Genomic DNA, 288,358 nt, shown 5'->3' on the forward strand with positions numbered 1-288,358 from the left:
GCTCGTTTTACTGACTTCAGACCAAGTGCGGGCGAAAGCGCAATGCACGAAAATATGAGCACTGGTTTAACTGCTGAACCTGGTTAGAGAGCGAAAGCTGTGTTGTATCGGGCAACTATACGCAGCTTGGCATCTGTAACGTTGAGCGCATTCTGGACTACTTTGCTACTCACTTAATTGGAACACCTGTAATTTACACGCCCATTTACATTCATGAACGCCTCAATACATAACTCAAGATACGTTTCTGAGACATCTGTGGATTCTAGGGTGCCTCGATGTCGGCGCGTCTCCGCTTTCAGGTTGGGGACACCCTTTGTACCACCCCACGCCACCGTTTCACCCTCGAGGCGGCATGTTGGGTCCCATGTGCTTGTCGCGTACAGTGCGCTATGTCTGTGGTGTGGTTTGTATGTGGTTGCGTGGCAACTAGAATAATTTTCTCAGGTATGCCAGCAGCGCAGAGGATGACCTGCAAAATATAACTATTTTTTCATAGTTAATGCCTGCCTTTTCAACAATCTCTGGGATCCCTTCGTCTTATTAAGGCGAAAGCTTTCAATGGCTCATACTGTCATGACGAAGACCTGTTAGCAAATTTGTCCGCGTTTCAGATTGGTGGAAATGGTCAGTCCTGACCTCACTGCCATGAATTTTGATGGGTGTCCACCGAAATATGTGAGACAGTTACTGCACAATTTCCTTTCCTCTGTGAGACAGTTACTGCGTAATTTCCTTTCCTCAAATACAATTTTCTTTTTTTTCATTAGGGCCCCTCTTTCTCTTTCTTCTTTCACTCCACTTCCTCCCTTCCTGTATGGTGCAGTTCAGGGGTCCTCGGAGATGACAGAGAATTACAGCGCCATTTTCTTTCCTCAAAAAGCGTTGCCTTCAAAGGGAAACGCATTGCACTTGGACTCCCTGGCAGCGTTACAAAATGCTGTCGCGTTCCACTCCTAAAGGCAAAGATTACGCGTCATTAATCGGCAGTTAATTAATGCACCAACAGAATGTGAAGTGAACAATTGCGTAGCAGAATGCAGCACTCAGGCTTTCACCTTTCACCACTTTAGCCACTAAAGTTCCTCATAATTTTTACTGCACCATATGTGGAGAATTGCAAACAGTAATGAAAAATTTCTCTTCCAAACGGTCAGTCGCCACACTGCTCTGATGGGTACAGCTGTGACATGTCTGAAACCTATTGGTCATACTTTCTCAACTGCTTGTTCCGCAAAAGTATCACGTAGACAGTTGAGTTTCAATCTGAGCGGTGTTGACCATGTAGATTGATGATACGATGAGGCTACGTTTTGCTGATTTGTAGTTGCTAAGTGCCCTTATTCGAGGACAAATTTAACCGACACATTTATTTTTTGTTTTCAAAACAAGAACAAAATCACCAAAAGTGAGTGATTCACAAAGTAACCTCACGAAATCTGCCTCTGATAACCACTTTGTATGAATCCCATTATCCCTGCCAAGCTAAACTAAGAAACGGGGGGTGGGAGGAACATAGGCCGCCTTCGTCACTTCCGCGGAATCATAGGCTCCAGTTCCAAAACACGCTGGCTTCTCGCCTCACTCAAAAGTAGTCGGGCAAGACAATAGACCTCTCATTAACGTATGGGTCTGGGCTAGTTGGAAAACCGCGTTTGATGTAAAGAGCACAGAAAGACACAGACGAGTCAACAGGTCAGACTGTGTCATCCCCACAGCTGTCAACAAGAGAGGCAAAAAAAAAATGTAAACTACAGGAAATGCGTGCCCAGAAACGCATTTAGCGAGGTAGCTGCGTGATGCCAAAGAAAGGAGCCTTTTTGTAGCGCCGAAAAAAAAAAGGCTCCTTTCGTCGGCATCACGCAGTTGCAACCTCTATACTTACCGACGCACAGAATGTCGGTACGCCGCCGGGTATTCGTAGTGAGCTTGCGCAAAGAAGTAGAGGCGGGGGTTTGGGGGGTTAGAATGCCTTCGTGACATAAAGATAAATAAACTGAACAAAATACTCGACGAGAGAGCTCACATACTCACTTAACAGCAAAAGTACGCCTAAATAACATGGGTGCCTTAATTACTGGGAATTGTCTTTGTAGTCACAGACATGCTGCTAGAGAACTGCGCTGACTGCAGTGCTCAATGACTCGGTGATGAAACGAAGTGGGCCATCAGGAATAGAATGTATGAGCACAGTGGCATCGGCAAGTGCCTTCTTGGCAGCAGCGAATGCAGAAGCAGTGTTGTCAGTCCAATCAAGTGGCGCAACTGTCACTCTTTGGTAGCCAAATGGTCGGTCAGGGGCTGCAGGAAATCGGCACACTTTGGAAGAAAGCTCAGATGAAAGTTCAGAAGGCCCGAAAATTCTTTGAGCTTTTCGAGTGCAGGCAGGGGGGAGGGGGGGGGGTAAAAAATCTTGAATTGCCTTGACTTTGCTGTCAAGAGGCCAATCCCGCAGAATGCATGCAAAGTGGGGAGTCCCTCTCTATGAGGTTCTATTATCAGTCGAGAGGCCAAATATCTTGAGAAGTAACAAGGTGACCTAGCAACTTGATTGTAGTGACGCTGAAGAGGCACTTGTTTGGGTCAATGACAAGGCTGTAATCATCAAGGCAGTGGAAGAGGGCATTCAGCTGAGCTTCATGCTCAGGATCAGAGGAGTCTGACTGTCTTCGGAATGTCAGCGGGCTCCACAGGAACTTGATGGTAAGCTTTCACTAGGCCTATCTCGGAGTAGATCGTGCTCCCAGCCAGATTTGATGTGAAGTCCTGTATGTGAGGAAGTGGATAGCGCTCTGCTAAGGTGAAGGCACTGAGCCTGTGGTTACCTCCACATGGTCTTCAGTCACCAGAACCTTTATTTGGCACCATGTCGAGTGGCAATGCCCAGTTGCTTGAGGAAGGGCGCAAGATGCTGAGTTCAAGCATGTGCTCAAACTCGCAGAAAGTGACAGCAAGGCATTCACCACCAGATAGCCAGCGGGGGTGAGCGAAGACTGGAGGTCAAGAGATAATGATAGGGCGGATGATCGAGTGCTTCACAGGTAATTCTTTGGTGTGCGGCTGCGTAACGTGGGGAAACTCAGCTAGGATTTTCGTATACAGTAAAGCAGGGGCGAGAGATCAAAGCCCAGTTGCCGAGGCAGAGGAGAGTACGCCTTTGATGGAGAGGTGTATGCTGAGATCTATGAGGCGATGAGCATGCATGTCAACAGCAAGGTTGAAGAAACTGAGAAAGTCAGCGCCCAGAACAGCTTGCAAGATATTAGCAATGACGAAAACCCACTGAAGCATGTGGCGCAATCCAAAGTTAAGCATAAGAGACAGTGGACCGCACATGAAAACAGTGGAGCTGTAATTGCCTGGAATGGGGAGGGCTGTTCGTTGCAACAGCGATCTGTACAAGAAGCCGGTATGACACTGACCTGTGCTCCCATGTCGCCAAGGAAACGAGTTCCAATGATTTTGTTAGAAATGCAGAACAGGCGGCATGTCCATCCACCAGTACCATTTGCCGCCGTCAGTAACAGGTGGCAGCATTTCCCAACCAGGAGCACGGGCGGGTGCACTTGCAGGCAGAGCTGCCGAAGGTACGGTGGTACCAGCACACAGCCGAGGGCAAGGTGTACCGCCCCGCGTTGGATAGCGTTGGATAGAAAAATATTCATTTCGGAGCACCTTTGTATCAGAACAACAATTCTGGAGCAATCCCGGAGCAGTACAAACGGAATAAAGGAGACACCCAGAAGCGGTTGTTACTAGAGAGACAAGGTTCAGCTATGAAAAAAAAAAACAGAATAAAGGTGTATACTAAAAAAGACGACGACAAAAACATTTTATTATTGCTGGCAGTTTCTTGCATGCATTTCGGTCACGTGTACCTGATCAAGTCCAAAGAACACGTTTTCTAGAAGCAGATTTTATGTTGGCATGATCTTAACGCTTCTTGGAACTTTTCCCAACCTCTTCAAGCTCACGAAGTGAATCGGCAAGGCTGGAATTCCCTTGTTCTAACAAAGCTTGGCTTTTCATGTTGGCATGACCTTAACGCTTCTTGGAACTTTTCGCAACCTCTTCAAGTTCGCGAAGTGAATCGGCCAAGGCTGGAATTCCCTTGTTCTAACAAAGCTTGGCCTCATTGTACCTGCTCTAAGTCTTTGTCTTTCAACCCAGTAGAAATGACTTCCTCAGCCCTCTTCAGGGTTGATCGACATGATGCAACCTTTTCTTCGAGTTGCTTCCGTGACCGTTTTCCAACAGAGTCACCTCCGTCATCCGCTGAATTCTTTCTTTTCAGGTTCGCTTCTCGGCTTTGAATTCTTTCTGTGTACCTAGCTCGTGCTCTTTTTACGCTTTGAAGAAGCTGCGGTGACAAAGGCACCTTTGTGGCATCGCTGCCATATCTTCTCAAATACGTCTTCACATGTCGTAACCCATTGAGCTCTCAATGCACAGCGATGCCCGACTTTCAAGCATTCGTTTGTTTTGGCTGAACCCACGCTCACAGTGAGCATTGCCATGGGGTAGCGATAATAACGCTTTTACCAGTTTTGAAAGCAACGGGTATTTAGTTTCACCAGCTGCACTCTTTAGTTGGAACAGCTGTGCCCAGCGAACATCTATACGAGCTTCTGCAAGATGAATGTTGTTAGCCAAGTCACATTTGAGCATATGCCACTCATCTACTAATGCAGACACTTGCTCATTTTGGATGACCTGTGGAAGTTGCGAGGCAAGCACCCTTAAAGATCGCACTTCGGCATCTACACAGCCAGGCTCAAGTCCAAGAATGCTCGCACTTTGAAGAACTTTGTTGTTCAGAGGCAATTTGTGCAGTAGGTCCTTCGCGCAAGCCATGTAGAACGCGCGTGCACCAAGACGCAATCGCTTTCTTTGACAAGCGTCCCACACCACCATAGCTTGCTCGGTGTCTGTACCCACTTCGGGTTTCATTCTCCAGACTGCCGGGTCCTCCACATTGACAGTCTTCAAGTCTTCTGCACTTCTGTTGACGTACGCTTCACTTCGCAAAAAGCGAGACTGAGGATTCGCTTCACTAGGGATATCATCTCCATGTGAAGCACATGCAGCAGTGGTTCTTCTTTTTGAAATAATTTCTGGAAGCCCGAGAAAAGGTCAGCACAATTTCTTAAAAACAGCACCTTTGCATACAGCGATTTGTCTGAAAACGCCGAAGAAAGCTTGTTGTGCAGGTTTTGAGCATCCAAGCGCCTTCCCCGTAAATCATCCTTGTGGAAGAATGTCTGGAGGGCTTCAAACTGCTCCTGTATGCGACAAAGGGAATCTTGAAGTGTCAACCAGCGATTTGAGACGTGCCTCAGAAACACAAGACAAAATGCCCAGCACATCTTGGCATTCTTTAATACCTTCGCTGCGGACCGCGCCCTTGAAATATAGTAGTAGATGCTTCTCACAAGCTCCTCTACGTCCGCACCAAATGCCTACAGACCCTTTGCAAAAGCATTATGCACTTTGTGCAAATTACAGTGGCCAACATCCACTAGGCCTGACGTCGTGTACTTGTCAAGTTTGTTTCTAACACTTTTCATGACATTAGGGCCATCGCTAAAGAAGCAAATAAGCCCTTGCTTCGGAAGCTCTGTCAAAGCATCTTCAATGCACTCAACAATTTTTTCTGCAGTCCCACGTCCAAGATGAAATGATTGGAGATGGTCAACAACCACTTGTTGCTGCTTATTGCAAAAGTACCTTACAAGTACATCCAGCTGCTGCACCCTTTGCTCGGGTTTCGGGGTTTCATCAACCATTATTGAGAAGTAAACATTTGGGTGGCACAGTTCACTTATCACTTGAGATTTGAAGTAAGGGCCAAGCCCATCAGAAACAATACGTGACAACTTGGTCCTGCCACAACTGAACCCCTTTGCAACTTGACTATCTGGAAACATGGACTGGTACATTTCTGTTGCTGTGTCTCCCCAGGAAAAAGGCACAGACTTGCAGACGACAGACATAGCAAAAATGGCTTCTGCTTTTGTAACTTGATCTTGGAGAGATATTCCAGCTGTCCCACGAGAGAAGTCCAATGTGGTTTGCACTAGCTTCAGTGGCTGCAGGTTCCCATCTTTGTCCCTGTGCTTTGCAGCAAGTTCAATGTGTTTCTTCATCGTTGCATGGCGTTTGACGGCCGCAACTCCATGCATAGCACAAGAAATGACTGTATTGCAAAGTACACAAATGGCATCAGTTTCTTTAGTTCCCTTTTTGCACCACACATTAATGACATCGTTGTTGGAGTCCACTTCATTGAAGATGGATTCATTAAATTTTGTGCTTCGCCCTAGAAAGAAAAAATATAAACTTTGCTTTACAAACAACAGATGACACGTTTCGATGAAGAAAATAGCTAATTCCCGACTGTGCATATGTTCCCATCAAGAACGTTAGCTCGAAATAAATCCCCTGAAAAAAAAAAAAAAAAAATCGAAGCATCTGCGTGGCGCCTTGCTAACGGACACATTAACGCTCCTGTTTCGATAGCCACGAAAGTGCAAACTTCGAAAACGGGAATGGTTAACCCATGAACTGCGTGAGTGCGCAAATTCACTTGGTGATTCAATTGGTCGTTAAACTAGGTTCCTATTATGTTGTACAAAGAAAGATACTAGGTGCTGTCAAAATGCGTATTCCGAAAGCTCAATACGCTCGCGTAAAACCTGTTTCACATGCAAGCATTTGAGCAAACCCGCAAGCATGCTGCGTGACGCGCCGCAGAATTTCCTACCTGTTGAAACCACTCCGCACTACCACTCAGAAAAACGTTATTGCGCCGCGGCAACAACAATTGCAAGCGTTTTAGCTTGCAAGTGAAACAGGCATATATGCACTTCGGAACGATCACTCAGAGATAAAATGCTACCAACAAAAAACAAGATTAATATGTTTTACAGTTTTACCTAACAGGAAGCCTAAATTAGAATTTGATTCTCACGCCGCAAATTCGTACTGTATGACTGCACAACAACTCTCACCTGAATAGCTTTAGCGGTATAAATGTAGTGAACTACCGACAGCCCTAACTGAATTTATATGACATATCCAATCTGCGGTGCAACTACGATAGTAACTTAGCTGCGTAGCACAAAAAACACGAAGGACGAAGAACAGGCAATACTCATCATAAGCTTTGCTCTTCGTAATTTGCGTTTCTCGTGCTAAGCTTTTAAGTCATGATATACCACTTGCCCAAGCAGCCACCCTCGTCAATTAAGATAATATTTATTAGCATAACAACAATTCTGACTTCACACTATGCAAAGCACACAGGTCCAATCATAGGCAATGCATTATGTTAATGAAAATTATGTTAATGAAACTCCAAACAGAGCGCTAACAAACTGCCCAAACAAAAAAATGGTAACAAACTTCAACCACGTCTGCGCACACACACTGCTTTGACCCTACAAGCGCAAAAAATTACTTACGTTTGTTCATCATCGGTGCTCCCACGAAGAACTGATACACAAACGGTGTCACATATACCACAACCGCGGTCACAGCATCACGAAGCGTAGAATTCCGATGCTGAAGGTATCACTTGCACCGCCGCCTGGCTCCACGTGCTCTTACCGTGAACGAACTCCAAACAACACAGTACACCACAGCCAAATTGGCTGCTAAATTCTAACACTAAAGTATAACACGGACCACCGGCGCCATCTGTTCCCAACTGCGAAAACGTTTTAGTAGGTTGCCAACTGAAAAACTGAATGGTACCAAAAATAGTTGCTTTCGTGTGACCGTGTCTTCTTTTTGGCGCAGCTAAGGTGCAATATTGATCAATTTGCCACTTTTGGAGCAAACTGGCGCAGTAAAATGGAAATGTATCAGAATGGCGCAAATGGCGCAGCCCGAGCACCACTGCTGGAGCTCCAGGGAGCATGAAGATGTCAGAAAGCGACGGCAGACCGGATCCTCGATGGAGGACAGGGTGACAGGGGCGCGAGAACACAGCGCCATCTGCTAAGAACATCCAGACGGCCCTCGATGCTTGCAAGATGGGAGACTGTGGTAGTAGCTTAACGCAGAGTGGTAACGGCGCTGAGGCTGGGGCCTGTAACTAGTACGCAACTCGGCCCGCGAGTTCGGCGAGCTTGTCCAGTAGCACATCACCTGCGGCAGTGAGGACGAGGACCATGTTCTGTGGGAGGTGCTGGAGAAACAATTCGTGCAGTAGCTGGTCCTATTGGGCTGCGAGGGGCTCCCAACAGCTAGTGCATGTGGCGGAGGAGATGCGAAGGACAGTTGTCAGCGGACCCTGTAGCGATGAGGAGCTGATGAAGTCTGCTGCGCTCAGACTTTGACCTGCAGGCAACAATAGCGACCCTCAACATGTCAGAGGGTGGGCCGGATCCGGTAAAGTGACGATATCAGCTAATTGCTTGCTGACATCAGGAGGCAGGGAGGACACAAGATGGAGGAACTTGGCCTCCTGGCTGGTGATTGTTTGTTTGCGTTCGAAATTTTGTGTCTGTATCCTTTTAAAGAGTGAAAAAAAAAATGCTGATGCTGACACCTGAGAACGAGGCTCGCGTATTGGATGTCACACTGTCATACACATGACAGAGAAACCAGGGTGGCCACCTTTAGCTTGCTGCCTCACCTCAGCAAAGCATCATGGCTGAGGGCATCAAGTGCATTGGTCCTGCACCATCAAAGAATCAAGACCTCTACTCAAGCAACAGTAACATGCCATCAAGCATAACCCAAAGCATGACACCAGAAAATTTAGCACTTGCCTTCACCACTGCCATTTATTCTTTTTGTTAAATTTTCCCTCATCTTTAGCGCCCCCTCCCCTAACAACTATTGGCAGAGTAAACAAAACATGACTTGACTGTTCGGGCACTGCTGCCATGACACCACAAAATTTGGCTCAGAAAACAACACACTTGCTTGCAGACACACAGAAACGTGACGAAAAACACAAAAGACTGCAGAGAGGAGTAGCAGCATCTGTCCATTGCACACACACACACACACACACACACGAGTGAGGTTTGGCCTCTGTGCAGCAGCAGCAGCAGCGGCCTTCAATGAGTATAGCCACCAGCATCCTTTTCACTGTGAAGCTGCAGCTGAAGGAGTAGCAGCAGTCATGAGGGGCAGCAGCCAGGCATGGGAAGGGGCAGGCCTCTTGTTGAGGTGGTGGGGCGTTCAGACTTGGGACCAGACAGAGACCCGCTTGTCTCGGTCCGAGCTGGCAATGTAGTCTCCACTGGCACTCCACGAGCATGCAATGATGGGTGAGCTGAAAGGAAACAACAGTGCAAGCTCTCCAGCAGCCACGGGGATCATGGCTAGCGCTGCATTTGCAGCAACCTGCAACTCTTTTACTTTCAGTCCTAGAGCAGGGGTTCTCAATCTTTTCAGCCTCAGAGAACACCAACAGCCTTCAAACCGTGCTCGGGAGCCCTGCATGTCCTGGTTTTTGTCTCTCCCTACCTCATTTTAAATAAAAGTTTTCTCTCTCTCTCTCTCTCTCCCTACCTCACATGGATGCAAAAAAAGCCTGTTGATGCATAGCCCAACAAAAAGTGCCTAAAATGACAGGCTGCCTGCCAGTGTGGTCTGTGTCCAAGTAAAGTGAGTAAGAGGAAAAGTAAGGGTTACAGGTAATAATGATGACAACTCCGTCCAATTATCATTCTATCAAAAACTGAGTCTCCAGCTTTTTCTCTGGGTATGTTCATGTATGTATGGCAGCAAGAAGCCAACTTATGGCTGAGAAAATTCAATTTAAAATTTTTCCCCGTCACGAGGTTTCCACCAAGAAGGACTAATTGCTGCTGTTTTGAAGTGACTGGCAGAGTAGCATAGCCTTGGGGTCTGCAGGGGAAATTCGGTGTTGAAGCATGCAGTTTACAGGAAAAATCGGCTAGTGATGGTGACCCCTGTAATTTGTTTTTGGTCTTTTCCAGCTTACCAAACCTGTGTTTTCGGTGATAGTGGTCTATTTCTGTTTAGAATGCAGTACTCTATCAGGCAAACTTCAATTTGTGTTCGGTGTTCCTTTAACGTATGCATGGATTTAGGTGCCTGGGGAACCAAGAATGCACTGCAAGGAGCCCAAAGGTTCCCTGGAACCAGCTTGAGAACGCCTGTTCCAAGAAATTTGGCTCATGCCAAAAAATGCTTCGTTGTGACATGATAGCTTTTCACGGCGTAATACTTTTTAGAGCAACACATAAAGGGGACGCTACTGGAGTAATTGGTGAATGGTTTATCCTCCTGAGACCCGTGTATGGCAATTTGTCCAATATATTGGACATTAGCTTTTAAGCCAGTACTCCCGCGCCGAAAGATTCATCTTCATAAAACCCACTTGTCCAATACATTGGACAACTGGTAGCGCCATCTGTGCACCTTTTTCGAAATTAAACTGCTCACTTTCCCGCCAAAACACTTTGAAAACGGCGGCGTTCAGCGGCGCGGCGTTCTATGGCACCTGCCGGAGAAGTAAGTGTTGTTTCTGCGATTTTACCTACTTTGAACGAGTAAATTTTGTTGGATATCAAAAAAAATAGAACAGAAAACATGTAGATATCATAATTGTAACTCTACATGATCTAACTTTTCTGTGCTTTCAATCTGATTTCACGTGTCCAATACGTTGGACGCTGGGACTCAGCCCGGTTATTTTGACCGCGCTTTTGAGATGGCTTTCGCAATAACTGTAAACGAATACTGCTGGTATTTAACGGCTGGGGACGAAATAACGTCTTTTTTTTGTTGTAGGATACATGCCTCGCGTTCCTGATGAGACGGCCGAAGCAGTTTTACAAAAAATTGCACAAGCCAACACATCAGTTCGTTGGTTTAGTTGGTTTATGGAGTTTAACGTCCCAAAGCAACTAAGGCTATGAGAGACGCCGTAGTGAAGGGCTCCGGAAATGTCGACCACCTGGGGTTCTTTAACGTGTACTGACATCGCACAGTACACGGGCCTCTAGAATTTATCCTCCAAAGAAATTCCAGCCGCCGCGGCCGGGATCGAACCCGCGTCTTTTGGGTCAGCAGCCGAGCACCTTAACCACTGAGCCACCGCGGCGGCCTCCAACACATCAGACATTGACCTATCGGACAGCGACGACACTATTGTCGATCCAAAAACAGCAAGAAACCCAAGAAACGTCAAGAAGCAAGAAACGTCAAGGAAAAAAAAAACAAGAAACAGAGAGTGACAGTGAAGTTGAGTGGAGCCCACCATCAAAGCAAGCTCGACGAGGAGAGACCAACAAAAGTGCCTACCACTTCCCATGGCTGTCTGACGCAGCTAACGCTGTGCTCTGCCGGTTTGAGGGGTGCACCAAGAAAACAAAGTTTTTTTGCACAAAATGTCGGCAGTTCTGCATAACAAAAGACAGAAGATGCTTCGAAAAGGCACACAGCAAGTGAGCACAGCGAAACTTTTTTATTCAGTTGACGTATATTTCTCTACTTTGACTTTTGTCATAATAAAGTATTTTTTTCGCACAACTTTCACAGCTTTATCTGAAGTATTTTGTGGCACGCCCACTGGGTGGGAAAATACGGCTAGAGTCCTAGTGTCCAATATATTGGACATCGTGCTGAGCTGAAACTATTAGTTCTGTTGAGAAAATATCTCTCACTTTTCACCTTTGTACTCCTACCAGCTTATTTTGAAACCCTAGAAAGTTTTTGTGCACTCAAATTCACTTCGGGTCTCAGGAGGTTATATGGAAGTTTCTTACCCCTGGCAACAACGCAAAACAATAAACTCATCATTTTACTTGTATTCCTTTTCCTGAATGTGTTGCACTAAAAAGTATTTCACCTTGAAAACATGAACCTACTAGCCCACAAACAACTGCTGCTGACATAATACCTATGTTAATACCATCGAGTGACATAAGCACCAAGGAGCAATGCTGCATTCCTTGACCGTTACATGTGGTATTGTCAGGTGACGTTACAAAAGCCAATCATCTGAACATAGCTTTGACCTCATCGGTATAGAGGAGTAACAGGCCTCACACAAGGCCAACTGAATGCGCAGACTATTTATGAGCACCCAGCAGTGCTCAGGATTCCCTTTGTCAGCAAGCCGCAGTTCAATACACCAGGCCCTCGTTAAAATGGGGCTCAGTAACCAATGAAACATTGATCCGGTCACACTGAATGGACCAGTGCAATGACAGGCTTGCCTGAGACAGTCCCCAGCAGAAAAGCCTTCCACCAGCCGGCACTCACCTCATCTCCTTAAGCTTCTTCTCCAGCTTGGCCGTCTGTGTGTTCCAGATGAAAAGCGTGCCGTCATGGGAGCCCACCGCCACGTAGCTGGAGTCTGGGCTGAACTTGGCCCTGGTCCAGTCACATGCCACCTTGAAGTTGTCATCCCTGCAATGCGTCACCATCGGCAGTGCTGGAAGTCCATGCCAGCTTCTTTTTCTAACTACAGCTATCTCAAGAGGCATACGCTAAACAAGCGCACGACTCACATGGACTGAACCCTCATCAACTTCAAGCCATAAAACTGGAGAAAAATTTCAAGATATATGAAGTTTTGAGAAAACTGAAGTACAGCCAAACTCATTTTATCTTGCAAAATTTTTAGCGCGAAAAACATTTTATAATGATCATGAACATCACATGCCATTTGTTTGTTACAGCTCATTAATCGACCCCCTTTAATTCGGATATCGAGATAATCCAAACTGACGGCACCGGCCATCACCCATGCAAGTCTATGGCGTTGGAAGCGCACTAAATTAAACGCTACCGGTTCCGCACCAGTTAATTCGAACAGGTTCCCGAAGGGAGGTTGCGTCCAGGTATGACCGGCATGGCAAGAGATCGTCGAAATAGCCCCATTCAAAACCTGCATTCCGTGCAGCATATTCACTTGTGTGCCTCTGACGTGAGGGCAACCACAGGCATGACGACGAACGGACGGCCCAATACCCGAAAAACCTCTAACCACTTAGTTTCAGTCTTGCTTTTCAAAGCCCGCAGCTCAACCAACCAGCATCAGCCAGCCAAACCAACCCAGCTAAGTGGCATTTCGGATGCCAACTGGCACATCGCTGGTGTTTTCTGCTCCCATCCCACCACCCCCCTTCCTATTTCTAGTCGCTTCGGCGCCCTTCCCTTGGCTTGCATCCATTGTGGTTTCGTTTTTCCAGGGCGGTGAAGGCACCACAGGACCGTGGAACAAAGACGGAGATAGCACGCCCTGGCAAGCGCTGCCCTAAAATATTTGCATGCAGCAACTTTTACGCACTGCATTCCCTTTTGTCATCATTCTGCCAGCCATTTATTACCATTATGCGTACACTGATGCTGCATGCAGATGAGACAAAGGCAGTGTGTCCGTGCACAGAAAACATTTGATGCCCTCAATGTTTACTCTTAGCGAGAGCCACTTTGTTGCTCAAATAAAAGGCAGGGATAATCGGTGTGTTTATCACAAACACAGTGCAAAAGAAAGTGCCTTTGAAGCACTTTGTAGCTATGTAGCTATCGCCACTGCAAATCATAAAATCAAGCTGTGCTGCGCGGTGCAACTACCCATCTTGAGAATGCAGTAATTTTGTGAGACAGGCAAACATGCTATTTTGATTTGTTATGTGATCTGGCTTTAAAGGAATCGGTGATCCGTGCATACGGTGCAGGCGACAACTGAAGAAGTTGTTTCAGGGTTGGATCAGATTGTGTCGGTTCCTGGCTGTGGTTCAGTCCAGACACGATAAGGTCTATTTTATGGCCCACCGATCATAAAAATGTTTTTGGGCTCTCTGAGGGGGAAAACAGGTAGCGCTGACAACCCATGAATGTGCTGTTCCTCATCACAGCCTCAAAGGCTTTCCCTAAGTGAGGAAGTTTCACAGCGTACTCAGCATATACAAAAGCTGTGATGTTGCGCTTGTGCGGCAGACTTCCTCTTTTCATTTTTTCTTCACGTTCAATTAACCCACGCCCTTTTTGACAGTTTTCCCGAGAAAAGCGAAAGCCATCAGGGTTTTGGGTGCTCATGTATGTCTCCAGTGAAGACTGTGGCCAAGCACAAATTTGTTGCTCCTGAGTGTTCGCTGTAGCCAGGCCCGATGTCTGCAGACATTAGCTATCTGAAGATCGGTGCTATAGCCCCATAATATGTGTTGTAAACATCACGTCATCTTCATTAGCGCTAAGCAAGCGTTCACTGTAAGTGGGTTCGACTGTATCAGAATTCCAGTGCACTAATTATGTCATATGAAGTGCAAGCCCTCTATCCGCTATGCAATAGAATGGAAAATCAAGAAAGTTGGTTCTGCTCTATTTTAGCAGCATCAGCCAATAATCAGCAAGGAGAAGGAAGAGACGGGACAGGCACTGACTCACAAATAAGCTGCACCAGAAGGAGCAACATACATACTGTATTTACTCGAAAGTAACGGAGCTTTCTCACCAAAAATTGAAGTGAAAACTCACCCCTCACATATGATCTGAATAACATGCTTAGAAAGAGGCAGATTGTACCGCATTTACTTGTATATTGGCTGATGCATTGTACCGGCCAACCCCTATCTTTAAGAAAGAGAGAGAGAGAAAAAAAGAAAACTGATTTGGAAAGCCGTTTAGATTGATCAATGGAAGCTCCAAGCTGCAAGCATTCACCTAAGGTGACTGGCATGGCGCATCACGTCGGCGCAACGGCAGTGCAGTGAGGAACTCCTCATCAAAGATAGCATGCTTGCCAAATGCAAATTTGTCCCCTCGTCTCGAACACACGAGAGATGAGAAGGCCTTTATTTTGCTCTACTCTGGGACAACAGCACGCAAACGCTCCGCTTTGTTCTCCATACTACAGGTCTCATAGGAGGCACTGGGATTCAGAACTGCCATTTATGCTGTGCTGCCATCTATCTTAAGGTTTCAGTATTTCGTTTTGCTTAAAGATGCTTCCAGCCGCGTCCACTGGATGAGGAGTCGACACCTTGAAACTTCATTCTTTTTCAATGCGAAAACATTACGTGTCTCATTAGTACGAAAGCCGGCCTCCACCGTCTATGGCATGAAATTTGGTTTGTTTATTGGGGTTTAACGTCCAAAAGCAACTCAGGCTATGGGAGACACCATAGTGAAGGGCTCCTAAAGTTGCAGGATGTCGGAACACCAGTGTACGATGTCGCAACACATGTGAACAGACATGAATACTCATGAATGATGAAACACGATACAATATGACCTACGAAAGTCATGACTCATAGTTAAAATATCGTAATGTAAGCCATACAGAGTTTGTACAAACTATACTTAGTCATGCCTTGAAATCATAGTCATGACTCATAGCCATTCTGAAACATTGTTAACATTCTGCAACAACTTTAATGCTTTTGCATTCTCACAAGTAAGCAGCCTAAAGTGCCTCTGTCAATTCTTTTTTTTTTTTCCGTACGCGTCGCAAGTTTTTGACTTACTGACACCCTCGACGTCTGCAGAGTCACCAGTGTTGCATGCTAAGGGTAGTGATCCACTTCAAGCGCACAGAAAGTTTAGCGTTGCAATCACATGCGCAACTGTCCTGCTGCTCCTCTTGGTGTTATTATCTTACGCACTTTTAGCCACCACTGAACTCGCACGCTGCTGCACTATTTTTTTTTTACCACAGCACACATAAGGCTCACGGGGGTCTTGACGAAAATTTTTATTAATGAAGTGACAATTATAAAATCTTTAGAGAACACGTATCAATGTGTGCATATTCTAAATTATTTAGTTTCTTGTCAAACAAGTCTATGTGCACTAATGTGATACCCTATGCAAGTTTTTTTTGCTGACAGCTTTTAATTGTGCTGCAGAAAACTTGCTGAAATTTACATCATTGTCACAGATATTTTTTACTAATAAAGAGGAAAAATGCACAGTCAGCTATGGAAGGTAAAATGAGACCAAAGTTTCACTTTACAAGACCTTATGCAGACCTTATGCAAGTATGCAGACCTTTAGTCACCCACACACGTATTTTATTCCGCCATAGAGATAAGACGACAAGGGATATCATATTCGGAAAAGACGGGATGAATGCGTCAGTCAGCCTTCCTTATTGATGGCCGATAAAGAGGTCGCATTTCTTGACAACCCGTGATTTGTGTTTCGTTTTTTAGTGCCTTTGTTGTTTTTTTGTTTCTGGCTGTCTCGTGTTTTTTCGGTTAATCACAGTGTTCTGAAATCGCGTTGTAAGGTTTTAATCTTGACTCATGATATAGTTCTTAGACTGTTGTATTCTGGGCATGTACGCGAGTGACGTCAGGTCATGTGATTTTTTAACTATAAATGTCTGTTTTTTCTGAATAAAAAATAGTTGTGAGTCAGCGCTCGTCCGTGTGGTTTCCTTCATCTTTGTCTTCCGTCACTTTCGCGCTGTTTTTTCTACCCAAAATGAACTTTACAAGACCTATGCATTTACTATATGCAAGTTTACTATAGCGGGATTCTAGTGTACTGTTAATGGTACGGATACCTTCTTATGCTGGTCATTCCAACATGCCTAAGTAGATAATTGGTCTGATACTGGCGAAACTTATGACTTGTTAATGACAATCCGAAAATGCCCCATTTTTCCCAACGTCTGCATTTGCTAAACAGAACTCACCTTTTCCTCACTAAACAGCACTTGAATAATGGCCCCATAAGATCCAACAAATGGTCCCTGTTCCTTTAGAACTGACTGCCTCTTTCTGCTTTGAAGTGGGTACCACAGGCAAATTCAGGCTAATGCTTGCAGTAGTACTATGAGGGACAGAAATGCCCAGGAGGTGCCAGCGCTGGCTCAAATGCACCACTGCGTCACCAGAATCACCTAGTGGTCCGAGAAAGGCGCGCCCATTTCATGTGCCAACGGGTGCTCGTCTGGAAGCTTCTGCTCTTGGGCTTGGTTGCGAGAACCAGCCCACACGATGAGTCGACAAGCTAGCACGCTTCCCGGCGTATGGCTCCACTCTTTAGGGCGTTGACAAGCTGCACTTCCTTTTTACTGGCAGCTTGTTGCTGTGGGCTGCTGGAGCATTGCTTCACGTACCAAGCTAAAGGATTGAAACACCAGGGACATTCTCGGACAACTGCTCCTTCTGGCAGGAATGGATGCCGCAATGAAGGAATATACCACTGCCTGCAATACATTTTTTCCAAGTGTGCGCGCATCCTGGGCACTTGTATCCCTGACAGTGCATGCATAGCGCTGAAGCATTACGACACGAAACTCCCCACACCCAGACGTGCAGTGGGAACCAAGGCACAGCGAGTACGCACTGGAAGCCGACGAGGACCTGGTTCATGCGCACGTCGAGGAGCTTGACGCTGTCGTCACGCACACAGCACAGCAGCTGGCAGCGGTCAGCTGACAGGTCCAGCGAGCTAATCAGGCCACCTAGCACGATCTCGTTTGCGCTGCTTTCACAGCGGGAGTCCCAGAAACGGATGCGCTTGTCAAAGTGGCCGCTGATGATTGTCGTGCCCGCACCGTCACTCGCCACCAGGTCGTTGCAGGACGAGCCGGCAAAGATTGTCCGGATGCCTGCACCCCAGACACCCCCCAACGGTCAAACGTAGGGACAGTTGACACTCCTGTGTGATGAAACAAACAACTCACGACTCACAGGTTATGAGAGAAAAAACGCAGTCTTCCCATAAAGACAGAATGAGGGACATGCCCACTCACAGCTGTCTTGCTTGACAGACAATTCATGCACGGCGGTAGAGGGTCACACTGACCTGTAACTATAACTCTTTTCTAATGCTTTATTGCCATCCTCATGCCCACCTATACAGTCGATTCCAGATATATCGAACTTGACGGGGACTGTGAAATAGTATATATGGATAATTTGATACACAGACGTACCCACCTATATCTCTATATCGAACTAATAAAAAAAAACCTGCGAGTGTGACATAAATAAACTTGGATGTAACAAACCTCCACATAGCAAATTCCTCAACATTATGAAGTTCTTAATTCCTCAATGTTGCCCCACTGAAGTGTCTACATACTGTGAACTCCATGTAAAAAAGATGCTGCAGTGGTTGACCTTGGTATAACAAACTTGCCGAGCAATTATCTAGTACTGCATTAATTGTAATTTGGACGAATCACGTGAAAACTTTATGATGACAAAGCATGAATTGCCATGAGAAGAATGTCTACAATCACAGCGAGCGAACGCAGTTGACATAACGTGGTGAGCTCCATCGAATTGGCGCCTCTCTGCGCAAAGCTCAACGATTTCCGCAGCTTTCGCTTTTACAGCATTGCACCAAGCAGCCCTACAACACATCATGTCCAAAAGCAGCACAAAACAATAGGACGTAGCAAAGAAGGTAGATGAGCAGTGCACGCCCATCACCACCACTCGGCTGCAAGCACGGCAGAGAGCGCCAGTAATGCAAGGTGAATTTTTGTTTTTGAAGGGAAAAGCTTCACTACGAGGGTTGGAGCCGAGCTTCGCGTGAGCCGGTGCACATATTTGCCAGTTCTATGCATGCGCGAAACCGAGTGACGTCACATGAGGTGCAGGTGGCCATGGCCGTCGCCGCCGACTCTGTCACCTGACCTTTTGCCGCAGCCGCGCGCTACTGCATATGTGCACCGCCACTACCGCTGCGCGCGCTACTCCTCCTTGCCACCGTTTGACCTTTCGATGCAGCCGCGTGATACTGGGCTATAAATGCGCTTGTCAGAGAATAGGCGCTCGCACTCGCCATGGAAGGAGAAGCACCCAGACGTGGCTGTAGAAAACCTACCGATCCAGAAGTGCTAGCTTGGGAGTTGGCTGAAAAACGCAAAGCTAAACGTATGGCCGAAACGCCAGAAAACTGGGTGGAACGCCCCTCAAACCATGCGTAACTGCAGCTTTTCGCTTGTATATCCAGGCTTAATCAGAGCTGAGCCACTGTCAAATTTTTTCATGGGATATGAGCATGCGGCAAGAGGCAGAGGCTTCAGACGCCTCTGCCTCCCCCACTCAGCAAGGAGCCACATTCGTGTCACCAATGTGATTGCGATATGTCGCTCCGTGTTTATACTTCGAGTAACCCAGGTTCACTGTGAACATTTGTCAGGCCATTTTATTTGAGCTTCCCTTCTGCACAGTCTTTGGAATTTTCACTCAAAAACTGGATGTAACGAAAAATTGCGGACTTTCCTCGATTTCACTATATCCAGGTTTAACTTAACTAGTACTTAAATATAATAGTATAGCGACCCGCATGGCCAGCAGTGGCGAAATGCCAAGAGAACAAAGTGCCGCTAGCTCGCGCTGAAGAACGCTCGGGACCTGGCACTCGGACGGACGCTGCCGCCACCGCTCCGCCGCTATCTCTTCTCCAGCAGCCCTCTAATAAATGTGGCCGCAGGTTGCTACAATAGCGACAATAAATTTAACAACATGCAAACGCATTAAGATGGAAAAAATTAATATGGCTACGATACCCACTTACTGCGTGCAGATTACTGAGCGAAAGAGTCATGATTTTTTTTTTCTTTATCTTCATTTCTTCGGAGAGCATACATTTTTCACTGTTATCGATGGGCTCTGAAAAGATGAGACCACAGCTGTAAGACCGCTCCCTGTTTACGGCCTCGTTAGCTTTATCTAAATTGCATTCACTTGAAGTCTCTGCACTGCTCCGGACTTTGCAGAACTTTCTCGAAGCTCCCTGCCTGTACGGCCCGCGCAAGCATACTCAAAAGACCAGCACATACCAGAGTCATTATTGGCTTAGCAGCGCCACTATGACGGGGGAGTCCTAGCACAATGAAAGCAGGGGTGTCACTAGCCTCAAGGAAGCGCGCACAACGTGTAACGAAAGGTAGCCGTTGACAACTGCCAGTGTCCGAGCGGGCCAGCTGCCACCTTCCAAACCACTTGTCGGTCTTTTCGGTTATAACCAGAAATTATATGGCCTAGTCTTAGTGATCAGTGATTGCCGGAGCGCCATTAGAGGAAGGGCTACTTGCAGGGATGTGGTGGGCTGTTTAATTTGTCCAATGTTCCAATGAACGGGAGTTCAATAAGCGAGAACAGTAGCACAATACTTTTGCGTGTGATTTTCATGGGATGTTTTTGCTGTTCGATAAATCCGGGTTTGATACATCCGGTCCACCCAGATGAGGTGGTCCTTTCAGATTAGAACTTGGCTGTAAGTTCAGTTCTGCCCTGCTGCTGCTCTTCCATAATGTATAATGTACAGGTGCCGTCAAAAGTAAATGGAAGGCAATATTGACGAAAAAATTTAATCACTGGCCCCTCAATTCATGCATCCTTGAATACATATGTGCAGCCTAATTGTGATTTTGCAAATTGCACCAACAAACATGGACCATTATGCTTTAGATTTAAAGAAATTAAATTTTTTTGACAAAGTCGCCTTCCATTTACTTTTGACGGCGACTGTACATTCGTTTAAGGACTGTCCTCGTGGAAGGGCTGCTCCCCCAACCCAGTAATCAATGATTTGAAAAAAGGTGGCAAACAGCATTTGTGTCTCACGTGTGTATAATTTTTTTGCAAAGCACATTCTGTGATGATAATCTATCAGACAGCGACAGCCACCTGAGATGCGTGTTTTGTTCATGCTCGGCCTAGAAGTTGCCATTACGCAGCACTGCCTCAGCACTGCTGAACTTGCCTCATGTAATAAGGGAGTAATTACTCACTGGCATCCACCAAAGTGCACCCTTACAGCTACAAAGGACTATACAGCTTTCCTACACAGCTGCACAGCTATTGGCTGCGCTTGGGTGGATGCCAATGGGTAACTACTCCCTTATTACAAATCTACTCCACCTTGGGGGTGTCCCCTAAATATCTGACCAACTTGCCTTATGTGCTAGGACTTCACACCAGAAGGAAAAAAAAAACTTGAGAGGACACTTAAGCTCCTTCTTAAAGGGACACTGAGGAGAAATTGAAGTTGGCTTGTATCGACAGAATACCAGCTCCCGATTACAAAAACGCCACTCATACTGACAACAAAGCTCTTGTAACGTAGAAAAGAGCAAGAACCAAAATACAGGTATCGCCGCCACAGGCCAAACTCGCAAGTACAAGCTTCATGACGTCATAGGACAAAACAGTGTTGCTAGAACCAATGGTTCTAGCAACGCTAGGACACGAGAAGCACAAATCACTGAGGCGCAGCCAATGCATGCGCAAATCTCCTTGACGTCGCCAGATGGCGCCACGTGCCGGGCAGCTACGCGCTCGCCTGAAGCATCGGGGCCAATCAGCGCCTGCTCGCCGGCGTTAGGCGGGCTCCCGGTATTCTGCTAGCGGTATCAAGGTACACGGTATGCTAAAGGTGTCTATTTGCGAGAACTTCGTTGACGACTTCGAGAACGAGATCCATCGTAACGCTCGCAAAACGCCGGTGCAAACGTAAGCGAAGCGACTGTAGCGACGGCCGCAATAGCCGATAGATGCCTTCAACGTGCGGCCGGCGGTAGCTTTCTTTTCGGCTGCTGCTAGGCCGCACTGCTGGCCGCCAGAAATCACGGAGTCTGCGTCACGTCATGTCACGTCATGTTTCACGTCACTTAGTCCTCTGTCGTCATAGCCGAATCCCAAGTTTGAATCACAGCGGCGGGAAAAACCTTTTCAACTTCGAATCCAAATTTCTTAGAAATAAATGCATTTTTCGCTGCCGGCCAAGTGGCAACAAAGCCATGACATGCCGAACTATCGTATTTTGCTATAAAAAATATATTAATAGTGCTCTCCTCAGTGTCCCTTTAAGGGTGTGGCGCAACAGCATTAATGGCTCCCTTCAGTGGTATGGTGTCCTCTTTTCGTATCATTTTGCAGACACGGACGCTGCTCTTTCTCTCACCATCGCATAACACTTAACCAGCCCCTAAGAATACAATGCAAAAGCATCAGAGATCCCTCCCACGCAAGAGCTCCTCCAATGCCACCCAGGTTCTGCCTGCATGTCCATATATGCGTAACTGGCCATACTCTACTTTAAATTCACAGATCCCTGGGAGTCCTCGTACCACTCCTGCCGGAGAGGTTAAGCAATGCGCCACTGCCCCGGCAGGTGGCTGTTTCAAACACAGCCACCGGTGGGGTTTGCGAGACCAAGGATGCTCATCTCGAGCAACCTCTCACAGCCAATCATCAATTCAACTGCCACCAGCCATGGTCGGCAGTTTGCTCACAATCCGGTGGGCAGGTTGTCATGTTCGGAAGGAGGCACAATCGAGATTTTCTGCTCACAAAGCCAACAACAACATCGACGGTGCCGGATTTTCGGCATAATAGGAGTCTTCATAACGGGAGTCCTAACACTACCGCAATAGTAACGTTACCACAGCATTCGCCTGCAGCACAAAAGCTGGCAAAAGGTGCACCCATGCCAGATGCATACTGTCCTGCAGCCATGCACGGCCTGCTCAGCGTCCCCAGACATAGCCTGTTTCTTGTCAAAGCTGCAGGGGGAAGGTGCTTGAAGCCCATAAACAATTAACATGAATGAACTATTCCTGTAACCAGCAACAAAATAACCGGACTGGAAAGACGTTCCACTGGGCTAGTTGGTAAAGATTCATGGTGACACACAGCGCAAAAGACGGGGAAATAAAGCAAATAAAGCCTTTAGTTGCGAGTCAGCGCTTGTCCTGTGTCTTTCTTACTCTGGTTCCTCGTCTTTTGCGCTGTGTGTCACCATAAAATAACCGGACATTAAACTAAGGTATGCTCGATTTCTGCAATGCCTTCAACAGCACAGTGAGTGAGCAGAAAAGCAAGCCACGCAAGAACCGCCTTGTACCAATGACTACGAGTGAAGTGCCGTTCTGAACCTTTGAAAAAATGACCAGCAGAGTAAGGTAAGCATCAGGCTACTCTACTTCAATTCTGATCTGGAACAAGTTGGGGCGACGTGACAGCAGCCAATAAAGAGCTCTACCAAACACTTTTGTTCAGACGGTTCCCATCTATTGTATCATCAAAATTTAAATGTTTTTTCTCAGTAATATGTTTGGCGGGCACCTGCTAATTTGTCTTAAAGGAACAGTGAGGACCACTTTATCCAACTACTGTTAACGTTAAGAGATCAGAAGCGGGCGGAGTGGGTGAGGAAACAAACGCGGGTGTACGACATCCTAGCTGAAATGGGCTTCAACAGAGCATGTAATGCGAAGGCAATGCACTGATGGCCATCGTGAGCCGCCATTGTGCACTTGTGGGCTGGAAAATGAAGTTCAGCACCAAGTGGCCCATCAGTGCTTCTAGCCATGACCTGACTGGCAGCAATCCCCTCATATCAGACCACTACCATCAGAGATGTGTGTATGCATGGAAGCAGCCCCGCCTGTGAAGGAAGGGGTGAAGTTGAGGCCCACATGCACCGCTGCGGTTGTTTAGCGGTAATTGCTCTGATTGGTCTCAATTTTCGTTAGAACCCAGAAACTGCCACAGAAGACAAGAAAAAAATTGGCTGTGGCTTAGCTAAGGTTAAGCCCGGATATCTCAAAGCGAAAAGCTCTCGCTGCTTTTCAGCCAACTCCCAAGCTACCACTTCTGGATCGATGTTTCGGCGCCGTCCGGCTGTTGCTTCTTCTTCTCCTTCCATGCGAGTGTCTGCGCCTGTTCTATGGGCAAGCGCGCCTTATACACCCCTCCTTCCGAATGCGCACTGAGCACGGCTGCGGCGAAAGGTCAAACGGTGGCGAGGATGGGCGCCACCGCCGCTCACGCATTCTCGCAACGCCTAGCGAAAAAACCTTCTCCTCTTGGGACGGCAGCGGCGACCGCTTGACAGCGGCGAAGGGTAAACGGTGGCGAGGAGGAGAAGCGGCGACGCTCAGACGACGGAGTCAGCGCGCAGAGGCGACAACGGCTGCGGCAGCAGCAGCCACCTGCCCTCCGCGTGACGTCGCTCGGTTTTGAGCATGCGCAAGCTGTGGCAAAGTGTGGCTCACGCGAAGTGCGGTGTTGACGAGCCTAGTGAAGCTTTTCGCTTCAAAATGTCTGACAGAAACGTCCGGCTTGAAGCCAGCTTATGCAAACGCACCGCGTACAATGCAGCACGTGTCCTGGGGCACCTAATGGCGCGGTTTCATTTCCACACCTTTGCAGTTCGCAACGGTGTTTGGTGGTTGAGGCCCACCACAAGGCCAACAGTCTGGTGAAACCGATATGCAGGAACTAAGCGGGCTACGTGTATTTGTGAACACTGCATTTTTGGCAGCTTTCCATAACCGGCGCTTTGCCTTAGGTGTAGTGAGAAAGCGTGGAACGGTCTGCCCTGACTGCGTTTCAGCTCAGTTTGCTGCTCTGCTGTGCATTTCACGAGCTGTCTTTGGGCATTTTGCCAGCAATGCTTTGCCTCACCATGAACTGACTGCTGACGTCACTACCCTGTAAAAAGGTATCTGGCCAACTTACAATGCTCTGTGACAGCATTCAATAAACTCCTCTCTCATGTGAGCATTACAACAACCAGTGATATTAGAACCTTTTCTCTCAAAGCAACTGTTATTCAAGGAATTTTAAACAAAGTACAGTCAAAACTCGATTTAACGAAGGTATCCTAATTCCCCCTCAGACGCCCATAGGGTTCAGTGCTTTGACTAACCCGAAATAACGAAACCGATTCCGTGATCTGTCCCGATTTAACGAACCTTTTTTCGAGAAATAGAGGTGAAAAAGTGTTAATTTTTGGTCTATTTTGTAGACAGCACCCCAAAATTTATTGATTGCGAGTCAGCGGTAACAGCGCGAAGCATCTTCGGCCCGCCGCTTTTTTCAAACTGCGCGGCGCAAAACGAGTTTTAATTTTGAGTCGAGCTCACAAGATGGCGCCAGCAGTGCCACATTTCATAGATGGCGCTGTTGCAGTTTGCGTGTTTTTTTTGTGTGTGTGTTTGTGTGTTGTGCTCTGTGTTCGCTCTTGTGCGGATATTTCCCCGTGCCTTTGAACGCACGTCTTTGTCAAGCTCAGCTTGTTAGGCCTCCATCAGTCTAGCCTTGCTATCGTGAACGCGGACATGGTGTGTGCGAGCAAGCACGCCGCTAACCCTCCTGATTAGCAGATGGAGCCCTGCAAGAAACGAAAAAGGCTTACCCTGGACGAGAAAGCGGACATAATTCGTGCTGTGACAAGTGGACAGAAGAAATGTGAAGTGGCTGCAGCACATGGCATTCCAGTGAGTACTCTCTCCACAATACTGAAAGGGAAAGATGACATCCTCCGCCCCACTTCGTCGAGGAATCTCTCGTGCAAAAAAACGCTGAAGACTACTCCTCAAAGCAAAATGGAAGAGGCCCTCTTCGCCTGGTTTATGAATTTGCGGGCGAAGAATATTCCCTTGAGTGGAGACCTGCTCCAACAAAAAGCTCGCTCTTTCGCGTGCTTGCTGGGCGACAACGAGTTCAAGGCAAGTCCCGGCTGGCTGTCGCGCTTCAAAGAACGACACGGCATCGTCGGGAAAGTGCTCAGCGGTGAAGCGAGCAGCGTAAGCATGGCTGTAGTCGGCAACTGGCAGTCTGAAAACGTGCCCGACATTCTGGGAAAATATGCCCCCAGAGACGTCTACAACGCCGACGAGAGCGGTCTATTCTACCAAATGCTGCCTAAAAAAACACTCGCCCTGAAGGGGTAGGCGTGCCACGGCGGCAAACACAGCAAACAAAGGCTGACTCTCTTGCTGTGCGTCAACATGGACGGCACCGACAAACGAGACCCGCTTGTCATCGGAAAGAGTGCGAGGCCGCGCTGTTTTAAAGGCACCAAAAAGCTTCCTGTGAAGTACGTTGCCAATTCAAAGGCTTGGATGTCGCGTGCCATTTTCGCTACATGGCTGAAGGAATTTGACAGACACATGTGTTGCCAGAAAAGGAAAGTGTGCCTGTTGCTGGATAACTGCACGGCCCACTACGTTGCAGAGGTCGAGCTGACCAGCGTGGAGGTCCGCTACTTCCCCACAAACGCAACGTCCGTGGTTCAGCCCTTGGATCAAGGGATAATTAATAGCGTGAAGTGCGCATACAAGCGTCAAGTCGTCGACAGAGTTCTCCTCAACCTGGAGCTGAAGCGCGAGACGAAAATAGATATTTTTATGGCGGTTGAGATGGTGGCGGCGGCTTGGAGAGCATTGAGGCCATCGATAATTGTCAACTGCTTCAGGACTGCTGGTTTCGGTACACTATGCCCTGAAACTGCTGAAGCTGGTCTGGACTGCGCGAGCGCCGTGCACGAGGATGAAGATGCCTGGGAACACCTTCGCTCAGTGGATGAGGTGCCCACAGGCATAAGTTTCTCAGACTACGTGAACGCCGACGCAAACGCAGTCACAACGGAAGTTTTGACTGGTGCCGATATGTTGCGGCTTGTAGGAAGTGTGGAGGGAGTGAAGGCTGAAGACGCTGCCGACGACCCTGCAGGTGCCGAAGCTCTCGTGCCGACACCAGGTCAGGTGATGGATGCTCTCGATCTGCTGCGACATTTTGCCGGCGCACACGAGGGGACGGAAGACGCTACGAGAAATCGGTGCGGCCGTTGCTCACAAAGCGCACGCAGGCAAATATCACCGACTTCTTTGGCGGAAAATAAATTTGTAGTCCCCTCGGGCCTTTCTTGTTGAGTAAGAATTTTTATTGTTTCTTTTCATATGCGCTAGCGGCGCCGGTCGTTTCCGCGGTCCGCAGCTTCATTTTGGGAGCATTTACGTTTCACAAATATGATGCTGCGGTAGCTTTCTGGATGCCGCCATACTATATAATCGAATGTACCGAATTATGTGCCCAAGAAATGCCTCATTCAATTTAACGAAGTTCTCGATTTAACAAAATAATTCACGGCTCCCCTCAACTTCGTTAAATCGAGTTTTAACTGTAGTATTTACTACTGCATGATTCCAGCTTCCTTACTTAATGCCTGGTAGGCCTTAGAGCTATAACGAATTACTGTGCTGATGATGGGTGAATGCAAAATTTATTGGCAACATCTGTTTCTTTTCATAGCTGTGTTTTGTGGAAACCTGCTTCTTTTTATTTCAAACTACCTGCATTGTACTGATGACTGAAATTAGTCTATTCAATTTGCAGCCAATTTATTATTCCTGTTTGCTCCGCCCCCAAAAGTTTGCTATTCCCACATGTCCAATAAATTTGTTTTTTTTTTCTGGCCATATTTCGCAGAAAATTTCATCTGTAACTTAACTTAGAAGTATTAGAAAAATATATGAAAAATAATCAATTTGATTCACATTCAATTTTCAATATTTGAATTCGCTTCTCACCTAAAATTTTTCTATGTGTGCAGCCCTAGTTTTGCGCTTTTCCTGTTTTGAAATTGACAAAAGCTCCATTTTTGGTGAGAGCAGATTTTTTTTTTTTATTAGAATGTGGTACCCTATTGATACAGGCCCACTTCTATTCATTCTCAGTGTCCTTTTAAAACAAGGGCCGCTGCAAAACTTGGTATGCATGGTACCTGTGTTTCCATGTACACAGAGAAACTGAGCAGGAAAATGCCACTTTCGTGTAAGGTTTGACCTATGTCAAAATCTTAAAAAAAGAAGTGTAGCCCTTACACGAGCATCAGTAAGTGTGTCTTGTTTTGTTTGCGTTGGGATCTTCATCATGGTGTCTCTACTATGAACTCTCCATCCATGTCTGGTACATGACAGTTTAGGAAAAAGCAATGAAACACTAACTCAGGACACTCCATGCCCCGTGGCCAGAATATGCACACTGCGAAGGTGGGATGGCGTCCTGAACGGACCTTCTTCAAAACTGACGCACTACAGACACATCATCATCATCATCATCAGCCTGACTACGCCCACTGCAGGGCAAAGGCCTCTCCCATGTCCCTCCAGTTAACCCTGTCCTTCGTCAGTTGCGGCCACCGTATTCCCCCAAATTTCTTAATCTCATCCACCCACCTAACTCTCTGCCGCCCCCTGCTACGCTTGCCTTCTCTTGGAATCCACTCCGTTCGTTACCCTTAGGGACTAGCGGTTATCTTGCCTTCGCATTACATGCCCTGCCAAAACCCACTTCTTCCCCATGATTTCAACTAGGATGTCATTAACCCGCGTTTGTTCCCCCACCCGCTCCGCCCGCTTCCAATCTCTTAAAGTTACACCTGTCATTTTTCTTTCCACAGACACAAGAGAGAGATTAAAAGTGCTCACGGAGAGCATTCTACACGCACGCAGCATGGTTAGCTCTTTCTTCGGGGTGCTTTCCAGTCACAGACACATACCAAACATACCGCTGTGAGAAACACTGGGCTCATGAGGAGCCCACCCACTCCACCAAAGGCAGGCTCTGCACCCTGCCACGCATGTTCGAAGAGGACACACACAATAGGGAAGGGGATGCTCACAGGCCCGGCTGCGGAGGTCCCAGATCTTGAGTGTCCGGTCGTGGCTGCCTGATGCCACCCGGCCTGTGTCGCCCAGGAACTTGGCCGCCAGGACCTTGCGGCTGTGGCCCGTCAGTGTGTGCTGCACAGTGCAAGTGGGGCCCCAATGCACTCCACAGGAGCAGAACAGCCAAAGCTGGTTGGTAGGTGCTCATCCCCCCCCCCCCAACACTCATCACCATGTCCTTGATTTATAGTCAGCCAATGGTCACACTGACAGCGATAAAAACAAGCGAGGGACTCCTTGCTTTTCAGGTGAGCAGCCAACTTAACTGCCTTCAATGGCAACCAGTCGAAGAATTCTGATGCACCACCCTTGCAATACTCCTACTTGGTGAGGTAGAAGGCCATGTACTTCAGCTGCTTTGTCATAGTCAGAGCAGTGTGCGAGGAGCTTGCAACATGGCAGCAACAGGTAGTGACAATGACAAGCACCACCAGTGTTGGCAGAGCACAATGACAGCCACACTAAACACCTAAATGCCTCCTCTGCTAGCACCAACAGGAAAACGTGGTGAATGAAAGAGAGTGGCACTGCTACTGCCCGACAGTCGACAATCATGGTGATCCTTGCTCCCCTTTCTGGTGCCACATTAACTGCGTGTGCCCAGCTGCCTCTGCATAATCGAGTGTTGGCAGCCATTCAAGAGTACACCTGTAAGCTAGAATTGTGCAGGCAGTCTAACTAACCCAAATTAAGCAGGCTCCAATCATTACCCTTTGATTGCACTGCCTGTGCATCAACACAGCTTCAGCCTTTACTTTTCAAGACCATGTCACCAATCACCTTCAGTGCTAAATAATATTCGCTGTTTTGTTTGCTCATTTCATTAAAATCTCACCCCTTATGTAATACCCCCGACACAAGGGGGCCTTTAAGAAAAATAAACTGAACTGAACTGAACTGTGCATGGCTTCGACTTTGTTTTACCCTCACGAAAGTAAATTAGCATGGTTTAAAACTGGAGTCTGTGGTTAAAGAGCTAAACAGCAGGGAAATGGCTGCAAGGGTAAAGCTGTCATCAGCGCGCATGTGTGCTTCTAGTGAAGACAGAGAGCTGGCCCCTGGAGTCGGAAGCCATGCCACAGTGTGTTTGTGCAGCAGCTGATGGTAGCGGGTGCCCCGGAGCCACCCCTGCATGGTCCCAGACCCAGTGGCACTTCCAATCCACGTAGCTCATGGGATTCACAGGAGCACATCCAATGCAGGAGGTGTCTTTTCCAGCTGCCCCATACCAAGTGCCCAGATTCATTCTGGCTCATCTCTTGCTTTGTAGCCGCACTTTCTGGACTGCCACGAACTTGCCAGTTTATTCACCGTGGCTGCAGAAACCACCGTACTGTGCCCAGTGGTGCAGTAAGAAGCCCCAGCAGGGACGGCAGCTGCTGCAGTCAGCATCAAGGAGTGGCGGGGAGAGAGAGAGAGCCCTGCCACACTCCCGCACTGGTCAACCCCCACCTGCTGCTTGCACTGACCCTTGCCCACTCAGTTTTGCCAACCATACAACTTGCCACGGAGACAGTCTCCTGCACATACTTGGTATAGCTTTTGAGGAAGCAGAAAAGGCTGCAAAACGAGGAGAAAATGGTGTAGAGAGCCATACAAGAGATGTGCAGGTAAGACCAACAACTCGAAGATGAGCATGCCGCTCCGCCACGCAGTCACTGCATCAGCCCTGCACTTTTAGCTTTCAGAGACCTCACAGTAAAAATGAAACTTCTTCCTGTCACCCAACAATGCAGCCAGTCGTGCTTCCCGAACATGGATGGTCGTTCTCAGCAGCATTTAAATGAGCCAACACCTGACGCACAGGGCCATCGAAAAACTGTTTGTTTATTTTAAACTCAGTTTTCTCAAAACAAGATTTTCTGTTACGTAGGTACCATTATTTTCGAAATGACAATAGATATCAAGCTGATTTTTTCTGTGCATACTGTACATATATGTGGCAATTTACTGTACCAAAATTATCAGCATGCAAATAACAATGTTTATTTTAAAATAAAAATATGTACAAAATTTGGTCAAAATTAGTGGGTAGAAAGTAATAAAATCACTAATAATTTCGTTTATTGTGTACTAAAATAATTTTGGTACAGCGGCTAGAAGATGAAATTCTGAACAAAATGAAGTAAATATCTTGCCACTTCCTTTATTAGTTGCTGAGAAAAGTGCACCACAATATGTCCCTAAATACATGGGAAAGATGGGGCTTACCCTGTCCCGTTAAGGGTATGACGCATAGCTAATGGGTCAATGTCCATATATGCAGAATTTGTCTTTCTCCACTTAACGTTCACAGATCCCTGGGAGTGCTCATACCACTCCTGGCGAAGTGGTGCACCACTGCCCTGGGACGGCAAGTGCTGCCACCTGCAGGACCTTTGCGATGCAGTTGTCCCGAGCAAACTCACGTGGCCAATCATTAATTCAACAGTCACTTGACAGGTTGCACGAGGATGCCATCTTTTATGGGTACCATCAAATGCTATTGCAAGCATGCAGAGAGAGAGAGAGAGAAAGAGACGGGTTTTTCGCTCAATGGGGCAAGTAAGGCTTAAAAAAAAAAGAATGTGTTCATTACAATAACCTGCATAACAAAGTGTATCAATGGGACATATTTCAAGCTGTGTTGCCATTAGTAATTAGGGCCTTAACCAACATATGTTAAAAAAAAACAACTGCAAAGCGCACAGAGCAATACCTTCAACAACACACATCAAAGACATACGCTTGAAGTTTAAAGTTCTTTATAACAATGGCTGTTTACATTGGTACGTAGAACCGTTTACCATAAAAAAAGAGCCCAATTCTCAAAGACGCACACAATCTCGGGCTTGTGTTTGTATGGTGAACAAGTGCAGACAGATGTTTCTTATGTGTAGAGATCGCGCTGTGCATGAAGGTGGCAGAGAGTCACAGAGATGAGATGCAAGACCAAGTGGGAAAGGGTGTGGCCGCTCACCCTCAGCCTCTGGTCACTGAGCGTCCACACCCGGCTGGAGAAGTCATTAGAAGCAGCCAGGACCAGGTTCTCCTGCGAGCCATTGGGCGGCAGAAAGGGGCAGCACAGCCGTCACGCATTGCACACAACGGCAAGGTGAGACTCACAGCTAACGAAGCCAATCACTTGACAGTCGCTTTGAGACAATCGCTCCATATGCACTCCCGATGAGAGTATGTTCTAGCACAGTACAAACCTCCAAGCTTGCACAAGACACACTTTCAACAATTTGGGAGGCTAACGAGAGTCTTGCAACAAATAGTGCAATGCAAGATTGCGGAGACCAAATGTTTTAGGGAAATCCCCCAAGGTGGAGTAGATTTGTAATAAGGGAGTAATTACTCATTGACGTCCACCCGAGCGCAGCCATACAATAACTCAAAGTGGGAACAGTGTTGACCAAATGTTTTAGGGGAATCCCCCAAGGTGGAGTAGATTTGTAAAAATCTACTCCACCTTGGGGGATTCCCCTAAAACATTTGGTCAACACTGTCCCCACTTCGAGTTATTGATCAATTCGCTCTCGCCCTACCATAAGCTTGCCGTCCTGATTAGCTCAATTGGTAGAGCGACTACTCCGGTGAAGCGGTGGCCCCGGTTTCGAACCCCGGACCAGGACAAATTTTTCTTTAACTGCGAAGTTTCTGAGAAAGCTGTATAGCTTTCCTTTGTAGCCGTATGGCTGCACTTGGGTGGACGTCAACAAGTAATTACTCCCTTTTTACAAGATTGCGGAGCACGACAACTGGCAGCTATGAGAGGTAGCCATAGGTGAGTGAAACAGAACAAACCTCGAAAATTCTGGCACAATGATGATAATGCTTTGAAATTCCCAACGGTGGGCATGCAAATGAAGGGATTGCAAAAAGCCGTCATTTCCACACAGTTTTTCGCTTGTACGCAGACGAAAACTGCCTATTTTTTCATCAATTAAATTTGCTGTGGGGCGAAACAGTTTCAGGAAGTTTTTCTGTAGCCATCTGACTTTGATCTTCAGATGATTCAGACCTTTTTTCCGCCCCTTGAGATTTTTACACTACTGTGAAACCAGCGCATTGATAGCTTTTTTTTTACCATACTTGCGTAAACAAACTTATCACCGTCTTTCACCATATATCTTTTTTTGCGTGTGCTAAAGCATTTATATACCTATATTTGCACTGAAAAATTGATCCAAAATATTATTTGGATGCATAGATACCAATATAGCAAATTGAATTTAGTTCTTGTTTAAAGTATTAAGGTGCACTTCTGGTAATTCAAACTTACCGATAACTCAAACAAAAATCTCTTCTCGCTTGAAGTTTGATTTAACGAGAGTCTACTGTATTTCCTGAATTATGGTGACACCAAGATTAGTATGAATTTTGCTTCTCAACGTATGTGCATGAGCCTCACAGCTATTTTTCTTACTCAGCCACTCTTAATTTGAGAGCTAGCCTAATCAGCTGCAAGGAATTAACCCGACACAACTTTATATGCTTAAAAGACAGCCACAAAATCAAGCCCTGAGGAATGAAGACATTTGCAATCTGGTGTACACTACTGAACACTGCTGCACTGTCCACGAGTAGACGCTGTCACACACTGCAAACCAGAGCACCCCAGTGCTTCCTGTGGTTTTATAGTAAACTGCAAGATATTTGCAACCTACTCCAAAACATCAGAATTTTTAGGAAAAAAGTTTTGGTTTGAGCTATCTTGTAGTTTACTAACGATTATCAAACCCAACTAGACAGGCAATTCTGTTGAAACATTTAGTTTCCAGCAGTTTTTTTAAACAATAGATGCAATATAAGCCATCCATTGCCAATTCGCCACTTTAATGAATTTCCAAATTTAAAAGCTGTCATGTGTCTTCAGTGATGAAAAGCAATATGAATGGTAAACTTGACAAACAATACACTACCCTTCTACCAGGGTGCGACAGCTACCAACAACACTGTATCATTACAATGTCCACACAAGTGTCGACAGTTTACTTTTCTTTTGAACATTGGTCTTATGGTTCAAAGGACCATTACGAAATCGGGGAGCTCTGTTACGGCAACATGAAGGCAATGAATGCTGAGCACTGAGACCCGAAGAAGTGTCCATCCAGCATGCCATCCACAGAAGAAGAGATTGGCTCACCTCAGTGTCCATGTCGAGGGACATGATGGTGGCATTGCTCCCACCCAGGGTGCCCCTCAGCAGAGCCTGGTCTGCACAAGAGACAAGAACAGGGGAGAGGTGAACACCGCCTCTGGTACGGCCTGTGCGGCATTTGTGCGCTGCATGTGATTTCAACTCAAAAATAAAAGTCCAATTCATTACTTTCACAACACTAAACACCAATGGCTAGTTTGTACAAAGTGTCACAATCATTGGAAATTGCGACATCCAAATACAGTGAAAGCTCGTTAATTCGACCCCCGTTAATTCGGCAAATCGGATAATTCGACGCGCGCGCGAGGTCCCTACAATTATACATAGGAGTCTATGGGGCGAAACTCTCGTTAATTCGAACAAATTCTGCCGTGCGTCGGTTAATTCGACTTCACTCCGCAGCCCGCCAAGCCGGTGTGCCGAGAGCAAAAAGAAAAAAAACACTGCCATGAGCGGCGCTACTGTACGGCTGATAGGCCATCCCTATGGTCATATCATCCATCCATCGGTCCATCCATCCGAGGAAGCGAGTTAGCGGCGGCCGAAGCGGCTGGCGTCTTTTTTTTTTTTTTGTGCTTTGTTTTGTCGCAGCAGTCGCTATCGCGGTTATTTACGGCGCCTTTTTTGGTAAATGCGCGCTTTGTCAGCGTGTTTACTGCGCTACTTGTTGTTGCTGTTTTGTTGCGACTGAGAGAAGGGTGAAAGGAAATCGCAAGGGATTGCCTACTGGCTCAGCCACCACCGCTGCCATGTGCAGATAGAGGAGAGTTAAAAGATCAGAGAAAAAGATAAGACACCCGTCCACAGTCCCCGTGCAGATAAGAGGAGAGTTAAAAGATCAGAGGAAAGATAAGACGGGCGTCCCACTGGGCGTTTACATGAGCCCGACAAAAGTCGGGTTAAGCAGGCTGTCGGGCCGAGAACCGGTTGTCGGGCTCATGTATACGCTAGGGGGTCGAGCAAAGGGACCGTCGAGTCGAGCTGGGCCAGCCCGACTGCAGGGGGTGGGTTGGCTCTGCCCGACCCGGCTGGAAGGAGCATGTATACGCTGCCGCATCGGCTTAGCGCCTCCTCTCCTGCCTCCTCTCCGGTCTGGCTGGCGCTGTGCAGGAACTCGGAGCACTCGGCGCGCGCGCTCTTTCTTAACGGCCTGTGCATGAGGGGCAGTTGCTATCTACCGCCGCAACTCTCCGGGGGCTGGTTCGGTTACTTTGCACATATTGCTGAACGGCTGCTCCGAGTACTGAAGAAGAACTTGACGACCATATCTTATGCAGCCACTGCTATCGGCACGCAAAGCAGGGAACTAGTAGATGGATCTCAAAACATTGAAGTCGGCATGCAATGATGGCGCATAGTATTAGCGAATAGGGCTGTATCATTTGCGTCTAGCAGGAATAAAAGTGAGGCAAGATATTACAGGGCGAAGCCACGGTTAGGAAAACATTTATTTTCATCTTCAGGGCTGGCACAATCTCTGTTCATACTTGGAAATGTATGAATAAAATAATAGCACTTGCCGTTTGAAAACATTCGAAGTATCTGTGCCATCTGTTCTCACTGCGTGAAACACACCAGATCAGAAAGATCCTTTGCTCTTTGGAACTCCGATATCGTTTCACATACTTAGAAGGACTGAAAACAATAACAGGCGCTGCTTGTAATGACCTATACAACATTGTTGTGCGGCTCGCAGTTCAAGGGATGTCAGTTACAGCCTTAAATGCTTTCGCGTTGGCTTGTGGATGAAACCAGATGGCTTGTCATCTTGGTTTGTCAATTTCTTTGTGTAGTTGACGAGAAAAATTCGGAGAAACTTCTCAGAAATGAGGTGTGTTAAGCATTTGGTGTGGCTTCTGTCAACCCATTCCGGGCAGCATAGGACGGGTGAATCTTCTAGATGTGGTTCAATGATTAGTTACAAGACTTTGAGAATTTCCATCGTGGGAGATACTTGACCGCCTTTTCAAAAAAAAAAAAAAAAACGCCTGAATCACTAGAAACCCCGGCTTTGGATAGTGGTTTTCACCATGATTTGTTTTCTCGGCACCTGCTCAGGCCGTAAGAAGAGAGCGAGAAAGCGCGCGCGTCGAGACCGGCCGTGCTGGGAGATATTTTTTTCCGGCAGCGGAGACACCCATTAGAAATCAAAGCGAGCCGCTGCCGGCCTCGAAGACAGCGCGCACGTGAACGGACGAACCAACCGGCCGGAAAGAGCAGCAGCGGGAAAGGGAACTTTTCGTCTGGGCATCTTTCCTCCTCTAGCATGCGTGTAGTTTGCGTGCTCGACGCTAGGGGTAGCGACGGTCTCTGCCCGACAGAAAACCGGTTCATGTATACGCGGTAGGGTCGGTCTGGTCAGCCCGACATCTGGCGCACCCCGACCCGACCCGCAATGTCGGGCTCCATGTATACGAGGCTCCAGTCCCAGCAACAACTCCGTCCCCGCGGACGCTGGTTGAAAAAACAGATAAGCGGGGAGCGGCGCTCCCTTCACCTCCTCCCCGCGCTGCTTTCCGGTGGGTAGCGCGCAGGGCCTGCGCGCCTCGCCTTCGTGTCCTGTCAGCTGACCGAGGATGAAATAATTGAAGTGACAGGCGCTGACAACGACGACGATTTACGATTGTGAGCAGTTGCCCCAAATGCCGAAGTGCACGGTGAAAGAAGCCGCAGAAGCCTTGTCCGTGCGGGAGGACTTCTGTGAACAAATCCCTGACGGCGCGGCGCGTGTGCCGCGGAGCACCTGGCAGCTGTTAGAGCTATCGTAGTCGCTCAAATTCGCTCGAAAAAGCGGACGGTGATTACAGATTTCCTTGCCAAATAAAGGTATACGTCCTGTTGCGGCAAACATTGTTTTTTGTTGTTCATTCGATAATTCGACATTCGGATAATTCGACAATTTTTCGTGGTCCCGTCAGTGTCGAATTAACGAGCTTTTACTGTAGTGTCAGGACTTGCAAAATCAACACCTGAGAGATTATGGAATCATCTCCAGTGCTGAAGATGCACATTAGAAAAAAACATCCGCATTATTAACTGGTGGTGAACTCTGCATGCCTGAAAATAGTGAGAGACGCGCTACTAAGATCAATGTTTTAAGCCATATTATTACCGGCATTCACTAGTTGGCATGCAAAAGCATCCTATCTGCGATATGAAGGACGCTAAATTTGCCTTAAACAAAGACAGCATTGCTTGGTGCAGCACATTCTCAGAAAAACACTAAAGTTGCTATGTATATAACTGTGCACATAATGCCTTGAAGGGTTAAAAAAAAAAGTAGGCAGCAAAGTGATTGCATTCTTCCGTAAACTTCATAACAACAAGGCTTGAGTGTTCCAGAATCTTTTTTTCCTAGTTTTGGGAGAAAACAGTGAGAATGCAGCATCAGGAATGTTTCCGAGATTAAAATCATATTTTGTTTTTTCTAAAAGACGAACTGGTGATCGGCAAAGCAGTGGCACAGCCTCCTCACCCCTGGTGAACTCCCAGATCTTCACCTTGCGGTCACCGCCACCAGTGCAGAGGATGCGGCCGGACGGAGAGAACTGCACCGCATTCACCTCCCCATCGTGCGCCTCCTGCACACAGCCACACACCTGCCTTCGAGAGCTGTGCCACAGAGTAGGCATACTCGCAAAGCGTATTTTCACCAAACTCTACTCGGAAAAACACCACCACCACCATCATCATCATCAGCCTGACTACGCCCACTGCAGGGCAAAGGCCTCGCCCATGTCTCTCCAATTAACAATGTCCTTCGCCAGCTGCAACCCCCGTATCCCTGCAAACTTCTTAACCTCATCGGCCTACCTAACTTTCTGCCGCCCCCTGCTACGCTTGCCTTCCCTTGGAATCCACTCCGTTACACTTAAGGACCACCGGTTATATTGCCTTCGCATTGCATGCCCTGCTCAAGCCCACTTCTTCCTCTTGATTTCAACTAGGATGTCATTAATGCGCGTTTGTTCCCTCACCCACTCCGGCCGCTTCCGATCTCTTAACGTTACACCTATCATTTTTCTTTCCATAGCTCGCTGCGTTGTCCTTTACTTAAGCTGAACCCTTTTCGTTAGCCTCCAGGTTTCTGAACCCGTAGGTGAGTACCGGTGAGATACAGCTGTTGTATACTTTTCTCCTGAGGGATATTGGCAAACTGCCATTCATGATCTAAGAGAGCCTGCCACATACGCTCCACCCCATTCTTATTCTTCTAGTTATTTCCCTCTCATGATCCTGAGACTCATGATCCATGCTAAAAGCTAAACATTTGGAACATAGGATATAAAACATCAAAATATTCATAAGCAAGAACTATGCCAAATGGGGCCAGATCTTGCGTAATACTATTTCTGACAACTGAAAAGAGCTTGAAACAGCATGAGGCAGCAAACCTAAAACAGTCAGCCTGAGAAAGACTGAGTCAGGCGGGGCTCTCCCCACACCATGCACAACGGAGATACCATGCACACACGTTCTAAGAATGGCTACCCAACCACCTGGACTACAATGAAGCATGCTTGTTTCTGGCTGCTCAGGCACAGATTTGACCCCCTCCCACCCCACCCTAGGTTGCTTGTGGAATTTCATCCCGCAACTACTGCTCTTAAAGATAAAGGGGGGAAGCGCCCTGCAACGTACGTATTTGAGCAGGAGCCGGTTGGGTATGAATGACTGGAGGCTCAGCGGTGGCACTGACCGGGTGCTGGAAAGGAAGAAGAAGAACAGACACCATGCAGAGTTGGGACCCACCTCTCATTTGGTTTGAAACAAAGAGCACCAATATGACTGGGCCAAGACTGCCCTCAAGATGCAGCCAGTTTAGAACTGGACCAAATGAGCACTGTTGCATTCAAACTTCCACTTCACACTTATCACCACTCCCCAGCGTGAGGAGGGCCTTAGGCACTGCAGGCTGAACTCAACAAGAACAACACATCAGTGCTGAAGACACATACCAGCAAGCCTATAGTTTAGTTAAGCTCTCTTCAATCATGATGCCACTGCGAGGATCGTACTAGAAGCAATGGCAAATGAATTTTTCTTCGCCAACTTGGGAACAACCAAGACTTCTTTGAAAACAGCCACGAAAGCACACCACTGGACAGAGCCCCTGTCCAGATTCAAAACATTGACCAAACTGTACACTTGCGAATAACATCCAGCCGGGGCATGCAACAGAAGGGCACTCGCCACAGGAGAAATGGAGAAGCACTCCACAACCAGCACATAAGAAAGGTGTTTGCTTGGAATACTAGGCAAAATTCCTGGCGGCCATTTTCACAGCTGGCAAAGATTCGTTGGAAGTTGATTTCTCATGGGTGTAAAAAAGCTTCACCATAATGTTTACACAAGACTGCCCCTCTTTGATTCTTCACTGTGATTGGCACATGCACTGGCGTAGCAAGGGAAGCTCCGCACATAAACCAGGCAGAGCGACACCTCTGACCTGTGTCTTATGCACCAGATCAAACTTCACATCCTCCACATCATGCATGGGGACATTTGTGCAACACTGCCCCTTTGCCCACAGCAAACTCCACTGTTAACTAGTGTTATGACCTTACTGGGCACTGTGAGGCCCGGGCATGAGAAGAGCACAGTGTGAAACAGCAAAAGAGAACAAAACACAGCACAAAAAAAAAAGAAAAGTAAAGGAAAACGCAAATAATGAACGAGCACAGACAATGAAACAATGCAAAATGGTACGGCCAAACATGGCGACTTGCAAAGTCAATGGACTGTGCACAATAAAAAAATTAACCATTCACATTATTTCTAAAAAAAGACTAAAGAGTACAAAAACACATTACTCCTAGCAAAGTATGGGGTAAGAAAGAGTGAGAGATGTGTCGGGTTCTTGATGACAAGTACAGTGCAGGGTTTCAAGGGACAAACTGAAGTTAGGCTGCATCAACAGGTTACTGCACTGTCACAACAAAAATGTTACTTCAAGTAGAAAAGGTCACAATCGCCAACAGCCTTTGCAAGCAAACTGCGGTGCATCAAGGCAGGTTTTGCACAAAGAAGATAAGCTGCACTGCCATTCACTTCAAAATGTTGCCCACAGGCTAACCAAAAATTTGGTTTGGTTTATTGGGGTTTATCGTCCAAAAGTGACTCAGGCTATGAGGGACGCCGTAGTGAAGGGCTCCGGAAATTTCGACCACGTGGGGTCCTTTAACATGCACTGACATCGCACAGCACACGGGTCTCTATAATTTCGCCTTCATCGAAATTCAGCTGCCGCGGCCGGGATCGAACCCGCGTCTTTTGGGCCAGCAGCCGAGCGCCGTAACCACTGAGCCACCGCGGCGGGGCCGCTAACCAAAAATTGAAAAATCACAAATTGTAAAGGGACACTGTGGACAACTCCATTCAATTATTGTTCCAAGTAAAAATTTTATTCCCTGCCTCTTTCCAGCTATGCTAACGTTTGTCTGGCAGCAAAATATGCATTTATAGGCGATAAAATTGGATTTAAGAATCTTCCCATCAGTCGATTCAAACTCATGATGTCCTCAAGCGAAAACGACGACTTGCCGCCATTTTGAAGCAAATAGCAGTGGAGCGTAGCTTCTGGGATCTGAGGGAAAAAAAAAATAAAGACGAATGCCAGCACTGCGTGGCCATTGTTTTGCACGATATTGGTATATGACTAAAGTGCTATATCAGGTGTATTCTGTGCATTGTGCATGTCTACAAGGCATGAATGAAGCACAGTAGATAAATGACACAGTTTACTACAGCCATTCTATGCATGCATATCAGTCCAGGTTCCACTTAAAGATTACAAGGCCTGTCTTGGGATCAGTAAAGTAGTTAGACACGCATGAAACATTGCAATTCACAGATTCTCTGGCTTCCTGCTATTTCCACAGATTCTGTGGACACTTGGGCAGACTGCCCCCAACCTGGTCGGCAGCAGATTGCCGCCTGCCAGAGGGACCAACGGCTTTATTCGTGAATGTGGGCTTCAGTGCTAGCACAGTAAAGTCTGTGCGGATGCATGTATTTGACTTGCGAAATCGGCTAGCGGTGGTGAACCCTGTGCTTCATTTCTTGGTCTTTTCTAAGGCCTAAAGAAAGCTCCGTTTCCAGTAGTACAAGTGGTTTCTTTAGGATTTGAACGTGGCACCTTAAACTCCTATTTGCCCTCAGTGTCCCTTTAGTATCCCATTTCATGGTGATCGCACACTAATCACAAATTTTAAAGTCTCGAATTCATGAAGATCGCAACTTTTAAAATTAAATTTTCTTAACATCAAATGATTCTTTTGCTGCCAGAAAAACATCAACAGTCATACAATAGAGAGGCATGCAATAGACCAATTTCGCAAAGCCTACTGCTACGTCCGAGTCATGCTATGTCCCAGAATTATTGATTCATGACTATGACTACGCATACTTTGTATAAACTCTATACACCTTCATTACGTTTTGCAAAGTTCTGAGTCATGATACCTTGCAGAATGACTACAAGACATGCCTTTCATAGGTCATAGCACATTACATTCGTTTCATCATTCATGACCATACATGTCATGTGTAGTGAGATCGTACATCGATGAAATGCATCATCCAATTTTTGTGGCATAGATGGCAGAGGACGGCTGTTGTGCTCATGGAATAAGGCACAAACTCCACTAGGCTGCACTGCTCCCTTGGCTGAAATGATTCCCCTGTATTTTAAAAAAAAAAAAGACGCACAGCTTTCTTTTAGGCTTTTTGAAGTTCATTTATGTTAGTGTTCGTATGCAGATGCCAGATTAATACTACAAGCATATTCTAACCTAAGCCTTACTAAAGTTCCAGTATAAACTTTTCGCCAGGTGGCATACCTTTGAGTTCACAGACACTAAGTGAAGCTTTCACAGGGTAGAAGATCAAGTGTTGAAAACGTGTGCATTGCGGCCTAAGTTTTGAATTACCATTAAACCCACATACAGTGTAATCTTGCTAATTTGAACTGACACTTTGTTACCATCAACATGAACATGAGGCGTATTATTGTGGTGTAAGGGGCCATATTTAACCCACTTTTTTGGTTTTCCTTTAAGTGCCTAGAAACAAGCACAGGGCACACTTCATCCCAATGTGTAAGGTCGTCACAGCTCAAGAATGAAAAGAATATCTTTTTATACAGTTTGTAGTATTGTCACTTGATGAGAGCGGGACCAAGAGCAGTTTGAGTTAGCACTACTCGAAGTTTGGCACGTGTGTGCTTTTGCCTGGACACAGTCAGCTCTCCTTCTCAGACACGCCTTGCAACATCCTCTTTTACCCGTTTTTGACATCCATACCTCTATATTCAAAAGAAAAATTAGTACTATATGTTCGCCAGTACTTACAGCCAGCAGACAACCCACATGTGGCTTCAACTGCTACTGAGCTGCCAGCTAATCAATGGGTACACATTCAGGCAGCGAAGATATGTTGGAGCACTGGGGAACAAAAACGTTGCACTGCCTAGGCACTAACAACCACCTCCTGCACAGTTAGTCAAGAAAAGGTTTAGGTTTTACAGGTTTAACGTCCCAAAGCGACCCAGGCTATGAGAGACGCCGTAGTGAAGGGCTCCGGATAATTTCGACCACCTGGGGTTCTTTAACATGCACCGACATCGCACAGTACACGGGCTGCTAGAATTTTGCCTCCATCGAATTTCGGCCACAGCAGCCCGTCTTTAGGGCCAGCAGCCAAGCACCATAACCACTGAGCCAACGCAGCAGACAACTGCTGGCGCTTCACAAGCACACGTCAACTACAAGGGTGAAACATGCCACATCCTGCGCTGCATCCAGTGCTTTGCACCTTGTCACAAATAAAACTAATGGTTTCAATGCGCAGAGACACAGGTTCAAGGAGAACCTAGATGGCACTCACATTTAGAATAAATATTTTATCACATTGCCCTAAAAAAATATTGATGACAATGGTAGTTCATATATCTTTATACGATTTTTTTGTTTCCAAACTGAGCAAATATTCAATATTGGAAAGTATTTTTTTCTTCATACTAGTGTTCAAAATTTTCGCTAATATATTTTTGCTTCACAGTTAACAATGCAAAGGTATAACAAATCAAAGGTAAACAATGTTACGCAATAGAAATGGCATGACAAAAAGGGAGAGACTGAAAGCAAATACTTGCACTGTTTCCACACTCTGTGCTTTACTTTTTTGCACTGCACTCTGTTTACCTGAAAAGCCAGTAAATAAACAACGCTTTGATCAGCACAGCCAGTGTGCACCGACTCTAATGACGTGGCCTACATCACCAGTTTACATCAATGCTCAACACTTTGCTTACAGAACGCCAACATCAAAGATATTCAACCTCTCCCAAATACTGCTTGTCTTAGGTAGAATTCTGTTACTGGGGTGGTGCTAAGTGAAATTTCATCATCAATTTCATGCTGAAACTCACACCTGCAAAAAATTATTTTAATTTGCCATATGCCCCCTTTTGATAACGAAGGCAAAGCCTGAGATAGGACACCATACAGGGCAGAGCAATATGAAGCAATAAGGGAGACAAGAGAAAGAAGCTGGAGCATGCACAAGATTGTGTGCCGACCCCATGCAGCACAGATTTTCCGAGCCACAGCAGCCCAACACAAGACATCCAGTGCTGCCACTAAATTGAACACATCATACACATTTTGCACCCTAATGTGGCTAACCACATGAAATACCAAACACAGATGCAAAATTTATGGAAGTATAAAATGCATGGAAGTGTGTCCGTGGCACACTGACACAGTAAAAAACACCACCTGAAGATGAGCAAAGCAAGAAAAACTTCCAACAGAGAGGCAATCAAAGCTCCAAGAAAAGATGTAAATAGCAAAGCACTCACAAGTAGGTGGGATATATTCAAGAAAACTTTGTGCAGAATAACACAAGACGGAGGGAGAAACACGTACACACACACGAGCGCAAACTTGCAACTGTATTCTCGGAAACGATACATCGCCTCAAGAAGCAGGAAGGGCGCAAGCATACAATAATCAGTACAACACGTGTGGTAGCACATTGGTACAGCAAATACAGCATCAGTGATAGGCACAAGACAATTCATACCCAGCGGAAATTCCCAGAAAGCAGGAACTAGAAACTTGATTTTCTTCGCGACCGGTAACCTGCTTTCTTGTTCCTGCTTTCTGGGCATTTCCGCTGGGTATGAATTGTCTTGTGCCTATCACTGATGCTGTATTTGCTGTACCAATGTGCTACCACACGTGTTGTACTGAGTATTGTATGCTTGCGCCCTTCCTGCTTCTTGAGGCGATGTATCGTTTCTGAGAATACAGTTGCAAGTTTGCGCTCGAGTGTGTGTACGTGTTTCTCCCTCCGCATTGTGTCATTCTGCGCAAAGTTTTCCTGAATATGTCACTACGCCAACTGGCCCAACGTTCTGCTCTACTAGGTGGGATAGAATGTCAATTTTTAGGCAGCAAAATTTATGGCACAAACATGTTTCCTGATTTTGCACACATTTCCTTCCTTCACCTCTAAACTCAGAACAAGTGTCCCTGGGCTACTGCTCTGTTTCCCTTTCTTTTGGTCAACCAGAGCTCTTTTGTCTCGTGAAACTTCCAGTAGGGTCCATGTATTAAACAACAGTGGTCTGATTAAGCCAAAATTCCAGGGTTAACTGACTGTCACAATGCTTGCAGTCAGTAACAGAAACTCGAAGATAGACATTTCATCAGAACTGCCTGTCTGGTTGTTGTTGATAACTTATAGTGAACTCCAACCAAAACTTTTTTTTGGTTGCAGATGTGTCACAGTTTACTGAACCTAATGCAAACTGTGTCCAAGTTACAAACTCTGAGATTCTTAATAAACACACAGCAGCCTGGCAACAGAATCGCTGAAACAGATACAGTAACAAAAATTCATAAAAATAACAGTCCGAGAGATAAATTAAGAGAGAAAATAAAGAGAAGAAAGAAACGCTCTACACAAGATAATGGCGACAGCTTTTATTGACTATTTCCAGATGGCACCGCCACCTGTAAGTCCCCACAAAGTGTACTCTGGGACTGGTTACTTTTTGAAATACAGTTTCTACCACTGGTATGATCCAAGAGGTTTTTTCGTCACCAGGAAGTTGCGACCAATGCCAGAGGAGTACAAGGATCAAAAATGAAAAATTAGTAAATAGAGACCCTGGTCCAAAGATGCCATTCTCATTTAATGAAGCTTGATCCATTCTTAGTATCTAAACTTCACTTACTAAGAATCAACGGTTCACGCAGCCTAATTGGGAATTATGTCCCTGCATTTGTTTTATGCATGACAAGCATCCAATACGAATTCCCTATCCAGCTCCTGTTTGGATTTGTAATACTGCTATAAATGCACTCCAGTTCACTAATGCTATGCAGCCATTTTTATTTCATTCCAAAAAAGTTATGCACCACCTAGCTCATGTACAAGTTTTGCTAAACTATCCTAGAATAGCAAAGAACAAAAAATAAAAGTTCACAAAAGTAAGAATGAACAAAAGCCACTCAGGGAAGTAGATAAACAAAGATTCCTGACGCAGGAGAACCAGTTGTGCACGGCTAACTTTTAGGAGCATGGTCTCCACTTTGCGTCACTCTTGTGTGACAATAAAAAGTGACATTAGATGGCAGCCCATGGCCAAGGTGCAGCAGGACTATGGGGCTCTACTTCAGCGCAAGCATCGGCTGAAGCAGATGCGCACTGCTGTGTTTCAAGGGCCGTGCACCATTTGAGCACCACACACAAGAGCGCAAACTGGGCTCAACTAACAAACAAACATCACAAAGTACAGGGCAACAACATGAGAGCGACATCTGTTAGAGGAGTATGAGGGTTAGCCACAGCATGATTTCACCCAAGTGGGTCTGTTAGCGCTACCAGCCGAGCCCTGCAGCATACTGAAGAGCATGTTATCAGAAAGTGCACATGAAGTAAACTAGTATACAATCCCTTGAGAGACTCAAAGCACATATCAATCAGCTGTAGCAACGCCAGCGGCTGTGGCTCTCAGCTGCAACGAAATGTGCGCCGACAGTAAATAAATGCCTGAATGTCCGCACAAACCCATGATCGGCTTTTCTGAATTTAAAACAGAACACACTCAAGAACAGAACTATGTACAGACAGAAGCAACATGAAAGGGAACATGCAAGCCCAAGGCAATGCGGGCTGATCGTGCATGCATGTGGCCTTACAACAAATTGGAGGCTCACCCCTCTGCAAAGCACGACGAAGGGCGCCTCCAATTTTTCGGAACAGTACCTTTACTTCTGAAAGCGGGAAGTGCACCAAACGAGCATTTTAGCGTGCATAGCTTCCGCACAGTTTTCAAAAGCAGCTGGGATGAAAGCACGACAGGGTGCACCTCCGAGGTTTAGAACCGCCAGTCGTGCGATCAGCCTGCATTGCCACAGGCTTGCACGTTCCCTTTCCCACTGCTCCTACTTATACTAACGAAATTACTGTCATCCTATGTGTGAAAAAAGAACTGTGCTAATTTATTAGCAAGAAAGAACCAAATTTTTGGATGCCGCTTTTGAGTGTAGCTACTATGCAACCGCAGCCACAACTCGGCTGCTTTAATGCTTCGAGTGAACTGACGTGCCTCCCAGACTGACAGTGCCCCAGCCCTGTCCGCAGTGCTCAAGGCTGCACAGCGAAAAATGAAGCCACTGAACTGAACGTGTTTCAACAGCAATGCCCGCCCCACTATCTCTGTGGCTGGTGCATCGATGCTACGCATTGCAGCTGAGTGTCACATCCATGGGCCCAGCTATGTGGCAGGTTTACAGGAAACAAGTGTGCCATGTTTGTTGCCCCCCTGTAGAGCATGGCACCACTCTCCACAAAATCCCTGCCTCAAGCCCTCCAGCACCATAACTGGGGGCCTTTTTAGCCACACTCTTAAAGAAGAAAATGAGATGGCATTTAGTTTGCCCGCTATGGTGTAAACAATGAATGTCTAATGCTCTTCTTGAGATTTTCCTGCCAAACCTCCAGTTGGAACCGGTTCCATTGGCCTTATATAGTATGCATGAGTCATCACCTCCTAGAGTGTTCAAGTACCTTCCATCAGATTATCCTAAGGAATTATCCTAATCCCACACACTAATCCACGTTAATCCACCCACCAATCCCCAATTGTCAGCCTTAATCCATTTTAGGGAGTGGGCCGACCTCCAAAACTCTTGGGGTCCCTTGGAATTTTTTCAGGTGCACCAACATCCAAATTTTGGAGGTCCTCAGATTTTCAAATTAGGTGGTGCCCTATGATTGGTCACGTGGTTGTGATGTCACGACCTTCTTGACCAATCAGGGAATTTTGTGAGAGAGAAGCCGGAAATTTTTTGCGAGACGGCAAACTAAATGCTATCGCATTAAAATGAAAACAGGAACCACAGTACAACCACAGCACTTGCAGCACAAGAGAACAGACGGCTGCTGCTAACAGGTTTCCTGGATGTTTAAGTGCGGGTGCAACCGACTGTTGTTAGGACACTTGTCACGGGACTGTCACAGACACACACCAGGAGCTGCAGCAGCATCCCCCGGTGGAGACGATACAGAGTGGCCGCTCGAGACTGCCCACAACTCACCGGTTGGACTTTCGGACTTGTTTTGTCTCGGGCCGATCACCGTCTGTGCCCCTGATGGGCAAGTGTGGTGCGGGGGGCAGCATCCGTGCAGGGTCACGCCTTGACCTTCGGCGTGAGCCCGCTGGGGGAGGGAGCCACAAGGAGGAGGAGGAGGGGGCGCCGCACAGGGGCGACCAGCGGCACGTTGCTCGGCCACCCAAGGCGCTGTGCTGACCGGGAGGGGGACACGTTTGACTGCAACTGCTGCCCAAGGGGCTGCCACCACCCTTTCACATAAGCTACAGTGAGGAAACTGACTGGGAAGGTGGAAACTCATCACCATCAGCAGCAGTACCGGCAGCAGACTTACTATGCATGTCCACTGCACATGAAGGGCCTCCCCCATGCCTCCCCAACAAACCCTGTCCTGTTGTGCCAGCTGCGGCCACCTTATCCCCACAAACTCCACAATCTCATCTGCCCACCTAAATTTCTGCTGCCTCCTGCTACGCTTGCCTTCTCTTGCAATCTATTCCGTCACCCCAAGGGACCATCCATCATCTTCTCTTTGCATTACATGCCCTGACCATGCCCACTTCTTCTAGGGGTGTGCCAAACAAACAAACCACCTCCTGATATGCTTGCCTTCTCTTGCAATCTATTCTGCCACCCAAACAGACAATCCATCATCTTCCCTTTGCATTACATGCCCTGACCATGCCCACTTCTTCTTCTAGGGGTGTGCCAAACAAACAAACCACCTCCTGCTATGCTTGCCTTCTCTTGCAATCTATTCTGCCACCCCAAGGGACCATCCGTCATCTTCCCTTTACATTACATGCCCTGACCATGCCCACTTCTTCTTCTAGGGGTGTGCCAAACAAACAAACCACCTCCTGCTATGCTTGCCTTCTCTTGCAATCTATTCTGCCACCCAAACAGACAATCCATCATCTTCCCTTTGCATTACATGCCCTGACCACGCCCACTTCTTCTAGGGGTGTGCCAAACAAACAAACCACCTCCTGCTATGCTTGCCTTCTCTTGCAATCTATTCTGCCACCCAAACAGACAATCCATCATCTTCCCTTTGCATTACATGCCCTGACCATGCCCACTTCTTCTAGGGGTGTGCCAAACAAACAAACCACTTCCTGCTATGCTTGCCTTCTCTTGCAATCTATTCTGCCACCCAAACAGACAATCCATCATCTTCCCTTTGCATTACATGCCCTGACCATGCCCACTTCTTCTTCTAGGGGTGTGCCAAACAAACAAACCACCTCCTGCTATGCTTGCCTTCTCTTGCAATCTATTCTGCCACCCATACAGACAATCCATCATCTTCCCTTTACATTACATGCCCTGACCATGCCCACTTCTTCTTCTAGGGGTGTGCCAAACAAACAAACCACTTCCTGCTATGCTTGCCTTCTCTTGCAATCTATTCTGCCACCCAAACAGACAATCCATCATCTTCCCTTTGCATTACATGCCCTGACCATGCCCACTTCTTCTTCTAGGGGTGTGCCAAACAAACAAACCACCTCCTGCTATGCTTGCCTTCTCTTGCAATCTATTCTGCCACCCAAACAGACAATCCATCATCTTCCCTTTGCATTACATGCCCTGACCATGCCCACTTCTTCTTCTAGGGGTGTGCCAAACAAACAAACCACCTCCTGCTATGCTTGCCTTCTCTTGCAATCTATTCTGCCACCCAAACAGACAATCCATCATCTTCCCTTTGCATTACATGCCCTGACCATGCCCACTTCTTCTTCTAGGGGTGTGCCAAACAAACAAACCACTTCCTGCTATGCTTGCCTTCTCTTGCAATCTATTCTGCCACCCCAAGGGACCATCCGTCATCTTCCCTTTACATTACATGCCATGACCATGCCCACTTCTTCTTCTAGGGGTGTGTCAAACAAACAAACAAACCACCTCCTGCTATGCTTGCCTTCTCTTGCAATCTATTCTGCCACCCAAACAGACAATCCATCATCTTCCCTTTGCATTACATGCCCTGACCATGCCCACTTCTTCTTCTAGGGGTGCGCCAAACAAACAAACCACTTCCTGCTATGCTTGCCTTCTCTTGCAATCAATTCTACCACCCAAATAGACAATCCATCATCTTCCCTTTGCATTACATGCCCTGACCATGCCCACTTCTTCTTCTAGGGGTGTGCCAAACAAACAAACCACTTCCTGCTATGCTTGCCTTCTCTTGCAATCTATTCTGCCACCCAAACAGACAATCCATCATCTTCCCTTTGCATTGCATGCCCTGACCATGCCCACTTCTTCTAGGGGTGTGCCAAACAAACAAACCACTTCCTGCTATGCTTGCCTTCTCTTGCAATCTATTCTGTCACCCAAACAGACAATCCATCATCTTCCCTTTGCATTACATGCCCTGACCATGCCCACTTCTTCTAGGGGTGTGCCAAACAAACAAACCACTTCCTGCTATGCTTGCCTTCTCTTGCAATTTATTCTGCCACCCAAACAGACAATCCATCATCTTCCCTTTGCATTACATGCCCTGACCATGCCCACTTCTTCTTCTAGGGGTGTGCCAAACAAACAAACCACTTCCTGCTATGCTTGCCTTCTCTTGCAATCTATTCTGCCACCCAAACAGACAATCCATCATCTTCCCTTTGCATTACATGCCCTGACCATGCCCACTTCTTCTAGGGGTGTGCCAAACAAACAAACCACTTCCTGCTATGCTTGCCTTCTCTTGCAATCTATTCTGCCACCCAAACAGACAATCCATCATCTTCCCTTTGCATTACATGCCCTGACCATGCCCACTTCTTCTTCTAGGGGTGTGCCAAACAAACAAACCACCTCCTGATATGCTTGCCTTCTCTTGCAATCTATTCTGCTACCCAAACAGACAATCCATCATCTTCTCTTTGCATTACATGCCCTGACCATGCCCACTTCTTCTTCTAGGGGTGTGCCAAACAAACAAAACACCTCCTGCTATGCTTGCCTTCTCTTGCAATCTATTCTGCCACCCCAAGGGACCATCCGTCATCTTCCCTTTACATTACATGCCCTGATCATGCCCACTTCTTCTTCTAGGGGTGTGTCAAACAAACAAACCACTTCCTGCTATGCTTGCCTTCTCTTGCAATCTATTCTGCCACCCAAACAGACAATCCATCATCTTCCCTTTGCATTACATGCCCTGACCATGCCCACTTCTTCTTCTAGGGGTGTGCCAAACAAACAAACCACCTCCTGCTATGCTTGCCTTCTCTTGCAATCTATTCTGCCACCCAAACAGACAATCCATCATCTTCCCTTTGCATTACATGCCCTGACCATGCCCACTTCTTCTTCTAGGGGTGTGCCAAACAAACAAACCACCTCCTGCTATGCTTGCCTTCTCTTGCAATCTATTCTGCCACCCAAACAGACAATCCATCATCTTCCCTTTGCATTACATGCCCTGACCATGCCCACTTCTTCTTCTAGGGGTGTGCCAAACAAACAAACCACCTCCTGCTATGCTTGCCTTCTCTTGCAATCTATTCTGCCACCCAAACAGACAATCCATCATCTTCCCTTTGCATTACATGCCCTGACCATGCCCACTTCTTCTTCTAGGGGTGTGCCAAACAAACAAACCACTTCCTGCTATGCTTGCCTTCTCTTGCAATCTATTCTGCCACCCAAACAGACAATCCATCATCTTCCCTTTGCATTACATGCCCTGACCATGCCCACTTCTTCTTCTAGGGGTGTGCCAAACAAACAAACCACCTCCTGCTATGCTTGCCTTCTCTTGCAATCTATTCTGCCACCCCAAGGGACCATCCGTCATCTTCCATTTACATTACATGCTCTGACCATGCCCACTTCTTCTTCTAGGGGTGTGCCAAACAAACAAACCACCTCCTGCTATGCTTGCCTTCTCTTGCAATCTATTCTGCCACCCAAACAGACAATCCATCATCTTCCCTTTGCATTACATGCCCTGACCATGCCCACTTCTTCTTCTAGGGGTGTGCCAAACAAACAAACCACCTCCTGCTATGCTTGCCTTCTCTTGCAATCTATTCTGCCACCCAAACAGACAATCCATCATCTTCCTTTTGCATTACATGCCCTGACCATGCCCACTTCTTCCTCTAGGGGTGTGCCAAACAAACAAACCACCTCCTGCTATGCTTGCCTTCTCTTGCAATCTATTCTGCCACCCAAACAGACAATCCATCATCTTCCCTTTGCATTACATGCCCTGACCATGCCCACTTCTTCTTCTAGGGGTGTGCCAAACAAACAAACCACTTCCTGCTATGCTTGCCTTCTCTTGCAATCTATTCTGCCACCCAAACAGACAATCCATCATCTTCCCTTTACATTACAAGCCCTGACCATGCCCACTTCTTCTTCTAGGGGTGTGCCAAACAAACAAACCACTTCCTGCTATGCTTGCCTTCTCTTGCAATCTATTCTGCCACCCAAACAGACAATCCATCATCTTCCCTTTGCATTACATGCCCTGACCATGCCCACTTCTCCTTCTAGGGGTGTGCCAAACAAACAAACCACCTCCTGCTATGCTTGCCTTCTCTTGCAATCTATTCTGCCACCCAAACAGACAATCCATCATCTTCCCTTTGCATTACATGCCCTGACCATGCCCACTTCTTCTTCTAGGGGTGTGCCAAACAAACAAACCACCTCCTGCTATGCTTGCCTTCTCTTGCAATCTATTCTGCCACCCAAACAGACAATCCATCATCTTCCCTTTGCATTACATGCCCTGACCATGCCCACTTCTTCTTCTAGGGGTGTGCCAAACAAACAAACCACCTCCTGCTATGCTTGCCTTCTCTTGCAATCTATTCTGCCACCCAAACAGACAATCCATCATCTTCCCTTTGCATTACATGCCCTGACCATGCCCACTTCTTCTTCTAGGGGTGTGCCAAACAAACAAACCACTTCCTGCTATGCTTGCCTTCTCTTGCAATCTATTCTGCCACCCAAACAGACAATCCATCATCTTCCCTTTACATTACAAGCCCTGACCATGCCCACTTCTTCTTCTAGGGGTGTGCCAAACAAACAAACCACTTCCTGCTATGCTTGCCTTCTCTTGCAATCTATTCTGCCACCCAAACAGACAATCCATCATCTTCCCTTTGCATTACATGCCCTGACCATGCCCACTTCTCCTTCTAGGGGTGTGCCAAACAAACAAACCACCTCCTGCTATGCTTGCCTTCTCTTGCAATCTACTCTGCCACCCAAACAGACAATCCATCATCTTCCCTTTGCATTACATGCCCTGACCATGCCCACTTCTTCTTCTAGGGGTGTGCCAAACAAACAAACCACCTCCTGCTATGCTTGCCTTCTCTTGCAATCTATTCTGCCACCCAAACAGACAATCCATCATCTTCCCTTTGCATTACATGCCCTGACCATGCCCACTTCTTCTTCTAGGGGTGTGCCAAACAAACAAACCACTTCCTGCTATGCTTGCCTTCTCTTGCAATCTATTCTGCCACCCAAACAGACAATCCATCATCTTCCCTTTGCATTACATGCCCTGACCATGCCGACTTCTTCTTCTAGGGGTGTGCCAAACAAACAAACCACCTCCTGCTATGCTTGCCTTCTCTTGCAATCTATTCAGTCGCCCCAAGGGACCATCCGTCATCTTCCCTTTGCATTACATGCCCTGAACATGCCCACTTCTTCTTCTAGGGGTGTGCAAACAAACAAACAAACAAACCAAAACTGAGCCACAGCCAGTTGAGTGAGTCAATCAATTTTTGAAAGGCCTAATAATTCAGATAAATCATTTACACCATGAACACAAGCATGCCAAAATGATTCACACTTGCTACATCACAAGTCTTACCCTGTAAATCTCCATAAATGCTACCCTGCACTGACTACAGCTCCACTATTCAAAATGTTGCAAAACCAGGCAAGTTGGCACAGAACAAAAGAGAAAAGAAAAGCACATGTGTTGTCTACTTCTTCTGTACACTCGAATGATGGGCAGAGAGTACACTAAAGGTTTTTTTTTCTTTGCCTGTGAAAGCCTGCCACATGCAACCACTATCGCCAACATGGCAACAGAAAACTGAATTTGTGCACAATGCTATCATTGGACTCTGCGCTGGCATATCCAAAACACACTTGCTGCTGCTGGTTACTGCTCAACAGGGAAGATGCCAGATTTCCACCTCACTGATCACTGTCATTTTTACGACTGTTCTCCTGATACCTCTTGTTTTGCACATTTTGATTACCGTTTTTCAGGAATAAAGAATGACGAGTGTGTGACACAGTCGAAGCCTATCCTACCATAAAAGCAAGTGGCAGACACATGAGTTGGCCTTCCACTCCAATGACTGAACACCTCTTACATTAGGTAAGAAAAAAAAGAAAATCTATCCGTCATGCACTTCTCCACTATTGCAGCAGCGTGGTTCAGATTTCAACGGTTCTTTTTTGAATAATGGAATTGAGTGGGCGAGTTGGTTTTCCATCTTGACAGTGAAAGTGCTCAAAAGGACAAGGACGACAGAAAAGGAAAGACATACAAAGCGCTTACTTTCAACTGATTTTATTTCATGCGAAAAACAACTTTATACTCATAGTAATCACTTGCGCATGCTTACAAGAACATTACCAACGAGTGATAGCTGGCACGTTCTTTCAGATAACCGGCATGCCCGATGTAAGATAGGACATCTCTTTATCCGACAACAAAATTGATGGAGCACTTACGCAATCATCACCAGTTGAAAGTAAGCGCTTTGTATGTCTTTCCTTTTCTGCCGTCCTTGTCCTTTTGAGCGCTTTCATGTCAAGGTTCTTTTTTGTTAGCCTTTTTTGTGGCAACACAGTTGTGCGTGCGTTTTGTCCGATGTATTTGTGCTTCCTTCCTCTCCATGTTCCTTTTTTTTTTTCTTTTTGCACATCTAAAGGTCTCTTCGATTTGGCTGCACTGCCTGCACTAGTTGCGTCAGGTTTCGCGGCGGTGCCATGAGCGTGCAGCATCAGTGCAGCTTGGCACTGGCTGCTTCCAAAACAAACAGTCAAGTGCAGGCCTGGTTGATGCAAGGCTAGCCCTGGCATCACCACCAAATAACAGCCAGCTGCGTGCTGCCGACATCAATAGCCGCCAAAATCTCGAACCACGGGAAGAATTTTCAAGCAGCAAAGCACAAAAAGTGTTGCCATGAACCAGCCCTATAAACTCATCGTTTTACTAAAAAAAAGTCGCATGTAATACGCATAGCTGATTTATGAATATGCGCTGAAATATGCTGCTCATGAGACTTCACTTCCCTGCTAGGGTTTGCAATTCTGACACCATGAAGTTACCCACCTCATGATTTCATTTAAACTACAGTCAAATCTCTGACCTACACATGGAGGCCGCCATATTGGTGCACTACAGCTGCACTTCCAATTCCGAGTGCAAGCCAGCCAGGAACGAGTACTGCACTAGGCTGGCACTCCTGCAGAACGAAGACGGAAGTGCTGCCCTCCTCGAACTGGTGCAGAAAGTGCAGCCATGTTGAGTATATTTCAAAGCTGTTCACACGATTGCTGATGAACTGAGTGCACAGAACAGCTTCATAATCACAAAGAGTTGCAATAGATGGCAGCACAGGTTCTGGCAAGTGCTAGTACGTTTCAGACTTGGGACAGCCTGCAGAGGTAGCAATGACACTTCTTAAAGCCGCAAGGATAAATTTTACATCGTTTTAGGCACAAATTTGTGGCCATTAAGGGGATAAGTGATGCCCGCATGCTGTACGAGTTCACTAAACAGACAGTGACTTTCACCCATCTGAAATCAAGCAGGGCATCACCACTCCGCTTATTAGCTGCAAATGCTGCCATGGTCACCAAGACAAGACCAAGGTCCTACTGCTCTTAGCTTGACTGCACACACTCGCGGTCGGGCAGCTATCAATCATACCCGCAAGAGCTGCTGGACAGGATCAGATGGGCGGGCTTCACAAGAGAGAAGCCACAAAGCCTCCGGCAACAGGGAGTGTTACAGTTTCAAGGAATAACCAAGGAAAATAGCCATATCACAATCATACCCAAATGTCTGCTAGCCCCAGTGGCAACATGGGCACCAAGACCACACTTCCACATTTCAATGCCAGCAGGTTATTCGTGAAATGGTGTGTAATTCTGGGCAAGAACCAGGCACAGCATGAAGGAAGACCATAGAGACACGAGTAAGCAAAACAAAAAAAAAAGCAAAGGCAAATACCGCACTTTCCTTCAGGCCTCACCAAAGGGTGGATGGGCCAAAGATGTCAAATAGCTAAACACCTCGGATGCAACATGCCCGTCATATTCCTCCTGACAACAGAACACCTCCTTGGATGGGGGCTGTTAAGGAATAGAAACTGAACTGAACTGATTTTCTGTCAGCAATTTAGCAGTATTCTATATACTGCCTCAAGGGTCCCAGACAGGAACCATCAAAACCAAAGCACGCAATACTGTTGCATGCACACAACAACAACAACCCTCTGTGGATAGCACTGGTGTGCTCACATCGTTGCTCCTACTACAGTAAAGTCCGGTTATGACGAACAGCACAATTCACCGGAATTTCTTCCATATATGAAGAAGTTCAGTATAGCCAAGCCCGCTTGTAACCAGTTTCATTACAAAGTTCGTTATACACAAGAAACACTGGCTTGCAGACATAACAGCTGTCAGCATTCAGTCGTTCTCGAGCTTTCTTTTTAATGGTCCACTTTTTTTTTTTTAATTGTACTGAGAATGCTCCTTGCAATCTTGAATTGCGTTTTAACATCGAATTTTTTCGTGCCGCGCTCAAGACAACAAATAATTTAACTCTGTAGGAAAGCGGCAGGACTTGGCACTGCTTCGTTGGCTTCTTGACTACACGACACACTCACCAGGTGAGTGTGAAAAGCTCCACGTACGAAATCCGCAGCAACGCATGAATGGCTGGAATCATGGCAGCTGCAGTAAGGCTACGCTGTGGCGTGAGACCAAACAATTTTTCAGTAACACGCTGTGCCATCACTGGTCCCACAGCCTCTTGGTGCGCTGCCAAGTTTGCCGAGCAAGCCATCGCAGCTGGCACGCTTGGCAGAACACAAAACACTCCCTGCTGCTTGCTGCCATAGCAGCAACTTGACTCGCTGCCAAGATTTTCAGTGGAGCTGTGTCTGCCTTGTGGATGCGCACATCTCAGTTTTGAGGAATGAGCCAAGAGTAACGCTCTAAAGCAGGAGCACGTGGTGTTGGGAGTTGGGAAACATCACACAGCTTGGAATTGCACTGCAATCCAAAACTACAGGACCACTGGCAGTTCAGTTCGCCACTTACCAGGGTTGGCCGCATGCACGTGTGCAGATACAGAAGGTGTGCCATTTGACTGCCTTTGCCTCTGACTGATGCCCTAGCAATATCATCATTTATCGCTTTGAGCTATGTGAGTGCTACAATGCTATCCTGCAGGAAGTATATTACTAAAGCACTTTAAAAAAAAGTACGACTTTGTGAGAAGTCACTGAAGGGGAGGTGAGCCAGCATGGAACCACAAAGAACTACATCCCTGCAGCCATTCATCCTTCCTTTCCAACTAGCTGGAACTGCAGGGAAAGAAGTGGGGGCAGTTTACAACAAGCAGTTTCTGCTGGGTCCTCATTTATTCATGTTGTGACTCAAAACTGCTTTCAAGGTCTCAATCAGAATGTTTCAGACTGATTCCTGTTATGTGAAGTCTGTATGCAAACAAATCAGCCTATTACGGCCATTTTAAAGCACTCATGCTTGCAAAACAAGCAATTAAGAACACACAATCACTGGAGCCATATCAGAGTGATCATAAGATAAAATGGTGTGCATTTTAAATATGATGTTCAGCGTTCTTACTGAATCGACCAGCGCGAACGGCAAGGACTAGGAAACTGACAAGACTGCGCTTGTCTTTTCCCACTCTTATACTGCATCTCGCAAGTCTTTTGCAGCATTGTGAAGGCGGCGGCAATCTGAGCCAATCAGAACGGCGTGCGCTGCAAAACATGTTCCTCCGTGCCCCTCATCCAGTGACTGGTGGCTCCATCCCTGGGGTGGAAAGAGCACCAGTGCTGCTGCGTGCAGGACACTCAGCCAACTTAGCAGACGCCATGTTTCCAAATGGCCGCACACTGCACTGCTGCTTGCCTCCGCAGTGCCGTGTTCATGCACGCATTCTCTGCTATTTGAATCAATGAACGAAACACTTGCTATAGTACTTCCAAAACACCATGCTCAGCTACCTTTCCAACTACTGCTCAAATATTTTATGCACTATTTGCTGTTTTGCTGTCTTCCTTGGCCCCGATTGGGTGAGAGAGCTCTAGCTTTCTCAGTGCTGCATACAACTTGTAAAGTGAAGTATAGTCCTTGTCGTTTACAAAGAAAGATTCAGCATGACACGTTACCAACTTGCCCAAATGCCTATTCCTCAGCATTCATTATGCATGCCTGGCTTGATGTGTTTCTGCACACGATTTTTCATGTTTAGGTACACTGGAGCACAATGCACCTTGTACATGAAGAACGATAGTGTTCCAAGTCGTGGATGCAGCGCCTGAAGGGGATATCTGAGCGCTTCTTCACTCAGTTCACCTGAAGGTGCCCAGTCGGCTAAACTGTTCGTGGCTGGGGCTGTTCATCCACAGCATTCCCGAGCACACAGCCCATAAATGTGCAATGCAAACTGCAATACAAGGTCCAAGACGTGCTCTTCCTTTAAAGGGGGACGCGGTGTTCAAATTGCAAAAACCTCGTAAAGAGTCGAATTTTGAAAAACAACAGGTCTGGAATCTACAAGGCCTTTTCAATCACACCCCAAAAAAGGAACAGCCCCAAAGGTGACCCTGAAAAATGTTTTGTGACTGTGGGCAGCAATAAAATTGGCTGAAATCTCTGAAAATGGCCAATTTCCGAGCATGATACTCCACGGTCCGAGCTAACAAGTTCAGATTGCATGCAAGGTTAGGTTACATGCAACATAGGGAGGTCGTTGGTTCAGATCCCACTGGTGGCATGTTCAATTAATCAATTGATCGATCGATTGATTGAACATGCCACCAGTGGGATCTGAACCAACGACCTCCTTATGTTGCATGTAACCTAACCTTGCATGCAATCTGAACTTGTCAGCTCGGACTTCACATTGTTACTCACCTTCTTGTAAGCACTCATTTTCTGCACTTCTCAATGCACAGTCTACAAATGAAGCAGTACCAAACGAGCTACATTCCTCTGTTGTTGATCTCTATCTTGGCATCAATGATGTCCCGCACCCCTACTTATGCACCCCCATTTTGGACAACAAGGGAAAGAACATTCCCAACTGAGATTACCTATTACTCACAGAGTGGTTTTCTTCTCGAGGGACAATGTGAAACATGCTTCCGCTGTCAACATAAACACACACAAAATGGCACCCGTTCACGCCTCCTTCAGGAGATGCACAGCAAAGCAAACGACAGACAGACCAATCACAGAGTCACATATAGGATAAGCAGTGAGACTGCAGCAGAGCGAGGGTATGTAAACTCTGCACACTATGCATCACTGATGCAGAGTGTGCGGAGCCCAATGGCCCTCTGTCATCCTTCTCTTTCTGGTGTTCCGTGTTTCACACACCTGCGCTGAGCAGTCAACGCATTGCGCAAAGCCATCACGCAATCACCACAGGCTCGGCCAATACAATGAACACTGCAGCACAGAAGGGAGACAGGAAGCGATGGCGATTTCATATAATTTCTGTGCTCGGGTGCACTTGTTGCTCACCTGTCATTGGGTGGCACCACGACGGGTTCTCGGGCTGCATCCTCCAAATCGCGCTTTACCTGGGCCTGTTTCAGCCTGCAAAGCAAAAGCCAGACATTTTTTTTCAAACAAGAAAAAGCAGTTATGGCTCTTTGTTTTGCTCTTTGTTTTGGCAACGTTTTGGTCTCCCTTTTGCCGGATAGGGTGCCTCAAAAGCAAGAATGATGCGTGGCAAGCCTGGGCCGGTAAAAGGGACTAGCACGTATAGACAAAACTGAATAGGACAGTGCGTCCGAGACCACCGATGTCCTCTGCTGTCCTATAGGTATATGTGGGGTAGGCAGGAGGGCACACTTTGTGCAACTCGCAAGCGTCTTCCAACCAGCAAGGCTGCACTTGGGCCACCGATGGCGCACCTGAGAGTTCAGGCGAGTCGGCAGAGTTACGTCAGCCAAGGGGACAACAATGCCCAGTCACTCTCGACACCACAGAGGTGGGGGACGGGTGAAAGTGTGCACGGCACAAACATTCCCGAGCAGAAGCAAATGAATTCCGTTTTGAGCACAGTGAAAGGGAAGATGTTTAGCCATGATTCTGTTTTCTTTCTTTTCTTCATATCGTCTTATAATTGTAATGGGCCTTGGTATAAAGAAACAAAGAGTGGGCGGGGGGGTCGGGAATAGCTGATTGGGACGGAGTTCGGCAGGCAGACAAAAGAATGTGCACACGTGTGTTGCGCAAGAATTCAGTGCTTCTTTTACTCTATGCTCTTTGAGAGAGGGCTACCTAAGAGCGTTACACTTCTGTCAGATGGGCACTTTCAAAGGCTACTGAGTCAAAAAACTTCTAGATTTCGAATCTCTATCGAACCACTGCTACATGGCTAGCTCGAATGCCATTCAGAGGTTCCATCATCTCACATCAAGGTGTTGTGGCACCACCGCTGCCAGCAATATTAAATTAATTTCATTGGTTGGACAAGCTTGGTAGCAATCATGCACTTTTGAGCATGCTGGTGTTGGTTGTTTCAGTATCACTGGTAACAATGGTGTTACACTTGCTGCAGTGTTTTGTAGCCCAGCCCGCATTTTTTTTTCTGCGAAATAAGTTGCATATTTTGAACCTCAGAGATGATCCTTACAGGTAACAGACTGGATTCTAAGGGAAGGAGAGCACAGCAGGGGGCAGAAGAAAGTTAGGTGAGCGGATGAGATTAAGAAGTCTGCAGGATTGGATGGCCGCAGATGGCAGAACATAGGGTTAACTGGAGAGGTATGCAAGAGGTTTTTGTCCTGCAATAGGCATAGTCAAGCTGATGATGATGATGATGATGATGGTACCGCTCTGATTTTATTCCCCAGCATGCTGCTGCAAGTGCTCTGCATCTGAGAGTGCACACAGCTGCCGCTCGACCGCCCTTGAGAACTTGATAGAGTTCCGCACTGCTCCGATGACTCAATATACTATTGACTCAACGGCCGTCAGAACCACCCGTGCAACAACACTCAACTGGCTTTTGAAATGACAGTTTCATGGGCCTTTGAAATGATGGGTATTAAAATGGTCTAGTTTTCATGGGGTTTAATATCCCAAAGCGACTGAGGCTATGAGGGATGCTGTAGTGGAAGCTCCGGATAATTTCAACCACCTGGGGTTCTTTAGCGTGCACTGACATCGGCACAACACACAAGACTCTAGTGTTTCGACTCCATCGAAATGCAACCGCTGTGGCTGGGATCGAACCTGTGTCTTTCAGGCCAGCAGCCAAGCACCATAACCACTGTGCCACCGTGGTGGCCCGGGTATTAAACTGTGTTGTCTTATACAGATTACAGAAAAAGCTGTAATTGATTACAGTTACAATTACTTCATCTGAAATGTAGCTATTTCAGCAGTCAATTACAGTCACCAAAAGGTAAGTGAACAACCACAAAAGAGTAATCATTACTATTACACTATTTTCCTTGCCACTTTTTATTGCCATAGAACAAATATACACGGACTAGAAGAGCCACGGCAGCTTACTTGATCTGTTGTCTGTCGTAATTCATATACTTAATTTTCACCAGAAGTTGCTGCTATAAATTTTTGCTGGTATTTTTTCAACGTTTCCTTGCGAAAACAGCGGCAACATTGAAGGCTTTCTCGGTACACAAGCTGGAAGGATGGAAGGCAGCTTTTGATAACCTCTTTGCCATGGCATCTGATGCACAACTAAAAATGTGGTTGAATTTTTCTTTTGTCGCGTCCCGTTCATTGGCAAACATCAATAGTGCTGCCGAGAATCTCGCTGCACAAACTGAAAGGCAGCGCCATTCTGCTGCCTCTCATTTGCTACCGAAATGACACCCGCTTCTGGAGTTTAGACCATTCAGGTATGGTTGAAAACAACGGTTTCAAAAACAACGAAGCTCGGAACACAGGTCCTGAACTACCAATGGTCCTGTACCTTTGAAGTGCGGCGCAACACACACCTTGGAGACTGTTGGAAGTGTGCCCTTACACTGTCTACTGTTCATCTAGAAAAGCGACTCCCAGCGTGAGCAAGGCAGGTAAATGATGCACAATTACAATTCTCTTTAATGCAGCTGATTTGCATATGAATCAACTATTTATTTTACGCATCCTGCAAGAAACGAGCTCTGGCACGGGGCGTGCACTTCCTGCCACTCGTCCACCTTAGACCCCACAATAGGTTGGCATTGCATATAGGTCTAACGCCAATTTCAGATGGTCATTTTTCTAAATAGGGTTGACTTATAAACGGAAATATATGGTAGCTTCACTAGCTCTCGGAGTTGTTCAGTGAAATAAGGCAGGCCTGGGTTCAGTACCACCAGGACGCCACTTTTCAACCAGTGGATAGGCAGATTCCATTTAAGTGCCTCTGGCACACACGGTGGACACTTTATGCAACTTCGTAATTACCATCATCAGTCTATGCCCACTACAGATCAAAGGCCCCTATCGATGACCTCGAAGTGACCCTGTCCTTGCCAGCTGCAGCCAACTTACCCCTGTGAACTTCCGCATCTCGTTCTGAACCCACCTGATCCTCTGCCTCCCCCTGCTATGCTTGGCTTCTCTTGGAATCAATTCAGTTACCCTTAACAATGATCAGTCACCTTGTCTTCACATTACATTCCGTGCCCACTTACATGTGGGTTGACTAGTCACCTCAACTTCAGGAGCCAACTGACGTTGCATCAACATTCACAGTCAACGTCCTTTCAAAAAACACCCCTTAGGGACAGCGGAAAAGAAAAATAAAGCATGGGGGCGGATTGGGAGGCACCACTCACCGCAGCATGCGCTCGTTTTCGGCGTTGAGCTTGTCAGCATCGCGTGACTTGAGGGCCATCCAGCGCTTGATAAGGTCCTGGTGCTCCCGGTCCAGTGCATTGAAGTTGCGCTCCAGGCTGTTGTAGGCCAGCTGTAGGGCCTCGTGCTCATCCCTCAGCAGCTGCGTGGATACCAACCCATGGTGTCACAGCTCTGCACCTCCGTCAGGTGGTGAGCTTTACTCAGCAATGCAGCCACATTCATTCATTTATTTATTTGTATATACAGCAGTCCACTGCATATGGTAAACTGTGAGACATCTCTGACCAAAGCCTTTTTATTTTAAAAATCCCGACAGTTTGCAGCTGGCTCTGCTTCTTCTTCAGGGATGCTTTTGAAATGTCAAGATTGTTGAATAAAAAAGTTTTGGTTGTACATGTCTAGAAGTTTACTACAAGACATCAAACCCAACTACATAGTGAAGCAATTCTGTCGAAATGCTTAGTTTTCAAACGATATCTTCAGCCCAAACAGAAGCGGCTTTGCAACTGAACGCAAGAAACGATTAAAACAAAACATAAAAATGCATCACAGCCATTCTAGTCTGTGATGCATTGCTTCTTCTAGCTCCTTCACAAAATGTTTCGATTTGAATGTGTTGGAAGAAAGAGAGCACCGCTCCGTAACCGCCTTTACGAAAAAACTTCACATGAATCATTTGTGTGTGCAAAAAGTGGTAGGGGTTTAATGTAATTAACCTGAGTAGACGTGTGAAAGCAAGTGTTCATTCTTCAATAGGAGGGGACAGTTAAACTCCGTAGCCGCCACAGTGGATCAGTGGTTGTGGCGCTCAGCTCCTGACCCAAAAGACGCGGGTTCGCAGAATTCTAGAGGCCTGTGTACTGCGCAATGTCTGTGCACGTTAAGGAACCCCAGGTGGTCGAAATTTCCAGAGCCCTTCACTACGGCGTCCCTCATAGCCAGAGTCACTTTGGGACATTAAAACCTCATAGGCCCATACACTTAAGAGTATGACGCGATGGCTTTGGTGAGCTAATGCCCATATACCGTATTTTCCAGTGTATAAGACGCGGCTTTTTTTCAAAAATCTTGTTGATGCGTCCTATACAAGGGTGCGTCTTATACGCTAATTTTTCCTTTTTTTTTTGCGAGTTCAGAAATTACTCAGGCTCTTGTTCAAGTTTTTTTCACCGAAAAAATATCGCTACCAATGACGCGGTTGTAACACGGTTAATACTTCAATTCGTGCGCCGTCATGACCCACTTTTTTTAAGTGAACTTTATCATGAAACGACGGGGATGATGACTTCCTGGATCACAAACACGTACCGTTTCGGAGGCCCCAAGCAAGAGTAATGTGAAATGCCAAAAGATGGCGACAAACATGCTTCTCGCCATTGTCAGGACAAGCCAAGACAAGCCGGCGTTCATATTTAGCCACCCTTTGCAACTTTCTTTGCTCCGTGTATGCAGTGAGAAGAGAATGTGTCAGTTGCGTTGCCTTCAGAAATGGGCGAACTTTTTGATAGCACATTCGAAGACGAAGACTTCGAAGGTTTTAAGTAGAAATAAAATGTTGTTATGGACACATGGGAGAGCTCTTTCGTTCGTTCTTTTTTCTAAAACATGGGCGGTTATGGCGTGAATGTTGCCTTTTTCGATCACTTAGCGTTTGCTTAAGAATTTCTCACTGGTACGGTGAATTTCGTGACGGTCACGCAAGCGTGTTTAATTAAGCCTCACTAGCCTAACTGGCTAAATTGGGGTGCGTCTTATACACCAACTTTTTCAATGACAGCCTGCATATGTGGCATGTGCGTCTTATATAGGGGTGCGTCCTATACACCGGAAAATACGGTATGCAGAATTGGTCATTCTCTACTTGACAATCACAGATTGTGGCAAGTTCTCATACCATGGTTTTTTTTTGTTTTTATGAGGTTTAACGTCCCAAAGCGACTCAGGCTGTGAGGGACGTCGTAGTGGAGGGCTCCAGAAATTTCGACCACCTGGGGTTCTTTAATGTGCACTGACAACGCAAAGTACACGAGCCTCTAGAATTTCGCCTCCATCGAAATTCGACCGCCACGGCCAGGATCGAACCAGCGTCTTTCGAGTCAGCAGCCGAGCACCATAACTACTGAGCCACCGCCGTGGTCATACCATTACCAGCACAGTGGTACAGCGGTTAACTGATGCGCCACAGCACCAGCAGGTGGCTCTTTCTATCACAGCCATCAGTAGGGATTGTGCAACCTGTGTTGCTCTTCCCGAGCAGCCTCTTGCAACCAATCGTCAATTTAACTGCCACCTGCCTCTCACTGGCTATAGATGGCGCAACGCTCCTTCGAACTTAGCCGAGCTTCCTCGCCCTCATTCGGTGCAGCAGGCACGACGTTCCAGCTCCTCACCCTTCCCACTCAGCTAATAAAGTTAATTGTCTGTCTGAACTGATCCTAACTTACAAAGATGACAAGATTCTTGCTCGGGGTTGCTACGTCTGTAGTAGTGCTATAGCACTAAAAATGGGAGCTAACGACGAGTGCTACGCAATTCAGCAGATCTGTTTTAAGGTTCCCAGAAATAATGCAAAAGTGAAGGGAGACAGCCACACGAGCGGCACAAGTAGTATCAGTTGCAGAACATGCCTGCCGTGAATTCGGAGAGCTCAGTCTATTAACAGCAAGGCTTGTGTGACTTGTGTGCTCAGGAACAAATTTAATGTTGCTTGCACTGCGCCACAACTGAGTCATCTGGCCATTTGGTACCAGTAAAAGTGGATTGAGCATACGCATCATGGCCCCGGGCATTTCAGACAACTGGATTGCAAGGCAGCATCAAAAAAAAAAATGTAGCCGGTTTAAGCTATGGCTTGACACGGTTCATTAAGCGACAAGCAGTACAGGCATCCGAGCTTGGTATCTGTTCTGGCTGTTGCTGGGCTTTTGTGTTAGACGAGCAATGTGTATAAAGATAGTAAATGCAAGTGCCCTCCTGCCTTCGTCAAAGGCACCAAAAGGGGCTAACTGGCTTTACATACCGATGGCTTCCACGTGTTACCACCAGAAAGCTACAGAGGTCAAAACAATGAACACACGACAAGCATGCAACTGGTTTGTAAACCAGCTGTCAGTTGTGTGCTCGCCTTGTGGTCACTGTTTTGTTCATTGTAGGCTCCTCCTCGTATCACTCTTTTCTGAGACTTTTATATGCAGCTCTCTGCTCGAATACTAGCTGCATTGCCCACCCCTCCCCAATCTATCACCATCATAATGTAAATCTGCGATAACATCAGTGCCTGAATGACGGTACCTTAAGTGTTTTTTTTTTATGTGCTTGCCTCTTTTTGGTTGTAGTGGTCTTTGCCTACTCTTGTGTACAAACGTGTGTATCGCTGTATGAGAAAATGTATACGGGTCCTTAATCCACTCCTGTAAAAATCCCTAAAAGGATTGACAGTATCTCCAAACAAATAAATAAATAAAATAAGGGCATCCCCTGAAATAAGTGCACTAATGCGTTTTTGCCCATGAACTGAGCTTCCGGGCACCAGCGGATGACCTCCCCAACCCCTACACATGCAACCTCTCAAATACCGTACAACTGTACACCACTACTGCCATTCCTGTGGCACACACCCACCACCACATTCCACGCTCAATCACACCCAAAGCACATACTGGCGACAACTCCAGACAAACTTCTTCCGCTCTCCAAACATTTCACCCTATAGCGTGCCATCAAGGTCCGGCCGCAGAAGATGATGACAGCCCCAGCACGCCTGCCAAGCACGCGCAGACTGGATTTTGTGGCTGCTTAACTGCATGCCGGCGGTACACTGTCCCGCTCCCGCCTGGCTGGGCGCATCCTGCCAAATATATCTGTGGAGACCCGACGACGACTTGTGTCTGCGCTTCGTCTCCACAACCCCACCCTCTTTCGGCCCAGCTGCACCACTCGCAACACCACCTCACCTACTTTATGCCATCACCTTTGGGAATGCAAACATCCTCTCTGCACTTCTCCCATCCACACCCCTCAGAGGGCTCCTGGACTAAGGGGCCCTGCCAGGAGCGTAAGACTATAAAAGTTTTTCCTCCTCTCCTCATGAAAAAGAGGGGTCATGTGAAAGCTTCGTGCAGCAACAATCACAGCAACTGACATACTTTGTCGAGGCACAATGGAGGCTCACCTCCCTGAAAAACAAAGGAAAGCCAATTTTAAGCATGAAATGCTTTTAGCTCCCGTTCGGTAAACTCAGGCAAACATCATCCATGAACCATGGCCAATTGGAGACAGACCATGGTGGCGAAAACTTTATTTGGAAGAGGGGAGTTCAGGACACGCAGGTCCTTGGGCCCCCGCACAGCCCCACTGCACTCAAACGTTCATGTCCCGGAGGCTCATGACGCTGGCAGCCCGGCCTGCAGTGATGGCTTGCTTGGCCGTGTCCTCAAAGCGCCGTAGGGTCTCCCAAGCCTCCCAAGTGGTAAGGTGTTCCAGGCCCCACAGGGAAGGATCCGCCGAGCAGAGGAAGAGGATATGGTCGAGAGTGGCTTTGGGGTGGTGGCAAAGGGTACAAGAGGGGTCTGCGTGGACTTGATGATAGCGCTAGCATATATAAGGGGAGGGTAAAGTGCGTGTTTGGAGCCGCCTCCAAAGTGTCTGATGATAACAGACCTCTCCCTGATGTAAACAGTGTGACGTCAAAAAGGTGTGCCCCAATGGGCAAAATCGTCGACTTTCGGTTCTGAACCAGTTTTTCTGGTGCCAAGCGCTCCCCACCACTTTTGTTCCCCGATTCGAAACGCTTCGCAGCCTTTCTTCTCCTGGTGTGAGCCTTCTCGGTATGGTGCATGTTTCGCCCATCGGACCAGAAACACGTGCACTGATGACGTAGGCCGGGAGAGGTCTATTGTCGAGGGAAGGATGGGGTGGGGGGTAGAGCTGATGCTCGGCTTTGCAGGCCTGTGTCAGTTTACTGAATGAATGCATGCGCTCTCGTGAGAATCCCAGATTGGATGCCACCGGTGCCCGATTGAGAGAAGCTCGGGCTAAAGCGTTGGCGGCCTCGTTTCCGGGATTCCCGGAGTGGGCATGTACCCATATCAGCCCCATGTGACGGGGCGGATGTGCGGTGAGGGAGTTCACGTCCCTGCATTTCGCACACTGAACTCTCCTGAGAACAAAATTTAGTATGGCAGTTTCAGAGTCAGACAGTATATATCGGGCCTCCGTGCATGTGATGGCCAGGGCAATGGCGTCCTCTTTGGCCTCCACCGAAGTGGCAGTGGGGGATATGTGAAGGGTGGCAATCGGTTGAAGGCAGGGGTTCGTGATGACTACAACCGCATCCTCACCTGTGAATGCGGCATGCACCCAAATGGCATACCGTTCCGTGCCATAGTGTTTGTGGAGCATCAGTGCGTAAGCTCTGTGGCGGGGATTGTGGCAGGCGGGTGCATGTTTTTGGGGAGAGGTTTAATAAGTAGTTCGCGGTGAATGTGGCGGAAGACCTGGAGCTGTGTGGGATCTGTGGCTGGTAAGCGGATACCGAGGGTATGTAGGATGTGTCTGCCGGCGGTGGTTCTCGCGAGGTGTAGGTATTGTCTGTAGGCGGGCCTTGATGAACTCCCCTATCGTATTGTGTAGGCCAAGTTGGAGGAGTTTCTTGAGGTATTTAGGGGTAGGTGTAGTGCTGTCTTAAATGCTGTCCAGATCATGGCATCCAGGGTGATTTCCCTGGCCTGGAGTTTCAGGTAGGGGAGCGTGAAGATAAAGCGGCTGAGGACGAAGGCATGAATGAGACGACATAGGTCATGCTCCTTCATGCCGCGGTGGTGTGCAGAAACGTGGCGGATTAGGTGGGATATCGACACCGTCGTCTGCTTGAGTTCCCGTATGGTGAGTGTATTTTTCCCGTTGTTCTGGATGTGGAGGCCCAGTACTCTGAGAGTGTTTACCTCCGGGATGTGCAGATTTTCCAGTGTCACGGTGATGGGGGCTGTGGGGCGGATTATGAGGAGCTGCGACTTCTCCGGAGAGCAGGAGAGTCCAATACCCCGCGCATGTGTTCGGGTGAGGGTAGCTGCCGACTGTAGAGTATTCTCTATGTCTCCATCACTGCCATGGGTCATACATAGCGTGATATCATCGGCATAGAGTGTACACCGAAGGTGAGGGATGGTTTGTAGTTTACAGGCAAGGGGAATGAGAGTGACATTAAGAAGAGAGGACGGATCCCTGGGGGGGGTTTCAACCCCACTAAGGGTGTATGGGGGGGGATATGTGGGGACCGAAGTGAATTTCAGCCGTGTAGTTAGTAAGGAATGCTTGAATATAGGTGTACATACGTTCACCTACGTTCAAGGAGGAGAGGGCTGCCATGATCGCTTGATGGTCCAGGCGATCAAAGGCTTTGGAGAGATCCAAGGCTAGGACGGCTTTAGTGTGACCCGGAATGAGGGGGTCAAAAATGTCCTGTGTGAGTTGGAGCATGGCGTCCTGTGCAGACAGATGGGGACGGAAGCCCGCCATGATGTGCAGGTGGAGGTCTTGCTCCGCCATGTGGTGGGTGAGTCGGGCGAGTGCGACTTGTTCGATAAGCTTGCCTAGGCATGAGGTTAGTGAGACGGGACGGAGATTTGCAAGTGTGAGGGGTCTGTGAGGCTTGGATATGAATAAGATTTTGGCATGACGCCAGGATTGGGGGAGAGTGCCCTCCTGCCAGCATTTGTTGAAGTACCCTGTGAGCTGGGTGATCGATTGATCACCCGAATTGTGGAGCATGCTATTGGAGATACGGTCCACTCCTGGGGCGGAGTTAGAGCAGAGACTCAGGAGGGCCACTCTGACTTCTGCTGCTGTGATCTCCACGTCGAGGTTGGCATTCAGGGTGATTGTATAGGGGGCAGGGGGTTTGAGGTACCGGGAGCTGAATGTGTTTTCTCAAGTATATCGATGAGTGCATCGGCAGAAAGGTCGGTCTTGTGTATAAGGCATGTGATGTGGTGTTGTGTGGCTGCTTCGGATTGCGTGGGGTCAATTAAGTAACGGAGGAGTTGCCAGCTACATTTGGAGGACAGATTGCTAGCCAAGCTATCGCAAATCTGTCCCCAGAGCCGCTTTTTAAGGGTCCGATTGAGCTTTTGCCCTTTCCAGCGCTCTAGGCCAGGGCTCGCGTGTGTGTGGATACATCATTTATAAGCAATGCCACCCACTGGTCGATGTCTAATGGGAGCAGCAGGGAGGGCCGCCCGTGCAGAGCGGACCGCATCCGAGTTTTTGTGTTAGGTGACTGGTCTTTCTTTGTTTGTACGGCACTGCAATGGAGAGGATGCAATGATCACTCCCTAATGTATGCCGTGTTGTGTTCCACATAATAGCAATAAGGTTGTGGCTCAATGTAAAAAATCTGGGCTGGTGTGTGCGCTGACACTATTGCCAATCCTCATGGGGGTGTTGCTGTGTATTGTGAGGCGGCACTCTTGTACAAAGGACCAGAGTCGCCAGTCTTATCCCGCAGTGGTGCAGTAGCCCCAGTCAGTATCCTTGGTACAAGAGCACCGCCTCACAATACACAGCAACACCCCCATGAGGATTGGCAATAGTGTCAGCGCACACACCAGCCCAGATTTTACATTGAGCCACAACCTTATAGGTATTACGTGGAACACAACACGGCATACATTAGGGAGTGATCATTACATCCTCTCCATTGCAGTGCCGTACAAAGAACAACCCGGCACTTACACACAAACTCGGATGCGGTCCGCATTGCTTATGAATGATGTCTCCACACACACGCGAACCCTGGCCACATCAGACACGCCCACCCTCGACACTCGCCTGGCCCACCTGTGGGAGGCTCACCATAGCATCCTAGAACGCTGGAAAGGGCAAAAGCTGAATCGGACCCTTAAAAAGCGGCTGGCTGCACTGCAAACACAAATTACTGAGCACACTGAGGAGCTGTTGAAGTCCCCTCCGATAATCAATGGATGCTTGCCAGGAAGACTATGGAGATCTCGCAGTAGCATTTCCAATGAAGCCATCACGTGAGATGGTGGGTGGTATATATTGGCAATAAAAATGGATGGTATGGAGTGTGTATTTTGCATGATTTGTGTGATCGCGCAGGGTGTCTCAGAGGTGATGTGATGGGTTTGTTGTGCAACGGAGCGAAGTATGAGTGTGGACGCCCCCGGTGTATTCGTTGTGTCCAAGTGAGCAGATGTGTAGCTGGAAAATGTGGTGGGGCTCTGCGTGTCCTGAAGGAGAAGGATGTGGGGCGTGGGAAGTGTGGGAAGGAGGAGTTGGAGAGGTGCGCACTTGCCCAGGAAGCAGCGGCAGTTTCATTGCAGAATTGATAAGGAATTAGGAGGTCGCCCCGCCATGCTAGAGCTTTGGTGGCGTGAGGGTAGGTGGGTTGGATGGAGAGTTCTGTGCGGTTGGTGGGTGGGACTGATGTGGCGGATTTGGGAGGTGTAGCGAGGGAAGGGCCTGCTCTATTGTTTGGAGGCGGGTGTTGTACTATGCAAGGCTCATCTCTAGGGTGTGCACCGTGCACGTAAATGCCGCTTCAATTTGTTGCACGAACCGTTGGGAGAGGTGGTCGATGAGGTGACTGAATTTTATCTTTAGACGCGCATCCATTTCGGCGAGTTTAGCGTCCATGTGGGCCTCTAGGGATTTAAGGTCAGTTTGGGAGACGGGTGGGTGCTCTGTTGTCCGTTTTTTCTTGGGTGGGGGTGAGGTGGGGGTTTGACAGTTGGACTCTTCCATGATTTCAGTGGGTGTTTGAGGTAGTGGAGTGTGTTGGGCGGAAGCGGTCAAGGGATGGAGGTGGGCGTCTTGATAAGAGTGGTAAGACGACTCACTTCCTCTCGCAGGGCCTGGAGCTCCCGGTCACAGGGATCCATCCAACTGTGTTGGGCAGGGGGGTCAGGGGCTTGCTGGTATTGTTGATTCTGCTGCCTGCTACTCTGCCCGCCCAGGAAAGTTGTCGACACTGTTCGTCCTGGCGGCGACAAGATGATGAGCGAGACTTGCCGGAGCAACGAACGCTGGTGCAGTCCATGTCTCGGCACGGTGTGCGGTATGTGTGCTGTTGTGGTGAGGCAGGCGGTGAGCGGCGTCCCCTGCCTTTGCATCCCCTAGTACCCATCATGTGGGCGCCTTCACATAGTATACAAGTTGGGGTGCATGTTGAGGTGTCCTCTCGTGGGTAGGGGACACCACATCTCGGACAGCTGTGCGTGCGCTGAAGGGTACACACATCTGTGCAGTGTCGTGGTTTACGACAGCTTGTGCAAGCATCCAGACGTCCTCTATATGGGGTGCAGCTGTGGAGTCCACCTCCGTAGCAGATGGTTCGGGGCACCGGACCCCCACGGAAGGTGATAAGGATCGAACTGGTCTGTCCCATGCGGCGTGCATCAATGATGGGGGCCCTAGGGATGCCCATGATGAGGTCTTCCAGAACCTGTGCCGGGGTTTCTTCCCAGTAGGCCTTAGAGATGACATTACTCCTCTTACGAGAGGGGGGGATGTAGGCGCTAACGACGTAGGCTTGGGTTCGAATGGGGAGTAGTTTGATGGCGACCAGGTGGAGTCAGTCGGCTTGGTGCGGGGTGCTCATGGTACAGGTATTGTTTAGGAGGTGGATACACAAGTTGGTGGCTTCTGGGGCTTGAAGGCCCTTGGCCGCAGCTATCAGGGCAAGACGAAGCTGGCGTGGTTGAAGGTCAGTTAATGAAAGGCCTCCGTTTGAGCAAAACACAATCTTGTAATCATACGCAGGTAACAGTGGCTGGTGCTGCAACCTTTGCGGCGCATTGAGCAAAACACAATCTTGTAATCATACGCAGGTAACAGTGGCTGGTGCTGCAACCTTTGCGCCACCAGATGCGCCGCTGGGACGCTTGGTGTACGGAATCTGCAGGTCGCGAGCCGGTGCTGGCGTTCACCTGATCCTGGATTTTCAGTGCTTCTTTCTGACGGGCGGGTACGCTCAGGATATGAATCCAATCCCTGGGATCATATTCCTTTGGGTTAATGTTCTCGCCGATCACCTGGACCTCCACGCTCTCGGTGTAGGTGAGGTCAAATGTGGCTGAGGCTTAGCACATGGTGGCGCGTGATTATCAGTGTGCACAGAGCAGAAGCCTCTGCTATGAAGGTGAAGATTGGGTTGCCAGCAGCAGCACTGTAACGCTGTATGTTCTACAGCAATTCCATCTCATCACTGCATCTTTACTTATCACTCAATAGGCAGTTATGAGATGGTCCTGCAATTCTGCTAAGGCACTGCAAAGCCCTTCATGCTTACATCTATGCTTGACGATGAGAGATTGCAATTTTGTGAGAAAGTTTTGGTCATAAGAGCAAAACCGCCCAACTTTCAGTATGCTTTGGCCTCGTTCTTTATGTTATATTCGTGTAATTTCTTTTTCTTCCTATTTGGTGCCCGCAACAGCAATCCTCATGTGACAATTGCAGCTGAGCTACAATCGGGTAAATACAGCATTTTCACAGTCTCGATACTCTAGAAATAGCGAACATATTTCAGTGCTCATGAACCAACTGTCTTGTCTTACGTAGTAAGTTCTAACTCTTTCGCTACCGCGCCATAGGCCATCGTTCGCATATGATCGATTCAAATCGCCCGCTCAAAAAAGCTAATTTTGGAGCGTTGTGGACATTCTACGCCATCTAGTTAGCGAGCTCAACAACTGCTCTTTCGATTGCAGCCTTGCTTTCAGTGTTTTGACATGAGGGGGCACCGTGAAAAATAAAACTTTGAAAGGCCACAGCAGCGTCAGCCGGAGAAAATGGCGTCCGCGTCGCCGCGCGCTCCTCAAAAGCGAAAGCTGACACCGAGCACGTCGGCCGGTTTCGGTTTCGTTTTTTGCGGCAAAAGCAGCGGTTAATAGTCGGGCAACAATGTACAAACGTCGGATTTCGGTTTCGACAGCAAGACTTCGCCTCGGGAGCCTGGAACGTCAGCGCGTACTTGCATGTAAGTTCTGTTTTCATTCGCTGTGTGTTTTCTGCGGTGCATACGGTTTGTAATTGATGACAGTGGTTTATTTTTGTGCTTCAAGGTCTTGGAAACGTATGGCGACGACAGTTTGCCAAATGCTCAAGGTCACGTCGCGTTTTTCAACCAAGACGACAGCTAGGTGTCCATATCGGCACATCGCTGCGGAGCGGCGCTCAGAGATTCGCTCGACTTCTCGACTTTTTTTTTATGCTCTTCACGGCGGAAATGATGAAGACTGTGTGAGGAAACACCAATAAGTATGCGTGGATGAAGAGTTTCAGCAAATTTGGCGTGACGGCTCATGGGAAGACGTGAATCTGTTCGATATTCTGATGTTCATTGGAATCATCATATATACATTGGAATTGTTGACCTGCCACGACTGTATCTCTACTGAAATACCAGAATAATGTATTCTGGCCCTCTGCCATCAAAAATAATTTCTCAAAATTGGTTTTTTTTCGCTTTTTTGTTTGTTTTTTTTTTGCACGTAACGGACCCGGATGATTCAGTGGCGGCAGCTTCTATTGGCAAGACTTGGAAAGTGTCCTGGCTTTTGAACCACATCAATCAAACTTATTTTATCGATCCTGATGTTTTAGAGCTTGCCTAAAATGCCAAATTTTATCAGCTGGCTTTCAGGGAGCAGCTCATTCAAGAAATCTTCGGGTATGATGAGGGAAAAGAAGTCCACGCCCCCAATCCTCCCATAGAATCCATTCAACACCAACCAAAAAGAATGAAAAAAAGAAGAAACTGCAAGCACGGCTATCAGAGAACAAGGAAGGAACAAAGATAAAACCTTATGTGAAGCACTTGTCAGTCTACCTCTGCTTCACATCTTCACCTCTGATTGCTCTTCACAGTGGCACCACAGTCATGACCCCTGACTTGACAAGCCATGGAAAGTGCAGTAAATTTTTCTCATAGCTGAAACTGTGAATAATGACAGCTATAAACATGTGCAACAGTTTGTATATTCCAGTTTTCCTCTAATCAAGTTCGGGCATAGTGCAGCCGGTAATTTTTGTTTTTGCTATATACTTTTTTTGTGTTTTTAGCAAATTTCACAAATAAATGTTCATTTACTTTTGCACACACAACTCTTCTGTTTGTTTTATTCAGAAGTGTAACTAATAAGCTACAATTTCATGCATTGCAATATGTGCTGGGTGTATTAGTTCTTGTGAAAAAAATTTTTCTTTCAGTACACTCCAAATTGTGCATTTTTCCGCGGTAGCGAAAGAGCTAAATGGTACTAGGGTACCTGTTTGGGCAGTGTGAATATCTGTGTAGTTTCTGTGTAGCAAGCATAGTATGCAGCAGTTCAGATGTCACTGCTCTTTTTTTGGAGATACAGCAAACAAACTGGTAATTGTTCTGTGAACCTGCATCCCGTAAGCTTTTGCAACCAACAGCAAATATTTTCAACACATTTGCTTTTATAGTTAAAAAATGGAAGCAAATAAGATTAAGGAGTCGTATGCGTAAAATGTGTAATTACACATGCTTAAAAAGTATTTTTTGACCTCTCCACAAAGGCACACAAACGAAATGATGCCGTTGGGTGCCCCAGGACATACGCTGCACTGTACGCGATGCGATGGTGCGGTTGTGTGGGCTGGCTTCAATCCCAACATTAGTCGTACATTTTTTCTTGAACTCTGTGGCATAAAATACGCAGTTTCTAGATTCAAACGAACAAAAATTGAACCAATCAAAGCGGCCACCACGAAACAACCCCAGCAGCACATGCGGGCCACAACTCTGCCCTTCCGTCATCCTCCACAAGCCGGGCCGCTTCCAGGTGCGCGCATATGGTAATCAAAAACTAGAGTATCATTGCCAGTCAGGTTGACAGCCAGCTGTCGACTGCATCATGGCACGACGCCGTGACGCGCCGCATGGTACTGTACTTAGTCTTCCAACCTGCGGCTGTGCGGTGGCAGCTCTCGATGACCATCAGCACATTAATTTTATGCAATGCACAGCATTACCGCTAGAGCTTTTGCCACGTGCTGACAGTCAATTCCATGAGGAAGGAAGTTAAGGGGGGAAGCTGGTCTTGAAAAAAAATCTTTGTTAATGAAGTCGCAATAATTAAATCTTCTAGAAACATGTATTTTTACGGGTTGATTCTAAACATGTAATTTAATTTTAAGTAAAACAAGTCCTTGTGCACTTATACAATGTGTTATGCAACTTTTTGCCGAGAGCTTTGAATAAATTTTGCTGCAAGAAACTTGCTAGGACACATGCCACTGGCTTGTCTTCACATCAAACTATGCAATAAAGGCAAAATTATTATCTTGCCTATCATAGAAGTTGAGTTACAGGGTCTTGAATTTGACACTTCAAAAACTGGAAGAAACTGATGATTTAAAAATCCTACAACTCACCTTCTATAACAGACAGGTTGATAATTTTACCCTTATTGCATAGCTTGATGTCAAGAGAAACCAATGGCATGCACTCTAACAAGTTCTCTGCAGTATAATTTCTTTCAAATTCTCGGCAAAAGTCACCCAACAGATTGCATAAGTGCACAAGGACTTGTTATACATAAAATTCAATTCCGTATTTGGAATCAGCACGCGAAAGTGCATGTTCCCTGAAGATTTCATAGCTGTGACTTCATTAGTAAACATTTATTTCTAAGACCCTCTTCCCCCTTTAAGTCATGTGACAATTGTGCAAGGCACTCCTATTTGGAAATGTCGCAGTGTTTCACCATGAGTTCAGATGCACAGAAATTCATAATTTCTTAATGTTTAGGAGGTTCGAATAGCTCAAATAGTGAAAAAACAGTGCAAATTAAGTAGTAAATACTAACGGCAAGCAATTCAAAATTTCTAAAATATTCGCACAGCCCTACTAATAATTGTGCCCCATTTCTCAATCCTCTGGACACCTGCTATTTGAAAGTAATATAGCAACATTCAAGCCTGGCATGATCGTACAGCACTAGTTTCAACCTTAGAAGCACGAAGACATGAATGGAAGACAGCGAAAAGCAGAAGAACGTGCTAGATGCAGTGCGTGCATGGCGCAAACACATTTTTGTCTATACGCACCTGGTTGGCGTCCCTCATGTCCTGGAGTTCCTTCATCGTGGTACTAAGGCTCTGCTTCAAGGTTCCCACCTCTGCTTCAAGCTCTAGGATCCTGCAATCCACACAATTGCAATGCACCCACCATGTAAAAGGTGGCAGGAACCCACACCTAAACACACAATGTGGGGGCAAATGACCTCAACAGCAATCCCCACGCTCAACTTTCAATGGTCACACCGGTGATCAATGTGAATGCATACTTTGGTCCAATGCCCACATGGAAGCCGCTCTAAAGCTTCCTGCTCCACTGGCCCATCTTACAGGTACTTCACTTTCCACCCTTTTCCGCCCTCTGCATCTGGGTGATCTCTAAGCCTTTCCTAAAACCACTGCTGTGTCATCATGGGTGACATCCAGAGCCAGTAGTACAGTTCCGGCACATGCTCACATGCATGTTGAATCTCGCCATTCTCTAAAAGATATTTTCAGTTGATGTTTAAAACACCCAGACAGGAGGAATGACCTTTCTGATCAGCTCAAACCATCAAAGCTTAGTTAAGAGGTTGATAACAGGCAAAATAAGCCTGCAACACCAGTGGCAATCTGTTCGCAAATTCTGTTCCCACACCTGCTTGCTTATTCATCACTGTAGCTGGTCCCAATGTTTCACAGATGTCAGCAATTCTATATTTCCCACTTTTAAATGCCTATATAATTTAAACCACATACATTTTTAAAAAAAGAGCAGGCGTTTCAAAACATTTCTGCAAAACTGGCCACTAGTGCTCAGGTGCCAGAATACTATCAGTGAAAATCGCACTTACTTCAAAACAAATATGCAGAGCAGTGTAAAAATAGAGTATCAAAAGAATTTACAACACGCTGCACTGAATTGCGGTTATACACCTACTCAAACACACATGAAAAGAAACACTCAAACAGCCCCCTTTTCGCCCGCCCTGTGCTAAACCTCTGTCATGGACCAACTAGCCTACATCTCCCTATTAACCCAATCGCTACTGCTGTTCCGTCCATGACGGCACAGCACGACCTGGGTTGTTGGAACGAATTGGCAATAACTCGCTCTGAAAACGCCGCATGCGAGAAGCTTTTATTTTATTCAGCTCTTAAGACAATCGGATATCTAGAGCAAATAAAATTTTTGAAGCAGTCAGGCGTGTGAAGTGTGAAGTGGCACTTTTCGCACTCCTGACACCTTGCACTGTTTTTTCCTGGGCTTTGAACACTAAACATTTCCTCAATACTTTCTGCTATGCTGTCATTTGGAGGTATTTGGTGATCAAAATGGCGCCATTGACAAGCCCCTAGATGTATTTGGGATGGCGTAATAGTTCACTTTCAGTTCATTTGTATCGAGGCAATATGGCCAGGTGAACGATCTTTTCAACGAGATAAACTTTAATCTCAGTGTAGCACAATCTTTTTCCGCTGGTTTTTGGTACAGTGTGTGGCTGATGTAAACAGCCAAACGCATCACACTGACGAATATTTCCTTCCTAGCTTTCGGATTTCCAAACCGGAGCTCCAGATGTGTCTGCAGTGCCAACTGCAGAGACTGAGGCCTAATTCTCACTTGCAGTATACCGTTGTACGATGTCACAACACATGTAAGCAAACATGTATAGCCATGAATGATGAAACATAACATACTATGACCTATGAAAGTCGTGACTCATAGTCATGACTCAGTCATTCTGCAATGCATCATGACTCAGCACTTTACAAGTAATGTAACGCAAGGAGTATAGAGTTTGTAGTATAAAGTACGTGTAGTCATGACACATAGTCATGATTCAATCATTCTGCAATGTAGTATGACTCAGCACTTTACAAGTAATGTAATGTAAGATGTATAGGCACCCTACGCCCGCTGGGTCCCTGAGAGCCACCTGTGGCCAGTACTGCAACGTGAAGAGAAAACTAGCCATAGGTAAAAATCAGATGTATGCGTTAAGAGACAAATAAGGCAATGTCATTAGCAATATGAATAAGATAGTTAAAGTAGCCGAAGAGTTCTACACAACTCTACACAGTAGCCAATACAATCAGAACATTAATAAGAGAGGCAGTAATGCACAGCAATGGGACATCCCGCCAGTAATGAAAGAGGAAGTAAAGAAAGCCTTAGGAGCAATAAAATTCCAATAAGGAAAGGTGTCAGGCAGAGAGACACGATCTCGCCAGTGCTATTCACTGCTTGTTTACAGGAGGTATTCCGGGGCCTGAGATGGCAACAGTTGCGGATAAGAGTTAATGAAGAATGCCTAAGTAATTCGCAATTTGCTGATGAAATTGCCTCGCTAAGTCACTCAAGACATGAACTGCAAAACATGATCAAAGAGTTAGAGAGGCATAGCAGAACGGTGGGGCCAAAAATTAACATGCACAAGACCAAAGTAATGTTCAACAGCCTAGCAAACGAACAGCAGTTCGCCATTGGTAGCGAGGTGCTGCAGGTAGTAAGAGAATGAGTCTACTTAGGGCAGGTAGTGACCACTGATCTGGATCATGAGAGGGAAATAACTAGAAGAATAAGAATGGGGTGGAGCGCATATGGCAGGTTCTCTCAGATCATGAATGGCCGTTTGCCAATATCTCTCAAGATAAAAGTATACAACAGCTGTACCCTACCTGTACTCACCTATGGGGCAGAAACGTGGAGGCTAACAGAAAGGGTTCAGCTTAGGTTAAGGACAACGCAGCGAGCTATGGAAAGAGAAATGATAGGTGTAACATTAAGACATCGGAAGAGAGTTGCGTGGGTGAGGGAACAAACGCAGGTTAATGACATCCTAGTCGAAATCAAGAGGAAGAAGTGGGCTTGGGCAGGGCATGTAATGCGAAGGCAACATAACCGCTGGTCCCTAAGGGTAACGGAGTGGATTCCAAGAGAAAACAAGTGCAGCAGGGGGCGGCAGAAAGTTAGGTGGGAGTATGAGATTGAGAAGTCCGCGGGCATATGGTGACCGCAACTGGCAAAGGACAGAGTGAATTGGAGAGACATGGGAGAGGTCTTTACCCTGATGTGGACGTAGTCACACTGATGATGATGATGAGTAATATCAATTGCGTTTTTGAATTTCAAGTGTGAATTGCACCTTCAAAACAGACATTATTTCTACGGTCCTTAGCGTATTTACTTGATAAGAACATGGCACTTGAATATTGATATTTTAATCTGTTATGACACTTGTTACAAATTTTTCACATCCCTACAAAATATCACCTGCTAGTATTTTGCACTGGAAAACTAGCCAATCCTCCTTCTTAAGGCCTGAATGTACTATTTAGGGAGAAAATATTTCACTTCAATGGAAACTAAAAGTGCCGCGCAAATACAGTCAATTTTTGTTCTCAGTAGAAATGAATTCTACGGCTCTTTCTGGGAACGCTGATGTTTTACTAGCAGCAAAATATACGTGTGTTGCCAAAAAATTGGAAATAAAAGTGTTCCTGCTTCCTGCCACTCAATTCAAACTGATACCATCAAGGCCGAAAAGGACTCCATGATTGGAAGTCAATGACACCGTGTCCTAGTCCCAGGGATACCCATGCAGAAAACTGTCCCGATGCATTTGCAGTTTGCTCATGAAAACAGTAGGTGGCAGTGACACCTGTATCTCACTGTATTTTTATTTTACTGTTTCTCACGTAAAAATGCTTCATTTTCAGTAAAATCATCACGGTAACCTATCGACACGTGCCACCTTCGATTCCTCTGTGTCCCTTTAAATGTGCTACAGGCAGAAAACACCACTAAACATATTCAAATCGTAAATTGTGGCGCTTAACATCCCGAAGCATTGAATGGGCTATGAAGGACGCTGTAGTGGAGGGCTCCAGATTATTTTAGACCGCCTGGCGTTTCTTAACGTACATTGACATCGCACAGCAGACGGCCACTTTATGCATTTCACCTCCATCAAAGCGCGGCCACCACAGCTGGGACTGAACCTGCGTCTTCCGGCTCAGTAGCCGTCAAGCCACTACAGGGGGTACCAGAGGCTTTCAGTACTTGAATCAAAGTACAGTAGCCGACCGATATTTCAGACTCCAATAATTCGGACTAGCGCGGTATTTTGGACTTCGCTGAAGAACCGTTGTGCACTTCATAGAAACGTGTACATTTTCACAACCGATATTTTGGACTTTGCGGAGTCTAAAAGTTAATTTTTCGGAATGAAATAGACGCCAACAATATTGCAGTGATAGTTTTTCAACCGAAAGTTTGTTATTTCGGCCTAATACAGACGCGAGCAGGCATCGCTGTCACTACCAACTCATTTGCCGCCACCGTGAAAGGTGCCATCTTGGATTTAAACGGAATCGGCTTGGCGGGCGCAATCGGACTGGCTTGGATAGGCTTGGCTATTCGTTCTCCATCGTTGCCTATCGAGATAATGAGATGCTCTCCATTGCCATCGAGATGGCCTACAAGGGGCGTGCGATCGCATTGAAAACGGTACAGCGGGACAGCTGCAGCATCCGCAGTGGCTTGGACGACGCAACCCATGGTGCCGGGCAGCAAGTGTGGTAGACTGGGGTTAGTGGGGGGGGGGACTACATTCGGAGGCGCTCACTTCCGCTCGCATTTTCCCGTGGGATATCCATGGGTTACCTCTTAGTCTTCGTGAACGTCATTGCCCCATGCAAACTGACTGTTCTTGCTTTGCGCAATGAATGCATTCATTCACGGCATGACCGTGGCCGCGTCGCACTAACCGGTATCATAATGAGATAGGGTGCGGACATGAAGAAAGCACGGCTATGACTCAAATAGTCTAATATTATCGCTAGTAGGCGGAACATGGGGAGCGGTGATTTTCACCATTTTGAAAGCCGGTTTATCGCAGAAAAGTTTGTTTTTAAGTTCTCAGATTTTTCGGACTATTCGATTATTTGGACCATTTTTCGGGTCCTGCCGAGTCTGAAAAATCGGTCAGCAACTGTATACATTCACATCTGGTGACCATTGGTTCACATGACTGCATGCCATCATTTCTCATTTTTCTTGCAGGCAAGAGGACACGAGCACAGCTGGACTGCAAAGCTGGAGCAAGGAGGGTGTGCTTGCCTTGCCTCCTTCTGGTGGAGCTGCCGTTCCTTCTCCTCTAAGCTGTTCTTGACGTCGATCAGCTGCTGCGAGTGCTGCAAGACAAAAAGAGAGCATGTGCCTCCACAACTGATGCGATTCCAAGACCCAGTGACAACATCAAAAGGTTAGCTACTGCTCATTGCCGAGCACTCCATTTGCCTTTATTCTGCATACACCAAACGCTTACTCTTCACATTAACAAATGGGCTCAATACACGCCCAAAGATACTCAGCCAATCCTACTGTGGCTATACCACCAGTATAGCATTCAGATTTTTTTGCGCATGTTACTTTCATCAAATTTTGCTGACAATCTCTTATGCCACAACCAGTGACCTCACCTGCACTTAACATATGTGCCCCAGTACTAACTAGCACACAACTCGAACTGCGGTTCTGAGCCATCCTTTAGCTCCCTCGAAAGCCAAAACCAGGCCAGGCCATTAATTAAAAGAACAATCCATCTCCTTGCAACCTCTTGACATGCACATTCTGAAGCCATGCTATCCATTGAAACACCTTTAAAAGCAAAGCCTACACATAAAAGGGACAGAAAAATTATTTACTGCAGCACTTTCAATAGTTGAAATGAGAAATACCTGGGACAAACCAATGCAAGAAACAATAGCCCTGCTGTTTCAGGACACACAAAAGAGTCGTAGAGCGACAACTTAGTGACAGCAATTTTTCGGTCTGACAGTGACACCAGACGTGACAAAATTTTGTCCGACTACTGACCACGGAACCTAGAGTAACTGCAAAAGTAAAGAAAGAAAACAACTAGTACATCAGAAAAAGATTAAATTTGCTGAGAATAAAAAAAAAATCTGCAGCCAGTCATGGAGCGAGTTTTGAATGGATTTACAAGCGGAAACCACAAAAAAAAAAACAGGCAAGTACAACATAAATAAACATGAGCTTGAAACCGGGCTTGCAAAACCATAGGCAATTAATTTTCAATGTGTGCACACAGACTGTTGCAACAAAAATGAAGAGTCCTCAGCACAATAAATGTTTGAATGTCGTTTAGAAAGCACAAGCTCCACAGAGAAAAAAAAAAGTGAAATGTATAGACCAGGATCCAAAGCCGTTACCAAGTGCGGCCATTTTCTGTAGACTGGCGCGGTGCGGGCATTTCTTTGGGGATGCTACCGCCGCCACGCCTGCCTAGCAGCCACCATTTACTGCCTTTCAGGCGCTGGAAATTGCTAAGCACATCTACATAGCATGGTTACGTTGTAGCAAGTTTCTGAATTATCACAGAGGTAAAATCATTAGAGGGAAAACTTTTTTGTACGGTTGCAAGCATTAGGTGTATAGCTCGCACGCAATTCCAATTCCAGCATGCTCCTGACCATACCTGCCAGCCATAAAGAACCCAAACAAATAGGGCTCTGTTGTAACCTGCGTGGTGGTGCCCCAGTCACATCACGAAATCATCGTTGTCAGCTCAGCTAAGCCGCAGAGCTAACAGAAAACAAGTTTGCACGATGATCCTCCGTGCGCGTGTAGGATGCATGTGGACTGGGGACAGACGGGTGCGCTACGGACTAGCTACAAACGACGTCTGTGGCGATTGTGGTGCAGCTGAAACAATGGAGCACTTGCTCCTCTGCTGCACCGCGTTCACCCAACCGCATCGCGACATGCCTGCGGTCTACAGGGCGCAGGGCAGAGCGCGCCCACAAGCGAACTCTGATGAGATCTGCGTATACTTCAAACAGACAGGCTTCACGTCCCGTCTGTTCCATGCCAGGTGGTCACCCACAGTGACAAAACGTTCTGCGTGTGTTACCTTTGGACGCTTTATAGCTGGCCACACCCACATCAGCTTATTTGAACAGTGAGCTGCGAGGGTGTGTTTTTGTCTTGTTTCTTCTCTCTGGGGACAGGACACGGCACGCGTGCGGCATATAAATATTTACCTTGAGCGGCCGGCGTGCAACAACCAAGTGAGTGTGTGCGAGCGTCGATGCTCCCACACGAACAGCGGCCCCGCGCGATGCTCTGACTGGCACAACAACCCATCTGTGCCGGTGTGAAAGTCATCGCGTGGGCTGCGATCGGCCGCTCCCCCTCCACCACGCAATTTGCATGCCCGCGCACCACGTACTCTTGACAACCTTGCACAGCGTAGCACCCCATATGTATTTCTGTTTCAATATCCTGTAGTTGTACATAGTGTACACTGCTGCCCTACCCCTATCCTTTCTTCTATCGCTCACCCCCTTTCTTTCCCTCTCCCTGTCCTTTTATTCCCGCTAGCCGCAGCTCACGTGCTTCATGTTTCGATGGCAGATGCCATGGCTAGCAACGTCTGTTCCGTCCATTTTTATTTTTATTTTTCTTAGCAATAAATAGCCACCAACAACGACAATGCTTTATTTAAGCACCGCTTCTCTAGGATCTTGTCAGTTTATGCTTAGCTAATCTTGCGCTGCTTCTTAAACTATTGCGCCTGCATGTCACCGGTGGCACGCTGTCTTTAAATACTTAACATATATTATCGCACATGTCAAAGAAAAGTGAAACTAAAGGATGCTATCTGATGGATAAAAACACAGTTTTACTCACTTTATCAAATCTTGAATAAATATTAGCACGAAACTAGCTTACATAACCTATTCAGCCAGATGAGGAGTCTATTTTATTTGCAAGCTCTCGTCACGGGTGACTGTGTCGCATAACTTTTCAGGCACCGTAGACTGTAATGAAGTCAAGCATATGTTGCTGTGACTCGGGCAGATACCAACAGCACAAATATACTATGGTCACCTCTTCAGCAAGTTGACTGCCCTCGGACGTACGGTTTAAATAGCAATTTAAATTGGCTGCAGTCGTGCTTACATACCCATCCACGAAAAGTGCTTAATGCAGCAATAGCAAGCTCAGCATATAGATGTCGAAGACGAACCACTGGTGATCGAAAACACGCTTTTGCCTGAACAACTTTCAGTCCGCAGCTTGCCGATCCGCTTAAGTACATCTTACACATCACGACACCATGTAATCAAGACAATAATTCTGCATTCTGATGCATAAAATCAGCTTCGATACGCCGGTTTCCAGTTCGTAGCCTGCCTGGTCGGCTATCCTCGGATACCACGTCAATGAGTAACAATATGCGTTGTTGTCACTGTTGTTGCAAATGAAGGAAAGATGAAAAGGAAAGTGCAGGGGCCTGCCCACTGACTCAAGCTGAGCCACAGTCGCTGCCACGTGCAGACAGAGGAGAGTTGAAAGAAGTGAGAGGAAAGATTGAAAGAGCAGACGCGCGTTGCAACAACCGTGTAACTGCAGTACTGGTTGGTGCAGGAGAAGTATGACTACTGATGTACAGCGCACAACTGGATATGTTAGATGGTAAAGCCCATCAATGACAGAAACAAAGCATGCACCCACACAAACATGCATTCTACGAGTGTCGTGCACGCGACCCACAGTCAATCGGCCGCACACGCCAACAGATGGCGCCTGGTAGTCAATAGTAGGAGCATGCCGGCAGCCTGCATCCGAGATTAAATGAATATGGCCTACATTATATTGTTATGGGCAAATACTATTTGCATTTATTGACAAGCGGTAGGAGTCTAAATTGAATACTTCCTAGCAGGGAGCAGCAGGAGGCAGCAACGCGAACAGGGAGACCCGTCAACCAACCTCTTCTCTACTTCGTTCGTCCCTTTGACGTGGGAGGCCACTTCGTCTTCCACTTTCACTTGATCGCAACAATATACTTAGAGGCAATTTTTTTTTGCTAGCAAGGAGTGTGAGGTCGACGTATAGGCAGCATTATGACTTTCGTACTTTTTGGGACATGTTCGCAAAATATCCACGCAATTTGCCACCCCCTTTTTGAAGCCTTAAATTCAAGAAAAAAAAGTGCGCAAATTTTGGTGAGTAAATAAGGTAGCTTAGCAAGAAAGCAGTGCTGGGTCTTGGCACAACGGCAATAAACCACACGGCACAGGAAGCCACCGTCACGCACAAGTTTCTCACCTCAGACTTGCGTCGTAGCAGTTCGGTCATCTCCTCTTGTAACTGGTAGATTTTCGTCTCCAAAGCTGCTCGAGGTTTCCCCATGCTGCAAGGAGGAAGAAGTGGCAAGGCACACCGGCTAAGACACACTTGAACACCGGGAAAGTTGGGATGATTTCCTTTGCCTTGCTTACACAGCACTGCAACCCGAATTCATCTCAAAGGCTCTCTTTTTTTTACAGCACTAAATGTGACACACGGCAAAAAAGGTGCTGTCACTAAGTAACGTAATGAAACGCTACAAAAAAGCACGCAGTCTGGTTATGGTTTACCACTGTCGTGGGCAAGTGTATCCGAAATGCTTCAACCCTAAATCTATGAACTTGACAAGTTCACTGCATAGGAGGTCGCCGTGTATTCATGCTGTTGGGCACAAATATTGAGTGGCGCGATGAAGCTGCGGCACAGATCAGGTTTTTCAAAGAGCCTGTGAAGAACACACATGCCATGTTGCTATTGCAATCTATTGTCGCTCCCAATTAAGTTGGCTTTGCTAGGCTCACTGGATGGGTCAAGCCACGCTCGAGAAAATTTGAGGAGGGCCCACCAGTGGGCCACAACGCAGGCATCAGGGCTCCGAAAATCGTTGCTGCCGTGAATGCACTAATAAAGAAATGAGCAACTACATTGCATGTGCCTTTAATACGACCTTGTTTCCTTCTGTGTTCTCTCTTCTTGTGCAGTGCTTCGATCACCTTCATGACCACTACGTGAAAAAAGGAGGACAGTGAAACACGTAGTAGCACAGCAGACGAAACCTCAGTGAAGGTTTGTGCTCCCGATTTCCACTGGGAGGAAAAAAAAATCTGATTACTTAACCTCTTAAAGGTGCAGTGAAGAGGAACCTGAACTCATCTTTTTGCCACGGGAACTCAATCTACACGTTCCGAGCATTCTTAGAAACTTCGACTTATTGCTCCATGTGGCCGATTTCCCTAATTTAAATCAGATCCACGTCCAGCTCCCGCCATTTTTTTTTTAATTCTCCCCGTACCGTGGGCAGAGTCGACCAACGCGTGGAGTGCCTCTCAGTCAGCTCTGTGGAGGCTTTGCTTTCATTTTATTTTGTTTTTAGGTTTCCATGAATAAATAGTTTCATTCGCAGATAATATAGCCGCAAAATAAGCCCGCAGAAATAAAAATACGCGCGCACTATTTGCTACTACGGAATACTACGTATTACTCCGCCAATGGCAGAGTGGCAAGCCTCCACAGAGCTGGCTGAAAGGCACTCCACGCGTTGGTCGAACCGAATGCGGAGACTAAAAAAAAAAAAGGCGGGAGCCGGACATCAATCCGATTTAATTAGGGAAATCGGCCACACAGAGCAACAAATCAAAGTTTCTAAGAATGCTCGGAACGTGTAGATTGAGTTCCCGCGAGTTCAGTTTCCTCTTCACTGCTCCTTTAAAAAGTGCTCGGTCTGCTAGACTCAGGTTACATGACTTACCTGTAAAATTTCCAACTCCTTTAGTTACATAGCGCACACAGATGCCCCCCCCCCCCCCCCCAAGAAAGAGTGCGGTTGGAAAGAATGCACCGGGCACAGAAGAGATCACCGCTTCCTAATACAGTAAGCACATACTGTGACATACTTTAGCTTCGCAGAGTTCCTGGGTGGTTCAAACACTGACACAGAGCCTCAACTAGCTTCTTGAGCGACTGCAATGCCTGCTTTCATTCCGGTGCAAACTCCACTCACACTCTCAGAAACGCACACAAAAAAGAAAGAAAGAAAGTGCGGTACAAAGAAATCAGGCCCCTTGAGGAAAAAAAATAAAGACACAACTCATTGATATGCGCACTCACTATTCCAGCTTAGGGCTGCTTCAACTGAAGCAGTTTGAATGCATGAACAAGCCTTGGACACTGTGTTACCACCCCACCTTTTAATGAACTGTGCCTCTCGCCATACTCCTTCTGCCTGCCAGAAGCAACTTTGCATTCCACTCAACCCTACCAGAACGATCCTGTGCAGCAGATCAAGGCTGAATGAACTGCTTTTTCAAACCAATGCTGCTGCTACTCTCAGCAGCCAGGCACCCACGCCTGCCACACAGTACTGAAGACACCTTCAGGGCAGTGTCATTGTAAAATACCTGAGCAATCATGGAGTGAAACAAAAAAATCGTTTTGGACAGTTGTTTTGTGAACAATTTCTTTGCACGACCCTCGGATCGCACATATTCCCAGCCACCTGGTGGTTCCACGAGAAACAATGCTGCGATATGCAATACATTCGTTTATATTTAATTCTCGTAATGGTGGCTTTCAATGCAGGCAGATTCTCAAAGAGTGCTCTCCAATATCGTTGGCAAGAAAACCATGCATGCTACTTGTTTTTCCAGACCTTACCAATGGGATAAACATCACTGGTGTACCATGTTTGAAGTGTTATATGTGTGGTTTTGGCTATGAGTTGGTGCACGACGATGCAACCCTTGTACAATGCAGACAATTTCTACACCTACTACAATTTCTATGCCTACTATCTCTCAGCGCATGGATGTCGACGCGAGGCTGAGGTATTATGCAAATTTGTATGACTACCGTTTATGCCTGTAAGTGCTTTCCTCAGTGATACCAGCAGAATTACACATTACTACCTGAACCAAGCGTTTCCCTCAGTGACTCTCAAGCACAGTCACAGTCTATTAAAAACACCAGTTGTCATTTGTTGGCAGTAATGGGTGGCTTGAAAGACCACCAAGATCTGCTAGCATAAATATGCCTGTGCCTGGTCCATCCTTTTCCGAACATATGCCGCAGCATGACAGTGCACACAGTGCGCGGCACTGCACAGCAGCAGAGTGAACAGGCCCCACCTGGATTCAGAGTTCATCTGCAGCTGAAGGTTCTCCTGCTGCAGGCGCTCCTTCTGCACCGTCAGCTGCACATTGTCTGCACGCAGGGCGTCCACACGCTCAAACAGCTGCGTGCCTGAAACACATATAAAAGAAGCATCCCCCCACAAAAATTTCAAAATCTGTGTTTAAACTCTTTGAAACACATACTGGCAACCTACTGAAATAAGGCACAATTGCGGCAACAGTTGCACTTTTATTTACCTCCAATTCATTAAAAAAAATACCAATGAGCAACCAATGGCCTTTTCCTCAGCGGCAAGTTTCACAGCTGCCGCCCCAGATCGACGGTGCTACTTTTCCACTCTAGCCATACCCTCCTCCTCCTCCTCCTCCTTCCAGGGTAACTGGGTGGTTCCAGTGGTAGCCACCTTTGACCTGCATCTTACACTCTCGCCAACATTCCTCTTCCCATGGCGACCAACCCCCTCTGGTTACGCTTTCCTGTGCTCTCGCCACACCCTCCTCCTTCCACAGTAACCATCCTCTAGTTGGCGGTTCCATCGCTAATGCCACGTCCTTCTCCTTCCACGGTAACTGCCTTCAGGACAATTCTCAGAAAGCATAACCGGAGGGTGATAACCGTGACAATTGTAACCCACTTGCCAAACCCTTCTTCTTCCAGGGTAACTACCCTCCGGGTCATTCTTGTGGCAACCATTCACCGGTCACACCTTCTCATGCTCTTGCCATACTTTCCTCCTTCCACAGTAGCCACCCTTCGGTTGTATATTCCTCCACTATCAGCACACCCGTTTCCCTCCACAGTAATCACCCTCCGAGTGGTTACCATGGCAACACATCCACCAGTTATGGGGACTACTACTACTACTACTACTACTACTACTACTACTACTACTACTACTACTACTACTACTACTACTGTAAGAGGGGTTGTGGCTCAGCAGAACCTAGGTCACTTTGCAAAGTCCAGCAAAGGTTCAGGCCAAGCATTCAGGCTGCGAGCGAGCTTTCACACCTCCGGATTGTCGTCGTCTTTCACCCACACAGTTCACCACAGTGAGCGAGCATGGCTGCTACACTACAATTACCTCCCGACGAAAAAGGAGGCATCCTGCCGACTTAGGGAGCACGCATGGTAGGCAGATCGTAGTACGGCTTGAGGCAGTCGACGTGCACTGTTTCACGGTCATGAAGGCAAAAGCGGTTCAATAATGTAGTTCACTGGAGAGGTCTGACAGATAACAAAGTACAGGCCGTGGTACTTGGAAATGAGTTTCGTGGAGAGACTGCGACCAGCTGAGATATCCCAAAGACACACGAGCGAGTCTGGGGTATAGGACGGAAGAGGACTGGTAGCATGGAGAACGCAGCATCACAGTCTGGTGTCCAAGACGAAAGGTTGGGGTCCCCGGCAAGTAGGTCCATGAAAGGAGACACGATGGAAATTAAGAGCACAGCCCGATGAAGCTACGCAGCTCTTTCGGAACTCAGCGACTGCGCGCAGTTTTGCAGGAACGGGAAGGATGCCTTCTTTGGAGACAACATGGCCCAAGATGGTAAGCCGCCGGGCAGCATTGCAGGGCACGCACGTGGCAGACCAGGTGAGATGAAAAGTCTCGAGAAAAGGCGATGACATCATCCAGGTAACAGAGACATGTGTGCCACTTGAGTCCGCTGAGAACTGTGTCCCATCATGCGCTCGAATGTGGCTGGCGCATTGCACAAGCCGACCGGCATGACGTTAAATTTGTAGAGGCCATCGGGCGTAACAAAGGCCGTCTTTGGCCGGTCAGCGGCAGGCAAGAGCCCCTTCCAGCAACTGGAGAGCAGGTCCAGCAAGGAAAAGAATCCCACGCCTTGCAGACAGTCGAGGGAATCGTCAATATCGGGAAGTGGACACACATCCTTTCGCTCTGTTTGTTGAGTTTTGTGGCACATAGGCAGTTAAGGCCGCTATGCACCAAGCTCAAGGTAGAAGGAAATTGTCCTGAGCGGAGTTTTACGAGAATATGAAAATCATCGTCGGTGTAGAGAGCCTATGACATTGGTATGCGTTACCTACTAATGTTATAGGGGAAAGAAATTTTATAAATGGCTAATAATAAAAGCTTTAAATAAGGTCAGGTAGCCTCAGCGGCGATCCTTGGCTGGGCAAAGATGCTGAGCCTCCCAACCAACCAAACAAAAACTTAAAGGGACACTGAGGAGAGCTCTATTAATATTTTTTTTATAGCAAAATCCGATAGTTCGGCATTTCATGGCTTTGTTGCCACTTGGCCAGCAGCGAAAGATGCATTTATTTCTAAGAAATTTGGATTCGAAGTTGAAAACGTTTTTCCCGCCGCTCTGATTCAAACTTGGGATTCTCCTATGACGACACAGGACTAAGTGACGTGAAACATGACGGGCGCATGACGTAACGCAGACTCAGTGATTTCTGGCGGCCAGCAGTGCAGCCCAGCAGCAGCCGAAAAGAAAGCTACCGCCGGCCGCACGTTGAAGGCATCTATCGGCTATTGCGGCCATCGCTTCATTTACGTTTGCACCTGCGTTTTGCCAACGTTACAATGGATCCCGTTCTCGAAGTCGTCAACGAAGTTCTCGCAAATAGACACCTTTAGCATACCGTGTACCTTGTTACCGTTAGCGGAATACCGGGAGCCCGCATACCACTGTGAGCAGGCACTGATTGGTCCCGGCGCTGCAGGAGCGCGCGTAGCTGTCGGGTACGTGGCGCCATCTGGCGACGTCAAGAAGATTTGCGCATGCATTTGCCGCGCCTCAGTGATTCGTAGCTTCTCGTGTCCTAGTGTTGCTAGAACTATTGGTTCTAGCAACACTGTTTTGTCCTATGACGTCATGAAGCTTGTACTTGCGAGTTTGGCCTGTGGCGGCGATACCTGTATTTTGGTTCTTGCTCTTTTCTACGTTACAAGAGCTTTGTTGTCAGTATGAATGGCATTTTTGTAATCAGGAGCTGGTATTCTGTCGATGCAAGTCAACTTCAATTTCTCCTCAGTGTCCCTTTAAGTCCTCTTCTCAGGAATGAGAAGGTGGCTGAAGTGCATCTAAAAGTAAAGCGAGGCAGTGGGTAAAAAATTTAGAGTTTGTCAAGCAAACCTGCTTCTCTTAAAAAGCCAAACACCCAAGACACGTCAACAATTGCATCTTTTCCCAACAATAACATTGGGACCGTCATTTGGCATACCTCCATTCAAATCATTCTTATTTCTTATTTTTGTTCTTTACTGCAACTGTCGTGCCATTTTGATGTTTTCTTAGTTATGTTTGCCTGTTATGTTTCCTTTTTTTTTTCTCTCTGATGTGCTTGCCTTAACACGTTATGCTACTCATTGTTACCACGTTCCGCGAGCACATTGTCCTTTATTGATGTGCTTTATTTTGTGTCGTGTATTCTTTTTTTCTTTCTCTTATTTCTGCGTCGTTTCTTCTTCCCTACTAATTTGTTGATTCATTGTTTAACATGATTGTATGTTTCCCTTTTGTTTCCTTTGGTAATTAATGCACTGTATAGTATATTTATGCCCCCCTCACACAATGCCCAATGTGATGGTTAACAATGTGATGGTTCGGGCTAGTGGGTATGCGTTATGTTCCATAGCACAGCAAGAACTCGGGGAACAAACACAAGCGCTAACTTCCACTAACGCTTGATTTGGTGCACACAGAATTTATACATGAAGAAAAATGATACCTGTCAGATTAGACAAAATAAATTGTGAACAACATTAAAAAGCAAATGCAACACGTTTCACCGATTGGCGTACTGCCCTGAGTCTAAAAATGCCATATCTTTCTTTGTCAGCAACAATGACGGACTGTTGACACAGCTTTCAGGTCCAGCTTTTTCGATTGCAACGGCCTCGATAATTTCTCATTAACCTATCCGCATTTCTACCAATCACATTGCATTCTTCAAAACCAGGCTTGCATTTATGAGCACGACAGTGCCGTGCCAAATTGCTGGAACCGCCATCCCTAACTTCGCCATGGCGCTCGCTTAACCGCTCATTAAGGCAATCTATGAGCCTGTAAAGTATTTCAAATAAATAAATAGTGTATGCAATCAAATATTCTCAAACTCCTTTGAGACCAAATGTAAAATAATAAACCTGTGTTGAACAGCTAAAAGATAACAAGAGACTGCCCGGTTAAAGGTCAATTAAAAATTGTTCTTTGCACTTTGCTGTACATATCCAATGGCAATACTAAACTTTCAGAGCAGCTTACCGTGTATGACACACAAAAACAAGAAAACGTTACTTTCAATTATCTTTTAAAACCACTGTGCTACGGTAAAACAAAGTCATGGCACATTCAGTAACTGCAAAAAGCCAAACTGCAGAAATCAGCTTTGTTCCAAGTGACAACTAACAATGCTAATGAATTTGACATTCTCTTAAAAAATTGTGAAGGAATGAATAAAAAAAAGCCTACTGAATCAAGTGCCAATCTTTCAAAAAATGACTGACCTCATATATTTCAACAAGTACACAATTAAAAAAAACGCCCCTTCACAGTTTGGCAACTGCAGTTATCGGTTCCAATATCATCCGTTTAAGCGAGAGAAAACTTGGAACATTCTTTAGCACTAGACAAAAATTCAGTACAAATTCACTTTAGCTGCTTCAGTTTAAGTCAAGTTGTGCAGTTCTTAACTGAACCAGACTGCGCCATCATTCCACGGAAGTCCCAGAAATAAAAATGGCCAAACTTCCCACTCAGTGTTTGAAAAACAAAAAGAGAGCCGAAGAACTGTGACCCTAGGCCGGGCACACAACAGAATGAGTCGCACAGAAGGGGAAGTTCGCCTGCCGTGTGACAGCAGCCAAAAGGCACAGACCAGCTGCGGCGTCACACTGTGCTCGGCCGTAAGCGCCGGCCTGTAGGAACAATGGCAATCAGGGTCTGGGCCCAATGCAACTGTCACCTCCAACGCTTTGGAAAGATGCCCCACCTCGTTTTTCAAAACAGCTCTATGCAACACTATTCTGCTCTGCGAATCTGTTCATTGCACTGAGGATGTACACGGTTGCCGATGCACATTTCATGTTCCATTCTGAACTTCAAGAATGACAGAGCGAGATACCACGTGTGACTGCTACTGCAATAGACTGCATGCCTGCACAGCATGGCGAATCATCACACAGCACAAAGCAAGGATTTACCCCTGTTGTCTTATCTCTCCCCTGCCCTGCTGAGAGAGATTAGCTTCTTTTTTTTCGCTCTTTCCATTGCGACACTACCTGTGTTTCCCGTATGCTTTCAGTGTGCTTTCGTTTGCAGCCCACATTTACGATGTGTGCCGCTTGTGTGCGCAGCTTGAATGCGTAAAAAGAAGAGACTGACAATAAGACTGTCACGTTACGCTGGCAGAAATGTCACATCCGAAGCCCATCTGACATTTCATTCAGGAAGCTCCCTGCCCCTCTGACACGCTACGCACAGAATTGTGCACAAAACAAACTCTAAGCTTTTTCTGAGAGTGGGCTGCACTTAGCAGTGATTTCTTTGTTTGAGGCAAATTTAGCGTCCTTCATGTCGCAACTAAGCTGGTTTCTTAAGCCATATAGCAAACGCAGTAAATAATATTTTGCGAAACAGTGAGCAGGGTAGCATGTAATAACATCCTTTTCTTCTGCAATTTCGAGCGTAATGGCCCCCTTCCAAAGAGAAATTATTTTCATGATCCTTCGGATGTTTACTTGATAAGTCGCCGCATTTCTATGTTGCTATTTTCATCAATTAGGACACTCTATACAAAATTTCACACACCCTTGCAAAAAACAACCACTAGTATCTTGCACTGCAAAACTAACAAACTGTCTTTCCGTCAGAAAAATACTTCATTTCGATGGAAACAAAAAATGGCGTGTCAAAGGGCAAAAACATGTTACAGAGCAGGAAAAAATAAAAAGGAAAGTGCATTACTCTAAAAACTGACAATAATCTTTATTTTCTCTAAACACAAATTCCCCAATTACTATATAAAAGTTGGACAACCTGCCTTTCCTGACATTCCCCCATCAAGCATCAGTGAATAACCACACCTACACAGTGACAGAGATGCGGGAAAGCAGTTGTGCAGCAAGTATACAATGCTATATCCCAGAAACTGTGAAGGAATCGGCTTCCTAGTCAGATTCACTCGCTACCATTGATTCAATTCTTGGAAACTGAGAAAGCAAACAGTGTGCAGATGTTCTGTTCCCTTTTCTGCACACAACAAAACCTCCCTTTGCTGTATTATTTCTTGTACCTCTTCAACCGTGTTTGTATGCTATGTTTCACGAGTCTGCAATTATTCAATGTCTCTTTCATTCCCTGTTGGTTTCCTAGAGCGTCTGGCCAAATGCTTGTATTTCTGATACAAAAAGTTTTCAGTTCTCTCTTCTGGCATTTGCTTGATGTTAGAGTGATCTTTACGTTCTTCACCTTACAAGAAAGAAGATGCACCTCTTGCCATCCGGCCAGTCACCCATGAAAAGCTCTGGACACAATTTTTCAACAGGAGCACTAGAATGCTGGCAGAAAACAGCGCCATAGCTTGCTTATCAGACAAAAAAAAAAAAAAGAGTCCAGCATGTTCTTGACATCTTATAAGAGCGGCTTAAAGGGCAACTGCAGCACTTTTTTGAGAATTTCGCGATATTCAAGGATTCAAATCTATGTAAGCTGTAGGTAAAGCATGCCAAGTGTTTGTGAACTTGCATTTAAATTAGTGACGTAATCGACGATTGAATTTTCCACTTCTTCTCAATGCACCGGAGAAGTGCAAGAAAACTCAACAAGCCGTCACGGAAGGTATGATTTCAAATTACCGCTGTCGTCCGCCACACCCTGTCCTGACGCATTAGACACTGCCAAACAACTCTCGGCAGAGTTCGCCTTCGGTGGCGCTGGTTTTTCTCCTTCAAAGCAGGCGTTTGTGCGTTGAAAATGTACCAATACCTTCGATGACGTCATCATACGCCCCCCACTTGGCATTGTGCGCTGCAAAGAAGCTTGAAGGGTGTCCGGATTTCAATCGGCGATTACTTCACTATTTCAAGTGCTAGCCCAAAAAGACTTTGCATGTTTTACCTGCAAGTTTCACACATTCGACCCTCTTAAGCTCGCTGATATCTAAAACCTATGCAGTTTCCCTTTAAAGGGCCTCAGAAAGGGTCCCTTAATGAAGTTGGTATGGTATGTCTAGGATGTTAAAGTACGCCGCTTCATAAATATCCTCCAGAAATAATTTCTTTATGTGTTTTGTGGAAGCTAAATTATATGCAGACAAAATTTGAACTTTTGCGCATTTGCCTCTCCTGTCGTCAATTTTCACGCACCAAAACAGTGGCCCTCCACTCGGTCCCTCCCTTTCCTACACCGGCTGCCGGCGCGTGCAGAGTGGCCACGGTTAGGGCAGTTGCATGACATCTGAAAGAATTTGCCGCAGCGAACCAATGATAACCCCCAACTGCTCCCATGTATGATTTCCTGTGTATGACACAAACGTCATATGGCACATTTCGCACAAAAGCCCGGCATCGCGCGTCACTGCGAGATGCGAAAGCGGAAATTATTAACAATGTATTGTAAATTTCCAGCTCGCTTTTGCGGTCTCATGTGCAGCTTGAATGCTCAGTGGCATGTACTCTCCATAATGCAAGCATTTTAAAGCCAAGCCCGAATGCCCTTTTCTGTGGCCCTTTAAGCATGAAGCATACTGAGCATCTTTTCAGGAGGACATAGGGGCGCAATAAAAGACACGGACATAGAAGTAGACAGGGACCGTGTCTTTCTATGTCCGTGTCTTTTATTGCGCCCCTGTGTCCTCCTGAAAAGTTATGAACCAACACGCCCAAATACAAGTACTTCTGAATACTGAGCATCTTTGCCTTTCTAGAATGCTGTGGGCTTACAGGAGTCAATTTCTGCCAGATGCAACAGCATACAACTGACAACAAACAGGACAAGGTCAAAAAGCCTGCTCAACTCAACAAAGCAAGTTAAGTCAAGCTTAACCCTTTCAGGCGGCATTTTTTGTTTTGACTGAAGTAAATTATTTTTTTACCTAAGTAGTATATTCAGGCCTCAAGAAAGGGAATTGTTAGTTTTTGAGCGTGAAAGACCAGCAGGTCAGTTCTTGCAACGATGTGGAGAATTCTGTACAAAGTGCCATAAATAGTACCATCGAAATGTTCTTGTGTGTCAGGTAAACACCGTAGGGATCGTGGAATCCCTTTGTGTTTCGAAGATGCACATTATGCTCGAAATTGAGCAAAAATCATCAATGTTTTCACTCCCGGCAAAATCTGTCTGCGTAAGAACGGCGGACAAAGTGCTACCTAGCACACTGTTATGTGAAATATTACTGCGTTCGCTACATGGTACCAAAAAACAACTTATTTGCAACAAGAAGGGTGCTCAATTTGACTGAAATAATGAAATTACTGTTAAGTGCTTCATTTTCTCAGAAAAAGCTGCAAGTTTGCCGCTTACGCAATTGTGTACAAAGCGTCTGAAAGGGTTAAGTCAATAAAGTAGGTTTCGTGGCCACGTATGTACACTCGCCATAAAAAGTAGCATATGAACGAAATATCAGCAAAAAATGCAATTTCACTTCCAGCCTTAAATGCATATATGCAGTCCAATTCTGAGTGTGCAAACTACATGAATCACACTGCATCATTAAATCTCAGGAAATGTGCCTTGGATGAAAGAAAATCAAGATTTGTAGCCAATGCTACGCTCAATTAACTTCTGATGGCAGCTGTACATGCAGCTGTCATGGCCCATGGGTGGAAGCTCTTAAGGGGGCTGCTAAGTCGCACACCACCAAAGGCAAGACTGGTGGAAGGGACAGACCTGCCCTGACACAGCAGCCACATCCGTGCGCTGGACCTCCGCAGAGAACGCGCACAGAACAGGGGCGGGGCCCCCCTCACTAGGAGCAGGGTTCGAAGTTCGAAACTCTAGAAATAGAAGTTGTTGACGACCACAAAATTCTTGGAGTATACTTCTCTTCTAGCTTAGGCTGGGATACTCATATCAATTATCTAAGTAGAAAACTGTCTTCAGTTACAGGAGCTGTAGCACACTGCCGCAGCATACTGCCTTTGAAAGCGAAACTTCAAATATATCAAGCATTATTTAATTCTCATCTAAATTATTGTACTTTAGTATGGGGCACAACAACAAAGAGAAATTTAAACAGGCTTCTAGTAATACAAAAGCGAATAATTCGTCATATTGCGAATATGGAGCCAATGGCCACTACAACGAGTACCTTTAGGACATTTGAAATACTTCGTATTGAGGATATTTATGAATTCCAACTATTGAAAACATTTTACTTTTCCTCCCTTACTACAATAAATCAACTAATGTCATTAGCATCACTGCAGCGCCGCGACGCTAACGTACCCACAAGAAATAAAGATTTGTGGGAAATCCCACGGTTCCGAACCTTTTATAAGTATCAAGCATTATCACACAACCTCCCAATTATACTAAACAAAAATACTCACACTTTAGGCTTGAATAGAAGAGGTTTGAGGTCTCGTTTTTTGTAATTGCTCTCCCCTGGTAATACTTTGTATTGTTATACTGTGTTTTGTTGCACATTATGTTCTTTTTTTCTTTTTTTTTCTTGTTCTGTTCTTGTGCTTTGTTTCATGTAAATCAACTGTACAATATTTCTTGCCACGTTTCTTGAAATGTGTTTTTTGTGTGATGTCTGACTTGTGTTATTTACATGGTATAATTTCAGTGCTCCGAATGTTGTACAAAACTTGAATTTACTGTTGCAAATTAGAGGTAAAATGTCTGTTTTAATTATAATATGTTTTCACTGTAACTGCTATGTAAACGGTCTTCTTGGCCTTAGTCAAGCTGCGTTAGCAGCTTTTAGTCAAGGAGACCCTCCAGGCACTTTCTGGAAAAATAAACATTGAATTGAATTGAATTGAAAGCACCCGAGGGCCATCTCAACCCCCCCCCCCCCCCCCCCCCCCCCCCATGAAAGCCAGCATCACCAGCCAAGATGGTAGCCCCCAAGGATAGTATTTTCACACACCTGAGCCTCCACATGTGCAGAAAGGGAAGGGGGCCCAACGATGCCCACAGAGTGCTCAAACACCTTCCTAGATGAAGAGTGGATTGTTCGTTACCATTCACTTCAAAGGGGTTATCAGATCAACTATCTGTCTTCCGACTCCTGGGCTGGTGCATTTTCGTAAGATATGAGGCTGTGTCTAGGCATAACTGAAATGGCAAGCGATCATCAAAATAGCCCTATTCAAACCTGGACTGCGTGCTACAGAGTTGCCTGTGCAACTCTGACGTACGAGCAATGGAAGGCTTGATGAAAAATGGACGGCCCCCATCTCTGAGATCAGTCTGACTGCCTAGTTTCGATTTCACTTTCCTGGGTTGCATGCCAGCCTACGGCGACTGACTGAATGATGAATTCTTTATTAAAAATGCGACTGGCACGATGACCTCGCTGCTATTGGCCGTGCGTCAGTCAACCAACCAAACACAGCTGCGCACCATTTAGGACGCTGACTGCTACCTCTGCCCGTTTCTCTCACTTCTATGGTTGTTCCAGTATGCTGAAACTGCGCACTCGTCATGTGCCGTTCACTCTGTGCGGACATCTGGTGCATGTTACGATGCAAGACACTGCACTTTTTTTTTCTTTTCTGACCGTGAAAAATGGGTGCACATTAGAATAGAGTAAATACGGTATTTCCATTTCATCAGTGTGCATTGTTAATAGCAATAACTGTTAATAAGAGTGCATGATCAAAAAATATAGTGTATAAAACAATATTTTTGTTCAACTTGTCTCCTTGTGCATGCTGTGTTTTGGAAAAACTACTGCATCAAAAAGATGGCTGCTGCTGCAGCATCTAAACGAAATGTTAATATCGGCACGTGCATAGCGGCTTTTGGCTCCACTAGATAGTCGCTTAGAATTTGCATTCTAAAAACGAAAAAAATTTGAAAAATGAGGCATATTAGAAGCTTAATAGCTTTTGATCTATTAGACAAAATATTTTGCGAATTACGCAAAAATTTCTTTCAGCTGCACCCAGTACTTCTTTAGTTTCCGTTCTTCTAGGTAAGCCGACATCATGAAAATGCGACCCATGGAGGTCTGGAAAAGTGTTCTGGTTAGTCTCAGCACCACACCTTGAGAACAAACAGCGCTTACAGACAAAGGACCAGAACAAGAAGGACACACAACTGCGCAGTTGTGTGTCCTTCTTGTTCTGGTCCTTTGTCTGTAAGCGCTGTTTGTTCTCAAGATGTTCCCCAACCAACTCGCCCAGCAACATACCTTGCTCAGCACCACACACTTGGAGATGCATGACCACTCACACATGTGCACAGGCTTACATTTCCAGGAGTCTTTAGAAAGGATGTGTTCGCCTGGAAATCTTTGGGAAGGAAGCGTTACGATTCACCTCAGCAGTCCTGAATCGGGAACACCCCACTGCGTGGGTTGAACCGAAATCTCGCCCTCCCCCTACCGAACAAAACAGGAGCAGAAACAGAAACCTTCGACAAAAATTGATGCCCTCTCCTCCATAGCAGCTGACATTCCTCTGTTGCCACAGCCTGTTTTGAATCAACGGGTGAACGTAAGACAATACAGATATGACCCCTTTCAAGTGACCAAAATCTAAAACCTGTCTTTGAGAAAATCATGGATAATGCTGCGTGTGTGACCAAAGCAAAGCCCATATTCAAGTAGGCGAACATAGAAAGAGACCTGGCATACATCAATGCAAATTTCTCGACATTTACAGAACGATTACAAAGCTGCAAAAGGCTGGAATATCAACTGATGAATAATTGACAACACTCAAGGACGCACAAGCAGCACTTCGGGGACTGGAAGGCAAATGCACTACTAGTTTTACAAAGATCAAACAAGTGGTAGAAAAAAAAATACGAGGCCTTTAAACAGCTCCCCAAATCAGAGATGTTCTACACAGCCACACCCGCCGCGGTGGCTCAGTGGTAAGGCACTTGTCTACCAAGCCGGAGTACCCGGGTTCGAACCCGACCGTGGCGGCAGTGTTTCGATGCAGGCGAAAGGCAAGAGCCCGTGTGCTGTACGATGGCAGTGCACGTTCAAGATCCCCAGGTGGTCGAAATTATTCCAGAGACCTCCACTACGGCACCTCTTTCTCTCTTTCTTCTTTCTCTCCTAACTTCCTCCCTTCCCTTATAGCCCGGTTCAGGTGTCCGCCGAGATATGTGAGACAGATACTGCGCCATTTCCTTTCCTCAAAATCCAATTTACCAATTAATCTACACAGCCACATCACCCACTGAGCTCTGATGAACTCTCACATTTAAGATTGCACCACTAACGTCATGTCACGAAGAAAGAAGCTTTACGATACATAAAGCTGTTCTTACAGAAAACAGGAACTTCAAGTTTCACAACATGAGAACGTCATTTCTTGTGACATAATTCAAGGACTGCAAATGGTCTGCGCTTGACTAACCGATTGTGCACTGCCATTCTGTACTTGATTTTTTTATGCGCACCACTTCAGTTTGTTGGCAGACAGTAACATGCACATCTTTCAAAGTGCTGCCATCCTGTTTACTAAATCCCATATTTGATGAATTCCATATGCATTGCAATTTCATGGTTACCTAAAACATCCGCAGTTCACGAGCACGTTTATTTTAATTTTCATCCACATTTATCACATTTTCCAAAACAAATTCCTGAAACATCAAAACTTGTGCTACCTCAGAGCAGGTGTTTTCAGAAGGCACACCTTTTTTATTTTAGCTCAGATTATTTAAAAGCTAGAACAATCAAACTTTCATATGCACCATGCAAGAGAGCAAACAATTCTATAGTTTGGAATTCTAAAATTACTTTTTCCTTCATGTTATGAGTATGACGTTATATGCATTTGGTACTATTTTTATTAATTCAGTATTTGGGAAAAAAAGAAAATGGCACATAAAAACTCAAGATTTCTATATGAAATGTGAACTACCAGGAAGTGCATTCATCAGTTTAATTTTTATGTTGCTGTAACTATGGTCATGTTTAAAAAAAATAACAAAAGAAACTATGAAAAATGCTGGTCTTTCCCATGGTAATGCAGAGTTAAAGTATCGAAAATTGCTTCACAGGTTGCCCCACACACAGTACATGAGACCCTTGATAGCAGGGTTCTTACCTCCCAGCAGAGGTAAACAAAAAAGTACCACCAAGAGCACGGAAGAACTACAGAGGTGCTGGTCCACTTGGTGACACATTAGGAAAACAGCACAAGACAAAGAAGGAGAAACAGGCCACAAGCACAGACGACTTATGGCCCCTCTCAAATAATGTCCACTACTGCTGTTGACCACCAACCATCAAAAAATTTTTGATAGCACAAGTGATGCCATGCTGATACACCTGTTTCCTGCACATGCGACTGTCATTGCCTCAGTGCTCTCCCTAACCCACTGACCTTTGTGATGCGCTCGTTCCAGGGCCACTTTGATTTTGCACTGTTTAGTAGTAATGAACAACCAACCCACCCAACAAGCATCAACCCTCTCCAATGTCTGAGCGGCCATTCAACAATTTACAGTGCCCAAACAATAAATAAAGCGACAACGAGTGGCTGTGGATGCAAAAATTGTCCCAGGAGTCGCAAGTATTGCAAAAGACACTAAAAGAGAGGAGGATGAACTCAACTCTTAGCTGTGCACCGTGACGATAGCTTGACTCAACTTCTTCGGGCACGGCAGCACTATCAACAGAGCAACAACTACATCGATGGATATTTTTTTAGAACTGCTAAGGTTTTATATATGCAGCCTCCTTTTCGTCACACCATATCCCTATCAGTCAGTTAGCATAACACACCTGAAGAATTGCAACAACACAGGACGGCAGAAGAAGACACAACAAAACCACACTAGCAACTGAACACCTACTGAACCCCATACAGCTTTCATACATCATGCATGTGCAACCACAAGGTGAGGGTGAAAATGACCGCTTTCATTCACATTGTCAGCATTCCCTTGTGGTGGATGTTCAGTGTGCACGTTAAGCACAACTGCTGTGCTGGTTCCTTAGCAATGCAAGCAGTACGAGTTCTTGAGACACATTAGCACATGCCTGCAGTGCAGCCACCATGGAATGCACAGCTATCTAGGCAGGCCTGCAAGAAGAATGCAGCCTCAACGAAATACATGGGATTCTAAGTGCACTGCAAAGGTGCACACTGGTGGCCTATCCCAGTTTGCCTTGCAGATGCAGTCTCATAAGTGTGACACTTAAAGGGACACCTTTGGGTTATGCGAGTTTTTTTCTTTTGTGTGTGTGTGTGTGTGTGTGTTGATTTTCCGTGTTCTTGTGACTGTCACTTCAAGGGCATCGCAATAAATGAAATAAGATAATATATTCATAAGGTTGCACGGCCTTTAAACCCGTGAAAGCTCACGCAATGGCAATACTGTTCAAATTTTTATCAGGGTAGTCACAAATGTATTAATGAAGATGAAAACAATGCTCAGAAGAAATTAAGCAATTATTGAAGCTTTCACCTATTTTTTTTTTTTTTTACAAAAACGACAACCATGTGCTAGTGCAATGCAGTCGAACTGTTTAGTTCACCACGGTAGCCACCATAACCACGGCTTGGTATGCCGAAAAGAAGAAAAAAATGCGCACGCTTTCAATAACCAGCAGCACCGCCTGAGAGCTCATTCAGATGAGGTAGCCTTCGGCGATTATGACCTGCAGGCAAACCTTGAAAAAAAAAAACTGCAGCGCAAGTGGCAGTTTCTTTTTCCGCCTGCAAAGGTACTGATGACCATCCCTGGATGCCGGCCCGACACATTGCAAGTGCCTCTAATCAGGAATGTAGCGATGCCCACAAAGTGCGAGTAATGTGAAAGCAGTCGTCTCCCTCCCTGCGCACGCGGTAGGGGTTCAAGCGAGAGCCGCGATCCCAGGGCGGGACATTGCGCACGCCGCAAGCAATAGCACACTCACTAAACACGATGATGTCTTCGAATTGCTTGCACTGAGCGCTGTTCCTGTCTTGGAGTGACTTCAGGATTTGGCCCCTCCAGTCCGCGGACGTGCTTCCTTGAGTTGCCATTGCGAGGGGCCTGCCGTGCCAGCGGTCAGCGACGAACCAAAACAACACGAGCAGGACGTTCACATGGCTCGCCAGATACGCCGCTCACAACAGAGGCACGCTTCCCACCGCGGCAAGGTGTTTCACGAGAGCGGCCTTCCAGGGCGTCCCTGATTGAAGGCTGACGCGTTTATTGACAGACAAACGCTTGAACAAAAACGCACTTCCAAATACATATCGCGTAAACGCTGTTAGCGATTAGATTAAGTGGGCGAGACCGTTCGTAATGCGCCCAGTCACGCCATCTTTGCAGTTTAAGCGTTGTCTGTGACAGCGATAGTTTCGTAGTAGTCGTGCTCTAAAGCAAGACTTGCTCTAAGCGTTACGAAACCACATAGTATAAAAAAAAAAAATCAGCAGAATGATAGGCCATGTAAAGTAGTTACGTTGTCTGGAATGTACGACTCAAAAAGAAGTAAAAAAAATTGATAATTAGCCGAAGGGTGTCGGCATCGTCGGTGACGCAGCCATGGTTGCAGCTGATGCAGCCGAATCAGCCGGATCACGGAATCTATGAAAGTTGTCAAAACGCCTCCCGTGGCGCAGCGTGTGTCGTGTGCGTTGTTTATGTTCGTTCGAGCGAGATTTCATCAGTGAAAATTTGGAACAGCGGTGCGGTCGTCTGAGAGCAGCAGAGAGGAGCTCAAAGGTGAGAAAATGCAGGCGCGCACGTGCTGAGCAGTCGCGCGGTTTTGTTGACCGTTGGGTTGCTCCGACACCACCGCGTGCAGGATGCAAGTGCGGACCGCGTTTGCTGCTTTGCGGTCATGAGGAAGTAAAGAAGCTTAAAAAAATGCTAATCAGCTGTTGCCGCATAGGAATATACATTGATGTACTACGTGTGTCGGGCGGCACTAGCACAACTCGGGCTAGTAATTTGGTGACAGCTCTTTGCTCGTTAGCTTCGTGCTCTCTGAACACTTAATAGGATAAGCTAACCTCTGTCAATCATCCTCGGTATCCGTGCGATGCGGCACGGATGTTGCGGATGGGCCGGATCGGTCTTGCGCGAACCGAAACTGCCCTGTTGCGCACAGAGCTGACCTACCGTGACGAAGACCACGTAGTGCTAGTTTTTGTTTACCCTCGAGCTTTAGTGCTGCTTTGTGTTTTAGCTCTGAGAGAGGTGCGCAGCGAGAACGGACTAGCGATAGGCGGCAACTGTACTCAGTCTATGCTTTCGGTGCATGCCGGGACGCGTGTGTTGGCACGTGACTCTCCTGTTTAAAAACAAGATCATCTCGTCAGATACTGCCAGCAGGGTGGATTCCGAGAGGAGGCAGACACGGCCGAGACGACAGCTGTGCGTTTTGTAGATAGGTGTCTTCCCTGCGCAGTGGTGATACAGATGTCCTAGTGTTCGTTTGATAACGCTGTCTGGCAGTGAGATCCTTTCTTTTTTTGCTACGCAACAAGATGAATGATGTGCGTTTCCCTCTTCGGGTGTGCTCTGCTAAATGTCTGCTCGTTTTGAAAGTTTCCTCCTTTCACTGTGGACTGACACTAGCCTGCCCAAGGGGCCATTGCATCATTACACGAATAGTTTGTCTTCAGGAAAGAACTGCTGCAGAACTGTTGTCCTGGTTTTTGCTAGCATATCTTGCATGGTTCTTGCTCTCAGGAGACTGCTTTGGGGCTTTGGTGTGCTCAGACACGATCAGACCTGGGGAAAAATGTTTTCTTGGACAGTGAGGCCATGTCCATCCAATTCTTGTTCTTTCCATGGCGCTTTCTTTGCCCTGCACCCGGAGACTATCTATTGCTGAGGAAATTGCAGTTAAAAATCTCCTGCCATTCAATTCAGACTCGTGACGTCTACACTGTAAAGGACTCTGTGGTCACTCTTTTGGAGTGAATGCAGGTTTGGCCTGGCCGCTGGGGTATGTGCCCAAAAAAACTGTACCGACACACCACAGTTTACTGGCGAAATTGGCTGGCAGTGGCAACACCTGTATTTCACTTTTTGGCCTTTTCGACCTTATAAAAGCCTCATTTTCAGTGAAAGTAGTGTTAAAGGTTAATATGCGGCAATCTAATCTATGTAGGCGAACTTCAGTTTGTCATCGGAATCCCTTAAAGTCTTTCCTTACCACAGCCACTGCAGTGGCTTAGTGGTTGTGGTGCTCAGCTGCCGACCCAAAGACGTGGGTTCGATCCCGGCCACAGCGGCATCATTTCAATGAAGGCGAAATGCTAGTGGTGTGTGTACTGTGCGATATCAGTGGTTAGCCGGTCAAAGTTATTTGAAGCCATCCACTGCAGCATTCGCCATAGACTGAGTCACTTTGGGATGCTAAAGCTCACAAACGAAACCAGTCTTTCCTTACCATGGGAAAACTGGCGATTTCAGGGTGGTTTGCATAAAAATTATTTTTACCTTTCTTTATTGCAGCACATCAGGTTTGGTTTGGTTCGTGGGGTTTAACGTCCCAAAGCGACTCAGGCTATGAGAGATGCCGTAGTGAAGGGCTCCGGAAATTTCGACCACCTGGGGTTCTTTAAAGGGATAGTGAGGAGAACTCTATTAATATATTTTTTAAAGCAAAATCCGCTAGTTCGGCATTTCATGGCTTTGTTGCCACTTGGCCAGCAGCGAAAGATGCATTTATTTCTAAGAAATTTGGATTCGAAGTTGAAAACGTTTTTCCCGCCGCTCTGATTCAAACTTGGGATTCTCTTATGATGACACAGGACTAAGTGACGTGAACATGACGCACACATGACGTAACGCAGACTCCGTGATTTCTGGCGGCCAGCAGTGCGGCAGTGCGGTCGAGCAGCAGCCGAAAAGAAAGCTACCACCGGCCGCACGTTGAAGACATCTATCGGCTATTGCGGCCGTCGCTACCGTCGCTTCGTTTACATTTGCACCGGCGTTTTGCCAGCGTTAGGATGGATCCCACTCTCGAAGTCGTCAACGAAGTTCTCGCAAATATACACCTTTAGCATACCGTGTACCTTGTTACCGTTTGCGGAATACCGGGAGCCCGCCTACCGCCGGTGAGCAGGCGCTGATTAGTCCCAATGCTGCAGGCGCGCGCGTAGCTGCCGGGCACGTGGCGCCATCTGGCGACGTCAAGGAGATTTGCGCATGCATTGGCTGCGCCTCAGTGGTTTGTGATTTCTCTTGTCCTAGTGTTGTTAGAAACATTGGTTCTAGCAACACTGTTTTGTCCTATGACGACATCACGCTTGTACTTGCGAGTTTGGCCTGTGGCGGCGATACCTGTATTTTGATTCTTGCTCTTTTCTACGTTACAAGAGCTTTGTTGTCAGTATGAGTGGCGTTTTTGTAATCGGGAGCTGGTATTCTGTCGATACAAGCCAACTTTAATTTCTCCTCAGTGTCCCTTTAATGTGCACTGACATCGCACAGTACACGGGCCTCCAGAATTTCGCCTCCATAGAAGTTCGACCGCCGCGGCCGGGATTGAACTCACGTCTTATAATGTAGTAATAGAATTCTCTTTTCAATGATAAAAAGAAAAAAAAAATATATGTTGCTTGCGAAAGAGAAAAATAATCTTTGGTTGGAAAAATTTGGTAGATTCGAATAAAACGTCACATAAAAATTAAACATATCTAGTTGGAAAATAGAATAGAAGAATAAAAAACTAGAATATGCATTTTGTGTGTTACTGTACCAGAAATGATACTCAGACTTACAGAACTGTTCATGCTAAAGTTTTCAGTCAACAAAAAAAAAAAAGATCAGTTTGTGTGCAGCGCTTTGCACTCCTCCACAGTGCAGTGCCAAGGTGGAACCTGGGCTGTCTTGCAGATAACTGTGTCCGCTGCACTGCTGGTGGCACGGATGGTACCTTCAAGGAGGCCCTGAAAGTAGTGAATACCCCCTTTAACTGTGGAAACAAAAGTTGCAGGCAGGCACCTGTCAACACAGTCCGGGCAGGGAGGAGCAATGATGTCAGTCCGAACTAAAATAAGACAAATGGACATCATCTTTTCACACGAAGCTGTCGCTTGCACATACAGAGTCAAGTGCCAATATCGAAAAATCATGAGGACACTGTCTCTGCTGAGCGGGGTCAGTCCGACAAGAGAACGCCACCTTGGGCACCATGTTTGCACACTCCCTCCATGTTGACATGTTTCAGTTTAAAAATACTCCCTCTTGTGGCTCACAAAAAAAAACCGGTTCTGAAACTGATGTGCAGTACTTTTGCAACATGCTGGATGGCATTGCTTGTCCGGAAGCTGCCGGGACTGCTCACAATGGGGCAGTTTACGGCATCATTCAAATGGAAAGATTTGTATAGGTGCAGTAAGGAAAGAGTTCAGCTTATGCTCAGTGATGCATATTACGGGAAAGAATTTGTCCATGCAAAGACACTGAGAGTAGCACTTCTGCATATCTTGCAGCTTTTGTGATAACACAACTCTCTATTTTGAGTGGTGCGGATTACTGGGCTAGTGTGTTCATTACTGAATAAATAGAGCATTTGTGTAAACTGAGGGCAAGGATCCAGAGAAGACAGGAGACTCATTAACTTTCAACAATGCTCTGTTTGAAGGGTGGCAAAATATGTAGCGTCTGTGCACATACAACATTTATCATTAAAAACAAAAAGTATATCTTCCTCTAGAAGCAAACATTTTAAGATATATTAGATTTGATTCTATACAAGTTATTGCTTGCACAGTGCATGAAGAAATTAGCTCTACCTTGAAACTCAAATCTCTTCAGGAGATAGTTCTTGCCGGGAGAGTTCGTTCATGGTTTCAAATTCAGTACAAATGGCGGTAACACAAAAGGCACACACAGAGGACAAGGCTTACGGGACTTGTGCAATTTTTTTCTTTTTTAAAGTTGTGATTTCACATCGTGGCAGATGTGATTCAAAGGGCCCACTCATGGTTTCAGAAAACCATACAGAAAGCTGTATGTACAGCAAATATTTTTTTCTGATGTGAAAATGAATAAATTCTGGCACCCTGCATGGTGCTTACCCTCATGGTAACAATTTTACGTCTCTTTCGCATAACAGTTCTTTTCAGAGCTAAAAAGAAATTTGCAATCACCCACTTCTTTATACTTTGTAACTTACCAACTTCAGTTTGAGGACGAGTGTGAACTGAAGTTGAGTTTATTATAGTATTATTATCATATATGTAATAACGTTTATTTATTTATTTATTTACAGATACCTTACAGGCCTCCAGGGAGGCATTGTGAAAGCGGGGAGCAATAAATATATACAACAGTAGCTAGAAAAAACAAAAATGCGTAGAAACAAACACTGTTACGTTCTAAAAGCTGATTACAAATTATCACGACTGTACAAAATACATGCAGAAAAACATTGGATCAAAAAAAATTAGAATGTAATTAAGACATAATAATAACGGGAAAAACAGAACTTGAGCAAATACACAGGAAGGCAAATGGGCTGATAAACAGGGTGTGAAAAAAAAAAAAAAAAAAAAAGGCATGACTCTGGCAAAGAAGAAAACGTGCTAGGTGTTATCAATATAATGTTTGACCAGATGATTATGAAACGTGCCGTGGTTGCGCTGCGATGCGATGCAGTTTGGAAGATCATTCCATAGACATATAGCACGTGGGAGCGGAGAGAAGTTAAAGGCGTGAGTACTGCCATAAATGCGCGTGTAACTGAGGTTATTGTGCGATCTGGTTGATGAATAAGAGGGTTGTTGCAGGTGCGATAAAGGTGACCGAGTGGCATGGATTAATTTGTGAAATAGAGATAAAAGGGCTATGTCTCGACGAGTTCTTAATGGAAGGAGAGAAAGTTCCAGCTTTATTTGGGTAATACTTGATTGAAAACTATAATTTCGTGAAATAAATCGACTAGCCCTATTTTGGATTGCTTCTAGCATGTCAGTTAGGTACTTCTGGTGAGGAGACCAAATGGACGACGCATACTCGAGCTGAGATCTAACAAAAGTTAAATAGGCTTGTTTACGCACATTAGCAGTAGTGCTTTGTAAGTTGCGGCGCAGGAAACCTAATGATCGTGAGGCATTGGCAGCAATGGTGGTTATGTGAGCAGTCCACGAAAGGTTTGGTGAGAAATGAACACCTAAGTATTTGTATTGAGTAGCCCAACCCAATATGTTGTTATTAATGTGGTAAGGGAAGTAAGAGTTTGCTGATTTTCGAGAAAGAGAGATTATTTTACACTTGGAAACATTTAGGGTCATTAGCCATGTTCTACACCAATCATGAATTAAATCCAGGTCACTTTGAAGGGAAATGTGGTCGTCAGTACTCTTTATGGATCGGTATACAATACAATCGTCAGCAATTATGCGTATGCGGGATGAAATGTTGCACGGCAGGTCATTTATGTTAATTAGAAAAGTAAGGGACCAAGGACACTTTCTTGTGGCACACCTGACGTAACATCAGGAAGAGGAGAAAAGTGATTATTAATGACTGTGAACTGTTGTCGATTCGAAAGAAAATTTATTTATTTACAGGTACCTTACAGGCCTCCAGGGAGGCATAGTGAATTAGTTGTTTGATAAAACAACTAATTTTTGTTGAATGCCGGAGCTGGCTATTTACGCTCCAATCCAGAGGGGGGTTCTGACTCCTACTATAATTACTATAGCGTAAACAGTGATGACACGATTGCACAGTGCAAAAGACCAGGATTAAAGGAAGGACACAAGGTAGGTGCCGACTTGAATGAATTAATGAATGAATGTTTATTTTGACAGAAATACTAAGAAAGTCTGTCGAGGAGGCTGACAAAAAGGCAACGAATGCCTGACTAAGTGTCAGTCCCCTTTCTGAATAAGCAAAACACTCAAGCAACACGGGGTAAGCAAACTACATAAAGTATGTACATACACTTAAAATGGAAGGTACATGCAATAAATGACAGCAACAGTGAAGGCATGTTGCACTTTCAGGGTAAACAATCATATCTGAATCTGTAACAAGTACAAGTTCACTTTTTTTTTAAAGTTGCCTAGAAATGACGATTCGTTTACCATAGTGAGTACCATAGTGAACTTCAACTAAAGTTCATTGGCGAAACTGTCGAAAATATAGACATGGGACACGAACAAATAATTTGCATGATATCGCACCTTTCCCTTTTTTTTGGCATCCGCTTCCCCTTTTCGCTTATACTAAATTTGCACAGTCTATGTTTTGGGCTGCTCTCTTGAGGTCTTGAGCAGCCGAACTAAAACCATACTATCCGACATCATCTTAAGGCCCGTTGCTGCTACTAGCATTAAAGAAAATTATCCTGAGGCCCCATGATATCATTGCCACTACTTGCATTAAAGAAAAATTGCGTTGAAACCCCATAATGCCTAATCGAGGTCTTTTGCAAGAGCGTCTAGCCAACATGGACTTTGGCATACTTGCTAAGAACAGTTGTGCACCATGCTCTTCAATCTGCACCAAAATTCAGCACTTCATATCGAAATTGTCTCTTGCATCAAAACTTTAAGTTGACTTCTTGAACAGTATGAATGATTATCTAACAGGTCAGAAAGTATAACAGTAGCTTTGAAATGGTACACAACACCTACAGGTCTCCGGTGACTCATGCTCAATGGGCACAATAAGGAAAGAGTTAACTCACTTCGTGGATCAGCTTTACTGGCCGAATGAGAATTTTATTCGAGCAAAAAATCTTGGCAGCTGACTTAGGGAGTACAGGGCAGCGCTCAAGAGCCATGCTCAAATTTCTCTGATTGTAATACTGGTACTCAAGCAATGTGAAGCACTTATAGAGCTTTTCCAATTGTTATATGGACTGTTCAGTAGGTTGGGAAGTACAGTGCACTTTTAGCTATGGAGGAATGTTGCAGTGTTGCAACTTTATTAATGTGAAAGCATTACTAGGCTATGTCGGTGGCTTTCTGTCATCAAAACCGTATCCGCAGCGATTAGAGGAAACTGTAAAGAGATATCTTCTCAAAAGTAGTTATAGTTGAAGGAGGAGGATGCGAGGATGTGGCGCAAGAATTTTGGTGCTGATCAGATCAGTAGTCAATTAATGAAAAAGTGACCAAAAGGGGGCGTCGTCGGCCTGGAAGTGGCGCGAAATTTGAGTCGCCGGAAGTGCGGTACCACTTGACGTACCACGTGATTGGCCCACGTGACCGGAAAGGTGGGCGGAGCCCACGCGCGGCGCGAAATTTGAACGAAGCACAATGGAATTAGATGAATTGCACAGATTCCCTCAGTCAGATGATTACACAAGCGATGAGAGATCGATACAGTATCGATGAGTGAACGATAAATGATATAACTAAGTGACAATAGGGGATCAGTGTGCAACTGGTGGGGGATCAATGTGCAGCTGGTAGGGGATCGATCTGCAGCTGGTAGGGGATCGATGTGCAGCTGGTAGGGGATCGATGTGCAGCTGGTAGGGGATCGATGTGCAGCTGGTAGGGGATCGATGTGCAGCTGGTAGGGTATCGATGTGCAGCTGGTAGGGGGTCGATCTGCGCTGGTAGGGGATCGATTTGCAGCTGGTAAGGGGTCGATGTGCAGCTGGTAGGGGATCGATCTGTGCTGGTAGGGGATCGATGTGCAGCTGGTAGGGGATCGGTGTGCAGCTGGTAGGTGATCGATCTGCGTTGGTAGGGGGTCGATGTGCAGCTGGTTGGGGATCGATCTGCAGCTGGTAGGGGATCGATCTGCACTGGTAGGGGATCGATCTGCAGCTGGTAGGGGATCGATCTGCAGCTGGTAGGGGATCGATCTGCGCTGGTAGGGGGTCGATGTGCAGCTGGTAGGGGGTCGATGTGCAGCTGGTAGGGGTTCGATGTGCAGCTGGTAGGGGATCGATGTGCAGCTGGTAGGGGATAGATCTGCAGCTGGTAGGGGGTCGATGTGCAGCTGGTAGGGGGTCGATGTGCAGTGGTAGGGGATCGATGTGCCACTGGGGGGGGGAGATCGATACATGATCGATAAGCCAATTATATGGACAGTTGTGCGTGTGATATAAAAAGAGACATTTATTAGCAAGGAGAGGCAATTAAGAGCAAAGAGGCAACGAGTGCCGAAGAGGTGTCAATGCTTTCGCATTACTCCAATGCGATTTCGGCTGTGCCCTCCAATGTTGTTGCCACTTGTAATGTGCTTAACATCAGCGGCCAAACTATTTGGTCGAATGAGACAGTTACAAACACTCTGCCCTTATAGCATTTCCTTCAGTGCCAAGAAGTGATGATGATGGATTTTTATGGTGCAAGGGCATCTTGGTCAATTTATTGAAAGCTCTCGGCAAAAAGTTACATAACATATTATATAACTGCACAAGGACTTGTTTTACATTAAATTAAATTACTTATTTGGAATCAACATGCAAAAATACATACTTCTCCAAGATGCCATTATTGTGACTTCATTAACAAAAATTTTTATCTAAGACCAGCTTCCCCCCCTTAAAAGAAACAAAATTACACGGGCCAGGTTGTGCTCTGTGCATTCTGTGTTCAAAACAGTGAGTTTCTATATCAGTGAGGCTTAGATAGATACATTAAAAAAGGTTTCCTTGTCAGAAATGCCATCGAGTTGTCCTTATCTACAGGAATTTATGGGGGACTGTAACTGCAAATTTGCAAGAACTGATGCACAGGATGTGCTGTATTAGTTTACTCTAGCTATAAATGTTCTCAATGACGTGGTAGTCATTTTACAGGTAATCATGTGTATAGATGTGTTAAAAGCAAGTGTCTTGCTGTAGGATCTTCCACAAATATTTGTGTACAGTGTGTTAACAATATGTGTTTTTCTTTTTGAACTTACTCCATGGGCATTTTTGTACGGTGATGATTGCTACATCTAACTGTATGTGTACTGTCTCCATGTATTTTGTTACCGGAATTGTATTTTGTAAACGCTGCTGTTGCGCCCAGTGGGGCCAGGGCCTCGTCAGGAGACTAATTAACTCCTTTTGTCGTGCCCCACAGGCAGTACCGTGTATTGCCCATCCAATAAATAAATAAAAAAACCTACAGAATGTTCCTGTGGAAGTTTCTTTGGCCTTGACACACACATGGCCACTCTGCGAACTCATCTTGGCTGGCCCCGTGCAGAAAAGGGAGACTTCCCCCCCCCCCCCCCCCCCCCGCAAAATTGATAGCCAGAATTCTTACAAGATGCCGCACAGTCGAGTATTTCCAGCAGAAGGTGTATGGCTGTTTGAATTAGAGCACTTTTCTAACCCCTTGCTGGGATGTGGAAAGCCATCTTCTCCATGGAGTGACAACTGTGAAATAAAATTTGTCAAATGAGGTTGTTAGAGAAGGCGCTAAAATAAACAAAACATTTCGTGCATTCATTCACCTCAAAAAAGAAGATAGTTTTTCTGGCATCCGTGGGAGGAGAACGCAGTGCTACTATAATGCCAGTGATGCCTTGTGCATTGTGGTGTGCACAAAGGTCCAGTGATCTTTTTTTCTCTTTCTTTTTTGCTCTTGATGCCCTTCCTTGGAGCACACTGCAAGCATGTGGCATCAAATTTTACATAGTGTGTTTTTGCTTTGAAGTGTTGCAAAAGCTACTAGTAAATGTGGGTCACCATGTGGAATTGGCCTGCATATGAACTAAGTGGCCAAACAATGGCTGTGATGTGACAGACAGGTACCAGGTCACACGGGGCATACAAATATAGCTTCTGCTTTTTTGTTTTAGTTCTATCCCGATTCGGAAGCTGGAAACTCCAGCGAGTTAGCAAGTCGTAATTAACGCTGCAGTTTTTGGATCCCACTTGGGAATATTTATTTATTCAAATACCTCATGGGCTCCGGCTGGAGTATTATGTGAGGGGGATTACATAACTGGGGTGCGATACAGAAGCAAATAGAAGATGGTTATTTTAACATCGTTATTCGATAGTAAGCAACCAACCAGAAAATAGAACTAAATTGAACAAGGGAAGAAACATCAGTTAACTGCTCGTAACTTTGTCTTTGAAGAAATTGCCACATATATTTGGAGTAAACTTCGGTGTCAGTTGCGGGGGGTCGATGTATATAGGCATCAGTTATAGTGTGGTACATATTGCGCGTTACGACCTTTATAGAGTTCTTTTAGGACGTGTTCACGAAATTTCCATATAATTTGTACACCCCCTTTTTTAAAGCCTAATTTAAAGGAGAAATTGGGGGACACACTCAAGCTCCGGCATAAGGGTATGACGCGATAGCATAATGGGTTTATTTTATATGTGAAGAAGGTCATTTTCTACTTAACGTTTGTGGACCCCCGGGAGTCGTCATACCCTTCCCGGCGCAGTGGTGCAGCAGTTAAAGGGAATTGATTTTAGGTGCATTGAATTTTAGGTGATCTAATGTTCTACTGGAATGAAAGCTGGCGTTCCTGAATCGACTGAAACAGCATCGTTTTTTGCACGAAGCCAGCAGAACACTTTTTCCCCTCGTGGATGGATGGATGGATAGGAGCGCCCCCTTTGAAATGGGGTGGTGGCAATTGCCACCATGCTCAGCTTTTCTTTCTTTATTTTTGTTCAACTGTGTTGTCAATTCTCATTAAGATTCGCCATCTTCTTTACCTACGGTTTTCCTTGAACTGCTCCACCTGTTGGTGGTGCCCCGAACTGCTGCTTCTTGGAAGCTGTGACATCATGCGTCTCCCTGCCTCCGCGCCTGGCTGGCCCGGCCGCTTCGGCAGCACGGTGCCTGCAGCAACTGCGTAAACGCTATGCGTCACATAGGGGACGCGCTGCGAGTGCCGCCACTTGTGTCCGGAGTCCCTTCAGCTCGAATTTGATTCACGCGGCTGCCAGACCTGTGAAGGGTGGGGCTGCCAAAGTATTATTCCGCTAAAGGTTGTGACAGTAGTGTGGTGGGGGAAGAGACGCGTTATGTCATGCCTTCCCAAAAGACTTTAAGCTCTGAAGAATGGATCCATGTGGCATAGCTGGCCTTTGCGACAAACCTTCTAAGTCCGAATTTTTATCACGGCAATTTGACCGACAGCGACTAAGATATAAATCTTCCTCTGTTCAGAATCCTCATCATGACACTGAAACGACAGTGCCTCAAACCTGACGCTTTTCCGTACGTAATGTCACGTATGCTTGTGAAAGAGATGTTCTTGAAGACCTGGAGCCAGGCAGGAGGAAGTGATTGTTGTTGTCCTCGATATACCAGTAATTACGATCAATAAGCTATAGCACAAGCGCTACATCATCGTCTTCCAGATCAGCTGTGCGCCACCTCACAATCCCTAGAAAGTTCAAGACTGAAGGCATAACAGCCACGCTTTAGCGAAAAGGGGACCTAAATTACATGAAAATTACAGGTCACTTATAAAGACCACAGAGTTTACTGCAAAAAAAATGTGCACTCTATGTAGCACATTGTAGTGCACGTAATTACAAAGGATATGAAGGCCAAAGATGCAGCAGCATTTGTTACATGTGTATTTTTCTTGCCAAGTGACATTTTGGAAGTATTTTCACTGGTTCCAGTTTTTTTTCGCTGATTGAAACAACCTCCGACGGAAAATTGTATCGGATGCAACAGGGAACTGAAATACACATTATAAACACACTGGTCCCTTATTCCGAATTTCCAGCCACATTCACCAAACAAACCTCCCACAGGCAATATGTAGGTATGCATGAATGGGTATAAAAATAAACGTATTGTGTAATAGTGTTTTCATGCGAGCATGCGCAAATATGAGAAAAACTGAGCAGAGAACTTCTTCGCTCGTGTCCGAGACCATCAGAAAGTAACAACGCTGACAATTTACTAACAAGGCCATTGCCACGAGAATCGGGCGCCAGATCCCGTTCGTGGGAGTTACGCACGTAAGTCTGGCACCGTAGTAGCAGCTCTTCGATCACAAAAACTGCGTACTGCATGCTTTTTTGCAATGCTGATGCAATTAAGTTGGCTGCTTTTATAAGTCAAACCCTCACTCCGATGTTTGCACTGCTTACAGGAGTACAAGTCCTATTTCAAATCCCCCCCGCCCCATCCCGGCGCCGCGGCTGCTCTTTTTGTGTGGCTGGAGCATTGAATGAAGCTGACACCTGGATTTACCTAGGCAAAGGGTACATTTTAATACCTAACTCAGGAAAACTTGTCTGGGTCTGTCACGAGCGGAAAAGAAAAGAAGGATGAGTCAAACACTGGACCTAAGGAAAGGCACGTTGATTTGCACGTGGCACTTGAGAGAAAGAGAAGAGGGAAGAAAAGAGAGTGCAGTGGTATTTTTGGAAGACATGGAGATGACGACGATGAAACCGAAAACGATGCGGAAGAAGAAAATGAAGTGAACGTATAAAAGGAGGGGTGGCAACATGGACAGGAAGAGGAACGTTCTAGGTGCGGACGTTGGCGCACGGCCATCGGCTGCTGCCAGAGGTGTTCGATTGTGAGACCTACTGACCAGGAGTGGTCCCCACCGGCCGATTATCCGATCTCGTGGATCACGACGCTTGACCGCGTCTTCGGAACGTGAGTCGTGTGTCAACGCCTCTGGAATGTCAATGTCTGGTGTGTCAACGCCTCAGCCAACAGCCAGTGTTACCTTCCAGACCTCGTCTCCGGTACGAGGGCGCTCCAACGCCAACATCCAGCTAAGGCGACTTGGCTGCACCGACTCCCTTCACCTGATCCTCCTCAACACTCTTTTCATAGAACAGTGGCGTCTCTAGGTGCCACCTGGGTTTTTGTCCGTACTCTGCGTCCGAGATAGCGTGCGAACCACCCTCGTTTGGTAGCAAGCCTGTATGAGTCTGACTTGGCGGTTTACGCATGAGGACCTTTAGTGTGGTAGGGCTGCGGCGGTTGTCTGTAGCATTATCTTTGTGTATGCATAGTGTGCTGTTTTGTTTGTTATTCAGTCATGTATAAAGTGTGCTGCCTTGAGTTTCCTCTTCGAAGCCTTTTCTCTGCTTTATAGGTTTGCACGCACACAGAGCACCTACCATTACACTTTTGTGTGGTAGGGTCATATCAGATTGGATTATAATATGCACAGCTACCACTGTGGGGCGCGCACCTGTGCGAAATGTCATCCTCCAGGCTCCTTTTACCCGTCGTCGCTCGATGAGGTGGCAGGGTGATATAGAGAGGTGATATAGAGACTGAAACTTTAGATAATCGCACCTTCTGAATCCCATTTCGGCAGTTGTACAGAAAGTCGCAGTTTAATGCAGCATCCCTTTAAGCGATGCACCACTGCCCTGCAGTGGCAGGAGCTCCCGGGAAGCGACGGGTCTTGTGCGGCCAGGTTGTTCATCCCGAGCGACCAATCATTAATTTAACTGCCACCTGCCGTGGTGGCCAGGTTGCAAAGTCACATGACCTATGTGGCCCACCTGCCTAATAAGGTTGCTCTGTGGGCACCATTCAAGTCATGCTTGTGATTTTTCACCCACAATGCCAATGCCAGATTTTCTGCATAATGAGGCCTTTAACACATTACAAGAGTGGTCAGATTACGTGAGTGAATACATTATGATTCTTCTTGCATGGTTACAAACGTGTGCTTCAGCATAGGATTATAACACTCCTTGATATAGCTAAACTAGGACCTCACAGTGCCTACTCTCTACTTCAACTAAGACTACTCTTTAATTCTGTGGCAGATTAGTTGTTTGTTTTATTTTATTTTATTTGTATTACCTCTAAGGCTCTCACAATGAGAGTATTAAATGGAAGGGCGATGGAAGGGGGGTGGTCATCCACACACCTGCCTAGAGCACTTGAACTGTCCTGTGTTATGTATTTATGACACTCACCACTGCCTGACGGGCCCAGTATAGCTTTTAAAGACATAAGGAGTTAAACACATGGGAATGTGCATGAGGCACGATAAGGTGTTGTTCGGAGCCCTAGGCTACTCGTAAATGCCACCAGTGTACTCCCCCGGTGCACCGTGGGAGCACTCTACACAGGTGCGTGGACAACTGTACATTCTCATTAATAGCATATCAGACACACTGAACATTAATAAATGATATGTATAAACCCCGAGAAGAAAAAACAATTCACAACTAATAAAAAGGAACGGTTTTAAATGCGCATTAAATGACAATCGTGTGTGAGCTGTCACTTCGAATGTCCATTGCAGAGAATGACCTCTTGAAACCTTTAGTTCTGTGGTTGTCTGGCCTCAAACTGTTCTATACAGTAATAGTGCATAAACATTGGCATAAACAGATGAGTTTCAGTTCGCATGTTTAACTTTGAAAGAAAAAAATCTTTTTTTTTTATGAATTAGTATTTTCAAAGCACTGTGTGAAACACAACGAGGAGTGCATTAGAGTCACTGACTTGTGCCCAGCATGGATGTTTGGATGTATGTGTGTGTGTGTGGTGACCAGCACCATGTGACATGTGGCCAAATATGTTGGTGTGCAGACAAGGAGAAAAAGGCAAGGCCCATGAGAAAACTAATTTACAGCGTAATTATCTTGTTCCAGCTGTCATGCTGTGGCTGGATAACTCATAGTTTTGTTGTTTTGCGCATTCTCTCTGCATTGAACAGTTCTCTGGCTTCGTGGCCCAGGTCATGTGCACAGGTCCCAAGTGTCTCTGAGTAGGCCTGCAAAGGGATATTTATACACTGGCATGTTTGGCCCACATACATTGCCCTGCGGAGTGGAGAGATTCCACTCTTGTGGAAAGCATGGAATCAGCTTCTTGTTCTGTCTATTCTGGAGGAGTCTTCATTAGGCCAGCCACATACCAGATGATAAGTGGTGCCCAGCCGCAATGGTGCTGAGACACAGCCAGGGTGGGAAGCTGCTTCTTTGCAGTGTTCATTAGTGCTGCGGTTTAACTGCACACATTTTACACCACATGGAGACAAGAAAGACCAACAACAACTGTTGGTGTGTACTCGCTTTGGGTCTGATGTTCACTTGCCACATAGCACTAAACAGACATGGACACAGGGAGACAAACAGGACGGGGTCTCCCTGTGTCCATATCTGTTTAGCGCTATGTGGCAAATGAACTGTCACCACCTCGCCGAAGCTTCCATTCTGACAATCTGATGTGTTCCTTCGCAGTTTTGGTGCAGGTGAGCAGTGGGATTTGTTTCTTGGTGCAGGTCTGGGGCAGCCCTGTGGCAAAGCAGAACAGCCACAGCATGTTAATGATGTTGTGCATTTCCTACCTTTTCTTTTTCTCAAGGCGCAGTCATGGTGGCGCTTCCCCTTGGTGTGAGGGCCTTCCTTTCTGTGCCGCCAGGCTGCCAGACACGGAGGACATAGTGCGGGTCCTCTGGTGACGTGCAGGTGTCCAGACGGTGTGCCCCTCTGCTAGCAGCCATGGCTGGCTTGCAGGTTGACGTCACCTGGTGCCACCAGTACCCGAACAGGTCAGTGGCAGCCAAGCTCTTGGGCTGGAGGGAACGACTCCGTCCAAGCTTTATTCTTGACAGTCTTTGGTGGTGTGCCAGAGAACAGCACACATCTTTCTTTAGTAGAAATTGCCTGCAGTGGTTGTGTCTCACATGAGAGAAGCACTGCTGCATCAGTATTTTCTAGGTGCAGGTAACGAAAGCAGGCATTCAGAAAGCCTTACAAGGTATGCAGAGGAGGAAAATGGCGGGAGAGAATCAAGTAACTGCAGATCTTCACTGAAGGTAGAGCAGACAGGACGTTAGAAAAACTTGTCGCCCTAAGTGCACAATGCATTGTTATCTCAAGTTGAAAACAAGGAAGAATACAAACATTGTTCTAGTCTATATAATAAAGGGATATAAAAGACCCGAAAAGTTGCTGGCAAAACAGTTTGTTGTCCCTTGCTTACAAGGGGTGTACAAAGGTAATCACTCAAATAAATTGTGAGCAATCTTAGACTTCAGTCGGCAATGGGATCAGGCTGGTTTCTGGACATGGTGCTTGAACAATTGAATGTTATATTAGAAGGCAGAGCCAAGGCAAGCTGCCCGCTAGCTTTGGCCTGAATACATTTTTTTTAGGCTTTCAGTTTTGTCCTGTTTCTCCAGGTCCTGGTACTCCTCTCCTCGCCCTCACACCCTCCTCTCCTTGTTCTCTCTCCCAAATGGGGAGCGGGCAGATGGAAAAGAGGGAAAGGGGAGAAGACACCTGGCGGCATGTGACGCGAGCAGGCGCATGCCTACACAGGTGTTCCCGGGAATTGGCTTGCACTCACCTCGAGTGCCACAATTTAGTTGACCAGCGTCACCAGCAGCGCACACTGTGGGAGGACCAAATGCTTTCGGTGTACTGTGGAAACTGAAATAACCAGGTTCCACTGTATTGTACTTGGCTGTTCATTTCCAACATTCAGTTCTGAGCCTTGAAAACTCCAGCACTCGAGATGGTGCTGTATTCTGTAAACTTCTCACAGTACTGAATTCTTCCTGCAGGTTCCTTCTTGTGGGCACCGACATTCGTCTCATGCAAGTTCAGGACAAGGGTTCAGTGAGCAGGGAAGCCAGTGAGTATGGAGGCTCTCCTCTGCAGTGCTTTTAGCACCGTCTAAAACATTGGCGCCAGCTACTTTCTTAAATCCTTGCTTGTTGGCATACTTTTTCTTTTTACTTTCTTTATTGTTTTCTTAGAGACAGTCTAAGGGAGGGCCGAGCCAAAAGGCGACAGAGTACCTGGCATGGGCCCTGACCCCATTGCACAATATATGTGAAACAAAATAGCATAGCATAAAGTTTGCTCAAGCTCTTGTCCTATAATCAGGCAATCGGAATTAATGCAAAAAAAAAAAAGACTTGTTATTGCCAGAATAACATATCATTACAAATATTTTTACTTTCTGTACAGTAGGATGATTGGTACGAATTAAAACACCATTTCAGTGGTACATCAGGAAAGTAATGTCTACAACAGTAAACTAATACACCACACATCAGTTTTAAGTCAGTAATTTCTGCACCATCCGGCATAACCATGATTTTCATCGCAAAGCCAAGATGCCAGCACGATTTCACAACAGTAGACAACAGTTTGTAGGGAATGACAAGCGTGGTAAGAGAGAACACAGGTCGCACTTTTTCAAATAATTACGGTAATAAAAATTTAATACTGCTATTCGCAGTATTACAGTATTCGCAGTATTACTTCCTACAGATTTTCGCTAAAAATTTTTAGGCCTTTATCAAAGTCTATCTTGATATCTTTTCTGTTCAAAGCATTAGCTATTTGATAAGGTAATGCTTGCCTTCTGTAGTTAGCTGTAACTTGAGGCATTTTTTGTTTTGGGTTTCGCATGTTGTATGAACTTGAACTGTATGTTGTATGAACTTGAACATGGGAGAGGAATGATGGTGGTGTATAGTGGGGAAATACCTAGCCTGTATTTATGGATCTATTGCAAGAATTTGAAGAGGTACCCCTGGTCAGCCTTTAATGTATTATATTTGACGTGTTCGCATACGTTGTAATCTTCCAGTGTGCGTAATATTTACTTTTGTAATACATTAAGTTTGTTGTTATTAGAGCTTGTTGTCATTCCCCAGATCAGGATACCAAAGCTGATTCTGGAGCAAACTAATGAATAGTATAGTGCCTATTTTAAGCATTTGAATGTTAGATGTTGTACTTTATAAATGCAGCCAGTAATGCGAGACAGACTTGACTTAAGTTATCATGTGTGTTCCATAAGGGGTCATGTATGAACCAAACACCCAAAACTGTTTTGTAAGCTGTACCTGTGAGCGTCCTTGAAATCCAATGCCAACTGAGTTGCAGTCATGTTTATTTATTGGCTTGAAAATTGCTTCTTTTTATTTACATATTTTTATGGGACAGCAAGCCGATAAATACAGTATGACATGGCAGATGGTCATGGCATGATTTCATGATGAACGGTCTGGCACGAGCACTTCTGCCCGTGTCACTGCCCCACTTTGCCATTTTCTAATCCATGACACTACCCAGGGCCACCGAGTGATCGTCCCAATCATGTGAACTAATAAGAGCAGTGACGATGAAATGCAGGACATGACGATGGGCGTGGCAGAAGGGGTGAACAGAGAAGAGAAAAAAATGATGAAGGACTTGCCGCCACGATGAATGAGATAATCGTGTGAGCCCTGGCCCTTGGAGCTTTCAGGCCACATGTCACCTGGAGCCGACGGCCGAGGTCCATGGACGCACCAGATGGCATGGGCAGGGGGGGGGGGCTGTGTGCTCATGTGTTTTGGATCGGTGGGGTCGTAGGGTCTGGTCATGGTGGCATCATCAGTTCGTCGTGTCTTCTGGTTGGGTTGGGGCAAACGGCGAGGTCAGTGCTGGTCAGGCGGGCTGGGGCAAGGCCGTGCTGTGCGGACCAGGAACACATGGCCGACAACAATGGCACACATGGACACCAAAGCTCCAGGACCAGGATGGCTATGATTACCCACACCTCTCATCAAATGTTACAGGATGGCAAGCCGATGAATACAGTACGACATGACAGATGGCTATGGCATGATTTAGTGGCGGATGGCCTGGCATGAGCGCGCCAGCCTGTGCCACATCCCTGGGAAGTGCTTGGCACAGACTTATTTCATCTGAATGGACAAACTTTCCTTCTTGTAGTTTACTACTCCCGGTACCCTGAAGTAGTTAGTCACCCCGAAGACAACATTTTCAAGCAACACCCTTTGCTTTTGTGGTGCCTGTGTCCCTGATATGAAAAATGGGGGCTTACACGTTCACAGCACACTGCATCTTGTCTCGCAGAAGCAGGAGACTGAGTGCATGCTTTTTTGTGTCAAGTGGGCAGCCACTGCTTTGCTTTCTGGTGCACAGGTTGGTCGGTGCATGCTGCCAGGGCACCATCCACTCAAGTCGTATCAAAATGTGGGCCCTGCGCATACGAGCACTAACCTTGTCATTGCCCCTGTATTCATCTGTCCCCTCTCCTTTCACAGTTAGTTTCAATAATTTATCATGGAACAGAAACTGGACCAGGTGCTGTCATGCTCAGTATGAGCTGCAACGCACAAGGTGTCACGCAAGCTCAGCTTGAAGCAGTGCAAACTCAGCGGAGCTGGAAAGTTATGCATATGAAAGCCAGTGAAAAGAACAGAGTAACCTGAATGTTTATGCCTGTCCAGTGGTCTGTGTGAAGGCACATTGATTCACCATAGAGCAGAAACATCAGTTGGTTCTTTCAGGATGCGTTGCAGGTCATAAATGAGCACGGGAGAGCATGCTTAGTGCCTCCCAATAAAGAGCTGACGGGGCCCCTGACCTGGGAGCATGACATTTGTGTCAGAGAATGCTTCCTGCGTGAGCTGGGCGTGTTTCTCTGTGCAACCAGGTCGTGATGCCCTGCCGGGTCCTGAGCTGCTGGCCATCCAGAGTGACCTGGAATACTTCCGGGTGAGTCGTCCAAGGGGAAGGGGTGCGGTGTCGTGCTTGTCCTTCACCATTCCTCCACTTCAGAGGATTATGCCCTTCCTTTTGGGCTGAGAACCTGCTGCATAGGCTGCCATGCACTGCACTGTGCTCCCTTCTGTGGGGTTATTATTCACTTGGGTCATTTGTTGCTCCTGTGTTTCCCTCAGCTGTCCCACCCAGTGAGTGTCATGCTGGCTTGCAGTGGAGCACCAGTGGTCACCATGAAGTGACCACAGATGCCAGGGAATAGGAGTAACAGAATTGTCTGTTCGCTGAGTTGGCATAGCATTTCGGAAACTTAAAAATGTAGTAACTTCAGTCGTCCAAATGATCAGGCAGGCTTTCATAAAGGATACTTGAATATAGACCATATTCACATTATCAATCAACTAATAGAGAAATGTGCAGAATGTAACTAAGGGTTGGGCTTTTATCGGTTCCTTTTTTTTTTTTTTGTTCACACCGAAATGTCAGATGCTGCCTAAATATAACCAACCCCTTAAATATATATATATATATATCTCGTAATCAATGAAGGGTATATATATATATATATATATATATATATATATATATATATATATATATATATATATATATACCCTTCATTGATTACGAGAAAGCATTTATCTCAGTCAAAACTTCATTGCGGAATCAGGGTGTAGAACTTTACATAAAAGTACTGGAAGATGTGTATAATGCCTATGCAGCTACCACAGTCTCCTGTAAAGTCAGCAACAAACTTCAGATAAAGAAGGGTGTCGGGCAGGGAAGGACGATGTCGCCAATGCTATTCACCACCTGTTACAGAAGTTCAGTGATGGGAATGCTGCGCCAGTTGCACCAGTCTGCTTCATTTCGATAAAGCTGCTACATGCTCCTCCAAACAGAGGCTTTTTTGCGAATTTGCACCAAAGCTGCGCCAAAATGAGCCGTCGCCAACGTTAGGTGGTGGTAGTTACTGCCATGTGCGAAAAGTATGGCCAAAAGTATGGCCATGGCTCTTGTCCGCCATTAAAGCTGAGAGAGTAGTGGATAAAATCCAGTCCGATTCAGTTCTCAGTCTTAGTCTCTGATGGGAGAGTGACTGCAGTCTAATGGTTCTTGCTTTCCATTGTGTCCGGTGGTGCGGAGGGTGCGAAGCTAGCGAAGCAGCAGCACAACAGTTGCAGCCTTAGTATGAATGCATCCTGCACTGACACCAGAGGAGGAGAAACACCACATCGAATACTGTCGAAGCCGCCGCGGTGGCTCAGTGGTTATGGCACTCGGCTGCTGACCCGAAAGACGCGGGTTCGATCCCGGCCGCGGCGGCTGGAATTTCTTTGGAGGAGAAATTCTAGAGGCCCGTGTACTGTGTGACGTCAGTGTACGTTAAAGAACCCCAGGTGGTCGAAATTTCCGGAGCCGTCCACTACGGCGTCTCTCATAGCCTAAGTCGCTTTGGGACGTTAAACCCCATGAACCAAGCGAAACCGAATGCTGTCAACATTGCTGCATCAAATGGGAGATTAGCACCAAGAGTTCACCTACATTGCGTCAACACTCACCAGCATTGTACTGAACGCGTACAGCTTGCGAACCTGAAAGACGCGGGTTCAATCCCGGCCGCGGCGGTCTAATTTCTACTGAGGCGAAATTCTAGAGGCCCGTGTACTGTGCGATGTCAGTGCACATGAAAGAACCCCAGGTGGTCGAAATTTCCGGAGCCCTCCACTACGGCGTCTCTCATAGCCTGAGTCGCTTTGGGACGTTAAGCCCCAATAAACCAAACCAACCATACAGCTTGCAATACACAGCACAACACACACTGCACAAAACAGACATGCATTCCACATGCTCGCACTAGACAGCAAAAAGCCTAAACGCTCACGCCACAAAAGGGGCACAAGCTTCGACTGCAGCGCCCCCTCACCACATAGGAACTAGTTGCATCCAGCTCCGGAGTGAAAGTTTGGAAGCGAAGCTTATTTAAAAACATAAAGCTCAACTGTATCATGTAATGGTTTTCTTGGACAGTTCTTGCATGTAAGCACCATTGTATGGTTACACGAACCGCAAAGGCACAAACACTGGCCCCCGCAACAAAGGAGCTGTGCAAAGATTTTGCTTTATTTGTCTCGCAGCAGTGCACCGCTCCAGCACTCTAGACAAGCCTGCTCACGTTTGTCCACCAGCCCTTGTTTAGGTTTTGTCTCGGGTTCATCTGAAACCACACCAAAAACAGTGCCGTATACATTCTCTGCACTTGTTCTAGTTTTGAGCACCTCTTCTCTGTCTTGTGACAGGTTGCTAAGAGCAGGGAAGAAGGAAATCGTGCATTTTCTCAGATATCGAAGGGAATCTTTGTGGACTCCACAAATACAGCATTACCTAAAAATCACATTTAATATACTGCCCCACATGTCTGCAGGCCGTGATATCATTATTTATTTACTTATCAATGCTTTAAGCATTTGTTATGCTTATGCATGGAAAGGCATTCAAGGATACGTTGGTCAGCCTTGTAAAAAACATGCAAAAAACCTTAGTATACCATGTAAGCGAACACAAATTCATTTTTCAGCCGAAAAGTCCGTAAAGAGAGGCATATTCCTCTTCTCGACACCGTGATGCTTAGGAACACAACCAACTGTAGCGATGGTGTCTTGTTTTGACAGTGACTGGAAATACAATCCAAACCTCAGAAGAGAGATACATAATGTTTGGAACAAAAGCTGTTACATTGCCTTTGAGATCTATTCCTACTTCGTCTATGTAGTTGCTCTTTCTAAAAACCGCAAGTTTTTCATTGTTAAAAAAAAAATAATTGACTTCATGATGTTACCTGTATTTGGAGTTTATCAAATGGATTAAGTATAAGGCACTGTTAACCAGTGTCATGTGTGAGGCTGTTTTGCTGATGTGCATCTCTCGCTCTGTTTTATTGCCCACGGTCGACAGTGCTACAGCTGCTACATGAACCCCCGCACTGACATACTGCTTGCTGTGGGCCAGGACACTGGAAAGGTCAGCCTCGTCAGGTAAGTACTGCACGGTGGTTATTCCCCGGCTGTCAGAAATACCGGCTTGTTCATGCAGCTGTCTGGCATTCGCACTGTCACTTTGTTTTACTTGCTGCTTGGCTGGACTGATCTAGTTGCTGCTAGTACTGCAGGGCAGGTACAAGGTTGCACAATCATCACAACCTGACGGAAGGGAAATGTTTGGCTCCGGAGCTTGAGGCAAAACTGTGCACTCTGAGGCATTACTTTCATTATGACGAATAATGGAAGTGAGTGGGCGAGTTGGTTTTCTATTGTGACAGTCAATCATTCATGATTGAACTGCGCTAAAAAACACGGACAGAGACAGAAAACACGTACACATATAGAGCGCACTACGCTCTCTACTCTGCACTCTATGTGTGTACGTGTTTTCTGTCTCTGTCCGTGTTTTTTCACACAGTTTAATCATGAATGACAAGCACCAGCTAGCCCGCCAGAAAACCCTTCTGACAGTGAAAGGGCTCAAAAAGACAAGGACAACAGAAAAGGAGAGACATACAAAGCGCTTACTTTCAACTTTCAAAATAAGCGCTTTGTATAACTCTCCTTTTCTGATGTCCTTGTCTTTTTGAGTGCTTTAGCTGTCAGAACATTATGACAAACTTGTTGGCGATGAATTCTCAGATCAGAAATTTGAGCATATTTTTGTTAGTTTTCCCATAGGATTCAGTGTTAAAAAAGTATGCTTAAGATGAACTGTTTCGTGTGCTTTTTGGTTAAAACAAACTTCGCAGCACCTACAAACCGTAGCGACCACGCAACAGTACTTGCAGGGCACCTACACAACACTGGTGAGAGGGAAAAAAAAAATTATGAGGAGGAGGAGGAAAGGTGGGGAGGTTAACCGGTAGATGAAACCAGTTTGCTACCCTGCATGGGGGGGGGGGGGGGGGGGGGGGAACGGATGAGGGGATATAAAGGTGAGGGAGGAAAGGGAGAGATGTGCGAAAAAAGCACAAGGCGAAAAGGCTTAGGCAAAGGCACAGCCCTTGAATGCTGACACGGAGCATTGTAAGGTGGCCAGATACCTCTATATGGAGAAGTGGCGTCAACAGCTGATTAAGGGCGAGGCAAAGCACTGCTGACAAAATGCAACTAGATGGCTTCTAAAATGGGCAGAAGAGGAGCAACCGTGCTGAAACGCAAGCAGGTTGATCCCCACCATGCTCTGTCGCAACCCCTGAAGACAGAGTGCCGGTTGCGGAATGCCATCTGAAACGAAGTGTTCATGACGACACTTAGTCTCCTTAGCCCTCGCATATTGGTTTCACCAGACTGCATGCCCCGTCATAGCCCCAACCATCCAACCGCTGTCACGAAACTTGAAGGTGGGGATACGAAACCATGTCATCTAGTGCCCCACTGCACATGCTGCACTGTACGCAGTGTGGTTGCGCTGGCTGGACAAGCCTGACGTTTCTTTTGTGCATTTTTTTCTTGACCTTAGTGTCCTAACGATCAAAGTGGTTGCCTAGAAACAGCCACAGCAGCGCACACAGGCTGTAACTTCACCCTTCCACTATACTTGAAAAGCTGGGCAATTATTGGAAACAAATGACATGCATGCTTAATGATGGCACTCATTTCCCTTAAAGGTGCAGTGAAGAGGAATCTGAACTCGTCTTTTTGCCACTGGAACTCGATCTGCACGTTCCAAGCATTCTTAGAAACTTCGACTTTTGCCCTGTGTGGCCAATTTCCCTAATTAAGTCGGATTAACGTCCGGCTCCCGCCTTTTTTTTTTTAAATTCTCCGCGAACCTTTCTGGTTAACATCCCTGCTTTTCCCTCTCTCTCTCTCTCCCCGTACGGTGGGCTGACTCAACCAATGCATGGAGTGCTTTTCAGCCAGCTCCGTGGAGGCTTTGCTTTCGCTTTTATTTTGTTTTTTAGGTTTCAGTGAATAAATAGTTTCATTCGCAGATAATATAGCCGCAAAATAAGCCCGCAGAAATAAAAATACGCGCGGACTATTTGCTACTACGGGTTACTACGGATTACTACGTATTACTACACCAATAGCAGAGCAGCAAGCCTCCACGGAGCTGGCTGAAAGGCACTCCATGCATTGGTCGACTCCGCCCACCGTACGGGGAGAATTAAAAAAATAAAGGCTGGAGCCGGACGTTAATCCAATTTAATTAGGGAAATCGGCCACACAGGGCAATAAAACGAAGTTTCTGAGAATGCTGGGAACGTGTAGATCGAGATCCTGCGGCAAAAAGACGACTTCAGATTCCTCTTCACTGCACCTTTAATATGCCCATATATTCAAATAAAATTTCAGTTGACATTTGCACCACATCCAGTCGTTGTCTCTTTCTTGTCGCCACCGAGTGCATTTAAGCATCAGAGCAATGCTATGCCAGCTAGCCTCTATTGTTGCCTCGCTAGATCTCAAACGAGAAAATCACTACCAGTCAGATTCAGTCAGAGATCTAAAACGAGAAAATCACTACCAGTTAGATTCAGTCAGCTGTCGACTGCATAATGGCACGACGCACTGACGTGCCGTGTGGTGCTGTACTTCATAGTTGACCGATCCGCTAGTGTGCAGCAGCCACACAGCGGTGGCTCTCAACGGTCGTCAACGCTTATCCTGCGCAATCTTTTTGCCGCGTGCTGGCAGTCGATTCTGTGAGGAAAGAGCAAGATAACTCGTGTGACAAGTGCAAGATACTGCCATCAGGGAACGTCGCAATGTTTGTCCATGAGTTTTAATAAGAAATCCATAATTTCTGAATGTTTAGGAGATCGTTTAGGAGGAATGAATGTGCGGTGTGAATTGAATCGAATAGCGAATGCTTTTCGAAAACTACTCTAAGTTCTGAATATTTGCGCACCCTCAGCTTATAAACTTTGCCTTTTGGTAGGAATGGTATCACGAGCAGCAAGAGTAGGTGTGAATGAGGTGATGCACCTTGTACATAAAATGTGCGACCTGCTGTTCTGTGGCCAGTATTTTCTGTTGCTGCTTGACTTGTTTTCTTGGCTACACCTGTTGCAGTTTTGGCCGCTCATTTCAAGACCAAGAATGGGCCAGCAAAGAGTTTGGTGAGTGCTTAAGCATCTCTACACCGGAGTTAATGGGAAAAAATTCTGTGTGCTATGGTTGCTTTCTGCCATTTGGTCTGCAGGAATCACAAGCACTCCCATTTTATAGTTTGCAAGTTTGGCAAACTGTACTCTACTCATTGTGACTGTACTCTACTCATTGTGCCAGTGGTGTACATTCATGGTTGTGCACCCTGATGCTCAAGGTGCACTGCTTCAGTACTAGGCTTGTATTTGTACTATGTAATTTTTCATATAAATAATTTTTATTCTTATTTATTTTATTTTATTATAATAAGGGAGTAATTACTCACTGACATCCACCTGAGTGCAGCCATACTGCTACAAAGGAAAGCTATACAGCTTTCTCAGAAACTTCGCAGTTAAAGAAAAATTCGTCCTGGTCTGGGGTTCGAACCGGGGACCACCGCTTCACCGGAGCAGTCGCTCTACCAACTGGTAACTGTATAGCTTTCCTTTATAGCCGTATGGCTGCGCTCGAGTGAATGTCAATGAGTAATTACTCTCTTATTACAAATCTACTCCACCTTGGGGGATTCCCCTAAACATTTGACCAGTACTAGGGTTGCATGTCTCGAAGCGTAAGCAGTCGCTTGATGTGTGATGCAAAAAACATTGAATGGGGTGACTGGGGTTCAATCCAGCTGAACCTAGTTTACAGAGCGGAAATTCGATTAAGCATGGTCAGACACGGTTTGCTGTGGTTTAACTTTATTGCCTATCAATGACTTGACTTGGCTGTTACTTGATTAAAGAAAAGACCTGATCATAAGAGTCATCGGATTCAATCAGCCTTCTACAATACACGGCCAAAGCACTGGTTCCAACGCACTGTTCCTCCATGACTATCTGCGGACATCAAGCAACGCAACGCTTCGCACTTTTTATTATCTTATCAGATGAACGGCGAATCACATGGTTCAGCGCAACTGCGAGAAGGGCATTGAGTCGCATTGTTCGATGCAGTTGCAAAGGCTTGTGAACGCCGCCAGCTGCACCTCGCGCGAATCACATGGTATGACGTCGCAGCCACGCCCCAGCTCCGCCACTTGAAGGTCATTCTTCGGTGTGACGTAACGTTGAGGTTGTGCATAAGAGGAGCAGAGCTTCCGCTCTAAAAAGATGTGAAGCTAGGCTGCTGGCTCTGCTGTTCCATCCGCAGGTTGAGGTGGAATTGCAGTTGCTTTCAGTGCAGCAATTGCTAGGGAGAGCTACTGCTTGGGAAGCAGGCATTTGGAAGCCCTTGCCAGATAGACTGCATGGCTTGGCCTCTCACTTATGGAATATTGCTGATTTGTAGGTATGATGACTGGTCCACTTATTTCCTTCTTGGCGTTGCCCAGTGACTGCTAGCCATCCTGGTTAACAGGGGTGGACTTAAAGGCGCACTGTAGAGGAATCTGAACTCGTATTTTTACCACTGGAACTCGGTCTGCACGTTTCGACCGTTCTTCGAAACTTCGAATTATTGCCCTGTGCGGCCGATTTTCCTAATTTAAATCTGATTAAACGCCCCGCTCCCGTCTTTTCTTTTGACTTCCCTGCAGACAGTGGGAGGAGGCGACCAACCTTTCAACAAGTCCCATGGCGGCTTGCCACACTGCCATCGGCAGAGGGATACGTAGTGATCGGCAAAAGCAAAGAGTCCACGAGTATTTTTATTTCCATGGGCCTAATTTGCAGCTATGTAGTCTCTGACTAGACCTATTTATTCACGGAAACCTAAAAAACAAAATTAAAGCAAAAGCAAAGTCGCCACGCGACTGCCTGATAGGCACTCTATGAGATGGTCGACTCCTCCCACCGTCTGCGGGGAATTCGAAAAAAAAAAAAGTGGGAGCCGGATGTTAATCCAATTTAAATTAGGGAAATCGGCCGCACAGGGCAATAATTCAAGTTTCGAAGAATGCTCGAAATGTGTAGATCAAGTTACCGCGGCAAAAGGATGAGTTCAGATTCCTCTTCAGTGCACCTTTAAGGGTCCGTCTTGGAGGGGGTGTTTTTATGGGTGAGCAGTCCCATCTGAGCCATGTACTTCGACCGTTTAGGCCAAAGAATGAGGTTCGGGGTTTTTTCCTGTATAGAATTTTTAGCCTGGAGGAGAGCGATTCACCTTCATAAATCCACCCCTGCTGGTTAGCTTAGCTTTCGGAGCGAATTCCCTGTTATTGCTTTCCTGGGTTCAAGTCTTGGATTACAGACTTCAGGAAGCTGTGGTTGCACGTGGATGGCTGCTGGTGACTACAGGGCAACATTTGAGCAACATTGTTTCCTCTGGCCAGGTTTCTCGATGTTACTAGAAACACTGAAAAGGTAGCATTGAAATTTGGGCTTGTTGGTTCATATTTCTGGCCAGTAGCTCAACAAGACAAGGGACCAGCGAACAAGTAGACACACACAGCGCTAACTTCCAACGACTTCAATGTAAAAGATTCAAAACAATTTATACATGCAGCATTGCCATGAAAGATATGCGAAAATCGGCGTGAATGTACGTAGGCAATCTCTCTTTTAGAATTGTCTGACAGAAGGTGTTCTTACGCTGCTTACACAAACTTCCTAGTCTGGCTATCTTCTCTGCTTCGATGATCTCACGAGTGCACCTGCCCTTGCTTTTCCCCACTAAAAAACACTTACTGAGGAAGGACCTGCAATTGTTACATGCATTACAATGCTTTACTAGTTCTCCGTCTTCTTCGTTCTTATTACTTACATTGCGATTATGCTCACGAAGACTCCATTTAAGCAGCGACCAGTCTGTCCTACATTGTTGTCCACATGAGAGTGGAATTTGGTACACTACACCTTCTTTACATTCAACAAACGGTGTTTTGATGTTTCTTTAATAACAGGCTTAGATTTCTGGGCATTAGCATCATCATTCACCCTGGTCATACCTGCTGGGCCTACGAACCATGCAATAGCCAGCCTCTCCTGCCCTTCAACTCAGCCCACTCCAGACTAGTCAAAAGAGTGATTGTGAACCTTTGCCTCCAAAATGCCCTCCGAAAATCATGTCCGCATCTGATGCATCAAAGTGTGCAACAACAGAGCAATAGGCTGTCGCATGCTGGCTATCCTGATCACCTTCAGATATCAGTAGCAGAAAGTTTGTTGAAAAAGTTGAATACAGCAGAGCAATATTGTGGCCGGGAGCTCTTTGGAAGACAGAAAAAAATGTCAGTAATTCCGTATGTGCATGGCATTTCTCACAGCCTGAAGCGCATTGCAAAACGGATTGATGTTTCAATTGTTTTTTTCTGCCCCTGAGAAGTTGGACAGCCTATGCAAGGTAAACAATTCTGTTCGTCACGTGTCTAGTCAATGCAAAAAGAAACATCAAAACACCGTTTGTTGAATGTAAAGAAGGTGTAGTGTACCAAATTTCACTCTCGTGTGGGCAACAATATGTAGGACAGACTGGTCGCTGCTTAAATGGCAGTCTTCGTGAGCATAATCGCAATGTAAATAATAAGAAGGAAGAATACTGAGAACTAGTAAAGCATTGTAACTTATGTAACAATTTATTCATGTAAGTGGGGAAAAGCAAGGGCAGGCGCACTTGTGAGATCATCGAAGCAGAGAAGATAGCCAGATTAGGAAGTGCTTGTGTAAGCAGGGTAAGCACGCCTTCTGTCAGACTTTCTAAAAAAGAGATTGCCTACGTACATTCACGCCGATTTTCGCATATCTTTCATGGTAATGCTGCATGTATAAATTGTTTGGCATCTTTTCTATTGAAGTCGTTGGAAGTTAGCGCTGTGTGTGTCTACTTGTTCGCTGGTCCCTTGTCTTGTTGTGCTACTGGCCAGAACTATAAAAAGTTAGCTGGTACTGAACACAATTTCCAGCAAAATAGATTGCAAAACGCAGTAGTCTTTGACATGTGGGTAAATGATGCACGCAAATAAGAGTTTGTTTGTGTGCTGAAGTTCCATAAAGAGTTTACCTTGGGTTTCATTTTCTCATGATGGCACTGGAAGAAAAAAACAGGTCGAAAAGTGTTATAAAAAAAAACGGTCTGCTTATTGGTTTGGTTTGCGTTGCGAGGGTTTAACGTCCCAAAGCGACTCAGGCTATGGGAGACGCCGTAGTGCAGGGCTCCGGAATAATTTCGACCACCTGGGGTTCATTAACATGCACTGACATTGCACAGTGCACGGGCCTCTAGAATTTGGCCTCCATCGAAATTCGGCCGCCGCAGCCGGGATTAAACCCGCGTCTTTCGGGTCAGCAGCCGAGGGCCGTGACCACTGAGCCACTGCTGCGGCGGGGTCTGCTTTTTGTCATGCAGTAGTTTTGTTCTACAGTCCTAAATGTGGGTGGAGCTTCAGCATATTTGAGTTGTTTATCCAAATATAGCGGCAAACAGAAATGAAAATGGTCCTGTAAAATGGTCATCCAAGGAAGCGAACGTCAGCACAAACAAGCCTGGTAAACGGAGTGCAGTTCGAATTTACTTTAGCAGAACTGACTTGCTTACGAATTAGTGACTTTTTCTTTTTTTCAGAATCAGTCTTTATTTGCTTACACATTTTATAAGTACAGCATATCATGCAGATGGAGGTCCCGAACTCAAAGACTGTAATGGAACCTCTTTGGTTTTATTTGGCGTATGGAGCCTTGTGCGTCCTGCCGAGAACAGCCGCCAGCACAGGGCACGTACTGCCTGCCACTCATCCAGAACTACCTTAGGCCTTGCAAATACGGTCAGCTCCGCTACGGGCCGACCAATTTAATATGGTCGTTTTTCTAAAGAAAGGTCTACTTATAAGCGACGGTACTTGAAGTAGTTAAGAGATTCTGATAACATAACACTCTAACCATGGCAAGCCGCTTAAAGAACAGCGCAGGCCAACATTGCACGTAGCATACACTGCGTGGTGGGACAAGCACTGATGCTGCTAGGGGTGGGAGGTGCCTTGATGCAATGCTTCCCTATGCTGTACACTACCTTGACCAAGACTGGGCAGAAGAGGAATAAGTGATGGGCGCACTCACCCCCTGACTCCAGTCCGACCGTGCCTTGACGAAGCGTCGAGAGCACATTGCTTTGAAACCAGTAACCACTGCTGCATTTAAGTGAAGCACGTGTTCTCCTCTGCAGGCATACATTTTCGATGGTTTGCAACTTGACTGATTTTTGTGCTGGGAGTACTGGGGCTGGGGCACTTTGCATATCAAGCATCGGCATCACTCTGTGACGCCACCTCGTGGCTTCACCGGTTTGTGATGAAATCGGAGTTGGGCATTCCCACTTAGCACCCCAGGCCAAATTTAGATTGTAAATTATGGGACTGCCGAAATTCTTTGAATTATCTGGAGTTTTGAATTAACCATGCTGGAATTGCTGAGGTTGAACTGTATTTTCTTGCCATTGCAGTGCCCAAGCAGCCACGCCGATGTAACATGGTGGCATGGAATCCCGTCAACTATAACTATGTAAGTGATGGCTCCAATGAAGGGCGGAAGGTTCTCCGACCTCTTGGGGTGCAGTCATTATTTAATAGCATTGTGCTGCTGGAAAGGCGTGTTTTTATCTGTTGGTTTTCCTTTTCTTGTCTGCTGGCCTTCTCTAACACATTCTCTAGTTAGCATTCTCTAACACATTCTGTAGTCTGTGGCATTCTCTAGTTATTTTTTGTTCATAATGTCCAAATTTTTGTGTCAGCATGTGCTAACAATGGCCTGCTGTATTGAATGGTCGCAATGTTGAAATTGTAGTCGTCTTCACTTGGTGTGTGCGGGGGTAAAAAGATGGGGGAGGGAAGCACGTTTTTACTTGGCAGAGTTGTGTGCACAGTGCATGCCGTTTTCTAATCGCATGTGACTGTGAATGGCATAATCTGAAGTTTGTGAAGGGTGGTGCCATATGTTCCCTTTGATACGAGAAGGTTACAGTGCACAGAGTGCATTTCTGCAAAATGATGAGTACTAGTTCCACGTATGAGGAATAAGTATAGCCCCACGATTTGATGCAATATGTAAAATCATCAAGTATATTTAAGTAGTTTTAGAGGAAAGTGCTGACATGCTTGATAGAGTACAAAACATGCACGACCCAGTGTCTTGCAAAATGTTACAGATATGCTTCTTGAAGTGTAGTGACGAGTCTAGCGTAACGCCAAGGTATCGGCATGTTTTGACTTGCACATGCAATTTTATGTTACCAATTCTTCAAGTTATAGCTCCTTTATTTTTGCTACCTGAGAATTAGGGGTGTGCGAAAATTCGAAATTTCGAATATATTTCAAAAATTATATTTTTAGTATTCGTATTCGATTCGAAATCCAAGTATTTGTATTCGTTCGAATATTCGACCCGACGCGAATATTCGTATCTAGCCGAATATTCATTGTGAGCACTGGCGTTCATTTCGGTCCGCAAGCCCTATCGACCGAGACATAACAACATGGCGACACCTAGAGCAATGCGCATGGATGAAGGAAAATTTTTCCTTCCTCTAAGGGCCATGCCATAGCTGACTGCACTGGTGAGCTTTTTTGTGGCTATACCTGCGAAGCTGCTATAGTCAGAGCTGTACACAAAGAACCTCGCAATACGTGCCAGGTCAGTGCCAAGTGAGAGAGAATTTTCTGTGGCTGGAGGAGTCGTTTCAGCTAGAAGGGAACTACTACTGCCTGACCATGTGGAGCAGCTGGTTTTCTTTCATGACAACCTTTAATGTTCATCCCAGCAACGCGTTTTGATGCTGATGGCAATCTAGCCTTAATAAATGTTGTACTAACCATCCTTTCTGATATTTCCACTCTTCTAAGAATATGTTCGAGACTTTGATACTTTTGTGCAACCACACACACCTTTTGTGTTCATTTAATCATCGATAGTTGAACTGTGATGTTCTTGGGTGCTTAAATAAATGTTTTGTAGTGATTAAATGCGTCTGTCCTAGATTATTCGATATTCGATTCGATATTCGGAACTAAGTATTCGTATTCGTATTCGAAAAATTTGATATTCGCACACCCCTACTGAGAATGTGAAGATTATGTAATTTGTTTTTACTGCAGTTGGTTCTGCTCTTTGATCACCTTCTTTACCAGAAATAAGGTTTGTCATCATAATGGCATTGCCATCTTGTATGCAGTTGTGAAAATCATTTGTGTAAAAGGAAAACTAAATTTGCCCTACTGTTAACTTTAGCTGACGAGGAAAGGCTCAGTTGATTGCAGTGCCAAGAAGCCTCCAAGTTTGTGCATGACGGAATAGGGCAGTGTGCATGTACTAAGCGTGAGCCTCTATTGGTCCGTGGATTTTCTTTGGAAGGCCATGGCAACAATCTATCCTTATGAGAAACGAAGGCCTTGAGGTGGTGCTGTTTTGTCCAGCGTGAATGCAATGAGCTCTAGATGTCATTTGTGTAGAGCGTGGTGTGAACTCATCCCAGGGGGCTCATTTTGAGCCAAACGGGGAAGTTGCTAAAGAGTAGTGGGCTAAGGATAGCTCCCTTTGGCGTGTCCTCAACAAAAGCTGGGGACGTGGGATATTTGGGGCACTCGTGAAGATTTGCGTCTCTTTTATATAGTCCAAATTGAATGAAAAGAACTTGCCTCTGAGCCCAAGATATCTGGGTGCTTTGAGTGGTGCCGGTTGAGAAACAGAATCAAAGGGGAAAACTGTAGCTGGCACGTGTCTGGTTTGCAGGTCCTCTTGGAATGTCGTGAAATGAGCATTTGAGAGGGCTGAAAGCGTGCCACTTGTTAGTATTGGTCAGCGAGAGGCTGATTTTGATGCGCAAAAATAATTTTTGGAGGAAAAGCAGGAAGCCATGCAGGCACTCTGCATTTCAAGCAGAGAAAATTGTCTGTGCAGTGCACTACTTTTTTATAGTGTGCATTGAAGGCTGTTAAGGGGGGAAGCTGGTCTTAGAAAAAAAATTTTTGTTAATGAAGTTACAATAATGAAATCTTCTAGAAACATGTATTTTTGCGTGCTGCTCCAAATATGTAATTTAATTTTATGTGAAAGAAGTCCTTGCACACTTATTTAATATGTTATGCAACTTTCTGCCGACAGCTTTCAATAAATTTTGCTGCAGGAAACTTGCTAGGAGGCATGCCATTGGCTTGTCTTGACATCAAACTATGCAATAAGGGTAAAGATATTATCCTGCCTATGATAGAAGTTGAGTTACAGGGTTTTAAATTTGCCACTTCACAAACGTAAAGAAACGATTTCAAATCCTATGAAATAGCTCACCTTCTATAGCAGGCAAGATGATAATTTTACCCTTATTACATAGCTTGATGTCAAGAGAAACCAATGGCGTGCATTCTAACAAGTTTCCCACCGTAGAATTTCTTTCAAACTCTCGGCAGAAGTTACCCAACATACTGCATAAGTGCCGAAGGACTTGTTGTACATAAAATTAAATTACATATTTGGAATCAGCATGCAAAAATGCATATTACCTGAAGATTTCACAGTTGTGACTTCATCAATAAAAATTTATTTCTAAGACCCTCTTCTTCCCCTTAAACTGCAGATTGCCTGGGGCGCAGTGTGAACGGGCACCGTGCAGTTGGTATTTACTGTCCTGTGGTGCCGTGTGCGTCTTGTTCCTGCCACAGCTGGCTGCCTGCCTGGACAAGCACAAGGGCGACTACTCGGTCCACATCTGGGATGTCCAGAATGTAGGCGGCCGGCCAGTCGAACTGGGTGAGTTGCACCACCTTGCCGGTCAGGGTGGCCAAACATGGCACGCAAATACTGCATTTCAGCTTTTTTGCAAATGTTCATTTCCGAGCTGATTGAGTATCCTTAATGGGGGACATGGCTTTCATGTTGCGAAAAGTGGCCAAGAAATCTTTTTTTTCTTCTTCTTAAGCATTCTATCTGCTCGGATGATTCGGTTTTCATCCGTTCATTTATTTCCAACATGTTGTTGGGGGTCCTCAGGCAAAAAAGCTCTTGAGAAACAGCTTGAGAGTGACTAGGGCCCATAGAAGGCAGCAGCATACAGAGTAGCACAGTGAAATAGCAGTTCACACACAAAAAATAGTTGCACACAATTTAGCACAGGTGTCAGGCAATGTACATTTCACATGCAGAAGTAATCGCAATTTTTTTTTTTTCAGCACAGATATCAGGATCGAAAGCAAAACGAACAAAAGATTACAAATAGCACTGAGGAAGGAAGGGAAAACTTTATTTACACTAATGGTTTTTCCTGCGGTTTGGGGGCATCTTCAGAGACGTCTTGGTTCTACCCCCAGGAGCCTTCTCTGTCGAAGTCATCCGCCTCTAATCAGTGGTCGGTTGCCCTCAGTCTAGGGCTCCGCTGGCCTCTGCCGCCCATTGAGCTCGCTGTACCGGACCTTGTTGGTCTTCAAAGCGGTCGCTGGACAGCAGAGTCTCCCACTGCTCCGCACTCGGGTTTTGTATTTTGGGGACCACGTCTATGTTTTGGCAGGCCCATGTGATGTGGTACAGAGTAGGTTTTTCGTCGCACCAGCGACATTTGTCCGTGTATATCGTAGGGTGCATTTTGTTTAGTATATGTAGGTTTGGGAAAGAGCCTGTTTGTAATTGTCTCCAAGTGACAGCTTCCTCTCTGAGAGATTTGTGCGGTGGGGGATATCGCATTCTTCTGCCTCTATAGTTTTGTAGTATGGCCGAGTATTCCCTGGGTGCTGGCGCGAGTTCCGCGGTCTCGTCGGATGCTCGGAAAGTAATGTATCCTCGAGCTGTCCTGTCGGCCTCTCGGTTCCCTGCCACCCCCGTGTGCCCTGGTACCCACACAATTTTGGGTCGGATCTTGTCGTTTTGTTCTTCCTGGTTTTTAATTCTGTCGCTCACTGCGAGGAGTATACGGAGCGCGTGACGACCTATCCTGCCATTCATGTAATTTCGGCAGGCAGTTTGAGAGTCCGTGAGTATTGTTAGTGACCGCCCGGTTCTATAGCCCTCCGCCACCGCCACAGCAACGGCTACTTCCTCAGACTCTGCAGCTGTGCAGCCTCGGAGAGACGCGCTGGTCATTTCGCATAAAGACGAATCGACCACCGCCGCTACAGCGATTTTGGTATCTCCTCCTCTCTAAGACGCGTCTGTATACACGGTCGTGGCTTGAGAAGCGTATGTTTTATCGATGAATTCAGCCCTCGCTTCTCTTCTGCCTCGATGGAGGTTGGGATCCATGTTTTTTGGTATTGGCGCTGCCTTGAGGGTCTTGCGAAGCTCGTTGGGGATCGTTGCCGTCCTCGACATTTCTTGCATCTGCTCGCGGTATCCGAGCCTCTGCAGGAGCGCTCTTCCAGTCCTTGTTTGCAACAGCCTGAGTTTTTGCGACTCAAGCTGCGCCTCTCGTAGCTCCTCAAAGGTGTTATGTAATCCCAGGGCCATGAGTTTTTCTGTAGACATGTTCCGTGGTAGTCGGAACGCTGTCTTATACGATTTGCGTAGTAGGGCATCCGCTTGTTGTATTTCATTTTTGTTGAGGCACTGGTAGGGTAGGCTGTACGTGATTCGACTAACTACTAGGCTTCTGACTAGTTTTAGTGTGTCCTCTTCACGCATGCCATGTCGCCTGTTGGTGATGCGGGTGATCATGCGTGCGACTTGTAGCGTTGTTGCTTTCAGTAGGGTAAAAGTGTGAGTACTGCGCTGGTTGGATTGAACCCATATGCCAAAAATTCTTATTGTTGTCTTTTCGGGTATGGGCGTCCCTTCTAGGTAGACGTTGAGTTTTAGGTCCTCGTTGGTTGGGACGGTCCGGTTTTGCTTGCCTCTCCAGACTCTCAGCAGTTCTGATTTCTCGGTCGAGCATGCGAGTCCTCTTTCTGCGAGGTATTGCTCTACACAAGAGGCCGCTTGCTGTAGCCTTTCTTCCTTCTCTCCGAGACAGCCCGTGTTTGTCCAGACTGTTATATCGTCAGCATACATTGCATGCCTGATGCCTTCGATGTTCTCTAGTTTTCGAGCTAGGCCTATCATAGCTATGTTGAAGAGTAGGGGTGAGATAACTGACCCCTGGGGTGTTCCCTTGTTTGGAGTGCGAATTTTGTCCGATCGAAGGTCTCCTATGCCGATGGTGGCAGTTCTATCGGACAGGAAGGCTTTGACGAAGCCGTGGATTCTGCATCCGCAATCCAGGTTGTCTAGGCCCGTAAGGATCGCTTCGTGGCTGACGTTATCGAATGCCCCCTTGATGTCCAGGGCCATTATGACATTTTCTCCCGTCCGAGGTACGTTTCGCAGGACATCTTCTTGTATTTGGAGGAGAACGTCCTGCGTCGAGAGCTTCGCTCTGAAGCCGAACATGGTATGTGGTACACAGTCGTTAGCTTCCACGTAATTTTGCAGTCCTAAAGTTACAACCCGTTCGTAAAGCTTGCCAAGGCACGACGTGAGTGATATGGGCCTGAGGTTTTCAATTTGTAGCTTTTTACCAGGTTTAGGTATCATCATTACTTCGGCGTGTTTCCAATCTTCGGGAACCGTCTCCGCCTCCCAATGTTTGTTAAAAAAGGTGACAAGCTCTTGTATGAGGTCGTCGCTCAGGTTGCGGATTAGGGCGTTGTCGATTCTGTCAGCTCCGGCTGCCGTGTTTCTGGTGGTGTTTCTTATGGCCGCGTAAACCTCTTCCACAGTTATGGGGCGGTCGAGTTTCTCGTTTTCGGCTCCTCGATACGTTGGGGGGGGGTTGTGATCGCCGAAACATTTTCTCGTGCCTTCTCCAGTAGGGCGATGTCTCATCTCTCAAAGGAGTGGATGAACCTGTGGATGGCTTTATTGTTTTCTGATTTTATTTTGGTCGGAGCGATTAGTGCTCTTAAGAGATTCCAGGTTCTGGCCGTGCCTAGAACCCCTAAGTGAGTCGCTGAGTTGTTCCCAATTTTGTTTCGCGAGTTGCATCGCGTATTCTTCCGCCTTTGCCGTAATTTCTGCTATCTTTAGTTTTAGTTTCCTGTTGTGTTTTTGCTTCCGCCATCTTTTGGTGAGACTGCGTCTCGCTTCCCATAGTCTGAGGAGGTGGGCGTCTACTTCGGGCGTTGCTGTCGTTCTCCTTAGACTTTTTGTGCATCGTTGTCGCGTCTCTCGCAGCATGCTGCTCCATTCCTCCAGTGATTGGATACCGCCTTCAGATTTGTTGCAAGCCCCACGAAACGCGTTCCAGTCAGTGATTTTCGCCTGTCCAATATGGCGTCTTATGGTGTCGGATGCTATTCGTGTCCGGAGGATAAAGTGATCGCTGCCTAGATTTTGCATCATGTTTTCCCACTGTGACTCCCTGCTCTTCCTTACGAAGGTGAGGTCCGGGCATGTGTCCGTGCTCTGAGAGAAAATATTGACAGAGAAGGATCATCAATCAGCGTCATTTTTCTTGAAGAAATAAAGCATATAAAATTTACAGGGGTTGTCATCAGATGGACACAAATGCTGTCCTGAGGTTTCATTGCTGGAATCCTCTGGGAAGAGCCCTAAAAAATAGTTGTTTCATGAACATTGGTGACTGTTGTGTCCCCATATTGCTTTTGTGTGTGTGCGCCCCCGCGTCCTCCTCCTAACGACCACTCGATCCTCCTCCTAACGACCACTCAATCCTCCTCCTAACGACACTTGCCCCTCGTCGCACGCTGTCACCAGATGCCCCCCCACGGTGCGCCCCGCACCCTCCTCCTGTTCTGGGAAGCCACTCCCTCCCGTGGACGCTTCTCAGCTCCCTCCTTTCTTCGGGCGGCCAGTTCGGCTGCTGCCTCGGTCGACGCTGGTCGCACCCTCTTCAGCTTTAAATAAACGAAGTCTAAAAGTACCGTGTGCGTCTTCGCTGCATTCAACACAGCGACCGGACACGACAGTGGCGACGAGAAAGTGGATTCGACCCGCGCTACGCAACGCTATTGACAAGCCATGGCTACGCGAGGGTTTCCTAATCAGATACCAGAGTTCAACGGCTCATCGTGGTCATCGTGGGTTGGACGCCTTCAGTTCTACTTTGAAGCTAACAACATCACAGACCCAGCCTTGAAGAGGGCCAACCTGCTGACGCTGTGCGGGGAGCAGACCTACGATACTGTCTGCGCCCTTATTCAGCCAAGCACACCAGCGGCAGTGTCTTACGACGACATCGTAAAAGCGCTGCAAAAGCACTACGACCCAAGACCATCCGAGGTCTACAGCCGGGCTCGCTTCCAACGACGAGATCAACTGGGAGGAGAAACTGTGAGCGCCTACGTAGCCGCGCTCAAGAAGCTCGCTGCCGACTGCAATTTTGGAACGCTGTCGACAACAGCTACCGGGCAGGAGGGAGACGCAGCTTCTTCTGCTAACACCACCATGCTTCCCTTGGACGTGATGTTACGCGACAGATTTGTGTGCGGACTGAGTGACGAGTCACTGCAGCAGCGCCTGTTCGCTGAGAAGGACCTCACATTCAGCAAAGCTTACGACATCGCCGTTCGAGCGGAGAGCGCCGGTCACCAGCAGAGAGGGATTCGCCGGAACACCGAGCCGGTACACCAGACAGGCAACCAGGTGCGCAAGCCTTCTGTTGTTGTAAAATCGGTCAAAAAGGCACAACGCTGCTGGCGGTGTGACGACCAACACAACCCCCAGGGATGTCGATTCCAGTCAGCCACGTGTAATTTTTGCCACAAGCGAGGGCATATCGAAAGAGCATGCATTACGAAACGGAGACTTGCCAAGATAAAGTCACCTTCCCAGCCTAATCACAGCGTCAACGCCTCAGAGAATACGCCGCTACCTGATCTCCATGGAACAACATCAGCAACACCATCTGTGTTGTACGACCTGAACACCATGAATCTCGGCACGCGACCGAAGATTTTTACAGAAGTAAGCGTACATCACCACCTGATTAAGTTCGAGGTGGACTCCGGCGCAGCCTGTACTCTGATCAGTGAGGACACGTTCCGAACTTCATGGCCATCTGACGCACCCGCCCTGCAACAAGACGACACGCACCTGCGAACGTGGTCAGGACAGAATCTGCCACTATTGGGTTCTGCCAACGTGCAGGTTAACTACAACGGCCAGACCCATACGCTACCTCTGCTTGTTGTGAAGGGCACAGGATCAAGCCTTCTAGGGAGAAACTGGTTTTCTCCACTAGGCGTGATGATATGCGGCATACACCAGACGCCGAGCCAGAACATGGTTAGTAAACATCAAAACGCCGATGCGCTAAGCCGTCTGCCACTAGACGCAACTGTTGACGAACCATTTCCACCAGGAGACGTTCTGATGTTCGAAGCACTGCCAGAACCTCCGCTTACAGCAGGCACAGTTGCAGCATCTACGCAGAAGTGCGCCGCTCTCCGGCTAGTTTACACAGCTGTTCAACAAGGCAACGTGCATAAACTCAAAGGGGACAACTTCGACGCTTACCGCAGGCGAGCTACAGAGTTGAGCACCCATCGCGGCTGCATCATATTTGGGTCCCGAGTTGTGATGCCGAGAGAACTACGCGCACAAGCTATGTCTCTCATCCACGCCGGACATCGGGGCATCGTTGCAATGAAAAAGTGTGCCAGAAGCTACATGTGGTGGCCTGGCATTGACAACGACATCGAAACAGTGGTGCGAGAATGCAGGCCTTGCCAGAGCAGCCGGAGCGCCCCGCCGAAAGCTCCTGTCCCAGAATGGGAAAAGCCAGACACACCATGGCACACACTGCACATTGATTTTGCAGGACCAATTGAGGGCTGCACTTTCCTTGTGGTCGTAGATGCCTACACAAAGTGGCTTGAGATAAGGCAAATGGGACAGACGACTTCGGCAGCAGTCATTGACAACCTCCGATCACTATTTGCAACGTTCGGCCTGCCGCGCAAGGTAGTGTCGGACAACGGAACACCGTTTGTGTCTGCGGAGATCCTCAAGTTTTATCGCGACAACGGGATCTCATCAGTTACATCGGCCCCCTACCACCCAGCGACAAACGGACAAGCCGAGCGCTACGTAGCCGAGCTAAAACGCGCCCTTGAAAGAGATCAGACAGGCTCGCTGCAGCGCCGCCTTGCGCGCTTTCTCTTCAAGCAGCACACGACGGTTCAGAGCACAACAGGCGAGACCCCCTCGAAAATGATGTTCGAGCGTGAAATGCGAACCCAGCTCACAGCCATCCTCCCCGAGCCAAAGGCAGAGACGTTCCGGGAAGAAAAAGCAATTCCGCGCTGCGGCACGCTTAATGGGGGGCAGCGCGTCCTCGCCCGACAGTTTCTGAAAAAGCCACGCTGGGAGGAAGCTACAATTGTCAGACGCATAGGCCTGCGCTCTTGGCTCGTCAACATACATGGCACAGTAGCACGCCGACATCTCAACCAGCTGCGTAGATTTACGACGCCGTCTGAGAGCTGTCCGCCAGCGGAGAGAACACGTGCACCATTTTCCCACATAGCCTGGCACCTCTTCCCGGAAGAAGAGACTTCGCCCAGGACAGACCTAGGAGACACAGCGAACAACAGCCAGCCTACAAGTGTTTCTCCCCCGAGCGCACAAAGCCAGCGCGCCTCCACGCGTGAGCGCCGACCCCCTGCACGATACCAGGCAACTTTCTAAGGGGGAAGGAAGTGTTGTGTCCCCATATTGCTTTTGTGTGTGTGCGCCCCCGCGTCCTCCTCCTAACGACCACTCGATCCTCCTCCTAACGACCACTCAATCCTCCTCCTAACGACACTTGCCCCTCGTCGCACGCTGTCACCAGATGCCCCCCCACGGTGCGCCCCGCACCCTCCTCCTGTTCTGGGAAGCCACTCCCTCCCGTGGACGCTTCTCAGCTCCCTCCTTTCTTCGGGCGGCCAGTTCGGCTGCTGCCTCGGTCGACGCTGGTCGCACCCTCTTCAGCTTTAAATAAACGAAGTCTAAAAGTACCGTGTGCGTCTTCGCTGCATTCAACACAGCGACCGGACACGACAGTGACAAAGCACCTTTTGAAGTGAACGCTGCTCAGCAGCTGTGATATGAATGCTGCTGACTGCATGCTTTTGTTGATGGTGGACGGGCTGATGTATGATGTGAAATTTCGACTCACAAAAAAATCTGCCGAAACTTTTTTTTTCCTGCTAGTGAATGCTCCCCCCAAGTGGATGTCAATTTTTCTGGAAACAAAGTGGGCTCATTATGCGAGTAAATGGGGTACTTTCTAATTTACGGATCTCACATCTGGCCGCCATGTTCAAACATGTATGCTCCATGAAGCGGTCACCAAGGTTCTGAATTGGGTTCATGAACTGTGCCTGCTGCTTCAGGGTGCCCTAGCCATGTTTAAGCTGCTTCAGTTGTCATGGTTCTTGCATAAATGCTACTGAAGCAGTGTTGGTGGACATGAACACACTGTGTTCAAGTGCTCACTTTTATCATTTTCACTTGCGGGTCTTCACTTCCCATAACATAGAGGAGCATCTAGTTCAGCCATCATGAACGTTTAGAGAACAGCAAAAACAGTGTGCAGAGTGATCCATGTGCTCATACCAGTGGAACAGAGTTTACCTACGGCTACTTTTGTGACCCTTGAGTGCTGACAGTGGCTTCCTTTGCCTGCTATGCCTCTGTGCAGGCTACTCCGATTCTGCCCAGTCACTCGGCTGGTTCTACCAGTCACCAATGACCTTTGTCTCTGGCATGAACAACAAGCAGCTCAGGATATACGACACAAGAGGTAAGAGCGGAGTGTCTACCAACCAGGAAAACTAGGAATTATCAGAGGATTTGGCGAATCTGGAAAAGCCAGTGAAGTGGCGAGGAAAGCCTGCTCAGTTCACTGTCAGTCAGGGAAATTGGCTACTCGCAGAATCGTCCCAGCCAGCCTCACACTAGTAAAAATTGGAGCCAGCCTGAGTGCAACTTAAACTGAAGCTAATCCTGTCTTCCGCCCCGCCGCGGTGGCTCAGCGGTTATGGTGCTCGGCTCCTGACCCGAAAGACGCGGGTTCGATCCCGGCCGCGGCAGTTGAATTTCTTTGGGGGAGAAATTCTAGAGGTCCGTGTACTGTGCGATGTCAGTGCACATTAAAGAACCCCAGGTGGTCGAAATTAATGGAGCCCTCCACTACGGCGTCTCTCATAGCCTTAGTCGCTTTGGGACGTTAAACCCCCGTAAACCAAACCAATTCTGTCTTCCCGTTCACAAGAGAGTGTACGCACCCCAAACTGGGACACAGGATGAACTCCCTCGTTTGCCGTACTTGCGTTCCAGAATGAACGGTTATTCCCACTTCAGGTTGCATTGGGTGCTCTTGTGTCAGTATTACTCTGGTTTATCTCTGGTTAGAAAATTGTAACCTGTGTAACTTTAGGGCTTGTGCTTAGCAACTTGTTTTTGGCTTGCAAAGATGGGACATTGTGTATCCAGCTGTCAAATTTCTGAGTGTCGAAAGTGTTCAGATTCATAGACGTTTTAATGGGACCTTGTCAATGATGCAAAAGCAACCCTGATGCTGCTTTCGTGGTATCACTGGTTGTGCAGAACTTTATTTAGTGCTTAGCACCACTGATGGTAACGTATGGAGCTCACCAAGAAGGTTATATCTGCCTCCTTGATCTCAAGCTTGGCTTCTCGGCACGCCACCTCTGCTGGACGTGCTAGTGTTGAGCTAATTAACAGCTGCTTTCCCTTCATTCAACACAATATAAGGATGTAATAGAGGCATTATTGGCCCGCACCTCAGTAATGCACTGGCAGAGTCTTGAGTAATTTGTTTGTTTGTTTGTTTGTTTGTTTGTTTGCTTGTACAAGAGTGCAGGCCGTGACGGCCTAAGCAGGAGTGGAGTACCGTACAGCAGACTAGCATTGCAAGGTTAAGCAACAAATTAAACATGAACAAGACACTTGAAATGGGAACAGCAAAATGCGATCCTAGCCAAGGGAAGGTTGCTACTAGTGAAGGTTAACTTCTCTTTGAAGGCGCGAAGACGTCTTTAGAGGCGTTAATCAGCCACGCTTGTGTTTCCTTTCCAGTAGCTAACGTGCTTGTGTATTTGTGTTGGCATCTCAGTTCTCTTGTTCATGGCTCATTTGTTGCTGAGCGATGGCAGAAAATGCATTGGGAGGAAAAAAGGGGAGAGAAAGCTCCAAGCAAATGAGCAAGAAAGGTCACAGTGTCATTTGGTCGCTGGAAAGGCATCTTGAGATGCAAACACAGGGGAGGTAGATCACTGCACACAACGAAGCATTGCTTTGAAGGACAGCCTTACTGCATTGGAGCATCCTGTTCCGCTGGTGGAGATGGTGGCTGAGCGTCTGCTTAGAAAGAAAACTGTAGTCGACAGCGTGAAAGGGAACGAGTGTCCCATTTTCCAAAAAAAAAAACCAGCTGCCATGCAAGCATGAGCTTCATTTTCTTGCACCAGTCAAGCTGCAGAACGCGTGCACAAGTGCTAACAGGAAAAAAAAAATAATAAAAAACACTCACTGGGGACGCGGCTTTGGAGACCCCAAAAATGGCCAGAAAATATATTTTTTGACTGTTGTGTTTGTTTGTATGCTTCATTATTTCTTATGCTCTCCCAAAGTTTCATTCTTGAAAGTCACACAAAAAAAATTGTTTCGCGAACCGCGGTGGCTCGGTATTGTGGGAAAACGCTCAAAGAATCGGTGTTTTTCCCTGTTACGGTTTTCTGCCTACGTACTCGCCTCGCGGAGCATATTTCCTCGCGTCTGTTTTATCTAGTTTGACCCCAGTTGTTTTGTTGCACTCCTGTTTTGTTGCACATACAGTTACATGACAGCAAGCCACTGAAGACAGGACTAGATGACAGATGGTGGTGGCATGATTTAATAGCGACGGGCGTAGCACAAGTGCTTCGTGTTGTGCCACTGCCCACTTTGTCGGCTTCTAGTCCGTGGCCGCCGAGCAATCGTCCCGATCGTGCGAACTAAAAAAATGGCGGTGACAATCAAACGGAGGACGTGATGATGGCCGTGAGAGGAGGGGTGAGCACAGAAGAAACGAAGATGCAAAGTATATGCCTATATTAGAAAAAATTTTCTGGAGATATAGGAGTGTAATATCGAGAAAATCGTCACAAAAGTATTTTTAATGCGCTCAAAAAATGTCATGTAAATACATCAAGAAATAAAAAAAAATTACTCAATGCTGCGTCCTCCACTTAAAGGGCAACTCCGGCATATTTTTGTACCCCCGCGGATTTTACTGAAACTTTCAGGGTAAGTTCACCGTAGCTTGCTAGCCATTTTTGCCAAATTTCGAAGCCAGGCGACGTCTTAATACAGCGCAAATAAATTTTAAAACTTTCAAGTTCGTGGCTTCAGGTTGGGCGGTTTCTATGGGCAACCTTGTGTGTGTGACGTCACAGTTTGGCACGCTCGTTGATATTCACTGTGCATTTGCTTACCCATTGTGTCAAGGTGATGGCCATTTGATTACCCAGTGGGTCAACGTGATGGCCATTTGCTTACCCGTTGTGTCGAGATGATGGCCATTTGCTTACCCAGTGGGTCAAGGTGATGGCCATTTGCTTTGAGTCAAGAAAGGAAACATGCTTGCTTGCATCTGCTCTTGGCGCAGACCCCTCGAGGCCGTGCGTGGCCAGCACCAAGGCCACCAATGGGCTGAGCGTGGACCCCTTCTTTGAGCACCGGATTGCCTCCTTCTACATGGTCAGCAGTGCTCATGCACCTTACTGCTAGTGTTTGTACACTCTTCACCTTTCTTCCCGTCTGTTCCCGTCTGTTTCCCTCCCACCTTGCTCTGCCTGGTCATCTTCTGTTTCGCCCGTGCCTGCACCACAGTTGGTTTGTCCGGATAGGGTGGCTGTCTTACACATGAAATTTTGTGGCTCTCTCAAGAGTTTGTGCAGTAGTGTTTACTGTTTGGCGGTTGTCAGGAAGGCTCTGTGGCATGATTTTTAAATGCTGGCACTAATTGTTTGTGCCAGTATTGCTGTTCCAAGGCTTGCCCCATGAACTCGCCACTTGCTTACCTCCTTGCGATCGCTTCCACATCACGTTCATCGGAAGGCTGGTCACAGCACTACTCGGAACAGTGGGTGCAGTTTACTGGCGGTTGAACATGGTCCTGCTAATGGGCTTGCACGCACACTTAGCAGGCGTCAAGGTCAGAATGGTGTGATTCTTCACTGCATGCTATATGAACGTTGCACGTCACGTCTTTTCATGTCCACACCTTTGTGTTGTCCTGATAACAGTTTAATCCATTCAATATTAGATTGCATTGTTTTAAACCTACCCGCTGAAAATTAAGTTGCTTTTGCATGCATGAAAAAATAAAGTATCATCTATCATTTCTGGGTGTGTTTCTATTTTCCAATGAGACAATTCGAGCCTGCCTTCGGGTGGGTCCTGGAGATAAGGCCAAGACTAATAGCCCAGTCTGTCGGACCAAATTATTTAAACATAGGAGCTGGTCAACAGAAAAATGTAAGATTTTCCTGTTTGTTGGAATGGCTTGGATAGCAAAAGTGCACTACAAGCCAAATCAGGTGACAAAAAATGTTCACAGACTGTTCGAAATTTCTGATATTCAAGCACCCCTATTCATTACTCAGTATACACCTGCAGTCAAACGATTATGGGATGCAGTCTTTATTAATTGGTCAGTTCTGTCTAATACATAATATTGCTGGCCAGCAAAGCTAAGACTATAGCAATGCCGTGAACCAGTGGGGAGTGTTTGCCATACAGAACAGAATAGAATTTTACGGAGGAAACTTGCAACAGTTCCAGATAGTTTTCTTCGCCTGTTGTGCCGTCTAGAGTGGCAGAGTTTGTGATCTACTGTGGTAACTGAAGGAGGGGATATGGGAAGGTCTGCTGTAACTTTCTGGGTGGAAACTTCTGCAAAGGGAAGGGGCTGAGAGGAGACAAAGTTGGGTGGGTATATGGACTCATCTCAGGGAGTATAGTATGTGCCTGCATACTGCCGGACACCACTGTTGGCTGTGTTACTAGCAGGAAAGCTGCGAGCCCGCTTTCAGAGTGTGTTGTGATGCCGGTTTGCTTTTCATGACACTCTGGCAACTGCTGTAGAGGCATCTAAACACACAAAGCACTTCATCGACGTTTTAAGGTGCACTGAAGAGGAATCTGAACTCGTATTTTTGCCCCGGGAACTCAATCTACACGTTCCGAGCATTCTTAGAAACTTCCGACTTATTGCCCTGTGTGGCCAATTTTCCTAATTAAATCGAATTGACGTCCGGCTCCCGCCTTTATTTTTTTAATTCTCCCCGTACGGTGGGCGGAGTCGACCAACGCGGGGAGTGCCTTTCAGCCAGCTCCGTGAAGGCTTTGCTTTCGCCTTATTTTGTTTTTTATGTTTCCGTGAATAAATAGTTTCATTCGCAGAAAATACAGCCGCAAAACAAGCCCGCAGAAATAAAAATACGTGCAAACTATTTGCTTCTACGGATTACTACGTATTACTCCGCCGATGGCAGAGTGGCAAGCCGCCGCGGGACTGGGTGAAAGGCACTGCATGCGTTGGTCGACTCCGCCCACCGTACGGGGAGAATTCAAAAAAGAAAGGCGGGAGCCGGACATTAATTCAATTTAATTAGGGAAATCAGCCCACAGGGCAATATATCGAAGTTTCTCAGAATGCTCGGAACGTGTAGATTGAGTTCCCATGGCAAAAAGACGAGTTCAGATTCCTCTTCACTGCACCTTTAAGGGCCAAGGCTTCAGGTACGAGTGTCACTCACATAGAACCTTGTCAAGCATCACCCACTAGCTCACTTACCAGGCAAAGGTGATAAATTTTGATGGCTGTTGGTTTCGCCCATTCGACAAACTCTTTCAAAGGGATGCAACTCTGACCGGGGATGTCGTGATAATCCCAATTTTCCATCGATTTCAGAACCAGCTTGTCCTGTGGGATACCCGGAACTTTGAGAAGCCTGTATCCTTCTGGTCTGCCCTCCAGCCTCCCTCTGGTTGAAAAGATTTTCTTTTCATGCCTAACTTCGTGAAGATCAACCTGTAATATCGAGGTGGTTGTGCTCTGAGCATTTGCTCGTGGTCACTACTTCCAGGGGTATGACTTGGTTGTGAGATTATTTCGTCAGGAAAGTGCATTTCTGACGGTTGTCAGCTGGAGGTGGGCAAGTATTGAGGCCTTTTACTCAAATTGAATGTAACCACTCTGAAAGGATTGGCTTTGGAAGTTGAATATCGAGTATTTTGTTCCTTACTGCTAGAGAAACCAGGACAGTATATGAAATCCTGCAATGCACGCAGTTTAATTGAGGAGCCTAGGAAGAGGGACGCTGAAGTGAATGACAACAGCTGTTACCATCATGATGGCAAAAGTGTAATAACGAGACTGTGCAGGACAAGATGCAAGCAGAAAGTTTGGCTTATTTTGCAAAAATACAGCAGTGAAAATCAGCACTAACAGCATTCCCTCCATAGCAGTACAAGCTATGTTACTATGTTGGCGGTGCCAGTAAGGTGAACTCCAGCAAGAGAAGACAGCTTTGGGTATATAGTATTTGCATGATGGAAGTATCAAAGAGGATTCAGCTTTTACTGACATTTCAAATACTGTATTTACTTGGGTAATTGTTTGCCTACTTATTATTTCGATCAAGGCTTCAAAAAAAAAAAGGGGGTATGGAAATTATGCTGAGATTTTGCAAACACGTCCCAAAAGAACTCTACAGTCCATGTGCGCATTATATACGTCAACCCCCCCCCTCATAACTTGTGCCCCTCACTGGCACAAAAAAAAAATGCGCTGACCTCAGATATTAGTCAACGCGTACTGCCCCACATTATGTCATTCCCCGCATGAAGGCATGAAGGGACATGTGCAGCTCGGAGCAGTAAATGCACAATGATACAATCGCAAAGCTAGCACTCGGAGGCAAATGAAGATAAAAAGTAATGAAAAGGCACCCTCGCGCACGGCCTGGCTGACTAGCGGCAAACTGAACCACAAACGGTTGGGGTGGACGCACTGGAGATTACCAGAAGTTTGCTGTGTCAACCATTCATCTGGGAAAGTGACTGTCAGCGCAAGCAGGTCAGGCAAACTGTGCACAGTTCGAATCTTTTTTTTTTTTTACCACAACCAATTTACAAACGAATTTGCAACTTTTTTGTTTGTTTTTAAACCTGGAGCTTCGTTTATCCTTCCGGGAATGAGCACCTTATATGCATATTGTGCGTTATGACCTTTGAATTCTTAAAGGAATGATGCGCTGCAGTGTGGCTGTTGCTGCCATTCTATCCATTGTTGTCTCTTTCATGGCTGTATAGCTAGTGCTGACTTTGTTTCCACTTGTGTGTTGGTGTGTCTCGGGGAGGCAGGGGAGGTTGTAATCAAGGTGATGTAGGCATGCTGGTTTCGGCAGCCTAGTCTTGCATTCTCACCCCCCCCCCCCCCCCCCCCCCCAAAAAAAAGGTGGTGCTCTCCCTTCGCTTGCATCAGGTATGACTTCACTTGTCTTAAGCCTTGGCAGTGACATCTGTGGAGCGACATGGCAGTATCCCCTCAATGCTCACACCATTCACAGCCACGCACAGCGACTTGGCCTCGCCGATCTTTGCCAAGCACGCCTTGCATGCACCCGTGTGCATGCTGTTGCCCTGGCATAGCAGGGAGCGTAATATGTGCAAGTAAAAGTTTCTTGCTATACCGGGGTAATAAATTAGGGGCATGCAAATTATGCAACTAAATACGGTATTTGCACGAGTGCTGAAACGGCATGTGGCAAGATGGCCTTGCAGCCGCCTTAGCGAAATGGTTCTAGGTAACAACGCAGATAGAAAATGGCAACATTGTGAAGATCGCCTGGTCACCAACAAGGTGAGGATACTCCAGATGTTTTACTTGAGAAGTACTGAAGCATGCAGCTGCTGGAATGCAGCATAATATCAAACTGTGCCATTGCCTATACTGCATTTTTTTTATGTATTGAACTGTTCTGATCCTCTTCCAGTATTCAGGATAGACTGTAATTTATTATCAGGTGTGTCCTCTTCAGTGTTTCTTTCAGTTTAAAATATGCACAAGGTTTGGCATATCATTGAGTTGAACTAGTACTCTGATTAATTGTTGCTAGATGGTGCCACTGTGCTCTGCAGTAGTCTGTCGCGGTGGTAGCACAGTTCTGTGGTTGGCAAGATGTATATCGGTGTATTCAAGTGGCCGTGCCTGCAGAAATTCCAGAAGTGCTTCGCTGCCTGAAAATTGGCAGATTACTCTCTGGATGGCTGGGGCCAAATTAGTTCCTGGTTTCTGAGTTTTAACTTTGTGCAATCGCCATCATGTTTACTGAGGATTGTTTGCAGCATCGCAATGCATAAAGAGTGCATACACTGATTGAAAAAACCCTACAAAAATCTTTTATGCATTTTTTGGTGAAACTGTAGTGAAATCAGGCACCTTGCACACTAATGGTTTTCCTTGCACCAAAAAAATTTTAGTCCTTAAAATTCATTCATTGTTCCCTTTGAGTGTGTCACACTTTGGAGCACTCAGCAAGAAAGTGCGTGCTTCTTTCTGCCTGATTGTTTGAAGGTGGATCGAAGTAATCACTTTTGTTTTTTATATGGTTGTGGTAGGTAAGAAAAAATATGCAAGCAATCTGTGAGATTCTTGCGGCAGGGCATGCATCAGCATTAGTGTCGGCCCCGGATGGAGCAGCTGCTGACCAGTTCAGACTGTGAGAGAGCGCGTGGCGGGGTCCAGTCCCTCAGTCACCGTGTGCCACGCTGTACTCCCACTCCACTGTCCTGATCCGATTCAGTGATCACAGTGTAGCACAACATGCCTCCTCTTCATACCCCATCCTTGACTTTGTTTGCCGACCACAGTATCCCTCTTGCAACCCGTTGCCTCCCGCCCCCTCCTAGTCTTCCCTCTCCCTCCCTCCTAGGAAGATTCTCTTCTCTCCACTTTGCCTTCTGCCAACCGAGGCTTCACACGCCTACGCTGAACGCTTGTTGCGATGGTGGGCATTCTAATGCTAGCTCATTAAAGGGCAACCTGGGGCGTTTTTTGCACCTTCACGAATTTTACTGAAACTTTCCGGGTAAGTTCCCCAGACTTTTCTGGCCGGTTCTGTCACATTTCCCAGCTGGGTGACATCTTAAGGGGGGATGTGGGGATCAGATCGCAAAAATCGCGAAAAAGTTTATCTTTGAAAAGTACACTTTCCGGAATCTCCAACACTGTTTCTATGTTGTACTGAAATATTTCACCCAAAAGTTAACTTTAAGCCCTCCAAATAAATATATTTGTCGGCATCTACACACAGACAGTGTGTGCTAGCTCAGAACATTCAGGCTTGTTTTCTCAAAAGTTTGTTTTGAGCTTACACCTTGTTCGTGGAAAGTGTAGCACAGCAATGGTTGCATGGATTTTTACCCCGTTTGTTTTGTTGTGATTACTGAATTGTGGTCTGCATCGAGCGCAACCTCCTCCCCTCCTTAGCAACCGGTGCGCCGGTGAGAAGCACAGCTGTGCATAGCAACCGTGATGTCACACAGTAGCGGTAGAATGAGTGCGCGCGCGTCGGTGGTGGCAGCTGCACCTCCGCTCTTTCGCCAGACGTCTCGTTGCAGTCGAGTGAGTGGGACGCATGGCTCCGAAGCGGCCCAGTGATTCCGCGCCAAGCGGTTTGGGGAAGCGGCAGTGGGTTGACCACAAGGCTTTGGCCAAGCACACTTTAGAATTGCCAAAGTGTCTTCAGTAATTTTTCCACAAAGGAGGGCACACGTGGAAGCTTTCATTCAAGCAGGGCCACAAAAACACAATAACTACATCTGCAGCAGAGGCGGCCTTGCAGCCACTAGTGCAGCCTGCACTGAAAGCGTGTGGAGTGTGGGTGGAACAAGGCCTTCTCATGCGCCACCACAGATTTCCTCTCCCCACACTTGATACTCCATATAGTGCCGAGCTCCTTGATGGTCAACACTTGGAGTATTGCCCCAATGCGAAGTGTGCTAGGGACTGATGTCACTTGGGAAGCACTGCACGCGGGAAGTGTGCAATCTGTGACGACATCAGTATCATGACTACACAACGGGAGCGGCCCTAATCACGGGTGTGCAGTGACACCAGTCAGTCAGCAATGCGGCAGTGATGGCTGCTGCAAATAGAAGAAAACGAAACTTTGTTACTGCTAGCCCGAACTGTGGAGAAGCTGAGTCGCGTGACAATAAGCAATAGCTAAGACGATGGGCACATCCATGCTGCTCGGACGGGAACTGCTCGGGCACCGGTGCCTGTGAATGGCTGGTGGTGGGGCAGCGGGTGTATGCTGGCAGCCTCGGCCATAGGGACAGGAGGGAACGCTGCATTCAGCAAAATCACTAGGATTCTCTCTCTCCGGGCATGTCAGCAGCTGCAAGCATACTCATCTACTCGTGGCACGCTGTGCTGCATCAGCATTAGCGGTACTTTGTCAGTATCAGTTTTAGTGTATCAGTATTAGCACTGGTGAAGCTTCCGTGTAATGTGTTGCTCATACGAGACCCCTTCAGCCATGTCAGTGGTGAGAGGTAACCAAGACATTTGCCATAACCCACTTCACTTCACTTTATTACCTTAAAGACCCCACTTTGGGGGTATTACATAAGGGGTGGGAGTACAAATATAGGTTGAATATGATTGCTTACATGGTATTTATGAAATGCATATTTAAATTGTTCACAAAACTTGATTGGCAGGTGATGGCATCAACGTCGTGGGGAAGGCCATTCCAGTCTTTAGCAGTGCGAAGAAAAAAGGATGCGGAAAAAGTGACGGTGCGGGCGCGTTGGCATGACACTTGCAGTGGTTGGCCGGTGCGATGAGGTATGCGAGCGGGCGGTGAGATGTAGGGTGGTTGTCCGAGGGAACTGTAAAAAAACTTATGAAACAGACTAAGAGAAGCAATGCGACGACGATGGGCAAGAGTTCATAAACCTGATTGTCGTTTAAGTGACGATACACTGATGTCATATGAATAGGCAGAATGAATGAACCTCGTGGAGCGATTTTGGACAGATTCTAGTGAACTGATGAGATATGCTTGTTGCGGGCTCCAGATAGCAGATGCATATTCTAGTTTTGGTCGAATGAGTGATTGGTAGGCGAGAAGTTTAATACTTTGAGGGGCGTGCCGTAGATGACGTTTCAAAAAACCCAATGACCGGTTAGCTGATGCGACGATGTTCGTTACATGAGAGCGCCAGGAGAGATCCTGGCACAAGGTGACACCTAGGTACTTGTATGAGTATACAGATTCTAGTGGAACGTTAGCAACGGAGTAAGGGAAAATATGGGGGTTACGCCAGCGGTGAAAAGATACAAGTTTACATTTATTAGGATTAAGCGACATTAGCCAGTCATCGCACCAGGCATGCACTGTGTCAATGTCGTTTTGGAGCTGTGATTGGTCAAAGGTGCTAGAAATCGTGTGGTAAATAACGCAGTCGTCTGCAAACAGACGAACATTGCAAACCAGGTTTGAGGGTAAGTCGTTTATATAGATTAAGAATAGGAGGGGAGCAAGTACAGAACCTTGGGGTACGCCTGATGTTACTGGAAGAGGGTTGGAACTCTGGCTGTTAACGAGAACAAACTGGGAGCGGTTAGAAAGGAATTCTTCGATCCACAATAAGACATTAGGATGCAGTTTTAGCATGGTTAGTTTTAGCAGTAAACGCCTGTGGGGAACTTTATCAAATGCTTTAGCAAAGTCTAGAAAAATAGCGTCAGTTTGTAAATTTAGGTCGAGGTTAGAGTGAACGTCATGAAGAAAGACGGCCAGTTGAGTTTCACATGACAAACCCTTGCGAAACCCGTGTTGTGAGGGATGAAAGAAGTTGTTAGCGTCAAGAAAGTCCATGATTTGAGAATAGATGACATGTTCCATGATTTTGCAAGGTATGCTGGTTAATGATATCGGACGGTAATTTAAAGGAGAATCTTTGTTACCAGACTTAAAGACAGGAATGACCTTTCCCACTTTCCAGTCATCCGGAATGGAACCTGTAGAAAGCGACTGTGAAAACAATAACAATAAGTACATTGCAGAAATATTCTTAGTGTTGCGCAGTATTTTGGAGTTAATTTCGTCGACGCCGGCCGATGATGAAGTTTTAAGGTGTTCAATGAGCGAGGAAATGCCGGCTTCTGAAAACCCTACATTGACGGCGAAAGTTGCAGTTGGTGGGTGAATTTCATTAGTGAACACAGATGAAAAGGCGTTATTAAAAATGTCAGCGCCCTCAATGTCATCAGCTTCTTCTCCAGACTCTTTAGTTAGAGTGATGGTATGTGCCCGATGTTCACTTATGACCTGCCAAAACTTTCTGGGATTGGAAGTCGACAATTTGGGGGGGTCATTGTGAAGGAAAGAGTATTTTGCGCTGCGAATTGCTGATGGGTAGGTGCGTTCGGCTGTATAGTATTTTTCCCACACGCACTCGTCGTATTGCTTTAATTTTGCCGCACGGAAAAGGCGCTTCTTTTTATTGTCGAGTCTTTTTATCGTTTTGGACCATAAGCAGGCGTCAAAGGCATGAGTTTTAAGGGGGGGATGCTAGATTGAAGAGTGAACTGTTGCACCAATGTTGACAAACAATTCAGGGATGGTGTAGCTTCTTGTCATTGGCCTATGTTCGAAATTTCATTACTATATCACAAACAAAAAAACTTGTAGCTATCATCTAGAGCACTTGGAAAAATTATAATTTCAAAAATAATGGAAGATATACTAGCTTTTTGTGATTGTCTACCTTTTAGGTGGTTTATAGTGCACGATAAGGCCAGTCTTTGTGTTACTCCTGCAAAAATCTCTTTACTTTATTCTTTTGTCGTGTCATCAGACATCTGATCATTTTTTGTGTTAGGAACTATTTAGGGGTCTAAAAATTGCCTTATCTTGTTCCTGACAAAATTTCACCCTAGAAACCACCTTGAAAGCAATTTTTCGCGAAGCAGTGTGGAAATGGTAGCTTTCCTAACGGTTTTATTTTCGCAAAAAGTGCTAACTGAGAAAAATAGGTTCACAGATTTGAGTGCATGCTGTTTAATTTTATGGCCAAAAATAATCAAATTCTAGGGGCCCATGTGCTATGCGATGTGAGTGCGCGTTAAAGAAGCCCAGTTTTCGGAGCCCGTCACTACGGCTGCCCTCAGAGCTTGAGTCGCTTTGGGACGTTAAACCCCCATAAACCATAAACCAAACCAAAAATAATTAAAGTGCCCTGCTGCATAGGTGGGGCCTTCCTCTTCCAGCGCAATGCTGCTCTGTGGCAATTGCTTCAAGTTTTCTCTTTTTTTCGGCTCTAGAGCAGTTCAGGGATGCTTTCCTTCGTTGGTTGGAAAGATAAACAAATAACCAGCATAGAGCAGAGCCAGAACGAGATCTGACTTAGCAAGACTCGGAGTGTCCCTAAAACAGCATTGTAAGGTCACGTGCTCTGTTTCCACCAATTCAAGCTTCTGTTTCGGTTTGCCAGCCAGTCCGCATTTGCCACAGCCAAAATTATTTTCTTTTAGTTTTTCTTTAGTGGTCTGGTGCTCTCTCGATAGAAGGTCTCCCATGGCCGGAAAATGTCAAATTTTAGCTGGTCTTAAATAGTTTGAATCGAAGTGTGAATGATGCAGTTATAGGCTGAGAGACTAACCATGATAACAAGTTCAATGCAGGCCAGAGCATCATTTATATATGCGAAGAAAAGTATTTGTCCCAAGACTGATCTCAAGACGTTTAGATTAGATTGCTTATTATCTGCATTTACCTGCTGTGTGCGCTTTGAAAGATTTGGCAATATTCAGGCTTTTTTTTTTTTTTTGGAGCTTCTCAATTTGCAGTGTGTGACATGGTTGAAAGCTTTGGAGAAATTTGAAAAATTGTGTTGGCTTCTAGTCATGAGTTCATTGCAGCAGAGTCGCATGATATTTCAAATAAGCTGTGTTTCTGTGAACAAGCCTTCGCAGAATTCATGCAGGATTGGGTAATACCCCTGTCACATGGGCAGCTTAAATGCCCATATAGTTAATGGACATCCAACTCAAGGGGGTTAGCCAATGCCATGCGGTGGTTTTCAGTGACCATTCGACTCAATGGGCATTTGCTCAGTGGGGTTTGCGAATGGCTATGGGAATCCCCCCAAGGGTCATTGAGAACAGTCTCATACTCAATTTAGTTGAAAAAAAATGACAAGTTCGAAATAAACAAAAATAATGCTTTGATTTAATGATAAAATTTTAGACTGCATTAGTCATTTCCTAAACTAATTTTTATTCAGTAGTCAAAATGACAGCTCCGCAGAATGTCTGGTGGTCAGATGAAAACAAACCGATGCTGTTATGCGGCTTTGCGGCGTGCTTTCACCCGTTTCCGCCTCTTAACGCACTTTGCGACAACCGATACCAAGAAGTGCCCCACAAATGCTGCAACAGTAGTCACTATGAACACAGCAAGGACAGTCACTAAACTGGGCCACATTCAGCACAGTTTCTTTTGCCCTTGGAAATTCCTTATCCCCATGTAGCACAGATTAGCGTAACTTTAACTTGTAAGTGCCAACAACCGTGCTGCCCTGTGTCAACATTTGTGTGCTGCTGTGCAGGTCTAATGTGCTGGGTCTGGTCACCAAGGAGAGCAATGTGGTGAAGCTGTACGATGTACAGCACCCACAGGGCGTGGCCGATGACGTGGAGCCCACCATGGTGGAACGCACAGTGCAGCGTACGTGCAAAACTGCTCTGGGTGTGCGCCGTGTTTGCATGTAAAGCAAAAGATATACATGCTCCACCATGTGGACTGGATTCGGTCCTCATGCTGATTAAGGCCATGCCCCTGAAACGAGCTTTAGCAGGCACTGTTCCGGATCACTGTGTATCAGAAAGAACCCCCGAGGACAGCAGGGGCATCCCGTGCTGACCTTGGGGGTTCTTTCCCATTCCTGGTTGGGTACAGAAGCGCGAAAGATGCTGCAACAGTGCCTTCTTGAGCTGGTTTCAGGGGCACGGCAGGGAAATCTCTGTATATTGCCCTCTTTTAGTCCATAACCGAACAGTCTTGATTGAGTACACAAAAAATGTTTCGCTCTGGTAAGTCAAACCTAGATCGGCACACTGATCACACGGTCCTGCCACTACAGTTGTACAGTTGAACCTCGTTATAACGAAATTGAAGGGTCCCGGCGATTACTTCGTTGTAGCCGTAGCTTCGTTATAGCTTGTGTTGACCGAGGTTCCAAGGGGAATCGTCATTTCTTCGTTATATACATTATTTCGTTATAAACCATTTCGTTATAACAAAGTTCGACTGTACCTAGATATAATGCACCTCCATGTAGTGATTTCATTGACAAAACAAAGTTTCTTTTGTTTTCTCTTCTCTCTGTTTTCCAGCACCGCCCCCATTGAAGCATGTGTATTTGTAAACTTAGTGTAGGTGAAGTGTTGCGACAGTGGACTTTTGTTTTAACGATCTCACTGAGCTGATCATTCATTAGCTAGAGCTGCTTAAGTTTTGTCATACTTCTCAGCGATTGATACTAACAGTCAATAAGCATCGTATAATCATGTCACTCGTACTCCTGACAGTGCTCCTATTTATGTAATCCCCCTCACACAATGCTCCTACCTTTGCAGCCCGAGACAATGTGAACAGATTAATAAATAAATAACAATATGTAAATATTCGCCATCTTCTGGTCCACTTTGTGCCAGTCTTTTGCATTAAGACGCTTCTGATCCATGTGCAAACTAGGAATCCTGAATTGCAGAGTGGGACGTGTAGCAAAAACATCGAGTTCTATTTTGACGTGCTCTCACTAGACCACTGATTATACCACTAAGCTGCTGAGGTAAAAAAAAAAAAATTAGGTACCGTTTTATTTCATGCTCAAAGTGTTTGTGATTCAAAGTAATGCCTGTCCACAGACCTTGAGTGTGCACTTTTGTCGTTGCATCCTGCAGCGTTCCCGAGTGCGGCGATGGTGAGCTCCTTTGCCTGGCATCCCCAGGACGAGAACCGGATGATCGCTGTGACATCAGGGGGCTCGGCCTTCGACTACACAGTCTTTGACCGGATCACACTGGTGGGTGGCCTGTCTCACAGTTGGCGCTTTTCCTCTTGAGCAGCATCTGTTTCCCCTGTAACAAGTGAAGGCGGGCTAGTTGGTGGTTGACAATGGAGTGCATATTGCAACCGCGCAAAACGACACAGGATGAAGAGAGGAAAGCACAGGACAAGACGCGGAAAAGACAGGATAGTAACAGTGCAGTATAAGCTCGCTGATAGGTGTCTCATGGTATCATGGAAAATCTTCATATCACCCGAAATTCATTTCGTCAAAAAACAAACAAAATCTGTTAGTTGAAGTTCGGGAAATGTATTCACGTAAGTCTATTTATGGTTGGCGGGTTTATCGCCAGTGAGCGGCGCATGCAGTGAGTGGCTCAGTGCTTGTTGGTTTATACTGCGTGGCTGGTGATTGCAGCGACTTTAATGTGCAGGCCACATACTACCACTCATTGTAATTTGAAATTTTGAATTTTTTCCAAACCGTATCAATTCAATTTGATTCACACCACAGTTTTACTGTTCTAAGTATTTGAACCTCCTAAACACACAGAAAGTACAAAATTCCTGTTCATCCGAAGTTGCGACCGAACATCGCGGCATATCCAAACTCTGCTTGCTAGTTACAGTAACCCGCACCTGTCTCATTCATCAACTTACTGGTTCCTCATCGAATCATTGCCCAGCATGTGGCAAAAGTTCACACACGGTGATGTCAACTCTTGCGTTAAACCAATGCTCTGATGGCCATCATCGGGAGTTGCCGTGGCACTGCCACTACGCGCTCGCAGGTCATAAAATGAAGCGTAGCACAATGCAGCACATTACAGCATACCACGATGTAATCGTGGGCTCTCCTCGATTAGGCTGCACTTTCTGCACTACTCCACAAAAGTGCCGTGCTCGTGCAGCGCCAGTTCTTGCGGTATAAGTGCAGCCTGATAGTAGTGGTCTCGGTGCAGCGGCTGATTTGAGTGCAGTATAGTGCAAGCCTTTTCGTCTGCTGGGCCCACTGTAAGCACCGCTCCGTCGCACACCGTCAACTCTTGCCATGCTAGCCATGCGCCGTTGTTGGCCGTTGTTTGCATCCTTCGGCCCCTCTACTGGCTGATTAAACCACTGATTAAACTAGTGATTTTAGTGAGTGACATGTGGACGAACGTGGCTGACGGACGTTGTTCAGTTAGCTCCAAAAATGGTGAATTATTCTGTACATCCACAACCCATTAGCTTTTCATGTTGTTATAATTACCACCACTAAGACAAAACACTGTATATGTACACAGTTGATTGGGTTGATTTATTCTGTCTTCTGAAGACTTCCAACCAAATTCTTGAAAGTTTGAATTATCGAAAGTATGCAACTATATTGCTGACCATTATATAACATTCTTATTTGGCACTTGTAAATCACCACGTCACCAACACCTGTTGTTGTGCAGGGAAAAACAATAGTATCCTTGGTTTACTGCATTATAATTGAGCACAAGCATCCCCTGTTTCAGATTTAGCTGACTGTTGTGTTGTTCCGATGTTCACTTCCTACCTTACACTCAACTCTTCTCTTTCCAGAGCGAAAGTGGTACTTTTAGGGTGGGTTGTCCAAAGAATTTAGTTGGTCTTAAATTAACTTGTCGGTTTACTGTAGAGTATCAAAGTATAGCCAAAAGAACTCTTTCTTTTTTTTCTAGGATAGGGATGGAATGCCCTAAAAAAGAAAAATAACCTTTGATTGGCGAAATGTAGGTTACATGAAAACAAAGATCAATTTATGGAGCCAAGAAATTAGAGCAAAAAAATTCTAGAATGTGTATTTTAGTACTTTAAAAGCTTGTTGATTCGACCACCGATAATTGGGAAATCTGGATAATTCGCATTTCCAGCTTGGTCCCGGCCAACACCTATGTAAGTCTGTGGTGTCATACGCACGTTAATCCAGACACTAAGGGAGGCCGAGTCCTTGTGTAACTGGCACAGCAAAAGATTGTTGAAATAGCCCTACCAGAACCAGAATTTCATGTGCCAGAGTCTCTCACAGCCTGCACACTTCTGACAACGTCGTGCAGTGGTAGGCGTGACGATGAATGGACAGGATGAGGCCGCCTTGCGAACAGTCTCTTAGTTTCGGTTTCACTTTCCTCTGAGCTTCGCGCCAGCCCGCACCGACACCGGTTTGACCAGCTAGCATCAGCCAGTCAACCGACATTTCCCCCCCCCCCCCCCCCCCCCCTCATCCTTTTACTTTTTGTCCCCGCTTTGGCACCGCTGAGCGTTTCCTTTGCTTCCGTCCGCGTGGTTCCGTTCTTCCAGTCCGCCGAAACTGTGCGCTCGTCACGTGCCATTCACAGATTCTGCGGTGGAGGCTCCTCACACGTGATGGCGCAGCTTGTGAAGGGTGTGACGTGGAAGCAGTGGAGCTCCATTGCACCGCACCGTGAAGGCTGACAGGGAGATCCTTGTAGTTTTGATGCAGTGCTACTTCAATGTTTCCGACAGTATGCTCACGGCAAAGCATTGATGGAAACATGAGAAATAGTCATTGCCGCGCTATCTTTATCTCAAAACCGGGCACCCCTTTGCCCAGTCTTTCTCCAAATAAATTTACCATGATGCAAGCCGTGATGCACAGTTCTCATTTCTTGTGGTCCCTTGAAGTTTAATTTGACGAGCCTGTAATGTATATCCTTTTTTTTTTTTTTGTCAGGAAATGTTGTAGGAAGTTGCAGAACTCATGGGTCAAAATTTCAAGGTGTGCAGAAAAAAGTTGGCACCTGTTACCACACTGTGCCATTCTCTACAAAGTCCTTGGGTGCTGTATAAGCCCATTCACACGTCATAGGCATTACAATAAAATGCCTGGCAGTGTAGTTATTGGTAAGCACCGAATATTGTATGAAAGCAGTTTTGCACAGGGGGACACCACCGCCAGGAACCTGAAAGCGCGATTGAGGTGTCCACTGAATCTGGGAGGCAGTTATGCGCCTTTCCTTTCCTCGAAATTAACGGAGTCTACAATGATGTCAATTCCAATGAACCCAATAAACGCCGGTGGCCTATTGCTCCAGTGCCACGTTTCTGCCAAAACCTCAACGCTGTCACGCCTCAGCAGTGACAGAACCGCACCACTCTTGAACACACGGGCGCCACGCCAACAGCAACCTTTATTGCCCTTCTCCCATCTTCCCGCCGCCGCTGCCGCCGCCCCTCATGATGATGATCACTCGGCGATCCGCTAGCGCCCTCTCGTTGCATCCCCTGGAACTAGTCCCTCCGCCGCCACACTGTCCTAACAACGCAAATGCAAGCAGCGCTCGTCTGGGTCACTACCAGCACATAGTTGAAAACATGATTGAGGTGTCCACTGACTCGGACAGCCAGTTGTGCACGTTTCCTTTCCCTTCATGACTTTTGTGCACTGATGGAAGTTTATGAAGACGACAGTGTGCAATGCACAGTGCAAGAGTATGTAGCAGTTTAACAGGAGGCGTGATCAGCTGTGGCGACAGCCTAGCGCTCTCGTGCAGTGGCCAGTGAAGCTGATCTCTTTGCAGTCGTAGCAATTTTTATTTTATTTCTGCAGGTATCTTGAAGGTTTCAGGCAGACATCAGTTTTTAAAGGGTGGCTAGTGAAGTAGTCCTTTCACACTAAAACATGCTTCTTTCATGTCGGACTCAGTGCATTCCATGCGTCAGCTCATGCTGACAGTCCTAGACATCAGTGTCAAGAATTTCGTGATTCTTCACACTGGTCCCTATCGCTTTCATCAAAGAAGTCAATGATCAGTGCACTGGAGTCACGAGATAAATGCGGTTCTCGGGTGTGACCGGTGGCAAGGAAGTTGCATTGCTCGATACAGCTGAACTGGGCCGAGAGCTTTCGTGGCGAAATTAAAGGAAACCTCTCTAGCTCAAGATAAGAAGCCTGAATTTGAAACTGATGTTTAAGTTTCCCTGCTATACACTGGATGGGGTCGCATGTTTAATGGGCTGCTAGTATGTTTATTGGCCTGTTTCTTGCAGTCGATCAAATTCGTAGATCTCACTAGGCGTGATAAGGAGAGAGTTCATTGCGTGATGTTCGTCTTACCACAGCCTTAGTGTTTTTGAAAGCCGTGCTTACATGGTTAAATGTTCTGGTAGAAGGAGATTGTCACAAAATTCGGCGCATTTTTGAAGCAAACAAAGAAAAACAGCGCCGCGCGGACGCGTCTCGCCGGCACGAGACGAACGGGAGAGGAGGAAACCCCCGCGGAGCGCCTAGCCTGTGTGCGCGTGCTCCCTCTCCTCTCCACCAGCGCTCACCGACGCGGCGTGCGCCGAGCGAATGAGTCATCCACGCCGAAGATTTCTCTCGAACATGCGAGTCAGTTCTGCTGTGACCGGAAGAAAAGGGCGTAGCCTTGCGTGCACTAAGACACGTCCCCCTCCTCTGCACTCGGACGTTGGCTACGCTGCCACGACGGCGCCACACTAGAACACGCTGGAACCTTAGTGAAACGACTCCTGACTTTAACCAATGAGGACGCACGGCCGTCGAGAGAAAGGAAGGGAACCTGCACGGGAGATGCTGAGTGTATGTGCGGGCCTACTCTGGCGCGTAGAACAAACGGACGTGGAAGCGAGCCTATAAAAGAAGGCGTCTACCGCTATCAGTCAGTCCGGACCACCGTTTAAGCTTCATCGAAGCGCGCCCGTTCGACTCCCGGGAAAACACCACTCGGCCAGCATCGGACCAACGAGGCAACGGTCGCCAGTCTGCGGGACGGCATCGTCGTGGAACCCTGGTCGTTGGACTGCCGCAGTGCCCGGTGAACAAATTGTGTTTTGTTTGTTTACCTCTCTCTCTTGTGTTGGTGCACTTTAGGTGCAATATTGTGTTTGTACTGTAGTCTCTCTCTCGAGTTTAACTTTGCCCGAGTTGCATTGTTTGTTAGTCACTTTGTATGTGTTTGTACTAGTAATTGTGAAATCCTCTGTATCGTCTCTTTGCTATATAAACCTTGTTTTGTTTTGTGAACCTTTGGCTCCGACCCATTCTCTGGCTTGCGACCAGCGAAAGCTGGGCACCGAACGCCCAAAAACCTCTTGTCACTTGGTGGCTGGTCTCCGCTGAGTTTGCCACGCTGAGTCGAGGGCATCTCCTTCGAGTCCGAGACCGCTACCCCCACATGCTCTAAGGGTGTCTGGGAACTTCCCACTAAAAGTGCGCGAAGTGTGGGTGACAGAGATTGAACTGGAAAATTAAAAATATTGGGATTTAAGTACGCGCAAATTGTAGCAGCCAAACAATATTCTCGGTTTGAATTACATCTCAGATTGTACTGACAGTTCGAAAGACAGAGCTGGGAAGAGGAACGGGGATCTCTGCAGAATGTATGGACCCCCTGTGAGAGCACTCACGAGTGAGGTCCGACAGAAAGAGTGAATGAGGTGCCCTGCTACAGCACAAAGGAGTAGCATGCAAGCTTTTTTTCTTTTTCTTGTTTTCGACTTCTGCCACCTCGTTGACGCATGCTGCTGCCCTTGCCTTGACATGCCCAGAACTGGTCCCCCCCGTCGGAGCTGGTGTGGACCCAGGGCCGCAAGCTGGTGCATTGCTGGGACGACCGAGACAACAGTTACGAGCTGTCGGGAGACATCGCTGTCAAGATGCGCAAGCGGGCCCTCCTTGGATATGGCCTCGAGGTCTGCAAGCGCTGCATGCCCTATGGGCAGGCTTATTATCCAAAGACCACCGTGCGGGTGACTCACAGGTGCCCTTAAAGGTGCACTGAAGAGGAATCTGAACTCTTCTTTTTGCCGTGGGAACTCAATCTGCACGTTCCGAGCAATCTTAGGAACTTCGACTTATTGCCCTGTGTGGCCGATTTCCCTAATTAAATCGGATTAACGTCCGGCTCCCTCCTTTTTTTTTTAATTCTCCCCGTACGGTGGGCAGAGTCGACCAACGCATGGAGTGCCTTTCAGCTAGCTCCATGGAGGCTTTGCTTTCGCTTTATTTTGTTTTTTAGGTTTCTGTGAATAAATAGTTTCATTCGCAGAAATATAGCTGCAAAATAAGCCCGCAGAAATAAAAATGCGCGTGGACTATTTGCTACTATGGACTACTACGTATTACTCCGCCGATGGCAGAGCGGCAAGCCTCCACGGAGCTGGGTGAAAGGCACTCCACGCGTTGGTCGACTCCGCCCACCGTATGCAGGGAATTAAAAATAAAGGTGGGAGCCGGATGTTAATTCGATTTAATTAGGGAAATTGGCCACACAGGGCAAAAGTCGAAGTTTCTAAGAATGCTTGGAACGTGCAGATCGAGTTCCAGTGGCAAAAAGACGAGTTCAGATTCCTCTTCAGTGCACCTTTAAGATGCCGTAGTGGGGGAGTCAGAGGGCCCGTGTCTTGGACAGTGAGGACAGTTTTGTCCTATTTTTGTTCTTAGTAAAAAACGATTCTTTCTGGCCGTACTGACACTTGTTTGGCAGCAGAAAGACACATTTATTGCTGAGCAAATTGAATTTAAGTTTTCCCACCATCTGCTTCGAACTGGGGATGCTAAAGCCAAAAAGGACACTGGGGTTATTGTTTAGCAGAGGTTGGCAATTAAGTCTAGCCTCGGGGATCTGCATGCAAGTAACTGTCTTGAAAGCTTGCTTGCTTGAATGGACAGCAACACCTGTATTCCATTTGTCGGCCTTTCCCAGCTTTGTTTTCAGGGAAGGCAGTGCCTTTGTCATTATAATGCAGCCATCTATGGGTACATGCCAACTTCAATCTGTCCCCAGTGTCCGTTTATAACGCGCCCTATATAATGAGATTTGTTACATTATGTAACGAGACTTGAGTATTGTTGTCTTGCAAATGTTTCTACTAATCTTGGATTCACGTTGAAAGGAAATACTAGGTGTTTGTGGACTGGTACCTCACTTTTCAGGAAGTGAACAGGCGACTATAGCTGCAGAAATTGCTAATGAAGTGCCCAGTTTTCTTCCACATTTACACCCCCCACACGGCATATCTGGCAGTGTCATTTTGGTGATGAAGTTGAAGTTGTTGGCTTCGGCAAAAGAGAGATGCCGCAGTTTGAAAGCAAAAATAAAATAAAAAGTAAATGAAGATGGCTAGCAATGGCAATGAGGCAGTGATAAACTGCATATCAAGAAATCCCCAGCTCTGCTGTGGGTTTTGCTGAAATGCCCTCTTTGAAGCAGATCCTGCTGTGGCCACTGGTGTAGTGGGACTTTGTGTAGGTGTCAGAAAGGTCAGTGTTACAACGACTGCTGTCGTACACACGTTTGCAACTGGGCCAACTCTATGTGAACGGTAACTTTGAATGGTAACTGTGCACGGTACTGAACTGTGCACGGTAATTGTGAACGGTACTGAACGGTAACTGTGAACGGTGAATGGAGCATCAATGTGCTCCCACACGTGTTGCACTGGCTATCATACGCTGGCGCCCTTCCTGCTTCTTAAGGAGATGTATCGTTTCCGAGAATACAGTTGCAAGTTCGCGCTCGTGTGTATGTACATGTTTCTCCCTCCGTCTTGTGTTATTCTGCTTAAAGTTTTCTTGAATATGTCGCTACACCAACTGGCCCAACATTCTGCTCTACTAAGGTAACTTTAGGTAGTGTGATCAGAGCCTGTGCCGATGTTTATGCGTGTGATGGTGTTGTTTGGTGCTTCAGGGCTGTGATTTGTTAAGTTTTGGGGTCTGGAAAATTTAAAATAAAAATAGAATTTTTAAAGAACAGCAGATTTCATATGTTTGAGGTTTTTCTAATTATATCACAAAATATTTTCCCCGAAAACAGCCCAGAAGTGACTTAGAAGATGTTTTTTTTTGTGATCGGTGCTGCAAAAATCTGACAGATCTCCATGAAAGTGCCAGTTTTCTCAAAACTGTTTTTTTCAACCTGACTGCCCTGCTTGCAGAAAGCATAGTGTGACACTGGCTTCATGGATTTTCATGCAGTTGGTTTTATTGGGTTCCTTCATAAATTCTTAATGCAGTGACATTCCTAGATATCTGAATTACTCTCATTTTTTCACTCTGGCTAATCTGACATGACCGTAACGAGTGCATTATGCAATCATGTAATGTCCTATCTAGGAAAAACTCGGGCTGATAAAAATATTTGGAGAATGTCACAGCATGAACCATTCCTTTGGCTAAAATTTAAGGGTGGCTTCTGGCTCCTACCATGTTTTGTTGTCAGGCCATGCTTTCTGTAGGTTTGGTATAGCAATAAAGCACATAAAAATTTATAATGTCATAACTACTGAATATATAAGAGTGAAAATTTGTATTTGTTCATTTATTGCATTTCCCAATAAGATTGCCAGATTTCATTGCTCTAGGCAGAAAAGAAAAAATTTCACCTCTGAAACCGATGTTCCCCCATAAGCCTTCTCTGTGGGTGCTTTGCTAGCATCCTCTGTGCATGGTATCACTATGCAGCCCAAGTGTGGGCTTCACTGCAAGGGTTTGAGCAGCCATTCAGAAGAGGGCTGGTCTGCTCTTGCCGTGCACGTGTGCTTTCTTCTCAGAGAGTGAGCGCCCCTGACAGGGCTCGCATTTATCCTACGGAAAGCTAAGTTTCAAAGTTTGGAGTACTGTGCGACACTCCCTTGGCTGAGATGCACCCGTCATCCACAGTGACCCAACAACAGGTGTGCGGTGGCAAAGCAGTGGCACAAACCACCACTCATTTGGATCAGTGGTGGCTTTGTCTCGGTGTGTGTCACCATGGTGCTCGCATTCTTCTCAAATGTGGGCAGCCTAAGGCCTCGGGAACAGCAAAAACCAGTTGCTCGTGTATCTTGCTGCTTGCTTCAGGGCCAGCGTTCTGCACTCATTGCTCGCCTCTCCTCAACTTAAAGGGACTATGCAACGAATTAAGTCGCTTGTAAATGTTTTCAGTGCTTAGAAATGGCGCTAAGAAGCATTCATGCCAAGTGTGATTCTTCATAACCGAGCCAGCAATTTATTATGAATTTTTAAAAACGGCGTTTTTTAAAATTCGCGGGCCGATTGGTGTCTTTGTAGTGACTGATTTTGAAACTAAAATCGTGAAAATAGACGCCACTAGTCCGGTGATGTTGGCAGGCCACCACATGCTGTCATTTGGTGGAGCCACGGCAGCCACGACGTCACGAGCACACTTCCGGTAGCCGTGAAAATCATCTGCTCGTGCCGCCGCGCTAACCCCTCGAGCAAGCGCGAGCCAGCTAGGCACTGCCTTCGAGCATATGGTTTCAGTTTACCTCTGCTGCCTCTTTCTGTAAGGAGTTCCGGAGCCAGACACCAGAGACGCTGCCGCTGGGGGTGCAACAACTGGAGGTCGCAAACCGCACGTCAGGGAATGACATATTCATGGGCGGGGCCCAGTCCCAGCGCTGTTCTCTTTATTTCTTCTGGTGCCCCCCCCCCCCTCTCCCCCCGCCTTCGTGAACGAGTTGAGGGGGGAGAGGAGAAGCATAATTTTTAATTGTTCATATCTCTATTGTTATTGATGCTAGTTCAAAAATTCTTGCGCTGGGGTGACGAGTGATAGGATGCCTATCTCTTGTCTGCTTTACGTAATCTCAGTTAATTTATTGCATAGTCCCTTGAAGTGAACCGCTTAGGACCACCCCCCCTCAGGACTAGACCCCAAGGAAATGCGACTTCCGCACCTGCGTCGAGCCCCCATGGCCCAGTGGGCAATTGGGCATACTCTACACATGTATCTTGTTTTGCACTGCATCTGTGCTGTATGCATCCTGCCTTGTATTCACCCTGATCTCCAAACTGCAGCCAGATGACTTGGGCAAGAATGCAGAGCTCTGTCCTGGGGATTCCCACCTGCGGGGCCTTTGGTCCTGGCTCGATCATATCCTTTTATCTTATCGCACGTGTCCTTTGTAGCAAAAAAAAAAAAAGCAGTTGGAGTCATCAGCTCTTGAAATTAGCGTGGGGACCCAATTTATTAAAACTGATGGCTCCTGTTCACAGTGTGCTAACTTCAAGTTGATAACATCAGCTTCTGCTGACAGGAGACGGTGTCAGGACTGGCCTGATGAACAGTTGCATTCTTTCCGGTAGCTGTGTCAAGTTGCTGAAGTTGATTTTGAGGATGGCGCAAAAGAGATGGGGACAAGGAAGGCACATGAAAAGAACTTGCCCCGCCGCGGTGGCTCAGTGGTTACGGTGCTCGGCTGCTGACCCGAAAGACGCAGGTTCGATCCCGGCCACAGCGGCTGAATTTCGATCAAGGTGAAATTCTAGAGGCCCATGTGCTGTGCGATGTCAGTGCACGTTAAAGAACCTCGGGTGGTCGAAATTTCCGGAGCCCTTCGCTATGGCGTCCCTCATAGCCTCAGTCGCTTTGGGATGTTAAACGCCAATAAACCAACATGAAAACAACAGGACAGGCGCCAACTAAGAAGCTGTGCTTCTAATTTCAGCCATCTTAGGTAGGCCTCTAGCTTTGATGTGCGGCACGGGGAAGTGGGCTATGCGTGAAGCAGTACTGAGTGAAATTCATATTGAGGAGTGCCGTTCTTTTACTCAAGGCACCCCCAGCCGCTCCATTTCTCTCTTTGTATGGCACAGCCATTGCTTGTGTTCATGGGAAAATAGAGGAAGACATAATATACTGCCCTGTCCCAAGAGGTAGATCCAGGCATGACAGACTTTTGGACATTGTGTCAAGAACACGCTTTGGCAACGTTGTGCATAAACACTCTTAACTCTACAGTAAAATATCAGTATAACGAACATGGATACAGTAAAACCTTGTTATCGCGAACAAAAATAGTAAAATAGTTCAATGTAGCCAAAATTTGTAATTTAAAATTTTGTCCTAAACACATGCAAGATCAGCGCTATTTAGGCAGTGAAGTGACTGCAACTCAGGTGGTCCTTACGAGATAAATGGAGAAACATTTTTCAGGGTTTTAGCGGGATTTTGAAGGTGCTCGCAACGATTCCGGAGGCTGCAAAAAAAAGAGCACCAGTTAGGTTGGTTTCCCCGCATTGCACTGCAAGCACGCAACGGCTTCAGATCATAAGGCAGCTATGGTGGCTTCTCCGCATGACAGCTGCTTCGCGTGGAGAGCAGTACACCACAGCAAAAGCTGTTGCCGTTTTCACCACCTCTGTGTGAGCCGACATGAGTGCAGGATGGTTGCTGCTAGGCTACAGCTGCCCGTGCCGGTGCTCCCAGAACGCTTTAAACATGTGCGAAAGCCATACTACCAACCCTCCATGCCGTTGTATCTTATGTGGGGCTGTTGGCAAGTGTGAAATAAAAGTACCTTGGCATGAATAAGCACTTGCACACCACCACCAGTCACTTGTGTACTGCAGTGAATTTCGCTGTCTGTCATCGGAAAGTGCACCGCTTGGCGCTGGGGAGTTTGATATATCCATTTCTTGGCCAACAGCATTTGATATATAAAGCATAAATTGCATTTGTTGGTTAAAAAATTTACGGAGAATTCGATTTAGCCAGTGATTCATACTATCCGTATTTGTTATATCAAGGGTTGACTTATTTGGCATTGGCTTTATTGAACTCTTCCTAAATATTTTTACAAAACACATGCAATTTTTACTTCATAAACCGAATGTGGTGGCCCATAGAATGGATATATCGAACTTGCCAGCGCTGAGCAGTGCCCACTCAGATGAAAGACAGGCAGCAGTCTCTGCCGCATGACACAAATGGCTGATGGTGTGGCGAACGTTCGCGCTAATGTAGACGTTTTTATCTTGTACTACTGTTCTTTTCTCACACTCACTAACAGCTCCACGGAAGGTCATAGAAAAGCAATGGGCACGCATTAAGTCTCTAGCATCTGTCCACGGAGCTCCAGAACCAGTGGCGTGGACGGTTGTAATCTTGCAGTAACCATATTGTGCGCTCATGTTCTCAGAGGTGGACAAAGTAGCAATAGCTTTCGCTCATAACCGTCATTTTCCATGTAGCAAAGCTGTAATACAGGGAAGTCACCCTATCTATCCTTTAAAGGGCAACAATGGGCCTTTTTTTTACGTTTTGAGTCGATAATCATTATGTTCCATCTTTTATTTTCTTCAATCAGCCATGGCAGGTTGCTCTTGCTAATCAAGGTGGCAAACTGACACCTACAGTGGGTGCAAGGACATGGGGCTCTTATGCTTTGACACAAAAGTCTTCAAATGGTGGTACGATGAGTAGTCTGTTTAAAAAAATCTCATTTTATTTTGGCCGGTATGGCACGACTGCTTCAAACACTTGGATGTCTCTAACTTTACTGTAAACAGCAACAAGGACATCGTTATAAAGTTGGATGAATGTGGGAAGTTTTGTTTATGATGACCAGAACAACCACAGTTAGCAACAGCTTCATTCAGTTGGTCTTAGTTCAGCTCATCCTTCTTGTGACCATCATCTTTGTCGCAGACACTAGGAATGCAGTTGCAAAAAGAGACATACAGGAAGCATATTGATGAATTCATTAAATCACTCTCTGGCACTATTCTCATAATCTTCCAGGTGAAGTGACAATTTCAAAAGAGCTCTCTTTTTTTTTTTTTCGGCAGTTACAAATCTTGGATGTTTTCTTTTTCGACCACACTCCAGATAGCATTGCCATGGCTGTAGTATTGAATTTTTATTGAACAGTTGGATGCGCTGCCTGCATGCTGCGTCCCCTGTTGGGGTGTTGAAAATACAGGGCAGTGACGGCAAAGAAACCTACGTTGGCAGGGTGCCAGTTAGCACGCATCTTTTTCCTTTTTGAAATCTAAGTTTGGTGTCTGAGTAACATTCCTGCACGTGCACCGTTCATCTGCACCAGGCACACGCCACAGGCTACAGATGCTCCTTGTGCACTCCTCACCCAGCTTAGGACACCCAGACTCTCCTTGGATCTTCAGGGGCAGGTGAGGTTGATTGGGCCATCAGTGCCATTCCTCTGAAGGGCCTGTTGTTGTTCTCTGCTGAATGGAATGCCCTTGACGCACTGCCGTCCACTGCAACGCTCCCTGGAGGAAAACTCTCGCCTCAAGCTGGTCAACAAAAGCGACTACGCGGTGGGCGTACGGGCCATGCTGGGCGACCTGGGCTCCACCCGGCCCTCGGACGCGATGTACCGGTCCGGGCAGGGACCACTCAACCTGGTCACCTACACCAGCCGCGAGCGGTGAGCAAGCAGGTTGCACACGAGACGTAAGGCAAGCAGCCACGTGCCCATCCGTTAGCTGGCAAAGTACCAGGTGATTCAAATGTACTATTGTGAGACATTCCAGCGGCGAAAAAGACAGGGACGAAGGTAGACGGGACAGGACGAACGCCGGATGTCACATGCTCCTGTCTTTTTAGCCACTGCAATGTCTCACAATAGTACTAGCAACCAACTAGCCCAGCTTTCTAGGCTTAATGACATACTTTCCAGTACAATGGGCGCTGTCATCCCCCTTTTTTTTGTGTGTGAATCCTTCTCCGACGCTCGTCAATCTCCTAGCCGTGACCACTTGTCGTGCAAGGGGACTCACATTTGCTCTCGACCACCACCTTGTTCTACCTGGCGTCTGTTGGCTCTTCACACCGTGCTTTCCATCTGCGCGGCATGCTAGAAGGATGATGTGAAATCCGGCGTTCATCCTGTCTCGTCTGCCTTCATCCGTGTCTTTTTAGCCACTGGAATGTCTCACAATAGTACTACCAACCAACTAGCCCAGCTTTCTACGCTTTAAGATTCAAATGTAACAGAAAAAGCATTGGCTGGGGTTGAACCCGGCCGAACCTAGTTTACAGAGCGGAAGCTCAATCGAAGCGGTGGCAATGGCAGCGTCTGCTACCATCTTCCTCTTGTCGTTCGTACCGCTGCTTCTATGGACGAGCCTCTTGTTCTTATTCGGTTCCTGCTTCAATCTTAGCTCATTTCTTTGCTCTATCCTTCGCCAACACGCCCTGTCGGCGTTCTTGATCGTAAGAATCATCATATTCAGTAAACCGCATACACAGCTGAAGCACTGGTTCCAGAACGCGACTCCTCCCTGCTATCTGTCAAGCAAAGCTTTGCGCTTTTCATTAGGTTATCAAATGAATGGCAAATCACGTGGTTCAGCGCAGCTGCGAGGTTGAGCATTGAATCACGTTGTTGAACGCAGTTGTGAAGACAAGCGAACGCCTCCAGTTTTGTGCGCTGTATCTGCACCAAGGTGTGGCGAATCACATGGTGTGGCATTACAGCCACACCGCCGCTTGAAGATCATTCTTCGGAGCAACTTGACCTTGAGGTTTTTGATGGGAGGAGTAGAGCTTCTGCTCTAAAAGTAAAAATTACGTGAAATTAAGAAGTGTAGACACTAGCACGATGAGGTTTTCACAGAAATGCACAGAAAGATGTAGGGACTTATTTTTAATAATGGAAAGTTTTATTGCCAGACTAGTTACACTTGTCAGTGATAAGTAATGCTGTCGCACTATTGTACAGACTACTGACACAGCTGAAGCGCCATCTGTTAGTGGCAAATGTAACTGTTCTGATAAAAAAAATTTTGTTGTGGAATGAGAAAAAATTTGTCTTCTTGTGAATTTCTTTGCAAACTGCATCATACCACTGTCTATACTGTTAGAGAATTAATGAATTTTTACTTTTGTTATTTTTGAATGACGCAGACTACACTGGAAAGAGCAATTTAACATTTTGAAACTGCGCTCGCATGTGTCTTTCAGTTTTTTTTTTCCTTGTATCTCATCCCTTGCGCTGTTCCCTCATCATGCAAAAGAACGAACTAGGTCACCAACTCGCTCTTCTAAATCCTGAAACTATATGTCGGCTATGATGAGCAATGATGTCATAGAGGACTCTATATTAATTTTGACTGCCCTGAAAACTTGAAGTAAATTATTGCTGTTCCAGGACAACAGCATAGAAGGGTGACGGTTCGGACTAGTGGGTAATTCACATGAGGTTCCGTAGTACAAAAAGCAGGGACAAGACAGACGAGCGAACACAAGCTAGCCTTCACTGAATGTTTTATTGGCCCTTAGAGGGTTTATGTAGGCACAAACCAAGAGCAGGAGGGACCACATAACAAGCTGATGGTGTGAAATCGAATATCTGGAAAGCAAAAACAAAACTAAACCGAGTGCAACCAAAAGAAAACCTAAAAACATGTAAGCAAGTTTCACAAGTTCCCACAGGGCCCTGCATCCAAGAAGGCAGTGTCTTTTGTTGGTAGTGATAAGGATGGACTGCTTGCACAATTTTCAATCCCAACCTTTTCCATCGCAAAGGCTTCAGTTATCTTGTCCTTTTATCTTCATTTTTTTCCTATCCCTAGGCGCTCTTCGAAACTGGGTTTTCACTTGTGAAAACGTCAGTGACGTACTAAATGTCCGGACCCCCATTCCTAACGTTCCTGTTGTGCTCGCCTAAGTGTTCATTTAGGCAACGGCCCATTTGGCCAATGTATGTCTTGCCGCACGAAAGCGGTATCTTGTACATGATATTGCCAGTGCACGTTACAGACGGATTCTGGTGAATAATCGAACAATGATTCTGATGAGTGCTGTCAGGGCTGCTAGCCTTGCACATGCGGGACAATTTCTCAGCTGCCGACATGCAAACCTTCACTCCCACTTTCAATGCATGATAGAAAAGTGTCGCTTGTTGTGGTATTTGTATGCAACTCTCTTTGCTCTTTTCTTTTTTTGCTGCTTGTGTCTGGTGCACACATTTCTTTAAGTTACCTGGTTTCTGCTTTCTTTAATGAAAGATAAGTTTCAAGCCCAATGCTGTCTTTAGCTCTGTTTTCATTCCACTCATATTCTTTCATTGGTTTTACATTGTTGAGTTCTCGGTAACTAACTAGCCTGCATTCTCACCCTTTTGAGTCTTTTAATGCATAATTGCGCTCTTGGCCAACACCTCAATTTTCAAGTGCACAGAAAAGAACAATCAACTTCATTTATAATGGCCCCTCTTATAACAACACACTCTTAGCACGAACAAAGACGTTGCGACAGTTCCATTAGGGCACAAGTAAGCTAAACTGGGCTAGTCGGAGCAATTGCATCTTCGAAAAACGTAGCGCGAAACACAAGACACAGGTAAGGTGAAGACCGTGTCCTCGTGTCCTGTCTTCACCTTACCTGTGTCTTGTGTTTCGCGCTACGTTTTTCGAAGATGCAATTCCATTAGGGCTGTGGCAGCAAATCTCACCAAATGCTAAGTGTTAAGCTCACCAAGTGCCTCTAAGCTTTTTTGGCCAAAAAATTGAATCTAGCTAAGGCTAAAGTTTGGACATTATGGAACGTTTCCTGTGCAGAAAAACCGCTGCACCTGTGTGTAGCGTTCATGTGGTCTTTTGCGAAAGGCTGTCACCATTTAATGCTGAACAAAGAAAGTGTACTTGCACAGCCTGTGCACCGTAGACAGACTTGAAATCTGCACCTGCAGATGTGGTTGTTTATAAAACAACCACATCTGCAGGTGCAGATTTCAAGTCTGTCTCGTATACGCCCATCCTTAACAGTAATCTTTTCATCTCATGAGGCACTAAGCCTAAACGCATGGTGCCATTTGCCCCGCTGATTTCAGCGCATGTACATGTGCGACCGGCTGGATGGTGACTCCCTCATAAAGTGTAGACAGTGCACCACGGAAGTTACGTCTTGAGGTTGTCATCTATATCGTGACCCTTTCACATTATTGCTGCAAACATCTTATTATAACTAACAGATGGTGCGTGACGGTCATGTTTGTTATATGCGGCTTGACTGTGTGCAGATTCAGCTCTTGCTGATAACACCAGCTGTGGTTGACAATTCAGTGACTCATCGTCAGGCTCCACGATAGGGGCCCTAGGAGTATGTGCATCTTTCACCTTGTTTTGTAAGTTGTAGCTAATGTCATTGTGTTTTGTAGGACGAGCAGAGAGTGGCCGTGAATTTGTCATGCTGTGTGTTGAGTCGGTTGTCAGAGGCACAGCGCTGCCATGTATTGAGTGTATGCCAAATGTGATGCTGCAAAGTTTTTGCTTTGCCAAAAATTTGGCGGGAGATTTCTGTAGTGATTCACATAGATTTTGTTGCATATTTTTTTGCTCACTTTTGTGTCCACATTTTGCATTAACACTTTTGCATCTGGCAGTGTTTTTTCATACTGCAGCACTCACCAGCATAACAGTAGAGAGTACCCGTGTGAAAGCAGACACCATGTGCACAGCTGCTTTTAGTGTGTGCTGCAGTGCACAGTGGTGTAGTTAGTAGGGTCGGTTTTTCGGTTATCAGGGTGGAGATTGGAAGAAGATGGTGAACCGGTAGAAGGCGTCATTACAGATACTTAGGGCACAGCGGTAACGATGCAGGAGATTCTGTGGGTGATCGGTGCAAATGCACATTTGCTAGTTGCAGCCTGTGTTATGCATCTCATGTGGGTGTCAGTTTCTCTCTTCTGGGGGACAAGCAAGCTGGGATGTGGACTGCTGCTACCATGTGGTGAATGCTTTCATGTATCGCTAGGTGCGAAGCCTGCATTTTTTTTTTTAAAAGGACGATGTGCATCTAAATGCAATGTTGGAGATGCTAATATTGGCAGGATTCTGCTGGCCATAGATGGCGTGCTGTTAGCTGAGTGCTCTTATTGTTTCCACAGTGAACGTGTACTCTGGCTCTGTGGCTGGAAGCAAAGGCACGATGGTTTGCAAGGCAACGTCTTCAATCGCAGGTCAGTAGAGTGCTTGGCTCTGTTCTCTTAGCATCAGATGTCGCGTGGAGGTGTCGCATGCAGCTCTTGTAAAGACCACTGGCACATGATTACTGCAGAGCATTACATTGCAATCACTCATGTGACAGATTGCAGTTTTACAGTAGAAGCCTGCAAGAAAGCTTCAGTACAAGCCTGGATAACGAATTGCATGCCACCACAATAGTTCCTCATTAAGCTGGCCACTTCAGTTTAAGCATCACACACCCTCTACTAGCCCCAGCAAAGCAGGGTAAGCATACTGAAATATACGGAGCTTTATTTTTTTCCGAACCTTGCACCATTTAAGGAATAAAAAAAAGAAAAAAAAGACTTTTTTACATCACTCTCTTGATCAAACGAGAAGTTACCGCTGACCTAATGTGAGGCTCATAGCATGTTGCCCCATGATCTCTGACAGTGGTGCAAGGTAAACTTGTAAAGTAAACCAGTATAGCTGCATGAGTGGTGATAGCTGCTCATTCTCCTCCAAGCGATTTCACTACCCACCTATTCACTGAAGTCCTCCTCTTTCTCTTCTGTGGCCTGTGTGATATCATGAGTTGTGACCAATGGTACAGTAAGGCCATTAGGAAGCCACCATCGCTTCATCTCCTGACTCATAAACATCTGCCATCCCAGATGGGGCGTATTTGCAACAAGCAGTGCATGTGTTCATCATTTCTTGACGCTGGCTAGTGGGACTGCAAGGACGAGGGTCATTGACACATCCATCAACTGTAAAGCCAGCCTTGTATCTCATGTGTGGCAGCCTTTCCCATTCGGACGATGTGCTCGTACACAAAGGCTCACTTGTAGTCACGTAGCACTCTTTGTTGGGAAAGACTATATGGATGAGGGATACACGAAATGATAGCGATAAAGACAGCATGAGTGTCAGGATCAGAGGACAAAATACAGCTCAATGATTCAGTAGACGTGGCTAATTTGAAATCCTGGACAAATCAAGCTGGCATCTTGCACCACCTCAATTGATTCGAAGACTTTGGACGCCATGCGGGAGCACCTTAGCTCAACTGATAATGCAGCATTGCATCACGTGTAATAGGCATGCGAGCCTGCAACGCTTAATCGAACTCTTGTTTGCTGAAGCAGCCATCGTCGTGACATCAGCGGATGCAGTTGTTGTAATGCGGGTCATTTCTTTGTCTTTCCTCTGCCATCTCTCTCAACTCCCTTCTGTCTGCACAACAGTCATGATGGTTCTGCTGGGGCCATTCAACAGGCCCATATACTTTCCTCTTCATTCTTCCTTCAGTCACAGCAGCAGCAGCAGCAGTCAAGCTCGTCACTGCTTCACACGCAATTGCGCAGAAAGGGGTGACACTTCGATTCTTGCAGCACAGAGACATCGAACTGAATAAAGTGATCCGGTGATGTCCTGCACTTCACTGGTGTCAGTCTGCCATTCGGTGACAATAGGTGCGCTCAGACCGTGACGCCACCAACACTGAGTAATTTCTATTTTGTGCATGCCACACATTGCACTAAACTTGTTGATACAAAATACACAGTGTCAGCCCCGAATTGGTGATGGATTGTGCTCTCTTCTGGTTACTCCTTTTTATCTGACTGCTGCTGCTCTCGAAAGCCCTTCTATACATGCTCCTTAGAGCTCCGTCACACCACGAACCTAATGTATCAGTTAAATTCAGAAATATTTACTGGGTAGATGACTCGAGGCCGCACAGAATTTGTGGTGGAGGATTAACAGTGGCTGGCTATAGATGCCACATTCGACCTTGGATTCCACTCTAACACACACTAAAAGCAGTAGGAGTATAAAAGCAGCAGTGAACGGCAAAGAGCTTTGCCTGTCACTGAGTTGCATCGAGATAGATGCACGACGTCATAACTGGCTTGATCGAAGTTTGGGCGAAGGTCAGTGATGCAGCTACCGCAGCTAGTCCAACTGCAACACAATTTTACTTTGGCTAGAATGCTTCTTATGTGCTGGGTATGTCTTGAAGTATAACTGTTAGAACTGGGTAGAAGTTGAACTGTTTTTACGAGTGTTTGAAAAGCTCTGTAGCATACACCTGATGGCATGCAATGCAGTTAGGCAGCTTGCTGGATGTGACGCAGGTACAGCAATGAGAGAGCCCTGTTTAAGCCTGGCACATAAGGAGCAAACAGATTACAGGTGGCATAGAATGAAAGGGTGGAGGCTAACATGCAGCTTGACAGTCCCAGGTTTGGTACTCTTGTGAAGTTTATTAAAATGATGGGTGCGATTACCATGCCGAAATACTGTGTAGCCATTGGGGACATGAATGCGCTCGGAGCATGTGTTTTCGAAATACAGCAAGCAGAGCGAGCGTGGCACATGGAAAGAATGCACTGTGAGGTATTGAGAGCGTAAAAATGTAGTAGAGGTACACATACTTCACTGCTCATGATGATGGGAGCATATCCTGCAATGGGCGTAGTCAAGCAGGTGATGATGACGGCGGTATAGAGAATGTTGCCTCAGTTGTGCCCTTCATGCCTTGGAGTTGCACATGCAGAGAGTGAGGACCTGTTCAACAATTTCAAGTTTGTGCATTCTGCCAGAGCAGTGGTACACGGGGCAGAATGCAAGGCAGTGATCTGTCTTGTTAACTTTGGGCCGCTGGGGTCTGAGTGACACCTCGCCTGCTGCATTGCAGGCTGGAGAAAGAGGGCAACTATGCACGCAAGGCAGCCATCCACATGTTCAACCTCCGCATGAGGGACGCCATCACTGTGCTCAAGGAGGCAGCGGCCGCACAAGGTGAGCAGCAATGCAGTCGCAGGATTGGGCACTGCCTGTGTGCATTGTTCCTAATGCTGCTGTACGCCGTACAAACGGACACGCCTTGAAGTAGGGAGGACATGGGACAAATGCTGATTTGTAGCTGTTAGTTACGCCATCACTGGCGCCATCTTCACCTCTGGTTGCAAAATATCCTGGTTGCAAAAGATCTTTCAGAGTGCTGCAGCTCTTAGCACAAGAAGCTCTTAGCACAAGAATGCCCATACGCATCATACCTCTGCTAACACAGGCAGGCAAAGCTGGTTGGTGACTTTGCAGACATGGGCTTCAGGTAAGGTCTCAAACTCACCAATTGCTCGAGTTAAACCTCGATAATTCAGTTTCAGATTGTTCAAAATGTCAGGCAACTTGTGGATTATCTGTGGCCCCAGAAATTTGTGTGTAAATTTTATGCGATAATTCATGCTGACAATTCAACCGACTCAATTAATTCGAAGATTTAGGATGCAATGCTGGCATGCTTGAGTTTGCTACAAGCTAAGAAATGCCCGAGTTCGACTCAAAATATACATCTCACAAGCCACAGCGCGGTGTCTAATTAGACTCTTCAAAGCTTCATGCACCATCACATAGACAGTGGCGACATTTAACTTGGCGTGCAGTACGATGACATCATGCCAGCCAAAATGATCGTGCAGTTCACCACCTGACTGCCCATGTGTTCAGCGGCATCCAGACCGCACGCTGCTGAACTCTGTGCAAAATACACCAAACCAGTCCCTGATTTTCCGGACTGACTGCACACGCTGATTTCTTGCCACTCCTTTTAACCACCGCTGCTCTTATAATGAGCCATTCTACACGTGTGCCTTAGAGCTGCTCTGCACCATTACACTATGTATCCAACCTTGGCTGCTCCTTTTGTATGCACCAAAAGCAACAAAGTACTATGAAAGTGCCAGAAAATGGCGGAGAGCTCTGCCAGTAACTGAGATATTCTTAGAGAGGTGGGCAGCCATGTTCTGTGGACGTCGGAACTAATTTGCCTGCGCTTAATATTTTTGTTTTGCTTAATTTGAGGATAATTCAAAGACCCACTTAGTAATTTGTGTAGTTTACACGGTCCGATGGGCTGGTGATGTTCTATTGTACATAGCAGCATAGCCGTGTGCACGCAATAAATAAATGAATAGCTATAACAGTAGTGTACTGTGCTGGCGTGTGTTGCACGTCCTGTCATTGAGATCCCAACTGCGTATGTATTCAGCACATTTGAGCAGTAAATTTAAGGGGCTCTGAAAGGGGTTCTCAGCAAGGTGCAGTATTCCTGGGACATTTAAGGACACCGCTTCACAAATATCCTGCAGCAAGAATTTTTTAATGCGTTTGTAGAAGCAGAGTTATCTGTTGTCAGAACTTGAATTTCAGCATCTTCGCGCCTTCCCCTCTCCTCTCGTCACTTTTTACACGCCCAAAGGTCGGTGCTCCTTGCACAGGAATTCCCTGAGGGTAAGGGGGTGGGCTTCTGACCCACCGGAGTAACGCTCCTGATCAACGGCGGCTGTGACAGCTGCGCGATTCCTGAAAAAAATCTAACCAATGGCCATCTCTGAACAGAATTATGCAGGAGGAATTACGCGGGTCCATTATTGCCGACTACAACAGATGAGGAGGAAGAAGAGAAAGGCAATGATAGACATACTAGATGCAGGAACGCAAAGACCCATGTGGCCGCCGCAGTGGCTCAGTGGCTACGGCGCTCGGCTGCTGACCCAAAATATGTGGGTTTGACCCTGGCTGCAACAGTTGCATTTTTATGGTGGTGGAATTCTAAAGGGTCGTGTACAGTGCGATGTCAGTGCACAGAACCGCGGGTGGCCGAAGTTTCCGGAGCCCTCCACTACGGCGTCCCTCATAGCCTTAGTCGCTTTGGGACGTTAAACCAGCTTATTTTTAGATGAAGGATGCGAAATTCACCTGAAACGATGATGGATGAACTGGATCGCACCACAGTGGCTGCTCCATGCGGAGGGAACACTAATGCTAATGCATACTCTGCTGTATCACTTGCATCGATCATCTATACATTTTGTGGTTTCTTCAGCAAGCCTTTATGGGTGCTATGCTATGTTGTGGTGCTATGCTACATTGCGGCGGAACTTGGATTCAAACCACAGGCTTCCTGCACATGAGGTGTACATACCGCTGACACCATAGGTGCTATTAAGCCTCACGTGAAGGCACCAAAAAAATGGAACAAGTAGCTGCCAAACATTGAGTCTGAGGGCTTCTTTAAAGGAGTTGAAGGTCTTTTTTGTTAGCTAAGGTGCTTTGGATTGTATTCATTCTCTCAATCCTTGTCACATGCATAGTACAACTGCATGAGCAAACGAGGACATAGGCAAGAAGGAAAACAGACAACAGCACAACGAACAAGTTGTAAATGCTTGCGCTATGCGTTATGCGAATTGTGAGCAAGGCCCTCGTGTGAGCGTAATGTCAAGTATTTGTTTACTTGAGGCATTTTTCTCTTTCACATGCACTGTGCATTCTTCAGTGAGTCACCAACTTGCACTCCCAACTAGGCTATATTAACCCTTTGACATGTGATGTACATAACTGTGAACAAAGCGAGCTCGAAGCTTTTTCTGAGAGTGGGCTGCACCTAGCAGTGATTTCTTTGTTCCAGGTGAATTTCACATCTTTTGTCTCAAGATAAGCTCGGTTTTATGCTATCTAATGAACACGGTAAATAATATTTCGTGAAACAGTGAGTGGTATTCCGTATCATTTGCCATTTTTGTGCAGGCATATTTTGCCACCTGCTGTAGCATCATTTTTTTTTTTCCACAGTTGCAAGCGTAATGTACACCTTCAAAATCGAAATTATTTGCATGATCCTTCGGGTGTTTACTTGAGAAGTTGCGGCATTTCGATGTTGCTGTGTTCATCAATTATGCCACTTTGCACAAAATTTTGCACATCCCTGCAAAAAGTCAACCACTAGTGTTTTGGGCTGAAAAACTAGCAAAATGTGTTTCTTAAGGCCTGAATGTACTGTTTAGGTGGGAAAATATTTAATTTCAGTGAAAACAAAAAAAAACAGTGTGTCAGAGGGTTTATTCTTGTCCCTTTTGTTGCACCTCCACCAAATGTAAGATGGGTACTGGGATGGTTAGAGGTACTGAGCGCCGGCGGGCCGTAGACACAGAGGTCGAGCACCGAGAGCACACACACAAAGCGATGGCAATGGCGCTCAATACAACGGTCAGAAGTTCGTTGTCGTCTTCGCCTGAATAGGAACTTCTTCTTCGTTACAATTTATATTTCATTTTTTTTCCTGCTGGGCCGAGAGAGCATTTGCAGTGTGTGGCTGAGTGCGTGTGCATGCTGCCCCCAGGTGGCAGTGGCGGCAGTGAGGGTGGCGGCGGCAGTGGCCTGGGCATGGTGGCGCTCTCCCTCTCGGGCTACACCAAGGACACCCGGGAGGCCTGGCGGGAGGTGTGGCACTCCCTGCGCCTCTCCCTGGGGGACCCCTACCTGCAGGCCCTCTTCGCCTTCCTGACGGCCGCCGACGACAGCTACCACGAGCTGCTGGTGGGTCAATTGGTCGGTCAGCATGTAGTGCCATGACGCATGGTGTCACACTTGAGTGCACCACGCTGAGTGGTGTCATGAGTGACAGCATAGTGACATCAGTGCGCTCTACCAGAGAAGGAGACGCGCAACAGTGAATAATAAGAAATATTGTATTCCCAGCAGCAAACATCTGTTCCTGAATCTCACATTACACAGCGGTAACCATCCTGTGAGTTTGTTTTTTGTCAAAGCACGTCCACATTTGATTCTCAGAGTTGTCACTGGCAAAGGGCTGTTATGCCAGCATGCCGTTGAATTTTCTCTGCCCGACTTTTGGCCCCAGTCAGCCTAGTGAGTGCTACTGTGAGGCACGAAAACACTGAACTGTCACTATGCACGCTCCCATTTGGCACTCAAACTTGTGTTTGGGGGGGGATGTGGTGATCCAACTCACTTCATTCCAAATAAGAAATGAAGACAATGGAAGCGGCACTGGAACATATTGGCAAGTACAAGAAAAATGTAATCACATTTGCGCGGCATGTCAAAACCAAGATCTGCAAATGACATGCAACCTTTTTCCGTAAAGTTATGAGGCTGAGTCCCTAAAAAAATAGGCATTTAACATTGAAGTCATTTGTGCACCACCCATTCGAAGTAGTCCCTTGGACTCTATACACAGCTTCTTGAGCTCTTGAAAGCAGTTAGAAAAAGTGTCTTTTGTCAGCCATCCAGTGTCCTTTTAGCGTTCTCATCACACGTGGAAACAGGAAAAAATCGCATGGGGAGAGGCCAGGGGAGTATGGCAGATGCGGAAGTACAGTCGTGCTGTGCTTGGCAAGAAATTGTACAACTCTGAGAGCACCGTGAGGCCTAGCATTATCATGAAGAAGGGTCCACTTTCCAGATGCCCATAGGCCAAGGCAGCAGCATCACAGTGCATCACGCATGTGTTTCAATGCAGAAATATAAAATTCTTGGTTCACTGTATGGCCTTGTGGGATGAACTTGTGATGTATGACACCTGTAGCATCGAAAAAAACAATCGATGTTGTGTTTATTTTTCACTTCTCATGCCACACCTTTCTCGATGCGGGAGAGCTCACGGACTGCTCTTCAGCACTCTACTTCTTCGTTTGAGGGTCTTACTGGAGGCACCATGTTTTGTCTTCATCAATGGTGCTGTAGACAAATGAGCACCCTTGTCCGCCTCAGACAGCAAATCTGCACATACTGATGCCCGCGTGTCCTTCTGGTCTTTTGTGAGGGAGTGCAGCTCTAATGTGTCATTTAGCTTTCGTTTCCTCAAGTCCCCATGAAAAATTTGTTGCCACGTTGTCTTACTTATGTTGAGGGCAGCTGATAGCTTGCGAACTGTAATGGTGCAGTCTTGCTGTGCGCTCTCCCTGATCCGAGCCACGTTTTCTTCATTCCATGAGGTTGAAGAGTGCCCCTGCCTTGTGTCATCTTCCACCGATGTTCTCCCCATGATGTCTCGTCGCTGTAAACATCATGAAGAAGCTCATACATCTGTGTGCTGATCTTGCCAAGCTTCACACAGAATCACTCACAGTAGAATGCGCTATTTTCCAACATGTGATGCCATTTAGCAGCTGCCACAGCAATTAGCAGAAGTAGCCCGTGTTAACACTAAAAGATGACACTATACACACACTGACATTTGCTTTAGGGAATCGCTTCAAGGGAAAAAATTGTATCGGTCTGGGAGCTTTACGAACAAAGGTTGTACAGTGGAACCTCGATTATACGACGTTCAGGGGACCGCGCGAAACCGTCGTATAATCCGGGTGTCGTATAATCGAAAATCAAGCGTGATATTTTTTAGCGTCTGAACTTCATCGTCATCTTTTTTTTTTTTTTTTTCGGAACACAAATGCAGCACATTTTGCCGGCAGAGGGCTAGTCTTCAACAAACAAGATAAAATGGCCGTTGAGGCTGCCGTGAGCAGCGGGGCAGGGGCTCACACGGTTTTCTTGATAGGTGGAAAGATTAAGGCGCACCAGTTATCGACTGGCTAAAGTGTGCCTACCGTATTTACTCGATTCTAAGCACCCCCTTTTTTTCACGATCGCGATGCCCAAAGTGAGAGGGGGTGCTTAGATTTGAAAAATCTAAACTGACCCCCCTCCCGGGCCCCTCTTTTCGCGGCGAAATCTCGATGAAACGGGCGCGAGAAAAAACATTTTATTTAGGAAACATTCAAAAGAAAAATAGCTGCAGACAGTTCTGTGCGGCCATCTGTCTTATAGTGTAGGAACGCAGCAACACAAAAAGCGCTGTGGACGCCGCTGTCCTTGCTTCGGCGAGCGCGGCCTCGCCCGCTTATCTGTTCTTTCAGCAGCGTCCGCTCCAGCGGACGCATTTGTTGCTGCGAAGGGCGTCTTATCTTTTCTCTTTATCTTTCCTCTGATCTTTTAACTCTCCTCTATCTGCACTTGGCAGCGGTGGTGGCTTGGCTCGAGCCAGTAGGCAGGCCTGTGCAATTTCCTTTTCATCCTTCTCTCAGTCACAACAACAACGCGCAGGCCGCGCCTCCTCGGGACTCCGACTGCACAGGCTCGACGAAAAAGAGAGAAAGTGCACTTGAGGGCCTCGGCAACGCTCTCTTCCGCGCAAAAAAGGGGGTGCTTAGATTCGCATGCAAAGTTTTTTTTTTTTTTTTTCAGAAATTTTTTTACGAAAATAGGGGGGGGGGGGGGGGGGGTGCTTAGAATCGCGAAAATACGGTACATCCCGGCCTGCATTTGCTGACGACCTTTTTTGACGGACGGTACGAGCCAGACGTCGTACGAAGCGGGGTCCTTCTAAAATTTGCGTCGTATAACCGAGGTTTTTAATGCATGTCTCTATGGGGGTTTTGCCGGGACCGCACAAATTCGTCGTAAAATGCGGGTTGTCGCATGACCAGGGGACGTATAATCGAGGTTCCACTGTAGATGCATTGGAGGTGCACTCTGCCCTGTGTCTGTGTTTTTTGCTGTTTGGTTGCAGTTGGTTATGTTGCATTGTTTAGTGTGTGATGGGCAAGTGAGTTTACTTTAGTTCTCACTGAAGTGCTGACTTGTCTGGGGCTAATGTGCAATTTTTTTAATTGATGCCTTGTTGATTGCAGCGCGACTGCAACATGGCGATTGAAGACAGAGTGGCTTTTGCCTGTCTCCACCTCCCAGATGCAAAGGTGAGCTAGGCGGGTGATCATCACCTTATAGCACATAAATTTGGCTGTCATATCTGTGTGTAGCTGCGCAGGCAGTAATTTCACTTGGGGGGCAACTAGCCATCATTGAAGCTCATCATTGAACAAACGAAGAAACAACACGGACAAGGCGCTTGTCCTTGTTGTTTCTTCATTCGTCCTGTCCCTTTTGCGCTTTGTATCGTCTAGTCTGGTGGTGGAATGCTGTGCACACTGGCCAAATGGAAACCGCCTCCGTTGGCACTGCATGCTCCGTGTGCACTCGCCTACGGTTCGAGTGTCATAGCAGCTGCACTTAAAAATCACAGAAAAATCAAAGAAGTGTAATCATCGGCTAAATTTTTTTAAGCCCCAAGTCAACAAGCAGGTGCACCTTTTATAAAAGTCTGTGGGAAGCAACAGGTGGCACGTGACACATACGATGCCAGGATCTGACCGTGTCGAATCTCTGCGCCAGCACAGGCACGATGGTGCCCTGCATTCTCTGCACTGACAAGAAAGCTTCCCCCAAGAAATTGCGTCCCACAAGACGGCTTCCCTGCAATTTCTCACGAAGGTGCACAAAAGCTATCTTGTGGGGGTGCACTTTCTTGCGTAGCTGTGTTTTATATATCTTTTTTTCTTTCCTTGACAGTTTTGAGGACGCCCCGCCAGTGTTGTTGCACAGGGTCGCTGCAGTTCGCGGCTGCTGCGAAAGTTTATCTTAAGTGAAGTACACATAAAACACTTCGTCTTAAGTGGATTTGTTTTACTTTGAGTCCTATGGGAAGCCAACCATTAGGTCTCACACTGTTCATCTTATTTAGGAATTCGTCTTAATCAAGTTTGTCTAGACGGGAGTCTACTACATAAGTTTTTGCCAGTTTCTTGGAGACCAATCGTTAATCCAACCTTCGGATAATTCAAACATATTTCCCACTCCCTTGAAGTCCCTTAAGATTTTACTGTACCAACTGTTTGCCCCGCTGCAGCAAGTCGTTTTTTGCCATAGCTATACTCTCTTTGGAATATGGGGGTCGATAGCACAGACACAGATCTGCTGCTTCTGTGACAGTCGCTCAACACCAACCACTGCATGCTTGTCTGATCAGGCAGTGTCACAACCCTTGTCATTGGCATTGCGCTAACACTGCTCCCACATGTTCGATAACACAGGATTTTGAGTTGCCAACACTTCAGCGGTCCTGCCAGCCCCAGGAAACCTCCTCATTTGTCCATTGCTGCAAAAATACATGACTCTGTACACCAGGCTTCATAAGAAGAGCTTATCACATTGAATAGAAATGTTCTGTCGCCGTAACACATCAGCTTTTAAGCCTTTTGGTGTCAAGTTTTTTAATGTGGTGCACAGTCACTGCATATTTTTATCAGAAAAATCAAAAGAATTCGTCGATCATTGCTATGGTGCGATTGCTACTTTATTTAAATAATATAACGAAATGGTCAGTCGAAAAATATAATAGCAGCAGAGATCAATGAAGAGAACACCAGGTAGCATTTATAACTTGAATCTAAGGGAGGACATCATCATCATCATGAGCCTGACTACGCCCACTGCAGGGCAAAGGCCTCTCCCATGTCTCTCTCCAATCAACCCTCTCCTGTGCCAGCTGTGGCCACCCTATCCCCGCAAACTTCTTAATCTCATCCGCCCACCTGACTTTCTGGCACCCCCTGCTACGCTTGCCTTCTCTTGGAATCCACTCCGTTACCCTTAAGGACCATCAGTTATCTTGCCTTTGTGTTGCATGCCCTGCCCAAACCTGTTTCTTCTTCTTGATTGCGACTGGGATGTCATTAACTCGTGTTTGTTCCCTCACCCACTCTGCCCTCTTCCTGTCTCCTAATGATACAGCTATCATCGCAGGTGTACTGCAGCATATATCTCCTCACTCTGTTGTGTTTTGTGTGCAGCTGCTGGAGTACATCGAAGGCCTGAAGGAGATCCTGGTTGAGCAGGGAAACCTGGACGGCGTCCTTCTAACAGGTGACGCATTCTCGTGGGCGGGTCTTCTTCACCTACTAAACACGGGGTGTGGTGGTGGTGGTGGTGCAGGCATGAGTGAGGAAGGGTCGCAGCTGCTGCAGCGCTACCTGGACCGCACGGGGGACGTGCAGACGGTGAGCGTGGCTGCCCTGCAGAGCCACCCGAGCCCCCTGAGCTCCAGCCCCCGGGCCCAGCTCTGGGTGGACCACTACCGACAGCTCCTGGACCAGTGGCAGCTGTGGTACCAGAGGTGGGACACTGTCACATGCCCAGAGGACGTGTCTGTGTAGCTGCCCACGTGTCATTTGCATTGGGAGAACCAGAGGTGGGACACTGTCGCATGCCTAGAGGATGTGCCCACGTGTCATTTGCATTGGGAGAATAGGAAGTGGCACACAAAGATAATCACCTGTGTAGTGTTTGATATTTCATATACCATATTTACTTGCATACTAGGCGCACCCCCAGTTTGGTCGCGAAAAGTCAGATTTTTTTATTTCCGCACATAATAGGCGCACCCCGAACTTGGTACTGTGATTAATACTGTATTTACACTACTGCAAGCCAACACCCTCCCGGCCCCCCTCCCTCTAATCTCAGGTAAAAAAAAAACTGCTAGTCCTCACTAGTGTTGCTGCCGTCATAGCTGCTGCGACCCACAGCACGTGCAACGACATCGCATGGAACAGCCGTACTCACTTTACACGTCTGTTTGGAAAGCTTCATCTCCAGCCGGAAACCTTCCCGACTTGGGGCAACCACGAAAACCTTGGCGCTTGGAGTCACATGCGAAAATTTAGGCATACGAAAGTACGCAGTCGCAACTGCTGCACTATTCGGCCACGTCGAATTTCCGGCCCACCGCGCACTTGCTGTGTATGAGGGCAAACTCCCAGCTGTATAGCTATTTAGGTGCTTGCCCATCATGCTAAAATTGCAACACTCGGCAACAGCGCACAAAAGTCACAGCTACGGCAAACTAACACACTACCACAACTCCCGTACCTTTGACAGCCACAGAAAGCTGGAGCTGGTGATACTGACTGGTGGCAATGTGGATAGTGGGAGCTCGTGCTGAAGGAAAAAGTTGACGATGATGGTGATGGCCCGTGGCCTCTAACACCATCTGTGGGAAGCACTTGGAAGCTCCTGTGAGCATGCATGGTCTCCGCGATCTTGCGCACTGTTGCCCACAGCCGAAGCTGATCACAGAGGCCATGGCGCGGGCATTTCGAAGTCTATTCCCGCATCGGTCATGGAAAGTTTGTGTGCAGCCTTACATGGATCTTTTTTTCTATATATTTCCTTCAGGAAAAGAGGGTGCATCCCGTACACGAGTGCAGACCTTACATGTGGCGTTTATATGGTATTCTCAATTTTGTGAGTCAAAAAATTTTCAGAAATTTTACCCCACATAATAGGCACACCCTGAACTTTGAGCTGGATTTTCTGAAAAAAAAAAAAAAGCGCACCTTTTATGCAAGTAAATATGGTACGTAATGCATTTTGGTAAAATTATTGACTGCGAGACAATATATATGCAGTCGAATATGCCACTAGGCAGCCCGAGTGCCATTTGCCAGTGGAATACCTGTTTCTTGTGCTGTGTACGTGAGTGAAACTGAGTGGCAGGAGAAGCAAGCAGTACTCTCTGTGCCCTTGGCAGGTGCCAGTTTGACTGCCAGTGGGTGCGGCAGCATGCGGCCAGCATGCCTGCCCAGCAGGTGCTGGTGAGCTGCAACTTCTGCAGCCTGGCTGCCTCACCCTACCTGCAGCTGCTGCAGCAGGGACGCCAGACGCCCGGGGCCCTCAAGGCAGCCGCCCACCTGGCCACGGCCACCTCACAGAACAAGACCAAGGTGCCGCTCCTTCGCTCCTGCCTGCCGAGTCCCCTGTTACAACATCCTGGTTCTGTGGCATTGGTGAAACACTAGGGAGTGTGAAGAGGAAGGGGGATTGACGCTTTATGTGCGCAGCAGCACGAACTAGTTGTTGCGCCGTTTACCACGCCACGAATCCATGCCACCCTCTGTGAGCAGTGGTGCAAAATGGGGCATGCACAACACAGCGAGCTATGGAAAGAAAAATGATAGGAGTAACGTTAAGGGATCGGAAGCAGGAGAAGTGGGTGAGGGAACAGACGCGGGTTAATGACATCCTAGTTGAAATCAAGAGGAAGAAGTGGGCTTGGGCAGGGCATGTAATGCGAAGGCACAATAACCGCTGGTCCTTGAGGGTAACGGAGTGGATGCCATGAGAAGGCAAGCGTAGCAGGGGGCGGCAGAAAATTAGGTGGGCGGATGAGATTGAGAAGTTTGCGGCGACAGGATGGCCGCAACTGGTGAAGGACAGGGTTAATTGGAGAGACATGGGAGAGGCCTTTGCCCTACATTGGGCGTAGTCAGGCTGATGATGATGGTGATGACATTGCACTGTGTTAGGTGGTTCAAGTGGCCATGCAAGCAGCTGTCACCGAAATTCGTGTTACATAGTAATAACTAACCGATGGGCCATTTTCTTTTTTAATGACCTGGCTGCTTGATGTCAAAGCGCCTTTAGATCCAGTAGTTCTGTGCCAGCCTTCTTTTTTCTTCTCGAGTGCAGCCATCAGGTATGAGAAGGAAGGGGTGCTTTGATTTGCAATACTGCATTCTTCATGCGCTTGATGATGGCAGTGACTGAGGGCTGTCATCTTGCACCTCACACACAGCCTGGCACTCAGTGGGGATCTTGACGGACAGTTTTGACTTGTGTCTGCCTCTCCACTGCCATATGGCTGCAACTGGCAGCTGAAGAACTTCTGTTTGAAAATTTGGTGAAAACTCAGTCTCACACATGGGAAAGCACTTCTGTCAGTTGCACTGACTGCAGTGGCCCAGGGAATGATCAGCTAAAGAAGAATCAATTTATAGCTCAAAGTGACAGAAATATTAATGAAGCTGTGTGGCTGCTCTGATGTGGGCAACAAATGCATATTAGTCAACTACAGTCAAACCTGATTATCACGAACCTGGATTGAATGAATCATGGTTTATATCGAACAATTGTGGCTGTTTCATCAGTATGCATGTGAAATGTACTTCCTACAACGAACTGCACTTTGGATATATTGTACTGTGAGTGCGTGCCGTCGATCCGCATTGAAGCATAACTGCGCATAGGCCGCGCCTTCGCTGACAACTCCATGCAGCTGTGCCCGGTCACGCTGCTCCTGAAGGCCAGTTGATAGAAAGAGAGCCCTTTGAACTACAGATCTTTACCCCGCCTTGCATTGCAGTCAAGGTAAAAAGCTGGGCTAGTTCGTGGTTCGTGATTGCCTAAAAAGTCTAGTGCGTAGGACTCGGACAAAGGGATAAAAACAGACTGGATTAGTAGCACTAAACATCAACTGAAATTTTACATCAACAGAAGGTACAGTCTTGGTCAAAAGTATTAAGGCCAGAGCGTTCACCTGCAGGGAAATGAATATTCCTAGAATGCTCCATGTAGCAGATCATTCAAAACACAAGTCAAGCAGGAAGCTTCTCTACATCCAGAAAAAACCTTCTGCTAGCATTTCAAGGTCATTTGGTTTTAATAGTGCTGGTATGGCTCTGTTATGCGACTGAAATGAAGAGCCTTTGGTCTTAAGACTTTTGACCAAGACTGTACATAAATACTTGTCCATGGCACATTATATATTTGAGAAACAGTTTGCCACATGTAGAATTGTTATTTTTGTGATATTTTAATCGCGTGCGTGCATGTGCCACGGCACTCTATTTATGTACCTTCTGTCAAAGTAAAATCTCAGTTGATGTTTAGCACTCGTCCTGTCTTTTTCGATTCCTTTGTCCGAGTCCTATGTGCTAGTCTTTTTAAGTAGTCTTGCATTGCAGCCCTCCTATTTGAAAGCTGCCCCCCCCCACCCCCCCCATGTGAGCAACTGCGCGCATACAGCTTCGGGCCTATCGCGCTTTAGGAAAGAGGACGAACCGGGCAGAACCAGACTGCTGTCAGGCGACAGGGGAGAAGGGAAAAGTGGCTTGCAAAAGCAATGCAACGTCTTCGGCAACATGCTGACCAGGCCCTCCTGCTTTTAGGGCGTTGCTCTTGGCCTCTTGGCCCATTCCTCTAAACAGTGGCGTGCACGTCGAGAAGGAAGACGCGGCACCACCGGCAGTTCTGCCAAGTGCACCAGCTGCGATGGCTTGCTCAGCAAACTTGGCCAGTAGCTGCACAGCATGTTGCTGAAAAATTCTTTGCTTTTGCACCACAGTTTGCTTTTTCTTTTTATCCTCCATGCTTTTTTCTTGTTGCACGCTCTAACCTTACAGCGGCTTGCACGATTCCTGCCGTTCGTAAGTTGCTGCCGCCGGTGTTGTACCTGCTGTTCTCCCACACTCACCTAGCAAGTGTATCGTGTGGACTAGATGATGATGAAGCTTTGGCAAGCCCTGCCACTTTCCGACAAAGTGAAAATCATTTGGCGCGTCGAGCTCCAATGTTGCAAGATTGCTAGGAGCGCACTCACTAGTGTTAAAAATTAAAAAAACAAGTCAGCCTTTAAGAGAAAGCGCAAGTGCGGCCAAACACTGACGGCGCTCGGCTGTTCACAACCTCGTGTGTAACGAACTTGGTGATTGAATTCATTATAAGCAGTAATAAGGGAGTAATTACTCATTGACATCCACCTGAGCGCAGCCATATGGCTACGAAGGAAAGCTATACAGCTTTTTCAGAAACTTCGCAGTTAAAGAAAAATTCATCCTGGTCCGGGGTTCGAACCCAGGACCACCGCTTCACCGGAGCAGTCGCTCTACAAATCTACTCCACCTTGGGGGATTCTCCTAAACATTTGATCATTATAAGCAGGTTTCGTTATATCGAACAAATTCTGATGAGTTGGGCTGTTCGTTATACCCAGGTTTGACTGTAGTGTTAAGGAAATTCCAATGTGGATTCACTGCAGGAGTGAAAGTTATTGCAGTGAAGGCGGGTCTGTGACCAACCACCTGTCACTGGGCTTAGGTGCTACTGCTGCCGCTGAAGTGAGTTCCTCAGACCAGAACTTTGTGCCCCCCACTGCAGGTGACCTGCTGCCCACACTGCAGGAAGCCGTTGCCCCGGTGTGCATTGTGCCTGACCAACATGGGCACACCTGCTGGGAGTGTGTGGAGGAGCAGCAATGGTGAGCAGCTCCTCAGTCTCACCAGCTGCGCTGCATTCAGGCTCACCCCGCTGACACAGTTGAATATATCAAACTCGGTTGGGTCAGATTAGTATCAGAGACATCTGTTAGGTTAAGCTCCAGACAGTGGCGATTGACTCAACAAGCTAGCTTCCCCCTATTACACCTCTGGATGCTAGCTTTCTCACATGGCTTTGCAAATGCCGTGTAGTGGACGCCAAACATTGACGATGTGTTTTGTTTGACACAGATATTGGGTACCTAGCACCAATCAAGACTGCTCATATTATACCGCAGTTCTTAGGCGGCCATTCCTGGCTTGCACGTTGTCATCGCAACTGGCCGAACTATCCGCCAAGAGCTATAGCAAAGTGAAGAGCACAGCAAACTGGCAAGAGCTATAGCAAGGAGAAGAGCATAGCAAGCTTGGCTAAGGATGAAGGTAGGGTGATAACATTGGGCAGGCAAGAATGGAAAGGTGAAGGAGGAGGTAGCGGTGGAAGAGAGAAAGACAGAAGAAGCGTAAGGTGAAAAGTGAAGGGGGATAGTATGGCAGTGGCAGGCAAGAGAGGTCAGGCTCAGTTTGTGCTGGCTGTTGTGTAATGACTTTCGAACTGCGTTTTTCATATAGACATTGTGCTTAGCACAGCATGCACGCAACCACTTGCACAGTACCAACTGCGTTAATAAACAGATACCCCAGCAACGCCTGCGCTTAGAGCAGCACACATTGGAGGCTTTGTGAAAAACGACTCACTGCTTTGCCCTAGTGAGACTGTTCCTTGCGCAAAGATTGTTGGCCCCTTAATTGTCGTGTGGGAGTGTGGCTGGTTATGTTCGGATCAGCATGAAATGTTTCACAAAACTGCCAGTCGCAACATCAGTCAGCCATGAATGGGCAGTCGAACCCTCAACCAGCATATTGTTACAAAGAAGACTAAGCTGGCAGTGGCGCGGGACGGAGCGCTTGTGTCAAGCCAGCGGCCATTAAAATCATCTCTTGTTCATCGTTCATCACGCCTCTTCGGCTGGCTGCCACGTAACATTTGGTGGAGCTGTGAGGGTCCCTTCATCACCATCCTGGTCCCGGAGCTTCGAAGTCCTGCGCCTGCCGTGGACGTCAGCCGTGTGTACCTGGTCCGCCCCGCCCGGCTGTGCCCCAGCCCGCCCGAGCTGAACTGACCTCGCCGCTCATCCCAGCCCAAGAGATGATTTGATGGCCGCTGGCCTAGTGCGAGCGCTCTGTCCCGCACCACTGCCAGCGTCGTCATCTTCATAACAATATGCTTGGGCTTATATGGAGGCCATTTATGGAGTCTGCACCATTTATCATGGGAATGGATGTGCACTGCTCTGAATGTGTGGGTCGCACACCTCTTGGCCTACTCCAATTGAACACATGTCCTTTATAGCTTCAGCATTCCTCCTTGAAGCAGTGAAACAGGCACGTTGCAGTGCGTTCTTGCAGGGAGCAACAAATGCGGCAAAGGACGCTGCAGCCAGGCAAGGTGTGCACCGCACCACTCTCAGCAACTGGGGAGCTTTCATTCAGTGCGATAGTTTGGAGTCCTTGTGCAACAAAGCAGTAATGCATCACATTGTATCCTTAAGGGCAGCTTAAGTGCTGTTCAAGTTTTCTGCCTCTATATAATGCGAAATCAAGCTGCGCTCAAATTTCGCATTAGGGAGTAGCGTAATTGTCAGTCAAGTTTTTTGGCACCGTTTCAGCAGTTTAGTCAGCAGCGCCACACATTTCACTCATACGGTGTGCCATGCAATGTCATTAACATGACCCTACTGCATATCTCTGGCATGTGAATGCCAAAGTCTACAGTCATTTCCGGTGCCTCTGGTGCAGAGCAAGGAGAGGAGAACGACAAGCTGGCCGAGTTCTCCACGTGGTTCACCTGGTGCCAGAGCTGCCGTCATGGGGGACATGCCATCCATCTCATGGACTGGTTCCGGTGAGGCACCATCTGTTATAGCACGCATGAGGAAGCTGAGAAAACATATGTTCTTGCGCATGAGGTGCAGAAAAGAATAGCGCCGGACACGTGCAAACGCTTAAATTGTTGGGAATTTCATATTGATCACGATGGAAGAGAGGTTTATCTGGAAAGGCCCCTAACTCCCTGTTCTGTAGATGCTGTCATGGCCACTGAGTCATGCGCACCAATGTTAGGCTGCAGCGTAGCACTTTAAAGTCCATTCCAAGAGGCCAGTGGTGAAATTTATATTCAAGTCAAATTTTTTACAAAGTCATGCTGATTGGCAGTAAAAAGTGGAGCATTAATGCCATATTCAAATCCCTCAGCTATTCAGGTGATTTGCCACTGTAATAAAGATGGAAGGACTACAGGAAAAAGTTCCCCAATGACAGCGTGATGAGAGCACAGCCTTTGACGCCCGTAAGCGAAATTCTTGAGGCCCATGTATTGTGCGATGTTAGTGCACATTAAAGAATCCCAGGTGGTCGAAATTTCCGGAGCCCCTCACTACGGCGTCCCTCATAGCCTGAGTCACTTTGCGATGTTAAACCCCAATAAACCAATAAACCAAACACCCGTGACAGCAGCAGATGTCGCATTGCTGTACACATTATATTGGCAGAATTTCTTCAAATTCACGGCACAGTGTGGTAGTGCCATGAAAGAGCTCAGTCAAGATCGACATGCTTGGAACTACGTCTTTTGCTTTGTTAGGTGAGTAGTTCGCAGACACCTTCAGCAGATGTTGTCAGAGTTTCAGGCTAGAAATTAATTTTACAAGGGCCATTACATCAGATATTTGTGCATTGATGAGATAGGAGACCTGCTAGTTGCCATTACACAAGTTCTTTGCGCCAGAACAAAGAGGGGGCATTAGGAAGAGGAAGTCTCTACTCTGCACAGGAAAGCTTACAGCATTTCTATCGAGGTAAGATAATATGGCACAGATAGATGAACGTAGATTGCATTGCCCAGAGGCTACAGACAGGTGCCTTCACTTTTTGCAGTACCATCAATCAATCAATTGATCAATTGATTAGTCTATGAGCTCAGTCAATTATAATGAAAATAGTAATCTTTCTTCTGGAAGAAAAAGAGGAGGAGGAGGGCATAAAGAATAGTGAAAGTCTGTTTTATGAGCTGCGAGCCCTCCGTTTACCATGAGAGTGTGCAATGATCAATATATATCTTAATGCAGTAGAACTCCACTACAGTAAACCCAGATGTAGTAAAGTGAAACTGTGGTCCCATTTTGCCTTCTGTAGACAACTGTACATTTTTTTTTCGTTCATAGTAAAGACACCTTTAGTAAAGGAACAGTAAAGATTGTCTCGCCGTGGTGACGTACAGCCTTTGTCAAAAATATACAGCCGGGGTTTGGTTTTGAGCCCTCTGCCTTGGCTTGTTTTGCATCCACAGTGACCCTGATATCTCGAAGGTGGGAGGCACTTGCGTCCTCGGCCCTCCCAAACTCTGCTAGAGAGCCTTGCTACACTGCTTGGGCTTTATATTTTTGACAAAAGGGTGTACCCCCCCCCCCCCCTCCCGTCGCGGGGAAGTCTACCCGGCCATACCTTTTCGTGAGCCAGTCCCACTGTAGTGTCCCATGCAATACAAACTAGGCTGTTGCCACACAGTGCATGTTTTGCATAGCAAAACATGGCGGCTTGGCCTGTTTTGTGACCAGCAGTCAGGTGCAGCGCTGAAAAATCTCAAGTCAGAATAATGTTGTGCCTCTTTCCTTCACTCTTTACATTAAGGATGGTCTGCTGTCAGAGACCAGTATAAAAATGTTGGCATATTCTGGTACATCTCACCCCATGCTGGCAATTACAAGGGCACAACTCGCGGTTTAGGCAGCAATTTTCATCTTAAACTGGCAAAGAAAGAAAGTCAGGTCGGAGCGGATGTTAGCACCACACTATGTTCTCTCATTGCGGCTAACATGGCAGACGACGGCAGCTGTCTGTAGTGAATTTACTACATTTTGCGACCGTGTCCGAGCGTCATACAGACCGCTGTTCTTGTTCATATCAACTTAAGGCAATCTACTTTTCGCTCTTTCTGTAATAAATTACAGCTGCTGTATTGTTTAGCCTTGCTTGATATATTTTTTAAATGTTTTCAAAAAAGTATAGAACAACCGACGCCGCCACTGCGCTTACTGTGCTGGTTGTTGCTGTCTGCCATTCATGCCACCAGTTTTATGTTACGGATAGTCTTTTTTAAAATAACATTACTGCTCTCAATCGTAGTTTTAATCAAATATATGTATCTTGGTTTATGTCACACCCCTGTCTGAGAAGTTGCATAGAATTTTTAAATATAGGCTTTTAGAGTTAAAAGAGTGCTTATTTCGGCATAGCGTTTAAGTAGTGTTGCACATCTGAATACAGCTTAAACAAGCTAGCTATATTAGGCTGGTTAACTAATATTGACTAGCTAACTAATACCGTTGTCTGATTTATCAAGAGGCATGTAGCCCACCATATGTTATATCCAAATCAGTTTTTAGAATTTTGAAAATGCAGTTACCCTCGGCGTTGTGGCCCAACAAATTTTGGCTGTTTCGACAAGTTACGCGCATTGGAGGGGTAGCTTTGCCTGCAAGTTTTTTGAAAGCGCATGTATTTTGGCGCAACATAGACAGAATTTGTTTGGCAATAGTGCCGAGGGTAACTGCGTTTTCAAAATTCTTAAAACTGATATGGCTACTGCTTACAGTGGGCTACACGCCTCTCAATAAATAAGGAGACTAATGGTAGTAGCTAAAAAGTTAACTATTCATTATTAATTAACCAGCCTACTGGTTAGCATGTCTTAACTGCATTCTGATGTGCTACACTGCTGACAGTGCTACACGGAAAAAAGCACTCTTCTAAATCAAAAAGCGCATTTTTGAAAATTGGAGAACATCTTTATCAGGATATTGTGGGTGGCTTGATGTTTGGTTGGTGCCAAAGTTATAATTAATCGGGCCAACCTGCCCACTGCTGCACTCTCCGTAAGTTTGGAGAGGGAGGAGCGACAAACTTCTCCACCCCGCGTGCGAAAGATGAGGCTCGACAGCTGACCGGCGATAGGGACCGCGCCTGATTATCCGCTGACCTGAGGCATGAAGCATAGACATGTTCCTTAAAAAAAAAAACACTTTACTTGGGCAAAGAACAACAACGAAGTGTACACAAGCCCCCCAGCAAAATGGCATCAATACACAGGCGCGACGCTAATAACAAATCCAGCTTGGTGCGGCTCAGCGCCATCCGAGCGCCATAGCATTGGAGATTCACACCTCAGTAATTTAAATTTCCAAGACCTGCTGGTGTGGCCAACTTATTGGTAGTTTGAAATATTCATACTGTATGTTGCAACCTATGTGATGATCTTTATTTACAAAAATGGCCTATTGAACTTTTTGGGGGGATCAACCTATAGACCAACACTGATCTGTGACGTAAGCACGACTGCGTGGCGTTGCTGTTGCTAGCTGGGCCAAGTGGGGGTCAAAAACTGCGAGTTACACCCCGTAGGAGTATATGTAAGCAAAAGTTTTCTGATTTCACAGTGAACCTACTAGATCATCCTTTCGTGAACAAAGGCTGACCTGCATCTTAGAACTGAATGTGAAGGTATGAAACATCATTTAAAGAAGGGAATGTATGTTTAAAGCATGGCAAAATGTGCACGTGTGATTCGCCCCCCACTGGAGGTACAGGGTGGGAGCACTAACCATAGAAACACATGTAGGCAAAACTTTCCGAAATATTTTTTTTGTTTAACAGTGTACATATGGGAGTGGCTGTTAACACTTTCCAAGTAGTTGAAGTGCAACATTTCGAAGCTATCTTTTTAAAATAGCTTGATAAATGTGTGTTGTGAATCCAGACATCCCCAGAACACACTCCATCCACTGGGTGTTTCTCCAAATCACGCAAGCTTCTCTTGGAGTCCCAACTTGCTGCTGCATGCGCTACATTTGCTCGCAAATACTACCATTTGAGCTGCAGACTCTGGACAGGTTTACATTGAAGACTGGAATGGGAAGAGTTGGGGATAAGAGTTAATGGAGAATACCTGAGTAATTTGCGATTCGCTGATGACATTGCCTTGCTAAGCCACTCAGGATAAGAACTGCAAAGCATGATCAATCAGTTAGACAGGCAGAGCGGTGGGGCTAAGAAAATGACATGCAGAAAACCAAAGTAATGTTCAACAGCCTAGCAAGGGAACAGCAGTTCGCAATTGGTAGCGAGGGGCTGGAAGTAGTAAGAGAATATGTCTACTTAGGGCAGGTAGTGACCGCAGATCCGGATCATGAGAGGGAAATAACTAGAAGAATAAGAATGGGGTGGAGCGCATATGGCAGGTTCTCTCAGATCATGAATGGTAGCTTACCAATATACAACCAATATAAGAGAAAAGTATACAACAGCTGTATCCTACCGGTACTCACCTATGGGGCAGAAACGTGGAGGCTAACAAAGAGGGTTCAGCTTAAGTTAAGAACAACGCAGCGAGCTATGGAAAGGAAAATGATAGGTGTAACGTTAAGAGATCGGAAGAGGGCAGAGTGGGTGAGGGAACAAACGCGGGTTAATGACATCTTAGTTGAAATCAAGAAGAAGAAATGGGCTTGGGCAGGGCATGTAATGCGAAGGCAAGATAACCGCTGGTCCTTAAGGGTAACGGAGTGGATTCCAAGAGAAAGCAAACGTAGCAGGGGACGGCAGAAAGTTAGGTGGGCGGATGAGATTAAGAAGTTTGCGGGGATACAGTGGCGGCAACTGACAAAGGACAGGGTTAATTGGAGAGACATGGGAGAGGCCTTTGCCCTGCAGTGGGTGTAGTCAGGCTGATGATGATGATGACATTGAAGACAGTCCTCAAACAGCATGATAAACAAACCACACACAGTAGCAGACAATGGTGCTGCTAGACCAATCAGAGTTCTTTCATCCTACCATTTGCTGCTCTATGTATCAAAAACGGCAGTCCGAGTGGGCTGAAATTTGGGACGGATAGTTGCAAAGTTCATGGTCAGTAACGCAGATTGTGTTCAAGTTGCGAGCCTTGAGATTGTTGCTAAACACACAGCCACCTGGTAAAAAAATCAGTCAAACAGCTGTATCAGCTTGGAGAAGATATAACAGTTCGAGAGATAAATTGAGAGATGAAAGAAGAAAAAAAAAAAGGCAGTGCTTTTCAAAAGATAATGCCAACATGCAGCAACATCTTTTATAGGCTGCTTCCAGATGGCGCTGCCATCCGTAAGCACCCTGGGTTTAATTTTGTGTACAGTCAACAAGAACTAAGAATAGCCCAATGTCTCCCAGGTGTAGTGTACGCAGCTGATGTGGTACTTTGTGCAGATAGCCAAAGTGAGCTATAACTCCTCTCGGATATCTGGGCAAAGGAAGGAGCAAACATTAGATTCGAATTTAGTGTTGAAAATCGGGCATTATGGTATTTAAAGATAGCTGGACTGGAATGGTATCAATACAGGGACGTGAAATACCACGTGTATAGAAGCACAATTATCTAGGGTCGTGGATTGATGAAGGAAGAGAATATCTAAAGATCCGTGAAGAATATCTCAAGACGAAGTGAATGAGGAGTGCGGCCGTAACAAAGCATAGAGCATTATGGGGATACAACAGATGTGAAGTAATACGAGGAGTGTGGAAGGGTGTAATTGTTCCAGAACTAACTTTTGCAAACACGGTTCTGTGCTTAAAATATGATGTGGCTCAGACTACATAAGAGAGGAGGAATAACCGCGAACTTGGACGAGACTTAAGAACGAGAAGAGGACAGGACGAGCGGTAACTGGCCCAAAGCTTCCCCTTGTTGAACTACATGAGACCGTGGCTCATTTTGGATCTCCAGTGTTCCAAATCTTTCGAAAGGGTGTTAAAACTTCCAGGGATGCTACAGGAGCCTCACGACCCTTGGGCTCATTATTTTTGACAGAACCTGTACTCTGCTTTTCTTGACAAAGGGACAGCATTATAGGTGCACTGTGAAATCGGAAAGCTGCTTTGAAACCTTTTGTTTCCTTGTATTCCTAGCGGCCGTTACCCCAGCTTTTACCCCCAGCCTGCTTTGGCCTCCACAGGCACCCTCTATGTTGGTAAACGCAGCGTTGGTCTACACGTGGAGCTGACTTCTCTGCATGGTAACCTCTCCGGAGCATGCATCATGTTGGAATCTGAAACTACAAAACCGTTGCTAGTTAGCCAGGGAGCACACTATAGTATGGAAGCCAGGATGGGACACCGTGTTATCGCCTCCGATTGCATTTGCCTTCGACTGCTGGCCTTGCAGTTTTATCGTTACACGTCGATTGCTTTTAGCAGCACACCTTCCCGCGAGAAACTACGTGACAGAGTGCGACAGTTGAGGCAGGGGGTGTATGCGTCTACTTATGTTTGAAGTCAACTTTTTTTGCAAGGCCAGCAAGGTCTGAAATTAGAGGGGGCAGGGGTCAATTTATACGCAACGATGTACGGAAAGTCGTACTCAGTATGCTGAGCAAGTAGCCTTGTGTTCATGTTGAAATTCGGGCTTGTTGGTTCATACTTTGGAGCAATAGCGCAGACAGGACAAGGGACCAAGACCGAGTAGACACACACACACACACACAGTAGACACACAGTGTCTACTTGTTCTTGGTCCCTTGTCATGTTTGTGCAATTTCTCCAAAAGATGTTCATGCTTCCATTCGTTTCATCCTTGTTTTTCACATTGCTTTTTAGCAATGTCGATCAAGTTTTTGTCACTTGTACAACGATGCTCAAATGTGCAAGTTGAATTCACTTACTCGACTGGTCTTGTTTGGTTTTGAAATGATGCAAGTGTGCGTACGCACAGCTAATCAGGACGCATTTGTCCGGGATATATTCTGTAGCAGCTCATTAAGCTCACTTGGCATGTTCATTCTAACAGCAGCAAGTGCTGCACATTGTTTGGCAACTGTGGTGCAATGTCGATGGGGTGAATTTTATGCAGAGACCACGCCGACTGCCCCGTGACTGGTTGCAGCTGCAAGTGCTCGGCGCTGGACAGTGTTGCTGTGCATGCTGCTCGCTCAGTGCGCGATGAGTAAACAGACTGGATGGAGTGCAGTGCAAGCACTGGCTCATCACATCATCACCATCATCAGTTCTACCAATCGTGTTGCATGTCACTTGCTCGGGATGCTTTGCTTCAGAGCTGTGGGAATCAGTGTTATCTCTAATGCAGTGCTCCTATGAATATCTTCAATAGCAAAGGTAAAATGAGCACATATGAGACTATTGAGCACGTGTAAAAATGAGTGAGTCATTGTTGTATAGTCACTCTTCATCTCGGTATGCAACAGGATGCATGTGATGGTATAATTGCACATGCTGGAACGATGGATTCTCCCACATCAGTGGAGCAATGTGTGGACAGTGAAATTACTTTGTGTTATGTTCACTGAAGAAACTTGGCAGAGTGTAGTTAGCTTTACTGCTTGTTTTGTCAAATGTGAACTATTGCCGAGGTTTTTTTGCAATATTTGGCAACATGTAGTGGCTGTTTAGTTCCTTTTAAAAGCAAGTACCAGGGTGCAGCATGTCATGTGATTCTGATTTTCAGCTGCTTCTGGCTTTGGTTTCGGCTTTTGCTCTCGAAACCTTTTTGAGTGTTGTCACTGGTTGGTAGCCCTTTCTTTGGCTTTTGGTATACTAACCTTGAGCCTTCAAATCAGCTTTTGGGAGTTCACTAAGTGGGCAGCGTGGAGCTTCAGTGACTGAACATTTGGGACTGACAAGCTGATGAATGGCATATTGCCAGTTCCTATCAAAATATTATTAATGTTGTTCATCTTGTTTCAAAACATGCAGGTGCTTGCCAGACAAGTCGGAGCATGGGTATTTTATGCTATGCTTTCTTAGTGGCAATTGCTAAAGAACATTCATTGTTGATTGTTGTGCGTAGACTGACAGTTTGAATTGACCGTTTTCCTTTGTGTTGTGTCGGCGTGGCCGCCACTAACGCCACTCCGGAGCACGTTGGGGCACGCCGGGACGGCAGCCTAAAGAGAGAGAGAGACACGGACGCAGACGCGGACCAACATTGAGAGCCGCTTTTATTCAGAGCGCGGCGTCTTAAATAAACTTAGCGCCGCTAATACAACGATTAATCTTTGGTCTCGAAACTGAAACCACAATATAGCACTTTGCTGTGCCCATATTCATGACTCATCTTGACTGAGGCAAGTTTGTATGGTTGGGGAGTATTGCAGCTGCTATTGGCAGTGTAATTTCATTGTATCCCTTGAGCGAAGATTCTGTAAAAAGCTGCGAAATGACTTTACAAGGGGCCCTATTGTTACAATGCATTGACAAGAAAGTTTCTTTTTTGTTCACTGAAACGGTCTCACTTGTTTTCTATGTTCTAATGTGTGCTTGTCTCAGTCTGCTTTGCACCTGGTGGATGTAAACGTTTAGCTGCCCTTTTCATAGGCTTTGCCTTACCGACGTGTTCTAAAGTTCTGCTTTTATGTTATGTCTCCATGAAAGACATTCGGTTGCTGTTTGGGAATATCGCTGTTGGCTGCATGTGGCCACATCAGCGTCCTTCCTGTAAAATAAACATGATCTGCAACTCTTCAGTGTTGGGCCCATGTTAGAGTGCTATAAGGCAAAGATTCATGAAAGGCATACTAGTTCTCATCTTCAAAAAGCGTCCGGAGTGAACGCTGGGAAACACAAAAGCTCGCATGCTTTCTTTGCCACCGTGGCTGTATTGTAGAAAAAACAGATGTAAAGAAAGATTGCAGCTAGGCATCACAGGGAAACGATTACCCAAGAAGGAACCGTGAAGCAGCAGGAGCCAAAGGCAACGCTCGCATCGTCATGAAACAGTACGTTCATGGCTGGGCACTGCTACTACAGACGGGGGTCATCGAAAGATGTCCGCAATCTTGTCTTCAGGCCATTTACTCCCTCTCAACACTTCCTTGCAGCACTGTGGAAGCTGCAAGCCTCTTCAGCCAATCACGAGCGCACTAATCTTAAAATGTGCACGCCGGAGCATGTGACGCCATCTAGGTTTTGAGCTGCAAGTTACAAAGCACGCAGTAAAATTAAACGTCTATAGCCCTCGAAGGTCAGGTGCGCGTTCTTTACGAAAGGTTTAAAAAAAGTAAATTCTGAATGAAAAAAGAGTGTATAAAGGGGGTTTGTCCAAGTGGGTCCGTTATGCGAATACATACGGTATATCTCCCTTCAATCTCTGCACGCCGGCATTTGGATGCGCCGAGGATGGGAAACTTTAAAGAAGGCAGCAGGCATGAACTCTGTGACATGTGTGGTAACGATGATATGAATCACTGGGATTGAAGTGTGATCAATTGTTTCTCCACAGCTGGTACTCATCATCCGCATTACCATGGAATTGCCAGATTTAATTTTATTTCACTATAATTTTGGTAGCAGCATTTGCACCTGTATTGGCTCTCACTTGATATTTTAGTGTCTGGCAGGGAGAAATGGATAGGCAAGAGTTGGGGATAAAGAGAACAGTTTAGTAATTTGCGTTGCTAATTAAGGGGGACAAGGGTCTTGAAACTAAATTTTTTATTTGCTAGGATTGGGTGAAACTTTGCTTACAAATGTATTTCTCTCTATATAGATTTCAAATATGCAATCATGTCCGAGCTGCTAGTATTAGATCAAAAGTTATCTTACAAAGTCTACAGCATAATTAGGCAATTTCTTATGTAGCTTTTATAAATTTTTGCATTAGATTTTTTTTAATTACATGAATTTATAAGCAGAGTTCCAGTACCTGATGACATTCTTGGTTTTCCTCTAAAGGCGTGCCATTTTGAAAAATTATGTGAAGTATAAAAGGTGGCAGTATTTGACACTGGAACTCGTTTAACTGCAAATTATTATTTATCCACGGCCTATATAAAAAAAAGAGAGAATGTCATCGGATGCCTCGATTCTTAATGAAGAAAATGGTACAAAATTTTTTTTACGAAACAAAAAAGTTATCACAAAGCTGCCTTATAATTAGGGAAGCCAACCAAGAGTATGAAACTGAGAAGAGTGCATTTTAAATTTGGCCGTATGCCATAAGATGAACAGTTGGTAGCCTCACTGTGATATTTCCCAGTAAATGACATGCATTTCCATTTTCAAAACTCTTTGCATTCTGAATGTATGTCACCTAAGACGAGACATTACAAACTTGGTCAGTCTAAGAGGGAGCAACATGTACTATTTGAAACAAGAACAGCACCATAGCTTCGTTGACACCAGCAATTACTGCAGTGTTCATAATTGATAGAATGTGACAGGCAAGCCTTCTGACGCACAAAAATGACTATCTATAGTCAGGTACAATTCAAGAATGCAGCAGCAAATTCCTCTCAAAGGAGACTGTCCAGCAGTGGTTGAACCTCTAGCATGAAATCGAAGGTGACCGGCAAGAGCCTACATGAAATTGGATTAACCGCAATGTCGGTCGACACCATTGGCTGGAGGGTCTGTGTGTGTGCCACTGCATTCTTGACTTGTATCCTACTGTAGTAATTTATATTTAGATAGCTTCGCTCATCAATGTCACTGTGTTCCCAAAGGCTGTCAGTGCACGCACGCTTCAAATGGAGACCTCTGTCATGTTGATAGCCTGCAAACTCTACTTCCCAGTGTCAAGGGATCCAATAGCCTATGAAATTTTCTATTAGATACATTTGTTGTGGCACCAATTGCCTATTAGTTGTCAATATGCAAATAGGCCTAGTTGGCCTCCTCCGCTTCTGGGCTTGCCCGGATCTCCAGAGCGCGCCACTGAGCGCTGGCAGGCATTTGTGCCTTCCTCCATGACCTGGTGGCACCGCTGGTTGGCGATCAGCACGCGGCCCCCAGCTGACTCCAGGATGTCCGTTCAGTAACACGGAGTCCCCTTACTTTCACATAACCAACCCAGCCCTCTACTGCAGCGCCCCCCCTGTATTTCAACATGGAATAAAATATTTTTCTAGCTGGTCCGTCAAATATCTCCATGTGGTGGAAATTGTTCTGAAGCCCTCCACTCTGGGAAGCAAGGACAGCTTGTGCTGCTGAAGGAAAGAAAAATTAAAACTACGCCATAAGGTCTTGCTAAGAGCTGACCTTTGGCCAGAGTTTGCCGTTTTTTTTTTTTCTAGCTCACTCCAGATCAGGCAGATTTCTGTTGAAATGTTCACATTCCAATCACTGTAAAAAGTCGGCTGAAGCAATCACTCATATTAAACTCTGCTTTTATTTTACACAACGGAAACAATGGAGAAGGATAGCAAACAGGCTCCACTGAGCATACGTGATGAAGCAGCTCAGGCAAGAGACTTGAACGACAGCTCTTCGCCTCGCAACGCAGTCTTCGACAATAACTGTGGCGGCTCTCCATCTCGCACACCTCCACCACAAGGGTGTCCTGGCTTAACAAGAGTGGCTTAATAAAGCCACTCTGCTAGCTCATTCAGTGGCAGTTAATGCATATGACAAGCATTCAGGTCACACTTCACTACTTACAGTTGTTGCAGGGTGAACTTATTTGCCTGCAATGACCATTCCCAGAAACACAGCAGAAAACCACCCTAGCTCATGACCTACTATGAGAACAAACAACACAGCTTTTTACTTCAAATTAAATTTATTTCATTGCATGCAGGATGTTTCATATTTATCTGTCTGGGTTGAAAAAAAATCTTTGTGCGAACCACTTGTCTATTTCAGCTCAAGCACAGACCACAGGGTAGCTTATGATAATCTACGTTTTTCGATAGGAATTTAAACATCGGAACTTGCCTGAGTTGTCCGAAATCGGCAAAAAACTGCAGTCAGCTTTGTGGAGAATTTCGTCTGGGCGAGCGTAGCAGCATATTTAACAGGCTGCGCCATCTGAGGCACAGAGAGACCTACCACAGCTCCGAGCAGGGATATTGGTTGCCTAATAGTTCGCCAGATGGCACAGCCTTTCAAATTGATTATCCTGCTCGCCTTGATGAATTCTGCGCGCAGACGACTCCAGGTTTTCACCAATTCCAGGCAGTGCCGACAAGTTCTGATGTTAAAGGGACAGTGAGGAGAGCTCTATCAATATTTTCTTTACAGCAAAATCCGATAGTTCGGCATTTCATGGCTTTGTTGCCACTTGGCCGGCAGAGAAAGATGCCTTTATTTCTAAGAAATTTGGATTCGAAGTTGAAAAAGTTTTCCCGCCGCTCTGATTCAAACTTCGGATTCTCCTATGACGACACAGGACTAAGTGACGTGAAACATGACGTGCACATGACGTAACGCAGACTCCGTGATTTCTGACGGCCAGCAGTGCAGCCTGGCAGCAGCCGAAAACAAAGCTACCGCCGGCTGCAGGTTGAAGGCATCTATCGGCTATTGTGGCCGTCACTAGCGTCGCTTCGTTTACGTTTGCACCGGCGTTTTGCCAGCGTTACGATGGATCCCGTTCTTGAAGTCGTCAACGAAGTTCTAGCAAACAGACACCTTTAGCATACTGTGTACCTTGTTTACGCTAGCGGAATACCGGGAGCCCGCCTACTGCCGCGGAGCAGGCGCTGATTGGTCTCGATGCTGCAGGCACGCGCGTAGCTGCCGGATACGTGGCGCCATCTGGCGACGTCAAGAAGATTCGCGAATGCATTGGCTGCGCCTCAGTGATTCATGGCTTCTCGTGTTCTAGTGTTTTTAGAACCATTGGTTCCAGCAACACTGTTTTGTCCTATGACGTCACCACGCTTGTACTTGCGAGTTTGGCCTGTGGCGGCGATACCTGTATTTTGGTTCTTGCTCTTTTCTACGTTACAGGAGCTTTGTTGTCAGTATGAGTGGCGTTTTTGTAATCAGGAGCTGGTATTCTGTCGATACAAACCAGCTTCAATTTTTCCTCAGTGTCCCTTTAAATTATTTATCGCAAAACACAGACTATCATAAGCTACCTTGTAGCCTGTGCTTGAACAGAAATAGACCTGTGGTTTGTGCAGGAGAATTTTTTCAACCCAGTCGGATAATTACAGAACACCCTGTGTATTATTTGCCATATAAGATGTTCCACCGCTATGGTTACCAACCCTTCAAACAAGAAAGTTGGAACTAGTGGAGGGGATGTGTATTAGCGATAAGAAACTGACACTGACAAACATGTAAAAATAAAAAATAAATGCCAGGGCCAATAAACCAAGCCAGTGCATTCTGACACCTTCTCCTCTATCACTGTTACTGCACTGTTTCTACCACAAAGTTCACCAATGAGCCCATGTCTTCATGGCATATCCACCTTTCATGCCTCCTCCAGCCCTTGCGCTTGGCTACTTGCAGGCCATTCTTCAAAAAATAAATTTTCGAACCCTTCAGTGGCAACTATAAAAGAAAGTGAACCAGAACAGAAGGTGCACTTGAGTCTGTTTGTCACTGTGGGTGCGGTGGTGTCGATGGAGGGTGGCACTATGAGACCACCCCAAACTTCCTGCCCACGGTGATGAAGGCATCCACTGTGCGGTCAATGTCCTCCATGGAGTGTGCTGCAGAGATCTGCACCCGGATGCGGGCCTTGCCTGCACCAGGGAGAAGTTGCACCTGCTCGGACTCTGTTCTCATCAAAGGAGGGGACTAAAAGGCACTGTGACAGCAACAATTTTCTTACAGGCGGTGCATTTGATATCGCAGTGTACCTCCCTTTTTCAAGCTTTATCCTAAACCAAACGACACGTACAGCTTGTTTCATTATAACATATTAAAGCCAAGCACTTTGGCTGCAATGAAGAGCAATAAACTTCGAGATGTCCGGATTGGGCAAATGTAGGCGCTGAAAACACCGAAGGTGTCATGGAACAAGTTGAGGCAAAGCAATCTCGGCTGAGCACCTTGTGCAGTAAACTCACAACAATTCTGAGCTAACATACACCAATTCTGTGAGTTTTCAGTTGTAATCCATTGGCTGCAGCTCATGAGGCATTAGTTTGCTCTTCATATCTGGAAGAAACTCGCCACGCATTTCTATCTAATGTTCTCGACCACTATAATCTGATAAAACTGCTTCCAAATCTGCTTCCACTATCTGCTAGCCGTCCTGCTTGGCTTAGTTGGTAGAGAGACTGCCCCTGACAGGCAGTGGTCCTGGGTTTGATCCTTAGACGAGGGCAAACTTTTCTTCAACTGCCAAGTTCCTATGAAAGCGCTTGGGTGAATGTTAATGAGTAATTACTCCGTTATTACAAATCTACTCCACCATGGAAGATTCCTTCAAAAATTGCTGTTTTTTGCATATGTACACCTCCCAATGATCTAATACTCGACTGCAGTATCTGAAACACTCTGCTACAGGCACTTCCCTGGCTGCCAAACATAACCATTTCCCGAGGTGTGAAAAGCCACATACCTTTGGGTACCACTGGGTAGCTGAAGCCGATGACGTAAACACCTTGCTCTGCAAAGATACGTGGTACATGCGGCTTAACATCCTGGGGCTGCATGTGAGCTACAAGGGATGAGGCCACACTGCAGGGCATTGGGTTAATTTTGACCACCCGAGGTATTTACATTTCGCCTCCAAAGAATTGTGGCCACTGCGAGTGGGATTTGATCCCATGACCCTCTTTCCACAAAGAGTAGGCAAGGCCAGCACAGAACTACAATCTGCCAGGTACTGGGAATTGGCATTCCGTGTGGACACGAGCACAGTGCATGCCGTCTTCACAACCTCCCCCACTGCAGACACACATGGGGCATGCAGCACACTTCTTTTGTTGCCCATCCTGTGGTAACCCGGACCGGGAATATTTCCTGGCCGAGAGCAAAAACCATCACAACAAAAGCTTAAAGAAGCACATTCAGCTTTCTACCACAAACACCCTCTCTGCAATGCTAGCAGCAGTCACCTTGAGAGTGGACAGGCACAGAACATCCTTGAATCCCTTATCCAACCCAACTCTGGCCCAAATCTTTCGCACTACTCAGCTCACCCCTGAAGGACTCCTGCCTTTTCTTTGGACATCGCCTTCATTTTCCAGCAGCTTACCCAGGTACTGCGCTCCGCTACACATAACACCACTTCAAAACCAGATGTGCCGCCAACTGCTCCATAATGCGCCCCAGAACACTCGGAAAGCTCTCCAGAGAAACTAGTACAGCAATGTCATCAGCAAATCTGAGGTTACCAGGGTGTATTCCTCACAGACCCTCATAGAGAATTCATCTCAGTCCAACCCTCTGAATGCCTTTGTGTTAGCATGCAGTAAATAACAGCAAAGGGTTTGCGTCCCCCTGCCTTTGTCATCAGTATTGACGCACATTCCACCTGTGCAGTGCAGCTGTTCACTGTGAAGCCTGTGTAGGAATTTTCCAGCACATTTACACGAGCTTCCTCCACATGCTGGCCATGCAGTGCCTGCACGACTGCTGATGTTTCAGCTGAATTAAATTCCCTTTTGCAATCTACGAAGCCTACACCAGGCGTTTCAGGAAAGCCTGCCACTAATTTTTGAAAATACGCTTTTTGAGGTAACAGTATGGCTTTTGCAGCATAGCAATACCAGCGTTGGTGGACACTGGTGAATCACTTTGACTTAGCTGGTTAACTAACATCTAATAGTTAACTTTTTAACTATTAGAGTTTTTAACCCCGACCAGCAACGAGGACTGGTTTGCAGGGCCCATGCTGTGGCGCAGACCAGTGGGCTGCCGGAATGTCGGACCATCCAAGGCTCCAGTAACTGCCATTGTTTCAATAAAGTTTTCAATCATCATGCACGTTAACATTAAACCCACTTTTGACAGTTGCCTGGTTATGGTGTAACACAAGCAGGTGTTGCAGCAGCACAACTTTCCACGGCTTGGTTTCAGAATGATTAGACAACAAAAGCCTGCAAAAACCACTTAAAGGTTGTGGATAATGTTCTTGCTCTTGGAAAAGCTCCCTGTATTCTGCCAGTATCGTGTCCTGCTGCTAGTCAGTCAATCTCCTTTCTCATGCACCATCCAAGGCACAAGAACTCGACAGGGTAGTAGTAACTTGCAGAAAAATCAGTGCCCACCGAACCATCCCTTGCATCAATATTCAGTGCAGCCTCGCCCCTGGAGGTCAGATCACAGTATTTGCTACAGGGTTTGTGTTCTCACGCAATGTGGATTCACAGCTTGTAGCACAGAGCAGTCTTTAAATTGTTACTGATCTATAAGGTGTGGAACTTACACATTCTGGGCATCATTTCACACTGTGCGACTTCATCCATGCATAACGAACAGCGAGAGCACTCAGCAGTGCAAACAAGCCACTGAACTGAAAGCATCAATGAAACAACACCACAAAAGAGCCACAGGCTGGAAATGGCAATGGCCAAAAATGGCAATGGCCTCAATCTGGACAGCCATGTAACATACCTACTCCAAGTTTGTAGGAAAATTTTTGATGTCAAGCAAAAATACATGTGCTGAAAAGATAGATAATTTTGCCTTTATTGATGAATTTCATTAAGTTTAGTTGGGAATTGTATTTCATGATGAAGATATTTGGGGATATTTAAGGGTTCAGAAAAACTGTAGTAGTACCGTCAAGGACACTGAAAATAAAGTTTTCGAATTCAAGGCTTTTCAAAGACTTCCAATAACTTTCCACCTCACTACTTCCAATATCTACACCCACAAGCCATGCGTGCGCAAAGCCTGTGTCAATGGGTATGGTTCGCGTAGCCTATTCAAAGCTGCCTTTTGGCCGATGTGTGTTGAAAACGCACATAACACCTTGGGCCCGAACTCACCCAGCATGCCGTCTGCGAAGTCAGCAGCCAAGCGTGCATCTCCCAGCATCACAGGGCAGATGGGATGGTCGTCACCCTGAAAGGAAACCAGTAGCCACAATATGGGGCACGAGGCAGGCTGCACAGGAGGACCCAGCAGCAATACTGGCTGCTGACATTCTGCGACATGCAAACAGATGCTGTGTTTTGCCCGCCAACAAAGTGCACTGGCTCCAGCAGGGACTGAACTGACTACCCCAACACCACAGTCGCTGGGCCAGCCGGTCGGCCAGAACAGATGGCGTGCTAGAACCCTGGCTACACCAGGTAGGTAGGAAGGTAAACTTTAATGATTAAAATCAGGGGAATGTTTCTTGAGTCCTCTGGGTGGGGTCCTCATTCCAGGGCTCCACCGGCGTCAGCTGTCAGACAGAGCTGTTTTATGGGGGCTCTTTGGTCCTCGATACGATCGCTGGTCAGCATCACCTTCCACCGCTCAAATGGCGTGTACTGTGTTTGTAAGTTTGGTTTAGTTTGTTGGGGTTTAACGTCCCGAAGCAACTCAGGCTATGAGGGGCGCCGTAGTGAAGGGCTCCGAAAATTTCGACCACCTGGGGTTCTTTAGCGTGCACTGACATCGCACAGTAGACGGGCCTCCAGAATTTCACCTCCATCAAAATTCGACCGCCGCGGCTGGGATCGAACCCACGTCTTTCGGGTCAGCAGCCAAGCACCATAACCACTGAGCCACCGCGGCGGCCTTAGGCGATGATAAAGCGGAGCAGCCTCATAGAACGCTGGAGCACTATGTGTTGGATATGAAAGTATAGCAGGGGTAAGCAGTGCTAGCGCACCTACTTTGCATTTGATTAACTATGCAAGCTAGCTGTATATTTTTTCGTTTAGAACATCTCTTTCGTCAACTTCCAACTGTGCTGCTAAAACGCTATGACCTCACATAATGGCGTCATCAGCGAGTACTGCTGCCGATCAATGAGAGTGCTATCGCCAAGAACAAGACAGACAGTGTGATCGCCTAAGGAAGCGTCAGGTGCAATCTTTGAGGACAGAAGCGAGGGCAACAACGCCTTCGAAAATGAGAACAAGAACTCCTTCGCAAGTTTCCTCAAAAACTGTACTTTGTTTATGGCAACACAACATGGGTCAGCATGCATTCATTCCTACAGTGGAATAATCTAGGTCAAGCACGGATTAGACCGCTAATTTTTTTTTGTTCATAAACTTCTACCCAACTTCCTCGCATAACACTGTGTACTTTTTTCCTGTTTTACTCTGGCAAAAGTGACTGTTGCATCTCAGTCATGTGCTTCCCCCTTCTCTTGTTCTGCGCCCGCAAGTCAACTCTCGCGTTAAATTTGGTTATGTACGGTCTAATGCTCTTCATTTCGTGCTAAGGAGGTTGATGTCTTTAACATCTGTGTGTGTCGAAATTGCTCATTTTCATATCGGGAAAGCAGTTGAAAAATATAAACATAAAAACTCATAATGCTTGCACCATAAAAGCACTCTGGTCATCAAAAGCCACATGGCAGATAGGCCATGTGGCTTTCTTTTGCAGCAAGTAAATTTTCTCCAAGTTGCTTTCAGTAGCTGAGCCCCATAAAAGATGCCAATAGTTCGCATGAGAGGAGAATAATGATTTGTGCAAAGCTGTTTCACCCTGGGTGGGCCTACAACTAGAGCGAGTTTGGGCAAAGTACCATCCGTGTGAGTATCTGGTGAGATTTTTCATGGAAGACAATAGCGAGTGTTTTAAATTTATCAACAATTTCATCTCAACTCGTACTAATCTTTTCCTTGTATGTAAAAATTTGTTTTTCAGCCTGAAGATTACAGCTTTGCTTTTGCTTGCATTTACTCAGTCCGTTGATTTCTGTCCACATGTTAAAGAGAGAGAGGTGAACTAATGTTCCCTTTATCTATCAAAACATACAGTAAAACCTCATTTATTCACCTCCCGTTAATAAGGAATTCTGAACAATTAAGACTACCAGAGTGGTCCTGGTCAAAGCCCATGTTTGTCTATGGTGTTGGACGGTCCTTAATTGGATGCACTCCCGACAGGAGGCATGTTGATGTGCAATTGGCAACGCAAGCAATCATCCAAGCAGCCCTCCATAAGCCAGGACTGCATTGTGCAGTGTTGCCCATGAACCTCTGATGAGCAGGAAGTATATCCATAGCAGTAAAATGGTCGTAAAGTGTTGAGTAAGCATGATGCCTTTTGTGGCATTGCTCTTCATAAGCTAATGAACAAACGCAGTGGTGAGAGCTTCATACACCAGTGAGGGGGCCATTATCACATAAACATCCTCCTCACCTAGGCCTGAATGAAGTGCCGAAAAGATTTTCTGTGATGACCCGGCAAATTTTCCGGATGGCGACCACCTCCCTTTAACGCTGTCGCTTGTCATCGCATAATGATAATTAAGCGCCCCCGCAATTTCCGCAGTCATTGGCAAGAAAGAAGATACTGGGGTTGCCTGGATAAATGAAAATAGCTGCTCAGTCAGTGATGTTTACAAAGCTTATAAATTAAAATATAGCCCCTAATATATGATTACAGCCTTTCATTTTTGGGTAAAACCTGATCTTACCCAATTCTTGCACCCCAAGCAGATTTCTTAAAAATTGGGTCAAACTTGATTTCTCCCCAAAAATGCCCCTTCTAGAGTACACACAAGTGCAAGTGAATGAGGGCCTCATCATATGAAAGGGCACAGAGACTGTACGTTTTCCTGAACAAAGCTGAGCATGAGCATGGTGTGCGTGTTGATGGCAGATAGACCACAGCTCAACTGCCGTGGTAGCCAGAACATGATATTTTTTTCGCCCTGCTCAAGCATAGCTTCGTGTAAGTGTCCTACTTGCAGCTGATAGATTTCCTAAACCAACTAACTGCTCAGAGTGGGGATGATAGCGAACAAACAGCGATTAGCTAGCAGGGGGTGGGCAGATGGTGTTTCCCAGTCAGCAGAGGCGTATACCTCAAAGTGCACAACTGCGCTGCATATCCAACACTGCCACCGCTGTATCATGCCCCTGCCTTCCCTACTGAAATAATTTTCAATATTGACTGAGTGTAACTTATACTCAACAGCCAGCTAGCTATGGCTAGCATGCCAAAAAATATCGACATTTTTTGGCTAATGGGGGATGCGGCTCTCAAATCGCAATAAATGGCCCCCAAAAAAATCGGTTTTTCGAAGATCATTGTGTCGGCTTGTATGCCTCCTTTTCTATGCTGTCCCAAAGCTTCATAGCTGAAATCCACAGAGAAGTAAAAAAAAAAAGTTTTGTGCACCGTGGTGGCACTGAATATCAGGGAAATACTCGAAAAATCATTGTTTTCCTCCCTGCCAGATTTCTGACTCGATGTTCGCTTCGTGCAACAGATTTCTTCATCACTGTTTTGTCTACTTTGACCCACTCACAGAACTCCGCTCTATGCAATGACACTCTAGCTTCCATTTTGATAAATTGTAGGTTTTTGGAGTGGCGTCTTGACATGTCTACTCCAAGTGCTTTGCAAAAAATGGAAACAATGAAATCTGTGTCATGGAAAACAAAAAATAAGAATGTCATCATGTGTAGCATGCACTCAGAAATGCGATGAATATATGTTGAACCAGTCTTCTACTGCAGTTGGTCTAGCCCCCAGGTGTTTGACAAGGCGTCGAAGATAGAAAATTTGTATAAAAAAAAAGATCTCCAGATATAATGCTAAAATTTTGTCCACTCAAGTGTGAAAGCATTACTAATGTGCAGAAGTTTTGTCAAACTTCATCAAAAATTAAGAAAGTTGGTGTTTCGTGTCTCGAAGACAGAATTTTTATTAGTTTTCCCCAGTTTAAACCAAACACTCCATTCCCTAAGTAAAATCACTGACTCATCATCTTAATTCACTTCCACTCTTAAGGCAGTCTGCTTCAAGAGCTGGATTAACCACAAACTATGCATCAGCAATTACAGTGCAGTTTTCCAATTAGTATTTGCTGCAGCGACTGCGCAGTTCACGTTGATAGCTCCTGATACCTGGGAATCCAACCTTAGAGGCATGCTCTATGATCTAAGCATGTAACACACTTGTTTTCATGCATAAAGACAGTGAAAAAAGGGCGGGGGGGCAATGCTGTGATCTGCCACTAGGACAGTAAGAAAAACAGATGCTGAAACTTAGGAGGCACAACTAAAAATGGCTAATAAACACACCAAAGTGAAAGCTGGATGGAGCCAATGAGCGGCCAGGAAGCCATCCTAAAATTTCAATCGCCAGGTGCTCCAGAAAGTAGCCAATTCGACGCAGAGTAGCCACCACTGGCAACCCTGGCTGCCACCCTGTAATTCCCAACTACGGTACCAAATGCGCAAGAAGCGATTCCATCTCTGTTTAACACACAGCCACCAGATGAGGGCAAAAGTGGGTGGACTCACGGAGATCTGGAAGCCGGCGGCCGTCATGCGCGAGCGGAAGCGGTGCGTCAGCCCGGCCACCTTCTGCGCCAGCTCAGGACTGGCCAGCAGCAGGTCGAGCACCTTGGAGGCCGAGGCCACCACAGGCGGGGGCAGAGAGTTGGAGAAGAGGTAAGGCCGTGAGCGCTGCCGCAGCAGCTCCACCAGCTCCCTCCCACAAGTGGTGTAGCCCCCTGCAGTGGAGAACCAACCAACCCCAGGTGGAGGCACACTGGGCGACACCAGGAGTGCTCACAGGTGGTGCCAAGCACACCACAGAGGTGAATTCTGATAATGACCCATCACAACTGCCCTCATGTGAGGCATACAGGGACAACAGTATAATAGCTGTTTGTTAACTCGTTGTCCTTCCAGCTGCATGGGCAGGCTAACACAACGAAGTAGTGGCAACATGGCTGTTTTTGTGTGCCTGACGTGATCTCAACCGTACTTGTGATGTCATAGCCATCATTTGGCCATGCAAAACCTTAACAAGTAAGATGTAAAAAGCCTTCAGAGAGTTTTGCCTGAGGTTGTTGGGACACAATGCTCTGCAATGCTTGCGTGTCAGCTAAATTTGTCTCTGTTCAGGTCAGTCATGGTACCTTGCCAGTGGGCCCAAGGTTAGGTTAGGTTAGGTTAGGTGCCTAACCTAACCTAACCTTGGGCCCACTGGCAAGGTACCATGACTGACCTGAACAGAGACAAATTTAGCTGGCACGAAAGCAGTGCAGAGCATTGTCTCCCAACAACCTCAGGAAAAACTCTCTGAAGGCTTTTTACATCTTACTTGTTAAGGTTTTGCATGGCCAAATCATGTCAATGACATCACAAGTACGGTTGAGATCACGTCGCACACACAAAAACTGCCGTGTTGCCAGTACTTCGTTGTGCTAGCCTGCCCATGCAGCTGGAAGGACAACAAGTTAACAAACAGCTATTATACCGTTGCCCCTGTATGCCTCACATGAACCCTGCTAGTGACATCTTGGCCATTTTAAACAAAAGTGAACCTACATGCATTCTCACACAAACAAAAATGGCCTCCTGGGGCTAAAAGCTAAAAAGCTTAACGAGACTCGGGTGATGTGGCAAAACCATAGGACGCAACAGCTGTGAGTTAACATTCACCTTCAAGATCTATAAACAAGCTGCGCGATTAGTATTACTGTGACGCCGTATGTCACATACACAACAAAAATAGATTTCATTCCTGTCAGATGGAACCAAGGACCTCAGCAGAAGAAATTTAATTATAAACTGTTAACTGGGCATAAATGATTTCCACAAAGTGATTTATGTTTGCCAACACCTTGTGCACCATTCCAAAGATGTGGTATAATGAAAAATTTGCTGCCTCCACCCAGTAAGATGAGCACCTAGAAACAGGCCTTACAATGTGCTGGCAGGCCTTACAATGTGCTGGTGAGTTGATGAACTCACCACAGAGTCCCTCATCAGTGAGGAGTGGGGAAACTATGCGTCTCTCTCGGTCTTGGCTAGCTGGGTGCCGGCATCGTGGACCCAAACCCACACCACTTTCAAGAATTGTGACTCTAACAGTGGGCTCCCTTCAGGACAAAACCTTTCAGGGCTAAAATCCCTGGCATGCTTTAAAGCGCAACTCCGGCAGTTTTAGACGTTCACAGATGTCAATAAGATTTGCATTGCAAGTTCTCCTGGAAGTCAAGATCGTGCACACCGAACAACACAATTGAGAGGCATTCAGTTTTCTTGCAGAATAATGTTAAAGATAGGCACCCATCTTCCCTATTCGTGCTGTCAAACGGGCAATTTCTATGGCCAACCCTGTGCAGGATGACATCATACTTGGAATAGCCTGGCAGGCAGCAGACTTACGGCAGCCCGGCAGCAAACAGGTTCCATGGGTTTGGCTGTAGTCTAGTTTACAGTTTGTGCGTTGCAGTCCCTGAAGTGATTGTGGTGACTGGTGTTGTGGGCTGCACACAGATCACTCGGAAAAGATGACGGGAGTGCCTTTGAGGAGAGTGGATTAATGCTATCCAGCACCTTCGCTGGTCCCCGCCTTCAAGAGCACATGCTTTCTCGGAAACTTTTACACAGGAGTGCTACGAACACAGTGTCCTTCTGAAGGAGTGTTCAGCTTTACAAAACCATATTGCAGGAGGCTGGTGAGCTCAGATGCTGTGGCCAACGTTGCTCCATACACGATGCCTGTTGGGCTGCCTATTTCTCGAGAGGACCACTATGAAAAGGAATCGGGCAGTGGTAAGTTTAGGAGATGATCAGATGACGTCTTATTCTGGTTAACTAACATCGACTGTGTAGAGTAGATTACTGCAAGCAGCAAACAGGAACAAAAATACTTCTGGCTCAACTATAAAAAGTTCACTTGCACTGGGAGGAGTACTGGTGGATATGCATGCCCCGGAAACCACATCTAACTCAATTCAAATCAAATATTATAGTTGCTTTTATTACTAGTATTATCAAATCCAGTATGGACTCTCAATAACTTTCAGTCACCGTCATACTGGCAATACCGTTGTTTAAAGAGAAATGGCATTTACATCAGTGTGTCAGCATGTGGGAAATTCTAGCAAATGCTTTCAAGAGCTCGTAGCCCTAGTGTTTTAGCTGTGCTTAAAGGTGCACTGAAGAGGAATCTGAACTCGTATTTTTACCACTGGAACTCGGTCCACACATTCCGAGCGTTCTTGGAAACTTTGAATTATTGCCCTGTGCGGCCGATGTCCCTAATTAAATCGAATTAACGTTGGGCTCCCACCTTTTTTTTTTTTTAATTCCCCGCAGATGGTGGGAGGAGTCGGCCAACCTTTCACCCAGTCCCGTGGCGGCTTGCCACTCTGCCATCAGCGGAGTGATACGTAGTGCTCGGCGAAAGCAGAGTCCACGCGTATTTTTATTTCCGTGGGCCTAATTTGCAGCTATGTAGCCTCTGACTAGACCTATTTATTCATGGAAGCCTAAAAGAAACAAAATAAAAGCGAAAGCGAAGCTGCCACGCGACTGCCTGAAAGGCACTCCATGTGTTGGTAGACTCCTCCCACCATATGCGGGGAATTAAAAGAAAAAAAGGCGGGAGCCAGACATTAATGCAATTTAATTAGGGAAATCGGCCACACAGGGCAATAAATCGAGGTTTCTAAGAATGCTGGGAACGTGTATATCGAGTTCCCGCGGCAAAAAGACGAAATCAGATTCCTCTTCAGTGCACCTTTAAGATTGCTCATTTGTTCTCACCTAGATAGATATGCATGCTTGCTACTGTTGTAATCTTTCTGTAATGGAATCATTTTCCTCGTACCTTGAAATGCGTCTGGCACATGGCGTTTCTATTGAGGAAGTTCTCATTCTAGACTGTGGGTCATCTTTGCGCTGCCTCCCTTTCCTGCACCCCTCTTGCTAAGAGCCTCGCTTTTTCTTTGATTTCTAAACCATGAAGGCTTAGCCATCACTGTTCAGAAAGAGGAAAAAGTGCGACACGCTATGCTCGTCAAGCTTCACTGTAATCTGGCTTTTATCGTGGCAGCAGGTCATAGGTAAATGGCAAGTCATTTGTACTGCAGTTGTCCATAGAGTTGTCACTTCTGGAGGACATGGAGGAAGGACCGTGGATCTGAGCTTGGTCTTGGTATGTGATGTTCCGTCACCGATTCGCTTCTGGCACAGCATGGCAGTGCGCACATGCAGCTCGCTTGCCAAGGGTGCTTGTCATCACTGATGTCACAACAAAAGCCCTCTTGATCATGCATGGAAGTTTCAAATTCGGTCCCAGTTCTTAGCTTTTTTTTAATTATTGTTTGAGCATTTCAAAAAAATAAGTCGTGTACTACTCTGACAAAAAAGCCGTCACCAATGTAAATCAGCCATTAACTGACTACGATAAAAAAAATCGCTGGGGTTGCCCTTTAAGATGACAAGCAGGTGTGGACACGGCCCACGAGCTCCAGCTTGAATGTCTGCACCTATCGCTAAGCACTCCTGCATCGTTCATTTCACTGCCAGAGGTGATGCAGACACCTGGAAACAACGGAGCAAACAGCGTGCACAATGGTGCAAACAAAGCAGTCTGTGGGTGACTACAGAGGTCCGAGTGGTGCACACTGCCTTCTCGGGCGATGTTAAAGTAGGAGCCTACGGCGCCACTAGCTTATTTCCCCCCTACCGTGCCCGTCTGAAGTTGGGAGGGGTTGACAATGATGACAGCGCGTTGCGCGCTTCGGACGCTGTCGGATGCAGGGAGCAAGACCGCGAACAGCCTTGTCAGGGTCACAAAGGGCTGACGACCGTTTCCCATTGAAGGGAGATTAGCTCTCAAGGGGGTGGGGGTCAGTGGGGTCGGCGACTTCTGAAACGACCAAGCGGTGGACTTTACTGGCGCCACGTTAGAGTGCATATTCCAGGAAAAGTGCACGGTCCGCCGAGTCGGGCTCTGGCGAGCACTGGGCCCCGCCCACTTGTATGTACAGTGCCATAGCAGTAGTATTGGTTGAAATTGGGCGAGAGCAGATTTAATAAAGCTCCGCCCAATTATCGAAGGTATTAAAAGCCCGCTGCAAACAAAGAGCGGGGGGAGTGCACCAAGTCTCAGTCTCGGCCACTTTTCTACAGCCCTTCTTTTAAAAGCCTTTTTTTAAACCGCCCTTTTCTCTAAGTTCTTGTAGTCGGTCCCGTATTCAATAAACTTGTTTTGCTTCTCAAAAAGTTTGGAGTGGCTGCCCCAACCGACAACGTGTCGCCGGACAAGTGGACAAAGATGTGAAGTGCCCAGCATTTGATAAGACCAACCGGCCATTCATTTCGACATTTTAGGAGAGAAACTTAACTGGTACCGTGACCAGGACCAGTGTTTCAATTTAACTGGCGACTCACCAGCGGCTCCTCCCAATGCCTTGCCCAGAGTCGAGTTGATGATGTCCACCCGGCCGGACAACCCAAAGTGCTCCTCAGTGCCCCTGCAGCAAAGGTGTGCCATCCATTCAGCCAGGCAAGAGGATGCGGCAGAAACTCAGGCCATCATCACGATCAGAGTCAGGTCTCCTGAGCACTCGTGCCAAACACAGGTTCGCCTATACGCTTGCTGAGGGAAGCTGTGGCAATGAATCTGCAGCAACCGACAAACTGGGCCCCCATGAGGGTTGCAGCATTTCTTGCTTGCAGACAGACAGCAACTCTGTCCTCAGCAGCTTAAGAATATACCAGGGAGTTTACAAGCAGTAAAGTGCGAAAACATTTTGCACTTTACTGCTCGTAAACTTCATGCACAGCTTCGATACTATCACTACTTTTACAACCTTCTGATGTTCACAAAGCCTTCCAGAGACAACACACTCAACTCATGAGTTCTCTTCTTGAAAGAACAACACAACAGAGAAAGGATGAACTGAGTGTGAGCCAGTTAACTGCTGACTCAAGTCTTGAGATTTATTCTGAGAGAGAATATACAGCTACAGCCTTTGTCACAAGTTCTGGCCACGCTGTGTAGTTTGTTATATGCTCCAGCGTTCCAAAATCTCTTAAAAGCAAAATGAATTCTGGTCCTCCCCATTCCCAAGATTAGGGTTTCCATGGATGCTTCAACAGCCCCGCTACACTACAGAAGCAAACTCCACTGGGCTCCAACGAACTTTCCTTTTTTTTTTAAAGGGGGGGGGCCTCTCCTTTTCCCATTGAGCTCCAACAAACTTTTCTCTTTTTTTTTTTTTTGGGGGGGGGGGCCTCCTTTTCCTGCTATTTCTAAATTAAACTATCCAGGATGTTCCTGTTAAAATCAAACTTCATGCTCATGATTGTGCGATTTATAGATTTATAATGAAAGTCACAGCGCAATTGATCAATGTTCCTTAAATAAGGTTCTTCAAGTTATCACCCCTCGGTGTGAATCTCGGCAAAAGTCAATGAACTTTGAAAAAATCGTTTCTATGACAATCGCACGGAAAAGAAACCCTTTTAAATTTGTTTACACTCTTAATGATACAAATCTCTCTGAAGCGAACACTTATAGATACCTCAGACTATAAATCACCAGTGACCTCAGCTGGACTAAACACAAAGACTGTGCAACTACTACTGCAAACTTCAAGCTGTTTTTTCTGAAGCATGCTCTAAAATTTTCTATCCTTCAATTTGTCACCTTGCCTAAGAGTCAACTGTTCTTCCTACTTTCAATTATACATGCATTATCAGAGACCCCTGCACTAAGACTAACATTAATAAGTTAGACAAAGTACAGAGAAAGAGGGTAAGATTCATTTATAACAACTTTAAAAGAGCCGCCTCAGTTACTGGCTCATTAAGAAGAGCTAACTTGCTATCATTAAGTCAAAGCAATCGTCTCAGCTGACTTAAGTTCTCATTTCAAATATTAAAGGGCGCTATAAAACCAATCTTTCCAAAACAATCTCCTCCTCAACCAGATACGCTACTAAGCAAAGGCATCCTTGGCAGTATAGCGCTGGTGGACGTCTTATGTGTCTTCTCTTCTGTTCCTTGTCCGGCTTTGCGTTGACTTCTTCGCATCATGCAGCACCAACTAGCCTGGCAGAATGCACGCCTGCCTCTCATACAGATAGCTTGCACCAATGTCACAATGACCACCGTGTTCACGGGTCAAGGGTGCAGAGAAAACATGAACGCTCCTCTGATCCACTTGTCCCCAGGTGCACCACGAGAAGATGTGCGTGGCACAGGGGGGGGACTTTGTACTGAACAACAAACGACATAGCCACTGGGACACGAATTCTTGATCAATCAGTGTAAAGACTTAAATTCCTTCGCGAGAAAAATGGGGAGGTGGGTCAGGCTGATGGTGAGCGGTGGTGGTGGTGACAATGGCGGCGATAAAGCCCAAGAAAGCAGCGTCAGCTACAAAACCTACCTGCCGGTCTTGCCAAAAAAGCCCGTGGCATGGCACTCGTCCACAAACACCATGGCATTGTAGCGGTCGGCCAAGTCACAGATCTCCCTGCACAACACAAGCAAGGAGCGGGTGAAAAAAAGTTTCGCTTCTGAAAAATATGAGCCTCTGAGAGAAGGCTCTGCAGTAAACATGGATAATGATGTTCCATAAAGCAGAAAACCATTTTTGCAATGCCATGTGGGGTTGAATGTCCCAAAGCTGTACTGCTGCTATGAGCCCCCCCCTCTTCCCTCCCATTGCCCAATTCCATGAAAAATTGCGTAATGGAGCATTTTTCGTGGAATTGTGTTACCAGCCAGGGTTCTTCTTTTTTTGTTGCTGCTGCTCATATTTTCTTTTTGCAAAAACCAAGAGGCATGAATAAGAGAAAAGAGAATATGATTATCTATTTAAGAATTCTCTTCAAGGCAAGAATCTGGTTATGAAATTGCACTGATGCATTGGTGTGCTTGATACATGCAAGCAAGCAAGTGCTACATGGCAGCGACGTGCCCGTGCCCTTCAACAGAGAAATTCATGCAACTGACATCCTTTTAACTCAAAAGCATTATATCGCTCATCGGCAACAAAACCAGCCAACGTTAACAAGAGCAGCGGTCCAAAGACCCCCCAGTGACATCACCATGGTCTCGCATGACGTCAGCTAGAAGACCATATGTCAGTGACTTCTACAGCAAAGAAAAATAAAATTTCTTCCAAAGGTGTGGGGGGATGGAACCAAGGACCTTCAACTGCAAGGCGAGTAAGCTACCCGTGGGCCACAAAACAGTATTGCTTCTTGGCAAATAAAGGTGAACCTTGTACCTGCGTTGCCTTACAACTGTACATTAACGAGTAGGTGAGTCATTAAAAAGGAAGGAATCCTTAATGAAACTCACAACAGAACTCAAGATGAGACAATACTTTCAGATTCAAAGCATGTAAGAAGTCTTAAGGGGGGAAGCTGATCTCAGAAAGAAAAGTTTTGTTAATGAAGTCACAATATTGGAATCTCCAAGAAACATGTATTTTTGCGTGCTGATTCCAAATATGTAACCTTGCCCGATTGCTATGAGGTTGGCCATCCTTCTTACCCTCAAAAGAAATTGCGAAATCATTGTGAGCACTCTACAGGACCTGCTGGTGCAGAAGAGTCCTGTCTGATATCCTTTCCTCATGCCAGTGAGAGGCGAGCTCCCATGGATTGCCTAAACTTGGGATCGTAAAAGCGCTCGAAAGATGAACACACAGCACTTTTACCATCCTATAATGTACAAGAAACTACTCCAGTCACCACGTCACATACCCAAGATCATATCTGGACAGGGAAGAAGGAAACTTTCAGCCAAACTCCACACAGCTCTCAGTCACTGTCAGCCTCAGCCTTTGTCTCGGGACACATGGTAGCTGCTCTGATGTTGCGTCTTGCTTTCACAGTGGGAACCACTGCAGTCAGACCATGCATCTCCCCGACAGTGGCTGGACCTGATGTGATAGCACAAACTTTAGACCGTCGCATTTAATGAAATAGGCAGCCAGTGTGGTGAGACATGTCTTGCACGGGGGCTAGGTATGCAGCCAAAGGAGCAGAAAAGCAGCAGCACACACCTGAGTGGGGCCACGTTGCCGTCCATGCTGAACACTCCGTCGGTGACGATGAGTCTCTGGCGGCTCTTGCCAACGGCATCCTGCAGCTTCTCCTCCAGATCTGCACAAGAGGTGCGGGTACCTCTGCATTCCCCTCAGTGCCTGCTGACAAGCTCCTTCAGGCACTCGGTCAAAGTATCCTACTCGCTGTTTCACCAGGAGAGCTCCCGCCTCACCTCGTGATGGTGGTGTAGTGCGGTCTTCTCTCTCGTACATGACACCCATCCCGTGCTGCCCTTGTTAGCCCCAGAAAGAGAGCGCCGAGAAAGGCACTGTCTCCAATAAACAATGGAGCAGAACTAGCATGAAGCTGTCCTTTGAAGCAATGCACCACTTCAGTTCCACAAATGCCAAGCATCACTACTGAAACTTGTGGGAACCACGCAATGGGTGTCTCCTCTCTAGTTCAGCTTTCCCACACAGCCAATTTGCAAGGCAGTGAGTGCGCCCTCCATCTCATTCAGCTACATCGACTATCAAGTGAGGGTGCCAGTATCGATTAACATAAGGTGTGCAAAAAGGCAATGACAAAGGAGGACAACCAGCACTTTTTTGAAGGATGTGCTTTGTCTGTTCACTACCTCTCTCCCTGTCCACTAGCGTGCTTTATGGTAACTATGGGCTGCCAACTAGCCCAGACCCATAATCTAATGAGCACCAGTGTTGGTGTGGTGCAGCACCAATGCGATGGAGTCGCCTGTGTGACACCACTGCTGGGGCATTGGCTTCACTTTTTTTTTTTCTCCAACTTCTGAACCTGGTGCATTCCATTGCCTGACATGTCCCCACTCTTTGCTGATGGAGCATACCCTTGCAGCAATGTTCCCAGTGTCATCTTCAGCCATAGTGGCGGACCTATGTTTGAATAAGTCAGTATCATCATCATCAACCTGACTATGCCCAGTACAGGACAAAGGCCTCTCCCATGCCTCTCCGGAAAACCCTGTCCAGTGCCAGCTGCAGCCACTGTATCCCCTGCAAGCTTCCTAATCTCATCCGCCTACCTAACTTTCTGCCGCCCCATGCTACGCTTGCCTTCTCTTGGAATCCATTCCGTTACCCTTAAGGACCAGCGGTTATCCTGCCTTCGCATTACATGCCCTGCCCAGGCCAATTTCTTCCTCTTGATTTCGACTAGCATGTCAATAGCTCGCGTTTGTTCTTTCACTCACTCCGCCCGCTTCCGATCTCTTAGCGTTAGCACTACCATTTAGTGCAGCTAAAAAGTGAATTGAATATGGACCAAACAGTGAAAGAATCAAACCAAATATAAACAGAATATTTGTGTGCTTTTTCGCTACCTGAGAAAATGTTAATAAAAAACAAATATTCATGCAAAACAGTGAAGCACTGGTGACAGCACTATAAGTGATTGAATTAAAGCTGTAGCTGTCAAAAGACGCGATGCTGATGTCCATTATGGGGCACACAACACAGTCAGTATACAGTTTAACTTCGATGTAACAAACTTCAATGTAATGAAAGCCTCGATGTAACACAGTGCTTTTTTTTCATAACCTCGTGTCCATAAAATACCATGTATTTCTAGCTTCAATATAATCAAGTAAATATTGCTGCACTTTCAACGTAATGAAATTTCATTAATGGCTTGATACGAACCCAAAGAAAAATTCTATTACAGGCTCGAGCCAGATGGCAGAAGTCAGAAAGTAAGTTACGCCACATAGTTTCATTTTCAAAGCTTCATCGCCAGTCCTTGCCAGCTTGAGACGACAGCAGCTATCGGCTGAGAATATCAGTGAGCCAGCAAAGCAGCACACCCTTTGGTAAGACAATTGCCTTGTTGCTGTTTTTTTTTTGAATTTTTGAAGGCATCTTGCTGCTCCAGTGCCTATGCGCACTTCAGCATGGTACTTCCAAACTACCCGGTCACTCATTCCCTCCTTTTTCACTCCCTCCTCAATCCTAATCCTTACCCAAGGGGGGGGGGGTTCGGGTGTCCACCGAGATATGTCAGATAGCCACTGCATCATTTCCTTTCCTCAAAACCAATTATCAATAGGCAGTTTATTAGCTGGACCAGGCATGTCCATAAACGCCACACAACGTACTGTTAACTCCCTTCTGCATGTTTACAGCTGTCTACATGCTGATAGCTAACGGCGGGCGCTGAAGTTTATGGCCACGTGTTCTTTAGGCTCCCAGGCGCCCGCATACCTTTCATGTCCCGGTGCTTGTAGCGGTACTTTTGTGCCTTGCAGAGACGAATGCCGTCGATGATAGAGGCATGGTTCAGCTCATCCGACAGCACTGCATCCTCGGGGCTCAGCAGGACCTCAAAAATTCCTGCGTTGGCGTCAAAGCAGCTGGCGTACAGGATGGCATCCTCCCTGCCGTGGAAGCGCGCTATCTTCTGCTCCAGCTCCTTGTGGATGTCCTGCGTTCAGGTAAGGCTGAGTATTCGAGCACAAAAAGCACTGCAAATGAGGCATTCCTGAGCCTTCTCCATGGCTGCACTCATAACCTGCCAGTTACAAAACTAAACTTGACAATCCGGAGCTGTACCAGATGAGCTAGCCAACAGTAGGCAATGCAAGAGCAGGTTAATTTGAGAGAGCAGCAACTGAAAAGTTTGCTTTCAGAGATCCCAGCTGGTTCCTATGCAGACAGAGAGGTAATCCTTTTCAAAAACACCTGCCACATCGTAGATGCCCACAGCACTGAACATAAGCTGCAAGCCTTTTCTGCTTGTTCTGTAGCCACAGCCTCTCTAGACTGCATGTAGCATAGCTAGGACCAGTTGGAATTTTTTGCCTGCGAGTAGCGCTGACAGCAAGCACCCAAGGATGCACAGCCAGCCTGTCTCCACGTGCAAAAACTAATGAAAGAGCACCATCAGAATTGCCACTTTCAGTTCAAAATATCCAATATTTCACTGAATGCAAGCTCGATAAACTAGAGTGTGTGAATATTTGAGATTTCTTTTTAATGGCTAATCGAATATATCTTCTCATTCGATTCTCTGAACAGATCAAATCCGCAACTTTCCCCACCCCACTCGTAGCGCCGTTGCGCGAGCCACGCTGAAGGTGGCGGCGGCGGCTGCTGCCGCAGCCGCACTATCAGCGCGATTGCAAAGCGCTTCTCCACACTTATGACATCAAGTAATGCTGTTTTCTGTATGCATTTTCAAGGTCATTTCACCTACATTTATTTTTATTTTGGCTTCTGTTCTGCAGTGTCCTTTTGACTCTTGTCACGACAACTGCATGTAATGAAAAATGTCCGACTTTTCAATTTCTTTATAACCAGTTTCAACTGTATTCATGTGGGAACATTCGCAGTGCCAGAGTCATTCAATGGTATCGAAGGACTCGGGTAATGCTTATGCATGGCCTTCAAGACTGGGCGACATGGCTGGCCTCCAGAAGGCCTAGGAAACTGTGCCTTGATGTCCAGTCACCCAGGCCATGCCACATACGTATCTGTTGGCCCTCTTATCTACCAAGATGTGGCGCTGGTTAATTCGTTGTTGTCTTTAGTAGCAGAAGCTAATTTTCCTGTATGCATGCGACATGACAGTCAAAGAGTAAAATACTGACTTTGTGCTGGACAGGTATAGCACTACACTGCAGCACCCCTGCTAGCACTTTGCTCTCTGATATGAGTAATCATTTTGCACGAATATCCGCATAGACAGCAAATATCTGAATTTGGTTCAGTGCTTAGTTACACTATTAATGGTATCTTCTGCTGATGGCACTCAAGGAGTTTTCTGTGCACGCGTGCAGTGTCACACATTCCTCTGGCCGCCACTCGTGCAGTGCAGTGCGTTAGGCTGGGACGAGTGCGACACAAGTGTGCGGCACAGTGGCACTGTTGAGACCAACAGTGGAGCGCGGTGCAACCCCATCGTGCAGCGCGCGCAAGCAGACCCTGCGGGCAGATGATGCTGTTGGTGCCAAGAATTTTGTGCTACAGTGGCTGATAAGAAGCTTCAATGAAGAGGAAAAAGAGACAAAGAATTTCAAGTGGGCATATTTTAAAGAAATGTTGAATATGATAGCAGTGGCAATACATTTACTCGCACTGCAGTCATGCAGCCACTGGCCGACGAGCCATGTGTCTTGCCCTTAGAGAAAATTAAAGGTTTGTGTCAATATTTTTCCTCTTGCCAGTTCTACCTCACCTCATGTTTATGCGGCATGCGTGCACTAATAACATCGTATGTTTTGTCAATGCATGCACACATTAAGGGATATCAATAAAGTGACAATGTGATGAGCTGAGATCGGACTGAGCATCATCTACAGATATTTTCAGCAGTTACCCTACCTGAAGCTGTACAGCATATGCATCGAAACCTGCAAGCACCATGTACCACAATCACAGCATTTCAGGAGGATGCTTGTGGGCGTGCATTTCTCACTGTTTCTACAAACATCTGGTTCAACCATGGTCCCATGTGATGCAGCTGAAGAGCTTGCGACTAACTGTACAAACTGTTTACTGTGGTCATCGCCATCAGGTGCTCGTAAAGGTGGCCTCAGATTTTCAAGAGTCTCAGATGCCACAGTGAAAAGGAGGAAGAAAGAGTGATGACACACTGCTTGTGTTTCACACATTCGGCTGAGGTACCAAGGGACGTGCCATTCGTGTCATGTTTGATGTCACTTCCTGCGGACCGTCACGAAGGCAGTGCGTCTCAGCTGAAGACACCGTTAGTGTTTGATTCGGCTTCAAAGAAGCCCTAGTCACACACCCCTACAATGAAAGCTAATAATAGTGCTATATTTATGCATGGGATTCTTAAAAGGATGTTCTGACTGTTTGATATAAACAATAATTCGATATATCTGGGCTCGACTGTAGTCAAAAAACGTCAATTCAGCGGGGTGTGGCCAGAAGGAAAGGGACAGGAGGATGCCCACTGCCCCAAGAAGATGGTCCAGGCACCTGTGTTCCACAGATGAAGCGCACAGAGCTCAATCCTGCACCGTGGGTGTCCAGGGCCCGCTTGCCAGCCTCAATCACCTCTGGGTGGCTCTGCATGGAAACCACCACAGCATTGCATCACCACAGACTGAGGGCAGGGATACATGACGACACCCCAGTCATAGACGCAGAAACATGGAAGAGTCTACCACTTCATTCAGGTAAGTTCTTTGTTGATGCCACCCAGGAAAAGCAAGAAACTAACGCATGGAGTGCTTTTCAGGCAGTCACATGGTGGCTTCACCTTCGCTTTTATTTCGTTTTTTATGCTTCCGTGAATAAATAGATCTAGTCAGAGACAACATAGCTGCAAATTAGGCCCACGGAAATAAAAATGCGCGCTGACTCTTTGCTTTCACTGATCGCTATGTATCACTCCGCCGATGGCAGAGCGGCAAGCCACGAAGGAACTGGCTGAAAGGTTGGTCAACTCCTCCTACCATCGGCGGTGAGGTAAAAAAATGGTGGGAGCCGGGACGTTCAATCCGATTTAAATTAGGGAAATTGGCCGCACAGGACAATAATCCGAAGTTCCGAATAATCCATGCATGCACATTCGCTTAGCATGGACGAAACGAAGTTGTGTGAAGTTTACGAAACTGAGCGTGGGTATGTAAAACACTTGCGGGGCAGTACTACAATGTGCAATGGCTACACATCCGGCTTCAGGCTTCTTGGACTACCATGAAGTCATACCACAAAGCGCTCACAAGTGATGTAGTGTCACACAAGGGGCATACAGACCAACACTGATCTGTGACGTAAACAAGATGTAGTGGCACTGCTGTCGCCGGCTGGAACAACCAGGGAAAACTTAGGAGTAGGCTAACCGCCCATAGGAATGCATGGAAGCAAAAATTTTCAAAGCAGTTTTCTGATTTCACAGTGCACCTACGATGTCGTCCTTTCCTGAAGAACAACCAAGTTCATCCTAGAACAAATTCTGACAGTATGAAGCACCATTTCGAAGGCACTGTACATTTAAAACACTTAAGCATGTTTGAATTCATGCCGGCAGCAAAGAAGCACAAGCACAAAAAGAAGGAACATGCAAAAACACGGACGAACACTGTACTCACAACTGGTTTATTGGGAAAAATTTCGGGCATAAAAAAAGGCTCACGCGTCTGCGCACTACAGAGAGGATAAAAACCACAACAACCACGTGCCAAGGTAACATCAGAAAACATCTTATCATAATGCCATGAAAAGCACGAAATTTTTCCCAATCAACCAGTTGTGAGTGCAGCCTTTGTCGGTGTTTTTGCATGTTCCTTCTCTTTGTGTTCGTGCTGCTTCGCTGCTGGTATGAATCAAGAATGTTACCAACTTGCATAAAAACATGTTTTACTTACACAAGGGAATGACTCCTGCCTGTAGCTATGAAATGGGAGCAGGTCCCATAGAAACACATGCAAGCAAAACTTTCAGAAATATTTTTCTCATTTTACAGAGTACTCATGGAGGCAGCTGTTTGTTAACAGTTGGCGAATGCTTTAAAGAAGAGTACGACAAAGCATGCTATGTCATTTTGAAGCAGTCATTGTAAAACGTCACGATAAATGTGTTGTGAAACCAGGAATGTGTTCGAAAAATGCGAGTGCAGTGTAGAGTGAGCCAACATGGCAAAATCTTCCACTGTCAGTTGCCACTGAATGACTTCCATGGACATTCTTACAAGGAATGCAAAAGTGAGATTCCACTGTGCCATATTTGTGAATGACACATGAAAAAAGAAAATGGCATAAGTGGAGAGTGACAGCATAGAGTGGGGGGACAAAAAAAGGCAAGATGGCTAAGAGAAAGCCCTCTGTGATGCTATCAGTTGTACGGCAAGTGACAAAATTCACGAATGAAATTATGGGACTTCATTTTCAGAGGGTAGCACTATGGAGGTGCAGCGTTTGGATGGCGAAAGGGCACCCACCGAGAGTCCCAGGTAGTTGTTTGCACACAGGTTGAGCACAGGCCGTTCCCACCCGGCCACCCGCACAGAGGCCGCCTGCTGGGAGGTGAGCACCCGCTCGGTCTTGTAAGTGCCGGCCTCCCGAATGCCCTCCAGCTGCTCTTGCAGGAGCGCCCGCGTAGCCGCCCAGCCACTCGACAGACGCACACCATGCCTGGCCACCCCTGACCCCAGAAGAAGGAGCACAAGCAACAGCATGCTTTAGACAAAGAATTACGGGAGTACTTTACTAAAAGGCACTCAAGCTGGTGTGAGGCACACAGACGGATCAATGACGCAAAGAGAGGGTGACTGGCACCCCATGATTGGCTACCCCTGCTCTTAGAGAGAGAACACCTGCAACAGCTCCCCCCACCGCTGCACAACCTGCCTAGGACAGAGACATGCAAGCTGGTATGAAGCACACAGAAGGGCTAATGACGCAGCAAAAGGGGCCAGACTATGACTCATGTTTCCAGGTATGTGTTATGATTCCACAGGACATCATGCCACAAGGCTAAAAACTGCCAGGTAAAATACCCAATCCTGCATTTCATTACTTTTGTGTAAATGTGGTTCACACTTGAAACAGCAAAAGGAGGGCGATGGCAATTGCACACTCGCAAGAGCCATAAAATGATGTAGTCACAGCTACAGAAAATCAATTTCTTCCCATTAAACGCTGCATTTGCAATTTCCACCAGAAGTAGCACATGAAATACTGCTGCCATCGTGCTGTTCCACTTCTCAATGAAATGCTTGGCATTGTTCTCCTCTAGCAGTGCAGCACTACCTTCTGTGTCTTGTAAATTACAATAACCCATCTCAGCACAAATTTAAGGGAAGATCTTCCCATTTCTATCCTCATGCACACCAGCGAGTTGTTAGTTCCCTCACACAGCTCTCTCAAGTGACCTTGGTGGTAACAAAACAAGCAATATGTGAATGCAAAATTTTCGCATCATCTTTTAATACACATATAGACACCTTCGAGCTTGAAGCTTTACAGAATCATGCTGCAAGGTTCACTCACTCTGAGTACTCTTTCAATATCACTGGAACAGTATTAAAACTTCAGTCTGAACTTTTGAACCTTAGCATTCGTTGCCGCATAACTAGCCTTTGTTTGTTTCATAAGGTTTGCTCATAGTTCACTCAATCATCCCCCATACATAACACCAGCATCACACATATCCCACCACACTGTGCAGCCATTTCATGTTACTCGACCACTTACTAGAACCATTACAATTGCTGGGTCACTTTTTTCCTTTAACAACTATCGACTGGAATGGCCTCCCTCACACCACTGCTGCTATCACCTGCCCATTGATAATTGCGACAAACGTGCCTTCTCATGTTCAAAAACCTTCAGAGTGTAAAGTTCATTTGAGCTTTTCACTTAGATGAGCCATGTGTGTACTCTAGGATAAATATATTGGTGACTTTCACAAAATTGAGGGGTGCCTCAATTTATCCAATATGAAGGTGTCATGGACACCTTCACATTGTTTTAATATCTGATGATGAGCTCACACTTGTTTGCCAATGGAAGCAGTCTCGTGTGAGTCAGACAATCTCACTTCTTGCTGGTGTACAGGAATAAATGTGAAGCAACGAAGAAACTGCTATCTGGCATTTGAAAGCTGCTGCCAAGAAGGTGGCATAATAGATGGTCAGCATGTGCTTTGGAGTGAATTTAGGTCAATGATATCGACGGTGATGTCTTTTGTACAGTGGGTGGTTGTGAGAACTCTGGACCTAGTTTGTCTGAAATGAAAATATGAGTCATTCAAAATAAAAAAACTGTCAAAATCGGGAGATCAGGAAAGCAAGATCGAGCGATTGTCAATTTGCCATGCTGATTCGCACAGAACAAACTAGAAAAGTTTACCAATCTCCGCCACTTGGGTTTGAACTGATAGAACTGCACCCTTTTGCATTTTTTCGTTCTCTTAGATTTTATTAACCATGTACAACAGTAAATGAGTAGAGATTTCTAACTGTATGCACAGGTGGAAAGTGAGACCAATGAGATCGCCTTTTTCCTTGCGCTGACCCCTTGGGGCAATTTGTGCGCTCACTTTGTTCGCAGGAAATTAAAGACGTGTAATGAATGTAAGGCCGCTATGATAAAATTCCATTCTTATAAACTGCCCATCTGGATGGTGGGTTCTAGCAATATCGAGTGCATTAGGCAATTGGAAGTGCAAAAAAACGGCTGAGGCTTAACTTGGTTAAGCCTGGAGAATGCGAAGCATCATCGTGTCGCGTAATTTGGAGGCGCGCAACCACAGCGACGGCGCGAGGTGGGCCCCCGTTTCTCCACTGTCGTGACGTCATCGTGTCGCGTGGTGTGACGTCATGTATCACGTGCTTTGGAGACGCACAACCACAGCGACGGCGCGAGGTGGGCCCCCGTTTCTCCACTGTCCCACTGTCGTGACGTCATCGCGTCACGTGGTGTGACGTCATGTATTATGTGATTTGGAGGCGCACAACCACAGCGACGGCGCGAGATGGGCCCCCGTTTCTCCACTGTCATGACGTCATCGCGTCACGTGGTGTGACGTCATGTATCACGTGATTTGGAGGCGCACAATCACAGCGACGGCGCGAGGTGGGCCCCCGTTTCTCTACTGTCGTGACGTCATCGTGTCACGTGGTGTGGCATCATCATGTCATGTGATTTGGAGGCGCACAACCACAGCGACGGCGCGAGGTGGGCCCCCGTTTCTCCACTGTCATGACGTCATCGTGTCACGTGGTGTGACGTCATGTATCACGTGATTTGGAGGCGCATAACCATGGTGAAGGGCTGAAGTGATAGCTAAAGTAGTATGCTTCGCATAAAAGTAATCAGAATGATATGGAATTCGGGTGGTACCATTACACCAACCCCTCCCCCTTCCTGGATGCCATAGCGGCTCCAGCAGTTATGGATACAGTTGTGCACAAAACTCTTGGCACTTTAAATGCGCCCATTAGTCATGTATGCTTGATGATGCTTTCTAATGTACAGTGCCTCGTCTTTACATAAGCTCTTCTAGTGCAGGAAAATCATGTTTCTAGAAATGTGGGCTGGGTGCTGGATAAGAACTGTGCTGTCATAGTCCTGCCAGTGTTTCACTGCAGCGTGGAAACCTCTTGTTTGCATGCTTCTTTTCTATTGCCGAGATCAGAAAAATCACAAATTCATACTTAGCAGCTCTTCTCTCTACTTAGCTTTTGCAGACGTTCATTTCGTCTGGTTTCATTGCCTTGATGACTCTTTTCGAGGTATTACATAAGGGGTGGGATTACATATCACAGGTGTTAGGGTTAAGAGCGCAACCTTTGGGATATAATGTATTTAGGTACAGCATATCCTGATTCTTTAACTGTTTTGCCACATGGAAGAACAGGTTAAACAGTATTCTTAATTTCAAAAAACCTAATATTCTCTCAACACAGTTTCCACCAATGCTCCTGCCTCCTCTTGCCAATTTGCGATGTTGCTCAACTTTTGTTTCCCATTTCCTCTACACGCCAGGCCAACAGGAAGTTGGGGTTCCCTATCCTTGAGGTCTTGCCAAATAATTTTGGGCAACACTGAAATAGGCTGAACTGTTTCCAGTTTCTTTCTACCTTGTCCTGCTATGGGTGCTCCTCCCAACAGGTTTTTTTCTCTTAGGCAACCCGCCTGGGCTCCAAAGAGCAATGCACTGCCATGCGCACTGTTTCAGATTTTTTCCTTGCCCGCCCACTACACTGCTGGTAACTGCTATGTCCTCATTTTATTCACCAACTCAGTGGCCTCGGTGTCCGTTACCTTCTTTCTGATATTCCTAGTACTTTCACTTTGACCTTTGCGTATCATATACTTCACGCCACTCGGATGCCTTACAATCCTCATCCTTGTCCGCCTTCTCTACTGTGTGCCCATGCTTTTCAGGTATTGACCATAGTCCGCAGTGACCAATTTCGGCTGAAATGAAGTTACTTAGGCTGTGTGCAAGCATTACAGAATCGGCACCAGTCTTCCCGTGCCACTCCTCCGGCTCCCTCTGACCCACCGTCATGCACTGTTGAACCCTCAGAAGATTCCTTTTTGTAAACTTGGTACACCATGACACACCAGCCTTGAGTTCCTGGATACCTTTGTCAAAAGCCATAGTACAAGCAACAAGCCTTATTTTTCACAGTCTATACCACCACATTCCCCACTTCCCATGACTACTTTGTCCTGGCGTTATTCATCAAGGTTTTGTGCATGCGCTCACAAATGCAAGCATTGAAAGCCAGCCACCATGAGCAGCACTCACTTGCATACTGAAGCTGATTTTGCTCACCAATTTAGCGCAATAAAATGTCATAGACGCAGTGCGGCCATTTGCTTTGACAACTCGTTATGCTTCTTCAGCTCTGACAAACTATCTGGTTTGGTTTGGTTTATGGGGTTTAACGGCCCAAAGCGACTCAGGCTATGAGAGACGCCGTAGTGAAGGGCTCCGGAAATTTCGACCACCTGGGGTTCTTTAACGTGCACTATCTAAAAAATTAATTCATGTATAGTCTGCACACACAGATAGTCCACACCAAGCGAAATTTCGGCTTTTAAACATGTATACTCTCCTAACTATAGTCCGGAAAATATGATGATGATGAGTTTTAAAGGAGTATAGACATCTAATTTTGGTGGCATGTCTTCTTCTCTACAATGATGCGGAAGACACTACTATGCATGAATCACCACCTGGTATTCACCTACAACTCCTGAATAATTTATAATCGTATTTTTCTGTCATGATGTTTCGGTTTCAACAGCCGAATGATGGCTGTGACGTCAAAGAGTGGTTTAATGTCACATGAGGCATGGAAAAACATCGACATAATCGCTGTTTCATCGTTTTAATTCACTACAGTGCTGAAGGCAGCCTTCCTCAAGAGCCATAATGACAACGAATGTGGAAGCAGCGATTATATTGCAGTTTGTTTTATGCCTCACGTGACCTATAACCACACTTTGGCATCACAGTACTCATTCAGCTGTTGAAACCGAAGCCAAAAACAACACAAGGAAATTCGATTATATATTACTTAGCGCTCGCAAGGGAATACCAGGTGGCAATCCATGTATACTAATGCCTTATGCATCACTACAAACAAGAAAACACACACCAAAAAGTTAGGTGTCTATACTCCTTTGATGGCACAAAGACTGCTTTGGACGAAGAGCGCCATGGCACAAAGTATTTTTCGTTTTGGGAAGATGGGGTCAAAGACCCATTTTCCAAGCATTTCACCCCAGTGAAGCTCAGCACCAGGCCAGGGGAAAGCCTGTACCTGTCCTATCACCAGTCGGTGCCCGGTAGCTCTGGGGATCGAACCCCGCACCTACTACATACAAGGCAGATGCCCATACCACTAGGCTACTACTGTGGTACGTATATGTTCTATCGACATCAAATGAAACACAAACAAGACAATCGCAATGCGAACAGCAAAACAAGATTTTAGTTCAGAGAGAGTGAATACTAGCCCATTTGACTTTAACTTCGACAGCGGGAGGACCACTCTTATTGATGTATTAATGGAACCTCTCTGTATCGTTACTCTACAGGCCAATATTTGTTTTTTTTGTATCCATTCTTCAAGGTACAATGTTACAGTGGGCTAATATACAAGCATATCATGACCTCACAACTGTCACAGCATACATAACAGCGCAACTTTTTCTTTAAAAACAAAGTTTCACTTTGTGTATGAGTGCGTATTATTTCTTGGATATCATTACCATTAATATGCACAAACCTGAAGTCACTTCGTCCTATCAGGGTATTTGTCCACAATACAGAGGCACTAAGGGGCCTAGACAAGAGACCTCGTTTGCACATGTTGCAGTCAGGCTTCCATACCGAGTGCCTCCTCTCATCACACAGGCAACTTGCCAGAAGCAACCCCTGCCTAGCGAATATATCACCTCTCACAGGCTATTTCCCCCACGTGCAAGTGAAAAAATCCACAAGTAGCTTAACATATATTAGCAACTTTGGCAACCCCTTTCAACCTTAATCCCAGCACTCACAACCTGCTTTCTCACTCTCTAAAGATGAAAGCTGTGCACAACAAAAGTACAGCACAAATCGCAGCACAAATCATTCTTCAACAGAACTCTGTAAACAAGCTCAACTAGTGATGCTAGAAGCCAGAACCAGGTATGAAAATTGAAAACCCTTTACCTCATTATTAACAACTCTATCCAAATAGATCAGATTCCTTAAAATCAAAACCAATGAAACATCAAGGCATCGCCATATTAAGTTCTTCCCATTACATACCATATGAAATGATTGTCTTAAGTTCAGTTACTTTCCCAAAGCTGCACTGATTGTAACTCTCTTTCAGACTCTGCTGTTTTGTCTACATCATTAACTGTATACCTGCAGCATTTAGATAAGTTTGTGTATGGCACTAACCCAGAGAGGTAGGGCTATTTTTGAAGCAAGCTATTGTCCCAGTTTTTGAAGTGATGCATTTTGTTTGTTTCATGTGTGTGTTTAGAGGCTATTTTCTATTAGCTGTTGTATACCTATGTTTATCAACATTCCTCTCTGTCTGCACTACCAAATTTACTGTTGATCTTTGACTGTTTCCTTTTCCACTCCTGTTAGAGCCCCTTTTGGGGCCGACAGTATTAATGAATGAAATGAATAAATGAATGAATAAATGCCCACAGGAGAAATCTATTCAGTAATGAAGGAATGGTTGGCACGCAGACATCAAACAGAGGGAAAGGAAAGTATGTCTAGTCAAGGCAAGCAGCAGCAGAAGCAAATGCAAGCCAACTGCCACACTGAAGTCTGCATGCTTCCTCTTACTGCTGGCAGTAGCAGCAGCCTCGTGGGATTTCAAGAGACATGAGTAATCAGTAGTGTTACAACCTGCAGTCACTGGAGAAATGATGGCATGCATCCTGGTTCACATCCGCAGTGCGTAGCACAAGCCTGGAGAGCAACAACCCACTCATGGACTCAACTGGAACCTTTATGGCCAGCTTTTCTCAACAGGACGGAGGCAGCACCCGTCATGCAGCCAGGAGCACTGAAGCCTTCCTCCCTTTTGCAAAGTGCACAGACCTGACGGTGCCGCAACTTCCTTCACGCAAGCTCTGGAATAGCCGTCCACTATCCCAACCCCCTCATGGTGGTGTCGGGTTCCTGCTGTGCAGGCACTAAGATAACAGACACCCTTCCCTCCGACGTTGAACCGTGAAATGATGAGGAGTGGTTCAGGTTTCTGTGCTGGCAGGGCTGCTGACACCTTCAGGACAGCTTGTGTGGTGTAAGGGCAGCTGAAGAATGCATCTTGCACTTCCTATCAGCACCTTCAGTGACGGCTACAGCTCAACTCAGGAAGCAGTTAAGCCCTTATGGCCACTGCAGTGTTGCTACATGGGTGCACATAACTAGTTTGGCATCAGTTTCAGTTAGTAATGGGCTGCATTGCGCCAAGGATGGCTGCTGCATCTACTCACCATAATTAACCCTTCATGATAACCCACCTCGCACCATCCAAAGCAAGGAATATGAAATGAATGCAGAAAATTATTTTCAAGATTGATGCCTGTGCATTCTGCAGTAGCTCTCGGATGAATGCGAGTTGTTGTTTGCTTATACTGCTTTGCAATTAAGCATGAGCAATCAGGCCTTGTGCTGATATCTTCAAATAACAACCTTTAACCACATGATCCTGTAGTTTTGGGCCAATACAGACAGAAATTGCATATCATATTGGAGGCTAGAAAATTTTGTTATCACTGCACGGTATTCCTAGCAAAAATATCATTTTCCTCCCGCTGGAAAACAAAGCCCAATCGACGGGGTTACGGAATCACTAATTCAGTTCAGCTGACTTAATTCAGTGGTCATGCCACGCATGTGCTCTGCAGATGTTCATTTAGCGCGCTACTACTGACACAGCGCGCACTGACGATTGCTCTTAAGCACTTAGCATAATTTTAGCGCGCGTACTACGTAATGGATAAAATTGGCTGCCAAAAGCAAAAAGCACACTGTTCTACACACCTGCGCTGCCGTACCAAAGCGATGGTACGCCGCTTTGCGAGTAAATTTCAGGAGTGCGCACATAAGTCCACGGGAAGCACGCTGCCGACCCAGCGCGCGGGGACGCGATAAGCCAGAGATACGCACGCACCTCGTCGGACGGCCGCAGACAGCATGTCTCCGCCGGGCTATCTAATCTCGTATACGGCGGCAACTTCGAATCGTGCCGGCAGAGAGAGTTGATGGCGGTTGATGAACTGGCCAGACGGACGTAGTACTACCAACGACCGCACCGCTTCTTCCGTCGGGGACAACCTGTTGCAGCTGTTGCACCGGCGCAAGCCGCTCCCGTCGACGTCACGAAGTGACGAAGACGGCTCGCAGGACGATGCCGGTACACAACTCGGCCACCCGCAAACAGGTTGCGCAAGCCAACGACAGATATTTGCACAGTTTTCCGATCAACTCTCGGCAGGTGTGCCAGACAGCGCTGCGCTTAGCGAGCCACTTAATTGGCAGCTGAGGACGCAGAATACAAATATCTCCGGGTGAGCGTAAACGAAGGACGGGGAAAAGGGCGAGGAGTTCCCGCCTTGCAGTTTCCGCGATAATGAGGCATAGTGGATATGAAGCAAGGTCTGACGTACTGGGAGGGGTACTTGCATACGTATTTCGAAGGGAATAACGGTGCCGAAACATGCCTTTCGGAATGCGGTTTTGTGCCGCAGACTCATTCACATGACCTTTCTACAGTTTACTCAATTCTTTTTTGCTGAATTCATCCAGTTTCTGCGTTTTCTACCTGACGTAGCTTGAAGCTCTTTATTTTTCCGTTCTTTTTTCTGCTTCTTAGTTTTGCAGTGCGATTCTTCCAACAGCTCCGATTTATTTGCATGGAGGAAGTTTTCCTCCATGTGTATTTGTAACACCCGACTGAGCTTCTATAGCCGCGTAATGAGACAGGAGGTCTTATCTTAGAACAAGCAAAAAACGAATGTAAGATTGGTGGCTCAAAAGCAGGGCGATGACGTAAGGTTAGCTTCAGCTAGATTAAATATTCAAAGAAAATGCGATATATCGTTAAGCCTGACGAAAAAAGAAAGCCGAGCATAGTGGGAACTGCCACCGTGCGCTTATTTCAAAGGGGATGGTCAAGAATTCCATCTGTCCACCGATCTGTTCGTGAAGCGTCTGAAGAGGACGGAGATAAAAGAACAAAAACACATAAAGCAAAATTCCCGGAGGAGGCTGAAGAAGCTGCCATAGCTTTTGCCATCACCTCCACCACTGAAATATATCGTCAGCGATCGACTCTAAAGCCACGTACAATTCGAAATTTTGCCAAAAGAAGCCCACTCCGCATGCAGTGATCAGAATTTTGCAAAATCAGGGGGCACTTTGGCTCTCTAAAGTGCTGCAAGGCGAAAGCGTTTCCTGGCGCACTGTTTGTTTTTATTTATTTTTCATATTTTTTATTTTTGCTCCTTTTATTGTTTTTATTTTCATATTCTATTTTTGTTTTCATTTTTGCTTATTTTCTTATTTTTATTTTCCTTTTCTTGACTTTATTACTTTTATTTTATTTATGAAACCTAGCTATGCGTTCACTAGATGCGCCTTTATTCATGCTGGAATCAGGTCTGGAACCTTGAGCCTTCGTGGCGGAGTGGTAACGTCCAATCTTGAAATGCCAAAGGCCCTAGTTCGATTCCCACCCTCGGCGCAGTTTCTTTTTAAGCAGTGACGCCGAAAGGCGGACAAATCTGCCGACGCGTCGCTACTAACGACAGTAGGCATTAAAGGCTTTCGCCTTAAAAAATCTCCAATAGCCGCCAGGTCACATACCGAATGTTGCGCAAATCAGAGAAAATCGAAAAAAAATTCTCTCGGCTTAACCGCGCGTTTGTTCGGGCTCAAATTTCGCACAGAGGTTGCATTTAGTGGTCAGTTTTGTTTTATACTACATTTAGGTGGGGTACTTGCCTGATTCGGGCAGAATTATTTGGAAATCCCCATCGTCTGTGGCGACGGAGAACCAAAATCAAAAGACTTCGCAGCAATCATGGCAGCAATGGTACGCGTAGCGCCATCTCGCAGCCATCGGAGAAACGAGCTCTCCACCGGGGAGGGCGGTGGTTTGTTTGGTGAGAAGCGTTTGCGGGACGGCAGGCTGGAAATGCTGATTGGTCGATGGGATGCGCTTCTCCGTGACGTTTTTTGACTTCGCCCTCGTTCTCAACCGGACGTGGCGTCAGCGCGCCTTTCTCGACCTCTCCCTAGAGCGCCTGGGGAATCGCTAGGTGCACCCGCCGCGCCGCGCGTGCGTGGTGAGCGGGCATGCCGCATTCGTTTCGTGATCCTCGGCGCGCTCGTTTCGAGGCGTGCGTGGTGCGCTCGGCGGCGACAGCCAGCTGAAATTTCTGTGCAGTTTTTGCTTGCGGCTTTCGCCGTTTCCCCAGGAGCACGTGGCTATTGTCGTGCTCGTATTTAAAGTTTTTGCCGCGGCACTACAAGGATCCGCATCAGGCGCGCTTTGAGGACCGCCGTTTGACAGCTACGCTGACGCGCTTGTCGGGGGTGCGCATTCTCAACCCTGAGGTAAGGACTGAACTACATTGTCGCAAGTTTTCTCGTGCATTGAGGACTCACCAAATTGCGGTGCTTGTAACGAAACTTTTTTTTTTTTTTTTTTGCAGCGTCGTTCCCTGGATATGCTTCTCGGAAGCCGATGTCATTGTTCGCCGTGGACGCTGGGCCTACTGCTCGCCGCCACGCCGCTGTAGGTTGACGTTGAAGAGCTGCTCCAAACGGCCCTTTTCAGGGCCGCTTCATTGCTTCCTGGAAGATTGCGGGCATCAATCTCGCGGCCGTGTTCCCTCTCTGTCGAAATCGGCGCCAGACATCAGAACCCGCGCTAGGCCTCGTTGCAGGGTTAAACGAGTGCAGTGTGGCTTTAGAGAAGTTATGACTTGCGCTTAGTCTATCTATATCATTCATTCAGTGCAGTGTGCCTTTGCTTCTTTAGCGACTTCTCACGCCTTGTCGAAATCGGATTTAAAGCTCACGCCAACCGAGTGCAGCGCCTAGCTTTGTTTTTGTGTTCTAACCTGTAAGCAGTGCACCTTTCTTCGCTCCTTACTTTTGTTCTTTTCAGTCGTTTCCTGAATCCGTCGAAAGAGCCAGGCTTGCCGGATGGTTGTTCGCCGTGAATGGAACCACGAGGCGATCGCATCTGCATACACAGCACGACTTTGTTCCCTCGTGTTTTTTTTTTTTTACCAAGGATTGCTTCGACAGCTCGTGCAAAACGAGGACTGCGCACGCCGTGTCGTCGCTGCTTAGTGAAGAGGCACAAAACGGATGTCGTCCTTACTAAAGGCCCTTCTCGGGGCCACCTCAGTGTTTCCTGGCAGACCACGCGCTTTCCGCCCTGTGCACATGTTCCCCTCATTTCCAATCATTTGTAAGTTGCATATCAATGAATTAATAAATCAGTCAATGCACTTTATTTACCAGAAAAATCTGGCTGGTCACCCTGGGCTAAAAGCTGTGCACACAGCTTGACAAGGCCCAGGGGACCATTAGATGACAGTTTTGAACGTAGGAAAAACAAGTTGGTACTTTAAAAGAACATGGAAAGTACACCAAACAATATAAGAGATAAACATTACAATCGCGCATTACAGTAAAGAAAAAGAAAACACTTTGACAGCAGACATACAGTATCAATTTACACTATAATACATACAAAAATCACGACATTCAGCATTATGGCACGAAATATAAGAACAGCACATAAAGCAAAAAAGAGAATGCAAGTTACAATAGTACAGATAGATTAGCTGTTTACATTTGCATATGCATAAAATTAGTCCTCGTCTCCTTGGGCCTCCTTCAAATCCTGCAGAAGGCTTGAATTTGCAACTGCTAATATCAAAGACGATTTAGAAGAACTTCAGTTTGGGATACACGGTGCATAGTACTTGAGAAAACAAACAATAGCGCCTACAATGACACACACAGAAGAATAACTATGCAGCACAAGCGCTATCCTGCGCTCTACAGTATGGAACTGTGACTGAAAAATGAACCTTCACGTCAGTGAAATATGAGCCTTTAGGCTGTCTACAAATTGTTATTACAGAAAGAAAGAAATATTAGTGAATGTTGTGTGAGAGGCTTGCATATTACTCTGTTTGTTTATTTATTTATTTACCCCTCAAGGCCAGTGGCATTACACAGATGTTAGGGTGGGCTAGTCTAAAAGGAAAGTAAAATAATAGAGCCCGGCCCGCACCACTTAGAGCACAACGGGCTAGTGGCATTACACAGGGGGAATGGTAAATATACTAAAACTGAGAGAAAAATACAGTTGATTACATGAACATTAAACAGCGCCTGAATATACAATGTTAGCTAGTGCTACGCGGAACTGCTCGTAATTTTCAGTGCCGGCAACTTCTGCGGTAAGGTGGTTCCAGTCGCATGAGGTTCGCGGCAGGAATGACTGCGAGCAGCATTTTCTGTTGCATGACATACTTCCAACTTTGTGATCATGATCACTGCGGCGGGATACAGAAATTGTACGGGGGATGAGGTGATCACGAAGAGCGGGATGATGGTACAGCTTGTGGAACAGGGTGATACGAAACACTTTTCTACGCGATGTCAGTTATGGGAGGCAGATATTAGACTTCATAGCTGTGCGGTTGTAGTTAACAAGGATTAAACGCACAGAGTTATTTTGCACCAGCTCAAGATCATTAATGAAGTCATGAGCAGGGTGCCATACACGTGTTGCATGCTCGAGTTTTTATCGTATTAGTGTTTGATAAAGCAGTAGTTTCAAATTGGAAGGAACGTTAAAGAAGTTGCGACGTAAGTAGCAAAGCATGCGATTAGCATTTTCAATTATGTTCTCGGTATGAAGAGACCAGTTAAGATAATAAGTAATGTGGACGCCGATGCACTTATATGATGAGGCTGATTCCAACGAAATGTTATCGATGTAGTAGTGAGGTGGGACGGAAGTTTTTCTAGATACACGCATGACTTTGCATTTGTTCATATATAGCTGCATTCACCATTCTTCGCACTGAAGTCAGTGGCGGTCTCGTCAAGTAGTCCCCTGCTTTGTACGTTCACCTTGTTAGCGGCTGTCTTATTTCACACAATTCCACGTTCTACACGTTGATAGGTATCGTGTTCCTGCCTTGGTGGTAGTGGTTTATTTAAAAAAAAAAAGGAAGCAAAATAGTGTTGCCGGCTGCGGCAATTGCTATCTAATATCTTAAGCACCCGAGCTGCAGCCGGCGGAAACGACAGGGAAAGGGAGAGGATAGTAAGGAGAAGTATAGAGGGGAGCGACAGCAAGAAAGGACAGGGGAGAGCTTTGTACACTATTTACAAAATACAAAAGTAATCAAGTTCCCGCCACCGTTGTCTTGCCATGCCGCCGGCGCGGCGGCGACGGCGGTGCCATTTACCTGCGGTTGCGGTGGCCAACAACCTCGTCGGCGGGAGGGGGGGGGGGGGGGGGGGAGCCACCCATTCATGTCTTTATCCCACCAGGGACACAGCGACGCAAGCGAGGGGACCATCCCTTTCTGGCTTGACAAGGAGCGCCGACCAGCCGCCTTGGGGACTGAGGGCAGAACAAATTAAGCCACTTCCCAGAACTGATAAATGAAGGCCGCTAACCCCACTGGTGAAATGTCCGGGCAGGTGCTTTGACCTTAGTGGACATGTCGTGGCAATTATCTCAGACGTCGACTCGTTTCCCCTGGTATCGAAATGAATATTGCTCGCGTAAACGTTAACATTCAAAGATTGAGTAATGGTATAACGTCTATACCTTTCGCCATTTATTTTTCAATAACAAAGCGCAAAAAAAAATTTGTGCAAATAAAATGAAAAATCGTTGTTTCTATTTTTTCTTTTTTTATATACAGCAGTCTGTCCGCTCCCCCTAAAACCACTCTCTGTGACCGCCACTGACTGAAGTAATGTAAGGTTGTTAGTGTTGGTTATTTCTCTAAAAATGACGCGAACATCAGCGAATAGGTGAATATGAGAATCCATAAGAGAGCGGGGATCATTAATGTTAGATCAGGAACAGTAGCTAGGGTCCAAGAACTGAACCTTGTGGAACTCCGGAAGACACCTCTGTAAAACAGGTGTTATAACCGTAAGCAATAACTAATTGTGAGCGATTAAGTAGACATTCAATCCATTTCAATAAGTTACAGTCAATATTAAGATGTTTTAGTTTGTGAGCCAGAAGGTTGTGACATACATCGTCGAAAGCCTTTGAAAAATTCAGAAATATACAGCCAGTTAGTGATGATAGGTCTAGAATACAGTGCAATGCATGTGTAAACTATATTAACTGTGTTTCGCAAGAGTAAAGTTTTCGAAAACAATGTTGCGCTGACATAAAAAGTTGTTCAATGAAAGGAAGTTAACAAGGTTGGTGAATATTATATGTTTGAACATTTTGGGTCAAGTATTGGTAAGGGATATGGGACGATAATTAATAGGGGATGCTTTGCTGCCGGATTTGTAGACTGTAACCACCTTTCCGATCTTCCACTCAGTAGCAGCGTTGACTGGTCAATGCTGGAAAAGTTTGGTTAGTATAATGGGCGAATAAGCTGCAGTGCTTTTTAAGTAACGCAGTCATAACCCGGAGCGGAATGAACACTGAGTCCATCAATAAGCTTATTCACACCAGTAGGAGCAACAGTTATAGGTGGCATGAAAACATAGTTGAAGTGGTGAGTTGTAGGCATATGTATACATCAGATATGGGTGTAAAGTTGTCAGTGATTACGCGGTTAAGAATCGTGACGCGAACGTCGGAAGGGATGAGGTCGCCTAACGGGTCAGATAACGCAAAACTATCGTCGGTGGAAGGATTAATGACCCGCCAGAATTTTTGACATTGGTGGTTACATGTGAGTGGAAGTGCTTTTAGCGCTTTTGAGCGCCTGAACATACATGTTGGAAGCCGCTGAATACGAAGTCCGATCGCTCACTAGTTGGCGAGAACTTTGCGATGCGGTAGAGGCTTTCTTTTTGTTAGATAAACGTTTAATGTGATTATTACACTAGGAAGCTATTGAGTGGGTGGTAGCAGTGCGTTCAGGAGTGTATTGTTCTGTGAGTTGGGTGATTATAGCTGTGAACATGCTCCAGTTGGTTTGAATGCTGCGGACACCAAAGCTATGGGAAAGCATCGATAAAAAAAAATAGTTCATTATTTATCGCCTGAAAATTTGCTCCATTGTAGTCTCGTATTATTATTTTTTTTTTTCCTTTTGTTAGTGTTCGGAGTGGCTAGATTAATGTCATAGTGCATTAGCAAGTGGTCGCTGATGCCTGGCAGGTATGTAATAGGTGAGACTATGTCAGATCGATTTGTCAGGATTAAATCTAGCGTATTAGCCGCGTTGGCTGTTATAGTCCCTTGTGAGCACAAATGCACTAACAAGAATACTGAGCGCACATCTAAAAATTCGCGACTTCGAGACGAGAACGGGGACATTAAAGGGGAGTTGGTATCCCATGTTATCTTCGAAAAAATTAGATCGGCAAATAAAACAATACTGAAATAGATCATGGTGCTTTGTTTTTAAGTGTTTCCATAAAAAAGTATGGCAACAGATAAGGAAAGGCTTAGGTGATCGTGATCGAGGAGGTTAGACTGAATTATAGTGCAACAGCTTGAAACAGGTCTTCACATCATTCGTATATACTAGAACATTGCAGGAGCCCGGACAAAGCAAAATTACACAAATTACGTTTGAATAGAGATTATGGCAGGAAAGTGGATGAAATATAGCTAAAAGAAGAATTGTGAACCGAAGCAAAGTATGTAATGAGCCAGAAATATGCATATCAAAGAAGACACTGCACTGAGAAAATGGACAGCATGAAATAAATGAGCAGCACAAGTGCAGCGTACAGGCCTTTATCAAAGAATTTATTTTTTGTTTATTTACCACGTCCTGGTAGTGTTAGCTCCATAAAGCATTATCAAAATTATCACAATTTTCAGTTTTATTTGCTTAGGAGAACGTTAGAGCAATAAGAACTTGGCTCATAAATGCACCTCAAATATTGCCATAAATCATCGTACTCTTCGTCCGGGGCCACAAGAGCTGGGGCTTCATGAGATAATTATTACGGTGCATTAACGAAAATTTCAACATGCCGTCAGCATGCAAAGATTTTATACTGGCGCTGAAAAACCCGCATTTTTTTAATTTTTGCTGGCAGGAGGGAGTAACTTTCTTGACTGCGCTGCTTTCTTCCTAAGCAAATGAAAGACGTGTATGCCGAGCAAAAACAATTCGAAAATATGTAGCGTAAGATATAACACTAATGCACTGTGAAGCTTGATGCCTTATTGGTCCAGTAGAGTGGAGAGCTGGGCGAGTTAATTGGTTCACGATTGTAGAAAGAAAACCAGCGCAAAAGACGGGGACACAGAACTCGGAACACAGAATACAGGAACACAGAACACAGCGTCGTCCTGTGTTCCTGTTGTGCGTCTCCGTCCTTTGCCCTTGTTTTTTTTTCCTAAATTGGCCATGCACTTGTGGCAATTTAAGTGCACTTCCTGTGAATTTTGCACAAAAGTAGTGTATTTTTGCATTCACCTTTTTTACACGCTGAGTTGTTTTATCTTTTGGTCACTTCAGAAGGGAGGAGTTAGTATAGAAGTAATTTACTTGGAGAATACAAGGAAATATATCTTGCGATGAATATTCTCATATTTTAATTCTGCCTGATGGGAATGCATTACGCGCCATACGGTGTTACTCACAACCAAACGCCCAAGGCTCTAAGTTGGGCAAAGCATGTATCATATATGTGGAAGTGCGAATATGGCTGTGGTGCGCTGGGCGTCTTGCATGCACAGCAGGAAGTGATTTGTGTCTAGACCATCCAGGAGGGCATGTACAAGGACGGGAGGATAGTACAAACGCTAAAAAAAAAAAAGCTAGCTGGGGCTAGAAACGCATTTTTCGTTCTAGCAAGTACCAACGTTGGGGCAAAGCAACCAGTTTTGGGCGCCTTGTAAGAAGAAAGGATGGTTCTGGGAAGCGGAGGCAGGGCTGCGTACGGCGCACGCGAGGTCGCGGGGTCACGGAGTCGCGCTGCAGCAGCACATCGGGAAAAGGTTAAATTCTTCCACTCGCCACTCGCAGCGCACCGCAGAGCCGGCAGCCTTCTCTCTTGTCCGCCTACCCGGCAGGTTCCGGCCGGGGAGACGGACAATAGTCGCGGGCGAGAGCGAAGGAGGGGGGGGGGGGGGGGGGGGGGCACCACATGAAAGGCATTAGAAGAATGTCACTGGCGCCTCCACTACGGCTCAGCTTGTACTATTCTGGCGCAGTGCTGCGTTTCGCCGTAATCGCTTGTCAGCAAAGTGAACACAGCACCGTGCCTTCCCGTGAATAGTACAAGCAGGGACGTCGCGGCCACATCGGCATTCGCAGTATCCCAAGGGAAATTGGCCGATGGCCGGAGGTTGGCAAGTCGGCGGTCTCGAATCGGCGGCCAATATGCTCGGCCAGCCTAATGCGGGCCAGCACTGGGCCATGGTAGGCCAGCCGCCATGATGGCCAATGGTTGGCAAAAGGTAGACAGCCGTCCGCTGGTAGACGACTGGGCAGTAATTGGCCATCGTTGCGCAGGCAGACAAACAAGGCCCGGTCCCGGGCCACCGCTGGCCACCAGCCATGTCGTCCAAATGTTTTGAGATGTTACAAATGTGCGGAAGAGTCACGTGGAGGCACCGTCGAAACGCCATAGGTTGTCTCTGTCATGTTGCAGCCGCTAGAACTTTAATTTTGAGAATGTGCATAAATATAACTTTCAAGATACGCGCGTCAAACGCCGACACGCGTGTCTTAGCGAAAATCGTCTTTCATGTATCTCTAATAGAAATACGTGGCAATAATTTGAGATTGAGGAGTTGAGTGTGCGCAGCAGTCATGCGAAAAAATTTGTGTTGCACAATGTGTCGCGAGCAAAAAAGAAAGGCCGTGAACTATGAATCAAAATCAAAACTTGCATCGCTTTCGGTTTTGATTTTACAAACTGCGTCTTGTAAAGATAATTTTCATTTGTAATACTGTTAACCAGTTCTTATTGTTGTTGAATGTTAAGTTTAACAGATATTGTACTTCAATATTTTTATTTTTTCTTAATTTCCAGAAAAAAAGTGAAATAGCGATACGGAGTAGCGGCTTGGTTGCGGCGGCTCATTCAATCTCCTCTGGTCTTTTTCTTTCCTTTCTTTGCTGCTCCCCATCGTGTTTGGAGTATTTTTTAACCAGCGGCGACCCTTCGAGCGTGCTTTTTATCATTAACGTGTGTTGTTCGACCGCTGTTAAGGGTTTTTTCTGCCATGACCTCCCAGCTTTCACAGCCAAAGATGGGAAGGTGAGAAATTTTGTTTGTTTGTTTGGTTTTGTCATGGAGCGGTTCCTGCGATCGAAGCGGCGCCGTGAGTTCAGACTCGTAAAGACTGCTGGTGCGCGATGTGTGCAGGAAGTGACAAGAGATGCTCAGATCGTGGCAGGTAGAATGGTTGGTGTGTCAGGTGAAGGAAGCGCACCCGTTCAAGAACTAAGCAGCGAATCTGAAGACATCACGGTAGTGAGCCCTTGCCGGACTCCAGTGCTGTCGGAGCCACTTCAGCCTCCAGAGTTTGGTGGAGAATCCCCTCCAGCGATAGGTTACGAGTCCGATTCTGCGGTACTCAGTGCGCTGGACTTGCTTGAGCTACCATCGAATGTGGAGGATTGTGCAAGCCGTGCGAGCGGCAGTGCGAGTGGTTCTGCTAACAGTGTAAGAGATAAGCTTAGGGCTTGGGCTGTACAACACCGAGTCAGAAGAGCAGCAGTCAATTCTGTGCTTGGAATTTTTAGGCCGTACTTCCCAAGCCTACCAAAAACGTACCAGGCCCTAATGTCCACTCCCCGGCACGTACCGATCGTGCAAATGTCTAATGGCCAGTATGTACACTTTGGTCTACAGAGTGGACTGCTGCGCGCTTTGGACATGTGGCGCCTTGTTGACATCGGTGCCCTCTCTCTGTCGGCCAATATTGATGGCCTGCCTTTGTTTAAGAGCAGCAACACGCAAGTCTGGCCGATATTGGCACAGCTGCACCACCCAAGCAACAAACATTTAGATGTTTTATTTGCTGTGGGAGTATTCTGTGGCACATCAAAACCAGGATGCCTAGAAGAATACCTAAAGGCTTTTATAGAGGAATTAGGCGATGTGCTTTCATGTGGAATTGATCACAAAGGCATGCACCATGAAGTGACACTCAAAGCAATCCTTTGTGATGCTCCTGCAAAAGCCTATGTGAAAGCAACCAAATCATTTTCAGGCTATTATGGTTGCGACAAGTGCTGTGCGAAAGGTGTGTACATTGGCCGCATGACATATCCGAGCATGCATAGTCCGTTACGTACTGATGACTCATTTGCAAACCAAGATCAGAAGGAGCACCACAAAGGGGTTTCTCCATTAGCTTCAATTATCCCGATGGTAACCTCTTTCCCAATTGACTATATGCATTTAGTTTGCCTCGGGGTGGTCCGTAAAATGATTGGCTACTGGGTTGCAGGCCCACGGAGAGTGAAGCTGTCACATGGGTCAGTTTTGCGAGTGTCGGGGCTCCTGGTTACAATGCGGAGTCGAATACCAAGAGATTTTGCGCGCAAGCCACGACCGCTGAGCTTGTATGAACGCTGGAAGGCAACAGAGTTCCGGTACTTTGTGCTCTACTCAGGACCTGCTGTGCTTAAGACTGTTTTGCCACGTGATGTGTATGTGCATTTTTTACACCTGCATGTTGGGATTGCAATTCTGTGCTCTCAGTCAATGAGCCTGTCTTTTGATTACGCTGATCGCCTGCTGCGTACTTTTGTGAGGCAGTGTAAGGCCATCTACGGCAAAGAGGCACTGGTTTATAATGTGCATGGCCTTATTCACTTGGCTAGTGACTCTCGCCAGTTTGGCTGCCTGGACAGCTTCAGCTGTTTTCCTTTTGAGAACTTTCTGAAAGATCTGAAGGCTTTGGTGCGATCTGGTAACAAGCCTTTGGAACAAGTTTACATCAGAATTACTGAAGCGTATGCTTGTCCATCTGTTGGCAATGGATCTGACAGTGATGCTGCATCCGTTGAATATGGGGTCCTCCCTTCATCAGGTCACTCTGCTGGCCCTGCCCTGTCCTACCTCAATTGGAGGCAGTACAGAAAGGCAGTGTGGAAAAATTCCCTGATCAGCAACACATTACCAGATAACTGCCTATTGCTGACTGAGAACAGAATTGTTCTTGTGGCAAATTTTCTCATGTCTGAGGCTGAGATAATGATTATTGGCAGACTATGCAGCATTGAAGGAGACCTTTACACTCATCCTTGTAAGTCATCCCTGTTATCAATATTTAAGGTGTCAGCTCGAGCCAGCGGCTTCAGTGTCTTCTCGTTTTCTGACATTGTGTGCAAAGGACAGCTTTTGACAGTTAATGGAAAAAGCATTTTTTTCCCTTTGTTTCACCTTCTCTAAGTATTGCACACACTGTTCAGAGCACGGCATGCTTGTAGTCTTCTGCCTTCAATTTTTTTTTGCTCACTGAGGCGTCTTACTTTTGATCTTAACCTTGACATTGGATCTGTTCGATTTGGCTGCACTTGCTAGGTCAGTTCCACGAAGCGCTGGGATGGTGCCGCAAGCATGCACTGCTAGTTCAGGCAGTTCAATTGCAACTTGTCACTCACTGCTTCCAAAACAAATTATCAAGTGCAGGCCTGCCATCTGCTAGCCCTGGCGTCATCACCAAATTGCAGTGAACTGCGTGCAGCCCACATCAACGGCTGTTAACGTCCCGAACTGGGTGAAAAGTTTTCAGTCAGCAAACTGCAATGATCACATCATCGCACTGTTATCCTAAGCATGGGCGCTGCCATCTCGCTGCACTACAACTGCACTTCCACCTTGGAGAGTGCAATTCAGCCAAGGACTTGTGCTGTACTTGCTGGGAACTTTTGAAAAATTAACATGGAAGTGCAGTGTGCGCATTCTGCACTGGTAAAACAAGTATGAAAAAGCTGCACTCCCTGAACTGGTGCAGCAAGTGCAGCCAGTTTGAACAGACCTGTTGAGGAAATATGTGCTCCATGGAAATTGACTAAATGTAAAATAAAAAGTTCACAATGCGACAACTGGGGCCAGTTGGTATTCCATAGTTGTAGTACAAATGTGCTAAGTATTACAATCATAACACGAGATAAGAACGAAGCGCGGATGTTTCATTTATATTTATAAACCTGTGCACATTTTTCAGGATTGTGTGAAATGATTGTTTTGATTTTTGTAATTATATAAGTTAAATCACGATTGAATGCCAGCTTGGTGTAACATGCATGTGCACGTGGCTTCACCCACTTACGGAAGTTGTATTGGCTGTGGTTACTTAGAGTGACATGTAAACATGTGTCTGGTTCTTTGTGAAACTTGTGTAGTCATACCATGCTGTAGGTTTGTCCATATTTTAGCGTTTCACCAAGTACTCCATTAAAGATACTTTTTCGGTGAAGGCTGCTCACTGTGCTGTTTCTAGTTGCTTTTGAAATTTGTGAACATAGATTCATATGTTTTTAACATCAAAACTTCTTTGCTGCATGCTGAGGTGTTAAAGCTGGCAGATTTCTAGGTATGAAAAAGAACTTTTGGAAACAAAAATTAACCCTGCTGTACATAGATAGCTTTGCTTCTTAGTGCCACAACCAGTACTGTGCCACAACCAGTACTAACACCAGTTGTAGCATTAGAACATTTCTGCTGTATGCACTGGCTACTCAAGTTGTAGCTATGGCCATTCAGATTGGTCAGAATGCTTTGTACTACTAGAGTGCAATGCTTTGGTTAGTTGTTGAAGGCTTCATTCTTATTTATGAAGTCTCATGTTACATTGCTGTACCTTGTAGCCTTGGTATGTCATGACCTATGGATATCCAGTAAAATATTGCAACCTTTTTCAGATTTCACATTGTTGAATTCATTGAGGAAGGGAGCACGTATGTTGTTCCCACAAATTGGGTGGAAGAGGAGCAGGGCCACACAGTATGTTATTGGCCCCCAACCACTGCCAAAAGAGAGGTAGACAGAATGATAGAAAAAGCAGTGCCGATTGAAGATCACTGGGTATGCCACAAGGCTCGTGTACTTGCGACCAAAAGTAAGTGTGCATATACTCGCCTTTTTTTTTTACTTTAAATCACACATCCGAGTAGTTTTAAAAATTTGAAATTGGAATAGTTTTCATTGTGATAAATCAACCCTTTGTACCTCAGTGCCCACACACATGGCCAGCAAGTATGAGCACATTACTGATCAGAGAAAAGTGGAGCTGGAGCTGAAATATGGCATCTTATCAAGTGCAGTGGAAGATACACCCCATTGCATTTCACAGCTTCACTTCTTTTGTATGACATCTAATGTGGTCATATTTGATGACAACATATGTGGATCCTGGTACACGACTCAAACCAATATTTGTTCTTAATAAAAATTGATTCTGTGGTTTTCGTTGGCAATGTTGTTAATGTTTGCCTGACAGCTGAAAGATGCATTTATTTCTGACTAAACTGTAAAATGGGAACATATTTTTTTCCTACTGCTCAATTCGAAATTATTACTTCAAGACCAGACAGGACTCTGTGAGCACTGTTAGCAAGTTGCTGCCAGTAAAGCCCGACCTTAAATATCTGCACGAAAACAAAATTAACTTTGTTGCAGTTTGCTTTTAGCTGGTGGTGGCGATAGCTATGGTAGTTTTTGTCCTCCTGTAGTGTACAGCAGCTTTGTTTTCTGTTAAAGCAACCTTTTTGTCATTCACTCTTGGTACTCTGGTGATGCAGGCCAATTGCAGTTTGGCCTCGGTGTCCCTTTAAAAATTGCTGCAGCAGCCTGTTGCTGTTTCATACCTGAGGGCTAAAATATACGGGAGAGCTTCTTAAAATAATTCAAGCGTCTCAGCACCGCCATGCGTAGGTTGCTTCATGTTGTGATGCCATATTCTAACGTGGGAATGACGATCAGGGCCAAATTTGAAAGTTGATCAAACATAGGGCACAGTATACATCCAAACCCTCCTGGAATGTATGCTTTCGAGCTAGACTCAGGGTAACCAGAAGCCTGCAACACCAACTCCCTGCAAACTGCACTGTACGTTCTGAGGCAACAAGTTCCTCCTAAACAGTAATGGCTCAGCCATGGCAGCCATACCACTGTGTTTCTTCACCAGATTCTGCCTATTGTGCACAGTTTCCCAATATTTTTGCTAACAGTGTGAATTTCTTCACTTAGGTGTATGAGCAAGAACCACTATTATCATTTTTCTAATGGCAAGTTACTGGTGTTGAAAGAAAAAAGTATTCATAGACTTGGAAGTTTCCATTGGTTGGGTGTCTTCAAAATCTTACACATAGCCTGCTTAGGCTCCTATTTTCATAATAGAACAAGACCACTCGCATGCTTTCCTCTTTCTGTAATCAGTTGCTTAAAAATAGAATGCTACATCCATGCATGACAAAATTCAGTAAAGTAGTTCACAGATTCCCCCAGGAAGAAAAATTAATTTTGGTGTCTCTTGGTATGTGCTTCTGTTTTTAAATGCATGATTAGAAGAGGAGCTCCGGATGGTAGTGCTAGATATATAAACAATTTTTAATGCTTTCGTGAGCCTGGGCATTTATGTCAAAATATTTTGTCAAAACAGGCACATATGAACGTGCAAAGGAATACCTTCCAAATGCCCTTGTCACATCGCACTTGGACTCGGAAGATTCAACTGCAGAAAAAGAGTCAAGGCGCAAGCGAAAGCAAGTAGTCTTGTCAAGCAGTGAGAGTGAGGACAGTGTAGAAAATTGGACACCTGGGCTCCTAATACGACGTAAGTGTTATATTTGTGGTTCTTATTTATACCTGTGCCGCATGGGCAACTTTAATGACATTTTCATGGTACCACACGCACAAATTTTGATGGAATTAGCCTTACTGCCATTCGCTAACTACTGATTTTCCCACAACTCATTTGCCCGAGAAATGCATACCCTTGTCTCCATTTTTCACATACAAAAGCATGCAAGTTCATTATTAACATCCTCCTATCAAGTAGCAAATGTTTTTTTTTTTGAGACACATTCAGATCAGTCACCTCTGCTACATTTTTATTGCAAATGGCACCATTTTTACTGGCATTTCTGACTGGCATTTCTCAGCCTGTGTGCTCGCACATGGTATTATGGCTACTTTTTTCAACTTGTCAGCGAAGAACAGCTCCATTTCTTACAAGTCAGTATTGCATTTGGACAGCTATGTTTGCAGTTGGTTAAAATTTCTTGCTGGCATTGTCATCTTGAGGGCATGTATAATGACAATAAACCTGGGCATGTAGCATCAGCTCTGAAAATTATGGGATTAACAAACTTTAGCATTAAGCCTTTACTGTAATTTCTTGTCATGCCTTTAATTTTGCTCTTACAAACAGCATAGGCAAGTTAGTCTGGATTTTAATTTTTTTCAATGACAAGCTCATCAACGTTTAACATTGGCACATGTATCAATCATTCAGGTCGCAAGTGTTCTGTCTCCGGCTCACACCATCACAGAACAAAGTCTTCACAAAGTTCAAATGGAAGAGAGGCTTTGAAAATGCTTGTACCAGGTATGATAGTTACATTAATGACGACAGCTTGCAAATGCAGGTCTCCAATTTTAAATGAATTTTGCAGTGTGATCAGTGCACCAGTGAACTGACAATATGTTGGGACTTAAATTTGTAATGCAGGAAGGAGCTCCAGCACAAACCAAAATGGAACGCGGCCCAGTACTACACAGCCCAGGCAATCTCCTGCACAAGGTACTACATCATTTATCAGGTCACCTAAGGCTATATTTAATGCTTGTACCAGGTATGATAGTTACATTAATGACGACAGCTTGCAAATGCAGGTCTCCAATTTTAAATGAATTTTGCAGTGTGATCAGTGCACCAGTGAACTGACAATATGTTGGGACTTAAATTTGTAATGCAGGAAGGAGCTCCAGCACAAACCAAAATGGAACGCGGCCCAGTACTACACAGCCCAGGCAATCTCCTGTACAAGGTACTACATCATTTATCAGGTCACCTAAGGCTATATTTAATGCATTGATGAAGTCAGTCATAATACAGTTGTCTTTCTCGATTATTCCTGTCAATAAACGTTTGAATTAAAACTCATGCAAATAAAAATATTTTGTGAAATCCGCCTAGCTACATCCCCAGCAAAGCAAGGTGAATAGTCATGTTAGTATTATTATCATACCAAAGAACACCCATAAACATCTCATACACAGATAATTATGCAGAAGCAGGATTTTACTTTAATTTATTATTTGCTGTCGCGTGATTTATAGTAGTGGATCTTAGGGATGACGATTCCTTTCACATTTTGCACATACTCTGCTGAATACAACTGCAACGTACATTTCAATTATGCAGCATATTCTTTGTACTGAATGACAGATGAACTGCGAAGAGTGAGTGCATTCTTGGGCATTGGTTCAGCAGATCATGACACTGGGCTGTCATTTGGTATGTCTTATTGAACTGCTTTTAATTATTTGAAGTTTCAAATTATTCTGTGTATGCATATTATTTGCTCTGGCATGGCTTTATTCATTTTATTCAGTGGCAGTGGTGTTCCTTTGCAGTCAAATGCTCTGCATTAGAAATGGGCTATTGTCTGCTGAGCACTGTGTTTTACTGTGCACTTCTGAAAAAGGTCATGATGTATTTTGCTTACTGAATGACAGGCAGACCACCAACTGTGGATGCACGTTTGTGCAGTGGTATTGCGGAGCAGCCTGCTGAGGTGTCATCTGGTATGTTTTAATGGAACTGCACGTTATTTTGCTTCCGTAGTACAGACCTCTGCAGCCTTTAGTGCATATTCATTTGGTAAGAGCTGGTAATGCAATGTATAATTCATGAACATTTGCAGCTGCAGCTGCTGGGGATGTAAGTGCTATGCACAGCATCGAAAGCCTGAGTGCCCGCTTCGCTGGTAAGAGGATGCCTGCGATTATTTCATTTGAAAAGCAGTTCCTTATACATTTCTGTCACTAATCGTCTTTCCTTTGTTTTAGCATTTGAAAAAAAAACATTTGAAAATCAAATGAAGATTCTTCAGGAACTCAGAAGCCTCAGATCGCTAATTTCATCCAGCAAGCCCTCAAAGAGGATAAAACTCCCAGAGGACTGCCCTGCTTTGCCTGCGACAACTGCAGCTGAAGTGCTCCATCTGGAAGCGTACATTTCCTCAGAGGAGAACTTTGAGAACCTGGTGAGGTTTCATCTCGCGCTCTTATGCCCAGATGTGTTCCTAAACGTGTTCCTAAACGCTATTTCTTCTTAGGTCAGCTACTTTTCCAGTTTTGGAGGTACTGATGTCCAGGATGCTGTCCGGGCACTCCTGCGTGGCCTGATGGGGAAGGCAGCTGCATTGCAGTTCAGCTGGCGTGGATCACATGGCCTAAAACACGCTTTTGGCGATTTGAAGAACATCAACAGCATGATCCTCAGTAAGCACTCGTTTCACTCATCATATTAATAAGAGTTATGGGCGGTGCACATTATTTCTTTCCTTTTATAATGGCTGAAAAATTAATTTGAATGCCTGAACCTAATGCACAAACTTTATTGTATATCAGCACAGTGTAATTCGTTACAACAGCTCCAACTCTGTTGAGCAGTTTCCTGTTGTAGTTGTACTGCAATAGTAACAGCTAAATTGATGGCAGTGCCTTGCTGGTCATGTACTTTGTACAAATGGCATGGTTGTGCATTTGTAGTATGAGTACCGCAACTAATATTTTGACTCTTAGAAGATTGACCCACTTGTCAAATTTTCTGCTCATGCAGGTTGCCTCAAGGCTCACTTCCCCGACGAGGCGTGCCTTATGAACGTCAGCAACGTAATAAAACGCTGGCTAACCGGAGCCCATGACCGAGACGGTGGTCGCAGCCAGAGGCGTCAGCTGCAGGAATGCCGGAAGCAGCTGGCTGCTGACAGCTTTGCCAGCTAGTAAATTTCTAAGCCACTGGCAAAAATCTCTCCCAGTCCAACTGGTTTATGGAACAATTCCCAGTTGGTTCCATTTGAAACTAGATTTTATTTTATTTTATTTATAAATACTGCTGTCTCTGAGGAGAGACATAGCATGAGTGGGTAAATACGTAAGTAAAAACAAATAACATGTGTAGCATAGAAACAGATAACACAGAAGTATTAAAAACAGATCAACGGGTCAAATTGTCAGGCAACTGAACAACAAACTCTTCAATTGGCAATGAACGAAGTGAGCCGTCCAATCCATTCCAAATTTCAATGGTTAGAGGGAAAAAAGAAAATTTAAAACAATCTATATGTGGTTTGAAGGGAACAATGTTTAATGGGTGGTTCCGTCGGGTTGCACGTGCGCTTGATGACACAAATGTGAAGGGTGCCTGAATGCCAGATGATGTGTGAACGATCTTGTGCAGCATAATGATTCGTTCACGTGTGCGCCTATGTTCTAAAGTTTGTAAAGATAAACTGTGCATATGGGAAGAAGGTGAAAACTTGCGATCATACCGGCTGAAGATGAATCTTATTGCTTTTTTTTAACTGATTCTAAACGGTCAATTGGTCAAACGGTGAAGATTGGTCTCAGTTGAAACTAACTGGGAATTGTCCAGAAATCAGTTGTACTGGAAAAGATTTTTGTCAGGTTCATCAATATATGGGTATCGTAATAAAATTTTTCTTCATATGCAGATTGTTTCTTCATATATGGTGCAGTGCTTCAGTGCAGAGCACCTTCAACAACCTGCATGCACACTTTTGCATGAAGCCCATTTTGGCGGCGCCTTAAGGCAAACTAAAGCAAGGTTGGCCTCCGCGTTCGGCCCAGCCTCGGCCCCCAAGCGTGGCCCAGCGCTGGCAAACGGTGATCGGCCCGTGCAAGGCCAATGTCAATCCCCAAGCATGGCCCAACCGAGTTGGCCAAGCTTGGGCCATGGTCGGCCTGGTTGGCTGCCGTGCATGGGCCAGCGATGGCCCGAGGAAGTTTTTTCCCTTGGGATAGCGCCGCCCTGTCGCTTATTTGCTCGCTTATCCTCTAACAAGTCAAAAAGTCTTCCTGTTGTGGCACGCCATCCATGGCTTACGACACCACGTCTGTCATTCCCCTTCATACTTCAAGCGTTTCTCTTGCTATGGAAGTATTAGCCGTTGCGGCCACCAATTCAAGCAGCGAGAAAAATTTCAGCGCCGCAGGATTCGTAATGAAAGAGCGCCGCTCTTGTTTCGATCAAGCCATCATCAATGAACAACTTGCATATTTAGAGTGATAAATCTATACCTTTATGCGTTGTGTCTTGTGTATAATCCCAAACTGTGATCTGGAATGCGAGGTCAAAATTTGAATGTCATTGAAATAAACTCATTTTCCTGAAATTCTCTTTTTGTGTCGTCGCCGCTTTGCAGGTCGGGCCGAGCACGAGCGTGCTCAGGGTCCTTCAGTGTCGGGCCGGGCTTCCTGTCGGTAGGTTAAGTCCCGGGCCGGGCGCGGGTTCGAAATTGCGGCCCGTGCACAGCTCTATTCAGAAACCTAATCACATTTCCTTTTGTGAAAAAAGAACTATGTGCAGAGTTTAAATGGTGCAAGTATGAAGCTACAATGAAGTCAATTACCAAACACATCGAAACATCAGTTGTGATGCCTGAAAAAAGATGTACTGCAACATATAAATACTCAAGTCTCGATAAGCAGGAATACTGAAGGGGAATAAAAACAGTTTTCTTTTGTTCGGGCTCACGCACCTGCTACAAACATATTCTTTATACATAGCAATAAAACTTGAAATAACTGTTTAAGAAGCCTTTTGGTCAAAGTATAGCTAAGTATGACTGAAAGGAGTCCGCAAGAAATGCACGGAAGCAGGCATGCAGTGTGACAGCGCAGCGCGACAGGTGCGCTTTTTAATCTCGCGCGCTCACTGAAGAACATGGGTTTATGGTTTATTGGGGTTTTAACGTCGCAAAACGAGTCAGGCTATGAGGGACGCCGTAGTGAAAGGGGTTCGGAAATTTCGACCACCTGGGGTTCTTTAACGTGCACTGACATCGCACAGTACACGGGCCTCTAGAATTTAGCCTCCATCGAAATTCGACCACCCCGACCGGGATCGAACCCGCGTCTTTCGGATCAGCGGCCGAGCGCCATAGCCACTGAGCCACCGCGGCGGGTCGAAAGACATGACGGGGACACGCCGAGGAGGCAACGCTGCAGTGCACGCTGCCTCCTCGCCTCTCGGCTCCTCGCGAGCAGCCCCGTCCGCTGACGAGCGGTGGCGGGGGAAAATCTCTGCAGTGCACGCTGCCTCCTCGCCTCTCGGCTCCTCGCGAGCAGCCCCGTCCGCTGACGAGCGGTGGCGGGGAAAAATCTAGGGAAAACATGCCTGTCCCCAACCGGACATGACGTCATTAAATATCACGTGACCTATGACGTCACGCGTATGACGTCATATTTTTTTGACCAATCAGCGTTTCCAGCCTGCCGTCCCGCAAACGCTTGTCTGCACACTGCCTCACTCAAACGCTGCTTCCCAGCGACTGACGCTATCGGCAGGCGGGAAAAAATTCATGCATGCGCATGAAGGTTCAAGGTCGCCTGATGCAAGCGCGCTTGCCTCATATCCATCAGGTGTTCGCAAAAAAAAAATAAAGTCAGATACTTTTCTAACAGACCTCGTATATGCTCCGCGCATAGTCATCGCATCTAACCGGCAATCACCATGGTTCAGTCAAACGTTGAAAAGGCTCAGTAACAAGAAAAAACGCATCTTTCGTACGGAAAAAATAACCGGTTCTCAAGGACGTTGGAATGCTTATGAGGCCGCAGCCAGCAAATACAAAAAAAAAACACTCAAGCTCACCAAGGATTCATTTTTCAATACTACATTACCATCTCTTCTAATTAGTAACCCTAGGAAATTCTGGAACATCATTAACAAAAAGAGACCATACTGCTATCGGCCTTAAGGACTCATCCGACGCACTTATCTGGCCTGATGAGTGCGCGACTGTTGTGAACTCTGTATTTGTCTCTGCTTTTTCAAAAAATGTGTGGTCTGTACCACCCACCTATCCCGATGCTGACTTTTTGTCAATGGACCCTATTATCTTTGATATTGCTGGCGTGAAAAAAAATGAATAGAAAAACAAAACATTCTTCATCAGTGGGGTTCATAACATCAATTACAAGTTTCTGATCAGGACTAAAGCATACAGCGCTACAATACATTCTCATCTTTTCCAGCAATCTCTTGACACAGCCTGCATTCCTGGCGACTGGAAGGTCGGAAAGGTGATTCCCTTGCACAAGTCTGGAGGTAAACATTCACCGCCTAATTATAGACCCATTTCTCTAACGAGCATTCCATGCAAAATCATGGAGCATGTAATTTACTCTCACCTTGCATCATTCCTACAGTCAAATGCCTTTTTTTAAAATTGTTAGCATGTGTTTCGTAAGTCATTTTCCTGTGAAACACAACTCTTACCGTTTACGCATGATCTGAATTCCATTCTTGACTCCGGTTCCATTGTCGATTGTATATTCCTAGATTTTTCAAAAGTGTTTGACAAGGTTTCACATAACTCGTTTGTTTCAAACTAAGCAAACCTAATCTTGATACTAACGTTCTGGCATGGTTGCATTCTTTTCTTACTGATCGTTCACAATTTGCCACCATAAATGACAATTGCTCCTTCACTTGGCCATTCGAATCAGGCGTACCACAAGGCTCTGTGCTGGGGCCTTTGCTTTTTCTAATATATATCAACGACTTGCCTATTAGCTAATGTTCATCAAATAATCTTTTTGCAGATGACTGCATCATATACCGCGAAATTAACAGTGACGCTGACGCAACTTTTCTTCAGTCCGATATTGGTGATGTTCTTGACTGGGCTAACACCTGGAACATGGAACTAAACCCTAAGAAATGCAAGCACATGCGTGTTTCTCGTCGTAATACTTCACTGCCCTCGTATCATCTTAATAATAGTAGCATCGAATCTGTGTGTTGTTACAAATATCTAGGCGTATTTATTTCTTCTAATCTCTCTTGGAACCGCATGTAGATTATATTGCCACGTATCATTGTAGTGTTTGTTCGTTCACGCTCAAGGCTGCAGGAAAGGGCTGTTATCATTTTTGTTCGTGACGCGAGAAGCGACCAGCCTAATCTCGATTGTTCACAGCCATGAACAGCTGCACCTACTTGCTTCTAGATTACTCTAGATGATCTCGACCTGTTATCTCGAAGTTTCCTTGCTGGCTTTAAATTGAACGATGCCGCGAGCAGCGGGCATTCGTAGTTCGACGATTGACGAGCACGCTTGTTGCTGCCCGAGCTCGTCCAGAACCAGCGAAGTTTTTTCGGCGCTGGCTTGCTGAGAAGTTTTGACAAGTGCAGGCGGGCCTCGGATCCACTGCGACCCCGAGGATCCGCAACCAGCCTCCCAGCCCAGGCGCCGTGCCTTTGCCGGTGCTTGGGCAACTTCCTGGCCTTCAAGCAGCAGCCCAGTCGGCCGCCCGTGACGTCATGGGAGGCCCGGGACCTGCTGCCCCTCCGGTGTTCCGTGCGCCGCCCCCAAAGGCGCACTGTTTTTCGTTCACAGTTACATCCGACGCGACAGCTGACGACATCGTCGACGGCATCGAGTTGGTTGTCGGCCCGAAAGGGCTAGAGAGCCTCCAGCACCATGGAGGCATGAAGTTCTGCGTCGCCATGGCCTCGGCTGCGGCGGCGGAGAAGATGCTCGTGGAAGGCGCCTTCAACGTGAACGGCACTTCCGTCCCAGTAGCCTGCGTGGGTCCTGCCGTGGTCCACGTGACGGCTTTTCGTGTGCCGCTGTTCGTGGGAGACGCGGCGCTGGCAGCGGCACTGAGCTCTTTCGGCAAGGTGCTGGACATCACCCACCCCGTCCTCAAGGGCCGTCGTCACGTCGGCAACGGGACGCGCGTGGTCCGGATCGAGATGAAGCAGGCGGTGCCGAACTTCTTGACCGTCCAGGGCCACCGCGTCATGTTTGACTACCGAGGCGTCCGGAAGGTGTGTTCCCGCTGCGGGCAGGACGGCCACATCGGCGCGGCGTGTCGAACGCCGCGGTGCGCTCGCTGCGAGGTGTTCGGCCACGACACGGCCGGATGCGGAGCGGCTTGCAGGCGCTGCGGTGGAAGCCACGCCACAGCGGACTGCCTGCGGCCACGGTCCTATGCGGCGGCCGCCGCCTCGAGGAAGGAACCGAGTAAGGACAACGTGGCCGCAGAAACGCGGAGCCCACCAACCGTCCGGACGCCTGTTGCCGACGAGCACCCAACGACCAGCCGCCCGAGGGAGCCCGAACCCGCCCCCGCGACGGAGGTGCCCGTGAAGGAGCAGCTCGAGGGGACGCCTTCAAACGAGGTGGAGCCGTTCGGTGCTGTTTTCGCGGAACCCTTGCCGCCGCTACCCCGCACAGCTTCCTTCAACACCGAGAGCAGCAGCGGCGATGAGTCGAGCGTGGCGTCGGGCGACCTGGTGGACGTACCGGACAAAGTCACGCCGCTTCGCCTGACAGGCGACTTGACGTGCGGCCAGGTGTCAGGAACGACGACTCCTGGCGGTGCGGACGACGCGCGCTTCCCGTCACCAGCCAGCCACACCCTCCCATCGGCGACCCTGGCGTCGGCATCGGCTTCAGCTGCGAGCGTCGCCAAGACCACGCACCAACCGGTGAGCGAGGCCACAAGCGCCGACGGCCCCGAAAACATGGACTTTTCCCGACCAGACTTCAAACGTGCCCACCCCCAATCATCGGAATCCGAAGGGACTGTTAACGAACGTTCTAGCAAAAAAGTGCCGCGCGCGCCAAGCGCCGCCCATGGCAGCGCTCTTTAGGTTGTATGCTATGCCGTCGGTGCTCTTGGCAGTCATGGCGGTTGTGCATCTCCTCTCCCTGAATGTTCGGGGATTTCAATCCGTAGACAGACAGAGAGAGGTGATGCACTTTGCCAGGGCTAGGGGCGTCGACATCCTGTTTTTACAGGAATGCAACTTCCGTACTTCACTTGATGTGCTGAATTTCACCACCCGGTTTTCTGTTTTTGCTTATTTTTCGTTGACTGATTTTCATATGTGCGGTGTTGGTGTCGTTTTTGTAAACCCCTGCCTGCGCGCGGGTGCTCATTGCACTTTCGGGCTGGACGGCCGCACTCTTGCGGTCGACTTCACACTAAACCAGCGGCGGGTACGTGCGTTGGTTGTATATGCGCCAGCACGGCGGACTAATAGTTCTGATTTTTTTGAGCGCCTCGACTCATTCCTCCTTGATCCCTACCCCACTTTCATCGTCGGTGACTTCAATTGTGTACTTAACATCGACCGTGACGTCCGCGGACAGGGTCACGGTCGGCGTTATTGCGGTGCCCCCGCGCTCCGCGATCTCGTGACTCAGTTCCGCTTGTCTGACGCGTGGGTGCAGCTTCACGGGGATGCCTTTGGAGCGACGTTTGAGAGAGCACAGTCAGCGAGTCGGATAGACAAATTCTATTTTCCACCAGAGCTCGCTTCTTTTGTCGTTAGCTGCGAAGTTCTCGCGTTCCCTGCAGGCACGCCGGTGATTTCCGATCACCACCCCTTGTCAGTCAGGCTCGACTTTGGTGAGGACACCCCACGTACTGTTACGTGGCGCATGGACACGAGCCTACTGGCGGACCCGGAAAGCGTGGCGTCGCTGCGTACGCCGTTGGCAGCATCGTGCAGGAGCTTCGTTGCGACTGATTCATGGGACACACTCAAGGCTCGTTGGCAAGCAACCCTGGTGGCGGCCGGTCAAGACCGCAGACGCCGGGTAACTCATGCACTGAATGACACCCTCAAGCGCATCCGTATAGTGCAAAGGGGAGCACCCTTAACCTTTGCCATGAGCGATTACCTGAGTCTACTTAAAGCACGTTACCACGTGTTGCTCTGCCAGTCATCACGGGCAGCTAGTCGTGCACACCAGCTTGGGCGGCCGATATCAGACCCGGCTGTGCTACGACACGTACGCGCAGGCACGGCAGAGGAATTCGCTCCCGCTACTGTGCCTTTCGTGACACTCCCAGACGGCACCCAAAGCAAAACCACGGCCGATATCTGCACGATCTTCGCAAGCCACTTTTCGAACCTGTTCTCTACGGACAGTTGGCTACATCTTCAAGATGGTTATGACGGGCTTCTACAAAGTTTTTTTGGAAACTTGCCACGAGTAGCTGAAGAGTTGCATGAAAACCTTTGCGCACCAGCCACAAGCCAAGAGCTGCACGCCATCCTGCAGAGTATGAATGCAGCCTCTGCCCCCGGTCCAGACGGCATTCCAACAAGTTTTTATTCAAACTTTTTTTACGAGATCCAAGGAGCGCTCCTGAAGATGGTCAACGGCTTCCTCGCGGATGGGTTACGTCCAAACTCTTTCCGCGAATGTCGCATCATACTCATTCCGAAAGCGGGCGGTGACCCCTCCGACCCGCAAGCATGGCGGCCCATAAGCCTCTTAAACGCAGATTACAAAATAGTCACATCTTTACTGAACACAAGAATGCGGACGATCCTACCTCACCTAATCCACCGGGCTCAAACCAGCAGCGTGCCTGACCGCTCTGTGTTTGATGCATTGGCACTCACTAGAGACCTGTTCACATTTGCCAGCAGGACGGGCTTCAGCGGGTGCTTTGTTTCACTAGACCAGGCGAAAGCATTCGATCGGGTGGAACACTCGTATCTGTTCGGAGTCCTTGAAGCCTTCGGATTCCCTCCGCAAATTGTCAGCAGGCTGCGCTTACTTTACGCAGACCTGAATGCTCGTCTCTCCGTAAACGGCCACCAGAGCGCTCCCTTCTCAGTCACCAGGGGCATAAGGCAAGGATGCCCTCTCTCCCCAACATTCTTCGTGTTGTGCCTGGATCCACTCATCCGGCGCATTAACGACAGCCCATCCATACGCGGCTTCCCTCTGCCTGGCCAGGGCCAAATCAAGGTATCGGCCTACGCCGATGACGTGTCGCTTTTCCTCAAGGACGAGGATAGCTACGCCGCTCTTTCGCGGCTGTTTCTCGAGTACAGCGAGATATCTGGGGCCCTATTGAACAGGGGAAAAAGCAAGGCACTAAGGTTTGGCACCTTCACACCGAACCTTGCGGGCGAGGTGGAGTGGGTGCAGGGAGTGAAAGTCCTGGGAGTAGTATTCCTCGCCAGCGGAGAAGTAGCCCGCGAAACCTGGACTAACCTCCGCACGAACGCTGAGAAACGACTCTCGGTGGCGTCAACTTTCCGCCTTTCAATGGCAGAGCGCTGCTATATAGTTAAGTCCACAATCCTAGCCGCATGTTTTTTTGTCGCCCGCGTCGCAAACCCACCGCGCACGTTTGCGCGCAGGCTAACCTCGGCCTGTGGCTCTTTCGTTTGGGCGGGCAAAACCGAACTTGTGTCACGAATGTTCATGCGCCTTCCATCGTACATGGGTGGGTTTGGTATACCTTGTATCCGCACCATGTGCAATGTGCTCGCCTTGCGAGGAGTACGAGATCTTGTACGCAACCCAGACTATCCCGGGAGAACACTCCTCACATATTTTCTGGGTACAGCGCGTAACGTGTTTTTTCCACAACACGTGGTTGGCCCTACAGCCGAGCAGCCGCCGGCATTTTTTGTTAATGTGCGTCGCACACTGACGTCGTTGACTGCCAGCGTGCCCGATCTGGATGTTGATGAAACCCCACCCTCCAGAATGTGTGAAGCACTAACGGTCGCTGCGCTGACCCGCGAACAACTCCAGAAAACGAGACGGGCACGCTGGCGCCAACTGACCTCAGCTACGCTTCCTGCAGATGTCAGGGACTTCGGCTGGCTGCGAGGCTGGCGGGTCCTGCCCACAAGAGACCGCCTTGCGGCGTGGGGCGTGGCGCCCTCCGCCCGATGCCCGCAGTGCGGTTTGCTTGAAACTTTGCAGCACGCAATGTTTGAGTGTGTAGTTGCGCGCACTTTTTGGACATTAGTGTCACGCATGTTTTTAACCCGCCTGGAAGCGCGCACTAGTTCTCCCGAAGTGTTTCAAAATATGCTCTTGTGTGTCGGCATGTTCGTTTTGTGGCGGCAGCGTGGAGTGGCATCCTTAAATGGGCGTCCGCAAAGAACAATGTTCCCAATGTTGCAGCGCCTGCGGACGCGCCTCTTTGAACAAGCATGCATGGACGCTCTGTCAATGAGCGAGGCTGAGTTCTTGCGCAAATGGTCGACATACTTTATCGTCCTGCGCGGCGGTCGAGTATCGGCATTTTTACTGCATTACTGACATGCTCAGTGCTGCGTCACTGCGCATGTGCTTGAATGATCAGAGAATTAAGTTCATCTGTTTTGTTGTATTTTCTATGCTATGACAGATAAAATAAACTTCTCTTTCTACGCCGCCACCGAGTGAGTCAGTTCTTTTGCGGGCGCAAGTCAGCCCAAATAAAGAGCTTCGTTTGCAAGTATTTCTGGTGTCTTCCTGACCGCTGGACTGCCGTCACTACAACGTGACATCTGGTGGAGGTGCTGGGTAGACTTTCATGTTCCGGACACCCCCTACAAGCCGTGACGCCAGCCCTCTGAGTCATCAACCGCAGGACCTGAGTCCTGTCCACCGCGCTAGCCGACGCCTGCAAGGGGACGCACCAGAGTTCGGGAATCTGCCGGACCCTACCCGGAAGCGAAAGCCAGCAGCAACGTCCACCATGAGCTTGCCCCAGACGACGACTCCAATCATTCTGCAGCAGCCCCGGGTGCCACCAACCTTCGACGCTTCGCCTGGCGCCGACCCCGAAGAATGGCTGGAGCAGTTCGACCGAGTGGCTGTCTTTAACAACTGGGACGATGCCATGAAATTTAGGTACGTCTTCTTTGCCCTGGAGGGACCAGCAAGAGTCTGGTTTGAGAATCAGGAAGCCAGCCTTGCGAATTGGGCAACCTTCAAAGAGCAGCTTCTCAAAACTTTCACAAACGTCGTGAGAAAGGAGAGAGCCCAGCAGCTGCTACAGTCTCGCATACAACACCCAAACGAGACCGTTGCAGTGTACACTGAGGAGATGAAGCGTCTCTTCCGGCGTGCCGACTCGAACATGAAGGAAGAAGAAAAGGTCAAGCTGCTTATGCGAGGAGTTAAAGAACAACTCTTTGCCGGCCTCGTACGGAACCCACCGAAAACCGTGGCGGAATTCATAGAAGAGGCCTCCACGATGGAAAAAACACTTGACGCCCGAGCCCGCCAATATGAGCGCCAGCAGCGCGTTTTTTCAACAAACTGCCTGGACGCCGCTAACAACGATAACCTGCGGGAGGTTATACGCCAAGTAGTACGAGAAGAGCTCCGACGATTGCTGCCAAATGGAACGCAGCCGCAGGTTTCACCACTTACTGACGTAATCCGGGACGAAGTTCAACAGGCCTTGGGTGTGACGCCGACACCCACGCAGCCTCTGCAGCCCCCAGCCATGACTTACGCCGCAGCTGTGCGCCGTCCTGCACCTCGACGACGGGACCCAAGCCCCTATCGCCCTCAGCCAGCTGCGTTGGACCGCCGCCCACTCGCCCCAACCCGCCCGTCCTACGAGCGACGCGCGCAGCCGAGGAAATGCGACGAGTGGAGAACTCCCGACCAGCGCCGCCCACTATGCTTCCACTGTGGAGAAGCCGGTCACGTCCTCCGGCACTGCCCATACAGAAGACTGGGCATCCGAGGGTTCTCTTACGACGCTCCACGACCCCGACCCGGCGAGCGACCAGCCGAAATCGAGGAGTTTTTACGTCGGGAAGAATACTCATCGCCGAGCCGCCTATCACGTTCCCCGTCGCCATCGTCCCAGCGCTTTGTATCTCCTAGCCGAGGTTACGCCGTGCGTGGACGCTCCCCCAGCCCCCGAAGGTTAAACTAAATAAAGCAGCCTCTGGAGGTGAGGTTGCTTCTAAGCGCAAGAACTAAGACCGTCCATCGACGAAAACACAAGACTATGCCTCAATTACGACGACGACCCCTACGACGACGATCCCTACGACGACGACCCCTACGACGACGACCCCTACGACGACGACCCCTACGACGACGACCCCTACGACGACGGCCCCTCCGACGACGACCCCTACGACGCCGACGACGACTACGACGCCGACGACACAGCCAGACTTGAAGCTTTTACCACTGCCCGTAAACCTTATTACGAACGCTAAAGGACTCGAAGTTCGCATTCTCCGCGTTTATTTTCATTTTAAAGCATCGAGACTATGCTTCTTTGGAAGGGGGGTAATGCCACGTATCATTGTAGTGTTTGTTCGTTCACGCTCAAGGCTGCAGGAAAGGGTTGTTATCATTTTTGTTCGTGACGCGAGAAGCGACCAGCCTAATCTCGATTGTTCACAGCCATGAACAGCTGCACCTACTTGCTTCTAGATTACTCTAGATGATCTCGACCTGTTATCTCGAAGTTTCCTTGCTGGCTTTAAATTGAACGATGCCGCGAGCAGCGGGCATTCGTAGTTCGACGATTGACGAGCACGCTTGTTGCTTACGCCGCCACCGAGTGAGTCAGTTCTTTTGCGGGCGCAAGTCAGCCCAAATAAAGCGCTTCGTTTGCAAGTATTTCTGGTGTCTTCCTGACCGCTGGACTGCCGTCACTACAACGTGACAATATAACCAACAACGCTAATCGCATGCTGGGCTACTTACGCCGCAAATTTTATCTTTCTTCTAGTTCTGTAAAACTACTTCTTTACAAATCGTTAGTTCATATTAAACTGGAATACGCTGCATCTGTTTGGTACCCCAGTCAAGAGACGCTCATCTACCAACTGGAATCCGTCCAGAACCGGGCGGCTCGTTTCATTCTTTCAGATTATTATCGCAACTTCAGCATCACGACTATGAAAACAAGCTTGTCACTACCCCTGCTGTCACAACGTAGGAAGATATGCAGTATTTGCCTGTTCCATAAGATTTATTAAGAAAATCAAAAGCTTAAGAATAAAATATTACCACCCTGATACATTTCACATCGCATTGACCATCGTCATAAGGTTGGTATTACTTGGCTCTAGAGATGACTAGAGATTACTTGGGTGTAGTTGCAGACTCGATTTTAACCCGATTCAAAGGTATCATGTAGTCACTAAATTTTTCCATAGAGCTTCCGGCTCACGATTCCATTCAGTTTTTAGATATTCACCTGTATTTTAACCCTGTTGGTCATTTTTGCGGCGCTTACGAGCAACGGACCAAGAAAGCGCTACTACCTTACGACTCTTCTCATTCGAAGTTCATTTAAGCGAGGCATAGAAGCCACATGTTTGGTTTAGGTTTATTGGGGCTTAACGTCCCAAAGCAACTCTGGCTATGAGGGACGCCGTAGTGAAGAGCTCGGAAATTTCGACCACCTGGGGTTCTTTAACGTGCACTGACATCGCACAGTACACGGGCCTGTAGAATTTCGCCTTCATCAAAATTCAGCCGCCGCGGCCGGAATCGAACCCGCGTCTTTCGGGTCAGCTGCCGAGCGCCGTAACCACTGAGCCAACGCGGCGGGGCGAAGCCACATGTCTCAGGTCGGCACTCCTCAAGTCATGTCCGCACAAAGTTCGTAGTAGTTTTGACAACCAGGTTCAAAGACTTAAAGAAGCAGGCTTTCCTGGCGATGCTCTTGTGGCTGTCGAAAAAACTCCAAAGAAAAAGTTACACAAAGAAAGAGAAAACATCCAGTTACCTAAGATAAATAAACCGGGACAACAGAAAAGGAAGTTTGATGTTATGCCCTATGTACGCAGGCTCTCGCACAAGTTGAAGAGAGTGGCAGGAAAATTTGGTATTCATGTGGTATTTTCAGCTCCCCTCAAGCTTGCAAAGCTTTGCGCTCCGGCAGATCATGAGAGCGTCAAGAATTCAGGGTGTAGCACAAAACACAAGAAGCCGCACGTTTCATGCGCCATAGATACTGTTTATCAGATCACTCTCCGCTGCGGAAGTGTGTACATTGGGCAGACGGGAAGATGCCTAAACGTGAGGCTGAGTGAACATGCATCTTCGCTTCGTAAGCAAACTGATGAGCACTTGCCAAAGCATTGCAAGAGCTGCACAGGTTGATTTCCTTCTTTGAACCACACGAAAGGGTAAAAATCAATTGGCGAGGGAAATCTTGGAAGCTCATGAAATATCACAACGCAGTAGTGACACGTGCATTAGCACACCATCTATTTACCAAATTGAAAAAGAAAGTTTCTAAGACGCAATAAATGTTTGTACGACGGTCTTCATGAGCGGTGGGTATTCCTCCCCTTTTCGTCTCTTTTTCTTTTACCAGATTTTTCTAGATTATCACAGTTTTTCCATTCTTTCAAGTTTGCGCATGTGTGTCTTTGCTCGAGAAGGGATGTGTCTCGTTGATCGATTTCATTCACTTGTAAGTCGTAGCCCCGTCCTGTCCTCATCTTTCTGTGTCCTGTTTCAACGCTACATTTTTTCCTTCAGACTGGTAGTTTAGGACACTTGAAGTTCACCTGTGGCGATAGTGTAACAGCTGCAGTGCTGGGTTGCTTAGGGGTATCGCATTACGTATCAGGTCGATTCGCCACTGTTTTCCTCCTGGTTTATATGTGGTTCATGTACATACAAGAAAAGGCGATGATGTAGTGGTCTAATGCAGTGGCTAGGAAAACTAATCTGATCGCACCGTCTGGATTAGAAACCGACCCGCGGCCATAAACTGTTTTGTTTTTGTTAATTTTATTGCAGGTCAAGCAGACTCCAGACATGTACTAGACGGCCCTACGGCAAAATCTAAGATTCAAAGCCTTAGTACCGCATAAAAAATGCTATTCCATCAGGTCGCTGTTGTGCCAACACCATGGGGGGGCGACGGCTTGTTGTATTCCGGACGCTCGATGGAAACGCATCATCGTGCGGCCTGGTTCTCGTCTGTTGACTTAATCAAGAAGACAGCGCAAGGAAAGGCTTTACCTTAGAGGATTTACTCCGTAAAGAATCCATTAAACAGCCATTCTGAACACCCGAGAACTTTCTGCGGCCACATAATTGGTGAAAGCTTCAAAAACCGCGTGTCCTCACACTCTCTGTCGGGAACCCGTCGTATGGAACAAGGTCTCCATTTCTCGAAAGATCATTTGTAGACGACAAAAGTGACAAAGCCGGAGGATCAGGTTGTGTGTTACGTTCTCCAATTTCCTATTTACATTATCATAAGACAAACGGTTACTCTTGCAAAGCATCACGTCCCGTGCCGATCCAATCCCCCCTAACCGCTAGTAGGCCTCCACCAGCGGTGGCAGCGGTCTTGCGATTACGCCTATAAAAGCCCAAGTGTGTGCGCGCGCGCGCGCGCGCACGCGCACACACACACACACACACACACACACACACACACACACACACACACACACACACACACGCACACACAAGCACACGCGCACACGCACACACGCACACACGCACGCACGCGCGCACACGCACACACGCACGCACGCACGCACGCACGCACGCGCGCACACGCACGCGCACACGCACACGCACACGCACACGCACGCACGCACGCACGCACAGGACGCGCAGACGCAGGACACGCATGACGTTTCGCGTCAGACTCGCGATAATACAGGGCGTTCATTGGCCGCCGCTAAGGACGAGGGTGGCGATGGCGAACAATCTGAGGTCCAGATTACTCGACACATAAATAAGCCCGTACGCAGAAGATTGGAGAACCATGATTCTTTAAAACAGCGCAAAAGACAAGGACACAGATAGAAAAGACACACACAGCACTGTGTGTGTCTTTTCTATCTGTGTCCTTGTCTTTTGCGCTGTTTTAAAGTATCATGGTTCACCAACTAGCCTGCACGTCTACCACTGGAGAACCGTCGACGTAGCTCTGTTTGATGAGAGACATACGTAACATAGGAAAATCGGTATTCTAATCTCACTAGCCGCTTGTGGTTTTAGTCGTCATCATGATCATCATCAGCCTTACTAAGCCCACAGCAGACCAAAGACCTCTCATGTCTCTCCAATTAACCCTGTCCTTTTCCAGCGGCACCCACCCTGTCGCCGCAAACTTCTTAATCTCATCCACCCTCCTAACTTTCTGGCACCCCCTGCTACGCTTGACTTCTCCTGGAATCCACTCCGTTACCCTTAAGGACCAGCGGTTATCTTGACTTCACAGTGCATGCCCAGCCAAAGCCCATTTCTTCATCTTGATTTCGACTATGATGTAATTAATACACATTTGTTCCCTCCCCCCCCCCTCTGCTCACTTACTGTCTCTTAACGTCACACCCATCCTTTTTCTTGCTATAGCTCGCTGCGTTGCCCTTGACTTCAGCTGAACCCTTTGCGTTCGCCTCGACGTTTCTGCTCCGTAGGTGAGTACCGCTAAAATACAGGTGTTGTATACTTTTCTTTTAAAGGATATTGGTAAACTGCCATTCATGGTCTGAGAGGACTTGCCATATGCTCTTTTCCCAAATCTTCCACGTTTCTGCTCAGTAGGTGAGTACCGCTAAAATACAGGTGTTGTATACTTTTCTTTTAAAGGATATTGGTAAACTGCCATTCATGGTCTGAGAGGACTTGCCATATGCTCTTTTCCCAAATCTTCCACGTTTCTGCTCAGTAGGTGAGTACCGCTAAAATACAGGTGTTGTATACTTTTCTTTTAAAGGATATTGGTAAACTGCCATTCATGGTCTGAGAGGACTTGCCATATGCTCTTTTCCCAAATCTTCCACGTTTCTGCTCAGTAGGTGAGTACCGCTAAAATACAGGTGTTGTATACTTTTCTTTTAAAGGATATTGGTAAACTGCCATTCATGGTCTGAGAGGACTTGCCATATGCTCTTTTCCCAAATCTTCCACGTTTCTGCTCCGTAGGTGAGTACCGCTAAAATACAGGTGTTGTATACTTTTCTTTTAAAGGATATTGGTAAACTGCCATTCATGGTCTGAGAGGACTTGCCATATGCTCTTTTCCCAAATCTTCCACGTTTCTGCTCAGTAGGTGAGTACCGCTAAAATACAGGTGTTGTATACTTTTCTTTTAAAGGATATTGGTAAACTGCCATTCATGGTCTGAGAGGACTTGCCATATGCGCTCTTCCCCAATCTTCCACGTTTCTGCTCCGTAGGTGAGTGCCGCTAAAAAACAGGTGTTGTATACTTTTCTTTTAAAGGATATTGGTAAACTGCCATTCAGGGTCTGAGAGGGCTTGCCATATGCACTCTTCCCCAATCTTCCACGTTTCTGCTCCGTAGGTGAGTACCGCTAAAATACAGGTGTTGTATACTTTTCTTTTAAAGGATATTGGTAACTGCCATTCATGGTCTGAGAGGACTTGCCATATGCGCTCTTCCCCAATCTTCCACGTTTCTGCTCCGTAGGTGAGTACCGCTAAAATACAGGTGTTGTATACTTTTCTTTTAAAGGGTATTGGTAAACTGCCATTCATGGTCTGAGAGGACTTGCCATATGCGCTCTTCCCCAATCTTCCACGTTTCTGCTCCGTAGGTGAGTACCGCTAAAATACAGGTGTTGTATGCTTTTCTTTTAAAGGGTATTGGTAAACTGCCATTCATGGTCTGAGAGGACTTGCCATATGCGCTCTTCCCCAATCTTCCACGTTTCTGCTCCGTAGGTGAGTACCGCTAAAATACAGGTGTTGTATACTTTTCTTTTAAAGGGTATTGGTAAACTGCCATTCATGGTCTGAGAGGACTTGCCATATGCGCTCTTCCCCAATCTTCCACGTTTCCGCTCCGTAGGTGAGTACCGCTAAAATACAGGTGTTGTATGCTTTTCTTTTAAAGGATATTGGTAAACTGCCATTCATGATATGAGAGGACTTGCCATATGCGCTCTTCCCCTATCTTCCACGTTTCTGCTCCGTAGGTGAGTACCGCTAAAATACAGGTGTTGTATACTTTTCTTTTAAAGGATATTGGTAAATTGCCATTCATGGTCTGAGAGGACTCGCCATATGCGCTACTCCCGAATGTTATTCTTCTAGTTGTTTTCCTCTCAATATCCTGATCAGCCGCCACTACCTGCCCTAAGTACGCGTATTCGCTTACCACTTCCAGCCCCTCGCTACCAATTGTGAACTGCTCTTGCCTTACGAGACTGTTGAACATTAATTTAGTCTTCTGGATGTTAATTTTAACACCTGGTCTTCTTCTCTGCCTGTATAACTCATTGATCATGATTTGCAGTTCATATACTGAGTGACTTCCCTTATAAAAATGGTCTATAGACTTTCTATAGACTTTTTATAGACTCTATAGACATCCTATAGACTTTTACTTTTGTCTATAGACAGTCTATAGAAAATCTATAGACTAAAGTCTATAGTGTTCAGAAAGGAAAAAACAGCGCTAAATTCTACATAGACCACAAAGAAAGACGGACAGGACGGGCGCTGACTCCAACTAAGTTTATTGAAAGCCACATGTAGCATATATATAGCCCGAAGAAGGTGAACGCATGCGCATTTCCCAAATGGCAACAACACCCACACACACAAGTACGATAACTTCTCATAATCGCGTATTTTTTAACAATCTGTGTTCACTTCCTCGTAGGGAAATAGAAGTGGTGCTGACGCACATGCCACCCCTCTCTTTGATAAAAAAGGCTTCTGCCAGTTCGCGAGCTAATCTATCTTTACTTCTGGTTAGAATTTTAATCTCTTCAAGTCGTGGTGCACAGTGCTTTTTATTTCCATCAATGCAAGAGCGGCAATGGGCGGGAAGGTTTTCAAACGAATCCGATGCGTTCCCTAAGGACCTTCTGTGTTCCCCGGCACGCTCGTTGACGCAGCGTCCGGTCTGACCTACGTACACTTTGCCACATGTAAGGGGGATCTCGTAGACCACTCCCGTGGCACACCTTACGTACGGCTTTGAGTGCTTCTTCCCACACCCAGATGTGGCTTTCGCACCGCTGCTGATCTTGGGGCACATCTTTGCCAATTTGCAGGGGGCGGAAAAGACCAAGGGGACTCCGTACTTGTTGCCAACTCGTTTTAAATTGTGGGACACCTTGTGCATATACGGTATCACCACTGGTCTGGCTTCACCGAAAGGTTCTTTCCTCCGTTTCCCCTTTGGCTTGCCCTTAAGCTTCTGCAGCAATGCCTCGGTTACGGCAGTCAAGACGTGGTCAGGGAACCCTGCTTTACGCAGTCTGTTCACCTCGCCCTCGAAGCTCTCCCGCATCATGTGAGAGCACGACTTGAGGAGTGCTGATTCCATAGAAAGGGTGGCGATAGCCCTCTTGACAGTTTTGGATTGAGCCGAATCATACGGTAAAAAATCTTTCTTGGCCCTGGGCAGGTAGCGCCAGCAAACACTTCCGTCCCCCAGCTTAATATTAAGGTCCAAAAACTGGAGGCGGTCCTGTTCAGGAAGCTCAAATGTGAAAGAGAGCCCCTTCCCATGTTGTCCGAACATTTCTAAAATCTTTGTGGCAGTCTCCTCATAGCGGCCTGTGTCATGTCTCTTTAAGATCACTAAAAAATCATCAACATATCTAAAAATCTTTAGGACAGTTCCGTCGTCAGTTAGTGATGCCAAAATGTTGTCAATGGATGCGAGAAAAATGTTACATAAAACTGGCGCGACACATGAACCGATGCAAATGCCCTGGCGTTGTAGGAACCGCCGGTTGTCAAACTGGATGAAGGTGGACTTAATATAAAACTCTAAAAGAGACATAAAGTTGTCAACACTCACCCCTGCCTTATTTTGGAATGCAATAGTGCCGCTTGCCTCAATACATTGTCGAACAGCAATGAACAGGTCGCTATGGGGCACAGAGTAAAAGAGATCTACAACATCTATAGAGAAGGCGTAACCAACCTCCTTTTCCTTCTCCAACGCGCCCACTACATCTAAAGAATTTTTCGTGAAAAAAGGATCAGAAACGTGCAAATCCCTCAGGTTGTTAAGCAAAAAGCGGCTGATGTGTTGCTGCCAAGTACCTTTCTCACTAACTATGGCCCTAAACGGTGCATCTGGTTTATGGGTCTTAACAGCAAAGAAGATTGACAGATAATTCACGGAAGAGTTCAAAACACCTCTTGCCAGGCTCTGCAGCTCCATGGATTTGCACAGGTCAACAGCCTTGCCCTTGATCCTGGTGGCGGACGGCTTGAGTTCCACAACCGTATGATTCCGTATGATTCGGCTCAATCCAAAACTGTCAAGAGGGCTATCGCCACCCTTTCTATGGAATCAGCACTCCTCAAGTCGTGCTCTCACATGATGCGGGAGAGCTTCGAGGGCGAGGTGAACAGACTGCGTAAAGCAGGGTTCCCTGACCACGTCTTGACTGCCGTAACCGAGGCATTGCTGCAGAAGCTTAAGGGCAAGCCAAAGGGGAAACGGAGGAAAGAACCTTTCGGTGAAGCCAGACCAGTGGTGATACCGTATATGCACAAGGTGTCCCACAATTTAAAACGAGTTGGCAACAAGTACGGAGTCCCCTTGGTCTTTTCCGCCCCCTGCAAATTGGCAAAGATGTGCCCCAAGATCAGCAGCGGTGCGAAAGCCACATCTGGGTGTGGGAAGAAGCACTCAAAGCCGTACGTAAGGTGTGCCACGGGAGTGGTCTACGAGATCCCCCTTACATGTGGCAAAGTGTACGTAGGTCAGACCGGACGCTGCGTCAACGAGCGTGCCGGGGAACACAGAAGGTCCTTAGGGAACGCATCGGATTCGTTCGAAAACCTTCCCGCCCATTGCCGCTCTTGCATTGATGGAAATAAAAAGCACTGTGCACCACGACTTGAAGAGATTAAAATTCTAACCAGAAGTAAAGATAGATTAGCTCGCGAACTGGCAGAAGCCTTTTTTATCAAAGAGAGGGGTGGCATGTGCGTCAGCACCACTTCTATTTCCCTACGAGGAAGTGAACACAGATTGTTAAAAAATACGCGATTATGAGAAGTTATCGTACTTGTGTGTGTGGGTGTTGTTGCCATTTGGGAAATGCGCATGCGTTCACCTTCTTCGGGCTATATATATGCTACATGTGGCTTTCAATAAACTTAGTTGGAGTCAGCGCCCGTCCTGTCCGTCTTTCTTTGTGGTCTATGTAGAATTTAGCGCTGTTTTTTCCTTTCTGAACACAATGTCACACCAACTAGCCCAGCAAAAGGTACTGTTAAAGTCTATAGCTCCCTCAATTTTCTTTTCTCTATAGACTGTCTATAGACTCTCTATAGACTAAAGTCTATAGCTGCCTCAATTTATTTTAGTCTATAGACGGCCTATAGATTCTCTATAGACTTAAGTCTATAACTACCTCAATTTCCTTTCGTCTATAGACGGTCTATAGACACTCTGTAGACTAAAGTCTATAACTGCCTCAATTTCCTTTTGTCTAAAGACGGTCTATAGACTATATATAGACTAAAGTCTATAGCTGGCTCAATTTCCTTTTGTCTATAGACGGTCTATAGACTATCTATAGACTAAGGTCTATAGCTGTCTCAATTTCCTTTCGTCTATAGACTGCCTATAGACTGAAGTCTATAACTATCTTCATTTCCTTTCGTCTATAGACGGTCTATAGACTCGCTATAGCCTAAGGTCTATAGCTGCCTCAATATCCTTTTGTCTATAGACTCTCTATAGACGAAAGTCTATAACTGCTTCAATTTCCTTTCGTCTATAGACGGTCTATAGACTCGCTATAGACTAAAGTCTATAGCTGCCTCAATTTCCTTTTGTCTATAGACTCTCTATAGACTAAAGTCTATAACTGCTTCAATTTCCTTTCGTCTATAGACGGTCTATAGACTCGATATAGACTAAGGTCTATAATTGCCTGAATTTCTTTTTGTGTATAGACGGTCTATAGACTCTCTATAGACCAAGGTCTATAATTGCCTGAATTTCTTTTTGTGTATAGACGTTCTATAGACCAAAGTCTATAGCTGGCTCAATTTTCTTTTGTCTATAGATGGTGTATAGACTGTCTATTGACTGAGGGCTATAGCTGCCTCAATTTGCTTTCGTCTGTAGACGGTCTATAGACTCTCTATAGACTACGGTCTATACCTGCTTCAATTTCCTTTCGTCTATAGACGGTCTATAGACTCCCTATAGGCTACAGTCTACAACTGCCTCAATTTCCTTTCGTGTATACAGTGTACACTATAGGTAGTCTGCTGTCTATAGACCAGTCTATAACAATCCTAATTTTATCTAACAATGTTCGATACACTGACTTTCGACTAAGTATAGAACAATGTCAATTTATTTTTGCACTGCATGCTGTGGGGACCTGATCTCGTGATCGCAACTATGCCGGGAGTCCTCCAGCTCGTTCGCTATTACGGAAATTAAAGAAGTATTGCGTGAGGACATTACAACACCCTCCTGTATATAGTTTTCAGGAGCCTTGACAAGCTCCTTTTCGTTATATCGTGACGTATATTGTCAATACAATTAAATATTTAATGCTAACAAGTAAGTCGAGGAAAGGCAACCATTCTTGGAGTTTTTTTTTTGGTTTTTGTGGGGTTTAACGTCCCAAAGCGACTAAGGCTATTAGAGACGCCGTAGTGAAGGGCTCCGGAAATTTCGACCACCTGGGGTTCTTTAACGTGCACTGACATCGCACAGCACACGGGCCTCTAGAATTTCTCCTTCAAAGAAATTCTAGCCACCGCGGCCGGTATCGAACCCGCATCTTTCGGGCCAGCAGCCGAGCACGATAGCCACTGAGCCACCGCGGCGGCGACCGTTCTTGGAGTAAGGGCGCCGCAAACTATACTACATCGAATGAATACGCTGTCCCTTAAAGGAATCGCTCGACACAATTCCATCTTTCGATCGTTACTGTCCAACGCGCTGATATCAGAAATATTTCATCACCGCTTCTGCATTTCTCTTTAAAACGTGCTGAAAATAAAGAGGGAAAGACGGGTGTGGGAATTCAAGGAAGCGCCCATCCCTTAGAAACACCTCCGAATAGTCTCAAAGAGCCTGGTGTTCTGTGCGATTAACATCTCCCATTTATACCTTTGCAGTTTGTATTCACCGACGCAACAATCACAAGTGCACCGACGCAACAATCACAAAGCCAATATTTTTTCGTTCCTACCATTGCACCTGTTGCTTCGGAGCCGATGACACGCTGATGTCGAGCATATCAGTTTTCTAAACACGAACACACGCTAAAAAGACGTTATGCTATGCAAAATTATAATTATTATTTGATAATTGTACCACATACTATTCGGTGGGAGATGCGGCGCGTATGCGGTCAAGCAGTTAGATTTCGGTTCTGTTTTCACAAAAACAATAAGGTTTTTAGAGGGTAAGCGAAGAATTTACGCTTATAAACCAATTGCCTTCTGTGGTCTTGGATATCAGATCAAGCTGCACACGGCAAGAGTGCGAGCGATAAAGATACGACCGTGATTTGGGTTTCTGTTTCACGTTTTACCGTTTTACCGCGAGACGGCGGAAAATCATTCGGGCTGCAAACAACCCTGTGCGTGGCTGCGTCGATGGCGTCGGCGTTTTTTTCGCTGATTACGTTTTCTTCAAAATCCAGCTTCATTGTCCGCTTACGGTAAGTCTATACGTTTATATTTTATTCATTTGGTCTCCTAAACCACTCTAAGCAGAGCTGTGTGTGCAGAACAGATGATGTGCGCAGTGAGAAACGTCCTATCTTCGTTTATAAGGCGGAAGCCATCGGGTTCTCGACTAATGCCGCTTATCTCTGTGCCGCTGTCTTTACTAACGCGCGGAAAGGCAGTCTGTGCGATGCCCTTGATGATAAGCCGCTCCTCGCGAGCTGTCTACTAGATTTTTCGTGTTTCAAGGTAGATGCGCGGCCAGAAATGTCGTTTAGCCTGTGAATGACGGCCGAAATGGAACTGTGCGTTAGTTAGCGCCGTGTGAGCTCAATTTACTTTGCACCTCCGAAAACGTACTTACATACACTCTCGTTCTGTGGTGGATTACATTTGTTTTCTAATCTTTGTGTTATCGCCTGTGTGGACCTTGGAGTGCTGTTCTTTTTGAGGTGTGCATTTCTTGCTACGTATGGACGCTCGCTAGGTGCGCGTCGTGGACGCCGACGTTTCAGCAAAGGTGTCTTGTAACGCTACAGACTGGAGCGCGAGACGCTTGTCAAAGTTGTAGTCAAGCGGCGCTGGAGGAATGCGTATAGTGTGATGGTATAAAATTCTTTGCCGGCGCGAATGGCCGGCGTGCTCAAACACCGCGAAGAACCCACGAGCTCCATCCTGTCTCCCCTTCGTTGCACACGTACGGATTCCTCCATATATGTCTGTCATCAGAGCCGTTGGCCGCCGCCGCTGGCCTGCGGGCACTTCATTTTGAAAGCTGGGTAAAGGTCGGCTCGACAAGAGGTGGCTTACATTTCGTTCCGAGTTGTTCGTTCATGAATCCCGCTCACGCTTGCACAGATTTCTAGAATACCATTTGCGCGAGAGGCAAAGTATGTGTTTCTGATTTCAGACTGCTACTTTACGAAAGCGGCGATGTAATTCGCCGCTTATTTGCGCCTAAAATTAAATTAAGCTCTCGTGTTATTATAGCTGCGCCTGTTGAAGGCGTTAATTGTTTCATTGAAATACTTCCTACTTTGAGCGCGTTCAATGCTTTAGTTGATTTTTCTAGCAGCGTTGGGTTAGGCTACCTCAATGCAAGAAAGACACCTCTTTACAGCGCTCTTGGGTCTGCACTTGAAGGAAAAACTAAGTGAATTTCAGACGGTATTTTATCATGACAGTAATTTGTTGTCTCAAACTCGCGACTGCTTTCGAAACGGCGCAGCTGCAGCCTATGTGTGCTGTATGAGTTTTCTGAATAATGAGCGCGGCATGGAAGCGCTGCAACCCGCTTGTTTCTAAGAGCGCGCGCAGATGTATGAGTGTGCTGTTCCATCTCTGTGCATCAAGTTATAGGCGCAAATCTGTGGTGAACTGGTTGCTTCTGCCTGCTGGTTTTGAATAGCTTGTGCCCGTTTGAGTATCGGCTTACGTACACCCGGCCAAATCTTTAACTGGCTCTGGTGTTGCATCGATAAATGCACCTTGTAAAAAAGGTGCCTTTTCGCTACACTGCTGGCATATTCATGTTGTAATTTGACACGTGAGATGGCATTTCATAGTTCCTTTTTGTTAATATAACGTTTGAGTGGAGTACTTGCGTGTTTAGATCAAAGTTATCAGAAATATTCATCGTCCGCCGCTACGAACAGCCGAAACAAACGGAATACGCACCAGTGGTTCTGGTGGCGCATTTGCACTTACTCTGGGTAAACGACTTGTCCGCCATGGAAGGAGTGGTAGTTTACCGAGAGGATGAGGCCATATGGACCACATCCATTGCTGCGTATGCCGCTTGTTTCAGCTGTTCGTAGTGGCAGACGAATATTTCTGATAACGTTGATCTAAACACGCAAGTACTGCACTCAAACATTATATGAACAAAAAGGAACCACGAAATGACATTTCACTCGTCAAATTGCAGCATGAATATGCCATCAGTGTAGCCGAAAGGCACCTTTTTTACAAGGTGCATTTAGCGATGCAACACCCGAGCTAGTTAAAAATTTGGCCGGGTATACCAGGCTTCACGCAGGGTATTTTGAAGCGCTTCTTCTATAACGGTTGTAAGAATAAATTCTCCAATATTCTCCTTTTTGGATCCCTGTGTAAGGTGCACTGAATCTGTATTTTATGGAGGTGGCATTCTGAACAGCTCCTTGCGAGTCAATGCAGATATGTGGCACAATTGTTCGAAGTGTTCTGTTAAAAATAATGTAAAAGGATTGCCATACAGAAATCAGTATCAGTACTGGATTCAGAGTAGAGTGCTCCAGGGATTATGGGTCTTTGTTCCAATGTTTTATGAAGACTCTTATAATCTGTCGTGTATTTACTGAAATGAATGCGCCGGCATGATAGCTCAGTGGCTATCATGTTCGTCTGGCGACCTGAAAGATGCAGGTTCGATTCCGGCCTAGGCGGTCCCATTTTAATAGAGGCAAAATGCTAAAGACCTGCGTACTCTGCACAGGTGGCCGAAATTATTCCGCAGCCTTTCACTTCAGCGTCTCGTAGCCTGTGTCGCCTTGGGTCTTTGAACCCCATAAAACCAAACCAAAAAATCAAGATTGCCTTTCTAGAATGGCATAGCCAGGATATGCCTTGCATTGTAAAGCACATGTGTACAGATGGAATGGGAACTTTTTTTGAGTTCCTCAGTTATTTTTTTCCTTTGTGCTGTACAGGTGAACATGCCCGGATGATTGACTGCAGACAACAGGCCGCAAGAATGCTTCTGAGGAAACTAGCCGGACTGTTACTTTCAACATTGATGTTACTGTGGTGCATTCTTATGGTCCATGTATTGCATATTTCCAGCCTGGATAGCTTGGAAATAAAACTGAATTTGTAAGTATATTGATTGTGTCATTTGTGAACACTGTCTGGTGACCTTTTTCAACGGTTGTAGACTATCTATAGGCAGTTTATAGATAATGGTCTACTAATAGTTTAGTAGACAGAGGTCTATAGACTGTCTATAGACAATGGTCTATAGCACTTCCAGGCCACACACCTGTGGAATGTCTATAGACAGTCTATAGACATGTCTACTGAACCAGTAGACTTTTGTCTGTAGACTGTCTATAGACAGTAATCTACATGAAGTCTATGGCCATAAGTCTATAGGTCGTCTATAGACAAGTGTCTATAGACGGTCTATAGACAACTCTATAGGAAATGCATGACCATAAGTCTATAGATAGTCTATAGACTGTCTATAGACCTGTGTCTATAGACTTCCTATAGAGCTATAGACTTTCAGTAGACATTTGTCTATAGACTGTCTATAGACAAAAGTCTACTAAAAGTGTATGGCCATAAATCTATAGACAGTCTATAGACCAGTCTAAAGGATTTG

The 288,358-nt window shown here is 46.4% G+C and overlaps 6 protein-coding genes across 13 annotated transcripts; 3 read left to right on the plus strand and 3 right to left on the minus strand.

The window, feature by feature from the left end:
- Window positions 1-5,433: 5,433 nt before the first annotated feature.
- Window positions 5,434-6,674, minus strand: LOC149344767 (uncharacterized). The gene has a single exon (XM_089546367.1). It carries the CDS (start codon window positions 6,402-6,404, stop codon window positions 5,460-5,462), a length of 945 nt encoding a protein of 314 aa, XP_089402493.1. The 5' UTR covers window positions 6,405-6,674; the 3' UTR covers window positions 5,434-5,459.
- Window positions 6,675-8,773: 2,099 nt separating this feature from the next.
- Atg16 (Autophagy-related 16) lies at window positions 8,774-103,830 on the minus strand. Of its 2 annotated transcripts, XM_089546365.1 has the most exons (16): window positions 103,413-103,830; window positions 88,364-88,478; window positions 85,500-85,584; window positions 81,480-81,553; window positions 76,406-76,496; window positions 62,287-62,447; window positions 59,006-59,080; window positions 47,186-47,389; window positions 38,214-38,277; window positions 37,048-37,153; window positions 33,558-33,628; window positions 31,386-31,457; window positions 28,381-28,501; window positions 17,293-17,557; window positions 12,253-12,399; window positions 8,774-9,289 (listed from the first exon to the last, which is right to left on the minus strand). In XM_089546365.1, the coding sequence occupies exons 1-16, from the start codon at window positions 103,519-103,521 to the stop codon at window positions 9,196-9,198; spliced, it is 1,854 nt and encodes a 617-aa protein (XP_089402491.1). In that variant the 5' UTR covers window positions 103,522-103,830; the 3' UTR covers window positions 8,774-9,195. The 2 variants fall into 2 exon arrangements, with proteins under 2 accessions (XP_089402491.1, XP_089402492.1); XM_089546366.1 differs by lacking the exon at window positions 47,186-47,389 and having other exon boundaries at window positions 103,413-103,829.
- A 168-nt stretch (window positions 103,831-103,998) lies between these two features.
- On the plus strand, window positions 103,999-207,061 carry mio (GATOR complex protein mio). 6 transcript variants are annotated; one of them, XM_089546368.1, is made up of 27 exons: window positions 103,999-104,209; window positions 119,701-119,887; window positions 120,905-120,975; window positions 123,802-123,863; window positions 126,825-126,904; window positions 129,935-129,981; window positions 135,386-135,444; window positions 138,594-138,681; window positions 146,543-146,644; window positions 149,513-149,604; window positions 151,823-151,864; window positions 153,720-153,775; window positions 160,540-160,658; window positions 161,897-162,018; window positions 167,544-167,687; window positions 171,799-171,873; window positions 175,003-175,172; window positions 179,637-179,708; window positions 182,396-182,499; window positions 185,879-186,078; window positions 189,195-189,260; window positions 191,193-191,265; window positions 191,335-191,515; window positions 192,932-193,124; window positions 196,336-196,435; window positions 198,270-198,399; window positions 205,432-207,061. In XM_089546368.1, the coding sequence occupies exons 2-27, from the start codon at window positions 119,838-119,840 to the stop codon at window positions 205,526-205,528; spliced, it is 2,595 nt and encodes an 864-aa protein (XP_089402494.1). In that variant the 5' UTR covers window positions 103,999-104,209; window positions 119,701-119,837; the 3' UTR covers window positions 205,529-207,061. The 6 variants fall into 6 exon arrangements, with proteins under 6 accessions (XP_089402494.1, XP_089402498.1, XP_089402497.1 ...); XM_089546372.1 differs by having other exon boundaries at window positions 185,882-186,078; XM_089546371.1 differs by having other exon boundaries at window positions 119,707-119,887.
- A 2,623-nt stretch (window positions 207,062-209,684) lies between these two features.
- On the minus strand, window positions 209,685-243,736 carry Gcat (Glycine C-acetyltransferase). Its single transcript, XM_089546375.1, has 11 exons — window positions 243,313-243,736; window positions 235,099-235,301; window positions 233,133-233,222; window positions 230,394-230,613; window positions 228,177-228,276; window positions 226,548-226,634; window positions 224,543-224,625; window positions 219,647-219,858; window positions 215,213-215,288; window positions 212,836-212,883; window positions 209,685-212,011 (listed from the first exon to the last, which is right to left on the minus strand). The coding sequence occupies exons 1-11, from the start codon at window positions 243,335-243,337 to the stop codon at window positions 211,902-211,904; spliced, it is 1,254 nt and encodes a 417-aa protein (XP_089402501.1). The 5' UTR covers window positions 243,338-243,736; the 3' UTR covers window positions 209,685-211,901.
- A 9,749-nt stretch (window positions 243,737-253,485) lies between these two features.
- On the plus strand, window positions 253,486-263,058 carry LOC149344771 (uncharacterized). Of its 2 annotated transcripts, XM_089546377.1 has the most exons (12): window positions 253,486-253,616; window positions 257,237-257,433; window positions 258,976-259,149; window positions 259,831-259,923; window positions 260,047-260,118; window positions 260,294-260,365; window positions 260,767-260,835; window positions 261,057-261,125; window positions 261,245-261,307; window positions 261,390-261,586; window positions 261,659-261,824; window positions 262,165-263,058. In XM_089546377.1, exons 1-12 carry the CDS (start codon window positions 253,582-253,584, stop codon window positions 262,326-262,328), a joined length of 1,371 nt encoding a protein of 456 aa, XP_089402503.1. In that variant the 5' UTR covers window positions 253,486-253,581; the 3' UTR covers window positions 262,329-263,058. The 2 variants fall into 2 exon arrangements, with proteins under 2 accessions (XP_089402503.1, XP_089402504.1); XM_089546378.1 differs by lacking the exon at window positions 260,767-260,835.
- On the plus strand, window positions 253,632-257,232 carry LOC149344772 (uncharacterized). Its single transcript, XM_089546376.1, has one exon. The coding sequence runs from the start codon at window positions 253,650-253,652 to the stop codon at window positions 255,759-255,761; it is 2,112 nt and encodes a 703-aa protein (XP_089402502.1). The 5' UTR covers window positions 253,632-253,649; the 3' UTR covers window positions 255,762-257,232.
- Window positions 263,059-288,358: the final 25,300 nt, after the last annotated feature.

Source organism: Amblyomma mixtum, chromosome 5 (assembly GCF_055824585.1).
Source record: "Amblyomma mixtum isolate Tamu chromosome 5, ASM5582458v1, whole genome shotgun sequence".
NCBI classification, from domain to species: Eukaryota; Metazoa; Arthropoda; class Arachnida; order Ixodida; family Ixodidae; genus Amblyomma; species Amblyomma mixtum.

Excerpts from the sequence above, each read along its gene's own strand:
- LOC149344767 (XM_089546367.1), bottom strand. The coding sequence starts at position 6,404 with ATGCACAGTCGGGAATTAGCTATTTTCTTCATCGAAACGTGTCATCTG.
- Atg16 (XM_089546365.1), bottom strand. The coding sequence starts at position 103,521 with ATGGCAACTCAAGGAAGCACGTCCGCGGACTGGAGGGGCCAAATCCTG. Across the intron at positions 47,390-59,005 it reads GTGGTGCCACCCAATGACAG|CGCCTTGGGTGGCCGAGCAA; the intron begins GTGAGCAACAAG and ends CGGTCAGCACAG. Across the intron at positions 38,278-47,185 it reads CAAGTCCGAAAGTCCAACCG|CACCCGGTCAGTGCCACCGC; the intron begins GTGAGTTGTGGG and ends CTTCCTTTCCAG.
- mio (XM_089546368.1), top strand. The coding sequence starts at position 119,838 with ATGGCTGGCTTGCAGGTTGACGTCACCTGGTGCCACCAGTACCCGAAC. Across the intron at positions 151,865-153,719 it reads CCCGGAACTTTGAGAAGCCT|GTAACAACGCAGATAGAAAA; the intron begins GTATCCTTCTGG and ends AAATGGTTCTAG. Across the intron at positions 171,874-175,002 it reads GCCTTTGGTCCTGGCTCGAT|CTGCAACGCTCCCTGGAGGA; the intron begins CATATCCTTTTA and ends CACTGCCGTCCA.
- Gcat (XM_089546375.1), bottom strand. The coding sequence starts at position 243,337 with ATGCTGTCTGCGGCCGTCCGACGAG. Across the intron at positions 235,302-243,312 it reads GTCTGCGGCCGTCCGACGAG|GGGTGGCCAGGCATGGTGTG; the intron begins GTGCGTGCGTAT and ends TTCTGGGGTCAG. Across the intron at positions 215,289-219,646 it reads CCGCCGGCTTCCAGATCTCC|GGTGACGACCATCCCATCTG; the intron begins GTGAGTCCACCC and ends GTTTCCTTTCAG.
- LOC149344771 (XM_089546377.1), top strand. The coding sequence starts at position 253,582 with ATGACCTCCCAGCTTTCACAGCCAAAGATGGGAAG. Across the intron at positions 259,924-260,046 it reads TTTGAAAATGCTTGTACCAG|GAAGGAGCTCCAGCACAAAC; the intron begins GTATGATAGTTA and ends TTTGTAATGCAG. Across the intron at positions 260,366-260,766 it reads CAGGCAATCTCCTGTACAAG|ATGAACTGCGAAGAGTGAGT; the intron begins GTACTACATCAT and ends ACTGAATGACAG.
- LOC149344772 (XM_089546376.1), top strand. The coding sequence starts at position 253,650 with ATGGAGCGGTTCCTGCGATCGAAGCGGCGCCGTGAGTTCAGACTCGTA.